This window comes from Sinohyriopsis cumingii, unplaced genomic scaffold (assembly GCF_028554795.1).
Source record: "Sinohyriopsis cumingii isolate HCF-2022 unplaced genomic scaffold, ASM2855479v2 utg000198l, whole genome shotgun sequence".
Classification (NCBI taxonomy): Eukaryota; Metazoa; Mollusca; class Bivalvia; order Unionida; family Unionidae; genus Sinohyriopsis; species Sinohyriopsis cumingii.
This window is the reverse complement of record NW_028315875.1, coordinates 1,915,201-2,203,558: the sequence shown is the minus strand read 5'-3', so window position 1 is coordinate 2,203,558 and position 288,358 is coordinate 1,915,201. Positions and strand designations below refer to the sequence as shown.

Here is a 288,358-nt window from a genome sequence, read left to right as displayed (position 1 = left end):
ATCAAGTTATAGTTTGAAATGCCATGAACACATGTGCTGATGCGCTAATAACTTGACGGGTATTTGTTTGCCATGACAAATGCTGAACATTGCCTTCATATTTGTCTGTGGTAAGCAGTAATATTCTCTCAGAACTCATAAACGCCCCACCCCACCCCAAACAAAAACGTGTTTCTGCAGTTACTGAAGTAATTATCACTGGCATCCATAACGATAATTTCAACAACACAACTTTGCCGGCAACACCTCCATGATATCAAATTGCAACATTGTCGGTGGGTGTATATGCATAATGTAACCGATTGGTTGGGTCGAAAAATAACTTTGAGAATATTTCTGCAAGACCCAAATATATGACTGAGAAGAATCGAGCACGAAAACAACATCTCCGTGAAGTTGCAATCTACGCTAAAAAGAATCCACGGTTGAAAATTAGGTTGGTGTTGATGATCATGTTTTCTAAATCTACATTATTTTGAAGCTGCGGAATTTCATACATTTTTTGATCTGAATTGTCGGATCCGTCCATATGAAATATTATAGATTAGCCAGTGGTCTCTGCATAATCGGCATTGTTTCTGTCGAGTCCGATAGTTGTCATGGCAATGTAAACGATGTTCAAACATGCGTCAATTTCCTTTCGATACAATCGTTGATGATATCGTAATAATCGAGAACATTATCGGGGTTATATTTATACCGCTGCATCAAAACAAAGATTTCATATAAAACACTAACTGTTTCAATGACAATATTTGAAAACTCATCCTCAATGTCGTAATATACATCACTGATGTCCTTAATGAGTTTGTGCATAAACAAGTAGAAAGTGCACAGGTCCATGATATGGTTGGTGAGCAATCGCTAGCAAATCGATTGATGACTTCTGGTGCATTGTTGCCAGCGGAAACTGACCCCACTAGTGTCTCCTAGCGATCCACGAGTTCCTGTATTTGCTGTTGTTCCAAAGACACCTATTTGAGCTCTGCGGGTTTGAACAATTTGGTTGTCATAAGACCTTAAGTTGTCTCATATTTACATCTGCGTATTCGTGCTTGACCAACAAGACCTTTTCACTGAGGGATTAAAAATATTCCAGGATGGTTTGATCTTTTCTTTACCGAAGTTATGACAGTTGTAAACATTTTAGATAAAACTCAGACTATATAACATTATATCCTTTGGTATTTTTGTAACTCCAGTCCACTCGTTGAATACCCATGTGGGCCGTTTATAAATGATGTAACTTGGGCGCGTGTTGTTAGGTATTTGAGACTTTAATATATAGTTTGATTTATTCTATGGCATTGGGTATATTAGCAGCAAATCCTACGGGATTGTCAAAGAATATTTGTCGTTCCAGCTCATTAAATTTATGAACATCTGTGTTTAGCTGTGATATGTACTCGGGTAGTTGTTCTTGTGGGACACACGCACGTGTCTCTCCAATTATCTCTTGTAAGCAATCTAATCTTGTTTCTGTTTATGCTAATTGTTCTGGCGCTCGCCTAATCTAACCAATTCGTTTTTGTGTTCCCATCATCGCAGCAGTGGCTACCGGTCATCCGTTTCTGCTATGGTATCGATGGTGGATTTCGTCATTTTATATGTTTATTATGGTTGTTAAATTACTCTGTAAGACACATTCATGTGTGAGTCCAAACTTCCACGATATTGTTCTCCGCAACTGTACGTTTCGGCCATGTCAAAAGTGAAAACTATGCGGTCCCTGAGTAGCCTGCACTAACATTTTTCAAAACTCATCTCCTGAGTAATCGAAAGCAGGCCAGATACGTTGCCTGTTTTCGAGACCGTGCCCGTTAGTGGTACGGAAGATCAGTAACATGTTACAGTTGTCCCGAATCACTTTAGGCACGTGTGATTATCCCAGTGTTACATATATCACGTATATGTATATGTGTCGACTTCGAAACAATATTGTCGCTTGGTTGTCTTGTGTTCAAGGATCGCATCGTTCTATACAAGAAGAATTTTCGCACTGAGGTCAATCTAATCAGTGGGAGGAACTTCATCCATTGCGGAAAAAGAAATCATTGGTGGAAGATTTACTTCTTGGAGACAACTAAAGCGCTTCCGTAAAATCCTTAGGTATATCATAACAATGTTGATCGTTCGCAGGCGGCGCAATTATATACAAACGGTCTCATGTACACCACCTCAAAATTATATTAAACAACGTTTGAGTTTTCCCTGATCCAGTCGGACAAATGATCAAACCGCGAACTGACTTTGGCAATATGTCACCGTGCTTGGATAATTTGGGTTTTACCTGTGCAGAAAAGTCAATGACGGTAAAGTCAGCTTTTCTATTTCGTGATGCCATGTTAAATGTAATTGTAAATTGTTGTATAAAACAATTGTTGCATAATACAAACATGTCTTCGTATTTTGTTTGATGACACGCAAATCCACGCACTGCAAATCTAACTCAAGTTCAAACACGTAATGGTCGAGCCGCAATAGCTATAATATGTGTATGGCGTTGAGGAAGTAATTTCACGTTTATGAGTAGTTTCAATTACATAAGTAGACCCAAATGCGTCTCACGCGCAAGACCCCCAGGTTCCAGATCAAAATAAAAAGTCGCTGATGGATATTTCGCTGCTGCATTAACAAAGCTACTCGGAAAATCATGAAGGATAATATATATGAAGATTTGACAAGTGTCCCAAACACACTTTAATGCATTTACTCTCACGGACCTCTAATATGGCCGAGGCGATTACACGTAGATTAATGTAAATAATTTCTTGGAGCCGTTGCTGCGTTGTTAACGAAATATAATGTGTTTGTTTGTGTTGGACATGTTAAGATACATCGCGATAAAACTATTGTTGAACGATTTAAGCGTACATAGCTATTGATATGGTCTCAGATAGTCCGATAAATCAAACCCCCAAGATCCGGCTGATACTGATGAACGATACGTGGGTCTGCTGATACTGATGGACGATAAGTGGGTATGTCTCCTGTTTATTTAAATGTGCAATTTTACAGCGTAACTGACAATAGCCTTATCTAGCTCGAAATTCCAAATGGCCAGAAACCAGAGGGTTGTGCTCTTCCATTTGGATTTACAAGTCGCCAAACATAGGATAGAATCCGTAAGTAATATATACTTATCGACGATAGCTCAAGAGCCGCGAGGGATACTGGTAAGTGTATAAAATATACACCGATGTGTGCAGACCAGATAGTCTATAGAGATTTTGCAGGTTTTAATGAATAGGCGATATCAGCCCTAAATTGCCAGTCAATATCTTTAAAGGTGTGAGGCTGACCAATTGGCCTTGGTCTCAGAAAGCTTGCAATCTAGATCAATCTCGGATCGCTGAGCGATCACACGAGTAGCTAATACGGCTTTGATCATTCCTAACAGCATCGAATAATGAAATCTCATGCGCCACTGGGTTAAAACCATCTGATTCGATTCGGCAGAAATCTGTCACCATACATAAAACAGTTGAACAACCACCGTGTTAGTCCCCCCTATCGGAAGCAATTTCGTTTCTTATCTGTGTGCACCGTGGGAGTTAGAAGGCGGACAAGTTCATGCTACTGACCCGAACCGGTATGGTCCGACGATGCATTTGCAATTTCAGACCGAATTCATTTTCTAGGATAGCCAATATGTTACCATCTGTCGGTGACAGACAGCTCTGCGGTCCAACCACGAGCAGCAGAGTCCACCAAGCAGAGCATTTGTGCCAGAAGAATTGCAAGTTACTATCGCGGATAACAAATAACCACCAATATCCATTTTAATGCGCTAACGCATCAATCATTTGATAATTCACAATCGTATGGTGCCAGTACGCATTAGTGGCGATTCCGTCGGGGAATATCCATTGTTTGGCATCAAGAGGAGACAAACCCACTTTGGTGCAACCATACACACCCACGCGATGTTACCGCGTATAAGACTGTGTGTCGTTACTGGGACATTACATATACATATCTTGTTTGAAATCTTCTGCAACAGCAACCTGAAAAACTTTCACCTTTTTGAAACCATCAACCACAATTAAGTACATTATATGACGCAGCCCATGATATTCTTCGATTAGCATTCCCGAGCACTCGTCTTTGAATTTATCGACAACCTTTCTGTTTGTACAGCAGTGTGTGTGTGTGTGTGTGTGTGTGTGTGTTTATGTGTGTTGTCCAAATAAATATCGTCCGTGGTTATATGTGCAGTAGAGAATCGGACAGATATATATATATATATATATATATATATATATATATATATATATATATATATATATATATATATATATATATATATATGACTATATATAAATATTGACGCAAGAATCCTGGCAAAGGGTTTTATCTTGTCGTCATAAAACTCGTACATAAGAAATTTCGACAAGACTAATGTAGATTCGCCCAAATATTTCGGCTTTTTCTACTTCAGCTTGTTTTTTTTTTTCTTTGCTCTGGACAGTTACAAGTCAAATATTTTGCGTGACTGAAATGCCGTGTCAGCAATTAAGCCCCCACCCCACCCCAATATGTGTGTTGTCTATCGGCCGACCGTGTCTTTTTTGCATTGCCGACCCTAGCACTTTTTTCTGCAAGGTGAAAAAAAATTAAAAAGCCCCCTCCCAATAAAGTAAAAAAATAACTTGAAACCATTGCAAACGGAAACACATATTTTTTTGTGCCTTATCTGTTGAGTTTCTCTCGTTCATTGTTCCGAACAAGATCAACGCGGATTTGTTTTCGAAGTTTCTCACTATTTTTGCTGACCAGTTTGAAGAAACCTTTCTCAAACTCACTTGTGGCTTTTATGCCAAAGTAATATCCATGGAGTCCCTCGATATGTTGTAACGAATTGACTCATTGCAATTTCTCAGTTCCGGTCTGGATGAAACAGTCGTGGGTAATTATCACTAAGGGGTGCCAAGTGCTTTAACGTGGCCTTAAATAGTAATCAAAGAACTCATTAAAGAAAGTACAATGAAAATTCTTATTAATTTCATGGATTAAATTATTGTTGTTATATCAGCGACACCAACTCAAGAAAGGCAACTCTTTGTATATAATGTTATTAGACTGCACGTATTATCGTTCATAGCAGGTGGGAGTTGTATCAGCGCTGTTATGCTCAGCTATATAGCGAAGAGGAAGAAGATTGTAGCCATATTTTCCGTAAGCGCACACTAAAACTTAGTGACTCAGCTACTAAGAAAATGTCTCGTCATAAAATATTATTTTACAGTCAATAAATAACAACGAAAAATATGAGAAAAGTGGAGCAAGCAACCATTTATGATTTAGTTCAGGTATGACAATTTGTCACAACCAACAGTGATAAAGTGTAATTCATTGTAAATTGACACGATGAAGTCATAATATTTTTATTGTTTTGCACATAAGTCTAATATAACAACCCAAAAGTGATTAAAGGTTTTCCAATCACAAACGAGTTATTTTGGAGTCAGTTCCTGTGTAGTAATCACACGATGTCGTTTAATCGAGTGAGTTTTTACAGTCTTAGGGCGTTATTGCTGATGTTATTTATTGAACACTATAAAAATTACATGACGAGTCACAACAAATATTATTTGTATGAGTTAAACAATCCTAATACATATATACACATAATAATTTATAGTTCCAGCTCTTTATGAATGTTTTGTTTTAGATGTTAGAGATGGGCAGAATAAAGTTTCTATGACCAATCCTGATACCTCACAATTCTGATCAGTTATATAACGAGTTGCACTTAATTAATTTATATTCTTGGTGTTTTCCTTCTTGTAAACTTTTCTTTTGGAAATCTTTTGTCTACTTTTTCACATGCATGGCCATCGGAAAAGGTGAAATTCTCATATTACTGTTCTCTTGTTTAAAGAATCGAGAACTTTTCTAAGGTATACCTACATTGATGACGCCAGTTTATACTTGCCAAATATTGGAGCCAGCCTTAAGTTACCCCTACCATAGAACGCGCGCCGCATATCTGTCATCTGGAATCGTTTGTCTTTGTACGGTTCTTTAAGAAGATCGTCAGTTTTCTTGGGGTTTATGGCAAGTTTCGGTTGGTGATTCATAGACTCTGTTTTATTATTAGCATATAGCTCGTCTTTGCTATCGGTACATGGTCAGCATCTTTTCTTTCTAAGTATTTCTCGTAATACTCAAGAAAGCCTTTATGGTCATTTCTAAATTGTTCCTGTAATATGTAATTTATCTCATCGAACTCCATGTTATCGTTTGCACGTACTATTCCTGATGGACCAAAAATATCTATTACAATTTCTATTTTCACTTTCAGCAATATGCCATGTTATCGTTGATATATTTTAGTACAGAGCTTCCTTTTCGCCTTGGAGAATATCATACGAGTGGCATTGGTCATAGTATCAATCAGCAATTCTAATTTAGTCTACTCCAGTCCTAAAGTTCCTTCGGGTGTGCAAAAGATCTGTAGCAAGAAGTTTTACTCTCCCAATGTGATATTAATGTTCCCAGCATTACTGTCTCTTGATCCTTTTCTCCCTAACGTTCTGACACTGCTGCACGGTTGTCAGAAAGTCTACGAAATCATCTAACTCGTTTGTAATTTTTCGTACGTGTCTGCTGTAGTTTCATGCTGTACGCTTTGTCTTAAAAGCTGTATTGTTGCGGGTTTTGATCTGATGTAGGGGTCTAATTAACATTTGAGTTACCTTGTGGCGTTGGAACGCATGATTCATCGTATTGGCCTTGATACTACACAATTGTGATGAACTTGCAGTGCTCAAAACTCGAAGGCAAGCCAATGATAATGACCCAGCTGATGCGTTTTTCTGTAATTCGCGTTTCTTTTCAGAGGCGTATAACATCGGTGCAAAGTGATTGCAGCGTCTGAAGGTGGTCGAGGCGATAATGTTTTTAGCTTTCTTTGACCATTTGATGTCTTTTCAACACAAATAGATTGCTTTTTTCCTTTACACAAGTAAGGTACGCTGACTTATTTTCGTGATTTATAGTAAGAAACTTAGTCTTGCAAGTTCTCGACTTCTTGCCATCCCAGGCGTCAGAGTCGACCTGGTGATTGGACCGCTTTTCCAGACAGATTACCGCTGATATTTTGCTATTTTAGAGTGCTCATAAGGTCCTCAACCGACGAATGACACGTGTTCTATTGCTTTTGATCATGACGATAGTGCGTAATTATCATGGTCATCAATAATATGATCATTAAGAAGAAAAAATCAATTAAATTATTATTTAATTAAGAAGACCATTGTTGATGAAGTACAACACCTATTACTATTCAACTGCTTGATGTGTGACCAGTTCTAACAACTTTTAATTCATTTTAAATTATATGCTGTTATCGTTTAGATTGCCTAAAGAGGAAAATAAAAATAGAATAGTGCTTTTCTCGCCTTCTTATTAAATATATGTCAATTTTGACATAAAACTTTATCATGCGCATTCATAAACTAGCTATTTAATTTTCTTTGAAACAATTGTCTTAAAGTTATAAAAGATCTGGTTTACTTTTAAATACCGGTATAACAGAAGCGGGTTCTTCTGTTTAAATCAGGCACATTGAAATCCAAGAAAGTTAAACCATAACATATAAAGAGTTGTCTTTTGTGAAATTGCCTTTTACTCTTATCGTTTAAACTAATATGGTTATTGATGAATATTAACTTTGATTCACACTAATTTTCATTTTATTTTCTGTAATAAGTGCCTCTTTGATTATTTAGTGCCACGTTTTAGAGTTTGGCACTGCATGGTGCTTCTTAGTGCTCTTAGTGATTCTTAGTGATTCTTAGCGTTATTTACCAGGACTAAGACAAATCAGTAAGAAACCTTGCAGAGAATGAAATGATCATTTATGTTATGTTTTATATTATATATATTCGCACAGAAACTATTAGTAGTAATACAATTGTCCTAATTCAAGGCAAAGCTGCACATAACAATTTTTATTTTAAATAAATCAAGAAAAGAAGTAGCATTACGATTGTATGGTCTTCAAGTAGTTATCAGAAAAGAGCGCAAACCAACAAGTTTTGTACAATTCAACAAACAAGTTATTTACCCATGAATACCCTTGAATACAAAGTGAAAATTCAAATTTAGATAGAAGCAAACATGTTTACTTCCACTGATAATTATCTGAATATTCAATCTAAAGAGAATTAGTAAATCTAATAGAGAAATATAAACTATGTATTAAGTTGTTTACAAAATAAATGTCACTGGTAAAGTACACCCTTAACTTAATATTGGCCAAAGGTAAAGGAAAAAAATATCAATATACCTAACATTTATTCAGTGAGAAAAGCCAACAAACAATTACTAAAGAAATATACAATATACCACTCATAAAGAAAAAGAAAGATTTGTACTATAAAGTTTTCTTTTAAATGTTAGTTAAATATACATATTAAAATTACGTAGGATGGTGTGTTTTGAATGACACAAAATATAAATGAAGCAATATAATACTTCTATATAAGTGAAAGTGTGTCTGTAAGTAAATTATATTTTTTCTTGATGTACCTGATGTTAATATTGTATTCCTGCAACATCAAACCCTACCTTAATAATCTCTGATGTTTGTTTTTCATCTTGTTAATGAAAGTAAGGGGTTGTGATTATTTAATAAAATTATCAGAGAAGGAGCTGAACTAATATAGACTTCAAAGTGTTGCAATGCCAATATCAAAGCCAAACACTCCTTACCGATTGTGGAATAATTTCTCTGGTGCATGTTTATTTTTTTTTATATAGGAAAATAGTGCACTGGATGATCTATACTATTTTTGTCTTCTTGAATCAATAATCCACTAACCCCAAACATCACTTGTATCAACAGACATTTTAAATGATTGATTGAAATTTGCAGCTGAAAGAACTGGTGCACACTTAATATGGCCTTTAACTTATCAAAAGCATCATAGCATATTTCAACCAATGAAACTTGTTTTTTTTTTTACTTAACTAATCGACAGAGGTTAAAGCAATTAAGGAAAATTTTCAGCAAAAATTTCCGATAATATCCAGCCATACCCCAAAATTTCATCACATGCTTTTTACTGATACGCACAGGGGATTCAGAGAACGCATTGACCTTAACTTCTATACTTTTAACTTTATCGTGTTCCACGATATGCCATAGAAATGTAACACAAGTAGGGCACTTTTGCCTCCATTAATTGTCACATTTGCATACTGAGTCTATCAAAGAATGTCAGAATGGTTTCCAAGTGATCTTCTTCTGTGTCGTTGTAAATGATGACGTCATCGATGTAAGCGTCATAATTGTATTGATTATATGTAATCGTGATCATTAAATGTTGGAATGTAAAAGGTGGACCTTTCATCCCAAACGGCATCACTTTATATTGATAAAGTATATTATGAGTTAGTATGCCGAAATTTATTTTGCCCTTTCTGTGAGTAGAATTTGCCAGAATCCTTTCAAAGGGTTAGGCTTAATGACATATTTTGCATTTCCAATTTTGTCAATGCAGTCATCGATTCTTGGCAACGGAAATGCATGTTTTGGTCACATTGTATAATTTTTTAAAGTCGGTTCACATGCGGAATGTTTTACCTGGTTCCGGCACAAGATTACGTCGTGAACTCCAGTCACTTTTTCTTGATTCTATGAAATCGTTCTCCAGCAAATACTGATTTTTTTCTCCAAACATTCCTGTTTGAGAGGATTCATCATGTGTGGATGTTGTTTCATAGGTATGGAATCTTCAATTTCAACGCCATGGTTTTTTTTCTTTTTTTCTTCTCGTGTTGAAACATTTGGAAACAAGAGCTCATAGTGAAATAATAGCTGTATTAGTTCACTCTTTTCCTACCGCTGCAGATGTGAAAGTTTCTGGTCGAGATGATTCATTCTTTCTAAAATCTGATGATTGGTTACACCAAAGTCGCTACAGTCCGACTGCATTCCATTACTTAAATCCTCACTGTGTGGGACAGGTACAATTAAATTGACTGCACGATTAACACTGCTATCTCTATCAACATACTCCTTTAACATATTTAGATAGCAAATTTGTTTTTGCTTTCGCCTCTCAAGAGTGCTAATGATATACTTTTAGTCACTTACATTCTTGTCAACTGTATGAGGACCATAGTGTGTAGCCTGAAGAGGAACTGAGGTATAGGCAAGAGAGACAGACAATATCACCAGGCTGAAAATTCCTTTCCTTTGCATTTTTTCATACCATAGTTTCATTTTTGACTGAGTAGAGTGAAGATTATTTGTTGCTCCTTAACAAGCCTTTGACAACTTATATTTGAAATCAGAAACAAAGTCAAAAGGATTAATTTCAGAATCTTCAGTTGAAAGAAGTTCTCTTTTAATAATTTCAATGGTTCACGAATAGTTGTCCAAAAACAAGTTTAAAAGAACTAAATCATGAGTATTCTTGAACTGATTCCGTAACAGAAAAGAGCAGTAAATGAACACCTTCGTCCCAGTCTTTCCTGGTATCAAAACAATATGAACGAATCATATTTTTCAATATTTGATGAAATATTTCTAAACCCGTTTACTTTCGGGTTAATAGGCAAAGATTTAACTTGCTTGATGACCAATTAATGCATAACTTGTTGGAAATATTCCAGACATAAAGTCTGACCCTTGATCAGATTGGACAGATTTGGGAAGGTCTAATTGTGTAAAAGACATCAACAGCAACAACAACCCCGAACCAACCAATCAATCAAAAACTTTATCAAAGCTTTGACTATGGTTTTAGTTTTAAAGGAATTGTCTCTGGAAATCTTGTGGACCCACACATAATGGTCAACAAGTATTGAATGCCTGACTTGGTCTTAGGTAGGAACCGACACACCCTACCATTATTCTGTTAAATGGTACATGAAAATGCAGGAATGGGTTGGAGTTCAGCCTTAGGTATCTTCGGATTGGGTTTTCCAAACATTTTGATGTCGGATAAGATCTATAGTATGTACAAACATAACTTTTAATTTTAATTTTTTGGAAAATAAAAATGATTTACGATATTGTGATAAGATTTATTGATCCCTAAATGACCAAAGGAGTTTCATGAGCTAGCCTAAAAACAATTCCCGTCTATACGACTTAGGAACAACAACTTGTTAGCTCACTGACCACTCGTTACCAGCGGGTACATGAGGGGGTCTTCGTTTCCTCAAAACGACCCCATGCTTAACACAATAACAAACAGGTACTTCTGTGGCTTCAGTTTCGCTAATAGCCATCTGTAACAAACAGGAGATCTCAGTATCTTGTTCCTGTTCCACAATAAGTGATTATCATCTGTCATGCTGATCAGAATAAAGAAGAGTAGTAAAAAGAGGATTACTGTGATCAATACCTTTTGATTGATCCATACCAGGAGCAAAAGTGACTTCGTCAAAAGCCTAACCAACAAACGTGTCAGCTAAAGGATTATTTTTTGTTATAAACATCATTCTAAAGAGCTTTTTTTGGCCAGTAGCTGCACAAGTTGGATATAAATCAGACATTTCCTTTTCAATAGGATCGAAATTATTATCCAAACAAGGCTTGTCAGTTAAAAATCGATTAACCACAACTTTAGGTCATTGCCTAGTAATAAATGAACACCCTCGATTGGTAAAGATGGCAATATCCCGACTGTCACGGTTCCTGATACTATGTCCGTCTGATATCAAATTTACACAGTGGAGAGGAACATTAACAAGGTCCACTCTACTCTCTGAATAAAAACAAAAACCTCTCATTAGAAGAATACTTCTCACAAAAGGCAAAGTACCTGAAAAAATGTTATGAGAAGTTCCAGTATCCCTCAACATTTTAATAGGGATACTTGGCAGAATCACCAATAAATGATATAGAACCTTTTGACATGAATGGTTCATGATTCTTCATAATTAAATCAGACTATGATTTGTTTGACTCAGCAAACGTATTGCGTTCAATAACGAGTGTGACCTTGACCTCTTGGGAATACAAGCATTTGGTATAGCTCTGTTACATATTTCAATATGTATCAATCAGAAGTAATGTCCTTTTCTTCTTGCAATAAGTGTACGTAGGAAGAGATAAGGATTTCTGATGAGTCTTATCAAAAGTTTGATTCATAAAGTTGTGCCAGATTGAAAATTAGAAGTACTCATTTGAGATTGGGCAAGTTTTTATTAACCAAACAGCTGTTGAGTGAAGGACTTACCAACAAAACACTTTGTGAGTCAAAGGAATAATTGTCGTCTGTACGAGCAGCATTTTCTAAAGTTTCGACCTTTTGTTCATCAAGGTATGTTTTGACGTCGCTGTGTACAAAGTTCTTAAACTCTTCAATAAACAAGAAATGTCTGATGTTGTTGTAGTCTTGAACAATCTTCTTGACTGAGCACCACCTATCAAATAATTGTTCTTCTTCTCTTGCAGATTTGAAATGGTCTGTCCAGTTTCTTTTTTTACAGTCCCTAAACCTTTTTCAATATTTCTCAGGTACCAACTCGTAACCCTGCAAAATATATTCATGAAACACATCAGCACGTTGTTGTACTAACAGTGAAGTGTAGGCTTCATGAGTTTTCCTAGCAAGTACTCTTTATAATAGAGTCCAATGATCTCTTGCCTACTTTAAATTTTCAGCAGTTTTTAAAAAATGAGGAAATTATTTATCTACTTCTTTTTCTTTAATAGGGGGAACGAACCTAATTTTTCTGGTAACATCAAGACCTGAACATGTATGTAAATCGGTAAGGTGTTTTCCACTTGTCAGTTTTAATTGTTTTAGTCTAAATTGCATTTCCATCTCTCCTTTTTTCATTTGCATTTGCCTATCCATATTTCTCTCTCCCTTTCTTCTCTCTGCAATTGCATTTGCATGACTCTCTCTTTCCTCTTTGTGCAAGTACATTGCATTTGTTCATCGCTTTCCTCATTTTAAAGTTCCATTTGTATTTGATTCTTTCGTTCCTCTTATGAAGTTTAAACTTTCTTAACTCTATTTCCATCTGTTGTTTTAATTTGAATTCTATTACTTTTATTTCAGACCCCGATACAGACTTACTAATCAAACCTCATGCTCTTTTATCCAAAAACTTTTTTCTACCATATATTGAACCAAAATATTTTTACTTCTTGCTTCGTGCAAGAAACCGTCATCTTAGAAAGATCTTAATCTGTGGCAAACTGGAGGAATTCATCTTTTTTCAAGGACTCAAATCCTTCCTGGGTAGGATTTGAAATAAAGTTCTCCACTTAATTGACATCGTGGAAGCTTTTAGGTTTCACTATAAATTTCTAAAATATGTGAATACAAACTTCCTGGGTCTTAGAAAATTCCGAAACAAAGTGAATTAAATTTCAAAGTTTTTTGAAATACTTTAGAGAAATTCGCATCCCTGGACAAGTGCCCAATTTTCTAAAACAACTCTATGTCTTAAATAAGTAAAATAAAACAGAGAAAACAAACAAGTTTTTTAAACTTCAACAAATAAGTTATTTCTTTAGAATACAAAGTGAAAATTTAAAAAGAAATTGCAGTATTGTGAATTAAATCCCAAACAATCCAACAAGTTGGCACAAGTGCAAATGTATAAGTTCTCGTTGAATTCCAGTGGTGTTCCAAATAAATTCCAATATTGAAAGTGTTGATGTGTCTGTAGTTTCAAATGTGCTATTGTTCCAATGAACTGGAATGTGTCGATGTGCTAGCAGTCTTTAGATGTATCACCTTACATAATACAAATGTCCTTGACTGAATTCACTATTATTGCATAATGATGTTTTAGTCTAAGAATATTTTTGAGCACATTGTAATTCCAGTGAAAAATATTTGAAATCATAAGCCACAAAATTAAAATACTGAAGAAAACGATAGTAATGATTCTTCTGCGGATGTTAAGGAAAGAATGCTTATTTATTTTTAGTAAACAGCGTTGTATTAAAAGCTAAGACACGATAATAGAGCCTGCATGTATGTGAGTTTCCTTCCTAAAACATTAAAAGTTGTCAAAAAGATCAGGAATTTCCATGTTATAAAGTAATATCCTACATTTAGACAGCAGTCCTCATTTTTGCTTCCACTGGTAATGATCTAATTATTTAATCTATGTTCATAGAGAAATATTAGTTATGTATTCTGTTGTTTACCAAAAAAAAATATTGTCACTGGTCAGGTACACCATTAACTCGATTTTGGACAAAGTTCAAGTACAGAATGCATATACACATACTATCTAATCATGGTTAAAAGCCAACAAATAATAAAAATTAAATATACCTAACAGTGGGCCTAAATGCGCATTATTAGATTTGAACTTAGGCACGTCTGCATTCAAAGGTGGTCATACTTTCCACTAAATAAGGTGACACACACGTCTCCAGGGGCTGCTAGTGTTTTTACTAACAAATCATGAATAAACACATCTAAAAATAGATACAATTTTTTAGCTACAATGTTACCGACGCGACAGTGAAAATATTCACTGCCGTGAATTATCACAATTATTTCACATGTAAAATCCTAATTCACGAGTAGCGTAACATAAAAACAATTCGTATATATTCATTTGTATAAAATTGGAACCAGTATTCAGTATTTTCCAAAATCCCAAAGGTAATGCAGTATTACTAAGAAAACACTCGTTCATATTTTCCCATACAAATGCAGTAACCTATAATTATTTGTCAGCTTAAAACGAAACTGTACCGGTACTTGGTTTGCGGGTTTTTGCCTGTTTTTGCGTGTTTTAGCCAGTCGTTGCAGGACCGACAATGAAGCTAAGTAACATTTGCTCGCAAAGAAAGACTTTTTTTTCTCTCATTGCCATTTGCATAGAGAAAAAAAAGGTAGTTTTAACATTCAAGTGAGTCTTGCATCAAATGAAGACAATGTTCAACGTTTAAGGTAAGAAATCGAAAGAAATACCATTTAGATTGGCACTAGTTGTGCCATTGCTATGTCACGTACACGAACTGTCGGGGAACATTACTTTCATTGACCGTTATAAGCCTGGAATTTGGCATATTGCCAGAACTTAAGCTAGACAAAACTATTACTTATGGTTCCAAGACAAATGATTTATTTAATGAGTTGGGGCTAATTACTGAAATGTACACTTATTTTAAACTACATGAAATTCACTGTAGTGTATGTCAACACAACGGACAGGGGACGCATTTTTCAAAATATTAAATGCAGGAGAATTTGTGTGTATGTGTGTGTGCATAATTCAAATTTGAGTATGCAGAGTTACAAAATGAATATTCATTTTTATGAGATCTTTTGAAATAAATTCACAGGAGGATTTGTGAAACATGTACCATCCATCATTTTTATAATGGTCTTATCTCATCCCACCCCCCCAATTTTTTGCCTCGTTATTTGTTGTTAAAATCTGTATATTTCTTACACAGGGTTAATTAGAAATCTTGTGAAAATTCAAATTGAAGAATATATTTAATTTTTCCTTAATTTTTTACAAAGCATCACTCAAATATGTTTGCATGAAATACCACATTCTTGAGTCATACCCAAGTTCAAATCATGTGACACTTGAAATTAATGCATTCTTGTCACAGTTCACTTGTATATATATATACTGTACATTTATCTGAATTCATATTTTTTTTAGTTAGTAAATAACTGTTACCATTTTAACATTTGGTTATGATAGGATAGTGTCGGTACATTTTCCATGTTTAAAATAAAATTAAGTTCTACTTCTGCTGCTTAAGTTTATAACCTCATCAAGTTTAATAGAAAACAAGTCAAACATCCAGTTTTAATCACTAAATCACTGAATAGAAAGATAAAAACTGAGTTAGCCAGTTAGGCCAGACAGGACAAGCCCAAGGTCATCTGGACAAAAGTTTTAACTAATTCCTTCATCAGCTTTTCATATTGTGCAGATCTTCCACTAACGTTTCATTATAGGATGTCAGGATTTATAGAGTATAGATTCTGGAAGTCTCAAAATTAATTTTGGAAGTCTGAACTTTTAAGTATTTTTAAAAATTAATTCTGCCCATTATGTTCAGCATTGTTTGATATTTAATGAAGCAGTGGCAAGTGTTAAAATGTGAAATAAAATAAGAAACTGGCAATATTTATGGACCGGTTCTCTTCATTCTATACAGTGCTCAGCCGCTCTCAAGTGTCATAGATCATCATCCAGTGTCTCACCAACTGTACGCTGATGACACCCAAATATACAAATCTAGCCACCCAACTGAAGTTGATGCTACCATCCAAGGTGTAGAGAGGTGCATTTCTGATGCGAAATCATGGATGACATGTAACAAGCTGCAGATGAATGATGATAAAACTGAGGCCATTCTGATCACAACACAAAGATTTTCTCATTCACATCCTTTACGTCAAACAATAAATATCAGCAACACCAACATTAAATTCACACAATCAGTACAAAACCTAGGTGTTACTCTGGACAGTACTCTCACATTGCACCAACATGTCATGCATTGCACCAACATGTCATGAACATATGCAAGGCTGCATATCTTGAGCTGAGATGCATCAGCTCCATTCGCAAATATCTTTCAGTTGATGTCACTAAAACACTTGTGTGTTCATTAGTACTTTCAAGACTGGACTATTGTAACTCAATTCTGTCTGGTTCATCTCAATATCTACTCCAGAAACTTCAAAAAGTTCAAAACACAGCTGCTCGGATCATACTTAGAGTACCACGATCAGAGTACACCTCCCCGCTGCTCTGTACTCTACACTGGCTATCCATTTGATCCAGGATCAAACACAAAATTTGTTCTCTGTGCTACGTTTCATTGACAGACTCCAGTCCAACATACCTATCCGACCTCACCCATGTGTACACACCAGCAAGATACTTACACTCCTCTTTTGACAATCGTATACTCATCATTCCCACTATGAAAACAAAGTCATATGGACAGCGTTCTTTTGCATACCAGGGCCCAGCAACGTGGAATGAATTGCCCACTGAACTTGGACACAAAGACACAGTGATACCATTCAAGAGTGCTCTAAAAACTCACTTATTTCGACTGCAAGAACAAACTTAAAAGACCTAATGTTTCCTACCTTAAATATTTTCAGCATGTTTTTTATGTTTTCTAATTTCATTATATATGTTTTTTATCTTATAGGTGTTGTCTAATGTTGTAAAGTGCTTAGAGCTTCTAAAGATTAGGCGCTATACAAAGTCCTCATTATTATTATTATTATTATTATTATTTATTTCAAACAGAGAAAAAATGAAGATCGATATTCTGTTCTGTATCATGATATACAATTCATAAAAATGCTAAAGCCTCAAATTGTTCTCATTTATTTGAAATTCTGAAAAATAGTTTAAGACTTATCTGTCCCGAAATTTAGGTTTTTAATATTAATTCCTCATCTTGTTTTCTTCTGGCAGTTTAATCCATTTTATACCATATTGTTTGAATTTTAGGTATCCTGTGATTGCATGATATCAGGGCATTGACTCCAAATAACATATGTAGGGTCTACCTCAAAAATACAATAAATGACAATAGTAAAGAATGACAATACATTTTTATAATCTTTTATAATCTAATGTCTTGGTTTAAATGTCATCTTTACAATAAAATGAAGTTTAACATGTTTTTGACTCACAGTTTATTTAGCCACATGCTAGGGAGAGTTACTGTTCTTGCAGTTTGGGTGACATTTCACAAAGACATAATTTGTAGGGTTTATAAAGATATTACCACTCATTTTACTATTATTATTCTATAAAGAAGCCCAAAGTATTTAAAAAGCAGGTGTAAATGAGCATAAATTGTCATTTTCTTGTTTTTCTGCATTTTGAAAAATTCTGCTTACATTTATTTCCACCTGAAATTTATTGTGGAAAGTTCATATACACCAAATATGGACAGTTGACCTTTCAACCATAAATATGTTCAGATATAATTACATTGGAGTTTTACACATAAAAATAGAAAAAGTACCACTGGTAATGAGTTCGGCTTTGGCATTTCAGCAAATGATGATTTTGTTTGCCAGAGCCCTCTAGTGGTGGCATGTGTTGCTACATGTACTAGTTGTGCAAATGATGTTATTCAAATTATCAAGGGATATTGCTTTCATTGATCTTTATAAGCTTACACTTTGGCTTAATGCCAAAACTTAAGCAGAACCTGTTACTATCATTATGGTTGCAAGACAAATGGGCAATGGGTCTAAAACCACTTCTGAACTCCTTCCACCTTATATATTATGGAAAAATTATGACAATTTGATCATTATAATGTCAAGCCGTAATAGACACATGTGACAGTTATCCATGACCACTTATTGTAGTTGTAATATTTCAAGGACCTGAATAAATAAATGGAGAGGTAGATTCAAGGATTCAATATGACTGAAGGATATGAATGGTCAAAAAAAAGGTATATAAGTAATTAAACATGGAACATTAGAGCTTGCCCAACTTGTCAAAATAGGAAAAAAGCACTTGTCCTGTGCTAGAGCCTCATAAAATGTTACTTGTCCAATTTCAAAAATTAAAAGTCTGAGACATCAGGCTATGGGATTTGATCAGCCCTACACAGTACTGGCATCAAGGAGAGATTTCATGTATGGGATTACTTCATGAAGCTGTTAAACAGACCACATTGTAAATCAGAGTATTTCCAATATACCATTCCTTGTCAGAAATACATGCAACATCCTTTCCAGGCTGCAATTTGTCATGTTGTGTGAAATCAGGCAGTGCACTGGGAATCACTGTTGTCTGCATCTCACGTAATATAACCTGTTAAAATCATAATCGGCATAGATCATCTTCAGTTCCACATAAGAGATGGGAATAAAGCAGTGATCAGACAACAGGTGCCTGCAAGAGTCTTAACTTCACTAAAGTGTTCAGACAAATGAAACTTTGCAACATCATTTGCAGATACAAAATAAATTTCACTCCATGAATGTTTCCAAGTTGAACATCCGAGTTGGTGTGAAAAAGTGCACTTCTACCTTTGCTTCTAGGCTGGCTTAAGTAACTAGGCACTTCACTGTACCACAGATGCCATCACAGGGGCTCTTGCCATGGCTTGTGGCAACAAAATGACATTCTGCTTCAAGTACAGGGTCATTTTTATGATCTTGATGGATGGTAACATGGTCCTGAGATTGGATATCAAGGTTTTAATAAATGAATGTATAGTGGCAGTTCCATGCTTGAGGCAATCCAAAACAAAACAAAACATTCCAGCATTTTATCTCACCATTCATTATGTAATATACCACAAATGGGTGGATCATGGCTTGCAAGTTGTCCTAGTGATGACCTTGCACAGCATCTTGGATGGTGAAGCTGTAGTTTTTATCCTAGTTTATATTAACTATGCATACCAGTGATTAAATGAAAAAGAACGTAATATGTTGGTAATATTTTTAAGTGGTGTTTGCTTTGATGGTACTACATATGTTGATTTTCAGCATTGTTGCTAGCATGCAATAGGGGGTACAAATACAAAATGATTTGAAGATGAAAGCACTGAGACACTTGGGTGAAATTCGGCTAAGATATGTATCTTGATCATATAAAAAAAATTCATTATGTTAGATATTTGCCCACATTGTCATACCAATTATTTTATGAGGACACAGTGTTTGCATTTTTGTGGGATGTTTCAAGTTTTGAGCATCAGGTAGAGCTTAGTAATGAACTTGATTCAGATGAAATTAATTTTGGACATTCCTCTGTAGATATAATTTTCAAATAAAATCATATTTTTGTTGTGATGGATGACCAGGTAATAGTTCTACCTTAAAATCTGGAGAAAAAATATGTAAGAAACAAAAGGGCCAAATTTAGGGGTGTCTATCTCTACAAATAGCTGAGATCTTGAAAATCAGACCTCAGACTGAGATCCTCCTGGTCATGAATATAGTTCAGTAAATTTCAGCCTGTTATCTGTGCAATAAAATCAGTTACTAGCATTTGAAAACCTTTTGTTGTAAGCTGATGAATTTGCAAGTAATAAAACTATGCTACCCTTCCTCACTTGTGTCAGCTATAACTTCAGAAGTAATTGCAATTTTTCTCTGAAAGTTTTGCCTGCAGCCATCATTTATATAACTGTATAAATAGATAAAATTTCATGGAAATTAGACAGTCACATGGGAAGATTATTGGATTTTGAGTGGTATGGTATGGAATGACCCCATAACATTGATTTTTCCCGCATGTATTTCTCAGGGTGTATTATGTATATGTAATGACCCTCCAAGTAATATGGATGTATGAAGATTGAAATAAAGTTAATAATTGCCAGTTTAAGATATGTGTTATCAATTTCTAAATAATTACAGCCATTACCGAAATAGTACTGTATGCCTCAATGACCAGTATGACTTACACTATAGCTTTATACTTTATGATATATTCTAACTTTGTAACACTTAGATAGGTCCTTATTACAAAGCCTGCAAATTCCTGACTTAAAAACCCTGAAAAACTCTTTTCTTTGATTGCCAAAGGCTTATCAATATAATTTGTTTCTTTAAATGTTTTAATGTTTTCCAACTTATTCTGCCTATTAACATGGACAACAAACACAAATCAAGGGCATTTTGTTGGCATATAGTGTAAGGCATGTTTACAATGTGATACTGAAATAGAATGCTCTTAGACATTTAATGATTATGTTCAGATTAGACTAACAATAATGCATTCACTTGTTGATTCTTTAATTTATGGAATAATAATAAAAATGAATTTAGAAAATGTAAATATATAATTTTCACAGTATCGGATTAACTAAAATGTCCCTGTTTTTATTGTGATGGATCATATGAAGCAGTTGAGCTTGGGATCCATAACTGTTTAGACCTAATCAAAAATGCAATTTTGGGATCCATAACTGTTTAGACCTAATCAAAAATGCAATTTTGGGATGTTAATGATAATGATTTGTTTTGAAACTGCTGACATAATTTACCATACAGTTTTTACCATTATCATTTCATAAAAACATTTTATTTAGAAGAAACACTATGCAAAACATTGTATGGTTTCCAATCTTCATTGTAGACTCTATGCAAGTAGACATAATAATAATAATTATCTACCTGGGGGTCACAGACTTCTAAATCTGGCTAATTGAGGATAATAATTTACTTTTCTAATTGTACAAGGCACAAAAGAGACACAGGTTCTTTATTTATTTTATATTTTCTTAAATGTGTTGAAATATGATTATTGAAGCAATTTGCTTGATGTCATTTTCTGTACAGGTTACAATAGGACAGGTTCAGTACACTGCAATTATTTAATCTGACCAGAAAAAGTGGTATATGTGCCGTCAATGAAAGTTGTTTTTATACACAGGTAAACACTTTTGAGTAGTGAAATGACAGAATTTTCACTTCATTAAAAATCAGTATAATCTGATATAGTTTTAAAATAAACTTGCATAATTCATTTATTGAGTTATGCAAAAGTTATGGACATAGGAATGCTTGAGAATATAACACTGTATAGTAAGCCAGTGGATAATTGAAAGTACATGCGTACAAGTGTATCTGTCAATAACTCACTGCTCAAGCTTTTAGGAAAAGTTATTTATTTATTTGAGAATAAGAAGTGGCAGATGTAAATATCTTTTCCTTTTATATATTCTTGAATTTTTGATAATTTTTGTAATAATTTTGTGTCCTTTCTTGTAAAATAATTTTTAAGATATTCATGTTGTTTGTGAAATGAAAGAACTAGAGACTGATTACCTGCAACAAATTACTTATGAACTTTAGCTAAATAAGACTAAATAGCTAATCCATAGGTCTGCATCAACAAATGAAAAAAAACTTTTCAGATAATTTTTCCTAGCTTCCATAAAAGGTAAGTTGATTCTCTAGGCTTTGGTTTTAGAGTGGCTTTTTAAAGACAACCAGAAATTAATGTAACTGCAGAATTCCTTGCTATTTCTCCCAAGATATGCTGCCATCTTTCATAATGGAACTACCCCCTACTACTAGCACCTAATTGCAATTTTGATTGCAATTTATGCAAAATAAATCAGGGAATGTGTATTGTCATATATTGTCATAATATAAGCTGGCAGTCTGCAATACAGCTTTTCTCCTTTAACATTACTGAGCTTGAGCATTAAATTTGTTTGTTTTTGGACGTAATAAATGAATCGAATATATGCATTTGACTATGAAAATTGTTAGCTTCACTAGTAGTCACTGCTGTTCTTATGTGTATGCAATTCAAGGTAGCTGAGCAAAGAGAGATTGCAGTAAAATTTGAAGAGAAATAAGAGAAATAGTATTTATCATTTATTTCCTTCCAGTTCTTAGGCAGGATAGGAGAATTAATTCAGTTTTAAAATGGCCTTTCCAACTGGATCAAAAGTGTCTCCCATTCATAGTGAATATGGCATTACGTCATCTGAAATTTCAAGATACCATCAGAATGAGGAGTTTTCTTCACCATCAAAACAAGAGTTGACCCTTGAGAAAACTCAATATGCAAACATGCGAGGCAGAACCAAGCCAGTGTCCTCAGCTGGAAAATTAGTGAAACAATCAACACAAACAGAAGATGAGGTACATAGTTAATATAAATTAAACATTTTCATTGGCAGTATTTTTTTATAGATTAATAAGTGAAAGAAATTCACCAAAATGTTGTTTGCATCATTAGCAACACATAGTTATGTTACATATGTATTGTAAATGAGTGAGTTATGAACATTTCCTAAATAAGTTATAGCTGAATTTAAGTTTAATGATACTGCTATATTATAATTTATGATTGACAGTAGATTGTATTTATTATAAATTTAATGATACTAGAAATTGTTATGATTCACAGTGTATGGTAGATAATGTAAGTTTAATGTTACAACAATATTATGATTTATTGTATATAATAGGTATATCTAATGGTACTAAAGTACCTTGATTAATAGTATATGGTATAAAATGTAAGCATTCCATATATAAATGTGCATAGGATGGGTCCAGCTGCAAACATCATAGGCTCTGATCTGCTGTTGTGGTAGCCACAATTGCTTTCACTTTTAACTCTTTTTATTTGGCTTCCATATGTATGAAATTTTGGTTCTTGCTTTTCATTTTTTCACCATTGTAAAAACAATATTGTTTGTGAGTGATTATGTTCAAGATTTGAAAGGTTTTTCGGATTTATTGGTTTGGTTTGTTGTTTTTTGGCACAACAATACAAATTTGTTAGTGTTGAGTCAAGATTTATGGAAAAAACTAGAGAACCCTATTTAATAATAATGATATTAATAATAATAATGATAATAATAATAATAATAATAATAGAAATAATAATGACTTTATCTTTATTTAAAGAAGAAGCTCATTTGGTCAACTGACTAATCGTCCATGAGGCCTTCTACAATTACATCTATATATATATATATATATATATATATATATATATATATATATATATATATATATATATAATGCACAATTGTATATGGTATGTGAGCACAATAAAACTTACGTCTTTCAGTTGAATAATGATATTTTAAATCAGAGTAAATAATGTTATAATAACAATACATTGAAGTAGAACTTTAATGGAAAGACAAAGACAAATATCTACAGATGATGCTAAATATACAATAAAGTTAAAAGTTTCACAACTGAATTTACTTAATTTCAAAGAAATAATTTTGTTTGGTACTGATGTAATTATTTTATAGTTTATATGAACTTAATTATAAAGTTATAATTATTGGTTTATTCCCATAATTAAAATATTTTTTATTATGTTTTTAAAAAATGCAGGATGCATTTCTTGGAGGCATGGTTAATGTAGCTGTTTTCTGCATCTTAATTGCATTTGTTTGATATTATGTTTATTGTTAAAATAAAATTAAACAATTTATCAGATAGTAATATTTGTCACTAACTTCATCTTTTTTGTAGAATTGACTACTGTCCATCATTAACACCAATACTTGTGGTACTGACAAAGTTTAAATTATCAATTTACATAAGTTTGGATACTAATGAAGATTTTTAGTGGGATGCAAGGACCAAATTACATTTTTACAGATTTTTCCGTAATTCTTTATTCACTTCTTTTATATTTTATTTAATGCTCACACTACAATAGCAGAAGAAAGATTATTGCTTAATTTTTGCTGTCTGTCCATATGTGATTCAAGTATCATGCAATTATTATAATTTTTGAAACTTTTTTTGAAATTATTAAATTATTTTGACCTTATAAAATTGTTTTGATCTGTCACAGAGTATGCAATTTTTAAAACTTAATGTTGTTTTTAGTTAAGCTTGACACATCATTTTCAGAGCACTATATCTTATCATCTCATCTGAAAATGTTTAATCTGTAGGCAGACAATGTCAGTTTTTATGGAAAATTTAATATACACATAGCATTTATGAAGTTTATATGATTGTTTACATGTATCATACCTAAAACCAATAAGTAATTTTATAGCAACAAACTTTTGCAGAATAATGCCAATATCGGACTGGATATTGTTGTCTTATCATGCAATATTTCTTTACTTAATTATTTGCCTTTCAGTTCATGAAAGAAATGAGAAATTTCATAAAGCTGAATTTTAAGCAGAAAGAATGCTGTAGATTTGTTCCAGTTCCTAATAAGGAAGTCAAAATGACACAAGAACTGAAGTAAGTTGGAAGACTGATATTTGAAAAACTTTGATTCTTTCCTGTTCACCATGCGAAATGATGATCTCTTTGAACATTCAACTAACTATTATTAAAAACACTTGATTAAAATTTGTAAATGTTTTTGCAAACCGAAATGTTAAATGAAAAAACCCAGCAGCTGTGGCCGATTTTCTGTTTTCTTCAGTTAACTTATTTACATCATCAGAGGCATAAAGTACTGGTAATTTTTGCAAAAAATATTCAATATTTCTTTAACCATTAACTTTGATTCAATTTGCTTTAGTAATCAGAGTTTTTTTATTTTTTTCCAGATGCAGATGTGGTGAGGTATTTACAGGACATCGGAACAAAGATTACAACATATCTCCATTGCCATCATCCATACCTAAAGAACATGATCACTTTATTCCTAATGGTAGTGATATTTTCTATTATAAATTCATCAATCTGAAAAAAAAATATGTCGCACTTATTAAAGAGACATTTCTTAATGTGATGTGGACATGTATAAAATAGATGTTAATATCATGTATGCTGGGTTCATAAAAATTGATATTCTTTACATCGAAGATTTATATTTTATTGTAGTACACTATGTAGTATAAAAGTTGCCTTTTAAATTGCTTTAGAATAATAAAATGCCATATACACATAAGTTCCAGGAAGATATATAATGTTATGACATCATGTACTACTCTAATGTGTCATAAAAATATGATATATAATGTTATGACATCATGTACTACTCTAATGTGTCATAAAAATATGATATATAATGTTATGACATCATGTACTACTCTAATGTGTCATAAAAATATGATATATAATGTTATGACATCATGTACTACTCTAATGTGTCATAAAAATATGATATATAATGTTATGACATCATGTACTACTCTAATGTGTCATAAAAATATGATATATAATGTTATGACATCATGTACTACTCTAATGTGTCATAAAAATATGATATTTTGATTTATTAAACCTCATATGATATCAGCATTTTTGATGAAAAATCATGTCTGCTGTAATCTTGTAACACATTCTAAACTTGCCATGAATAGAAACCCTAATAGATGTAAGTCTTAAGACAGGAAAAAAAAATTATTATTATTTGTGTATGACAATTAATATATGCAGATAAAAATATAGCCATTTCATTGTCCCAGCACTTGTACAAAATGTTCAAAATGTAAGATCACCAGATATTACCAGCTTTTGTTCCATTATCAAGTTTGTAAACTGTTGCATATTGTTGTGATTGCTGTTTTACTGTTATTTCTGTGTGCATATTTGCTTATTTCTCCTTCAAAGACATTCCCCGATCACATTAACATTAACATTATTGATATAAGCCTGCTACCTCCTGAATTCAGTCCTTCTAAAGAGACAAAAATTTGACTTCTATTTCATATATATGTATATATATATATATATATATATATATATATATATATATATATATATATATATATATATATATATATATATATAGAAAGGGCAATAACTCTTGCTGATTATCTCCCATTATAACCATCAGGTGTTATTAGTTTTTAAGCTTCACTTCCATCCAACAACATTGTATGAGACACCTCCCATGAATCCAGATCGAAATTTGTGTTAAATTCAAACTATCCATACATAATTTTGGATTTATTTATTTGGAATTTCTCGGACTTGGCAATTATTAGACCACATGTACAACATGCTATAGTTGATGCATGTTGTTATTCATGGTTTCGCACACACTGCTTATTGCATTCACATCCAGTTAACAACAGTTGTTTGTTTTAGTGACTTATAAACAAGATACATCTTAAGTTTATGCATTTTTGGTGTATTTTGTTTCATCTTATTGTTTCAGTGAAACCTGTCATCAAAGTGTAATAAATGCATGTGAGACCTTTTGAGTATATGGCCTAGCCAACTAGTTTGTCACTTGCATTTCTGACTTATTGAGGGAGTGTTACCCACTTTTAGGAAGCCCATTGGGTGTAAGTCCATTCACATGTTTAAGGATGGTCTTTGGGCCTATAAACCAGAACTCATGGGATTTGTACTGGATCCAAATGAAAAATAAGCCTGCACTGTTGCTAGCTGTCCAGCATTGCCAGCCAGCCATTCCAACATGTGAACCTTTTGATTGAAATGGTCCAGCCAGCTTAGCTAATGGGGATTTTAGTGACAGATCTGTCCATCTAACTGTACCATTGGTGATATGCCATTACTATGACAGATTTCAGTGAGAAGAAAGGAGACTGGTACTGGTGATAACTGTACTGTCTTATTTACTGGCAGACAATTCACTGAGCAAAGCAGCCAGACTTCATTATGTTCACTGCTTGTCCAAAGGGAGAGCTGGTGACATTTTCATAGGGATGGAAATGAGTTTTTGAGCTGCAAGTGGACCCAGATTAGGCCTTGATGCACAGCGAGTGCGACAAAACTCCATCCTTCACATCAGACTCAGATCCAACCAGCTTTCAGGCTGCCATTGAGGATTTATAGGGTGCTGGCTACTTCAGAATGCCCTCCACCATCTACCCCTACACAGGACTATAATGCTAGAAAAAGAATTGGTAGCTCTCAGTGAGGACAAAGCAATGCTGTCTTTCTGGTTCCTTCCCCAATTGTCTAGGCTTATGGAGGTAGTACTGTTCTTTTGAAAAGAATATATCAGCTGTTCATATGCCCATTCATCTGTTAATAAAGTGGACAAAATGTGCTTCATGCCACATCAGCTGGTTTGGGATGTCATTGCTTCTTCTTCAATGATGGATTTCACCTCATTAAGACCCACAGAGAAACCTGGCAAAAGCTACACTTGGAGGACAATTGCCAGGATTGCTAGGATCATTTACCAGGGCTGCTCACCATACTATGGCCAATACTTTGATGGCTTTGGCCAACTCACACATGATATGATGTGTCACATTTCTGCATTCCACATTGCTCGCTCAAACCTTGTCATACCTTTGTTTTCCAGATGACCCTGTTTGCATCACATTTGGTTTTGGAGGAAGAATAGAGGAAGTTCAGAGGTAGGCAACTGAGGAACTGCCCCACCACCTTGCCTGCCTTCACTACTCTCAGTGGCATGTGGGAGCCAGCAAAACAGTATCTACATATCATTCTTCTAGAGATGAAGGTTGTAATCAATGCTTTTACTTCCTGGAAAGATAGACTCTTCCAGCGATACAGTCCTTTTTATGTCCGACATCTCTTTGGTGGGTGATCTCTCTCCTCAAACAGGGGGACACCAACTCACCCTACCTGTGTGTTCTGATTTGGCAGTTTCTTCATTGATGCAACAATCTCCATATCAACGTACAAATCAAACACATTCTCAACACACTATGTCTGGGCTGACACTCTATTCAGAAGAGATCAGTCCTTCATGCAGAATGGTCTCTCCATCATGCAGTCTTCACTCAAATCTTGATGTTTGACCTTTTTGAGACAAGGTGGAATCATCAGCTACCCACCTTTGTCTTTCCAGTTCCAGATCTAGAAACTTGGGCTGTGGATGCACTGTAAATCAGTTGGGATGGGTTGTTGGCATTTTGCCACCTGCCCACAGTCCTGATACCAAAAATAATAACAGAAGTCACAGGGTCAGAAATGCAAGATGTTTCTGATAGCCACTCTCATCAGGGACATGTCCTGGTCACTGATCTACTTGATCTAGTGATAGATCCACTCAAGATTTTATCCAAATTCCATCCAACCCAAATTTTCTCAAGTAACCATGGTCAGGGGTGTTCCATTCCTGCCAGTCCCATCTTCTTCTGCTCGCTTGGCAGAATCCTGGGTTTTAAGATGGCTCAATTCAAATCAACTGGAGCCTCTAGCCCACACTTCATTAAAGTTACTAGACATGTTTTATGATAGCTTTACCTTCCATATGCAGGGTAAGCAAGCTGCATACCCTTTATGTTGACCCAAACTCTTTTCAGTTCAGATTGGAGGGTTTGGTGGTTCTCTTGACACGACCAGTCTTTGTGGCCAAAAATAAGATCCTGTTTGCACTATCAAGTACAACTTGAAACGTACAGAGACATGTCACGGCATGTACAAACTGTTGTTCCTTCCTGTGAGAGCTTGCACACAGGATATCACCCCCCAAGCCCTTGCTTCACAGCTGAAGCGGGTTGTATGCTTGGCATGCTCTGATGTCTGACCAGATAAAAGTCACCTCAAGAAGATTACCCAATACCCACAGATAGTTTACTGGGGGATGCCAGAGTCCTGCTATTCTGATTACATTGGATCAACCTACTGCTGCAAAATGAATGGGTAATCCAAGTTATTTTGGAGGTTCTTTGGCTTTTGTTTATCCCACCTCTTCCTCATTCCCTCTTTCTTCCTTTCCCCTTAGCTAAGGGATGTGCCATCAGAAGGACAGTATTCTTCAGCAGTAGATACTGTTGATCACTGACAACAAAAACCACACTCTTCAGGTTCTATTCATGGCTTTTGCATACCATAAGGCCAACAGCCTTAAGTTACCTCAACAAATTCATTCTTCTGCTGACTTTCAAGTAAAAATAAAAAATCTTTTGTAACACAGTCACATCTTTCAAACAGAGACAGAAAAGTGCACTCAGTTTCTGTTGCTCATCTCTGCATGCATCGCTGATATTGAACCATCACATTTAATTGGCTTTGATTAAGATTTTGTAGGTCATGGCCACTACTTTATACATACTGTTATACCTGGAATCATGAAACTTCGTGTGGGGATGATTCTTGATGACTACCACATCCTCATCACCAAAGAAGGTTACTATAATCTTTGTTGCTGCACTGACTGAAGTTTTAGTTTGTGTTTTAAAGTTGTTTCTCAGCATGGTTCATGTTATTATCGTCAAACTAGATGATTGTATATGTCTCAGTCAGTATGATGCCCATACAATGAAACATTACCCATGACCTGGTATTCAGACTTTACTGGGTCATTTTATGTTTAGCTTGTCATATTTTTTGCACCCTGTATACTTGCTGTTAAGGTTGAAAACTTCCAAAATACTTGTATGTGGATTGCATGGCCACTTTTGTTATTTCTTGAATGACATGGCATGTCTTGGCATGTACGCTAAATTTTTTTTACTTGTAATTACTCAAAACTAGTATTTCTTTTGCTCAAAATAAGTGAAAAGTTAGTGCATAAAGTTTGTCACATCGATGAGTGATTGCAAGTAACTTCAAGTAATGTTTAGTACATGTAATTATTTTACTCAGGAACATATTATTAGTAATTATTTTACTTAGTAACATATTATTAGTAATTATTTTACTCAGTAACATATTACTTAGTAATTATTTTACTCAATAACATATTATTAGTAATTATTTTACTCAGTAACATATTATTAGTAATTATTTTACTCAGTAACATATTATTAGTAATTATTTTACTTAGTAACATATTATTAGTAATTATATTACTCAGTAACATATTATTAGTAATTATTTTACTTAGTAACATATTATTAGTAATTATTTTACTCAGTAACATATTACTTAGTAATTATTTTACTTAGTAACATATTATTAGTCATTATTTTACTCAGTAACATATTATTAGTAATTATTTTACTTAGTAACATATTATTAGTAATTATATTACTCAGTAACATATTATTAGTAATTATTTTACTTAGTAACATATTATTAGTCATTATTTTACTTAGTAACATATTATTAGTAATTATTTTACTTAGTAACATATTATTAGTAATTATTTTACTCAGTAACATATTATTAGTAATTATTTTACTTAGTAACATATTGTTAGTAATTATATTACTCAGTAATATATTACTTAGTAATTATTTTACTCAGGAACATATTATTAGTAATTATTTTACTTAGTAACATATTATTAGTAATTATTTTACTCAGTAACATATTATTAGTAATTATTTTGCTCATTAACATATTAGTAATTATTTTACTCAGTAACATATTAGTAATTTTTTACTCAGTCACATATTACTTAGCAATTATTTTACTCAGTAACATATTAGTACTTATTATACTTAGTAAAATGTTATTTTTTGATAATTATTTTACTCAATAAAATATTACATAGTAATTAGGCAAAGGAAAAATATGTGTGTTTCTGTTTGGCAGATCATGGTTTTTTGTTGCCGACCCTAGCACTTTTTCCTTCCAAGGTAAAAACATTTTCTAGTTGTTTAAATTTAAAGCAAATTCCTGAAATTGATTTGTGGATCAAATTGAGCTGGTTTTGCCCAATACTTGAAACTCTTAGTAGATTTTATATACAAATCAATATAATATATAAACTGTATAATGTTTACCAAAAATAATACCTACCATAATTTTAAAACCAGTAAAAAATAGGAAACACTTATTTTTTTTAGCCTTATTGTCACAGAGTAAAATATTACTTAGTAATAAATTTACTAAATAAAATATTTTGCTTATTAATCTTGCTGAGTAACTTTTAAGTAAGCACAGAAATAAGTAATTACAAGTAAATAAAGGCAAGCAAATGTAAGTAACTTCAAGTAAAATAAAGTAGATTGGTGAAGTTGTCAGTAACATTGTCGGTAAAAATATGTTCATCTCAGTTGGCAAACTTTGTAACACATTATATATTCCCCATTTAAGAAAGCAATTGTTTTCCATTCTGTGTACAATAAAGGAAACATTTTAGTGATCCCATTACCAAAGCTGGCATTTGGTACTTTTCCATAAACATTTATATCCCTGTGGGATTGCAGATTATTATTGGAATTTAAATGCAGTGTATTCACTTCCATTTTCAAGTTCCATTAGGTTTGTTATTAGCCTTAGAAGCTTCTTTAGAAAGAAAATATTCATTTTTGTACATAAAGCATAAACTTCATTTTGACAGGGAGGGGGAGATGACTTGGGTAAAAAAGACATTTCCAATCTTTGATATAAAATAATCCATTTTTTATAATGGCATGAACTGTCTCATGCAAGCTAGAATGTGCATGTGTGTTTGGAAATGATGAAAGCAAATTGATAAACTAATAATTTTTTTACACAACACATGAACTGGGTGGGGTGGGGAGAAGGGAGAAAGACTAGTCAAGAAAATTAAGTCACTTGAGGGTTTCATTCCATTCTCAATTGTCATGATTCCTGTTGTACTAAATATGGGTGTTCTAATCTACAAAAAAATACAGGTATTTTTTCATGATTAACATGCATTTATTTTTAAACTTCATCACAAAATATACAAAGATTTTAAACTATAGCAGCAGCAACAACTTTGGATAGTAATAATAATAATAATAATCATAGAAACAACTTATGTAAAACAGTGATCATTTTATTACATTAAGTCTTGTAGAAGAGAGATTTAAATGCAACCATTTTTCATATTGCAAGAGTCATTCTACATTATCCAAACTTAAATCCCAACCTCTGTCTCAGCTTGTTCGAGTCTCGGATTCAGCCAACATGGGTACATGAGAAAGCTTGCAAGTAGCTTCTCGTGGGTTGGTGGTTCTTTCCGAGGTTTTCCCCGGTTCTTCCTCCACCATTAATACTGGCCGCCATGTATAGCCTATCATGTGCTGAAAAATGGCATTAATCCCTAGAACAACAACAAGTTCTTTGTGCAAGCTGGTGACAAGCTTGTGCAAACTGTTATCATGCAAGCTAGTATTGGAACCTTGCAGCAAGCTGATGCAAACTACATAAAAGAAATATTGCACTCTTACAGAAAATTGTGTAAATAAATAGTGTAATGTGTAAGCTTATGCAAGCCTAGATTATGTAATGAGCAAACTTGTACAGCCGTATTCAGGTAGAAAACAAGCTTGTGCAAGCTATCAAGTTCTGTGCAAGCTAATACAAGGTTCATTGCTGTGAAAAGATTGTATGCAAAAATGACATTATAGACCATTCAATACTTTTCATGATGATAAAATTGTTGCAGTTAAATTATAAAAGAGGTTATGTATAAAATAATTCTTAAATAAATGGAAGAAAATTAAACTATTTCTGAAGTAATTTACAAAAATACACATATTTTGAAACAGCTTTCTTTCAAGTAAAAGGCTGTTAAAACGTCTTATAAAATGATGTTGCTTATTTTCTGTGTATTGTGAAAGTCATGTCAGCAAATTTACATGAGATACTTCATCTACCAGACAAAGTAAAACAACTTGGACCATTATGGGTGTATTCATGTTTTGCATTTCAAAGCATGAATGGTAGAATGAAAAAACTTTTTCATGGAATGCAAAATTATATAGTGTTGATTGCAAATGCGGTATCATCTTTGCTTAAATTACCAGTTCTTGTAGATCTTATTAAAAAAGAAAGTAATCTAGGGTACCTTTAGTGTAAGCTTACAAGTACTAAATACCATTTCACAATTACAACTCACCTACCAATTTGACTACCTTGGAGCCCACAAGATTTTCATTGGAGATTTTACTCGTGTTAGTCTAGTGCATTTAAGATGCAAGTAAGGTAGAACTCCCATGAGCAACAGAACCTAACAAAAGCTGAAAATCACATAAGCAGGATCATACCCAATGTATTACTAAGGGAAGATTCCAGAAATTCATGTTGCTAAACAGAAAGGCTCGCTCTTCAATCCAAGGAATCTCTCATGTGCTCTTTTCTCAAATATGTAGGAAAATCTTCAAAACATTTTCTGTATGGCTTTATAAACATTTTACTTCACCAATGCATATAGAAATTCATTTTGGACAGGATGGTGTCAGATGGTTAGGTTCCTCTTCCCATCTTTTAAAATTATACTCTATTAGGTGAAAAACAAGAATGTTAGCCATTTGAATACACTGAGCCACTTCTTCTAAACAAATCCTCTCAGAATAAAATCTTGCATCCTCCCTTTCTTGTTGAATCCAGTTTCATGGACTTAAATAGATTACAGCGACATTTACTATATAACCTGGACAAACTATTTACAATTTACATGTTTGGCATAAGCATTTCATTTTTTAGTCCACAATTTGAGAATCATTTGACAAGTCATAGATAAATTTTGTAGGTATTTTTATGAGCTTCCTTTAAAGAGATCTTAATTTTTATTTTTACCATTTTAAAGGGTTATAACGTGTCAATGACTGGCACCTTTAAACACAAAAATGCAATGAAATTGCTTACTCAATACCTTAAGACCTGTAAAATAGACTTACTGCCATCTTTTTTTGAAAATGAAAACTTAACAAATTAGATGCAATTACCTCTGAATTTGTCTCAGTTAAAGTTAACTGCATGAAGGTAATTGCTGAATTTGATGTGTGAGAAAAAAACAGTCCCAGAGAAAAACAGATTAACAAAGTTTGCATTTAATATGCCAAAGAAGATGACTTTATAATCTTGCTCCACATTGTGACAGCAACTTTACAAATCATTATTATATACTGCTGCACCTGCCAAAATGTAGTTCTCATTTTAATGTTGTCAGTTATTGACAACAGGTTATTTGCTAGTTCTTCAACCTATTGTCAGTAACTGCCAACAATGCATCAAGAACTCTAGTTTGGTAGGTGCATCATTAAATAATAATGATCTGCACAGTTAACGTCTGAATGATTATGCGGAACAAGATTACAAAGTTGTTTTGATGCATTAAATCATAACATATAAAGCAGCTGCCAAACTGCAGTCTCATAAACCCACAAAATGCCATAATCAAGTTGATTTTATTTACCAGCCTAACTCGAAGATTTTAAATGATCACTGGTGCTGCACATGTATTGGTACTGCCCTGAATTATGAAGCTAAATTGTGCTGGTTCAATGTTGAAAATAAAACATATTTGAAAATAAGGCTGAAAAGGTAGTTCTCTGTTTTAGTATCTCATATATGTTATGTGCATGTTCGGAAGTTCCTAAACCAGTCTCAAGACTATAAGCAAGGAAAGTAACTGCTATTATGGTCTTGATACTGAATTAGGTCTCTGTTAATCTATTGATATTATGTCAGGTTGTCATTATTTATTTCTTTCAGCAATAGAACTGTACAAATTTTGTGAGAGCTGTTTGACATGTACTCTCCTTTTGGAACTCTTGGAGTTACCTTCTTATTATATCCTGAGAAATGAATATATAATTCGTTCTGTTATTTTATATGAATCAAACAAATAAAATACAAATAAAAATTTCTTCTCCAGATATGTTACCCAATCATAATACTTTAGGAGAACTACTACTACCTGGCAAATCCAGTCCTCTCTGATTAAATCTTCTTAGCAGAAAGGCTAAAGGTTATCTGCCCACCTAGATGGTAGTTAGTGTGATCTTCCCTGGTACTGGGATTAGCACCAAATCATGTGAACTCATCAGTAACTGCTTCCACTCATGCCAGATTGCATGTTCTCTACAGATGGAGAGGGGTTTAAAAATTGATACAACCAGTTTGAAATCAAGTTGGAGGAGTTTCATGTATGAATTGAACTATACTCCATTTTAAATTTCCAACTTTCTTTCTATCACTGACATAAAGTTTCTAACTTTTAGTATTATCACTTTGCCATCTTCACACACTTAGGTGCCTTTGATACAAGGACATCCCTTGAGCACAGATCACTGGAAGCAGTCCTGCCAAAATTTTGACTGTTGAAAACTACATTTCTCCCAAACTTAAGTGAAAAAGAGGCAAAGATAGGCAGTAGTGTATGACAGCATTTCTATCCGCGAGACTATCCCTATATCAAGTCAAATAAATTAAATGCCCACCCCACTTTATCACAGATCCCAGTAGGTTGAAGGCTCTAATCTTTCACTTCTGAATGGGGACGGTTTGCTATGGTAATATATGGACACAACAGGCGGTTCCTATGGGACTCAGTATTACAATCAGTGCACCTCTTCAATTCTGACCAGAGTTCCTTCAGTTACAGTCATGGCATTCTGCACTTGGTCATCAAAATTGGTCATGTTCATGATAGAATGCAACAACAGGTTCTAAATGCTGTCCATTGGGGAGACTGTGTAGTCGTTGTGGACTTTCAGGAGGCATGACTTCACGTCCCCCTAATGATGGTTTCCAGAAGTGATGTAATTAACCTATAGACAACAGGCTACAAAACAGCAGGCTAGTTGTATCTTGGAGCAAGATATGATGTCACTTGTTATATCCTTCTCATTCGCAGTCTCTCTGTCAACAAGGACATCTTTGAGCTCATAACATTTCAAAATTTCAGCCATCTACCTCTGGAAATCAACATTCATGCAAACAGAGTATGTCTTCCCCAGGGATTAGAATTGAATTATTAAAATAGTGGATTCTTTGCCTCTATGGAACAATCCACCCACCAAAGAATTCCTTCACCTGCTGGGTTTGCTCCAAGTAACAATGGATGCCATAGTCCAAGGTCACCATCTTGGGTTCCCATTACATTGGGTTCTGTGGTCCAAATGGAAACTGAACCTTTTGAAATTGGACCATCTTTCACAATCTGTATGTTATGAGATTCCATCTTGAAGGCAGGGAAATTACACTGGACTCACATGGAGGAAACCTCTGCAAGTATGACCTCCTGAAATCATAATCTTAAATGGATGTGAACACAGGGGCCTGGGAGGAGCAAGTCCCTGCCTTTTCTGGATGCCAGTGGAGTGTGGACCCTCAGGTTCATAACATATGTATCAACATTTTCATGATGAAAACTGTTTTGAAAGCTTTTTATTGGTACCTGGAGAACCTATACAAGAATGGAGTTATCATTATATCCAACAACTTTACTGTGGTGACTTATCTCAAATGGCAAGGCAGAACCATGTCCTCATGCCTTTGTATTCTTGTTTGGGATTTTCTAAAGTGGTGTTGTCAATTACAAATCCATATCCAAGTTCAACATATCCTTGGCTGGCTGATGCATTGGCAGACTCATTGACCTTCAAGAACGAACTAATACAAATGGAATGACCTCTTCATCCCTCAGTTTTCTCTCAATAGATGAAATGCCTAAGTCCCTACCCTTGTATTGCCAGTCCTGGATCCAAATGTCCTGTATAATTGATGCTCTTTGTATAGATTGGATTGACCAAATGTTTACACTTCTCTTCCAACACCTCAGATTCCAAAGTTGACACAGGAAACAAAAGAATCATAATGCCTCCACTCATATGGGATGTCATGGATCAATTATGAAACAGAATTGCCACAAATTGAGATGTTATAAGCAGCCATGACAGCAGGTGTTTCATTCCAGCCCAGTTCCTGAACCTGCACATCTGGATTTTATTTAAATATGTCCCTGGGAACAAACATTTCTCACAACAGGTAGTAGAGAATCCCTCAAGCAAGATGGATCCTCCACTATAATGGCATTCAAAAGCAATGGAATATGTTATGAGTGGTGTGCACAAGAACTTGTGATACTACTGCAGGCACCCATTCCTCAATAGCTAACTGCATATGCCTCTTTGATGAAAAACAGCACCAATCATAATTAATTAGTTTCACATTAGTGACTCAATACATTATAACTGAAGAGTGGATATCAGACAAAGCAAAGACCAGTCTGATCTTCTGTTCATTTTGGATTACAAATGTCCAATGACATTGGATCCTTGCCCAAGTGGAATCTATCAAGGGCACTAATCATGCTGAATAAGACACTGCTCTGAAAAGCTTCATTGGTTCACCTTTCATATAAGTCCTGCCTCCACAGTGCATTTTTGAACTGCAGGCAGAATCAGCAAATACATATCCCATTGGTGGACCCATCTACATACAGTTCCGACAAGATGGGCAGGCTTCACTTGTAATGCCCACAGCTTTCATTGTTAAGAACAGGCTACCATTCATTGGTAATCAGACTTTAGTAATGATTCCTGTCTACTACGGACACTTCATCTTAAGGTCATCTACAGTACCCAGTGTGAACTTGAAGTGGTATTTCATGAAAACTGAGCTGTTGCAATGAGGGAGATCATGTCCCTTCATGACCTTAAAGAAGGAAAGGATGATATATCAACACAGACAATTCATCCTGGATAAAGTTGGCTAATATATTTAAAATAAGCCCACACCAATGAATTTACTTTGCATCTTGGCTCTCGAAGTTATGACATTCACCACAAACATTGCATATGAGTGAAACTGTTCTCAATTATTATCCATACCATGGAATGGAGATCTGATTACACTTCTCCAGTTTTTATGTCAGAGATCTTTCATCCTAAGATGCTCAACTTGATTTGGTGGAACCTATAGCCATGGTGCAAAAGGTTACCTTCCTGGGTGATTCAACAGCTTCATAAGGACTTGGCTTCATGACTTCCATTTGATTTGCAGGAGGAAAAATGTTTTCTTTCCAAAGCTGTATCCCAACATATAGAGTCATTTTTCCAGTCAAGTTTTTTAAAAGCTGTCTCTCATACCTCTGGGGACTGGATATGATCTCTCTGGGGCAAGGGGATGTATCTGCCTTCACCTCTTATCTATTCTCTTGGGATATTATGATCAGGTAAGATATACATGTAATGTAGCTGCATATCTAGGTTTTCTAAGCCACTGTATACATGTTTCAGTTGACAAACTGATTAGTGCATGAAAAAATTTAAATGTATTTTTGATGGTGAGCTATTTCCAGACTATTTGCTTTTTTCACCTCATGCAATTTATTGTTAGCTGATAGAGAAACATGTTGAATATAGGGAAAGACCCTACAGTCCCTCAAGCTACAGTGGAAAACTCTCTACCACACATTGTCATAAATAGCAAGAAAAGGTCTTCATATTTTAGAAATAACAGCTTTAGATTTCATAATACACTGGATTCTACCAAAGACAGAGAAGAAAACATTGAAGAATATGAAAATTCCAGAAAAAATGCTCTCATAATTGGAGACTTATTAAATAAGTAAATGAAAGAGGTCTGAAACCTTGAGTTTAAGTTAAGTATTTACCTGGGGCAGGAACCGGTCATATATTTGATAGCATGAGAAAAATTAACCTTTATCAGTAAGACACCATTATAATCGGTACTGGTGGCAATGATGTAAGTAACAATGTTCATATTGACTTGATTGAAACCAATTTTTATAACATCCTAAACAACATATACCTGGAAAATACTTATATAACTGCTCCATATTTTTATGCATTGCATGCCCAAGAATTGACACAGACATTCATGAGTTGAACATCTATATCGGGAGTAGAATCACAAAATGCTGGACATTGAACATGGATTTGTGACCAAGTCTGGTTTAGTTCTGGAACACTTAATGGCAAAACACAAAAATGCATCTGAATAAGAAGGGTCTGTCCCACGTTCTCAATGCAGTAAATGAGATTTTCCCAATACTAAAGGACAATTATGATGCCTCGAAAAGGCATAGAAATGTGGATCATAAACATAATTGGGACCATGCAAACTGTTCTAACCATCATCAGAAATCAAGGAGGTGTTTCTACTGTTTTGAACAAGGGCATTAGGTGCAATCATGCAGACACACAAGCAAAATACAGTGTCATGACTGTCTACAATATGGGCATAAGGCAAAACACTGCAAAATGTTTCACTCATATATGCAGCATTAGGAAAATGGCAATGAAGATGGGGCCAAAATTTAACAACCAAATGCATTTTTCCAGAAACTTCAAAAGATCCTATAATATCTGCTAAGTGTAATTATCCCTGTGATGACAGAATGCAAATTGCTGATACCCCAATGATGTCCATGGACAAGGTACAATCCCATTAAGCGCCTACAGTTACCCCACTGAGTGATAATGTCCATGGAATTACCTCAGGTACAATCCCATTAAGTGCCTACAGTTACCCCACTGAGTGATAATGTCCATGGAATTACCTCAGGTACAATCCCATTAAGTGCCTACAGTTACCCCACTGAGTGATAATGTCCATGGAATTACCTCAGGTACAATCCCATTAAGTGCCTACAGATACCCCACTGAGTGGTAATGTCCTTGAAATTACCTCTGGTACAATCCCATTAAGTGCCTACAGGTACCCCACTGAGTGGTAATGTCCATGAAATTACCTCAGGTACAATCCCATTAAGTGCCTACAGTTACCCCACTGAGTGATAATGTCCATGGAATTACCTCAGGTACAATCCCATTAAGTGCCTACAGATACCCCACTGAGTGGTAATGTCCATGAAATTACCTCTGGTGCAATCCCATTAAGTGCCTCCATCAAAGAAAGTGACCATAATGTTGTAACTGCTACAGACATAACTGTTGAATGTTTCAAAAAATGTTTGAAAAATCTTCTGAAGCAACAGTTGATAGTCATGATTTAGGACAATATGTACAAGAAGATTGAGAGGAATATTATGGTTCATGATACTGATAGTGAAAATATTAATTCAGATATTCTATATCATTCATATCAAAACCATCAAAACTTAGAATTCTCTCAAAAAGGTCTCAAAATGTGCCATCTGAACATTCATTATCTTTTTCCAAAACAAGAGGAAATCAAATTACTTCTTTCAAGAAATAATTCAGTAACTGATAGTTTTGCTTTCACTGAAACTCTGTTACATGAACTTTTTCATGATGTTGAACTTAAAATTCCTAACTACAGTTTTTAAAGAAAAGACTGACTTGTCCAAAAGGGTGACGGACTTGTCATTTACATTAAGGGTGGCATTTCTTTCAAACGTCAATATGATCTTGAAGAAATTGGTATGGAAATAATCTGGCTAGAAATGAGACATAATGTCTGAAAACCATTTCTATTGGGTTGTGTATATAGACTACTGAACACAGACAATACTTGGTATAATACATTTCAAAACAAGCTTGAATTTTGTATATAGAAAACAAAATAAGTCTGTTTAGTAGGTGACTTCAGTTACAATTTGCTTTATGATACCAATCAAAGCTGGATTGAAGCCACATATTCCCTGAATTATCAACAGCTAGTTCATGTACCCACTAGGGTAACAGAGGCATCTGAAACACTGATTGATCATGTCTATACTAACAATGCTGACAGTATCATAGAATTTGTAGTTCTCCACTGTTCCATAAGTGATCATTATCTTATATGCTGCACAAGAAAATTGTGATCATTATCTTATATGCTGCACAAGAAAATTAAGTCCAAAAAGCAAAACTTTCATCACAAATATATCAAGTATTGAATAATGAGAAGATTCAATTCACAAATATTCCTTAAAGAATTAAAAGTTATCCCTTGGTCAATAATTGAATGTCTTGATTACCCATCATATGCTCTTGACATCCTTGAAGCCTTGTCAATATTTTATTTGTTGCAGTAGAACAATTGTCAAGTTTATAAGAGCATTTTTTGTCTAAAGACACCTTATCTTGTAAAAATTGTGCATTATATATATATATATATATATATATATATATATATATATATATATATATATATATATATACATACATATATATATACACATAATACAAATGTCATTGTAGAAGGCTTTACTGAAGATTGGTCAGTTGACCAAACGAGCTTCTTCTTTAAATAAAGTCATTATTGTTTTTAGTATTATTATTATTATTATTGTTAGCCTAGCACAAGCCTAATGCCATGTTAAATGCAGCCCTACCTTCTAGATGTGAACAATGATAAAACAAATTTGAATCAGATTTTGATTCAATAGGATTTGAAGTTGATGCTTAATAAGCAAGCTAGCATTGTGATGGTTATTATTCTGAAATTGGTAGCTGAAATAAAAATGAACTTGCAGCTTATTGCTGCTGATACTTTGAAATATGCTGGTGGACATTGAAAATAGATTAAGGGCATTGTGTAAGTTTTAGATGAGCTAATATCATATAAGATGGTGTCATCAGCATATAAATCAGTTTCAGTGTTTGCAGTATGCAAATACAGATCACTTATAAGCATAATAAATAGTAGTGGCCCTAAAATAGATCCTTGAGGTACTCATAAGTGTTTTTTGAACTGTTTATGTCAACTTTGTATTTTCTTCCTTTCAAGTACGACTGAAATCAATTTAAAGAGTTGTTGTGCAGTTTTCATTTTTAAAGTACAATATCATGATCATCTAGACCAAAATCAACCATCACAACTAGTTCTCCATTATGTAAAGCTTTGAGTCATTTTTCAACCATGCTAGCAATAGCAGTTTCACATGAATGATGTTGGCAAAAGCCTGATTGTCTATCATACAACATATTGTGTTTATCCAAAAAATCATTAGGGAGTCATCAGAATGTTTTACAAGAAGTTTTGATAAGACAGAAAGGATTGAGATGGGTCTAAAATTATTTAAATCATCACAAGGACCAGACTTATGAAGAGGTTTCAGGAAATGTTTATATATATATATATATATATATATATATATATATATATATATATATATATATATATATATATATATATATATATTATGCTTTCAAAAATGAAAGGTACTGCTGTCCATACTAATATTGCTAATATTGGTCCAATTAAGTCAGTACTTGTGGTCTTTGAAACCTCTAAATTTTACTGCTATTTTATCACTTTTTCATCTGCTGTGAAGGATATTGTATCGAAAGTACTGTCAGGAGTTTTGTCGTTACAAAGGTGTGAATCTTCTTCGTGACAATTAGGAGGAATTGGTTCTTTAATATTATCTGCAACAGTATCAAAATAGTTCTCAAAGTCATTGGCAGTATCTTCAATGTTACTGATACATACACCATCTTTTCTTAAGGTACAACAATTATAAGAATGTTAATGAGAATGACCATTACCAGCCCCATGTTCTTTAAAACCTTTCCAAATGTTTCCTGGTTTCTGTTTTGATTCATTAATCAGTTGTTGGTAATGAGACTTTTTTGTATACCCTTAAGAGGCTTATAACCTCATTTCTCACTTTTTTGTAAAACCTTAAGAGGCTTACAACCTCATTTCTCACTTTTTTGTATACCCTTTAGAGGCTTACAACCTCATTTCTCACTTTTTGTGTTGATCAGTGTCTCCTAGTACTTTATATTGATCACATGTTTTTATTGCTTGTTTGATTTCTGATGTAATCCAGCTTGGTTGAATAACATGTTTAACTGTGCTTTTTCAAAGGAGTGTGTCTATCAGTGACATCTATAAACAGTGAGTACCAAGAATCTAAAGCATCACTAACATCATCAAACATTTTAATAATATCACACAGAACAATCTTTAATTCCTCTTGTAACTTCTTCTCATTAAAATTTTTAAAAGATCTACCGGTATATGAAATTTTATGGTGAGACGATTTGGGGGTGAAAGCGTTGGTCTTGCAAGTTAGAAATGTGGGGTAATAATCACTCAGGCCAATAGAGGGGACATCAATACAAAGCACTTTATTTGAGAAATTTGAATAAATATAGTCAGTTAGAGTTTGACTTTTTCCAGCAACAATCCTAGTAGGTTTTAGTTCTATCATATACTGAACCTGTCCCGTTCATTCATTTTTTCAATTTAGAATCTAATGTAAGTACAATATTGCATCTTCAAACTATTGAGTTAAGTCCATATGGTTGCCCTGGCATCCCTAACTTTTACTGGAAAGTCCAGTCTTTGCTGGGCTTCTTCAGTTTCCACTGAAGAATCATGAACCTCTAGCTGAATATACATGTTTATAAATTAAAAGTTAGCTTGATCTGGTTTTTGTTTTGTTTTTGCTGATGCAAAATCGTAAGTGTAGTTTATACACAGCAATAGTTGACCCACTCACTTCCATCCTACGTAAAATGTGATGCACCAATATGATTAAGCTACATTTTATTCCAGCACTCCTCAACCAATCAAAGAATTTAAGCAGTATAATGCAGCATCAGTGTTCAGCAATTCTGAATTTGGAACAGTGAGAGTGACAGCACAATATGTATTTTTTACTGATCTTACATTTTATGCTTCAGAGCCTTTGCTTTGAGCATTTATCACATTAAAACTTTTGTATTTGGATCTATCGCTTCTTGTGTGTGTTTTTTAAAGTGCATTTTTCAGGAGTGTAACTTGCCCATCAAACAATGACATCATGCTCCTCATGACGTCAGGACTAATTTTGATATCATTTCAACAATCCATTCAAGTGGACCTTTCCATGCTTGGAGCAAAAATTAGAGGCAATAGACATTCAGGGACTGCTGCTCAAGTGAAGCCCAACAACTATAATCATCTTCGACAGTCCAGTTTTGATGATTGACCTGTTTCAGAGAAATTGGCTTCACATACACTTTTTCCAGGCTGGAACTTCTTGGACATTAATAATGTGTGGTTCTTATAACAACATCTGAAAAATTGACAATGAAATGTATATTCACTAAGTACCATTTTGTTTGAGTGTTATTAAATTTGGGAAGAGAATTATCTGGTGCAGCCTGGAAAATACTTGAAGAAATGAACCATATTTGTTTTTCTATTTCCATCATCAATATTTTATTTTTTATTGTATTGAATATGCCTTTGAAAGCAATAGCATATGATAAGGATGGAGATGAAATGTGTTCTCATTTTTAAAAATCTGAAAGAAAGAAAATCTTACCAGTCAAATTCCTATTTTTTTTTATTGTAGGTTAAACTTAATCATTTCATAAAAAACCAATGAAGATTGTATTTGTCCCACTCGTCTTACCAAATCATAATATGCAGTAAAAGATGGAATGGCAGTAAAATGAGCTTCTCAGGAGTTTCAAGTGCCAACACAAACACTCTGAGACAGAGTACTAGGCAAAATAGACCCAGACAATGTGATTGTTGAATAGAGAAGAAAGAAATAGCCAAATATGGAAATAGGACATACATACTAGTTGGTTATAAATATTACCACTGACCTTGTCATTGAGAATGGGAAGTGTAAGAAAAATTGGCCACTAACTGGGAAATGGTTGAGAGGTTTATCAAGAGATGGCCTTATTTGAAAGTTGTTTGACCCAAAACCATGGAAGGACAGATAGCTAGTTCAGCAAGCATTCAGAATTCCAGGAAAGACTTGGCTGAATACGACCAAGTACAACCTAAAGGAAAAGACGCACTTGATATATGACATTAATATAAAGGGGAGTTACCATCAACCATACCCCTCCCTTGGTAATTGAGGTAAAGAGTTCCATCCTCATGCACTAGTTTATTTCATGTGTTCATCTGTCAAGATGATGAGGACCAGTTTAGTCATCCAGTGTTTGAGGGGGATCGATAGGTCTGTGAGTGAGCAGGCGGATGAAGAGACTGATGTGCACCCTGAATCACTTTCTGGGTCTTTAACATGGTTGGTGGGTCACCCAGTGATTCATTAACTGGAACTTGAGGCAGACGATCAATGGCTTCATCACTGATGGATGTTGGGTAGTCCAGAACGCAGTTAAAGTTCTCAGCCCACCTTTCAAGAATCTTCTCTTTGTCAGTGATCCCATCTGCACTGAAAGAGGGGATGGTCCTGATAATGAGAGGTCATGGGCTTCTTTCAGCATAAAACTTCTTCATATCATGCTTGTCAGCATAGCTTTGGATCTCATCTGAGCTTTGTTACTCAGCCAAGAGTTTTGGTTGAACAGTCCTTCAGAAGTAATTTTAGGCATCTTTCTTTGAGGTAGACTTTGGATCATTTAGGTATGCTTTGCGGAGGTGATGTTTTTCAGCCAACAAGTGCTTGATGTCATCGCAGTTCTCATCAAACCAGTCTCTGTGCTTTCTGGAGGTGGGCCCTAGGATCTCTGTTTGCAGTGTTGTAGACCAGCTCTCTAAGGGTCGTTCAGTCTGACTGCACATTCTGAGTGTTGAGAGGGGTGGACTGAAGATGGTTTTCCATAGTGCTGACAAAGGATTGTTTTGAGTTTGATTTCTTCTTCTTGGAATTTTTAAGCTGTTTTGTAATCTTCTTGCCTTGCAGGCATTTCTTGGGTTGGATACAGATGTTTAGCTTGGAGACTACTAGGTGATGGTCTGTCCAACTTTCTGTACCATATATGGACTTGGTCACCTATACATCCTGCCTGTCCCTCTTCCTGACTATCATGTAGTCAATAATGTGCCAGTGCTTAGATCAGGGATGTGTCCATGTCATCCTGTTGTGGGTAGAGATGTGGAAGATGGTGTTGGTAATGAGCATTTCATGCTATGCACAGGTCTGAAGCAAAAGAAAATCATTGCTATTGCAGTGGCAGATGCCATAGTTTCCAATGACCCCTTACCAGGAGATGTTGTTGGAGCCTACTCATGCACTGAGGTCACCAAGGATGATGAGCATGTCAGATTTGGGAATAGAGTTGATGATGGTGTGAAGTTCAAATAATTTGTCCTTTATGTCTTCAAGATAGGTCATGGTTGGAACATAAGTACTGATGATTGTGACATGCTTTCTAAAGGTTGATGTTATGTATATCTATATTGGATGCTTAACTTTTGTCCATGATGTAGTTTAAGCTAATGGTTATTTGTAAACAAATGTTCAGATAGTTGCCTTTTTTCCATTATTGTGGGTTTTACTTTAAGATAATAGTACTTTGTAAGCATGCTGACATGACCTTTTGACTTTTGAATGTTTTGGAAGTAAATGTATGACCCACACCCTGGTCATCTTATTCTGTCCTCGGTTTTTATTAGGTTCTGATAAACAAAATTATTAATTCCTGTTTAATATCAGGCTAGTGGAATCACTTTTAGTTGTTTGTTGATATAATTTGAGAGGAATCATTTATTTAAATTATTCATTGAAATAACAAAGTATTTATTGACTGTTTGGACTAAAACACTCTTTTGGGATTATTGGGAATTCATTCTAAGACATTCTGGATTATATCATTGTGAAACATCAAGACTGTTGTACATCAAACTGTTAAAGACTATTGGTACATCAGGACATTCAAGATTGGAGTTCATTTGAAATATTCTATACCTTTGGATTTTTGATAGAATATTTTGGATTATTTTGGATTTAATTCACAAAAGTTTCTGTTAAATTTTCATATTGTATTTTTGGGAAATATATAATTTGTTCAGTTTTACAAAGCTTTGTTTGGCTTCTTTCTGTTACTTAGTGCAAGACCATGTAGTCATAACAGTATCAGTGACTTGTGTTAGTGTGTCATTGGATTACTATAGATGGATGCATTTGAGTCCTGTGGACATATTTCCGCATTAACTGAGAGGAATATAAAATGTCAAAACTTCTTTTATTTCAGCCATGTTTTTGACACAGTTGAGAAGAACTCTATAGAGATATGGAAGTATCAGATGTACTTTCTGTCGATGGAATACAAGAACAAAACATTTCTTGTACCCCCATTCAGTATCATTTTCCATATTCTACTTGTCTTTGCTTGGATTTTTCGAAGGATAAGAAGGAAATGTACAACAAAGTTAAAAAACAAAGGTATGCATATACATATATTTTTTGTACTATATCTATTATACAAAACAAAATGATAGATAATGGCAGTTTGTGTAATAAGTCTAGTATACAAGCCAAAGGATACACATATAATCCAGTTCTGTGTAATAAATCTAGTATGCACAACCAAAGGATGTACAGATAATAGCAGTTTTGTGTGACAAATCTAATATACAAAACCAAAGGATACAGAGATAATGGCAGTTCTAGTATACAGAACCAAAAGGATGCAGAAATAATCACAGTTTAATCTAGTGTACAAAACCAAAGAACACACAGATAATGGTACTTTTGTGTAATAAATCTGGTCTACAAAATCAAAAGGATACAGAGATAATGGTAGTTTTGTGAATAAATGTAATATTCAAAACCAAAGAATAAACAGATAATGGCAGTTTTGTGTAATCAAGCATACAAGAATAAAGGATACAAAGATAATGGCAGTTTTGTGTAATTAAGCATACAAGAATAAAGGATACAAAGATAATGGCAGTTTTGTGTAATCAAGCATACAAGAATAAAGGATACAAAGATAATGGCAGTTTTGTGCAGTCTAGTATACAAAACCAAAGGATACAAAGATAATGGCAGTTTTGTGCAGTCTAGTATACAAAACCAAAGGATACAAAGATAATGGCAGTTTTGTGCAGTCTAGTATACAAAACCAAAGGATACAAAGATAATGGCAGTTTTGTGCAGTCTAGTATACAAAACCAAAGGATATACAATCTGTATTGTGTGATTGACCTTTGACCATAATTGAAGATAGGTGTTTGGGCCTATGTCACTAACATTCTTATTTGCAATCAGTTTTAGTTGTTTTCAGTTTTTAATTTGGTAGGATTTATTTGTTTAAATTATTCATTATAAGGAATTACAAAGTGCTTCTTAATACTTTTGGACTCAATTACTATTTTGGGATTGTTGTGAAGTCATTTGAAGACATTCTGAATTTTATCCTTTATAATATCAAGACTGTTAATACATCAGAACACTCCAGACTTTTGGCATATCAGCACATTCAGAATTGGAATTTATTCAGAATACCACTGGAATTCATTCAGACTACTGTAATTTCCTTTCAACTTTTCACTTTGTATTCTAGGGAAATAAATTATTTGTTGAAGTTGAATTTTCTTAAACTTGTTTTGGCTCTTTTCTGCTACTTAGTTTAAGGCCATAGATTTGTAACATATACAAAACCAAAAGATACAGAAATAGTGTCAGTTTTATGTAATAAATCTTGTATATAAAACCAAAGGATGAACAGATAATGCAAGTTTTTAGTAATTGATCATGTTTTCTCTTTGCATTACAATATATTCAAGTCGACAAAGCCAAAAAATGCATAGATATTGACATTTCTATGTAGTAAATCTAGTATACAAAACCAAAAGATACAATATAATGGCAGTTTAGAAACTGACACACTGATGGTGGAATAGTAATGTATGATGATGAATTTGAAGTCCATGACAGTAACATTAGGAAACCCTACCTTGACAGGGATGCCAATCTAATTCCATGAGATTGGCTGCTCAGATCATGTATGGTTTGTATTGTAGAGATCTAGCAAAACACAAGGAAAGAATTTGAGCCTGAGACTTTGAAAAATGCTTTCCTTAATGTATGCACAGTACAAAACAAACACGACATGACTGTATGATTGTTATTCTTAATGTGGGTACAGATTATACACCAAATACAAAGTGTTATAAATTATGCACAAAATACTAAGTGTACAGATTTTACAGCAACTACTAAGTGTTATATAAAGGGTATATATTATAATCCAAAATCTTAGACAGAATGTGTATTGCAAAATAATAACAGATTTGAATTGAGGTTTCTTGATCTGTGGATGATACAGGCAGTGGGTTTTGTCGATAAAGAATAGACTTTGCATCCATATTAACAGGTTTATGCAAAAGAGGCATTAAATAGCTACATGTTTATGTGCATAAAATCAATTATTGTTATTGTTGGTTGACCATCGGGCTTGATGAAGTCAATCCTGCACTGCTCTTCACTGATGGGTCCTCATGTAGCTGATGAGTTTGATACAAGATGCTCATGTCCTGAGCAGTGTGTACATGGGAGGCATGGGTTGGTTCTTGACGTTGAGGTCTTCCTGCATTCCCTGGTGTCAGCGACTTTTGTTCTGCAGTCATCCTTAAAGGTTTTGTACCCATTACTAATAGTTGCATACCAGCCAGGTCTATCCTTGGCGTAGGACTTGAGGTTTGTCACAGATATCAAGCAGCATCTCAGGCTGTCCTTGATGGAGTCTTTGAATCTTTTCTTCAGGCAACCAATTTTTCTGTGTTCACTAGAAAGAGCTCAATACAAAGTCTGATGTGGCATTTGAGACTCCTCCATACAGATGACATGACTTGTCCACCGGAGTAGGGCTGTCATGACCATCGCTTTGATACTGGTTAATCCTGCCCTATATAGCACTTCTAGGTTTGTCACTTTGTAGTACTATCTGACACCTATAATCCAGCGCAGGGCTCTCGTGTGGAAATGCTCAAGCTGCTTGATGTGCTTCTTGTATGTTGTCCAGGTCTCATGTCCATATAGGAGGCTTGCTAGCACAACTGCTTTATATACCTTTATCTTGGTGGACAGTTTGATATTCCTGTGACTCAACACGCAAGAGCAGAAATGTCCTAAAGATTGAGTGGTGCTGCTGATGCATGCTGTTATCTATTTGTCTAGCAATCCATTGGAAGATATGATGCTTCCAAGGTACTTGAAGTGATCAACATCTTTCAGTTGGGTGTCTTTGAGAGACATAATTGGGGGGTAAGCTATGGTGCCTGGGACAGGATGGTGAGGTACCTCTGTCTTGTTCAGTCTAACAGTGAGTCTGAATAGTCTTGAGGCTTCTATGAAGTGAGTAACGATGATCTGGAGATCTGCTCCCATGTGTGCCATGAGAGCACAGTCATGCGCAAAAAGTGCTTCAAGAATAAGTTTCTCCATTATTTTGAACCGGGCATTCAGTTGGCGAAGGTCGAAGAGAGAGCCATCTAGTCTGTACTTTATGTACACTCCTTTCTGGAGCATGGTTCAGGACATGTGAAGAATAGTTGAATAATACTGGGGTGAGAACGCAACCCTACTTCACTCCATTAGAAACGCTGAATGGCTTGGAGACATCCCGGTTGTAGAGAACAAGTCCTGTCATGCCATCATGGAATAGTCAGATCACCTTAATGAACTTCCTAGGGCAACCAAGTCATGCTAAGATGACCCATAGTGCATCCATGTTGACCGTATCAAAGGCCTTTGTGAGGTCTATGAAGACACCGTAGAAGTTCATGTTTTGTTCAATGCACATTTTCAAGACCTGGACCCATCTCAATTTTCTATATGTCATATGTGTTGTATCAGCTCATCACACAAATACATGTAATTCAAGGTCAGGCTTTTGAATGTAAACAACGTGTTTTATACACCAGTTTTATTGAATAAAATAAATATTTTTAATGATCTCACAGTGTCATACATGCATGCTAATTTCAGATGAAATTTTCACAAATCATATGATATCTGACTCCATCTTTAGCTTGACAAGACTTATGAATGGATGGAAATCATTTATAACTTGTTTCATAAATTTAATTTGAAATAATTGATTTTACTGAGTAATTCTTATTTAATTGCACATAAACACACAAGGTTATATCATAAGGAGAGAACTGGACTAAAGTGTCTTGTTCAAGGACACACCATAGCAGACAACTTTTGGACTTTGCTTCAGGTTACAGCTCTAAGGTTGCCTACCTTTAACCTATATAACTTTATCAAGTACACAAGTATGATTTCCCATGCATGGTGTTTAAATATGTAATTATGTGATCATTATTACCTATAGATGATGAAGCTTACATTCAGTACGTTCAGCTATTTGAGAAGGAGATGATGGCAAATTACCTCCGTAACCAAAAAACTATGGAGACAACTGCCATGGAAAGGAAAGTTAGTGAACTACTGCAAAAGAGGTAAATTTGTCTTTGTTCCTTCTTTACCACAGTTACCCCCTGCTCTCACTCTCTCTCTCTCTGTCACACACACACTACACCCCCCTCAGAATGTGACAGTATTAATCCTGTTCTGCTATCCCATAATAAACTGGAACAAATGAGTTAATGTTCTTCTCATAAGTTCATGCTAAAACAATGTAGACATTTATCAGCACAAGAAATATGCCATAAAATGAGACAATTCTGTTTGCAGCAGAGTAGGATGGTGCTTCATTGTCACAATTAAATGTCACTAAGTATTTTAGTTATTATCTCGGAAGAGAAATAGATCAAATGGGCTATAATGTATGGGATAACAGTAATGGAGCATTTTGGAGGATGTTAATTGTTATTTTCATGTTGCATACAAATTTACCAGCAACCCATAAGCAGAGCCTGTATGATAGATATTCTGACAGAAATCCATCACCGCTCCGGTGGCCTAGTGGTTAAAGCATCCGCCTTGGATGCGGGAGGTCGTGGGTTCGATTCCCGGCCGAGTCATACCAAAGATTTACAAAAATGGTACTAACAGCTGCCTCGCTTGGCACTCAGCATTAAGAGGTTAGTGTTAGGACTGGTCGGCCTGGTGTCAGGATAATGTGACTGGGTGGGACATCATGCTACATGTCTGCGGTATGATGCCCCAGTGCTAGACATCACTATAAACTGCCACATAGCAGACATCATAGCGATATGACTGAAAAATTGTTAAAAGTTATGTTAAAAATCCAAATCACATCCAAATCACAGAAATCCATCAGCAACATTCCAACATTATGACTGTTATTGACATTCAAATACATTTTTCATAACCGTCCAAGACTCATAACAAAAGTAATTATTTTGGGTAACTATATCCCAAAGAGCATCATTAAAGCAATGTTTTATATATCAAAATTTTAAATCTATCATTGATTTGCTAATTGTTTTGTTGACTGATCAAAAGTTTGTTATGTTTGCATAATATGTTGAAATAGGGGTTTTATATATTTACAAAAACATTCATTTGTCTATTTTGCCATCCTTATTGTTTTTGCTTGTACATCTGCAGATATCATTCTTACAGTCAACTTTATAGAAGAAATATTGATCTTGATAAGTTATATTATATGTTACTGCATGGGAAAATATGAATGAGTTTTTCAGATGTAATACTGCACGACAGTGCAGTATATCCATTAGACAAAACGAGTTCATATTTTCCCATACAAATGCAGTAACCTTTTTTATTATCATTTTCTTATTCTACTTCATGCTTAATTGCATAAACAAAACACACTATAAGAAACAAAGTAAATAAATGCATGCCATATTCCAAACTAAATACACAAGCACAAATTCATCAGTACACAACAACATTATTAATGGGCACATAACTCCACTCAGATAAATTTGAACTTTGTCGCGAGCTAGACATAATTTTTGAAAGAAAATTACATTTTTTTCTACTTAAAATATACATTTGGAGTCGTATTTTGAATAAATGCACATTGCAACATGTTTTCCATTTGATCTGGAATGAATAGATTTTGGTATTTTTTTTTGGTTCTATGAAATTTCATGATTATGGACTGGATTTATCTGTGACAATTCCACATGAAATACATCGGATTGAAGAAGTGAGGAAGAAGCATGTTGACATCTGCAAAAATGTATTTCTGTTTCTGTCATTGAATGTTTGAAATCATAATGTGGGGAAAATATGAAGTCTTTCAATTGCAATTGTCTAAAAGACACCATGGAATTTAATGCTTATTTCATTTTGAGTGCAGTAAGAAGGATGTAATTGCACTTATATTCGAAATTACAGTACAATATTGAAATCTGTAATCCAGATTGAGAACCTATGACATGGCTCATGTAATTTGGATTTGCAGAACTAAGAAAGTAAATTTTGAGGAAATTAAGGATGTAAAACTGTAAGTATATTTTTTTGCCATTCTTATTACCAGCTAAAGAAGACAGTTTATGCCTTGTCACTTGTATGTTATTTGTAAGGACCCTTTCTGGCATCTACTGTATAGCTAGCCCAAATCAAAACATTGTATCAAAAGAGGTAACGCAGAATGTGCCAAAGCAGATGGTATGTGGCACTCCACAAAACATTTGCTTTACTTCATTCAGAAACAAATTTCATCAGCCAAAACGTAAAGTGCCTACTATTCGAGTGTACACGATTTGTTTACAAATCAAAAGTTACTGTGCTGGCATCTATGTCCATTGTTTGTTTACAATAGAAAGTAGTTCCTTTATGTTTGTGAATGCAATATGAAGGTGTGCAATATCATAAATTATTATATGCCCATTTTTTCCCCAGTTAACTTTACATTGTCAGAATAGTTCAGTATTCCCCGATACTGAACACGCGCGACAATACACATATAGCAATCACATGAATAAAGGAACTACTTTCTATTGTAAACAAACAATGGATGCATATGCCAGCACTTTTGATTTGTAAACAAATCATGTACACTTGCGTAAGAGGCTCTTTATGTTGTGGTTGTTTAAATTTGTTTCTGAATGAACTAAAACATGTTTCATGGACTGCAAAAAAACCCCAGCTGTTTTGGCACATTCCGCGTTGATACAATGTTATGGATTTAGGCTAGCTACATTAGATAAAAGACGAAAGATTATGTCCTTATAAATAACATACAAGTGACAAGGTATATACTGTCTTATTTAGCTGGTGATAAGAATGGCAAAATAAAATATACATGTACTTAGTTTTACATCCTGAATTTCATCAAAATGTTTTTTCTTAATTCTGCAAATCTGAATACATGAGCCATGTCATAGGTTTTCAATCTTGATTACACATTTCAAAATTGTGTTGTAATTTTGATAAAAAGTGCAATTGCATCATCCTTACTGCACTCAAAATGAAATAAGCATTAAATTCCATTGCATCTTTTTGATATTTGCAATTGAAATACTTCATATTTTCCCCACGCTATGATTTCTAACATTCAATGACAGAAACAGAAACACATGCATTTGCAGATGTAAAAACGCTTCTCTTGCGCCACTTCAATCCGATGTATTTCATGTATAATTTGCACATATGAATCCAGTCCAAAATCACAAACTTTCGTTGAATCAAAACAAGTTACCAAAATATATTTATTCCAAATCAAATGGAAAAGTTGTTGCAATGTGCATTCATTCACAATATGACTGCAAATTTCAATTTTAACTAGACATGCCATTTTCTTTCGAAAGTTATGTCGAGCTCACAACTAAGTTCAAATTTATCTGGGTGTATTTATGTGCGCATTAATAATGACGTCATTTTGTAATGACAAATCTGCACTTGTCTATTTAGTTTGGAATACGGCATTCATTCATTTACGTTGTTTCTTGTAGTGTATTTTGTTTATATAATTAAACCTTAGGTAGATTTTAAAAAATGAGCATATAATAAAAAGGTTACTGCATTTGTATGGGAAAATATGAACTCGTTTTGTCGGAAGGATATATTGCACTCCCAAGGTCGTGCAGTATTCCATCCAAAACTCATTCATATTTTCCCATACAAATGCAGTAACCTATAAATATTTGACTTTCGTCAAAATGCAGAGCAGTAACCTATAAATACTGAATGATTTTGACAATGTGAAGTTAACAGAGAAAAAATGAGCATATAATAATAAACAAATATCTTTAAAAGTATAAACAATGCAGTAAAATATCTCCTTAAGAATTAATCCAGTTAATTGGTATTTATTGTATTCTTCTCATCATAATCATCAGTAAAATTTCAATCTTTACCATGCTCCTTCATCATCATCCATTCTAATCATTTGCTTTTACCCATTTTTATCATTATTGTTGTCACTCACAGAGATGATGAGTGGAAAAAATATTTGAAAGAGGAGATGTTGGCATATCATCAGGATAGTGATGCAAAGGGAGTGGCAAAATCTGAACAGAATGATGAAGAAAAACACAATACAGACGTAGAAACTGGAACTGAGGTAGAAAAATATGTTTTTAATTATTGTTTTGATAATGAAGTTTTTTCCTTGGAGAAATAATGACAAATTCGTTGGACATTTTTTTCAAGTCACTACCATTATGGGTAAAAGAGTTTGATATACCAGCAGTTGATATATTTGTAAAATTAAATCAAGGAAGTTGTTTGACATTGGGGAACTGAAAAATTGTATCGTACAGTAGCAAAAGCAAGATTATAGTTCTAAGATATTGTACCCCACATATAACAAACGAGTGATTTTTGTTAAAATTTATCCATCATTGCATCCAGTTGACTTTTGTTTGTACTTTATAGCTTGCAAGTTATAAGAGATAAACAGATGAAACTTGGTATAATTGTATCATTAGAAAGTGTGTTCATACCACAACTTTGATTGTATGTTCAGGTTTGTCACATGTCAACATTTATTAAGTTTTTCATCACACGTTTCTTTTATTGTGTAATCTTAGAATTATGTTAACGCAACATGGTAGAATAATCTGTCAAGATTAGATGTGTGCTGCATACCACTTTTCAGGTAATTTCTTCAAGGTCAAGGTCACCTTAGTATTTTCAGGTTTCCAGTATAGTTTTTTTTCCCTCTTTATAACTTGAACTGAAAGCAATTTGGGATTTCTATTACAGTTTCCTTTTTTAAATTGAGATCGTCCTGTTGTAAATCAGTAAAACGTGGTAGACATATCTGCTTTCCATTACATGAAGGTTCTTCAGGTACCACATTTTGGTTGCCATTTTCAAGGTCACGTGTGAATATTTAATACTTTCTGTCAGACTGTTTTCTCCACTCAGTAACTTTATAACCATCAGAGACAAATGGAAAAAACTTAGTATACTCATGTATCATCATTGGCAGGTGTACTGTGTGCCATATATGGTATTCTGTCAGTCTTTGTTTTAGGTTTCTAGTATATAGCCCAGAATTTAAGTTCTTTTCAGGTATAGTGGTGAATCTAGGTGCTACTTTAGCCACATACCGTATTCAGTCTGATTGTTCCTAATTGATTTTACTCTGTTGTTTCCTTTTTCTCCTGTTATTTTAATGCCCTTTCATATGGAACCATGAAACTTATTTTCTTTTCATACATGGCCAAATCTCTACAACTCTGTCACAAAGGTCAGTCAGATTTCAACAGCTTTTTTCTTGTCATTGTTGGCAAGAGATAAAATTAACATTATTTTTTTGGTTACAGTATTGTGTGAAAATTCATGTTATAAGAGTTCATGCTCACACAGTGAGATAAATAAATAGTGATGCATCATAATTTAAATTTAATTTGGTTTGCTAGCTTGGCAAGTAAATTAATTTAAAGCCAGTTTTAAACATGACTTGCAGACTGACTCAGCAAAAGAGGAAGAGACATCTGTAAGGAAGCACAAGAAATGGGAGAGGAAAAGGAAGACAAAGGATAAAGATAAGAAAAATGAGAGGAGAGAAAAAGATGAGGATTCTGTTGCACCTGATGAATCAAAACTTAACAGTCTAAATGAGGAAACAAGTTCTAGCAAGAAACCAGAACTGAAGCTGAAAAATGTTTTAGCTGAGGAAAATAGTTATTTCACACCTCCACAACAAAAAACAGAGTCTGAGAAAAAAGACTTCGTTTCCAAAAGCAGAATGCAAAATTTGAGATATCAGAGGCCAATGAAGGAGCTGTCCATTGTGAAATTAGATTCAGGAGATGGAGGAAAACCATTTGTAGCCCGAAGTCCGAAAGTGAACAGGAGAAGGTATATAATACCGGATTATGATCTGGATAATTTGTCCAGAACATCGGATCAGTCCTCAGTGATAAAGATATCTGTGGAATCAGAGTTTTCAGACAGTGGCGAGGAGGCTCCATCCTTCCAAGCCAGAGGCATAAAGAGAAAAAAAAGAAGCAAAGATATGCCATGGAATCATACTAAGTAGCATTATTCTTCATGAGATTCATGTATGTAGAATTTATCTTGTGATTTTTTAAATTAAATATTTGATTTTAACCAGAACCCTATTGCAGTAAGTTGAATGAATTTATCAATATTGAGAGGCTACTGTTGCCACACTCAATTTCCAAGTCTTTGCCTTGGAAAAGATGAATATATGGCAGATATTCATAAGTATTCAGAAATCTTTACATTTTTCAACCGGTACAATGAAGAAATAAAATTTGTATATATTTCCATATAGGTAGGATCCAACTGCAAACTGCATAGACCTTTGGTCTGCTATTGCATAATGTACATTCTGATCTGGATCTATGCAGCTTATTAAAAGTAATCAGTAGAAGAAACAGCAGACCCCTTTCTTCTGACACATTATGACAGATCAGGGTTCTGTCTGTCTTGTTTGAATTTGGACCAGACCTATATGAGAGTAAATAAAGTATTTCTTTTCTCAAAATTTTCAATTATTGGAGAGGTCTTTGATATTGTTAGAAATCGTAATCATGGTATTATAGATCCCATGCGGCATACATTTTTTATGGACATATATTTTGGCTATTTCATTAAAAAATTGATTTTTTTGTAATGTTGGCTTGTTACATTTTAATGTTGGCTAGTTACATCTTAGTAAGAGGTTATATTTAAGGTGGTGAACTTGATAGCATTTATTTTCACAATCTCACCTTGAAATATTACTGCTGAATTACTTAATATTCTCCATTACTAAAACCTCTTGCTATATGTTCTTGTTGGTAATAATAATAATAATAATAATAATAATTAACAACTTTATTTAAAGAGGGTGAAACAATTACTTGCATGGAACTAATCCTTTCTTGTGGCCCTCTATTATATGCATATTTAAATTCAAAGTATATCTGTATGGTTACACACAAACACACACACACAGCATTGATAATAAGTTACATTTATATATGGACATAATAAACAGAAAATTTAAATGACATGCTCCAACTAGGTACATTGTGTCTATACATTACAACTAGGTACAATGTGTATATACAGTACAACTAGGTACAATGTGTATATACAATACAACTAGGTACAATGTGTATATACAGTACAACTAGGTACAATGTGTATATACAGTACAACTAGGTACAATGTGTATATACAGTACAACTAGGTACAATGTGTATATACAATACAACTAGGTACAATGTGTATATACAGTACAACTAGGTACAATGTGTATATACAGTACAACTAGGTACAATGTGTATATACAGTACAAAAGTAGTAAGACAACAAAATGGAAAGTTACTGAATTTAAACTATAAGTTGTAATGTATTTGTCAAATTGAACAGGTTTCAGTTTTCATCCATTGAATTAGATTATAGTTAAATGCATTTATGCTTGTATTTTCTCTAATTTCCATTAATATTCCATTCCAGATAAGTGATCCTGAATACTGAAAACTTTTCCTTAAGGAATTCTTTATTTGGTTTTGGAATGGAAAGGTGGTTAGCTGAAGTTGGTCTTAAATTATGAGTGTTGCCTTGTTTTCTAGCATAAAATAGTTCATTAAAATTTAATGGGGCCATATTGTTTGAAGTTTTGTGCATAAGCCTAATCTTTCTCAAAATTATTTGTTGACTTACTGTTAACATTTTAATATCAATAATTGCATTTGGGATGTTTACAGCATTATCTAAGATGAATCTAGAAGCTCCTTTTTGCAAGTTGAATAGTTTGTAATTAATCTCATCAGAAGTTTTTCCCCCAGATAACATTACAGTAGTCAAAGAATGGTTGTATATAGCATTAGTAATATATTAACCTATGTTTAATTGATTGATGTGGATTTATCTTGCTAAATAACCTCAGACGTGAATTGACTTTAGAACACGTCTTGAATATGTTGTTCATTCTATTGCAAATTGTTGTGAACTATTTGTTGTGGGTAACCATTTGTCATGGGTAACTATTTGTCATATGTAACTATTTGTCATGGGTAACTATTTGTCATGGGTAACCATTTGTCATGGGTAACTATTTGTCATGGGTAAGGGTAACCATTTGTCATGGGTAACTATTTGTCATATGTAGCTATTTGTCATTGGTAACTATTTGTCATGGGTAACTATTTGTCATGGGTAAGGGTAACTATTTGTCATGGGTAACTATTTGTTATGGATAACTATTTCTCATGGGTAACTATTTGTCATGGGCAAGGGTAACTATTTGTCATGGGTAACTATTTGTTATGGATAACTATTTGTCATGGGTAACTATTTGTCATGGGTAAGGGTAACTATTTGTCATGGGTAACTGTTTGTCATGGGTAACTATTTGTCATGGGTAAGGGTAATTATTTGTCATGGTTAACCATTTGTCATGGGTAACTATTTGTCATGGGTCAGGGGTAACTATTTGTCATGGTAACTATTTGTAGGCAACTTTCATTCAGCATAAGATTCAAATTGTTATTTTCAAGTTTTGCTTGGTAGTAATCATTAATACACTAGTCTTATCTATATTTACTTTCATGCCATTTTCCCTACACCAGGAATCTACGTAACGCTATCTGAAGGGAGACCTCTTGGTCCAATTTTAGCTGTTTAAAATCTGATAGTTTGGTATCGTCTGCATATAAGTTGGTAGATGAAATACAGTTGCCTAATTTCAATGGCAGATCAAAAGAGGAGCAGGCCTAGGATTGATCCCTGTGATATTCCACATATAATTGGTTCTTTTTTTAGAAAAATTGCCATTTATTTTGACAGACTGTTTTCTCATTGTTAGATATGATGTAAACTATTCAATCATTGAATGGTCACATTGATAAATGCTCAATTTGTTGATACGAATATTATGATCAACAAGGTTAAAATCTTTTACTAAGATCATCTTGTTTGGATCCAACTAATTTTTCTTGATCTAAGGCAGTAATCCATCTATCCATTCAACTTTTGCTAAAGGGGACCTATAGACAAAGCCCACTAGGAATGGCTTTGTATTTGATTGATTTACCTGGATTCATATTGCTTCAATTCATCTGATTCTAGATCAAGTTTCCTTTCAACTGATAAACCATTACTTACATAAACAACACCACCTCCATCCACTGAACATCTATCATGTCTGATTGGTGTGCCATAACCATCAATAAACAACACCACTTCCATCCACTGAACCTCTATCATGTCTGATTGGTGTGCCATAACCATCAATAAACAACACCACCTCCATCCACTGAACCTCTATCATGTATGATTGGTGTGCCATAACCATCAATAAACAACAAGTCATGATTATCATTTGTATTTGTTTCTGCTAGACCAAGAATATGGATAGTATTGTCTTTAAATTCATTAGGTCTAACTTATTTATACATTGTATATTTCTATGCTGGATATATAGACCTTTTCCTTTAATTCCTTGATTTAATATGTCCTTAAAGTAAATAACACTTGGAGGGATAGACAAAGAGTTTGGTTCCATTGTTACATTTTACAATTTCTTGAAGCATGCAAGTAGTCTTTGTTAGAACATTTACAGGCACATAATATACTTCCACTCTCAATACATCCATCACAGTTGTCACTTTGAGAGATAAAATATTTAACTGAAGTCCCAAAGGAAACAACATGGATATAATCACCCAGTAGATTTCCCAATGTTTATTTGGAAATGGTAGATAAACTATGTCTCATGAACAGGGCACTATTTTTATAGCCACAAGCCTAGCATATGTTGCTAGTGTGAAACATTTCACAGTGTATGGCCTTGTGTCCATGTTCCCAACAGTCATGGGGTTGAATTTTCATGGTATGTCTGGATGCATCAAAGCCATGCCCAGGTTCAAAGCAATTGTAACACCTCCCTAGCTTGTCTGGCTTTCTGAAAGTATTGTCATGGTTCATGTCATATCTTTGAGCACTGTATTTGACACTCACAATTGGAACATGTTCATTTATTGCATGCAGAATAGTGAGAAGGTCCCCTTTTCTTGAAATGGATTCTGTCCTTAGCCATGAAGTGTTCAAGCATCAAGCCAGACTTTGTAACAAATGCAATTTCAATGTCAGTCAGTTTGTCTCATTCATTGCATAGGTGCTCTATTATGGCATTCAGGTTTCAAATATCAGTGTCAGTTTTTGGAGGACTTAGGCAAATGACTTACAATCAGAGTTGTCAAAGATGATGTTATTCAGAATATGATTTTAAAAAATCTTCTATTTGTTCAATGCAAATGTTGTTATTAACATCATTACCAACAACACTAATGACCATGTCAAATTGAGAAAGGTCTCTTTCTCTGATCACATGAAGCATGTGACTAGTTCCCACCCCAGATAAAAATGACATGACTTCGACCCAAGTTTTAAGACCTCTTTCACAGACTTATTTAATAATCAAGTCATCAATCAGCAAATTTCCTGATGCTTTGGGCTGCTTGATTTTCTTTGATCAGAAGAATCCCAGGTACTGGTACTGGAAGAGCCATGAGTGTCAATGCTAATGTTAGAATAGCAATGCTCACCATTCACTACATTTCTGTGACCTGAGCTTATCTTGACAGAATTAGTTGTATGATTTCCATTGACAAAACACTGTGAGAGTGAAGACAAGTTTTTATTTGCTGTAGTAGAGAATAGCTTTCAGCATGGTTCCATTATTCACAAATTTGTCCATATTGCTGTTGATCTTTTGAGTCTATGCTGTGATAGATCATCAACAGCTGTGACCTTCTTGTTGGTTTTCATTACTTTGATGATATTGTCCCTGCTCTTTTCAGATTCTTCTTTTACCAAACTTACAAGTTTCTAATGTCTTATATTTTTGACAAGATAATTTCAGGATCAACAGCAGCAGAACCATATTTTATTTTCATTTCTGAAGTAGGTTGTATTTGTCTTTATTCAGCTGCTTCACTTTATCATTTAGCTTACTGTTTTCATCATCAAAGATGAGACAGCAACTCGATGATTGGCTAAGGTCACATTTTATTGTTTTGTTTTGTTTGTTCCAGTGATTCAGCTTTCACCTTCGTTTTTGATATTGTTCAGCAAGCTTTGATGTCTGTCATTTGCTGACTGGCATTTTGTTTTCAAATAGTCATGTTCTTTTGATATACTTATGTTTATTGGGCCTTCAGTTTTGCAGTTTCCTGATGCATTGATTTATTTTCCCTCATTAGGGCTGGTGCCTTCTTATCCTTGCCCACAACAACTCCGTCAGCAGAGAAATGTTGTTCTGATGGAGCTTCAAGCTGAGGATTATAATAATCCCTTGATATGGCTGTCATCCGTCTGATTCACATCGTAGTTGGTTAATGGGGCCTGGACTCACTGGACAGCCTGGCTAGGATTTCTGAATAGTTTCCTCTGATTGATTTGAGGTAGAACCACTAACTTCCATATCTGAATTCCCAATGGAGGAAAGATTTATTAGATTTCCAGTTAACTTAAATGCATATCATCTCTTGACAGTGTGGGAGACTTGTTTGTGGGTGCTACATGCCTGAAGTATACTTTGATTACTGTTACTGTCATGGTTACTATCATTGGTTTTAAAATAAATTTATCGGGCAAGGAGCTGAGATTCATTTTAGTCCAGTCTTTATAATTGGGTCCCTGAATAAACAGAGTGTCTGTGGAATTGTAATGGGTCACAGTAACTTTGTAGGACTTTTGATTGTTTGATGAATTTAATGAACGATACCATTATGCTTATGATCAATTCCTTGTCTGTATATAAGGTTCAGTTTGGCTTTCCATTCAGATATACATTTTACATCAGAAGCAGTTACAGAGTTAGCATTGTATTTCAAAATAATCTTCATCAGTATCTGTAGTTTGTTTAACAAGAGTAACACAGGTCGTATCTAAATTGCTGAGTAACACAGGTGGTATTTAAATTGCTGAGTAACACAGGTGGTATCTAAATTGCTGAGTAACACAGGTCATATCTAAATTGCTGAGTAACACAGGTGGTATCTAAATTGCAGAGTAACACAGGTCGTATCTAAATTGCTGAGTAACACAGGTCGTATCTAAATTGCTTTTTAAAAATACTGAAAATTTGCTGCCCTGAAGTGAGTTGTCATAGATTGGGTTCAAAAGATTGATAGGATTTTCCATGATGAGCAAAGTAACCACTGAATAAGATGATTGAGTTCCAGATTAGCATACTTTGAGTATATAATCCATTCTGATTCATTTAGTAATGATTGATAGGAAACTAGTTATTAGCTTCCAGTTGTAACTATAGTCAAAGATATATTGCCCGATGTTAACATTGCTAAAAAAAGACCCATTGAATCTGAATATAAGACACAAAGAAGATATGATTACTCCTTAAAATTCAGAATGACTACATGTCCACTGATGAGTAAACCTGTTGTCTTGAATATCCATAGAACAAAGGAACCATAATCTGCCATGTTAAATCAGGCTGCTGGTAGAGCAAATTTTCACATCACAGAATAGTTTTTGCATAGCAATGAAAGAGAAAAATAATGTCAAAGATTCATAAAAGTAATCATGATGTAGTCTTTTGGTCAAAAATATTTCATGGATAATGAATTAAACACATTTTCCTGGATTTAACTGTAGCTCTCAGTAATGGTCTCTCATCACCTTTAATTAAGGTAACAGTCATGATATCATGTGTAAAATAACCATATTTCCATATCATACTTGTCTCAAGTGAGTTTCTTTGTTATTGCAAAATCATACTTGTCCCTAGTAAGTTGCTTTATTATTGTAGTATCATACATGTCCCATATGAGATGCTTTGTTATTTAAATATCATACTTGTCCTAAATGAGTTGCTTTGATAATGCAATATCATACTTGTCCTAAATGAGTTGCTTTGATAATGCAATATCATACTTGTCTTAAATGAGTTGCTTTGATAATGCAATATCATACTTGTCCTAAATGAGTTGCTTTGATAATGCAATATCATACTTGTCCTAAATGAGTTGCTTTGATAATGCAATATCATACTTGTCCTAAATGAGTTGCTTTGATAATGCAATATCATACTTGTCCTAAATGAGCTGCTTTGATAATGCAATATCATACTTGTCCTAAATGAGTTGCTTTGTTATTGCAATATCATACTTATTTCAAGTGATTTGCTTTGTTTTTGCAATATCATTCTTGTCCCTAGTGAATTGCTTTGTTATTGTAATATCATACTTGTCTTAAATGAGTTGCTTTGTTATTGCAATATCATACTTGTCTTAAATGAGTTGTTTTGATAATGCAATATCATACTTGTCCAAAGTGAGTTGCTTTATTATTGCAGTATCATACATCTCCTAATGATTTGCTTTGTTATTGTAATACCATACATGTCCAAGGTGAGTTGCTTTATTATTGTAATACCATACATGTCCAAGGTGAGTTGCTTTATTATTGCAATATCATACTATCATACTTGTCCTAAGTGAGTTGCTTTGTTATTGTAATATCATACTTATCGCAAGTGAGTTGCTTTATTATTGCAATATCATACATCTCCTAAATGAGTTGCTTTGTTAATGTAATATCGTACATGTCCTAACTGAGTTGCTTTATTATTGCAATATCATACTTGTCTCTATTTAGTTGCTTTGTTATTGCAATATCATACTTGTCTTAAATGAGTTGCTTTGTTATTGCAATATCATACTTGTCCTAAATGAGTTGCTTTGTTAATGCAATATCATACATGTCCTAAGTGAGTTGATTTGTTACTGCAATATCATACTTTTCTCAAGTGAACTGCTTTGTTAATGCAATGTCATACTTGTCCTAAGTGAGTTGCTTTGTTATTGCAATATCATACTTGTCCTAAATGTGTTGTTTAATGCAATTTTGCCGACTCCAACTAATAAATATTTGAATACTATGATACAACTTAATGAGTATTTCTTTTTGTTACATATTACATGTATGTAATTCAGATATACAGTAAAATGTCTTTATTAGGTGACTGTTTGAAAAATGCTACATGTTGAGTTCTCCCTATTTTCCTACCACTGTGCCATATTCTGGCAGGGGAGAAAGTAACTTTGACCTAAAATCTGAGCCCATTGTGGCCCTGAGTTTTTAAAAATTCAAGTTTGAACTTTGCCAGTCAATGTTGAAAGGCTACTGAAAACCTACAACAGTTTTGTTGTTATATTTTTAGAGTGCATCTTTTGTATCCTATGAATAATTTGTCATTAGTTTGTAAGTATTTAGTGTCAAATAATACTTCAAATATGTCACTTCAGATACTGTACAAAAACATACCATCATTCATTATTATTCTTCGCCATCCATCCTGGGAAACATAAACTGCCAGATATTTTTTTTCCACAATCAAGATCTTAATTTTTTAAGATTTAGCATAAGTTGTTAAAAAAATGTTGGTCATTTTTATAGTGGTCTGTTTTGAATTCAGCTGGCAAGATAGTAAAATGTATAACTGAATTGAACAATTTGTTTACAATAATGTAAATCAAGATATATAATCATTAGTAAAAATATGTTTAACAATTTAGCAATCATATTTGTACTATAAATATAATTTCATCCCCAGGTATACAAAAAAATGTTGCTTTACAATAAGCTAAAGAAATGTTGAAACCAACGTATATGAGTTTAGTGAAACCTTTCATCACTAGTCTCCTGTAGAATATATAGTCTTTTTAAAATGAGGTTATTTGCTTTTTTAAAAGCGCTGTGGGTTAAATGTGTATGTACATATGTAATAAAAATTAAAAAAATTATTTATGGAGTGTGACTCATTTTGTGAAGGGCTTATCTCCCTTGAGGTCCACTTAAGAAGTATAACAATGTGCATCATGCAAAAGTTGATAATAATTGTTATCTATGTTAACATCTATAGTATTATAAATACTAAATTCTATTAATATATACTTGTAAAACATAGATTAAGATATCTTCTTTCAAATATTGTAATATGTTTTACTAAAAACTGTGCCAGAATACTTCAAGCTTTCTTTAAATTGCTCCATCCTTTGTGTTGGCGGATGAAGGTTTCCATGAGATGTTAACCTTGGCTGGTTGTAGATGAAATGTTGAAAAAGAAAAATCAGATATTGATTGGATGTGATAAGTTGCTCTTTACAGGAGATAACTTTACTGGGTGATTGTACTGCATATGTGAAAAGTACAGTTCGTTTTGTTTGCAGTTCTTACTGCATACCTGCCATAACAACAAATGTACTGCACACAAAAACCCAAGAATATTTACTCCCAACCCCCCTGACATGGTTGTGTTTAGAAAAACTTGGTTTTCAATAAAGGGGTGGGGGGGGGCACTTTTTTATGACAACAGTACATGTCTGAAAGATTATGGTCTTTTTAAACAGTAAACAGTCCTTCTTAGTGGCCATGTAAATCTATCCTTGGGAAAATTGATACAGCAGATTATCATGGAGTCACATAAAAGGAAGTCCAATGGATTTTGAAGACAGAAACTTGGTATATTTTTTTTTATTTAATGTCTGTGTGGCTGTGTTTATGAGTGTGGGCATATGTGTGCATGTCTATGAATTTCCAGTAATTTTATATATGATTATATGAAATGATAACTTGTTCTAAATTAGACATTGTTGTTTTCTTAAGGTCACACACACTAATCCCCACTTGGGACCTAAACAATCACTTTTTTAGACACATACACCCCCCATCACTGTCAGGGAATATAAAAAAAAACGCAACTGGTGATGGACAAGCAGACTTTCATCAGTAACTGCTTGCATTGTCTAGAGTAAGGCAGGGTGGATGTGACTGCATTGTCTAGAGTAAGGCAGGGTGGATGTGACTGCATTGTCTAGAGTAAGGCAGGGTGGATGTGACATTACCACATAAAAGGTGGCAAAACAGATCAAAATGTTAAAGTGGTGATAAATATGAAAACCAAAAAGGTGAAAAACAGAAAACTGAAAATCTTTTCCCTTAATCTAAGAAGAATGTCTAATTACTTTTTTGATCATTTAAAGAATAGAGTAAATCCTTGTGTTTAAATATTAATTTTAAAACAAAATATTTCTTTTTGATAATCTCTTTGTTCTATCGAGTTAAGAATAAACATCACTACAAAAACTTCAACATAATTTTGTAATATCTAATTTTTTAAGTAATTTCTATCTTTTGAAGATTTGTTTTACAAATTATGAATCTGAGACTTTGTACATATAAGTATATGCACTTTCTCATTCTTTTTATTTGGTGAAGGTTTTATGTGCTTATATTGCACTTATTGGTAGTAAAATGGGGTGTGATACAAAGACTTTTAAAGTTTTCATTTTATTCCGATCAACAAAATTCAAGATCACTGAGAAAAGAGGAGAAGATTCCAAGAAGAAACAAGAAATAAAATAGAAAAAATATCTTTATTTATATCATTTTCTTATGATCAGAACAATTGTCAAAAGAAAATTTGAATTTTTTTTCATTATTTTTATTTATTTGAAATGCTTGTATTCATAACAAGTTTATTTGAAGATCCATGCATGCTTATTTTACATAATCGCCTATTTTTACATATGCATTTATCTGGATTTCAGAGTATCATACACAACTGCATATAAGTCAATTTCAGCTATGAACTGCACTGTCACAGATCTGCTGTCTCATAATGTCAGGTCTGGGTTTATGCTATTTGTTCAAAGTAATCATTAAGACAGAACTGATTTGCTGGTGCATTATACATTGGCAGATCAGGGTCTGTGTTGTTTGCAGTTGAACGTATAAGCAGGTACAGACATTAATTATTATGATGCATACCTTGTATCCATTGGTATCACTACATGTACATGTTTATCTCTGTCATCATATTTTAGTACCTAGTCCAATTCCATTCATCCAGACATATTAGGAGATTGATTCACATTTTAGTACATCAGCTAAATTCCATTCATCCAAAATTATTTGGAGATTGATATTGGTTTGGAAAATCAGTTGTCAGGATAATCCATTATAACTCGAATGGGAATCAAGATTTTTGTGGACATGGTGGGAAATTCCATGTTAGTGAATAATCTGGATAATAGGCATCACACTGTGTTATAGCAACCATTTAAACCAAATCTATGGTCTATTTATAGTCAAAACTATTCATAATATGATAAAGTTACTTGGAACATTTGGTACAGCTTAAAGAAATGAAACCAGTCTGCAAATTCAATAATTTCAGCCATTTTGCAAGTGTTAGAATTTAACAGATTCAAGTACCTTTGATTTCTTATGTTTTAATGTACATATTCCAGTCCATGACATCACCAATTATGACATCATGTAAGGCATAAGCATAATAAAAGAGTTATCCAAATGTATTTATAAAATCATTTCACTACTCTAACAATATTTTGTTTTCATCAAATAAAAACAGCATATTTTGTCATGTGATTTTTTTTCATCAAATAAAAACAGCATATTTTATCATGTGATTTTTTTTCATCAAATAAAAACAGCATATTTTGTCATGTGATTTTTTTCATCAAATAAAAACAGCATATTTTGTCATGTGATAAATATAATCTTATGAGTATGTTCATTCTAAATGAAATTAATGAAATTCAATGCATTAATTTCAATCATTTAATCCAATAATTTTATTGAATGAAAATAATTCACTTTGTTTTAAATTTTATTGAAATTTGTACTTATGTATGGTTTTTTATATAATGATATAGTTTACTGCCATAAAAATGCTTGATATTTCCAATATCAATATTATTGTAGTTTCAGTAATTTTATAACAATGCAAGGAAATACATGATATATGATATTATAGATGTATATTTTCCAATTTTGCTTATTTGATGCACACCTGTAAATATATTCTTATTCTTGAATATTTGGCAATGTTTGCAATATTTGATGGAACAAAATTTCTTTTGAAAACAAAATGTTAAATTTGTTTTTTTTTAAAAATCTTATATGGTACTTTGATATATATGGCACACACAGATTTTTTGGATCCAGAGTTAGTTCTGCCATATAACATGCATGTGTTATAATACATTTTAAATTCTTAATTATTTTGCTCATTTTAATAGTGTGACAATAGTCGACCATTGAGATATCAAAACTTTAACTGGCACTGACTACCTTTAAAAATACCACTCTGAGTAAATTAAATATTGATTACTCTGTTGTAAAAAAGAAGTATCAAATACTGTGTTTTACAGTGATAAATAAAAAAGAACCAAGTTTACTACTAAATAAAAAAAAATAAGTTGCAAATTTATCTAGACAAAGAAAGGTGTCAATGTTTATCACATCAAAAATGTAGCAATCACTGATTACCTTGAAAGATCACAATGACTGCTGTATAGTAACCAAGAAATATCAAATACTGTGATTTAGAATGAGAAATAAAACTAAGAACAAAGTTTGTTTCCCAAAGTAGAAAAGTACCAGCTAATTTCATACATTACCTGATCCCTTATTATTTTGTTTGATGATATGTCACTGTTACCTTAGCAGACAAACCCTAGTTTTAAAAAGATGTTCCCTAAATGTACATCTGATGAGAATATCAAAGATGCTGAAGTTCTAAGTATATTATATCAATTCAACCATGAATAAAGGCAATAAAAAGCAATGAAAAAATTCGTTAGATTAATCATTATGAAATATTGAACTTTTATTGTTACAGCTTTAATATTTGTTACTTCACACATTTAAATGTAAAAATGATGGTGTATAACAAAAAGTTGCAGCGAAGTGAAATTAAATTAGTTCATTAACAGTAACGTTCAAAGAACAAGACTAACAAGGTTTGTAAGCACTATTTAATTATTTAATAAGGCTAGTGTATGCGTGTGATTTGGATTTTTAACATAGCTTTAACAATTTTTCAGTCATATCGCTACGATGTCTGCAGTGTGACAGTTTATAGTGATGTCTAGCACTGGGTCATCATGCCGCAGATATGTAGCATGATGTCCCACCCAGTCAAATTATCCTGACACCAGGCTGACCAGTCCTAACACTAACCTCTTAATGGTGAGCACCAAGCAAGGCAGCTGTTAGTGCCATTTTTGTAAGTCTTTGGTATGACTCGGCCGGGGATCATACCCACAACCTCCTGCATCTGAGGCGGATGCTCTAACTGCTAGGCCACCAGAGCAGTCAAGGCTAGTGAACAATTCAATTACAATGTGACAGATTTAATATTAACAAAGTGTGAATGTGATGCTCACCTGGAAAAGTTTGCATTTTCTTCTTCAAATTGTGTACCTATACCTGAAAATAAGAAAATTATGTTATAAAGTGTGCAATATGCACACTAAGTATGGAGTGTGTCATTCACTTTTTGCATTATGTAAACTGAATAAGGTGTGTGTCATTGACTTTTCGCACTAGGTATACTAAATAAGCTGTGTGTCATTGATTTTTTTGTATTATGTATGTTTTATTCCTAACTGAAAAAAAGAAAACTACTGGTATAAATAGCTATATTTGTATAACATCCATTTGTAGTTTTTTGGCTTGATGAAAAGGCTTTTACAGATTCATCTTTCTTTTAAACCGGAATTGCTAATTCTGTAAATTTGTATGGTGCCTTAATTGCAGTTAGAGGACATTATGATAATAATTCCAGAAATGGTCTTTATATAGAGTAAATAGTGTCCTATCTCAGATGGCAGTTTATACAAATATTACTTTAATCTGATGAAATAAACAGTAGAAATTTAATTGACTCCAATTAAAATCAGATTAGTTGAGTTGATACTAGATTTATTTGAATCTAAGTATTGTATCCCAGCATTCATTATTTCATTGGACAATGGCCTTCTAAAATGAACTTCATGAGAGGCTAGTGACATCTAGTGTGCATGGTATCATATTAACCAGAAGCAGGACATTACCCGCCCCCCCCCGTTAAATCCTCCCCCCCCCCGCCACAACCCCCTGCCATTTAGCCCTCTCATTATATTACCCCACTGTTTATTACCCCCCTTCTACAAGAAAAGGACATTAGCAAAGCAGAGTCCAAAATGCAAACTACACAGACCCAGATCTCCTATTGCATAATGCATTGGCAAATCTGGGTCTGTGCAATTTGCAATGAGTAATAAGTAGACCTTAATTTGCTGGCACATTATGTGATGGCAAATCAAGCTAATTCTTGATAGAGGTTAGATTCAGCTTATAAATGACTATATACCCCGTTAGTTGAATTTCTCAAAAAATAGACATATATTAAATTGTTTTGATCTCCTTAATACAGTTAATGTTATAAAACAAGAAGGAACAACTTAACAGCTCAGTATTTCTTCAGACAGGTTTGTACAAGTTAGTATTTGGAATAATTTAAGTTAAATAAGAAAGCTATGTTTTGCATTTAAAAACATTGTCAAAAGCCATGGGTGATAATTCACTAAGCTACTGTATCTCGTTTGACCACATGTGTGGAGATTTCTTCATTTCTCATGAATGTCGATTGTGACCCTGGAGCATGACTATTCACACTGTCTAAATGAACCAATCCAAGTTTCTCTTTCAAGCACAGTCATTTATCAATCAATAAAATAAACAATTTTATTGCTGTGTAAGAGATTGTTAAATTTTGTTGCTGTTGATATGTTTTTCTTTGTGCATGAAGCGGGCAGCCACCTTTGATACAGGAGCATAGCAAGTTAGTGCCTGTAGTTTGCACTGATGATCAAACAGAACAACATAAGGTTTTTCAAGTCACTAAAAGATGTGACTGGCCTTCTTTTGTTATACAGTTTAATAATTCAATTTTTTAATAGGATTTATGGCTTTATATGTAACGCTCACAGAAGATGTCACTATTACAGTGTACTCTACAATATACAATGAAGTTTAAGGTAATTTTAGTTTTCCCTTTGTTTTGCTATTTTCCACTTAATCACTTACAGGTGTCAGACTGTATGAATTTTTAATTACAGTAAAATTATTATGACTTGAATATCAGATATTTGAATACTTGGTTGTTTCCTATATAGCTCTATTGTCTGTGACCTCAAAAACGTCAAAGATTTGGGCCAATGATATTTGTTTCTCAAGTCCTCCTTGACATATACTGTTGTTCAGAGGAATGTGTAACAATGAATGCTTACATGGTAACTAAATTTTTTTGGGTTTTTTTTATGATGGAAGGTATTACAAAGAAAAAAACTGAATTGGAATGTTTTTGAAATATGCTAAATGAATGCTTTGAATATGCCTTTTATTTTTATATACTCTAATAAGTTTTTAGATGAATCTTTCAATGAAAATACTTCATTTTGTTTTTCTTATTTCTATATTTGACTGTTTTTCTCATTTGCACTGCATGAGCTACCTGTTCTGGAAGATATTGTTTTATATTAAGAAATAAACAAGAGTAGTACTTTCTGCTTCTCTTTGTTTTGTATTCATCATTTGTTTTTCTCAGACGTGTTTTATTTTCCTTCATAAATATTTTTATCTTGATAAAGGCATTTATTGGCATCACATCATTGTCTCCAGTGCAATAACTTCCACCTGTCCATCCATCAATGTGTCCATGAGAAAGGCATTTATTGGCATCATGTCATTGTCTCCAGTGCAATAACTTCCTCCTGTCCATCTATCAATGTATCCATGAGAAAGGCATTTATTGGCATCATGTCATTGTCTCCAGTGCAATAACTTCCACCTGTCCATCCATCAATGTATCCATGAGAAAGGCATTTATTTTGGCATCACGTCATTGTCTCCAGTGTAATAACTTCCACCTGTCCATCCATCAATGTATTCATGAGAAAGGCATTTATTGGCATCACATCATTGTCTCCAGTGCAATAGCTTCCACCTGTCCATCCATCAATGTATCCATGAGAAAGGCATTTATTGGCATCATGTCATTGTCTCCAGTGCAATAACTTCCACCTGTCCATCCATCAATGTATCCATGAGAAAGGCATTTATTGGCATCATGTCATTGTCTCCAGTGCAATAACTTCCACCTGTCCATCCATCAATGTATCCATGAGAAAGGCATTTATTGGCATCATGTCATTGTCTCCAGTGCAATAACTTCCTCCTGTCCATCCATCAATGTATCCATGAGAAAGGCATTTATTGGCATCATGTCATTGTCTCCAGTGCAATAACTTCCACCTGTCCATCCATCAATGTATTCATGAGAAAGGCATTTATTGGCATCATGTCATTGTCTCCAGTGCAATAACTTCCACCTATCCTTCCATCAATGTATCCATGAGAAAGGCATTTATTGGCATCATGTCATTGTCTCCAGTGCAATAACTTCCACCTGTCCATCCATCAATGTATCCATGAGAAAGGCATTTATTGGCATCATGTCATTGTCTCCAGTGCAATAACTTCCACCTGTCCATCCATCAATGTATCCATGAGAAATGTATTTGTTGGCATCACATCATTGTCTCCAGTGCAATAACTTCCACCTGTCCATCCATCAATGCATCCATGAGAAAGGCATTTATTTGCATCACGTCATTGTCTCCAGTGTAATAACTTCCACCTGTCCATCCATCAATGTATCCATGAGAGAGGCATTTATTGGAGTTCTGTCATTATCTGTTGTGCAATAACTTCCATCTATCCATCCATCTTTTTGCTTATAATAAAACCATTTATTGGTTTCCATTTATCCAGTGTGAGGGTTTTGGACATATGATATCATGATAGCCGGGCCTGACAAGTCCTGTCACATTCTTAATCAATATACATGTATGTGATGATATTTACTCAGTCCTGCACTCTGCATCAGGTCTGGATGCTTGTCGATCTCGATTCACTGTTCTGGCATCTTCATAATGTTGAATGGGATGTCCTTCTGATATGAGGCTTTCTTCAAAACACTGGTGCATCAGCAACTACTTGGAAACACTGGTGTTGTCTGCACACAAATATGCATACACACACATAAAAGCGCATGACTGCGCACTAATGTCATATTTCATGTGTACTTATTTTCTCTAATCATTGAGGAAAATTAAAGCAAAATAAATTGTAAACTTTAATTCTATCCAATAACATTTCCTGAGAATCATCATCAATGTCTTTATATTTGATGTAAAGTATTATGTAGAAAGTTGACATAAAAGTTATGTACTGTATGCCTGCAAGGGCTTGAGAAAATCGGCAAGAGATCCCTTCCAGTCTCACCACTGCGAAGTTGTGTCTCCATCAGCTTGGTACTTCCTCTCTCATTCTCATCCTTGAGCATGCTAAGATGTGGTCATAAATGCCAGTTAGTTCTGACTGACAATAAAGTTTTCTGTCTGTTAATGCCATATGAGGGAGAGTGTGATGTGGATGCTTAACCCTGCTAAAAAGAGTTCTGCAAATATATTTTTCAATTCCTGTTAAAAAAAATAAACACAACTTACATGTAATACACAATAGGTTTCAAAAAATACATAATTAACAAGAAAAAAAACTACTGTTCAGTTAATGGTTATTTCATTATATGTCAGTTTGTGGACAATTTCTCAAAAATTCTAGACAATTTTTAGAAAAAATGTAAATAGCCAGAAAATACTTTTGACATTGTCTCATTTGATAAAATGATAATACCAACTGACACATACTTTACATCGTCTCATTACATAAAATGATATTACCAACTGACACATACTTTACATCGTCTCATTACATAAAATGATAATACCAACTGACACATACTTTACATCGTCTCATTACATAAAATGATAATACCAACTGGCACTTTATTCACATCGTCTCATTAGATAAAATGATAATACCAACTGACATATACTTTACATCGTCTCATTAGATAAAATGATAATACCAACTGACACATACTTTACATCGTCTCATTACATAAAATGATAATACCAACTGACATATACTTTACATCGTCTCATTAGATAAAAAGATAATACCAACTGACACATACTTTACATTGTCTCATTAGATAAAATGATAATACCAACTGACACATACTTTACATCGTCTCATTAGATAAAATGATAATACCAACTGACACGTACTTTTACATCGTCTCATTAGATAAAAAGATATTACCAACTGACACATACTTTACATCGTCTCATTACATAAAATGATAATACCAACTGACATATACTTTATATAGTCTCATTAGATAAAAAGATAATACCAACTGACACATACTTTACATCGTCTCATTACATAAAATGATAATACCAACTGACACATACTTTACATTGTCTCATTAGATAAAAAGATAATACCAACTGACATGTACTTTACATCGTCTCATTACATAAAATGATAATACCAACTGACACATACTTTACATTGTCTCATTAGATAAAAAGATAATACCAACTGACACATACTTTACATTGTCTCATTAGATAAAATGATAATACCAACTGACACATACTTTATATTGTCTCATTAGATAAAAAGATAATACCAACTGACATATACTTTACATCGTCTCATTACATAAAATGATAATACCAACTGACACAAACTTTACATTGTCTCATTAGATAAAAAGATAATACCAACTGACACATACTTTACATGGTCTCATTAGATAAAATGATAATACCAACTGACACATACTTTATATTGTCTCATTAGATAAAAAGATAATACCAACTGACATATACTTTACATCGTCTCATTACATAAAATGATAATACCAACTGACACATACTTTACATTCTCTCATTAGATAAAATGATAATACCAACTGACACATACTTTACATTGTCTCATCAGATAAAATGATAATACCAACTGACACATACTTTACATCATCTCATTAGATAAAATGATAATACCAACTGACATATACTTTATATCGTCTCATTAGATAAAAAGATAATACCAACTGACACATACTTTACATCGTCTCATTACATAAAATGATATTACCAACTGACACATACTTTACATCGTCTCATTAGATAAAATGATAATACCAACTGACACATACTTTACATCGTCTCATTACATAAAATGATAATACCAACTGACATATACTTTATATTGTCTCATTACATAAAATGATAATAACAACTGACACATACTTTACATTGTTCATTACATAAAATGATAATACCAAATCGCACTTTATTTATATCGTCTCATTAGATAAAATGATAATACCAACTGACATATACTTTACATCATCTCATTAGATAAAATGATAATACCAACTGACACATACTTTACATCATCTCATTACACAAAATGATAATACCAACTGACATATACTTTACATCGTCTCATTAGATAAAAAGATAATACCAACTGACACATACTTTACATTGTCTCATTACATAAAATGATAATACCAACTGACATATACTTTATATCGTCTCATTAGATAAAAAGATAATACCAACTGACACATACTTTACAATGTCTCATTAGATAAAATGATAATACCAACTGACATATACTTTACATTGTCTCATTAGATAAAAAGATATTACCAACTGACACGTACTTTTACATCGTCTCATTAGATAAAAAGATATTACCAACTGACACATACTTTTACATCGTTTCATTACATAAAATGATAATACCAACTGACACATACTTTACATCGTCTCATTACATAAAATGATAATACCAACTGACATATACTTTACATCGTCTCATTAGATCAAATGATAATACCAACTGACAAATACTTTTACATCATCTCATTAGATAAAAAGATGTTACCAACTGACACGTACTTTTACATCATCTCATTAAATAAAATGATAATACCAACTGATACATACTTTACATCGTCTCATTACATAAAATGATAATACCAACTGACACATACTTTACATCGTCTCATTACATAAAATGATAATACCAACTGACATAATACTTTACATTGTCTCATTACATAAAATGATAATACCAACTGACACATACTTTACATCGTCTCATTACATAAAATGATAATACCAACTGACATAATACTTTACATTGTCTCATTACATAAAATGATAATACCAACTGACACATACTTTACATCGTCTCATTACATAAAATGATAATACCAACTGACACATACTTTACATCGTCTCATTACATAAAATGATAATACCAACTGACATATACTTTACATTGTCTCATTAGATAAAATGATAATACCAACTGACACATACTTTACATCGCCTCATTACATAAAATGATAATACCAACTGACACATACTTTACATCGTCTCATTACATAAAATGATAATACCAACTGACATAATACTTTACATGGTCTCATTACATAAAATGATAATACCAACTGACACATACTTTACATCGTCTCATTACGTAAAATGATAATACCAACTGACATAATACTTTACATTGTCTCATTAGATAAAAAGATATTATCAACTGACACGTACTTTTACATCGTCTCATTACATAAAATGATAATACCAACTGACATATACTTTACATTGTCTCATTACATAAAATGATAATACCAACTGACATATACTTTACATTGTCTCATTACATAAAATGATAATACCAACTGACACATACTTTACATTGTCTCATTACATAAAATGATAATACCAACTGACTTAATACTTTACATTGTCTCATTACATAAAATGATAATACCAACTGACACATACTTTACATCGTCTCATTACATAAAATGATAATACCAACTGATACATACTTTACATCGTCTCATTACATAAAATGATAATACCAACTGACACATACTTTACATCGTCTCATTACATAAAATGATAATACCAACTGACATAATACTTTACATTGTCTCATTAGATAAAAAGATATTATCAACTGACACGTACTTTTACATCGTCTCATTACATAAAATGATAATACCAACTGACATATACTTTACATTGTCTCATTACATAAAATGATAATACCAACTGACATATACTTTACATTGTCTCATTACATAAAATGATAATACCAACTGACACATACTTACATTGTCTCATTACATAAAATGATAATACCAACTGACATAATACTTTACATTGTCTCATTACATAAAATGATAATACCAACTGACACATACTTTACATCGTCTCATTACATAAAATGATAATACCAACTGACACATACTTTACATCGTCTCATTACATAAAATGATAATACCAACTGATATATACTTTACATTGTCTCATTAGATAAAAAGATATTATCAACTTACACGTACTTTTACATCGTCTCATTACATAAAATGATAATACCAACTGATACATGCTTTACATCGTCTCATTACATAAAATGATAATACCAACTGACACATACTTTACATCGTCTCATTACATAAAATGATAATACCAAATGACATATACTTTACATTGTCTCATCAGATAAAAAGATATTATCAACTGACACGTACTTTTACATCTCATTAAATAAAATGATAATACCAACTGACACGTACTTTTACATCATCTCATTAAATAAAATGATAATACCAACTGATACATACTTTACATCGTCTCATTACATAAAATGATAATGCCAACTGACACGTACTTTTACATCATCTCATTAGATAAAATGATATTACCAACTGACATATACTTTATATCGTCTCATTAGATAAAAAGATAATACCAACTGACACATACTTCACAATGTCTCATTAGATAAAATGATAATACCAACTGACATATACTTTACATTGTCTCATTAGATAAAAAGATATTACCAACTGACACGTACTTTTACATCGTCTCATTAGATAAAAAGATATTACCAACTGACACATACTTTTACATCGTCTCATTACATAAAATGATAATACCAACTGACACATACTTTACATCGTCTCATTACATAAAATGATAATACCAACTGACATATACTTTACATCGTCTCATTAGATAAAATGATAATACCAACTGACACGTACTTTTACATCATCTCATTAGATAAAAAGATATTACCAACTGACACGTACTTTTACATCATCTCATTAAATAAAATGATAATACCAACTGATACATACTTTACATCGTCTCATTACATAAAATGATAATACCAACTGACACATACTTTACATCGTCTCATTACATAAAATGATAATACCAACTGACATAATACTTTACATTGTCTCATTACATAAAATGATAATACCAACTGACACATACTTTACATCGTCTCATTAGATAAAATGATAATACCAACTGACATAATACTTTACATTGTCTCATTACATAAAATGATAATACCAACTGACACATACTTTACATTGTCTCATTAGATAGAAAGATATTATCAACTGACACGTACTTTTACATCTCATTAAATAAAATGATAATACCAACTGACACGTACTTTTACATCATCTCATTAAATAAAATGATAATACCAACTGATACATACTTTACATCGTCTCATTACATAAAATGATAATACCAACTGACATATACTTTACATCGTCTCATTACATAAAATGATATTACCAACTGACACATACTTTTACATCGTCTCATTACATAAAATGATAATACCAACTGACACATACTTTACATCATCTCATTACATAAAATGATAATCCCAACTGACATATACTTTACATCGTCTCATTAGATAAAATGATAATACCAACTGACACGTACTTTTACATCATCTCATTAGATAAAAAGATGTTACCAACTGACACGTACTTTTAGATCATCTCATTAAATAAAATGATAATACCAACTGATACATACTTTACATCGTCTCATTACATAAAATGATAATACCAACTGACACATACTTTACATCGTCTCATTACATAAAATGATAATACCAACTGACATAATACTTTACATTGTCTCATTACATAAAATGATAATACCAACTGACACATACTTTACATCGTCTCATTAGATAAAATGATAATACCAACTGACATAATACTTTACATTGTCTCATTACATAAAATGATAATACCAACTGACACATACTTTACATTGTCTCATTAGATAAAAAGATATTATCAACTGACACGTACTTTTACATCTCATTAAATAAAATGATAATACCAACTGACACGTACTTTTACATCATCTCATTAAATAAAATGATAATACCAACTGATACATACTTTACATCGTCTCATTACATAAAATGATAATACCAACTGACATATACTTTACATCGTCTCATTACATAAAATGATAATACCAACTGACATATACTTTACATTGTCTCATTACATAAAATGATAATACCAACTGACACATACTTTACATCATCTCATTAGATAAAATGATAATACCAACTGACATATACTTTACATCGTCTCATTACATAAAATGATAATACCAACTGACACGTACTTTTGCATCATCTCATTACATAAAATGATAATACCAACTGACATATACTTTACATCGTCTCATTACATAAAATGATAATACCAACTGATACATACTTTACATCATCTCATTACATAAAATGATAATACCAACTGACACATACTTTACATCGTCTCATTACATAAAATGATAATACCAACTGACATAATACTTTACATTGTCTCATTACATAAAATGATAATACCAACTGACACATACTTTACATTGTCTCATTACATAAAATGATAATACCAACTGACACATACTTTACATTGTCTCATTACATAAAATGATAATACCAACTGACATAATACTTTACATTGTCTCATTACATAAAATGATAATACCAACTGACACATACTTTACATTGTCTCATTACATAAAATGATAATACCAACTGACACATACTTTACATCGTCTCATTACATAAAATGATAATACCAACTGACATAATACTTTACATTGTCTCATTACATAAAATGATAATACCAACTGACACATACTTTACATTGTCTCATTACATAAAATGATAATACCAACTGACACATACTTTACATCGTCTCATTACATAAAATGATAATACCAACTGACATATACTTTACATCGTCTCATTAGATAAAATGATAATACCAACTGACAAATACTTTTACATCATCTCATTAGATAAAAAGATGTTACCAACTGACACGTACTTTTACATCATCTCATTAAATAAAATGATAATACCAACTGATACATACTTTACATCGTCTCATTACATAAAATGATAATACCAACTGACACATACTTTACATCGTCTCATTACATAAAATGATAATACCAACTGACATAATACTTTACATTGTCTCATTACATAAAATGATAATACCAACTGACACATACTTTACATCGTCTCATTAGATAAAATGATAATACCAAATGACATAATACTTTACATTGTCTCATTACATAAAATGATAATACCAACTGACACATACTTTACATCGTCTCATTACATAAAATGATAATACCAACTGACACATACTTTACATCGTCTCATTACATAAAATGATAATACCAACTGACATATACTTTACATTGTCTCATTAGATAAAATGATAATACCAACTGACACATACTTTACATCGCCTCATTACATAAAATGATAATACCAACTGACACATACTTTACATTGTCTCATTACATAAAATGATAATACCAACTGACATAATACTTTACATGGTCTCATTACATAAAATGATAATACCAACTGACACATACTTTACATCGTCTCATTACGTAAAATGATAATACCAACTGACATAATACTTTACATTGTCTCATTAGATAAAAAGATATTATCAACTGACACGTACTTTTACATCGTCTCATTACATAAAATGATAATACCAACTGACATATACTTTACATTGTCTCATTACATAAAATGATAATACCAACTGACATATACTTTACATTGTCTCATTACATAAAATGATAATACCAACTGACACATACTTTACATTGTCTCATTACATAAAATGATAATACCAACTGACTTAATACTTTACATTGTCTCATTACATAAAATGATAATACCAACTGACACATACTTTACATCGTCTCATTACATAAAATGATAATACCAACTGATACATACTTTACATCGTCTCATTACATAAAATGATAATACCAACTGACACATACTTTACATCGTCTCATTACATAAAATGATAATACCAACTGACATAACACTTTACATTGTCTCATTAGATAAAAAGATATTATCAACTGACACGTACTTTTACATCGTCTCATTACATAAAATGATAATACCAACTGACATATACTTTACATTGTCTCATTACATAAAATGATAATACCAACTGACATATACTTTACATTGTCTCATTACATAAAATGATAATACCAACTGACACATACTTACATTGTCTCATTACATAAAATGATAATACCAACTGACATAATACTTTACATTGTCTCATTACATAAAATGATAATACCAACTGACACATACTTTACATCGTCTCATTACATAAAATGATAATACCAACTGACACATACTTTACATCGTCTCATTACATAAAATGATAATACCAACTGATATATACTTTACATTGTCTCATTAGATAAAAAGATATTATCAACTTACACGTACTTTTACATCGTCTCATTACATAAAATGATAATACCAACTGATACATGCTTTACATCGTCTCATTACATAAAATGATAATACCAACTGACACATACTTTACATCGTCTCATTACATAAAATGATAATACCAAATGACATATACTTTACATTGTCTCATCAGATAAAAAGATATTATCAACTGACACGTACTTTTACATCTCATTAAATAAAATGATAATACCAACTGACACGTACTTTTACATCATCTCATTAAATAAAATGATAATACCAACTGATACATACTTTACATCGTCTCATTACATAAAATGATAATGCCAACTGACACGTACTTTTACATCATCTCATTAGATAAAATGATATTACCAACTGACATATACTTTATATCGTCTCATTAGATAAAAAGATAATACCAACTGACACATACTTTACAATGTCTCATTAGATAAAATGATAATACCAACTGACATATACTTTACATTGTCTCATTAGATAAAAAGATATTACCAACTGACACGTACTTTTACATCGTCTCATTAGATAAAAAGATATTACCAACTGACACATACTTTTACATCGTCTCATTACATAAAATGATAATACCAACTGACACATACTTTACATCGTCTCATTACATAAAATGATAATACCAACTGACATATACTTTACATCGTCTCATTAGATAAAATGATAATACCAACTGACACGTACTTTTACATCATCTCATTAGATAAAAAGATATTACCAACTGACACGTACTTTTACATCATCTCATTACATAAAATGATATTACCAACTGACACATACTTTTACATCGTCTCATTACATAAAATGATAATACCAACTGACACATACTTTACATTGTCTCATTACATAAAATGATAATACCAACTGACACATACTTTACATTGTCTCATTACATAAAATGATAATACCAACTGACACATACTTTACATCGTCTCATTACATAAAATGATAATACCAACTGACATATACTTTACATTGTCTCATTACATAAAATGATAATACCAACTGATACATACTTTACATCGTCTCATTACATAAAATGATAATACCAACTGACACATACTTTACATCGTCTCATTACATAAAATGATAATACCAACTGACATAATACTTTACATTGTCTCATTACATAAAATGATAATACCAACTGACACATACTTTACATCGTCTCATTAGATAAAATGATAATACCAACTGACATAATACTTTACATTGTCTCATTACATAAAATGATAATACCAACTGACACATACTTTACATTGTCTCATTTGATAAAAAGATATTATCAACTGACACGTACTTTTACATCTCATTAAATAAAATGATAATACCAACTGACACGTACTTTTACATCATCTCATTAAATAAAATGATAATACCAACTGATACATACTTTACATCGTCTCATTACATAAAATGATAATACCAACTGACATATACTTTACATCGTCTCATTACATAAAATGATATTACCAACTGACACATACTTTTACATCGTCTCATTACATAAAATGATAATACCAACTGACACATACTTTACATCGTCTCATTACATAAAATGATAATCCCAACTGACATATACTTTACATCGTCTCATTAGATAAAATGATAATACCAACTGACACGTACTTTTACATCATCTCATTAGATAAAAAGATGTTACCAACTGACACGTACTTTTAGATCATCTCATTAAATAAAATGATAATACCAACTGATACATACTTTACATCGTCTCATTACATAAAATGATAATACCAACTGACACATACTTTACATCGTCTCATTACATAAAATGATAATACCAACTGACATAATACTTTACATTGTCTCATTACATAAAATGATAATACCAACTGACACATACTTTACATCGTCTCATTAGATAAAATGATAATACCAACTGACATAATACTTTACATTGTCTCATTACATAAAATGATAATACCAACTGACACATACTTTACATTGTCTCATTAGATAAAAAGATATTATCAACTGACACGTACTTTTACATCTCATTAAATAAAATGATAATACCAACTGACACGTACTTTTACATCATCTCATTAAATAAAATGATAATACCAACTGATACATACTTTACATCGTCTCATTACATAAAATGATAATACCAACTGACATATACTTTACATCGTCTCATTACATAAAATGATAATACCAACTGACATATACTTTACATTGTCTCATTACATAAAATGATAATACCAACTGACACATACTTTACATCATCTCATTAGATAAAATGATAATACCAACTGACATATACTTTACATCGTCTCATTAGATAAAATGATAATACCAACTGACACGTACTTTTGCATCATCTCATTAGATAAAATGATAATACCAACTGACATATACTTTACATCGTCTCATTACATAAAATGATAATACCAACTGATACATACTTTACATCATCTCATTACATAAAATGATAATACCAACTGACACATACTTTACATCGTCTCATTACATAAAATGATAATACCAACTGACATAATACTTTACATTGTCTCATTACATAAAATGATAATACCAACTGACATAATACTTTACATTGTCTCATTACATAAAATGATAATACCAACTGACACATACTTTACATTGTCTCATTACATAAAATGATAATACCAACTGACACATACTTTACATTGTCTCATTACATAAAATGATAATACCAACTGACATAATACTTTACATTGTCTCATTACATAAAATGATAATACCAACTGACACATACTTTACATTGTCTCATTACATAAAATGATAATACCAACTGACACATACTTTACATCGTCTCATTACATAAAATGATAATACCAACTGACATAATACTTTACATTGTCTCATTACATAAAATGATAATACCAACTGACACATACTTTACATTGTCTCATTACATAAAATGATAATACCAACTGACACATACTTTACATCGTCTCATTACATAAAATGATAATACCAACTGACATATACTTTACATCGTCTCATTAGATAAAATGATAATACCAACTGACAAATACTTTTACATCATCTCATTAGATAAAAAGATGTTACCAACTGACACGTACTTTTACATCATCTCATTAAATAAAATGATAATACCAACTGATACATACTTTACATCGTCTCATTACATAAAATGATAATACCAACTGACACATACTTTACATCGTCTCATTACATAAAATGATAATACCAACTGACATAATACTTTACATTGTCTCATTACATAAAATGATAATACCAACTGACACATACTTTACATCGTCTCATTACATAAAATGATAATACCAACTGACATAATACTTTACATTGTCTCATTACATAAAATGATAATACCAACTGACACATACTTTACATCGTCTCATTACATAAAATGATAATACCAACTGACACATACTTTACATCGTCTCATTACATAAAATGATAATACCAACTGACATATACTTTACATTGTCTCATTAGATAAAATGATAATACCAACTGACACATACTTTACATCGCCTCATTACATAAAATGATAATACCAACTGACACATACTTTACATTCTCATTACATAAAATGATAATACCAACTGACATAATACTTTACATGGTCTCATTACATAAAATGATAATACCAACTGACACATACTTTACATCGTCTCATTACGTAAAATGATAATACCAACTGACATAATACTTTACATTGTCTCATTAGATAAAAAGATATTATCAACTGACACGTACTTTTACATCGTCTCATTACATAAAATGATAATACCAACTGACATATACTTTACATTGTCTCATTACATAAAATGATAATACCAACTGACATATACTTTACATTGTCTCATTACATAAAATGATAATACCAACTGACACATACTTTACATTGTCTCATTACATAAAATGATAATACCAACTGACTTAATACTTTACATTGTCTCATTACATAAAATGATAATACCAACTGACACATACTTTACATCGTCTCATTACATAAAATGATAATACCAACTGATACATACTTTACATCGTCTCATTACATAAAATGATAATACCAACTGACACATACTTTACATCGTCTCATTACATAAAATGATAATACCAACTGACATAATACTTTACATTGTCTCATTAGATAAAAAGATATTATCAACTGACACGTACTTTTACATCGTCTCATTACATAAAATGATAATACCAACTGACATATACTTTACATTGTCTCATTACATAAAATGATAATACCAACTGACATATACTTTACATTGTCTCATTACATAAAATGATAATACCAACTGACACATACTTACATTGTCTCATTACATAAAATGATAATACCAACTGACATAATACTTTACATTGTCTCATTACATAAAATGATAATACCAACTGACACATACTTTACATCGTCTCATTACATAAAATGATAATACCAACTGACACATACTTTACATCGTCTCATTACATAAAATGATAATACCAACTGATATATACTTTACATTGTCTCATTAGATAAAAAGATATTATCAACTTACACGTACTTTTACATCATCTCATTACATAAAATGATAATACCAACTGATACATGCTTTACATCGTCTCATTACATAAAATGATAATACCAACTGACACATACTTTACATCGTCTCATTACATAAAATGATAATACCAAATGACATATACTTTACATTGTCTCATCAGATAAAAAGATATTATCAACTGACACGTACTTTTACATCTCATTAAATAAAATGATAATACCAACTGACACGTACTTTTACATCATCTCATTAAATAAAATGATAATACCAACTGATACATACTTTACATCGTCTCATTACATAAAATGATAATGCCAACTGACACGTACTTTTACATCATCTCATTAGATAAAATGATATTACCAACTGACATATACTTTATATCGTCTCATTAGATAAAAAGATAATACCAACTGACACATACTTTACAATGTCTCATTAGATAAAATGATAATACCAACTGACATATACTTTACGTTGTCTCATTAGATAAAAAGATATTACCAACTGACACGTACTTTTACATCGTCTCATTAGATAAAAAGATATTACCAACTGACACATACTTTTACATCGTCTCATTACATAAAATGATAATACCAACTGACACATACTTTACATCGTCTCATTACATAAAATGATAATACCAACTGACATATACTTTACATCGTCTCATTAGATAAAATGATAATACCAACTGACACGTACTTTTACATCATCTCATTAGATAAAAAGATATTACCAACTGACACGTACTTTTACATCATCTCATTAAATAAAATGATAATACCAACTGATACATACTTTACATCGTCTCATTACATAAAATGATAATACCAACTGACACATACTTTACATCGTCTCATTACATAAAATGATAATACCAACTGACATAATACTTTACATTGTCTCATTACATAAAATGATAATACCAACTGACACATACTTTACATCGTCTCATTAGATAAAATGATAATACCAACTGACATAATACTTTACATTGTCTCATTACATAAAATGATAATACCAACTGACACATACTTTACATTGTCTCATTTGATAAAAAGATATTATCAACTGACACGTACTTTTACATCTCATTAAATAAAATGATAATACCAACTGACACGTACTTTTACATCATCTCATTAAATAAAATGATAATACCAACTGATACATACTTTACATCGTCTCATTACATAAAACGATAATACCAACTGACATATACTTTACATCGTCTCATTACATAAAATGATATTACCAACTGACACATACTTTTACATTGTCTCATTACATAAAATGATAATACCAACTGACACATACTTTACATCGTCTCATTACATAAAATGATAATCCCAACTGACATATACTTTACATCGTCTCATTAGATAAAATGATAATACCAACTGACACGTACTTTTACATCATCTCATTAGATAAAAAGATGTTACCAACTGACACGTACTTTTACATCATCTCATTAAATAAAATGATAATACCAACTGATACATACTTTACATCGTCTCATTACATAAAATGATAATACCAACTGACACATACTTTACATCGTCTCATTACATAAAATGATAATACCAACTGACATAATACTTTACATTGTCTCATTACATAAAATGATAATACCAACTGACACATACTTTACATCGTCTCATTAGATAAAATGATAATACCAACTGACATAATACTTTACATTGTCTCATTACATAAAATGATAATACCAACTGACACATACTTTACATTGTCTCATTAGATAAAAAGATATTATCAACTGACACGTACTTTTACATCTCATTAAATAAAATGATAATACCAACTGACACGTACTTTTACATCATCTCATTAAATAAAATGATAATACCAACTGATACATACTTTACATCGTCTCATTACATAAAATGATAATACCAACTGACATATACTTTACATCGTCTCATTACATAAAATGATAATACCAACTGACATATACTTTACATTGTCTCATTACATAAAATGATAATACCAACTGACACATACTTTACATCATCTCATTAGATAAAATGATAATACCAACTGACATATACTTTACATCGTCTCATTACATAAAATGATAATACCAACTGACACGTACTTTTGCATCATCTCATTACATAAAATGATAATACCAACTGACATATACTTTACATCGTCTCATTACATAAAATGATAATACCAACTGATACATACTTTACATCATCTCATTACATAAAATGATAATACCAACTGACACATACTTTACATCGTCTCATTACATAAAATGATAATACCAACTGACATAATACTTTACATTGTCTCATTACATAAAATGATAATACCAACTGACACATACTTTACATTGTCTCATTACATAAAATGATAATACCAACTGACACATACTTTACATTGTCTCATTACATAAAATGATAATACCAACTGACATAATACTTTACATTGTCTCATTACATAAAATGATAATACCAACTGACACATACTTTACATTGTCTCATTACATAAAATGATAATACCAACTGACACATACTTTACATCGTCTCATTACATAAAATGATAATACCAACTGACATAATACTTTACATTGTCTCATTACATAAAATGATAATACCAACTGACACATACTTTACATTGTCTCATTACATAAAATGATAATACCAACTGACACATACTTTACATCGTCTCATTACATAAAATGATAATACCAACTGACATATACTTTACATTGTCTCATGAGATAAAAAGATATTATCAACTGACACGTACTTTTACATCTCATTAAATAAAATGATAATACCAACTGACACGTACTTTTACATCATCTCATTAAATAAAATGATAATACCAACTGATACATACTTTACATCGTCTCATTACATAAAATGATAATGCCAACTGACACATACTTTACATCGTCTCATTACATAAAATGATAATACCAACTGACATAATACTTTACATTGTCTCATTACATAAAATGATAATACCAACTGACACATACTTTACATCGTCTCATTACAAAAAATGATAATACCAACTGACACATACTTTACATCGTCTCATTACATAAAATGATAATACCAACTGACATATACTTTACATTGTCTCATTAGATAAAAAGATATTATCAACTGACACGTACTTTTACATCGTCTCATTACATAAAATGATAATACCAACTGATACATGCTTTACATCGTCTCATTACATAAAATGATAATACCAACTGACACATACTTTACATCGTCTCATTACATAAAATGATAATACCAACTGACATATACTTTACATTGTCTCATTAGATAAAATGATAATACCAACTGTCATAAACTTTACATCGTCTCATTACATAAAATGATAATACCAACTGACACATACTTTACATTGTCTCATTACATAAAATGATAATACCAACTGACACATACTTTACATCGTCTCATTACATAAAATGATAATACCAACTGACATATACTTTACATTGTCTCATTACATAAAATGATAATACCAACTGACACATACTTTACATCGTCTCATTACATAAAATGATAATACCAACTGACATATACTTTACATTGTCTCATTAGATAAAAAGATATTATCAACTGACACGTACTTTTACATTTCATTAAATAAAATGATAATACCAACTGTCATAAACTTTACATCGTCTCATTAGATAAAATGATAATACCAACTGACATATACTTTACATTGTCTCATTAGATAAAAAGATATTATCAACTGACACGTACTTTTACATAGTCTCATTAAATAAAATGATAACACCAAATGACACCTACTTTACCTTAATTTAACTGCTAAAATTACCCACTGAAACAAACTTGCAAGAAGTTTGTAATTAAATAGTTTGCCCCACATTAAAAAGTTCCCGTACTTCAGTTTGCTATAGTGAAATACACTTTGAAATTAGGTCTTTTTGTTCCTTCTTAGCATAATGAAAGCTTTTGTTTGTGTTTAGGATTAATGGACTTCAATAAATGTTTACTGCATAAAAAGTTTTGATCATACCATCAAATATAAACATGATGGGATTTGGGTTCGCTCAGAGATAGAAAATATAAAAATGTACCTACAGTTATACCTATTGTGCCACCTAATCTACATTGTTGCAATAATCAGTATTGTTCTACATCACTCTTCTACTCACTTTGCACTATCTCGGTGAACTAATCTTTTCATTTCGTTGGGGTGTTTTCTCTCCAAAATGTCACAGGAAATATGAGTGATATCATATGTTTTAAATAACTATTAGCTTTAATGTTTTTCAACTTGCCAACTTGCTTACTTACTTTCTCTAAACATCACACACACACACACATACACACACATATATATACATATACATATATATAAATGTATATATATATACATATGGCTGATTCATACCAAAAATGTACAAAAATGGTGCTAACAGCAGCCTCGCTTGGCACTTGGCATTAAGAGGTTAGTGTTAGGACTGTTTGAGCTGGTGTCAGGATAATGTGACTGGGTGGGACATCGTGCTACATGTCTGTGGCATGATGCCCCAGTGCTAGACATCACTATAAACTGCCATACTGCAGACACTGTAGCAATATGACTGAAAAATTGTTAAAAGCTACATTAAAAATCCAAATCAAACACATATCACACATGAAAAGATTGCAAATAGTTTATCTTGAACCTGGTATCTGTCACTCTTGAAAATGGCAAATCACTTCCGTCCATGTAATCCTGATGCACATATATATATATACACACACACATATATATATATATATATATATATATATATATATATATATATATATATATATATATATGTATGTATATATATAGATTTTTACAGATTTAAGAAAGTTGATATAGATATTTCATGAGCTCAAGAGTTTAATAATAATAATAATAAACATAATAATAATAATAACAATAATGGCTTTTACTTAAAGAAGCTCATTTAGTTAACTGACCAATCATCCATGAGGCCATCTACAATGATATTTGTGTATATATTCTAATGTCACATGTTTAGGCTCGAAGCTTATAGAAATTATGTGCTTGCTAAAGGTCACGTACACCCAGTGTGACCATGACGAAAACCAATAATTTTACTCTAAGAAATAAAAAATAAAAAAATGGTTTCTATCTTAAACCAAAAGTCCCATCATGATCTCAACAACAACCAATCATTTTAAAATAAGAACAGAACTTGTTTATGTGGTCGCTACAACATTTGAACCAAGTTCAGTATTTAGATAAACAGCAGCAGGGAGGGCGAACAGACCTAGGGGTTCCGACAAAAAATAAACTCTCCAGAGAAATCTAATCCAGAGAAAGCTTCTATTTACCGAATAGAGGCTTCCTGGAAGAGTTACCTCGTTATTGACCCTCAATCCGAAAATAAACCCTTAGTTCGAAGATCTAGCTGCAGAATAACCTGTTCATGATTTTTTTTGTTTATTGATTACATTTTGACGACCGACTTGAGGTAGGCGCCCTCCCTGCTGCTGTCGTCTTTAAATGGATTTTTTAGATTCTCATCGTTAAAAGATTCTATCTAGTCCAACTCGGTATCTGGTTCTAGGATCACATAAATTCACTATCACGAATCCATACGGTGTAGATTGAGCTCGTCCAAAGAAATTTTTGAATTTATTTATATCCATGTCGCCGCTACACCAAGTCTGGTGAATATTTCTTAACGTATGTGTATCTACACCGTTAAAGATCGCTAGCATGTTACAATTATCTCTGATTACCTTAGGTATTTGAGTATACATAAACAACATCAGTATTTTTATGTCATCCACGTGAAAATATTCTGGCGGGATTAGATTGTTTATCTAGCATGACGTCGTCGTAAACAACCAAATTATTTATCGAACCATCTAGAACATCAACCGAAGGAACCTCTTCTACATCAGTGATAAAATCAATTATGTTCTCGCCGTTATTCAACAACGCTGCATTTTCATTAAATTCTTTCAATACCTGATAGCATCTTTGGTCATCCACAGATGGTGCAACTAAATACAATTTGTCCCATTTTAGCCACCTCATAATCAGATTCAGCAATAACTGTGTTTTACCCGACCCTGATGGTCCTATGATGATCATTCTAATCGAATTAGGTAACGCAGCATGATGCTTCACCGGAACAGATTTCTTTGTAGCTGAAAAATCAATTACATTCATGATATAATTATATCATGGATCTATATTGTGTGCAGTGTAGAACACGAACACTGACTGTGGATGTAGCTACGGTCGTTACAAAAAATAATAGATCAGCTGTTACTGGTAAATGCGAAACATGCGGCACGAAAAAATTTAGATTTTCTTCATCGGGTGAAGAAAAAACGATAAAAAAAAGGAAAAAGACACGGAGCTGATATTACCTCAGGATTATCATCGTTACCAGGATTCTTTTAGTCCAAATACCCCGGAGAAAAACATCTACCAGGATATAACTACTGCGGACCAGGAACACGACTCGATATCAGATTAAACGATCAAGATCAACCGAATCCTGGTAAGGATCCTGCAAACGCAATCGATCGATCGTGTTATACTCATGATCTTGAATATCGAAGCAAAGATCTACAACAGCGACATCTAGCTGACATCAAATTAATTCATGCAATAAATTCGATAAAAAATAAGACTCTCAAAGAAAGATTGGCCAGCTGGGTGATTAATGCTGCTATGAAAGGCAAATTAGTTTTTGGTGGTAAATAATAATATGGAAGAGATTTATTATTCTCCCGCTGGATTCTGGAAGGGTAAATCCGCAATCAAAAAACTAGCAAAGGCTGCTAAAGTAAAACCATCAGTAGCTGCTACGTGGTTATCTAAACAAGCTATCTGGCAGATTTATCTACCACCACCCAAATGAATAGAATACGCTCACTTTGATGTTAGCGTACCAAACGAAGTTCATCAGGCTGATATAATGTTTCTACCACACGATACTGTTAACGATAAAACCTACAAATACGTATTAACCGTGGTAGATATCGCCAGTAGATACAAAGAAGCCGAGCCGCTAGTAACTAAAACAGCAACTGAGGTAGCTAATGCATTTGAGAAAATGTATCATCGTGGTCCGTTAATATGGCCAAGGCTGCTTCAGGTTGATCCTGGACGAGAATTCCTTGGTGCTGTTACTTATCTGATGAACAAAAAGAATGTAGCAATACGACGTGGTAAAGTAAACATCCACAACGATCAGGCTATTGCTGAGCGATTTAACAAAACACTGGCCGAAAAATTATTTGGATATCAATACGCGAGAGAATTTATTCAGGATAAACGATCCAGCGACTGGGTCGTCAGGCTACCTAATGTTATCTCAGCAATAAATAACGAGGTAGCAAGATCGATAAACATGAAGCCAACAATAGCTATACAAAAAAAATTTATACCGATCCGTAGAAAAGATTTTTCAATTCGACCGGTCCTCGGAGATGTCATCGTTAGGTATTTATATAAACACGGTGAGGCTGAGGGTGGCAGAAAAAGAGCGACTGATCCTATCTGGAGTGTGACGACACACAAGATAGTATCTGTAACAAGATCATCAGGTAGACCAGCTATCTACACACTTGATGTTTTCGCTCCTCAACGTGGTTTTACACGAGAAGAATTGCAAGTGATTCCGGCTGATACTCAATTACCTCCTCAGTCACTCAAATAATCAATTCCGCGTCTATTACACTCTAAACAAGCTAGAGTGACATTTTTTATGTTATGTCCCAGATTATTGTTTATTCTGTCTACGGTGAATTGTCTTGAATCGTTCCTTTGATACGTCCAAGTCATAATACAATTACAACCGGAACAGTGATTTTTTTGTTTTTCTTTCAACGATAAAATAAAATCTACATCCAGATCGAATTCGTGATTATTTTTCTTATCAGTTTGTTTATAGCTGAATAATTTTTTTTAAATCACATATTCGTTCGTTTCGTCGTTGATAACCAATCTATCTAAGGTGATTCTTCCTAACTGAGATATTCTTCTCACTCTAGATACAGCTAAAAATACTAGATTGGACCATTCGATGTTATCATCTACAATCCAAACTAGACAAACTGAGATAGTTAGTCCCTGTGAAGAATGAATAGTCATAGCATATCCTAACGTCCACGGCGATTTCTCCACACTCAGCATATTATCAACGAAATCAATATCAACGACGACGATATCATTTAACACAAGATTCTGCTTACCCTTACCAGGTACATCGACGTCAATATTTTGTAGTCTGGTATCGATTGGTCTATAACATAACGGAACAGACATCAGAGGGAATTTTTTCTGATGTATCTTGAATAGTTTCTGTTGAAGCACGTCTCTGATTATTTTTCTGCTGGCCACTATCAAATCATTTGGTGTCCACATCGATAAGAAATCTTTCATTGATGTTTCCTGAATTACCTCTCTCATTGCGTCACATTGAATCCTATTTGATTTTAATCGAATTAGTTTCTTAAATTCGCTCAATCTACCATCTAGCGATCTGTAATCAGTATCGACCTCCTCATAATAATCCACAAAATCCTTCAGCCACTCGTGAGGAGATTCACCATCAATAGGATTTGGTTGACCGTGATCGCCACACATAATTACGGCGGTATTTTTTGTTAATAACCATTCTAAGAACATTTTTAATGTACCAGCAAATACAGTACAAATTTCATCCCAGATAATAGTTTTATTTATATATTTTTCTCCCATCCTGGACGGACTCCACGTACCACCATTATATTTGAAAAAACTGTGATACGTGCATTAATTAACACCTCGTTGTTTCATCTCTCGTGCTAATCTGTGTGTTGGTGTCAACACAATCATATCAGAATTCTTGAATAATTCTATCATTCTAGTCGTTTTTCCTGATCCGCCCGGTCCGTTTATGTACACTATCTTATATCTTACAGCAGGATCATGTACAGATGGTGCTGTTGATGTTTCTGATACGCTATCTGAGTGGTATTTTTCTTCATCAGCTACGTCAGCGTCTTCACAGTGATGTAGAATATATTCGTCCTTCACTCGCCACGTACCCCATGAACCATCTCCGGTTAGTTTTTCTAACTCCGGCAGGTATTTTTTGTCAATATAAAACGAATCTGTAGCTTTCTAACCGCGGTATCAGGAAATTTATTTATCATCGATAAAAGATTTATACTCGCATACGCCAACATTGATGATCTTAAATGAACATACGGAGGTGATTCTCCTTCAAGATAATTAACCACGGTACCTAGCTTCGTTCCATCAGCGACATAAACATCTTCTCTGCTACAAAATATACCCCTATCAGCGATTATAAAATCTAACTCTGCCTCATCCATAATCAATCTACAATTACGTCTCTGATGATCATAAGCGCCACCCTGAGTGAATTTGCCGATTATTTTTCTATCTAAATCTTTCGCGTCGTCGTGCTCAGTTGATAGCCAGACGTCAAAGTGTTTCTGATACGAAACAATCGCTTCGCTGACCATCAACGACGTTAACATAGCAGAATCTAGCATATATCTTAATAAAACTATCGGAACCCATCTCTGTTCTGAGAGATGTCTTCCAAACCAAACATAACATATTTTATGTAATCCTGCGGCGAACTTGAATGATATAACCTTAGCGAATCCTGTCAGGGGGAAATCCGGTAACGGACCGTTAATTGATATTCTTGTCATCTCGTCGCAAGGATGACCAGACTGAGTAAAGTATTTGTTACATTCTCCCATTCCTAAGAAACTGCCTGGATAACACGCTATCATGTCAAATGAAATCATATCAATAAAATTATATTTTGTGTTCCATAATCCACCATGACCGTATTCGACGCAACTGTCTTGAACATCTTTGAGAAAATCTTTTCTGGTTGGTTTCCACGAATTTTTTTCTCTTGCTGCATGAGCAACAACAGATGGAATCGTGAAACAATTAACCAATAATTCTTCATTCACTGAATATTTTTCTGCTATCGATGTCATCGAGTCGTGTAAAGATTCACTTCGATAAGTATCTCCGTTGGGCCTGACGAACTGATCATATCGATCATCGCTGGAAAATAACCAAACAGATACAAGATCTGATTTACTCGCCTCGTAGATAAAATCGAACATATTCCCCGTGGTGGAATAGAATTTAATAACACGATTCCGAGGAAAAACAGTTACTGCGCTACTCCAAGCATGAGAATTATGATCAATTATCTCGATTGGAGATCCTTTAGATTTATACGCGGACGAGTACAATATCTCACCTGATATTGTTTTTACCGTGATGGGAAATTTCAATTTCGCTGATAACACAGCAACGTCGCTTATTGATGCACCATCAGCAACAGACTCAGCCCAATCATTTATTTTTTCTTTCCTTAAATCTGTCAATCCGTTACCGCGTTTTATATTCGTGAAATGTTCTGTCACTCGCTCAGCTACACAATTTATCTTCACTGACATTTTCATCTTAGCGAGATTCTCAGCACCAGGTTTATTCAGTCTGTAAATGCCATAAACAACAGCAGCTACAGGATATGCTCGTACGTAATATGGTTTATCTATTCCTGTCAGTAATCCTGGCTTAGAATTATTACTCACGAGGACAGATTTTTTACCATTGATCACAGGATCGCGTTTATCGCGTGTAATCCAAACGTCGTTTTCGTTATTTACAATAAATTTTATTCTGAATATAAATTTATCGTTGCTCAGCGAGCTAATTATTTTTTTTAGCTCGTGCGTCATTCATAGTATTATCAATATCAGCTGCTTTCCACGTCGACCATACATGAGCTGCTCCATCATCGTAAAATTCTTTCTTAGCCTGATCTAGCTCAGGAATGATATATTCTGCTTCGTCGAGATCAAAGACCATTTTATTATATTTTAAACAAGTATATCTTTAAATAAATATGAACAATTGTAAATGGTTAATGGTTGGTTCGTTTACTTGTTGCGGCAGATTGTGCAGAAAAGAATACTGCGGAATACATTTAGCTTATATAAAGCGAGGTGGAGTTGGTCCGACGAGATGCATCAGATGCAACATTGGAATCAGAGGAAAGACTAGAATATGTGCAGAATGTGGTGGAAAAAGATACAGAGAATTAAAACGACATTATGACAAAAAATCTCCTAATAGCAATATCGCTATCAAGTGTGAGGAGGATTATTTGAGTAGATTCTCAGACAAACTTTGATTTAGACAAATGGAATATTATATAATGAATCCCCAATACAGGAAACATCCAATCATTGATAGCTACGAAGCATCTGCTGATGGTACAGTTAGACATGTTAGAACAAAAAAACCGGTTGGTCGCATTGATAATGCTGGTTACCGGAGATTTAACGTCAGCAACGTTAAATATTATTCCATTCATCGATTCGTGTTTGAGTGTTTTCATGGACCAATCAAGGATGGCCTGGTAATTGATCATATTGATGGAGATAAATTGAATAATTCTATTGCTCAGAGGGAAAATATTCTGAAGGGAGATACTGGTGGACGAAGAGTTTCCAAAGCTGTTAAATCAATCAATATAGAAACCAACGAAGAGTTACATTTTCAGTCAATGAACTGTGCTGCAAGATATTTTGGTATCAATTCCAGTTCAGTACGGTTTGTTGCAGAAGGAATACATAAATCGACCTTCTCATATAAATCTGGATCATGGATCAAATTCAGTTACTTTCCTCTTATATTAGATGAATAAAATCATTTATAAAATATGAATCAAGAAAATATCAACGAGATAATAAAATCAATTGAGGCATTAAAAATCAAAGAGATACAATTATCAGACGATTTAGATTCTGATAAGATCATTGCTGATTTTGATACCATCATGCAACACAAACAAGAAAACAGATACACACTGTCGTCCGAATACAGACTCATCAAAAAATACAATCAGCGATGTATAAATCGCTCATCAACATTGATGAATCTGGCATAGGTGATTTTGCTCCGTTGGCGCGTGTTGTTGAAAAGATTCGATCATCGCTATCTGATGAATACGAGTAAAAAAAAAAAACAATAGACACACGTGCACGACAATTGCGGAGATTGATAGATGGTGAAAAATAATTTTATTTTCTGTGAATATTTTTTCTGTAAATATTTTTTTCTGTAAATATTTTATTTTTTCTGTAAATATTTTATTTTTTTTGTAGAATATTTTTTTATTTCATTATTTTATTAACAGATTTATACTCAAAGTTTCTCCGCGTGTATCGAGTAGATGTCCGGATTGATCAGTCAGTGAAAAATTCACCTGCTGTAACAATCTATTGTGACACCTAAGATAAACAGGATTAATTGGTTCTTGTATCAGTAAAAACCCTGGTGGATCCTTCGGTGAAAACGAATACAAAACAAATCCTTGTTTCGCCTGATCAGAGACGGATGCATCAGCGATGTAGCTATTCTCGACGATATCACAATTAAGATTGACCGCGATGGTGGTGGTTATATTGACTATCTCAGGTGAGAGATGCCTGCCGGTACCATCCTCAGCGTTATCGCGTTTGAGAATAGATGGTGGTGGTAGTTTTTTTCTCCATGCTGCGTGTAATTCAGAAAATTTTTCATCAACGGTTTTAATGAGAGATTCTCTCATTTTATCTGCGGCATACCCAGGTAATTTATAATTGCTTAAATCAGCCACGGTCATCTTATGTTCTCTCAAAAAATTTATTTTATTATCTGGATCGCTTCTTCTTATTGCTTCAGTAAAATTAAAATTAATTTGCGTTACCAATGATATAAATGAATCTGCGTCATTTATAACATCAATAATTTTATCACATGAGCTCGATATATCAAAAATACATTCTTGAAAATAATTTTTCACTAATTGTATTTTTTCATTATATTTTTCTTCTAATTCACTAAACCAGCCGGTAACAGTTTCCAGTGAATAAATATTATTGTTAATCCACCAATACATATCGCTGTAATCCGCCCCAAGTCTGAATGAAAAAATTATCGGATTAAAAATTAATTCACTTGCAATATGTTTTGGAAGATAACTCACAATAGAAATAAAATCCTCCCTCTTAGGTTCTGGTGGTATCGGTGGTGCTGGTGGTTTGATTACTGGCCAACCTAATACGGTTCTTATTGAACTCGCGTAGATATCAACCTGATAATTCGAGCTTATTTCAATGATTGATTTTGATGTTGGTTCGTGTACGGTTATTTTTATTCCTGGATCGGATCCTGTTATATTCTTTATTCTGTGCACGAGCTCATCATTAATCTGATCGATCTGGTAACTACCCGCTGGTAATCCAACCACGTTCTAATCAGGAGTACCATCGTCTTTGTTTTTATAAGCAAAAACAAAGGAATTATTTGAATGCAGTCCACCAAATGATTTTGATCTGATATTTGGCCAGCTGTAATAAACGCATAACTGAGCTAATGCTATCTCGTCGATAGAGATAGGAGTAAGAAAAATGATACTGAATTCGGGTTTAGTTGAACTATCTGATATCATCGTTGTTCTTGTCACCGTCGTGTTCGTCGCGATCTGTTGCAGTAACTCGGTCATTATTTATATTGATGTCTTTAATCGCTTGATTGTAAATCTTAGATATCAGCGCGAATTCTACGTCGGATATAACGCCGTCATTGAGACTTTCTGACAGCAGCAAAGATAGTTTGGAATACGCCGTCGATGCTGTGATTAGTTTATCTTTATACGCGGTTAATTTCTTGTTGGTACACGAGGATATCTTTTTCGTTATAATGCCGAATATACCAGCTAGCGTGGTGGTTGTAGAAACAATAACCGTGATAACAACAGGAGCGGTCATCGTTAACGCAGAGAGAATTATTCCAACACCGGTTATTACCGCTGAGACAGAATAAACAGCAACATCGATGATAACCAATCTGCGTTGATATTTTTTTAATTTTACCCGATAGACGTCGATGATACTCTTCAACGACATCTGCCATGCACGAGCTTGACTGTACCTGTATTCCATTATATTTATCGATCAAAAACTAAATGAAGGAGGCATCTCAGCGAGAAACTGTATGAACCACCATATAGATATCTCTGGTGGTGCTGGCTTATTAGCGTCAGCGAATTCGAATTTAATTGTCTCTTCGATATTTTTATCTAACAAAATATTTAATGTGCCCAGAAATCTATCTGAGTGGTGTCGCCATTTATATTTTTCGCAGGTGATTCTAAATCTCTCTGAGGAAAAATGGTTTATTCTGTACGCGCCAGTGATAGGTGCTGTGTACCTGAGAGTATTTGATGCACTCGTCCATTTCAATACTCCTGATGCAATAATAGGTGTTAGATTGATTAATAAATCCTTCATTGCTGATGGAATCTTGTTAAAATCAATTTTACCATCAACAGAGGTATTAATCGCAGCGAGCCTTTTATTTATTTTATCAATATCATCATTCCTTCGAATCATTTGAATGGATATGATCTCGATATTTTTGTTATTTCTATCAGCGGCGTTAGTATTTTTCCTGGTGTCTTCTTTAACGGTGTTAAAATCAATCAAGTGAGCGTCATATTCGTTTCATTTGATTATGTCACCTATTTTTACGTTGCTAGTTTTTAGTTTTCCATAATCATCCTGAAAAATAGCAACCTCACCAGGATCTGCTTCTGCTAGCGATAAAATATTGTTAACGTCGTCCTTTGTAGCGTATCTCGATAAATCGCCGGTATCAACTTTTTCTCTCTCTAATATTTTTCGTATTGTTCTCGTTAACAGAGATCTACCGTAGATGTCAACCATTATATTGTTGTCGTTGATCTAATTTATCTGATGTGTACTCGTGAACTGTTTTATGATACGGTTTTTTTTACTTAGATATCGCTGATAAAATATTTATTGCTTCATCGCCACATATCGGAGGATCAGTTAGTGTTTGTGTTGGTAGCGTAGAATACCACGTTGGAGTATTTAGCTGAGCTACATATTTTAAAAATTCTACAGGTGGGGCTAACCCATATGAGTCAGCATAGATAATCTCACGCGGATTTATCGCGTACGCTACCCAGTGAGTACCTGGTCCGGTACTGTTATCGAGATTTATAATTCCTGTCTCGTATTTATTCGGACGAGGCGGTAATTGATCTCGCATAAATACGCCTCTGAAAAATTTTATTTTTTGTTTTTTTAGCAGCGTTAATTAGATCGTTATTCGACATCGGTGTTATCTTCTGTACCACGATGCGGGGGTTCCTGGCAGATTGGTACCTTTCCCGTAGTACCATGGAGGAGTACCTGGTAATCGGAGTCCTCGTCCTTTTTTTTTATTGTATCTACCGCCGGTGATTTTATCAATGACCTTCGTACCCACAGCACCAGCAGCACCAAGTGCTACAGCCTTTGCGATAGCTGGTGCGGCCGCGGCGGCTAATGCGGGTAACGCAGCTGCCTTTGCTGCAATTAATGCTGGTGACGCGAATAATAATGGGAAAAATCCACCTACCTTAACCATATCTTTTAGCGCAGCTGGAGATAACGCAATTTGTACTCCGGTGTTAGATGATTTAGCTTTATTAAAATGTTTTTGTTGTGTTTTTGTCAAAGATAGTTTATTTGGACCACCTTGAATCTGATCGTGTTTCAACGTCAATTTTGTCCCACATTTTTTTGTTAATCCTGATTGTAGCTTTTTTATCTGACCCTGAGTCAGAATCACACTGACATGCTCATACGACATTTATAAAATCTAGATTGAATCTAAATCACATTTTTTCTGCAGGAGCATCGATGATCCTCATTTTGCCTTCGATACCCTCGAGGATCATGGTTCTATCGCTGAGTATAACAGCAATGGCTCTGTATTGAGTAACTACATTAGGTTGAGCTGCATTGAGTGGACCGACTCTGGCTTTAAAATGTATATGAACGACAGATTGTTTTATCAAATCAATATGTTCCAGTGAAAAATAATAGATCGGATAAAAATTTCTGAAATCTAGCTGTGATATTTGTAATCCGGTATCAATATTTTGATCTCGACCCATGTAGCTCCATAAACGATGATAACCACGTGCTACTGATCCTTCTGCGTAATTCAACTGAATCTCTTCAATTGGTTCTTGATGTCCGTTTATCCTCAGTGATACATCGCTGACATTAAAATGATCGAAGATCAAGTGTGTTTTAGTTTGATCACCTAATCGTTCAGTTTTTTGAAGAGCTACAAAGATATGTCTTGGTGCAGATACACCCTGCTGAGACGCTATATGCCAAGTAAAATTACCCTTGATGTTATTCTGGATTCTATCTGTGTACGTCGTCATCCACGACATCACTGATTTACCACCTTGATTCATAAACGATAACAGATTTCTCTCTTCGTCTATCGATGGTGTAATCGAAGGCATCCACAACGTTAGTTTTTCTAATACAACCTTGCCGTTGTCAGCTCCAGTCCTCCAGATAGCGTCGTTGCTGTCGCCTTTTCGATAAAAGACAACCGTGTGTTTAGCTCCGAATATGACCTTTCTAAAATCTCTGCAGAATCCAAAGATATGCGACAGTGGGATAGTGCATGAAAATTTTTTGCTGTTACCTGATAACATAGCTGTACGAGAGGCAAATCCAAGATTATACTTTGTACTAGAACCATAAGGTACTAAAAAGGCCGCAGTTGGTTTATCTATCGTTACTCCGGCTACCGCATCAGCAGCAGCATCAAGCTTCAATTGCACTAGACTAAATGGATTAATATCAGCAGCATCTGAATTATCCTTGGTAAACATCATGCTAGGACCAGCCGATCTAGTGAAATCATCTGAGTATCTCGCTAAGCCTATGACTGTGGTTGCAACATCGACGTTGTCGCTGATTGTTTCGATTTCTCTACCATCGATCATGTACGCGGCACTCTTGAATAACGCCATAATACCATTGTTGACTAATCCAACATTGACGTCGGCGGTGTAATTAGTATCATCGTTTTTCACGATCTTACCAACAACCTCAATGAATGCCTCACACGGTAGAAAATATCTTGTTGTATCGTGTACTTGTAATTCGATTCTACTGGGACTGTTTGGTGTTATCGCGTCGTATGAGTAATATTGGTAATCTCGCACTGAGTCGTCTCTCTCTGCTGGTTCATCCAATTTGAAAGCCTCATTAGATGCACGCGAGAACATGTTTTTATAAAATATCTTTATCGTCTAAAACGAAGACGTCCTCCAAATGCAGAGGTGCCAGTCTCTTGTGGTTGTTGTTGTATTTGTTCTAACGCCAACGATGCTAGTTTTTGATTAGCTGCTTCATTTATAATCTTACTGACATCGCTAGGCATCTCAGCCGTGACAGGTAATTTATCCGTAGGTTTCGGTTTTCCTTTTACCAATCGCACTATTCTATCTTTGATGGCGTCATATGCTTTGCTGGTAACATCACCAATTGTACCTATGACCTTATCGCGAACAACCCCTATGGCCTTTGACGATAGTTGCTTAGCTAACGGACCAACCTTAGGAGCTATTCGAGTGAAAAATTTAATTACTGAATCACCTATCCCCGATCCGTATTTGAGTTTATATACAGGTAGCCTCGAATTCATGATACGAGCCTGTATCGCTCTCTGGTGGCTCTTATGAACGATCATTTTATTTTATAATTCAATTATTCAATCACTGTGATGATCATCTACGAGCTCATCAATAAGATCACGATAGATAGATACATCGATGATTTTTCCTTGAAACAATCTTCTACAGATATCGGTTGCTTCATTGACTATCTCGCGTGAATTGTTTCCAGCTCGTTTTCCACCAAAAAGAACCTCCAACCGAGATACATCGTTAACGACGCTATCGGGGCAGATGGTATATCCGCTACCTGTTTTTGGACCGCTCCCAAAAAACGATGTAAGTAATCCTGGTTTTTTTTTTCTTCTTTTTTCTTATTTTTTATCATGATGTAAATTTCATCTCTAAAATCGTCGTATTTTTCATCTTCGAGATTAACATCTTCTTCCTTGCTGGCAAAATACAACAGAGAAATCCAATCATCAAGAGTTAGACGTTTGCCGTGATATACTTTTCTCATATAATTATTCCTGTTTTTGTATTCATCCGCAGCTAAACGCGCTAATTCATTTTCTTCTTTCTTAATATCAGCTAAAACATTGTGAGTAAAATATTTGTATGCAGCCTCGCCGCTCATCCTTGATTCGTCCTCTGGGATACCTGATTCTTCTTCCTCTTCTTCGTTTACCTCAGTTATTTTTTGTGATCTTTCCTGCATAATCTGAGCTTTTATTTCTCTGTAAAATTTTAAAAAATCTGGATCGTTCATATTTATCGCTGATCTTTTGGAAGCAAAATATACGTTCGTAACCCACTCTGCTTCTGAACAGTCTTTTCCAATATGTTCTTTTTTCAGGTATTTGTCCATATCATCGTATCTTTTAGCTATCTCGATCATTTTATTCTCATCTTTGATATCCTGAAGAACATTTTTCTTGAATAAGGTATGCAGCATAAATTTGGGTTCCTCTACAGGTTGAGGCGGTTGCACAGGTAGAGGTTGTGGCGCAGGTTGAGGCTGTTGTCTAGGTTGTTTTCCTAAACCTTTTATCGCATCGAGATATTTGTTACACTCAGAATCATCAGCGGTGACTCGATCTGTATTGTAGCGAACATAGTAAATCCACCTATACCATTTTTTGCGATCAAAAACGACACCAGCATACTCAGGTTTCAACATATCTTTTTTTTGATTAAATGAGGTAGCGGCAAAAATAGCAAGAGCGTCAACGTCCGCTATCGCTTTTATTCTTGCTGCGCTATCATCGGTGAATTTGTCAGCGGTACGAATCTTAGCGATAGTTTGTTTCTCAATTTTTTTTCAGCAAAGGTAGGATTCCTTCCTTTGCTACCTCTTTTGCTGCCTCACGATCTTTTATGTCGCCTATGAACGCTTTTTCGGTTGCTTTGGTCACTGGTTTGAATAATTCCTGTGTTGTCTCAGCGAATCCTTCCTTTGCTCTTTTGATAGCTTGTATTTTCTTTTTGACCTCCTTTTGTACTGGCAGATACTCTTCTATTGCTTTTAGTCGCTCTAGTGCTATTTTCGAACTGAGTGATTCTCCAACATCCATGTTATTTTATTTTCATTTTGTATCTTGAAATTAAAATCTTAAAAATCCATTTAAAGACGACAGCAGCAGGGAGGGCGCCTACCTCAAGTCGGTCGTCAAAATGTTATCAATAAACAAAAAAAATCATGAACAGGTTATTCTGCAGCTAGATCTTCGAACTAAGGGTTTATTTTCGGATTGAGGGTCAATAACGAGGTAACTCTTCCAGGAAGCCTCTATTCGGTAAATAGAAGCTTTCTCCGGATTAGATTTCTCTGGAGAGTTTATTTTTTGTCGGAACCCCTAGGTCTGTTCGCCCTCCCTGCTGCTGATAAACACCTGGTGTTTATAAAATGAACAGTCATGGTCAAACTATTGTCTGAAAAAAGTATCAGTTCTAGTGAATAAATTTACCTTACAGTAGCATGTAATGAAATATAACTATTTTTTTAAAAATCTGACAAACAATTTATTTGAAATAAATATATATTAATTCAGATATAATTAAATCACATACACATTACACTAACCCCCCCCCCAAAAAAAAAGAAAGATTTATACATAAAGTGTACATGAAATAATACATAGTTATACACGGGAGAGTGGATCTATTATTAAATTATCGTTTCCCTTGATATGCCTGATGTCAAGATTATTTTCCTATAACAACAAACTCCACCATAGCAGTCTTTGATTATTATTTTTCCTCTTGCTAATGAAAATAAGGGGGTTGTGGTCACTAAACACAATAATCAAAGAAGAAGCTGAATTAAGGTAAACTTCAAAATGTTGTAATGCCAATATCAAAGTCAAACATTCCTTTTCGATTGTTGAATAATTTCTTTGGTGATTATATAACTTCTTAGAAAAATAGCACACTGGATGATCAATACCATTTTCATCTTCTTGAATCAAAACTGCACTGACCCCAACATCACTTGCATCCACAGACAGTTTAAATGATTGGTTGAAATTTGAAGCTGTAAGAACTGGCGGGCTTTTAAGTATGGCTTTCAACTTGTCAAAAGCCTCCTGTCATTTTTCAGTCCAAAGGAACTTTTTTTCTTACTCAATAAATTTGTCAGGGGTTCAGCAATTATAGAAAAATTGGAACAAAATTTTCCATAATATCCAGCCATACCCCAAAATTGCATCAGTTGCTTTTTATTAACAGGCACTGGAAATTCAGAGATAGCCTTGACCTTAGCATCGATAAGTTTATCTATTCCTTGTCCCACGATGTTTCCTAGAAACGTTACTTTTTTAGATAAATTAATTGTCAAATATGCATCTGTGAGTCTGTCAAAGAATTTCCAAATTGTTGCTTAATGTTCTTTCCAGGTGTCATTGTAGATGATGACATCATCGATATAAGCATCACAATTGTCTAGACCAGAGGTAATCATATTCATGAGACGTTGAAATGTACTTGGTGACCCCTTCATCCCAAACAGCATTACTTTATATTGGTAAAGCCCATCTGGAGTAACGAATGCTGAAATTTCCTTTGCTGTTTCCGTTAGTGGAATTAGTCAAGATCCTTTCAGAAGGTCAAATTTGGTAACATATTTGGCGTCCTTATCAATACAGTCATCAATTCTTGGTAATGGGAATGAATCTGTTTTTGTCACACTATTCAACTTCCTATAATCAGTACGCATACAGAAATTTGTTATCTGGTTCTGGAACAAGTATGCATGGTGAACTCCAGTTACTTTTGCTGGGCTCTATAAAATCATTCTCCTACAAAAATTTAATTTGTTTTCTTCAAGTATTCATGTTTGAGAGGGTTCATCCTGTACTGGTGTTGTTTGACAGGTTTGGAATTTACAATTTCAACATCATGGAAAAATGTTGTTGGTTCTTGTAGGAACATCTGTAAAAAAAGTGCTCATATTCAAATAATAACTGTTTAAGTTCATTTCTTTCTTGCTCTTGGAAATGTGAAAATTTCTGGTCCTTCGAGTTTTTGTCATATCTTGACTTCATTTTGGATTGAGTAGAGTGCATATTTGCCCTTGCGACGTCACAAGCCTTTCACAACTTATATTTAAAAATAGAAACATAATCAAGAAGATTAATTTCAGAATCTTCATTAGCAAGAAGTTTTTCTTTCAATAACTTAAACAGTCCATGCACCATGTGTCCAAAAACCAGTTTAAAGGGATTGAAACATAAAGATGTTTGAACTGATTTCATAACAGCAAGCAATAGTAAATGAATGCCTTCATCCCAATCTTTACCCGTATCAATACAATATGATCAAATCATATTTTTTAAAGTCTAATTTAATCTTTCTAATGGCCCTTGACTCTCATGTGATAGGCAGAAGACTGAATTATTGAATGCCTAATTCGTACATAACTTGCTGGAAAATTCCAGACATGAAATTTGAGCCTTGATCAGACTACGGATTTGGGAAGGCCAAATTGAGTACAAAAAAATTATCAAAGCTTTTCCTATTGTGGAAATCTTATTGATATACACATAATGGTCAACATGTATTGTTTACTTGACTTGGTCTTAGGTAAGGGACCAAATATCTATCATAATTCTACTGAATGGTTCGTCAAAGACAGGAATAGGTTGTAGATGAGCCTTGGGAATTTTCTGATTTGGTTTTGCTACTATTTGTCAGGTATGGTAAGATCTACATTATATACCTACATTACGTTTGATTTTTGGATAATATAATCTTGTGATAAGTTTTATTACTCACTAAAGGACCAGCCAAAGGAGTTTCATTGGCCAGACTAAGTATTTCCTATCTGTAAGGGTTTGGAAATACAATTTGATAGTTCACTGACCATTCGTCATAAGCATGTACCTCGGGAGATCTCCATTTTCTCATATGAATTCATTTGTAATGAAATAACAGACATGAACGTCATTAGCTTCAGTTTCACTCATGACCTATTAAAACAAACGGGAGATCTTAGGATCTTTTTCCTGTTCGACGACAAGTGATTGTCGTTTATCACCTGATTAGAATAAAGAGAATGAGTCGTTAAAGAGGATCTTTGTGATCAATACCTTTTGATTGATCCAAACAAGGACTGAAAGTGACCTCATCAAAAGCCTGACCAATACATGTGTCAGCTAAAGGAATACTTTCCTTATCAACATCATTCTCGAGAGCTTTCTTTGCCATAGCTCTGGTAACTGCACTAGCTGGAAATAAATCAGGGAATTCTTTCTCAATTGGATCAACTTTCTGATCCAAGCAAGACTTGTCTGTTACAAGTGGATTAACCACAGCCTTGTCTCCAGCTAGGTCGTTGCTTAGTAATAAATGAATGCACTCAACGGGTAAAACAGAGACTGTTCCGACTGTCACAGGTGCTGAAACTAAGTCTGATGACAAATTTACAGAATGGAGAGGAACAGTAACAAAAGCCGCACTCTAATCCCTGAATAAGAACACTCTCATTAGAAGAAGACTTCTCAGAAAAAGGCAATGTACCTGACAATAAAAGACTCTGAGAAGCTCATGTGTCCCATAAACTTTTAATAGGGATAGGATTGGCCGAATCACTCAAGAAAAATATAGAACCCTTCGATATGAATGGGTCATAATTCTCCATGACAAAATCAGACTGGAGTTTATTAGACCCAACAAATGTATTGCTTTCAATACATGACAGTGAATAAGAGCATTTGGAATAGATCTGTCTTGATTCTGATGCCTATTTTTCAATTTGTGGCAATCAGAAATAACGTGTCCTTTTTTCCAGCAATAAGTACAAGTAAGAAGAGACAAGGATCTTGAATCAAGTTTCTCTGAAGTTTGATATTTAGGAGTTGTGCCAATTTGAATTTTAGAAAGGGTTATGTTAGGCTGAAATGCTTTTCTGCCAGAAGACTCTTGAGTATAAGTCATTTTTACAAAAGAAACTGTATGAGTTAAAGAATACTCATCAGCAACACGAGCAGAATTTTTGAAGGTTTCAATCTAATGCTCGTGAAGATAAGAATTAATGTCACTATGGACACAGTTTTTTAAAATCTTCAAGTAACGTAAGCTGTTTAAGACTTTCATAATCTCATTCAACTTTCTTGGCTAAGCACCATCTATCAAATAACTGCTCTTTTTCACTAGCTAATTCGACATGAGTTTGTCCAGCTTCTTTTCAGTAGTTACTGAATTTGTGCCGATAAGTTTCAGGGACTAACTCATAACCCCTTAAGATGCATACTTTAACCATAGCATAGTTACCACTTTGGTGAATTGACAGGGAATTGTAAATGTCACTAGCCTTACCAGTGAGTACACATTATAAAAACTGAGTACAATGCTCCCTTGGGCATATCAAACTTCCAGCAACTTTTTCAAAACGAGTAAAATATTTCTCTACTTCTTTTCACTGAAAGGGGGCACTAATCTAATAATTTTTGCAAGGTAAAATCTTCATTTTGGATTTGAAGTGTGAATTTTCTTTTCACTTGCCAGTTGCATTTTTTCATTCAACATTGATATTCTCGCTCTTTCTCTGCTTAAGTTTTTCTTGTAACTTCATTTGTTTTTCTTTCTCGTTTTCTTCTGCTTGTAAATGCATTTGTTTCTCTCTCTCTCTCTCTCTCTCTCTCAAATTGTAACTTTATTTGTTCTTTTTGTAATTGCGTTTGTCTTTCATTCTCTTTTTCTTCTGCTTGTAAATGCAACTGTTTTTCTCTTTCTTCTTCCTGAAACTCCAGCTTCCTCAACTCCAATTCCATCTTGTATTTTAATTCTGATTCCTTCATTTTAATGTCAGAGTCTGATACAGACTTACTGTTCGAAACCAAAGCACTTTTATCCAAAACATTGTTTTCTACCAAATACTAAGCCAAAATAATTATTGTTTCCTGTTTCGTTAAGGAAGCTATTACTTTAGAAAGATCGTATTTTCTGGCAAGTTGAATAAATCATCTTTTTTAATAAAATCTAATTGTTCCTGGGCAGAATTTGAAAGAAAGATTTTTACTTTTAATGACATTTTAGGAAAAGCTTGCCGATTTCACTAAGATTTCCAAAACTAGGGGAATTCAAATCTTTGAAATATTCTTTCCAAAATTCAAAATTATCCTTAGGATAAGCGCCCAATTTCTTATGTCACGTGTTTAGGCTCGAAGCTCATAAAAATTAAGTACTTGTTAAAGGTCACGTACACCTAGTGTGAAAATGATTAAAACCAATAATTTAACTCTAAGAAATAAAAACAAAAACTGTTTACATCTTACACACGAAGCCCATTCATGACCTCGACTACAACCAATCATTACAAAATAACAATAAAACTGGTTGCTATACATTTTGAATCAAGGTCGGGATTTAGATCAACACCTGTTGTTTATAAAACAAACAGTCATGGTCTGAAAAAAGTATCATCTCTAGTGAATAAATTTACATTAGAGTAGCATGTAATGAAAAATATTTTTTTTTAAAAACTGACAAACAATAAATTTATATTAAATCAGATATAATTAAATCAACTATACATAACAATATATATATATATATATATATATATATATATATATATATATATATATATATATATATATATATATATATATATATATATATATATATATATATATATATAATGCACAATTTTTACAAGATAAGGTGTCTTTAGACAACAAATGCTTTTAAAAACTCAACAATTGATCTACTGCTACTTCAACATATGCACAAGGCTTTAAGGATGACTACATACAGGATTCATACAAATAGTAGTAGTGAACATGTGTGAAACATTATAAGTGAGTATGTGATAACAATGTTCTAAAACGTATTAGTACTGAATTAAGCACAATGATACAAGTGACTGTTTCTGTAGATGTTTGCTAAGAAGCTTTATAAAAGTTTAGCATGTTTCAGCTGACTTTATATAAGGTGGCATGGAATTCCATAGGTAGGCTCCATAAAAGGCAAATCTGTTCTTATAAAACTCGGAATTTAGTTTAGGTAAATATAACTTGTCGTTTGAGATGGATCTTAGCATACATGTATACAGTTTTAACAAATTTCAAATTACAAATAAGATAATCAGGAGCCAAACCATGTAAGGATTTATAGACTAGTAAACTGATATGAAACTAAGTTCTCTACTGAAATGGAAGAACTTTTTGGATCTTAAAAAGATATTTTGATGGTGTATCTAAATCAGCATCAAGAATAACTATAGCTGTTATTTTTTGAAATTTCAGCAATCTTTCCTGATTTTCTATACCACTATTAACCCAGATGGAACAACCCTATTCTAGGTGTGGGTTGATATACGCATTGTAGAATATATTTCTATGTTTTAAAGGGAGATGAGATTTTATTCTGTTCAAGATATAAAGCAGTGAATTAACTTTCTTAATGACCTTATCAACTTGTATTTTCCAGCACAAATCTGGTATATCATAATGCCCAGTAATTTTTCATTTTCAGATTGTTGTATATCCATTGCTTTTATCATTACTTTGAAATCATTTTTTCTCAGCATTTACTCTTGCTAGACTACCTGTGATCATAGCTTTTGATTTGCATGCAATGATCTTCATACTATTGTGTTCACACCATTTATGTTTGTTTTACCAAATCTTTATTTAATTAAGTGCTAATCTCATGGCCTGTTGATCCAATGTTATATAATGTCGTATCATCTGCGAACATGTTCGTGGTGGAAAGCTCAGTGTGACATGGTATATGATTGATGTACAGCAAGAAGAGTAATGGTCCAAAAACTGATACTTGTAGAACACCTGACTTTATCAGATTATTTTCTGAAAGTTTATTTAAAATAAAAATATCTTGTTGTCTGCCCTAAAATAGGATTGAAACCAAGTTAAGCTTTCATGGTTAACGTGATAAATGCTGAGCCTTTTCAGCATGATTTTATGATTTACAAAGACAAATGCCTTTGAAAGTTCGATAAACACTGCGCCTACAACGTTGCCTTGATCTATTGATGTTCACCAATTATTTACCATTCTAGTTAGTATAGTCCTTCATGGAAGCTTGATTATATCATGAATGTAGCAAATTAAATGATTCCTGGTAGTTTCGTTACAAACAAGTCTTTCTACAAACTTTGAAAGTAATGATGAAACTGATATAGGTCTATAGTTATTCATATCAAAACGATTTCCTTCTTATGAATTAGAGTTATGTTAGCCAGTTTTAGCCCGTTTGGAAAAATACCTTTGGAAATACTTATATTAAAGATATAAAATGTGAAGATTTAATCAACTGAGATGAAAATTTTAGAAATTTAGCTTGTATATTATCTAGACATGCTGCTGTTATATCATCAAGATGGTCAAATTCATTTAAAATGAATTCAAGGCTTATTTTAGGGATTTTGAAGCACTTTTCTTTTCCAAGTTATGAGGAAATATAACATGAAAACAACGTCAGTTTCTGCAGATAATGCCCATTTCTGTACAAACTTGGACATGATAAGAATGCTAAGAAAGCATTTGTATTGTAGTATACCATTTAAGATAGGAAACTCGGTTGTTTATTAGTATCAAACAAACAAAGACATACACCAATATTTTACAAAAGTTATAATTTAATTTATTAAGTGTAGTTTAAGTAATACATAATGCATCCTTCTTTGGCCCCTTGCTTGGCCCCTCTTGTCTACTTTGGTTTCTCTACCCAGACGTGATATCATTGCAGCCAAATATGTTAATAAGTAACTAAATTTCGATACGTTGTCATGTTGAACCAATCAGATGACTGATTTGGAGCATGTGATCAAACAATGTGTCAGCTAGGGAGGCATTCGTATAGAATCTGGGACGCCTGTTAAGAGGCGTTCCGTTCAGTGTAGATGCATTTAATTTTTAATATTATTTGCGATAAGAAAATGGATTTAAATTCTTGACATCAAACTATTCTTATTGATTTGCGTTACATTTGTCTACACTGGGACAATGTTAACAACATGGCTGACAGGAATCGGTGAGGCGGCCGTGACAGAAGACTCGACTCTCTTGCTCCCCCAGGCTCGCCATCATTGGTTAGCTGTGGTGTGACACTACCGGAGAAGTAGTCTCTGCCCAAGTTTAGACAAGAGCTTTCTAGACGTAGCAGTCATTACCGCCCGGGATTGAGGACATGTGTAATTCGTTATTTGTTTGGGTATGTTGTAGCAATATGTATACAGATATCCATTTTCTCAGTACAGACAAATTTGCCCATGCGCAACTGGATGTGCTCTCAACACAGCCTAATGGTTTGACAGTTACGCTTATTGTCGAAAGCGGTGGTCGCGTTGCAAAATACGGTGGCTACGTTAGCTGAAGGTATTCACTTCTTGAATGATTTGAGGAATATTTGCATGCGAGAAGCACTGATCAATCTGACACGCTATTCGTACATGCATGCAGAATCATTGCCGCCGGATGTCCCAGTCTCTAACAACGGTGCAGCGCTAAGGGCTGAAACTGCCATCCCTTTTGTGATGGTTGCAACATAATCACCGACCCGTTGGAGCTATCTTAAGCCAATTTCGTTAAAACAATCTGTAGATACGCGGTGGAGTCCGTGCAGTTCGTGGAGACAGTGCGTCCGAAGCTTCCTTAACAAATTCAAAAAGTTTCACATATTAATAACTGCAAAGGAGGCCACTTCAATCCTTACTCGCTCGACCCATTTAAGAATACAGGCTGTTAGTTTAAGCTACATTTCGCGTAGCGTAATAGATTTGTTTCCGATCTTTAGCTCAGGCATTTAACTTTGGATGCACATCCAAAGTTTGTCTTACTATCATACCATTAAGGAAAGCCAGACCATTTCCCCACCCTACTGCTCGACATGGCCGTGATTGTGACCGCTTAATATGCAAGTAACCTGGTCAATGCTTCTTTTTGGCGTCAAACGTATCACTAGGCCTAAAATAAGAAAGAACGATCCGTGTCAAAATCATTCTTAGATGTGCACTGTATGATCCATATATGGACCTGAAGGATTATCTCCTTTGTTATACATAACATATTTATCGAAATCGGTTCTTTTTTTAAAATACTTTTCCACGAAAGACGCGTCGAACTCGCAAACCTCTAATTAGTTGTTGGATGTTGGATGTTGATGTAACTATATCACACTACCTGATTTTCATTCCCGGTACCCATACGTCCCTCTCATTTCTCTGATTCCTCTGGATGAAAATGATTAAAACTTATTTTATGGGTCGAAAAAGAGAAAATCTCAAAACAGGTGAATGGAAAAAATCATTAAAATCCTTCATGAAGCTGACTTTATGGCTTATATGCACAGGTAACGTTTAATCCAATTACAGCCCGTGCAATATATACGTGAGAGAGAGAGAGAGAGAGAGAGAGAGAGAGAGAGAGAGAGAGAGAGAGAAAGAGATAGATGATACAACTGAAGATATATATTGATTTAAACTACATTTCTAAAAAGCGAGGTAAGAAGTTTAAAGGAAGGGACCACGGGGCTGTTTATGAGATTTTGAACAAAATCAGATTTAATGAAAAAGACAATTTCGATGAAATGATGGTTACACTTAAAAGAATATCAAATTGTATACAAAGAATAAAAAGTAATTGCACCGTTACCTAAGCATGATATTTTTATCATTTATAATTTTAACGCCTCCACAGAACCTTCTGTAACAAAATTAATCCAAATCGTTCGATATAGACAGAGTAAATCGCATGAATGAGGTAAAGTCCAATAACCTATCTGAAGATGAATTGTTCCCATAAGTTTCACTTGACATCTAGAACTTATTCAAGTTAAAAAGCACAAATCAATGATGCAATCGATATGCAAGCTATTCATTAGTCAAATGATGCAAATGAAACAGAGCAAAGCTGTAAGAAAAATAGAAAAGCAAATATAAATATCAAAGGTGTAATCAGCAAAAATATCAAAGTGGATGAAACAATTCGAAGAGAGAGAGAGAGAGATCAGAATGGAATCGCATGTCAGTGTGGAAAACCAGTAACTTGATGCTCAATGTATTTGTCACCCCGACCCAATCCAACCCAACGGTCATGCGTATTTCTTAGCTCTTCATTATGGGTGTTCATTCCTAGTCGCATTCCCTGTATTGATTCTGTGGACCCTATATAAATGGCGAAACAATGGAGATTATCTGTGCATACTGAGAAAAATTGGGGTTTATTGAGTCAATGTTATGGACTTTACATCGAATATGATTGTGCATCTGGCATCGTTTTCAGACAAGAGGACTCCTGAAGAGAGATCAGCACGTGTTGAACTTAATGATTTTTTTCTTCTTTTAATGAAGACCCCCTCCCCACCCCTGCAACATATACTAATGTAACGCCTACGACTTGGCCGGCGATTTAATTTATTAGTAAACTCGTCTTAACCAGGCTAACTTTGCAAATGCGTTTAGCAGTGCACAAAAATACTATACTGCGACTGGTAATTCTTTTTGCAAATTAGAAATGACTTGAGCTTTCGGCCGCTCGTTTCACATGACGTGGGTGCGAGGTGATGAGCAAACACATACAAAGTTTTAAAAGTAGATGAAAATTCCACCGATGCTGAGATGACTACGTCAAACCAATTTCGCATATTTCCAGTGAGCAGTGGAAGGTGCCTATTAGTGTTTCTGACACGACGCGTATCCACGTACATTTTCGTGGCTACCACGTTGTTGGTTACAGGTGGATAATCCGTCATCATCAGCTTGACTCCTGCCGCCGCGGTTAGAGTTCCGGGTGAGTGTTCCTCCAGTAGTAGCTAATTTAGTTCCTCCAAACGAGTCTATCTGCGAACAAAAGGTTACTTGAGTGTTATAGGTGGTTGGCCATGTGGTGGGAAGTCCGTATAATGTTTGTCCTTCCATAGATGATGTTATGTTCAGGCTAATTGCTGTTGATGTCCACCAGCCAAGCATATAAGGCGTTATTCACGCAAAGTCCTTCCATTGTTTGAATCACAATCGGCGTGTAAGTTTCTTTGGCTTCTCTTTCGATCCAAATAAAACGGTTTTAGTTCCTAAATAGTAAATCATGGTTGCTCTCGTGTTTAATACCGTATAGACCCCACATACCGTGAATTCTGAGAAGTAGTTCCAGACGAAGAAGAGGTCATGTTGAAGTCGCATGTCACTTGACCGGCCATCGAAAATGTACCAGCCACGGAGAATGAATGTACTAGTGACAATGACATTTCCGGATACTGTTCCACCTGTTTTATCATATTTTCAGCCAGTGCCACATCCAGATCCGCTTCCGTCACGGGTTGAGAAGATACAGCAGCCAGCAGAGGGAAGTCCGTATAAACTCTTTCCACCCATGTTGAGATTTCCAGTCATTGTTCCGCCGGGCAGACGTGTGACGATCGTGCGACATTGGTATCTGGTGGTGGATAAGGGATATCTTCCAAATTGGTGATGCTTTGACCGCTCATATTCAGAGGTCTCTGCATGCAGTCGACGACGCCATTGACTTTCTCCTCTAGCTCCTCCTGAACGGCAGCTATAATGACTGCATCGGAGCTTGAGCCGGTTATGAATAGCGTTCCAAAGGCAGTGTAGGACATGATCAATATAAAAATGAATATCATTAATTATGAAACTAAGACGAAGACAAAACAACATCAACATCAAAGGTCAATCAAAACAATGTTTCAGAGCGTGGTGATGTGTATAATTCCTTGCAGCTCCAGGATGTCAGTGACAACACCGGTGGATGATACTATATTTTTTTGTATCCAGTAGAGATACAGCTAAACACCACCTGTTGCAGCAATCTTATCGCTGTTACAGCTGCATCGTCGTTCTGTGGATAGGTAATATATATTACAAAACAATTAATCATGGACACGTGGTGTCTCAAGTGTAAAACTTGAACTTAAAGTTATTGCCTCATGGTCAAATCGTTTTGCGAGGTATGTGGCGCCAAAAAATCGCAGTTGTCCGCGACTTGATGTACTTTTTCTGTATAAAAGAAAACATCACTGGCATTGCAGACGCTGCGATCTGGACACGAGCTGGGAATTCCTTCAGATAGTCGGTGTGTGGGAGATTATAAACGATGTGTGGAGCGTCAGATCATAGGTGGTGATATTTATTTCCACACACTGGAAAACTTCCAAGACGACACGAAGAATGGACATTACGAGGACAAAAATGTACTTGACCGTGGAATCCACTGGAAAAGTAACTTGATGACAATGATCAACCTCTGCCTGATCAGGAACCTTATAGTGGTGTGGATGCGATTGCCAGGCAGCATGATATATGTTACAGAGATCATCCATACAATAAGGCAGGATGTGATCAAATTATGCTGAGGGACTCAAAACCAAATATTTCAGGGAACGAGTGGACCGCTTTCTGGCAAGCGAAATCAATGGAGCTAAACATACGTTGGGCATCGGTAAGAAACCAGTGGTTGCTGTAACTGATTTATCAAAGTTGTCAGGATTGGAGATGCTCGCCGACGAGCTTTACAAACCTCCTCGTAAGCATTTTCCACGTCGTAAAGTCATACAAAGCTGACACCTTTTTACCAGAGACTGGTTTACACTTTGCTTCACGCTCTGGAAGACCCATTACCTCAAAAATACGCTTGAACACGTCATCAAATTTTATAAATTTTTAACGACATGGAAGCGACACTCTCGTCACCAAGTTAGGCAAATGACAAAACTGATCTCTCTGGGATGCTGATAAATTAAACTGCTTCACATTATTCTTGATATGGTACTGCTGGTTATATATGTGCACTGGTCTCTGGTGACTGTGACATCGTCACCTCCTTTGGTCATCCTCTTATTCATATGTCCACCTCAGAAAATATCATCTCTGGGATATAACTCAAATCGTGATTAAAAATTGCCACTGCTTCATCAAAACGTTTCAATATATCCTCTTAGTCATCCTTCAAGATTGTGGATGGTGGAGACCGCAATGTCTCCCCTGTCCGCAGGGAAGACTGCCAACAAATTTTTCTATAGTCGCAGATTAGAAGATGACGTCTTTGGTGCTTCCATCATTATACTACTACTACTAATGATGATGATGATGATGATGATGATGATGATGATAAAATCATAATAATAATAATGAACAAACTCTAATACATTTTCACTCAAACCCATTAAATGGCTCAAAACCACCACTTTTACCTATCCTTTTTTCAATACGTTTGGAAACATCTAGAGAACAACACCATTTTATACCTTTGAATCATCACCCCTGAAAAAGGGTCTCTTTAGTATAGTGGGGCTGTTTACGGATAATGAGAAAATACATTACACTTAGGCACGATTACGGACAAGCCTTTTCAACACAATGGGCACGTTTACGGACAAGATTTATATGGGACTGTTTATGGACAAGGGAAAGTTGGCTTGAAAAGGAATGGAACAGGTAAGGTGACGTCACGGTACTGGAGATGGGTAACAATTTAACAAGAGGCTGACCTCAATCGGCTCAAACAGCGGGGGAAAAACACAGAATGCTTGGCGGGACATACATACATATATATAACACGTATAACATGAGACAAATCCAAAGTCTCCGAAGTTTTGATAGATTTTTTTTTGTTAAGTTGACAACTGGGACGTGTACAGGACAGACCCAGCGTCTTAGCATCAGTAGTGAGGCAGATTTGGACGAAATCGCAAATAATCGGGGGTTGTGGGTTTTATATCCACAAGTAAATAGGCGTGTGGGCTTTGAGTGGCATCGTCGTACGCATGAGTCAGCCAAAGTGTTCCTAACTGTTTGGCCAAGACTTGCATTTGCGATTTTTCTCTAGGGCTTTTAAACAATACCACGTAATGATCATTGAGACTGATGGTGCGATGGACTTTGCTTTGTTGAAACAAGTTTTGTGTAATGTAAATGACAGTGGCATAACAATGATGCTCTTTGCACGTAAACCACGGTTTAATTTCATCGTCGTCTTCTCCTAACATGTCGAAAATGACCAGATGGGTTTGACTGGGGTCAGATACAATTCAGTCGAGTTCGCCAATAATGCCTTCCACAAACACGATGGACTCGCCTTAAGTTTCTCGTACGAGGCTGTACGCCGATTGTCACTCTTTGTATAACCACACGATCTGCAGAGGTGGTGTTTACGTTCGATCAAGCGTTTGACAAATTCTGGTTTGCCTGAACCGCTAGGCCCGGGAATTAACATGTTAAATCGATGGCGAAGATACAAGGCCTCCACCGTTTTAATACTCTCATCAATTTCCTTCCACGGAATCTGTTGTATCACCATTGATAACGATCGTAGCATGCTAGCCCGTTTTTATACCTCTTTTGTTCGGAGGCAGTATATGTACTTTCTGCACAGAGATTATTGTACTCAAGTGGCGAATCTAAATGGTTTATTCTCTAATTTGCACATCACAAGACACCGTTGAGAAGTTTCCTCTTGAACTAAGTTTACGCGATGTAAAAGATTTTGGGAACCCTCTAACTCTTCCTCTGGAATTCGTTGCAGTATGTCTACCTTGTAGCAAAAACAAGCAGTCACAACAAACCAATCCTTCTCGCCCACATCCAGTTTAACGTTTAATAATGTCTGACCACTGGAACACTTTCATCTGAATCAGTCATCTTATAGCATTCAGGTAGCAGTGGCTTAAACATCGGTGACGTGACGGATGCAACTGTTCTCTGCGTTCTCTCAATTCCGCAGGCAAATCACGAATGTTCTCTTGTACAGTATTCATGATCAAGTCAGTCAGTATTATTTTATTTAAAATGTTCTCCTCGAGCGAAGGTATGGACACAGTGAGTAATATCTGACCACTGCCATTCAGAGTGACGGTCCAGAATGTCAATACAATCTTCTAATGTAAACGGTCTAAAGCGGAATAGTCGTATGAACACACACTTAATCCAGAGAATTCTTACGAGTTTGTTAACTTTTGTCACTTTCCTCTTGTAAATTTCCCGGCACAAAAGTTCTAAAGTCAGCAATGGAGATTTTGCTTTGGCAAGTCCCTGAAAAGCATCCTTGTGGATCTTCTCTTTCAGTTCGTTTGGTAATCCTTGATTATTATTTTTTAAATGGAGTTAAATACTTGGTGTTGCCCGACGTTTGACTCTTTGCCAAGCTGGTATCTTAAACGACAGGGTATGCCGCTTCAATTACTAGGGCCCCATTAAAGGTAGATGGTGACAATGCAGAGACTATCGAGCTTGTTCCAGGTAAACCGAATTTTTCTGCTTCTACTGGTGAAGTGACACACCGCAACTGAATCACTTTTTACCCCCTGTGCCCAAGAAGAAAAATCCGACTCTGGCTAATTCTTGGGGGGTAGGTCCTCCGAGATATTTTGGCTATTTTCCTTGGAACGTTTGGAATCGACTTTCAAAGTTGTAGTATTTAGGCAAACTCACAGGGAACGAATATTCGTCTTTAACAGGTTCATTTCGATGAGGGTACAGTGAAATGCGCAGGAGTTAGCTCATTTGTGGATAACATCCGTAGGGTGGTAGCTGCATGGTTTCACGTGGAGGATGACATCCACCATGAAAACCGGTTAAAAAATAACGATAATGAGTAGCATCTCTTTCGCATCCGTCAGGTTTATTACGAACAGCTCACTTTCGATGGTAGTTGTAGTAATAGTAGTAGTCCTAGTAAAGCTCTTGCTTGGTCTTGGTATTTATAATGGACTATTGGTCTTGGACGTTGTCCCTTTTTATATGTTGACCAATATCGACGTGTCCGTACGGCAAAAGGAAGTGGCTGGGAAGCCGCATTAGCTTCTGGTACACGATTTGATATATTGTTTTCCAAAGGCCGACCGTCAATTTGGTGTGCGTGGGTAAACATTCAATCTTGTGCGGTTCGTAGATGGTCACTTTAAAGTTTCCATCCTGTCCAGACTGCAAGGCTTCTTTCAGCAGGCCAAATCTCACCACTCGACTGGTGCGATTAGTGTGAGTCAGTCCTTTCACTTTACACTTGTTGTGCACTTCTCCTTGTTTGTTCCGGTATTCTTAGCCGTATTTTTTGGGACCGCCACTAGCAAAACTTAGGATCTTGTCGCCGGGGTGCTCGTCCGTCCAGGCTTCTAAACGGTCTCCTTCGATCATGTAGATGCAACTGTCCGTGTCTAAGTACAGGACGCGATCTCCTAACAGTTTTAAAACTTCGTACAATTTTAAGCGAGCATGGGTTGTCACGTAAGCCGGAATCATGGCATTTCCAAAATCGTCATATTGTGCAAAGTCCAGCTCTTCTTCGTAACTGACTAAGATCAAATCCTCACGAATGACGTCCACGTGTTTGATGTATTTGGTTTTGTCGGGAATCATCTGGAAGTAGCAGGAATGTTCTGTCAAATACTCCGTCTTGGGAAAACACAGTGGCTGTTCCATTGTTACACCCCCCCCCCCCACCCAATTCAACATTACTCTGGCAAACGATCGCCTTCCTTCGTTTTTCTCCATATGGTCTAAAGTGATGCCTTCCTGCCCCCAGTATTTCTCTTTGAATTTCTCTTAGTCTTCGGGAGTGTGGTATCATAAAGGATAGCCGCTGACTTCTAGTTTCAGTTTTGAAAAGGTATCTAAGTAGTCTGCGAAAATGCCTCTCTGAGTCTCGTCGTCATTGTGGTATTTTTGTGTCTTTGGAAAGTGGTAACGCTCGTACACTTTTAACAATTGGGATAGAAGGTTCAGAGCTTTAAACAATTCGACACTGACCCACGTTCCCTTCAAGGCGCATTCTTCTTGGGTGTGCTGACCAGGTTGATCTTGTTTGCTCGTTTCCGCTTAAGTACGGCACAGTGGAAACTTCAGTTTTCCTTGTCAATGGTGAAGTAAAACGGGATGGACCAGTCCGTGGGAGGCTAGACTTAGCACTTGATCAATCCTTCGTATTGTCTAATGTTGTCCAGGTCGATGTGCTCCGTCATTAATTGCGAGTGCCCTGCTGAAAAGTGATAATATTTGCACACGTAAGGATACAGCGAACACACGTCCAAGTATATGATTTCTTCTTTCTCCTCGTCGGTGTGGTACCGCAAACAGGTGGCACTTTGTCCGTCCTCCGTACAAACTGTCCCTCAGGTTCAGTGGGTCCAGCAACTTGTAACTTTCCACGACGTTTTTAAACTGGGGATCGGTTTTCAAGCGTTGATCGTACTCGTGTTCCCACACTTCCACCACTTGGTATCCTTGCTGTTCTAACTTCAAGCGTTGCTGACAAGTGGTCTGGTATAAATCTTCCATGGTCCGTGAAATAAGCAACCGTTAAACTCGTACACGATCTCGGGGGTTTCTAAGTACCAACCATCCACAAAATACGTTCCGATAGTCTTTTTGCCTCCTCCGTTGTGGCATGTTGAATCCATTTGTCTTCCTTGTCACTCATGTAATGTATCCAGCGTAGGGCTTTGACGGAGTATTGACGTTTGACAAAGTTCGTCTTTTGAGGGCTAATGACAGCCAGAGTACCTTCGGGCATGAATCGTTGGCGGTATACTAAAGAATACACTTTGGAGATGGTGCAGACTTCTTTTAAAGGATCGATCCCACCGTGTCCCATGAATAATTCTCGACATTTTCCACAGCAACGCTGTAAAATGTCCACGTGGGAACGACAATACTTTAACATTCCTTCCTGAAAATCGAAGGGGTCCGAGGTGTGAACCTTGCCCCAAGCCTACAAAGCTTCTCGTTGTTCGGTGTGCGTGTTGTCGGGGTGGTAGTCGTGATCATCAGGCAAATGGTGTAGAACGGAGTTTTGATTGGCTTCAGTATTGAAAAAGTGTGGAAAATAGCCTTTAGTCATTTCTATCATTCCGAACGTTTTATGCATTCGACTCAAAGTCATGGCCAAGTAACTGATCGAATCTTTAAAATGTAATTGTCCCACTTGCATGAAAATGATTTTGGCTCCGTTCAGTGTCACATTCAGACGTTCGATACTTTGTTCCGTATAGTATCTGAGAAGAAATTTGCCATCGTATCCCGAGAAATTGTGAGCCATTACCACGGCATGGCGATAACAATCTCCTTTGCGTTCGATGTTCTCTTGGCTCCACGTCTCGTCGATGGGGTCTAAGATCCATCGGGCGAAATCGGTCAGTGTGTTGGGTCCCCGAAAGATTATTTCACATCCTCCAAGAATCTTGATGCAGCGAGGATAATGACTAAAGATGGGCTCTTGGCTCACTTCTCGCACGCTCGATGAGCCACACATAAAATTAGGAATGTGGATGACAGTCTCTTGCATGCATTCGAAATCGAAAAAGATGAAATTTCCTTTCTTCTAGTCATCGTCTTCCTCTTGATGCTTGGAATGGTATTTTTGAATGTAGCATTTGTGTTCCAAGTCCACGATTTGGTGACAAATATGACATCGTTTCTTTCCTAAACTTAAGTTTACCTTGACATTATTGGTACGTATGCCTTGTCCACAAGTAGAGCCCAATCACAGCAGTTGACAAGCACTTTTCTGCTGTGAACTTTGCGTCTTCAGATTTTTCTGTTAACATGCAGGGCTGACAAAAGCGCGCTGACAAGCAGGGCAATGCACTTGTTGTTGTCCTTCTTCCAGACAGGATTTAATGGCCAAACATCCTGGGCATTTCGATTTACAATACATGTGTTGCTCTCAATTGTTATAGCCATAGTCACATTTCTCACAGTAATAACTGTATCCAAGGAATGGGGCGATACTGGTGATCAAATCGAAATTTCCATCGTGATAATAGAGGTAAATTTGTTTTCCGTCTTTGAAATCTTTGCTTCGAATCAACAGAAGTCCGCGCACATCTTGAGGGTGTACTTTCAAACTGTAGCGTGGAGCCAAGACGACTTGTAATTTGTACATTTCAGGAATGCCACAGGGCGTGTCTTTGAATATCCCTGCCTGCTGTAACAAGGGTTCTGCTTCTCTTCGTTGTTTGGCTCTGTTCGATATTTTAATTGTTTGCTAAGTTCTTTTCCATTCTACCGTTTCCTTCTTGTCGGCATACGTTCGCCCAACCCAGAAAGCACGGGATAAACACATCTAGTCTTGAGGGTTGTTAACTTGGACGAGGCTATTTTTGGTGCTGCAAATGTCGTCAAGCAAAAACATCTTTTTGCATCCGGTCCCTTGGGGAAGAGAAACGTGAGTCATGAACAGTGTTGTTTTTCCATCGGTGATGTGAAACTTGTCATTGGATCGTTGGACGTGCCGAATCTTATCGATGACTTTGGAAGGTGTCAGTTCTGATGGGCTGCTAAAGTCAATTCAAACAGGGTCTTCAAACTATCGTGATGAATGGAAAGTCTCAAGCGATCGTCTTCTTTGGTTTGATATTGTCGTTTCAGTGTGGTTAACAAAGAATACCACACCTCGGTAATGAACCCCTCTGCTTTCTCCAACGGTACGTCGGTCATCAAATCTTTAAACTTCACCCTGTATGCATAAGTAGTAGTTCTATTTTTTTCTAGAGGATCGCTTTTCCGTCTCTCGAATGTGGTAGTAGTTTTTAGGGGTTAATGGTGGTGGTCTTTGGTTGGGTGTACACTCTCTGGGTGTGAATTTTGGCTCACTCATGTCATCTTCAAAATTGTTGGCAAGAATTTGAGTCAAGTCTTTAGCTACTGTGCGAGGTAACAAGTCACGTTTCTGCCTCCGACTTTCTTCTCCTTTCTCTACGAAATGATGCGAACGTTTCATCTTGACTGCAAAAGAAGTCAAATGACTACATTTGAATCGCCATGGATCCCTTTCTATCCATATCAAAATAGTGTATATATAAAGGGTCAGTGTCTGCCCATCCAGTATTCATTTCACTCTGAATCCGATCAGAAAGATGGAAGAGCCCACACAGATCGAACTTCTGATCAGAGCTTTGCGAGGTGTCATACGAAAGTTTTCTTTAGTCAAGCCGACGAACTACTCCCCCTCCTTTCGAGATAAAAGTTAAGATACTTGCTATATCCGTAAGAAGACAGGGCACTGGGCTACAGAGCGTCCATGCCGTCAAAAAAGCAAGACAGATATCAGAAGAGCCAAAAGTCAAGATACACGTAATCATTGTCAAGAGAACGGACATTAGTCTTCAGAATGCCCTAAAAAAAACAACAGGAGCAAGAGGAAGAGAGGGGTTCGGAACAGGAAGAATAGGTATCATCCCCAAGGAAGAACCCAGACACGTCCAGAAAGAGAAAACAGAGAAGAAAAGAAGACGAGAAAGTGGGGAACATGGGGATGAAAAACTTGTGAAAGCGAAAAAAATATTTTAAAAAAAAACAGAGTGAACAAAGACATAAAATAAGCTATGAACGTATTAAAGTGTTGTGTATTGTTGTGAATTGGATTGTAAAATTTGTACCAGAATAAACAAGACAGAATAAGTGTCTCTTAGTTTTGATTTTTTAGAATAAGGACCTACACTCACGTATTCGCTAACACACTTTCATCATGGGCAAAAAAGGGGATGCTGAGTTTTAATTGATTTTGGCAAAATGTGCATTATCTCATTGTGAGAGAAGTGGGTGGTCCAGAAAAGTACCGTTGGGTGTTTGTTTTGTTTTCATGAACGGGACGTAATCACATTTAACTGCCTGAAGCCTTTGACATGGCCAAGGCCTACTTCTGGACTGGCTCCTGTCCATGATTTGGTAGAAGTCACAAGGGGTGGTGTTGCAGGCGTAGTAACAGAGTTGTTTGGCTCGGGAATGTCTTTCTCTCTTGGTTCGTATTAAGAAGTTTGATACATTTGCTTCAGATTTATTAATTCTGCTAAAATGTCTAAGAGTACCGTTTGACTTTTAGCTGTCCTCCTTCTCTCCTAGACCTTGTTTCTTCTCTGCTGCTTCTTCTTCCTGTCGTTTCCTTCTTCTTGCCTCTTCTTCTCGCTGTTGCTGTTGAAGGAGAAAAGATTGTTCTGCTTATTTCTGCTGTTGTAAAAATTTCGTCAGTTCTTCTTTCTGTCTCTTTTTAAAATCCTCGACGTGTGGTAATGAAGGAGAAGGTGGCGAAGGTACTGGTACTGAAACAAATTCTTATGAAGAAGAAAGAAAAACGACTAAATCCCAATTAAAATCCATCTCTTCTGGAACTAGGACTGTGTTGATTTTGGTAGCCGCTGATATACCATCGCTTCTCTTCTCCTAGGCCGGTGCACCCCAATTCAGTGCATTCTTATTTTCCGTCATGTTTGACAACTCGCATGCGTTCACGGCGCACAGACGCCTGCGCACTTATATACGGAATCTGACGTCACAGGCAGCTCTCTTCGGATTGGAAGACATACTCAGCACTGTGACTGAATTTTGTAACGTGTGTTAGGATTGGTGAAGAAACTCAATTCGTTTCGATCCGCTCTTCCACTATAAATTAGAGCAGTTCATTTCATTCCTTTTACCTGTTCTCGCCACAAGATGTGGACAAACGTAGAATCATCTACCCTTGTATCGTCCATGCTGCTCCACACGGACTTACCCATGTATGTGAAATCATCATGTACAATTATCCGGATCACCCATACGAGCGTTTGGAAAAGAAGAATTTATGTGGAGAAACAAATGCCCTTTTCAAGGCCACTCGTATGCCTCGAAAAGAGTTGCTTTCTTGCCTAAATTTTGTTTTAGTTTGTTGTATAGTTGTTTGTGTGATAGATTAATATTCATCAGTCTACATCTGTATGTTGTATGTGTTATATATGTATATGTCCCGCCAAGCGTTCTAGCCCACCCCCACCCCCCGCTGTTTAGTCCGATTGAGGTCAGAGCCTTGCTACATTGTTACCAATCTTCAGTACCGTGACGTCACTTTACCTGTTCCATTCCTATTCAACCCAATTTTTCCTTGTCCGTTAAAAGTCCCATATAAATCTTGTCCGTAAACGTGCCCAGGGTGTGCTGAAAAGGCTTGTTCGTAATCGTGCCCATGGGGGTGGGTCTGTAATGTATATTCCCATTGTCTGTAAACAGCCCCACTATACTACTTGTCTCAAAAACCCCACTTTTTCTGCGACTGAGTAACCACCTCTCAAAAGATGGCACAGAACCCCAATACTGCCCTTCCTCCTTTTCCCCTGCGTTTGGCCACATAAACAGAAAGCATATTTAATTTTTACGTTTGAGTGATCCCCCTCTCCAAAAAAGTGGCTCAGAACCCACATTTTCATATTCTACTAGCATAAAATAATTTTAATCTGTTTAATTTGATCAATATGGAATGTCTGTAAATGTTCGGAACATTTCGGGGGGGGGGGGGGGCGATTAAATATGCTTTGGTTACAGTTAGAGCATAAATCTATATAAATTAGTGTCTGCCAGTTCCCTGATGAGAATGATAGCGCATCAAAGGGTCTTTACGTTTATAAAATACAAATGAAATAAATATCATAGATACCAAAATGTATATACATTATTTTAGAAAATCATTTTCACTCATTATTACTGATTTTTATCTATATATTAGTTAATGGATGTAATCATATTTCAGACATGCTGTATATGTGTGTTGTCGTAGATTTATACGTTTTAACGAATCTCCGGATATTGTAATGTTTTGAAGTACACATGATTAAGATCTTTTCTTCAAAACTAATATACAAAAATACCACAAGAATATCATGCAATGTATGCACAAAGTTAATTTTATAACTTTGACTAGGTATAAAAAAAGCATATATTCTGCTATACAAATAATATTTTCACATAACGCAGGGAGCATACTAAGCAGGGAACCAGACTATACGTACATCATAAACTTCAAGAGGGTGGTGGTGCAAGGTGAAGTTGTTTACATTTGCAACATGCAAAACGGAGAGACTATTGATAAAACTTTCATGTACTGTGGCTGAAATTTCTTTGATTGTACTTATGGTACTTGTACATGATCTCAGCACACGGCTAACAGAAATGACTGCTTAAAAGATTAGTCTGAATTAAAGTGAAGTACACTTACCTTTAGCAATTATTAAAACAGTGAATATAAATTTTGCCAGACTGGACAATACCAGCTTTTGAAAGTGCATTGAATGAAATACCATATATAGATACATAAAAAATGTATAAAAAGATTTTTTAAAAATAATTTATCAGCATCTTTTTTTCCCTCCCAATTTACCTTTTGAAGTCCAGGAAGTGATAATGACCAAGCGGAGCTAGCAGTTTTCTGAAAGATGAATATCTGAAGTAAGGCCAAGATGTATACTCTAAAACCCTTGACACACAGCACCAAAATAAGTGAATTAACAGTTATTTTGATCAATACATAAGATAAGCAAGGTCTTTATAAAACTATTATAACTAATGAGGAAAAGTCTTTACGTAAAATACGAAACCATACTGTCGAGCGCCATCTTATAAAACTAGTGAGAGAAAAGTTGTATTACAGTGACTTCGCTTACCGGAAGTGTACATAATTGCCATGGCAGCCGAATAACATTTGGTGTCAGAAAGTGACAAATTCATTTACATTTTCATATAAAAATGTTTGAAACACATCGATTGATGAGCGGCAGATGATGCTTTAACATTCAAGTGAGTATGCCGTTAAATGAAGATAAGGTTTCAATTTAACGCAATAAATTAAAGCGAACATCAATTAGGCGTGTACCAGTTGTGAAATAGCAGTATACTCAAATGTCGAGGGATATTACTTTCATTGACCTTTATAAGCATGGAACTTGGCACATTGCCAAAACTTAAGAACTAGACAGTGCTATTATTTATGGTTCCAAGATAAATGGGTTGGGTCTAAAACCACGTCTGAACCCCTTCCATCTTATTTAGTCCAGAAATGTATAAACCTTTCTTACGAATGACACTGACTTCATTGAAGTGTGTGACAGCGTGGTGATGTGGGGGTATTTACACAATTGTTGGTCTGAAATGTACGTGTAATATAATTTAACTAAAGTTTATTCAACCCTAATTGTGGAATGCAGACTTCCAGGCGAAAAATAGTAATCGCTATCAACATTCGCAGTGATGGCCAGGTACAGAACTGTGACATTGAACCTGGTTTGTGCTGGAACACATCTTTATGCTGACCTCTTCCAATAATATCCACACACATAAACTTTGAGTTTTCCAGGGATGGTCCTGGCTTTTAAAAAGCTGTCGCCAAAAAAATCTCCAACCTCAATATTTTGTCGCCAATTTTCAAAAAGTGTCGCCAGAACAAGTAGTGTACATTTTTGAAGTGTTAATTTAGTCTATTAATTAACAGGCAATGAAAATTACAAAAGATGGGTTAGTTAATACTCTAATTACAATAAGCATTAACAAAATGTTACAAAGTGTTATATGAAGATCCGTCGCAATTTTAGGGCTGCCAACTTGTTGAATGCAGTTTCAAAGTCTAATTTTTCACATCTGTACATGCTGATTCTCATTAACTTCTCGAGTGATGAGATGCAGTGTTTATTTCTGATGTCAGTTTTTATGAGGTTCATCTTACTGAATCCACGTTCACAGTCTACAGTGCTGACAGGTGACACCACTAGTCTCTCGGCAGCCCCACCCCCCACCCCCTTATGGCTAGCTTCACAAAGCTTGAAGTGAATTGCTTCCTAAATCCCAAGAATGATTACTGAATGCTGTATAAATTTTCTCGACAAGCAAACTAGGATCTCCATTCCCACGAATGAAATTTACATGAGTCAACACCTGGCAATAATGGACCGTATATATAAGCATAAATTCACACTCAATTTGGGATTCTTTCACTCCTGTATTTTGAGAAATAAATAATTATTATTTATTATGCAAAACTTTTTTTTTTGCTATTTCTTGTTGCGGAGTTTAAGTCTCTGCAGCCATAACACGGATTGATGGCAAAAGGAAAAGATCAATGAGTAAAATGCTGCACTGGCGACAGATATAATTGTGCTTGAGATTTTTTCCATTTGCTTTGTATTTATATGCAATAGTCAGTACTTCAAAGGTTATCAGTTTTCTATGAAGGTTCAACAAAACTATTGTATTGGTATATGTAAAAAAAAAAAAAAAAACAACAGAAGGATTAGCCATTCAATTAACTGTATCTGTTCTATTTATGTCTTAAGAAGTCGGTCAGTTGTAGGTATAGTTTGGTAGCATGATTGACTGTATCACAGCATACAGTACTCAGCCCAGATGTCAGCATAAGCAGATTATGATGTAACAATGCACTCTGAAGATGGGGTTGTCAATACGAACAAAGGATCACTTGTGTAACAGATTGAATCCAATGCATTGCTTAGTTAAGTGTGTGGCTTCCTTTCATTCTCCCTTTTAATTTATCCAGTCAAAATCCATGATTGTATGTACAAATTAAATAACCAAAACATCTGTCGCCAAAAAGATCGCCAGATGGGATATTTTTGTCGCCAATAAGGAAAAAAAATCGCAATTTGCGACATTGGTGAAGCCCAGGACAATCCCTGGTTTTCTGTATGTATATTTGATGATCTTCTAAGCAATATGGATGTATGATGACCGAAATCAAGAGAATAATCGGCATTTAGAGGTACTATATGTGTAATGAAATTGTATTAAAAAAATGCACCATTACTGAAATTGTCAGTACTGAATGCCATTATGTACCTGTATGACTTTTACTGTACCTTTTTTATTTTATGATGAATGCATTATTCTAACTTTAGTTTATGCTCAGATATGTTTGTATTATCAAATACATAGTAAATCCCTTACTTCAAAACACAGTAAAACCTCCTTATCTTTGATTGCAAGGCTCCTATATACTTTTAAAAAATTTTAGAACTTTTTAATGTTTTCCATCTTATTCTGCCTATTAACATGGACAACAAACAAATGTAAAAGACATTTCTTTCAGGCAAGCTTAAAATTCTCAGATACTTTCCCATGGGCAAGTTTAAAAAATTGAGAGTGAGAGGGTTAATGGGGTTGTAATACTTATGTTCTGTGTGTTTTATAATTGCGATCTCCACAGCTCATATATCATCTCCTTTATTTAGTATTTAATTGGGCCACATTCTTTCATCTATCATGTGCTATTTCTATCTTGCAGTATGTGTCAAGGTTGGCAAGTTTTGACAAATAAAGATTACAGATATTTTAAATTATCAGTTCAGTTTTAATTGTAATATTTGTACACAGGAAAATGTATTTATTTATTTATCTGGGAAATACCACTGACATATAGAAACATTAACTCCCTTTTTTTCTATTCTTGAAATTTTCAAATTTTGTTTAATGTTCTGGTTTTCGTAAATCAATTTTTAAAATATTCATATCATTTGCAAACTAAAAAAGTCTGAGTTCCTGGAACATATTACTTGAACTGTGTTTAATGTTTCATCCACTAATGAAAAACTTCTTGGATAATTAGTTTTAGCTTCTATCAAGGTAAACTTGTTCTGTAGACTGGGTTTTGGGAGTGTGTTTTAAAACCAACCATAACACATGCATCTGTAGAATTCCTTACTACTTCTCCCATTACCAACATCTCCAGCTTATTGCACCAATACATTTGGCAGCTTTAATTGCAAAATGTGTCAGGGAATGAATATCATCACATAGTACCATAGTCTAAACAGACAGATTGGATCAATGAGCCTGAGCATTGAGTGTGTTTGTTTATGATGTAATATTGCATGCATAGGACATAGATAATGAAAATTGTTAGATTCACTAATAGTCACTGCTGTTCTTTTGTGTAAGCTATTCAGGAGAGCTAATCATGGAGAGATTGCAGTAAAATTTTAATATAAATGTCAGTTATAATTTGTTATTTATATTTTTCTGATTCATAGGCAGGAGAGAGGAGGTAACTCAATTTCAAAATGGCCTCTCCATCTGGATCAAAAGTGTCTCCCATTGAGATGGAATATGGCGTTATGTCAACTGCATATGGTGGTGGTCAAATTTCAAGATCATACCAACAAGATGAGGAGCTTTCTTCACCATCAAAACAAGAGAGGCTGACTCTTCAGCAAGCCCGATTTGCAAACATGAGAGGCAGAACCAATCCAGTGTCCGCATTGTCAAAACTGGAGAAGCGCTCAACAGCTATAGAATATGAGGTACTCAGTAAATAAAAATCAAACATTTTCATTTGTAGCATTTTTAGTTTATGCAGATTAATAAGTGAAAGAAATTCACCACATTTTTGTTGTTTGCCTCAGTAGGAACATATAAGTATATTACATACATACTGTAATGAATAAATTATGAACATTCCTTATATGAGTTATGGCATAATGCTGAATGTAAATTTAATGATACTACAATAATTTGGTTCACAATATACTGGTATGGTATATAATTTAAATTTAATGATATTACACCATTATGATTTACAGTATGAGGTTGGTAAATATAATGTTACTACTGTATTATGATTTACAGTATGAGGTTGGTAAATATAATGTTACTACTGTATTATGATTTACAGTATGAGGTTGGTAAATATAATGTTACTACTGTATTATGATTTACAGTATGAGGTTGGTAAATATAATGTTACTACTGTATTATGATTTACAGCACATGGTATGTAAATTTTATGATACTACAATATTATGGTTCACAGTATATAATACAAAATTAAAACATTCCATATTGTGTCCAGTTGTAAACAACATAGAATCTGATCTGCCACTGCAGTAGCCAAAATAGCCATTGGCCAAATAATCGTTTTCACGTGATTGCTACATTTTATGAAATAAGTTAATTTGGCTCCTGCTCTTCCTTCTATGACCATTGTAAAAATGATATTGCTGTGATTGATTACATTCAAGATTTGAAAGATTTTCAGGACTTACTGGTATGGATTGGTGTTTTATGGCACAGCAATACAAGTTTGTTATCTTGTATCAAACCAAGATTTATTGACAAAACTTCAAGGGCCCTATATAGAGTCTGCAAGTATGATATAACATCTCTTATGACTTTATGGTCACAAACTAACATAAAGAAGCAAAACTAACAAGTTTTGTAAAACAAAAACAATTTAATTATCTGAATTATAAATGAAAATGTGAGAGGAACTTACACTATTATGAAGTGAATCCAAAATAATCCTGACAAAGTTCTATGAAAGCCCAAGAGAATGAAAAGCTCCTTATAAATTTCAAGACCAGAAATGTACTGGTCAACCAGGAATCATGACATTGTCAATATGGTGCTGTCCAGAACTCCTTTGAATAATTTACATTAGTTCCAGAATAATATTATTGTCCAAATAATGAGCACTTTCTGTTTGCAGTGAACAGTCAAAAAAATGTTTTTCCTCTCAAATAATATCTAAGTACAAAATAGAAAAATCATCAGCAGACTTACATTAGGAACACAAGAAATGAAAATGACTCCAAAATAGGAGTGAATCAGATTGCTCATTTCTCTCTTTATATACACCTTCTTTTATGACTATATTTCACAACGTACTCCTTGTAACAGATCTTACTAGTCTATTTATCTCGAACTTGCCTATTCATGTGACCTAGCTGAACCAATGGGAAGTTACTGCATTCTTCTATAACTGTCCTGACCCCATCAGCCAATGAGAAATTAACCCAAAGTCATCATTAAATATTACTATTAAGATAATTATAGTAATTGTCAACACATATGTCAGCATCTATTCATTGATAAATTGTTATTTTAGGCTCTTAACATACTTTAGTCATATAAGCAAAATGTAACTAAACATAAAAATATATGTACAACTTACAACCATGAATAAAAATTATAAAAATTAAATAAAAACATGTACTTGGATCTGAAAATTATATAGATTTACATAACACATCTCTCAGTTAAATAATGATGTTTTTAAACAGAGTATATGACATTATAGTACAGTATGCTGAACAATTATGAAATGTCAAAGACAAATATGCATTTCTACATATGATACAAAATATTCAATTTATGTTCAAAATTTCATAATTATTAGTAAGCTGAATTTACTTAATTTCAAATTATTTTATGTTATTTTGAAATAGATTTTGAGTTTATATGATGTTGAATTACTCCTTGGTATGTAATCTTGATTTATTTTCATAATTAAAGGTTGTTTTGTTATGCTTTGTTTGTTTTCAAATATTAGATATTGTGTGTATTGTTAAAACATGGACAATTTACAACATAGTGATATTTGACACTTACTTCAGCTTTATTGTAAAATTGACACTATCCATCATTAACAACAATACTTGTGGTACTGACAAAGTTTACATTATCTGTTGTCATCATTTTGGATACTTGTTGTTGTTGTTATAGGGTTTAACACCATTTTCCAGCACAAGATAGGCTATACATGGCAGCCAGTATTAATGGTGGAGGAAAAGCCCAGGAAAACCCCAGAAAGAACCACTGACCCACGAGAAGCTACCGGCAAGCTTTCTCACATATCCACATTGGCTGAGTCCGAGACTCAAACCTATGCAAACAGAGGTATTTCGGATACTAATGAAGATTTTTAGTGGGATGCAAGGACCAAATGTACATTGTTACAAATTTTTTACTGTAATTTCTCATTCACTTATTTTATTTTTATATAATGGTCCATCTGCAATAAAAGAAGACAGATTATTGATTTTTTGCAGTTTGTCAGTGTGTTTGCACATCCATGGCTGTATGTCCTTGTGTCTGTACTTCCAATCACACATCTGTCTGTATGTCCTTGTGTCTGTACATCCTTTCATGCATATGTCTGTATGTCCTTGTATCTGTACATCCATTCATGCATATGTCTGTATGTCCTTGTATCTGTACATCCATTTATGCAAATATTTGTATGTCCTTGTGTCTGTATATCCATTCATGCATATGTCTGTATGTCCTTGTATCTGTACATCCATTCATGCAAATATTTGTATGTCCTTGTGTCTGTATATCCATTTATGCATGTCTTTATGTACTTGTGTCTGTACATCCATTCATGGATATTTCTTCTTGTCCTTGTGTCTGTACATCCATTCATGGATATTTCTTTTTGTCCTTGTGTCTGTACATCCATTCATGCATGTCTGTATGCCCTTCTGTCTGTCCTTCTGTCTGTATATCCGTTGATGCATATGTCTGTATGTCCTTGTGTCTGTACATCCATTTATGCATATATCTGTATGCTTTTGTGACTGTGCATCCATACATGCATTTATCTATATATCCTTGTGTCTCTATATTCATTCATGCATATGTCTGTATGTCCTTGTATCTGTGTATCCACTGATGCATATATCTGTATGTCCTTGTGTTTGTGCATCCTTTGATGCATATATCGGTGTGTCCTTGTGTCTGTACATCCATTCATGCATATGTCTATTTGTCCTTGTGTCTATACATCCATTCATGCATGTCTGTATGTCCTTGTGTCTCTATATTCATTCATGCATATGTCTGTATGTCCTTGTATCTGTGTATCCATTGATGCATATATCTGTATGTCCTTGTGTTTGTGCATCCTTTGATGCATATATCGGTGTGTCCTTGTGTCTGTACATCCATTCATGCATATGTCTATTTGTCCTTGTGTCTATACATCCATTCATGCATGTCTGTATGTCCTTGTGTCTCTATATTCATTCATGCATATGTCTGTATGTCCTTGTATCTGTGTATCCATTGATGCATATATCTGTATGTCCTTGTGTTTGTGCATCCTTTGATGCATATATCGGTGTGTCTTTGTGTCTGTACATCCATTCATGCATATGTCTATTTGTCCTTGTGTCTATACATCCATTCATGCATGTCTGTATGTCCTTGTGTCTCTATATCCATTCATGCATATGTCTGTATGTCCTTGTGTCTGTACATCCATTGATGCATTTATCTATATGTCCTTGTGTCTGTACATCCATTCCTGCATGTCTGTATGTCCTTGTGTCTATACATCCATTCCTGCATGTCTGTATGTCCTTGTGTCTATACATCCATTTATGCTTATATCTGTATGCTCTTGTGTCTGTTGCAAATGCATTCTAATTCAGTAGCGCAAACTCTTTAAACTTGGAGCCATGAAATTGAACTTAATTTAGACAAAATAAATTTGTGTCCATGTATGTATTGTTATGTATATTTAATTTGTATTGTGTGTGTGTTATTTGGATTTTTAATGTAGCTTTAACAATTTTTCAGTCACATTGCTACGATGTCTGCAGTGTGGCAGTTTATAGTGATGACTAGCACTGGGGCATCATGCCACAGACATGTAGCATGATGTCCCACCCAGTCACATTATCCTGACACCAGGCCAACCAGTCCTAAAACTGACCTCTTAATGCTGAGCACCAAGCAAGGCAGCTGTTAGTACCATTTCTGTAAGTCTTTGGTATGGCTCGGCCGGGGATCGAACCCACGACCTCCCGCATCCAAGGTGAATGCTCTAACCACTAGGCCACTGGAGCATTCCAATTTGTATTGTGTGCTTGACCTTTCTCTGTAATTGAGGGTAGGAGTTTTGGGCCTACCTGACCAATATAATTTTGTTTAGCTCAGGACCTTGGTGTTTCCTCTGGTAATTCTATGGTCTGTGTGATTTTTGTCAGGTTGTTTGCTAAAGTTTAAGTAAACAGACCTGACCTTTCCTTCCACTGGAAATGACTGTAACATGATAACTGGGCTGGGGTTGGATTATAACACTTTTGATGGTGACAAAAATACAGTGTTTATTTATGAATGATTCAATGAAATTGATTCGTGCATCAACAAAATCCAAATATTGGATATTGAACAAAATGTGCATGAACCCGATAATGTATTGTGATTTAAATGAAATGTATACTGATATGCAAAATGATTCATGTACACATTGACAATTTCCTCACATAAATTATATAATTCACTAAAATAATGAAATATAACATGTTTTCAGTCAAATAGTGAAATATAACTTGTTTTCACTCAGGTAGTGAAATATGATGATTTTTCACTCAGATAGTGAAATATGACTTGTTTTCAGTCAAATAATGAAATATGATATGAAACATTAGGACATATATCTTGTGGAGTCAAACACAAATCTGAAAGATCTTCTCAGCCCCAACACTATGTTGAATGGTTGAGGGGCCACAACATATGGTCTGCCCCTCCTTATCTGCCTGAAGATTCGTAAAATCTTATGTTCTCTTCAGGCCTATTGGTCCATTAACCTTGGTTCTTCAACACAGGATGACCTTTATCTTCTTCTGGGCCAATGTATCCCCGACAGCAGCACACTGGGTATAATACAACCCAAATTAGCACCACAGCTAGACAACACCTACAGTACAGTCCATATATGGACATACAGCATAACTATCACTCCAACCCTCCTTCACTCCTTCAGCAACTACATTCAGCATTCATCAGTCATCATTTACCAGTCACCGGCTATCAATCAGTCAATCTCCATTCAGTCATCAATGAGCAATCAGTCATCAATAATCAATCAACCACCAATGAGTCAGCTGAAAATATAATATCTGAATCCATGTACTAGAAATGACACGGTCATTTATAACAGCACGTAATGGCGTTGTGTAGTGTAAACTTGAGTTTATTATTTTATACAAATTATACTATTGGTGATAATCAGGTTTGGAAGTGAACCTGTGTCTGACAAATATCTTACATTATTTAACACCTTCTCTTCCTTAATAAATCAAACATTATTGTGGATATAATCCTTCTGTTAAGTTACGTACAGGTAACCTAGAAAACAGACTATAACAATATATTATATGACACAAGTTGGAATTACCTAAAATAAAAGATAAATGTGATAATAAAACAATTATATCCTATAATACAAACAGGAAAATAATATTAGACTTGGATACCTCTACAGCTGGAGATCGCACATCATTAAAGTAAACTCATCACTGACAATGCCTCGGATGCTGCAGGTCGTGGGTTCGATCCCCAGCCGAGTCATACCAAAGACTTACAAAAATGGTACTAACAGCTGCCTCGCTTGGCGCTCAGCATTAAGAGGTTAGTGTTAGGACTGGTCGGCACAGTGTCAGGATAATGTGACTGGGTGGGACATCATGCTACATGTCTGCAGCATGATGCCTCAGTGCTAGACATCACTATAAACTGCCACATTGCAGACATTGTAGCGATATGACTGAAAAATTGTTAAAGCTACGTTAAAAATCCAAATCACATCACACCCATCATAAGCACTTTGCTCATGCAGCATGGGATGAACCAAACTCACCATTTCGAAATAATATATGATATACATAAACCACCCTCCGGTAACACTCTACACCAAAACTAAACCTGATTACATGTATTTAATATAAATAAAATGACAGATTTATACAATTTCATGACAATGACCTAGGTCCAGGGTATTTTATTGTGTAGTAAGTCAGTCTGTTTATAAAGAAGACCAAGTAAACAATTAATTATTCATTCCCATTCAGATATAATTTGAAAAGAATTATTTATTCAAATTTTTGTGTTGTGTTCAGATATAATTTGAAAAGAATTATTTATTCAAATTTTTCACTGGTATTACATTGTTCATTGACATTTTTGGACTAAAATACTATTTTGAGATTATTGTGAATTCATTCAAAGACAGTCTGGATGATATCATTGTGATATATCAAGACTAAGCAAATCAAAACATTCAAGATTATTGGTATATCAGCACATTCATGAATACAATTTATTCGGATCACCACTGGAATTCATTTAGAACACTCTATACTTTTGGACTTGTGATAGAACTTTTAGAATTATCTGGGACTTATTTTACAATACTGTAATTTCTTTATAAATTTTCATTTTTTAACTTTTGGAAATATATTATTTGTTGAAAAGTTTACTAAACGTGTTGGTTTTGTTTTTCTGTTAAGTAGTTTAAGAGTCATAACAGTGTGCATATATAGAAGATGTGATTCAAGTTTCATGCCATTGCAAAATAATTCAAGTTTTTGGAAACTGTTAAATTATTTGGCTATGTAAAATTGTTTTTGTCTAGTGGGAGCATACTGATTTCACAAATACATGTTTCTTTTAGGGTAGCCTGTCACATATCATTTTCAAAGCTCTATAACCTGCCATCTCATCAGAAAATGTTGATTCTAGTGTCAGACCAGGTCTGTTTTTTTTCAGGAAAGTTAACTGATGTGCAGCATTTGTGAAGTTTATATAATCATTTACATGTATCATACTAGAAGTTAGTCAGTAAATCTATTGTAACAAATACATTTTGAATATTCTATTATCAGACTTGATATTGCTGGCTCATTATGCAGTAATTTTTCACTTAACTATTTGCCTTTCAGTACATGAAAGAAATGAGAACATTCATAAGGCAGAATTTTAAGCAGAAAGAATGCATTAGATTTGTTCCACTTCCTAATCAGAAAGTCAAAAGAAGAATAGACTTGAAGTAAGTTGGAATATTTATTTTCATTTTTTACAAGTCGTGACACAAAATGACTGTCTATTTGAACATTATAATAAATATTTTTTTAAAAACTTGATCTAAAATATCTAATGGAAAGACACAGCAGCTGTTTTCTTTCTTCTATTTTCCTCACTTAAAAATTTTAAATCTTCATAAAGCACATAATTTTAAAAAACTTTAATATTTCTTGAACTGTGGTTATCTTTAACTGATTTGATTTACTAATCAGAATTTGTGTATTTATTTGTTTTTTTTCTTCCAGATGCCATTGCGGTGAGATACTCACAGGACATTATTTTTACAAATTTTTGAACTATGACCGCATACACCAAGTGTCATCACCTATGTCTCGAGAACAGGAATTGCTAGACTCTATTCCAGCCATACATCATCACTTTATTTCAGATGGTAGTGAAGTTTTTCTTTTGTTATAATATTCATCAATCAGAGAAATATTTTACAAATATTAACAATCCATGAATCTTGAAGTGATGTTGACCTGTATGCAGTTAATATCATGTAATTTCTAGGTTCATAAAACTTCAAGTATTCCAAATCAAAGGTCTATTTTTTATTGTAGTACACTATGTAGTATAAGAATTGCCATTTAAATTGCTTTAGAATAATAAAATGCCATATACACACAAGCTCTAGGAAGATATATAATGTTAAGGCATTATGATCTACTCTAATGTGTCATAAAAATATGATATTTTGATTTATGACATATCACATGACCATCAGGTCTTTCATGAAAAATCAATTCTGACTGGGAATGATGTAATACATTGTTCTATAAAGTTGTCAGGAAACTCTGCCCTAAGGGATGTAAATCTTAAAACAGGAAAACATAACTATTATTTTGCATGCATGGCAATTAATATATGCACATATAAAAATATACACTAATAAAAATTTACTTAGTAATTTCTTTTTACTTGACATAAGTAAACATTTTTCCCGTTTGATTGCTTGATTTTATATGTGACATTTTTATTTATTGCATCTCACATGACTTAAAATGTTTTGGTGATAATCATGTCTATCAGGAAATAATGTAACACATTGTTCTGTAGATCTATAGATGCAATAATGGATGTAAATCTTGGGACAGGAAAAATTATTATTATTTTTCATCCAGTATGATAATAATCTTAGCTGTATTTTATTTCTCTATCATTAATTTCAATTATTTAACACAATCAGGAGGTACCTGTTATTTTTGTTCCATTCATATATGTGCCCTACAGTATGGTGTAACTCCAGAGTTCATGCTGGACTTTGATATTTGGGAGAAATGACTTTCCTCTGTGCTGTCACATGTATGTGCTTGTGAACATGACTACTGTTAAGATGACCACTGTGAAGATGACCACTGTGAAGTTAGACACTAAATGGGTCTGATTCTCTATGCTTATTCATGCAAATGCATGTAGGTTCTTCAGACATAATTATACTGCTGCAGCATTTAGACCTTTCTTATAATAAAAGTCTGATCTTTCAGAAACTAGCCTTTATGTGTATTTGACCTTTTTGTCCAGATCAGTAGGCACTTATTTATGTTTGAATGGGACTTTTTATACATGACTTTACATCGACATCAATAGGCACTTATTTATATTTGAATGGGACTTTTTATACATGACTTTATATCGAGATCAATAGGCACTTATTTATGTTTAAATGGGACTTTTTATACATGACTTTATATCGAGATCAGTAGGCACTAATTTATGTTTGAATGGGACTTTTTATACATGACTATATCCAGTTAATGAATGGGATTATTGTAATTCATGGCCATTATATGCAGGTGACTGCTATATAGAGAAGACAAGTTTAGTGCAGGCTAGACTTAAATTAACAACTTTCATATTTCTTTGTTAAACTACTAATTACATTTTTTTGGTTTCCTTTCTCTTCTTCAGAGTTGCATGAGATAATGGCAAAGAAAAATGAACCACCCCCATTGAATCTTTCCTCTATTCATGAGGAATGGACCCCAGACAAATATATACATGCCCAACCCACTACTTCCTTTGGAAAAATTAACTTTGTTAATGTGGAGCATATAGGAGGAACAAAGCCAGCAAAGGTGAGAAATAATATGAGAATAAAAGGCAGATAGAGATATTTTCAACTAAGGTAAATCCCAGTAATGTATGGCAGCTGTAAACTTTTAAAATTTATTTTTATTGTGGGAATAATACGGTTGAGATAGAGGCTGTATTGGATATGTGACCCTTGATTTGCAAATAGTTTTTAGTGAAGTTAACAACTTTTATTCTTGAAGTAAAATGATTGGATATTATCAAGGACATACAGGAGCTACGTGATTTTTTATATTTTAACATAATCATGTGACCCTTATCCAGGCATCTGTTTCGTGTAAAATTCAAGTTTTAAACCATCATTTTGTTAGAGAAATAATCTCAGTTGGGCTTCTAAACACTAGGACTTGGATTCTTTGTCAGGACTCGAACTTGAATTCATTAGAACATTTCAGTATTAGAACTTTGAAAATTTTATTCATTAATTCATCTTGGATTATTTTTGGATTTGATTCTTAAAACTGTTAGTTCATATTTTTTTATTTTTACAGCATTTTTCCAGGGAAATAAATAGTTTGTTAATTTTTTCAAAGCTTGCTGTTTTCACTGTGTATATTGTTACTGTTTATTTGAGCCTAAACTTAGTACAGGTATACTTTGTCCTATGTGCCATATATACTCATGGACTACATGTACTAAGTACAGGTAGACTTTGTCCTGTGTGCCATCTTTACTCATGGACTACATGTACTAAGTACAGGTAGACTTTTTCCTGTATGCCATATAAACTCATGGACTACATATACTAAGTACAGGTAGACTTTGTCCTGTGTGCCATATATACTCATGGACTACATGTACTAAGTACAGGTAGACTTTGTCCTGTGTGCAATATATACTCATGGAATACATGTACTAAGTACAGGTAGACTTTGTCCTGTGTGCCATATATACTCATGGACTACATGTACTAAGTACAGGTAGACTTAGTCCTGTATGCCATATAAACTCATGGACTACATGTACTAAGTACAGGTAGACTTTGTCCTGTGTGCAATATATACTCATGGAATACATGAATACATGTACTAAGTACAGGTATACTTTGTCCTGTGTGCCATATATACTCATGGAATACATGTACTAAGTACAGGTAGACTTTGTCCTGTACGTGTGCCATATATACTCATGGACTACATGTACTAAGTACAGGTAGACTTTGTCCTGTGCGCCATATCTACTCATGGACTACATGTACTAAGTACAGGTAGACTTTGTCCTGTGTGCCATATAAACTCATGGAATACATGTACTAAGTACAGGTAGACTTTGTCCTGTGTGCAATATATACTCATGGAATACATGTACTAAGTACAGGTAGACTTTGTCCTGTGTGCCATATATACTCATGGAATACATGTACTAAGTACAGTTAGACTTAGTACATGTAGTCCATGAGTATATATGACACACTAAGTACAGTTAGACTTTGTCCTGTGTCCATATATACTCATGGACTACATGTACCAAGTAGGTGCATCTGTGTGCAGTGCACTTGAAAAATCTCAACACATTTTGTGGTCCTGTAGTCAGTCATTTAATGGTGATAACACTTATTCTTGTGGCTAAATAGAAGTAACAGCAACAATGACTCACTTTATGTCTGGTGATTCAATATTAAGTGAAAGTTGTATTGAAACGCTTCACTTGCTAATATTTTTGGACACCAGTAAAGTGAAGCTCTATGTTCTCTTGCTGCATGAATGATTAACTACTGCATACTTAGAAATACTGACACCTGATTGGTATAACACTAATGAACAACCTAATAGTTGATTTGTGATTAGCATAATGCTAATGAACAGCCTAATAGCTGAGACAAATAATACAGCAGTTACTAACTGGGGACTAATAATACAGGAATGACTAATTGGAGACAAGTAATATGGCAGTGACTAATTGGAGACAAATAGTACAGCAGTGACTAGTTGGAGGCAAATAATAAAACAATGACTAACTGGAAACTAATAATACAGCAGTGACTAATTGGAGACAAATAATACAGCACTGACTTTATTTGAGACAAATACAGCAACGACTAATTGGAGACAAATAATACAGCTGTGACCAATAGGAGACTAATACAGCAAGGACTAATTTTAGACAAATGACACAGCAGTGACTAATTGGAGACAAATAGTACAGCAATGACTAATTGGAGACAAATAATACAACAATGACTAATTGGAGACAAATAATACAGCAATGACTATTTGGAGACAAATAATACATCAGTGATTAATTGGAGACAAAACCGCAATGACTAATTAGAGAAAAATAAAAGATTGTAACAGTAACTTGAAATGATTTCTACAAACCACTGGAAAGTGTGACCAGATTTGAAGAAGAAAAAAAATCTCTGGCATGAAGACCTTTTCATTGTATATTGTATTGCTGTTACCTGGAAAATGCAAACCTTCAAGCAATGTTTTAAAAACCTGCTGAAAACATTTCAACCAAATTTGACACTGAGTGAGCATTTTGGAATAAAGACTTTTAGATTTCTACGAGTTGTGTAGTTATGCTATAAAATATAGATGTCTTAGCTGAAAATCAAAATACTTTCAACAGACCTCTTATTCAAATCTGAGGCATTTCAGTTTGTACAAACAGTTTGATGTAAAAATATGACTGCCATTACTAAATAATATAAAAATTTGTATAAAAAAAATCCAAGCTCTTTTTCAGAAACTAATGAAAAAAAATTGACCGAATTTTACAACACTCTGGCATACAACCTTTCATGTTGGTGCCAGTGTGTCATCACTTACAGCCATTATTACTAAAAATAGAGCAATCAAAATGAACTTATAAAATTTCTCAACAATTGATGAAAATAACTTATATAAATTTGTCAGAAAGCATCCTTGCAAGAGGGTCTTTGAGATTTATTCCATTTATATTAATCTGCAAGCAAAATGTATATTGCTGATGCTACAAATTTAAAACAAATTAAGATGAGTTTTCTGCAAGAACTGATTAGACGATTGGTTTACAAAATGTGACAGATGGCATACTCAGTCATGGTTTAGTCAACTTTGCACAAATGATGACAATTGGCCATCCAATATGGCTGTCATTTCTAAAAAGATAGAAAAATAACTTTTAAGATCAGAAAGCTTTATATAACCTAGATTTCTTGCCAACTGCCTTGGCTTTTGGTCTTGAGGTAAGTGATGGCTAGGTGAGTGATCTCAGATTGATTTGAGCTTTTTAATTTTTGTTTTTAAGATCAGTATGTGGACTCCTGTTCCAGAAGAACTGGGGTTGTTCCATATTGTGGTGAATGGGCATCTTTGGTGAACTGTTTTAGAATGACATAAAGTACTGTGGTCTTATTCATTGTGCACGAACATTGATTCATGCTTAAAATTTCCATGTCACATACCCAGCCTAGAACTACTTTTACAACTTAAAATATTCATTAATAGTCCACTTTTAAAATACCCTGAGTAATTTATTTCTGTACACTTTAGTTATTAAACAATTCCAGCACACATTTGTAATTTTAAGAAATGTAGTCATATTGGGCCAAAATGGCCATTTGTGCCATTGGGGATAATGGGGGAGTACCATAAGCAGCAACATGAAGTTTATAGGCTTTTCACAGTATCTACCACTGAGAAGTTTATGGGCTTTTCACGGTATCTACCACTGAGAAGTTTATAGGCTTTTCACAGTATCTACCACTGAGAAGTTTATGGGCTTTTCACGGTATCTACCACTGAGAAGTTTATGGGCTTTTCACGGTATCTACCACTGAGAAGTTTATACGCTTTTCACAGTATCTACCACTGAGAGGTTTATGGGCTTTTCACAGTATCTACCACTGAGAAGTTTATGGGCTTTTCACAGTATATACCACTGAAAAATTGAGTTTGTTGAGGTTGACAACACTATTTTGGACAGAATGCTGAACAGTAAATTGTAAGACAAAGTTGACACACCAAATATATGAAGGAGTACTTTGCCTCTGAAATCTTGTAATGGTAGTATTATTAAGGTAGTATTATTAATTCATACAATTTAGCAAGAAAAACTCAGGTAGTCATGTAAAGATAAACAGGTTGAATAAGGGCATATCAGGCTAGAGCATTTGAACTTGAAATGAGTTTTCTATTTCCATAAAGTACTGAATTCTGGTGCAATAACCTTAAACAAAAAGTTCTAAGAAAGAACAAAAACTTTTGAACCATGCACCCATCAATCCTGTTTCCAGCTACAGCAATGATGACATGAAGAAGAGACATTCTACAATGTAAATCTAAAATTCCAAACTTACCCAGATTCAATTTCACATTCAGAGTTTCAAAAATATGGACTGCAGATTTTTTTAAAATACTTTTTTAAGGAACAAGTTTACATGGAGGAACTTTCAATTTGGCTATTAATATTACTTAGGAATCAAATTTATCTAATAAATCTGAGGATGAAGCTGGCATTGCAACATAATGGTATACATACCTTAGAGCAGTACTGTTGCTTTTGACTGTAATGCGAATTTTGAAGTGCTACATCTTGTTACAATGTTGTTGAGACTTTTTCATTACTGGGGCACACACAGGGAAGTGTATGTTCTTTTACATTTTAAATTCTTGTGACTTTTCAGGTAGAAATATAGACAAGAAAACAAGATGATGTTGTTTAGAATTTTCATGTTAAAATATATCCAAATGGATATTAAATTTAGTCCATATGTTGGAAGGAGACTTAATCTTCAGTTCATCACAAATTTATGCTTAAATTATCACCTTTAAGTTCAGTGCATCAGTAATTTTGAAAGTGCAGTAAATGAATGAGCTTTCTGTATAAAACTGAATGTATTACTGTTAGTCTCTGACATTTGCTCTGAAATTTGCTTGGAAGTAGAGTGTGTGTATTCAGTAAATAGGTTATAAGAAAAAGGGTTGCTTACTGATCTAAAACCTATGTTCCATTTGAGAAGTCATGAAAAAAATCCACTTATCTATGACTGTAGTTTAAATCTATGTATGTCCCATATTTTTTTTTGAAAAATTCAAAGCTGAAGAGCAAATTTTCAATGCTGACAGACTGAGGACAGAACTGCACAGTATATGTCTATTCTATAGCTCTGGTTATATACTTGGGTATTTTTCAGAAGGTTGTATATTATCTTTCATAAAACGTGAAATGGCTACTTCATTTTTTAAAGTATATATTAAAAAAGCTTAAAAGAATGTATGAATAAAAATGGGATATGTAATCAGTACCAGACCACATAATTGATTTCTTTCTAGTTGGAGGAAAGAGCTCATTTGATATGGCGTAGGAACATGCATGTTGGCCTGACTACCTCAACATATTTCTTACCCATATCAAACTCATTCTTTCCATCCACTCGGAACAAAACACAGTTGTTTTGTCTATATGCATTAGACACATTTAAGTGCATGTTGCACAGACCCAGATCAACAGTGGTATATTTCATCAAAGCAGGTAATAATTATCCTCCTGACCATGTGTTATCTCCTCTTAGTAGGATAGCATGCAACAGTGCTGTACATTTGGTGGTAAAATGGCACCTGGAGAAAACCACACTTTTTCTTAACTGTATGAGTCAGACACATTAATTTAGACTATTTACTATGGCTTTTGCTCATATGTATTTTTGGTATATAATCTGAAGAGTTTGTATAATATGCCAGAGAAAATGCCAAGAATCATTTAATTTCATTGATGGAATACAAAGCTAATGGCATTTTAAGGTAGCATGTGAGCACACATCATAATTTTCCGGTGATGTTAGAATGTCAAACATCTGAAGCACCATATTTAGTCTGGTTCTTTTACCCACATTCTTGATGGGTTTTCAATACATAAATAGGGAACAATAGTAGGAACCAGTCAGACTTCCATGGAGACAATGAACAATGGTAGAGACAATTGAGAAACTTAAAATATTGTGTGAGCAATATTTTGAAAGAGAATAAGCAGAGAGGAGCATGGGAAATCAAGCAAAGAGTCAACTATATAAACCATAATTTGCCAGCACAGTATATGATTGTAGGTCTGGGCTTACAGTGCTTGCTGTTGGTTACAAAGGTTAGTACATTTGTTTGAACTTCTGGACATGTGTTTTTACATTTGAATTTATGATGACCTTTGTTGTTTTACAGTACATCCGGCTAAGTGATACAGACAGTGTGGATAAGGCTTTAGAACTGATGAAGTCACACTGGAGGATCATGGATCCATATCCTCCCAATCTTGTAATCTCCGTTGTTGGTGGAGCCAAAAATTTCAAGTTGGATGGCAGAATGAGAGACACTTTCAATAATGGCTTGATTAGGGTAACATAATTGTGAACATCATTAATATTTTTTCCATGTGCTAACTTCATAATTTCCACATTGAACCCATATTTCTTGTAATCACTCTTAATAAAAAAATTATTATTTATTTCAATGTATGGAAAATAATATACAAAAGATTGATTTTTATTTTGGGGAAAAGATCATGTACAAAAAGGAGCCAACATTAAGGAATTTTACAAATTATGATCTACATGATTGCAAATATTGAATTTGTGTGCATCAGACATAGTTGTACTAAAGCAGCATGACTAGTATACATGTTGTTTGAGTTTGCTTATTGGAATAGATAAGTTCACATCAGATTCTTATAATTCAGATGTTAGTATCATGACTTGTTATTATTCTGTAATGCCACATCAGGGCTACAAGATAGGATTTTTTGGTACTCCTTCTAGCTTTTGGTTAGAAAGAATAATAAAAAATATTTATTTGTAAATTACCTTAAGTACAAGAACAGAGGAACATGCAATTACTGACTTTTGATACAATTACATATACATAAGATTTCACACACGATTTATGTAAACCAGATAATCACAGGAGGCAAAGGTGATTGACTTCAGAGTGGGGGGGAGGTACAATTATAGAAGTATAAGACATGGGTTAGGGTAGTAAATTAGGTGAAGGTGAAGTATTAACCTTCAGGTGCTGATGGTGGCGAGTTTAATAAGGTGAAATTGCAACAGGAGTTGGCCTATTAATGAAGGTAAAGTGAGACAGTAAAGAAGTGACTTAATGATACTTATGTAATTTACTTGTATATAAATTCCAGAATTATCTAAGCCATTATGATCTCTCAGTTTCATTTAGATAGGTTGACCACAGTGATAATTCACCAAAGGTGAAATCGTAACCAATATGGTAGCAGACATCACCTCATAAATAATAAATAAATTCTGGAATTTCCCACAAGCCTATCAGATTTCATTAGAAACTTATAGCCTGTTTATGGTTGTGTAACATAGCTCAAGACATGAGTGCTACATTTCCATCTGCTTTGAACACTGACAAGATAACAGTGAAGCTCATCATTTATTGTATGTGGTGCTGTTTAAGAAAAATGTCATGAGACAAATAGATTGCATAGCACTTGCCGACCAAATGGTTGCACATGTTGGATTATTATGTTATGGCAATGAGTGTATGGGAAAACATTGGAATTATGGATTAAATTGATAATGTCCTGTCTAAATTATGCATGATACAAGATAATTTCAATATACTGTTATGACTAACAATATAAAATATGCCAAAAATAATTTCACAATGTTACAATACATAACGAAGCTGTTTTCCAATGGGGTCAAATTATTCTGAGATGGCATGTTCCAGTACACAATGCAGTTAACAAATTACTATATATGAAGCATGTCTTGCCTCTAGGAAACAATGCATTATAGTAATTAAATTGGTAAATTGACTGGGAAATGGAGGTGATGTTCATTACACTTACACCTTGTGATCCCCCCAAAATACGTGACAGTATACTGAGAGTGATTTCAGTCCTTTATGCCATTTTGCACTCTACTATCCCCTTTTAACTGAAGTAAAATTTCAAAGAATCCCCTTCAGAAATAAGTGCATGTACACTTCCTGTAGTTAGTTGGCATTGATCTGGTATTCGCTCATACCAAGGATTAAATTTACTTTGGATTCATTGAATTTGATCCTGCTGTCAGTGAGTACAAGGGTGTCACTCATATACAATTACTTGACAATGCAAACTAAGTCTTGCTTTAATTTCAAACTTCTTTCTTTGTGGCCCTTGGAGTGAGAATCGACTTCTTCCTAAAATTTTATTTTGCTTGAGCCCTGAAATGATTCTGGTTTCTTTTCATTTTTGAGAACTCTAAGCTGTTTTTTCAAAAGTGGAATTGTTCCCCTTGTAATGAATACAGTTTAATTAGAAAATTACATTTATATATAGCTTCATATTCTTTGTGAATATTAGCTCATTCTGTTCCAGTTGTTTGTATCAAGATTTCTCAATGTCATTTCCATCTACCAACCCCTATTAAATTTTGTGATTAATACCAGTAAAATTTGTATATTGTTTAGATTTTCAAGTAAGTTGTAGAAAAGCAGTATCAGCAATTATATATGACATAACACCTAGTCTTCATACTGTACTATAAAAACAAGATCTACCTTCTTCATTGGGGGCCCCGAGTGGCCAAGTGGTCTAAAGTGCTCTCCGTTATGGATTACTGCCATCTCACCTCTGTCTGCATGGGTTCAAGTCTCGGATTCAGCCAAAGTCGATAATTCTTTCTGGGGTTGTCCCAAGTTTTTCCTCCACCATTAATACTGGCCGCTGTGTATAGCCTATCGTGTGCTGAAAAATGGCGTTAGACCCTACAACAACAACAACAACCTTCTTCATTGCTTATATATATATATATTCTCCTAATATTAAGTGACTATTATCAAGTGAACACATTATGTATCTTTTGTATCAAGAGGAGATTGTATCTTTAGTACCAAGAGGGGATTGTATCTTTTGTACCAAGAGGGGATTGTATCTTTTGTACCAAGAGGGGATTGTATCTTTTGTACCATGAGTGGATTGTATCTTTTGTACCAAGAGGGGTGGCCCAGAGGCCATATATAAGTCAAGTGAACTACTTGTTCCATCTTTTGGTAACAGCCTTAGTCAAAATGAAACGGTGTTAAAATTACAATTAAAGTTATTCTGACTATTTGCATTATAAACTGTCAGAGAGAATACAGATTCTTTCATAAGTATACTTTAAATGCTTCCTTCCATTATTTATGTTCTTTGTACAATAAAATAATTACATTTTCAAGGTACTATGAACTAACATCTTTAAAACATGGTTACTCTCTGTGCTTGATTGTAAGTACATTGTAAAAAAGGTAATTTTTTCTGTACCTGATAAAACTATGAAATAAATAATACTGTCCCAACCAAAAAAGAACAACATACTGTTTTAATGAATTAATAATTTGTTAATGAAATTTATGCTTGTTTTGCCATTTCATTCCAGAAACACAGCAGAAGAATTATTGTCAGGCACTTTTAAATTAATAATTTTCTTAAATTTCTTTTAGGCTGCTAAGACAACAAATGCCTGGCTGATAACATCGGGGTTTAACATGGGTGTGATGAAATCTGTGGGTCAAGCTGTGCAACAGGGGCAGTCTTTTTCATGGGACAATGATCGTATGACCCATCTTTTACGATGCATTGGCATTGCACCTTGGGGTTATGTCAAGGACAGACGCTTTCTGGAAGGAAATGATGACAAGGTATGGTACTTTATATAAAGTCCCAAATGAAGTTCATTCATATTGTCTTATGAACTCTTGAAAATGAAGTTTGTGGAGGATATAGAAAAGGGTTCTATCAGTCCATCCTTTCATCCCTTTTTTTGTGTCAGGAGCATAACTCCAAGCCTGTTCTGTGAAATTTGTTACAAATACTAGATTATTAGTCCTGGTGTGTCTTTTGCTATTACAATTCTTCAGGTTCAGTATTTGTAATGTTTTTATTCCTTTCTCTGTCCATCCATCAGTCCATTATCTACACTATTCAGGGAAAAAGTCAACAACTGTCTTAGCTATCTCTGTAAAATTTGGTATATAGCTAGTGAGGCACATGTCTTTCACTTTTCATTTTCAAGATTTGTAAGGCTGTCATCCATTTATCTGTTCATTCATTACCCATGTTATCATCCATTTATCTGTTTATTCATTCCCCATGTTGTCATCCATTTATCTGTTTATTCATTCCCTATGTTGTCATCCATTTATCTGTTTATTCATTCCCCATGTTGTCATCCATTTATCTGTTTATTCATTCCCCATGTTGTCATCCATTTATCTGTTGATTCATTACCCATGTTGTCATATATTTATCTGTTCATTCATTACCTATGTTGTCATCCATTTATCTGTTCAGTCATTATCATGTTGTCATCCATTTATCTGTTCATTCATTAGCCATCATTCCGACTTTTGTTACCAGAGCAAAATATTCATTCAGCATATAGCTATGGAACTTTATACTCATTTAACTGGTGGTTTAGATATGCTTTTTGATATTACGAATGTTTATCAGTTCCAAAATTGTTTTTATTTTTGTTCATCATACTGTTTATCCATCCATCATTTAGATGTTCCTGGAGGAAATCTCCAAAACTGTTTAATATTTATATTTGGTACTTAATGTTTCTATCTATCTATCTATCTGTCTGTTTGTCTGTCCATCCGTCCGTCCATCCATCGGGATCATCAGCTTCTGTATTTCAGTATTTGTAAGGGTTTATACATCTTCCTCCCCATCCATCCACCCACATATTCAGGAATTTAAAAAAACCCAACTCTGTGTACACTACAGTATTGCTAGATTCCTGTGCCAGATTCATGATCAAGATATACCTGTTACTATTTGAATTCATAAGTTTCAATGTTTGTAATGTTTTTATCTGCTTATCCATCCATCCATTATTCACATTTTCAATTCTAAAGTTTAACTCCGATGCTGTTAAGAAATACATCAAAAATATCCACAAAAGGTACAAAATGTTGTCATGTCATTTTGGTAGGCAGGGGATATAGATGAATCTGTCTTCATGTTAATATTGCCTTGTTGTCATGTCATTTTGTTAGGCAGGGGATATAGATAAGTCTGTCTAGATGTTAATATTGCTTTTTTGTCATGTCATTTTGGTAGGCAGGGGATAGAGTAGAATCTGTCTCCATGTTTATATTGCCTTGTTGTCATGTCATTTTGGTAGGAAGGGGATATAGATAAATTTGTCTTCATATTAATATTGCCTTGTTGTCATGTCATTTTGGTAGGCAGGGGATATAGATGAATCTGTATTTATGTTGATATTGCCTTGTTGTCATGTCGTTTCGGATGGCAGGGGATATAGATGAGTCTGTCTTCGTGTTACTACCTTGTTGTCTTGTCAGTTTGGTAGGCAGTGGATATAGATGAATCTGCCTTGATGTTAATATTGTCTTGTTGTCATGTCATTTTGGTAGGCGAGGGATATAGATGAATCTGTCTTGATGTTGTTATTACCTTGTTGTCTTGTCAGTTTGTTAGGCAGGGGATATAGCTGAGTCTGTCTTAATGTTAATATTGCCTTGTTGTCATGTCATTTTCATTGGCAGGGGATAGAGAAGAATATGTCTTCATGTTAATATTGCCTTGTTGTCATGTCATTTTAGTAGGCGGGGGATATAGATGAATCTGTCTTCATGTTAATATTGCCTTGTTGTCATGTCATTTAGGTAGGCAGGGGATATAGATGAGTCTGTCTTGATGTTAATGTTGCCTTGTTGTCATGTCATTTTGGTAGGCAGGGGATATAGATGAATCTGTCTTCATGTTAATATTGCCTTGTTGTCATGTCATTTTGGTAGGCAGGGGATATAGATGAATCTGTATTTATGTTGATATTGCCTTGTTGTCATGTCGTTTCGGATGGTAGGGGATATAGATGAGTCTGTCTTCTTGTTGTTATTGCCTTGTTGTCATGTCATTTTTAGCAGGGGATATAGATGTCTGTCTTAATGTTAATATTGCCTTGTTGTCATGTCATTTTTGTTGGCAAGGGATAGAGAAGAATATGTCTTCATGTTAATATTGCCTTGTTGTCTTGTTATTTTGGTAGGCAGGGAATATAGATGAATCTGTAATGATGATAATATTGCCTTGTTGTCATGTCATTTTGGTAGGCAGGGGATATAGATGAATCTGTAATGATGATAATATTGCCTTGTGGTCATGTCATTTTGGTAGGCAGGGGCTATAGATGAGTCTGTCTTGATGTTAATATTGCCTTGTCATGTCATTTTGGTAGGCAGGGGATATAGATGAGTCTGTCTTGATGATAATATTGCCTTGTTGTTATGTCATTTTGGTAGGCAGGGGATATAGATGAGTCTGTCTTGATGATAATATTGCCTTGTAATGTCATTTTGGTTAGGCAGGGGATATAGAAGAATCTGTATTGATGATTATATTGTCTTGTTGTCATGTCATTTTGGTAGGCAGGGGATACAGATGAGTCTGTCTTGATGTTAATATTGCCTTGTAATGTCATTTTGGTAGGCAGGGGATATAGATGAACCTGTAATGATGTTAATATTGCCTTGTAGTGATGTTATTTTGGTAAGTAGGGTATATAGATGAGTCTGTCTTGATGTTAATATTGCCTTGTCATGTCGTTTTGCTAGGCAGGGGCTATAGATGAGTCTGTCTTGATGTTAATATTACCTTGTTGTTATGTCGTTTTGGTAGGCAAGGGATATAGATGAGTCTGTCTTGATGTTAATATTGCCTTGCTGTCATGTCGTTTTGGTAGGCAGGGGATATAGATGAGTCTGTCGTCATGTTGATATTGCCTTGTTGTCATGTCATTTTAGTAGGCAGGGGATATAGATGAGTCTGTCTTCGTGTTAATATTGCCTTGTTGTCATGTCATTTTGGTAGGCAGGGGATATAGATGAATCGGTGTTGATGATAATATTGCCTTGTTGTCATGTCATTTTGTTTGCAGGGGATATAGATGAATCTGTATTGATGATAATATTGTCTTGTTGTCATGTCATTTTGGTAGGCAGGGGATATAGATGAGTCTGTCTTGATGTTAATATTGCCTTGTTGTCATGTCATATTGGTAGGCAGGGGATATAGATGAATCGGTGTTGATGATAATATTGCCTTGTTGTCATGTCATTTTGTTTGCAGGGGATATAGATGAATCTGTATTGATGATAATATTGTCTTGTTGTCATGTCATTTTGGTAGGAAGGGGATATAGATGAATCTGTATTGATGATAATACTGCCTTGTTGTCATGTTGTTTTGGTAGGCAGGGGATATAGATGAATCTGTATTGATGATAATATTGCCTTGTTGTCATGTCATTTTGGTAGGCAGGGGATATATATGAATCTGTATTGATGATAATATTGCCTTGTTGTCATGTCATTTTGGTAGGCAGGGGATATAGATGAATCTGTCTTCATATTAGAATATATTGCAGAGCTTCACATGTTTATACTTGGTTATTGATGGCTGCCTCCTGTATCATAATGACCCCTTGAGCAGCTCAAGCCCCGGATTTAACATCAGAGCAACACATCTCACTCCTTGGTTTTTGGTGGCCCTCTCTCTGTCATGATGACTCTTTTGGCAGTATAAATTTATATATATATATATACACACACACATATATAAAACATGAAAAATATTTTGATTCACTATGGAATAGTAAAATATCCCACCCTTGTATTATTGTTCCAAAACTGTTTACTTTTATCTCTCATGTTGTGAATTCTCCCTAGTGGTTCTAACATGTTGGAGTGAAGAATGTTTCTTAGATTTTATGTTTAGTGACTTTTTTATGTAAGCTTTTCTTTACTAAACCTTTAGTAAGAGACCTGACCTTGTTTACAACATAGAATATTCTGGAAATGAACTTTTTATCTTCATCCTGGTTCTGTTATTGTGTCTTATATTTTCATATCAAGGTAGTAATCAACAGAATTAATCATTCCTTATCTCAACATCAGTTTTAATGGAATACATTTTAGTTGTGTTCTGTATAATTCGAGAGGATATATTTATTATTGTTAAATTAATCATTGGAATTGCAAAGTGCTCATTGACTTTAGGACTAAATGACTATTTTTGGATTACTCTGAATTCATTCAAAGACATTTTGGACTATATCATTGTGATACATAAAGAGTGTTCACAAATTGGCACATTTGAGGCTATTGGCAAATCAGCACATTTGAGATTAGACATTTGAAGCACTTTATACTTTTGGACTTGTGATAGATTTTTAGGACTATTTGGGATTAATTCAGAATACTGTAAGTTCTTTTTAAATTTTCACTTTGTATTCTAGGGAAATAAATTATTTGTTGAATTTACAAAACTTGTTGGGTTTTACTTTTTCTCTTTTTCAGTTTAAGGCTATATATAGTGTCATAACATATAAATGAAAAATTGCTTTTGATTATTATGCTTTCAGGTGTCTACAAGAAAATGTAGGAATTAATATTACCCACATCACAATTAAGAAAGAAATTTTTAAGTTCATTTTCATCTAATTTCAGGGTAAATTTCCAGCCTACTTTAAAACCAGCAATGTGATTGAACATGGCAGACCAGTACCCTTAAATCCTGACCATACTCACTTTATATTTGTGGATGATGGTTCCAGAAATAGTTACAAGGGTGTAGCCTCATTTAGAGCACAGCTAGAAGAAAAGATCAAAGCTCCTAAATCAGGTATAGAATTGAAGATTGCAATGAAAAGATTATTTATTTATGTTCAGTTATTCTAAACTTTTTTGGCTGACTGGTTTGGTTACTAGCAGACACAGCAACTGACACTGATTAGCTGATTGGCCTAGTAACTAATTGATACAACAATGATTGGCTGCCTGATCTGGTAATTTGATGGCATATCAGTGATTGGCTGGTTGGTCTGGTAATGAGATGACACAGCAGTGATTTGCTGATTGGTCTGGCAATGAGATGACACAGCAGTGATTTGCTGATTGGTCTGGTAATGAGATGACACAGCACTAGTGATTGGCTAATTGGTCTGGTAACGAGATGACACAGCAGTGATTGGTTGATTGGTCTGGTAATGAGATAACACAGCACTGATTGCTAATTGATTTGTCTGGACATTAGCTGACAGCTTTGATTGCTTGACTGGTCTGATAATTAGCAAATACAGCACTGATTGCTTGATTGGCCTGGTAACTGGCAGACACAGCACTAATTGCTTGATTGGTCTGGTAACTAGCTGACACAGCACTGATTGCTTGTGTGGACTGATAAATAGCTGAAATAGCAATACACACCAGTTGGCTGGGGTCCCAAGATGGCAGAGTGGTTTCAGGCACTTGCTGTTACAGATCATCACTGTCTGCATGAGTTCATGTCTGAGCTTGGCTAGCATGGGTATGTGAGAAAGCTTGCTGGTAGCTTCCATTGGATTGGTGATTGGCCGATCGTTGACTCTACAAACATTTTGTCCGCATAATTTAGTTGCAGTACTGAACAATTAGCAAGATAGGAATAAATTGTTACAAAACTTTAGCGTGTCATCACACAGACTGAGAATTAATACTTTAGAAGAAAATGTAAAAGTTATTCAACTTGATGACAATGAGGAGAGTTTAAGAGTTCTTGCTGAAAAAATTATGTCGGGAAGACTCAAATATACAACATTGTAACAGATAAAGAGAATATTATGTGGCAGTGAGAAAGTGTAGTAAATGGAAAGAGAATTATTTTAAATGCCAAGCAATGTATGTACCAAAATTTAAATTACATTTTTGAATGGTTTAGCCATGCGCATGTCTACAATTGTAGTATAACACTTTGATTGCATTTTATGCTTAGGAATAAGAGGTATTAATGTTAACTTGAAATAAGTCAATTCTTAAGACAAAAAGGACTTTTTAGTAATTAATACTACTATGAAGATATTAAATGCTTTGAAGTTATTTGTAGCTTTCTTACTACATACACATACTTGTCACAAATATAGTCCCCCTCTGGAAAGGACACCTGTCTTGTATGGCCAATATCCTGGTGCAGAAGGGGTGCCTGTATGAGAGGGGGGACCACTGTAATTTACACTGATTGGCCAATTAGTGTGCTAACTTACAGTCACAACAACTGATAGGTGAAGTTTGACACCTGTGCAATCACCTATCAGTATCAGTTACTTGCATTGGGAGACTAATGTATCTCAACTATGAATCACAATAGTTACATGCATTGGGAGACTAATTTATCTCAACTATGAATCACAATAGTTACATGCATTGGGAGACTAATTTATCTCAACTATGAATCACAATAGTTACTTGCATTGGGAGACTAATTTATCTGAACTATGAATCACAATAGTTACATGCATTGGGAGACAAATTTATCTCAAAGTATAATTACACAGGTATTTTGTCATGTTTAACAAACACCTTCTTTGTAGGCATTTGATGTATAGAATATTTATGTAGTAACTGTTTATGGAAAAATATGAACCATACATAGTTTACTCTGCATCTTTGTTTGTCAGAACCTTCAGGACCAAACTCTTTCTGGAGAGAGAGAGAGAGAGAGAGAGAGAGAGAGAGAGAGAGAGAGAGAGACAGAGAGAGATTAATTTATTATATTTATAAATTTTCAAGAGTTATGCTAGTGCGAAATGTTTCATCATATTTTGTTTGTGACAGAAAATGGCCTTGAAATTCCATTGGTACTGGTGGTTGTTGAAGGAGGAACAGATGCGATCAGTGATGCTCAGACCTCTCTAAAACATGGCATACCTGTTGTGATTTGTTCTGGTACAGGACGAGCGGCTGATATCATAGCCTATGCATATTCCCACACGAAAACAGAAAAGTAAGTATTCCCATAATATGATTAGAATTTGTATTATATAATAATGACAAAAAAGTAAGTATTCCCATAATATGATTAGAATTTGTATTATATAATAATGACAGAAAAGTAAGTATTCTCATAATATGACTAGAATTTGTATTATATAATAATGACAGAAAAGTAAGTATTCCCATAATATGATTAGAATTTGTATTATATAATAATGACAGAAAAGTAAGTATTCCCATAATATGATTAGAATTTGTATTATATATTAACAACAGAAGGACCAAAATGTTATATCTTTTACTGACAAACCTATCTTTGTGAATGAGTTGATTGACCACCAGAGTGTTTCTCAAATCACAGTTTGTGCCATATTTCATTATTCATCATTCAGATTGCTTATGATGTAGTTAATTTCCAGTAAAGAAGACTGATTGTATTTAACAGAATAATGTATAGTGAACATTAATTGCAAAAAATGATAATTATGTAATCATCATTTCATTTTTTTTACATGTTTTATGGGTTTGTGTAGTGAAAGCTACATGTCAAAGGTTTGGCAGGCTTAACATTCAGGGGGTGTTAATGCAATGATGATTTGTGCATAGCTTATGATGAGATTGGTCAATGGTCCCTTTTAGAATTTTAACTTCCAGCACATGAGGTTTGGGGGTTGTGGTTTGGTGGAGCTTAAAGGTGGAACTTACTTATTGTACATTACTCTGTTAAATACAGTTCATTGCATTAGTCATCTGAACAGTCATTGGTATTGTCTAAACCAGCGTCTCTCCAAAACCGACTTTCCTCGCACTGAACTCATGACCACCAGAAAAATTATTTCAGCTATGCTTTGTACAATTTCAATATGATTGCTGTTTTTCATACAGACCTCCAAACATTTTACATCTACAAATTTCACATAAATACTGTTTTTTGACTTTGACCATTTCTAGACTTTAAGCTAACCATTGGAATCTTACAATTGGTAACTCACATATCTATTATAATTTTACAAGTGGTAACTCATATAGCTATTAGAATTTTACAAGTGGTAACTCATATAGCTATTAGAATTTTACAAGTGGTAACTCATATAGCTATTAGAATTTTACAAGTGGTAACTCACATATCTATTATGTTTTTACAAGTGGTAACTCATATAGCTATTAGAATTTTACAAGTGGTAACTTAATATTGATGGCAAAATCTTACAAGTGATAACTTACACAGATGTTGAAATCTTACAAATTGAAACTTGCATGTTTGTTGGAATCTTACAAGTGCTAGTTTACTTGTCTATTGGAGTCATATATTTTACATGTGGTAACTTATATATGTCTGTTGGAATCTTACAAATCGTAACTTACCATACATTGCATACCTGTATATTTTGATGTGTAACATATCATCCATTATGATCCTATGGATTTCTAATTACCATATATACTTGACAAGAAGATCAGCCCAACTGCAAACAACATAGACCCTGATCTGCCATTGTATAATGTTCCAATAGATCAGGGTATTTGCTGTTTGTTCTAACAAACTGCATAGACCCAGATCTGCTAACACATTAAATCATCACAGATCTGGGTCTATATAGCTTGCAGTTGTATCCAACTATATACTTTGGTATCCAAAGTCATGAATTTTCAACAGTAACATTATTCCATGGATTTCGAAAGCTACGAATTTTCAGTGATAACATTTTTCCATGGATATCCAAAGTGATGAATTTTCAATGATAACATTTTTCCATCGATATCCAAAGCCATGAATGTTAGGCTAACATTCACCCATGGATGTCCAAGGCCTGAATTTTCAATAGTAACACTTTCTATTCTATTGGTATTGAAAGCCATGAATTTTCAATGATAACATTCTTTGATGGATATCCAAAGCCATGAATTTTCAACTTTTATATTTTTCCATTGGTATCCAAAGCTATGAATTTTCAACAATAACATTTTTCATGAATATTTAAGGATGTTCTATTTTATTCATCGACTAATTTTTGTTCATTGGCTACTTATATTTGCAGGCTAGCATGGATTTATGAATAGTGGTATCTTTGGAAAAATAGTGAATTCACGGTACATTAACATAGCAATGTCTTAGTCACATTAGTTATGGCAGCTTCTTAGGTTTTCTTTATAAAATAAAATCCACATAATTGTATGATATATTTCCACATTTTAGTAATCATCACAGACATGCTTTTTTGACATTTTTGTATAAATTTTCAGGGAAAAACGAGTTATGAAAACAAAACATGAATCAAAGCTGATGGATAAAATTCGTGAAGCATATGAAAAGTCCTTTAAACCTAGTGAAGCTGAAGCCAAATGTGCTGAGGTTCTGAACAAAGTAAAGGAATGTTGTGAAAAGGCAGAACTGGTAATTTAACTTTTTCGGACAGAATGTATCAGTATGTGGAAGTATGAGTACATGGATCATGATGATGATAATGATTATGATGATGATGATGAAGGTGATGATAATGGTAATGTGGTAGTATTGGTGAATAAGGCTGATGACTATCATGGTCATGATGATGATAATGATTATGGTGATAATGGAGGTGATGGTAATGTTCATGTGGTAATAGTGACAAACAAGATATATGACTCATGGTAATGATGATAATGGTGATGGAAGTGATGATAATGGTGATGTGGTAGTAATGGTTCTAATATAATCATCCTTAATATAAAAACATGCAACACTATTTAAGAACCTAGATGAGTGGCATTTTCATATCAAATTCATTTTCAGAATATGGTTAAGGCTTCAGTAGACATGGAGAATGAGGATGAAGATCCCACATTCCTTCTGCTGCCACAGATGGCAAATACCAATGAGATCTCGTATTATGTTTTGGAATAAATCTAGAACCCATGGAAATTGACATATTTATTTTTCCCAAAAACCAGTCATTAATGCCATTTTGTCTTGCTAAGACATGAATATTATCAACTTGATACGCTTCGGGAAAAACATTGTGGCATTGAACATGTCAAGTCTGCTGTTTTATTAACTTGATCAACAGGCTTTTACTATTTTTATTTGGTTGTTCATTGACTGTGGCCCAGATGACCATCAGACCCAGTTGAAATCAGCATAGCCTACTAAGAAATAAAATTTTCATGTTTTTTCTTGACTTGTCTGGATTTTTTCTCTGTAGGAGCAAGTCATTCTTTTCTTCGTGTATTATTCTCACTGTAAGTTACATGTCCATTGGCTGTGCTGAGCAAGATTATCTAGCCATTCTTTCCTCACAGAATGTCTGTGGGAGAGGTTGAATATTCATGCATTTCTTCCTCTAGTACATAATATCATTGTTAATTTGATTGGGGACTGTATATATTTTAGTGGCCGAGTGGTCTAAAGCGCTCTTCATTACGGATCACTGCCATCTCACCTCTGTCTGCGGCGGTTCGAGTCTAAGATTCAGCCAATGTGGGCATGTGAGAAAGCTTGCCAGTAGCTTCTCGTGGGTCGGTGGTTCTTTCCGGGGTTTTCCGGGTTCTTCCTCCACCATTAATACTGGCCGCCATGTATAGCCTATCGTGCTGAAAAATGGCGTTAAACCCCACAACAACAACAACAACACAACAACAACAGTATATATTTTAGTAATTATGTTTCTCTGTTAATACTTACCTGATCACACCTCCATGCATATGTGAGCATTATTGTTGATGTATCACTAAGTTTTGTATGGTAAACATCCATTTGTTGACATACCACTTACTCGGGGTAAGGTAGGTAGTAGTTAAGTGTTTCTTCCATTTGTTTATATTTGTCTATATTTTATATAGACAGGAAAGATGAAATTTTTGTTTCTCAAGGAGGACTTGATTCAAGAAGTAGTGTTTATTTTATAACTTTGATGTCATCAGGAACATGTAAAAGTATTCTTGGAGAAACACATTTTACTAAATAAAGTACTTTCTAAAAGAAGTCTAAATGCTGCACAAGACTGTCTAAGCATTGCTTAGTGATAATGGTTGTTTTGGCCTTATATTTAGCTAGTTTGTTGTTCCACAAATAATTTACAAACTTAGTTGATACAGATGTGAATAACATACACACCAGTAAAAACATTACAGACCCAGACCTGCTGTTTATAGGTGTGCAGATCTAGATATGCTAATAGAGGTGTACAACACATGCAGATGAAAATAACACAGATACAGGTCTGTTGTACTGAGGTGTTTAACACAAACACAGATGAGAAAAGCACATATACATATCTGTTGTATAGAGGTGTCTAACACAGGCACATATCATAATAGCACAGACATATATCTGCTTTATAGAGGTCTCTAACACACGCACAGATCAGAATAGCACATAAGCATATCTGCTGTATAGATGTCTCTAACACAGGCACATATCATAACAGCACAGATACATATCTGCTGTATAGATGTATCTAACACAGGCACATATCAGAATAACACATATACATATCTGTTATATAGAGGTGTCTAACACAGGCACAGATGAGAATAGCACAGATACATATCTGTTGTATAGATGAGTCTAACACAGGCACATATCATAACAGCACAGATACATATATGTTGTATAGAGGTGTCTAACACAGGCACATATCAGAATAACTGATACATATTTGTTGTATAGAGGTGTCTAACACAGGCACAGATGAGAATAGCACAGATACATATCTGCTCTATAGAGATGTTTTAGACCACAGAGACCTACAGTATCAATGTGTATAGCACAAACACAGATGGAGATCTGTTGTATAGAGGTTTATAACACACAGATCTACAGTATTGATGTGTATAACACAAACACTGAGGGACATCTGCTGTATGGAGGTTTATAACACACAGATCTACAGTATTGATGTGTATAACACAAACACTGATGGACATCTGCTGTATGGAGGTTTATAACACACAGATCTACAGTATTGATGTGTATAACACAAACACTGAGGGACATCTGCTGTATGGAGGTTTATAACACACAGATCTACAGTATTGATGTGTATAACACAAACACTGATGGACATCTGCTGTATGGAGGTTTATAACACACAGATCTACAGTATTGATGTGTATAACACAAACACTGATGGACATCTGCTGTATGGAGGTTTATAACACACATTTCTACAGTATTGATGTGTATAACACAAACACTGATGGTCATCTGCTGTATGGAGGTTTATAACACAGATTTGCAGTATCAATATGTATAATACAAACACAGATGGAGATCTGTTGTATAGAGGTGTATTACACACACAGGCAAGAACAACACTGACATAGGTACTGATGTGCTGTACATTGGTGTATAACAGTACACATACAAGAACAGCACAGATCTGCTGTTGCATAATAAGGTTACAGATCTGGTCCTGTGCTGTTGCAATCTGATGCTGAAGGAACTGCATATATGCTTGCACATTATTGTCAGATTTGTTAATCATGGAACTCAAGGTGAGGCTCAAAATCAGAAAACACTTACATTCTTGTAATTTTGATACAAATTAGAATTGTATAACTTTCAGGGTCTTTTAACTTTGGTTCCTCTGGTTACATTCAAGAATTAAATGATACTCTAAATATGATAGGATTCAGGGTTTATGAACTTTTGCTTTAATTTCTTGCTCAAAATATTGTAAGAATACAAAGTCTTATTCATGATCTTGTGGCACTACATTAATGTAACAAAATATATGTATGTATGATGCTTTCAGTTGGCTGTGTGATATTCATGAGTGAATTTGTATTTTAGGTCACAATATTCCATATGAACAAGCATGAAGACCTAGATCTGTCCATTTTGTCAGTGTTGCTGAAAGGTAAGGAATGGATAAACAGAAATAAACTTAAGTACATTTTTAAATAAATAGTAAATAATGACAGGCAAAACTGAAATTATTAACATTCTGATTGCAGTTCTTAATTTTTTTTAAAAAAGAAGTGACTAGGAACCTTTCACATCTTCTCAGTGATAAGGTTTTAGATTTGGATTTGGATTTGTATTTGAATTTCTTCATTGTTTAAAGAAAACATATTCAACCCTGATACTTCAGGAAATGGGATTTCTGAAAACTTGCTGAAACCTTAAAATTTATCACTTATTCTAGTTATTCTGATATTTTGTGTCTTAAAACCCAACTGAACCTTACTTGTGTATATGCATGACAATTTGTTAAGTATTCAGAAATATTCCATAAAGGTGCTGAATTGTTGAGAAGGTTTTTGAGCATTCTGGATTTGTACTTCAGTTCATCAATGAAGGTTTTGAAAAATGTGTCCCAGCGTGTAGAATATCTGTAGCCAGTACAGAAGCAATAGGCCAGAGATAACACTGAAACAATGATAGTGACTATAAAACAAAAGAAGTGGAATTCTTAAGTGTAAGAAGTGTTCTTGAATATTTGCCGGGATCCATTGATAGTCCCTGAAAATTATACTTCTTGTCAAATTTAAAAGACATAGCTGAGGTGGGGTTGTCCATATGTTAGATAAAAATGTATGTTTTAGCGTTTGATCTTTTAGCTGATGAATATTCATTCATTATTTGTTTGAAATGTTGGAGATCTTATCTCCCATAGTTAAATTAAACAAATGAAGTTGTATTTGAAAACTATTTCATTTGTGAAGTTTAGAAATGAAAGAAACTTGAACATTGATGCTGTGTTTCATCTTGCAGCTCGCTCCAGTAATACCAATATGAATGAGTCTGAGAGACTGAATCAGCTTGGTTTGGCACTGACGTGGAACAGGGTGGATATTGCACAAGAGGAGATTTTTCGGGAGGATGTGCTTTGGCCCACTGGTAAGAATGAACTAATCCTTAGAGGACAATGTTAAATGAATTTATGTTGTGGCAATTCAGTATTATGCAATTTAATGTCAAACCTGCCACAGCAGAGGCCTCAAAGTGAATGATTTAAGGACAGGTATGAAAGATGACTACTGGAATGATAGAATTACTTCTTCTTAATTTGTTTTATATATTTAAACTCTGTATAAAAGAAATCAGTCAACAAAGGGCACTTTGTGATTCCTTGAGTGTCCTATATCCACAGATTTCTCCTTAGCATTTAAATACAAAATAAGATTACAATTATAGATTTGAAAGTATCTTGGATATGTTTTCCAGGCCATCCAAAGAGAGGTAGTCATATGTGTACATTTTCCTAACTGGAAATGTCAGGCTGACCACATAATTCCAGTTTTCATACATCTGCCATATGATGTCTGTCTGTACATCCATCCACCTGTCTGTTACCAGTTTTGCTTCTGCACAATAATTTGAGCTGTCCTACATCAGCAGTTACTGAACTTTCTAGATGGGTTGCACTTGGGGTCAGTGTGTTAAAGGTCATGCTATGCTCATTAACTGAAAGAATAAAAATGGTTTCTACACAAAATGTTAGTTAATGACGATATACCTTCCCCAACGCTGATGGATGACTAACACATTGGGTAAGATAGAAACCTGTTGATTTTGGATAAAACTTGTCATAGGTCAAGGTCAATGTGATCAAAAAATGAAACATGTTATTGCATATTAATTTCAATCATAGACTATGTACCTTTTAAATTTGAGGAGGATTTGTACTTATATGTAGGCCAAGTGATTGAATAATTTCTGTTCTAGAGTATCCTCCTTGAAAAAACATTGTGGATGGCTTGCACTTTGTGTAATAATGAACCTTATAGGCTCTGGGGTATAAAGGTCAGAGGTCACAGTCATGATAAGTCTAAAAATAAGTAATAGTTTCTGCACATTAAGCTTAGTTCAAGATCATTTACCTTGATAAAATGTCAAGGTCATTTGAGACCCATTGACACCCATTGGTCATCGATTTCCAGGTCAGCCATGCATTACTTGTTCCTACAGTGAGGACCTTTAAAAGTAGGGTAGGTATATGCAGATTATTTTGTCCTTGCTTTTGGTGTAGATGGATAAGTTCAAACTGAGGTTATTTTTGGCCAAGATCACAATGACATTTTTAAACTGGACATTTTCTTTAATTCTTGCATAGATGCTCCCCCAATATCTTGAAAAGATTCTTGATTAAAAGCATGCTTAAGGAGGAAATAGGAATGGATATAATGAAAATGATTGCTTTGATTGCTTTATTTATTTCGCAGAAATATGGATGGTTTTTCCAGTACTTTTCAATAAAAAGTAAGGATCATTTTCAGAATCTGTTTGATCATTCTGAATGTCACCTTCTCTTAGACTCATTTATGATTAAAGTCTTCAGGGTGTTAGTGATACCATCATACAATTCCATGAAGAGAATGGGGCCAGGAACAGAGCCTTGCATAACACCAAAACATAGGTCAACTGGGCTAGAACGTTTTCCATTTACAGAGGCAATTTGTGTCCTGTTGACTAAATAGGCCTTGCACAATACTAAGGCTGTATTATGAATATGAACTACATGATGAACAAGGTGAAGTAATATATATTGGTCTATTTTGTCAAATGCCACAGACAAGTCAAGGAGGGCAAGGGCTGTAACATTTCCATTATTCAAAGAAGAGGAAAGATCATTCACTGGTTTCTGAAGGACAGTTTCAGTACTGTGGCAAGAGTGATATTAAGACTGTAATTGCTAAGAGACTATTTGAATTCTTATGAGATACAAGCTCGGATAGAAAAACTTTTTCTAAGTTTTTTTTACATGAATGAGGAGTTAGAAACATTGTGGTAGTCCTTTATAATGCTAGGATCAAGTGTTGTTTCTTCAATGGAAGTATTACAATAATTGCAGTTTTGAAAAATGATGGTAATTTTCCAGATGAGAGAGAAGTATTTATAACATTGGTTGATGAAGAAAATATTTGATCTGAGCACTCATACAGCAGTGATAATGGATTGAATTCACATGACTTTGGGGCCACCTTTGTCACAACTGTATATACCAATTCCATAGAGACAGGTTCAGTTGATGTTAAACGCTGCCATGTATATTTTGTATCACAACTTTATGGTGACAATGAGTAAGTTGAAATTGTGTTGTCAAGCTTTTCTCTAATGGATTGAACTTTTTCACAGAAGAAATTTTCAAACAGTTATTATGTATGCAAAATAAAACCATAATGTCTGTATACTTCTCTTTCACTGGTTTACTTTCATGTCCATCCATATTTTTACTTTTTATGTCATCCTAGATGATGATAACTCAGGCCTGGTGGATCACTGTTTCAGGAGACCATATGATATTTATTCCCCGATTTATAATGCATGGCTTGGAGGGCCATTGTTTCAGGAGACCATATGATATTTATTCCCCGATTTATAATGCATGGCTTGGAGGGCCATTGTTTCAGGAGACCATATGATATTTATTCCCCAATTTATAATGCATGGCTTGGAGGGCCATTGTTTCAGGAGACCATATGATATTTATTCCCCGATTTATAATGCATGGCTTGGAGGGCCATTGTTTCAGGAGACCATAAGATATTTATTCCCCGATTTATAATGCATGGCTTGGAGGGCCATTGTTTCAGGAGACCATATGATATTTATTTCCCAATTTATGATGTATGGCTTGAAGGGCCATTGTTTTGGGAGACCATATGACATTTATTCCCTGATTTATAATGCATTGATCAATTTTGCTTTGTCTTATGATAACATGTTTGGAGATCCCTTGTCGTGATAGACCATTCTTGTGGGCAGAAGAAAGGGCTTCAAAAAATAAGTTTACAGTTTTTAGCAATTAGAGTCATTCTTCCAATATTTTATAAAAAAGCTGTTTTTGGTTGACACAAGATAGCATTCGCCTTTTGCAGTGGTGGTTACTATATGGTCATTACAACATTCTCGGAACCAATCATTTTGATTTCATTCCATACAGGAAGCCTGGATGACATTATGACAAGAGCAATACAAGAGGACAAAGTTGAGTTTGTTAGACTGCTAATACAGCAAGGCGTCTTCATGAAAGAGTACTTGACAAAAGGCAGGCTGAAACAGCTATATCAAGAGGTATGAATGCCATATTGATTTTAATTGTTGCACATTGTTATTAATTATAGTTCTAGTTGTACAAAAGGAGAAGTATTAGTCATAATTTTTTTATCAATATAGTGTGGATAAATTTTCAAATACAGTGGTTCCTTGACTTACGAGTGTCCCAGCTAATGAGTTTTTCGAGATACGAGCCGTCTCTTGGCCGATTTTTTGCTTTGAGTTGAGAGCTAAAATTCGGGTTACGAGCCAGCTTCAGATACCCCACTGCTAGTTGGCGCAGCGAATGCCACAGTGAACGTCGCAACATCCGCCCAGCATCCCATGTCTCACTCGTTCACTTTAAGCAGTTAGCTCACAGTGGAAGCATCAGTGTTGTGCTCGCATTTGTGCTTGCAGTTATTTTGCAAAACTTCGTTTTTCCAACCATGGATCCAAAGAAAGTGAGTGCGAAGGACAGTGCTGAGAAGAAGAAGCAGATGATGTGCATTGAATTAAAGAAAGACGTTATCGAAAAACATGACCAAGGTGTGCGTGTAGTCGACTTGGCGAAGCAGTATGAGCATAGCACTTCCATGATTTGCACCATACTGAAGCAAAAGGAGTTGATAAAGGCTATAACGCCAGCCAAGGGCATTAAAATAATTTCTAAACAGCGGACATCTATCCATGAAAATAGGGAGAAGCTGCTGATGGTGTGGTTGACGGAGAAGCAGCTTGCAGGAGATACCGTGACAGAGGCTATAATCTGCGAGAAGGCACGAGCTATTTATGCTGATTTGCTGCAGCAGACCCCAGGCACTTCAACGGACAAGGCATCGGGCGAGCAGTTTAAAGCCAGTCAGGGCTGGTTCGAGAATTTTAAAAAGAGGATCGGCATTCACTCCGTTGTCAGGCATGGTGAGGCAGCGAGCGCGGATATGAAGGCAGCTGAGGATTACCTCAAAACTTTTGCTGAAATTATAGCAGTAGAAGGATACATACCTCAGCAAGTCTTCAACTGTGACGAGACAGGACTCTTGTGGAAGAAGATTCCAAGGAGGACTTATATAACAGCAGAGGAGAAGAGGATGCCAGGCCACAAACCCATGAAGGATAGGCTAACCATTGCACTGTGCGCCAATGCGAGCGGTGACTGCAAGATTAAGCCGCTGCTTGTTTATCATTCGGAAAACCCCAGAGCCTTTAAGTCACATACAATTCTGAAAGAAAAGCTGCAGGTTATGTGGAGGGCAAACCCGAGGACGTGGGTCACCAGGCAGTTCTTTGTGGAGTGGGTGAATTTGGTCTTTGGTCCTGACATTAAGAAATATCTCCAGGAAAATAACCTACCCTTGCAAGCCCTTCTCATCCTGGACAATGCACCTGCTCACCCACCTAACCTCGAAGATGACATCCTCGAAGAGTTCAAGTTTGTAAAGGTTCTCTACCTTCCACCCAACACCACCCCTATCCTGCAGCCCATGGACCAGCAGGTGATTTCTAATTTCAAGAAGCTCTTCACCAAGTACCTGTTCCGCCACTGCTTTGAGGTGACGGAGATCACAAACCTCACCCTTCAAGAGTTTTGGAAGGACCACTATAACATCGTGATATGCCTCAGAATTATCAATATGGCCTGGCAGGGTGTTACAAAGAGGACCTTGACCTCTGCATGGAAGAAACTGGCCTGAGGTTGTGTCTGAAACGGACTTTGAAAGACTTGAACCCAAAGCGGCAGTGGTGGAGGAGATTGTATCCCTCGGTAAGTCCATGGGCCTGGACATGGATGAAGGTGACATCAACAAGCTCATCGAGGAGCACTCCGAGGAACTGACAACGGAGTAGCTAAAGGAGCTACAGACACAGCAGCACACGGAGGTTTTGCAGGAAATAGGTGACACGGAGGAGGCAGAGGAGGTTATCTCTACAAGTGAGATAAAGGAAATGTTGGGAATGTGGGAGAAACTTTCAGATTTTATTCAAAAGAAACACCCAGGAAAAGTTGCAACTTGGCGTGCGACAGCGCTATTTAATGACACTTGCCTAACTCATTTCAGAAACATTCTGAAACAGAGGATAAAACAAACCTCATTGGACAGGTTTTTATCGAAAACCCCTGCAGATGAAAGTGAGGAAAGCATGGCGAAAAGGGCAAAAATCAGCGAATAAGATTCAGTTATTCACTTCAGCCTTTCTCCTCCACCTCCATCAGCATCTTCAAGTCGTCTGATCTCCAAGGTAAATGCTGTACATTATACTTAATAAAACCAGTTTATTGCAGTACATTCTATTTTATTGTGTTTTTATACAATATTCATTATTTATAAGTAAATTTTTCTTATTTAAAAACGTGTATCAAAAAAATTTCGGTTTTTTTTTTTGGGATCCGGAACAGATTAATGGCATTTCAATTCATTTCAATGGGGAAAATTGATTTGACATATGAGGAATTTGAGTTACGAGCTCCGTCATGGAACAAATTAAACTCGTAAGTCAAGGAACCACTGTATTTTCCAAGAAAAGATTCTGTTTAAAGAATTAAAATTCAAGAAAAGCATTCTGATCTTTATTGTGTATTGTTATAATTTTTTGTACTTACTCATAGTTAGGTCCAACTGCAGCCAAGATAGACCCTTATCTGCTGTCACATAATGCACCAGCAGATCAGGGTCTCTGTTGTTTGTTCTGCTCTTTAATTCTAGCAAACAACATAGACCCAGATCTGTCAGCACATTATATGATTTCAGATCTGGGTCTATGCAGTCAGATCCAACATATATGGAGGGGCCCCAAGTGGCCGAGTGGTCTAAAGTGTTCGCCGTTACGGATCACTGCCATCTCACCTCTGTCTGCGCCGGTTCGAGTCTCAGATTCAGCCAATGTAGATATGTGAGAAAGCATGCCAGTAGCTTCTCGTGGGTCGGTGGTTCTTTCCGGGGTTTTCCCGGGTTCTTCCTCCACCATTAATACTGGCCGCCATATATGGCCTATCGTGTGCTGAAAAATGGCGTTAAACCCCACAACAACAACAACCAACATATATGGAAATATATTTGATATATAAAAATTTGAGAGTTCAGAGAATTACAGATAATATGGAATCCTAGTTTTGTTTTGTTCTGTGAAGAAGGTATATAAATTTTAAAGTAGTGTGTAAAACAGACCATGAAAATAAATTTACATAAATATACATAATTATATTTAGTATTCTTGCAAAGTTAGTAAACTGCAGAATGACTAATAAAGCTTTTTAGAGGCTTTTACTGTTTGCCCTATGTCCTTTTTGCCCCACTACACCTTAATTAATGTAGCCCTTACACATTACTGTATGATGCCTTTTCATTTGTTCAATCATACCACCAGACTTGAAAAAAAGACTTATGTATAATGATTTTTTGTTGTTGTTCATAGATTTTTATCCAGTATTTACATGTATCACAATTATCTTATGTGTAGGCATGCATTCAAAAACATGTTGTGGTATATGATTTCTCTGTAAAGTGAAACAACAAAAATGTACTTATTGAGATGTGCACTAGGTCCCAGAAAATGTTGGACGTACTATAGTTCAAGGATGAATATAGAAGTATATACATTTAATGGAGATGTAACACAATGGTTGTATATGATAAATTAGCGATTTGATATGTACAATTTCACAAATGAATATAAGAAAAATGTGGTTTAAGTTAAAGAAGAGACATAGTAGTATACAAGTGAAATGCACAGTGTTTTCACAGATTGATTTAAGAATCCATACATTTGATAAAGAGACAATAAAATGGTATTCATTATGGGTGTGTATGATGGTTTGAGTGGAAGAACAGAAAAGAATAAAGTAGTGGACAATTGGGATGTACAATATTTTCTTAGATGAATATAGGAATATGTACATTTGATAAAGATGTAACAAACTAGTATTCAAAATGGATGTATATGACGAATTAGGAGTTAGATATGTGCAATTTTGAATGCAGACAATAATTAGTATTGTACAGGTGGCGTCTAGGACAGAGAATAATGAGGTGAGCTATTTACTGCCTTGAAAATTGTTAGGTGGTTTTCATTACAATAATATCTGTCATTTACTCAAGGGAGGATGTTCCAGGCATAATGAATAGATATCAAGTTTTGTTAACAATTGTTAGTTTATAGTTCCAATGATTATTTATTCATAACTAACTGGATGTACAATGCATTGCAGGCATTAATATGGAGATAGGTTTTCTTACAAAGGGGTGTGAGGCAAAAAATGAAAACCTATTTACTGACCAGTTTATGCTCTAGAGATGCTGAGTTTTGTTGTATGGACATATTATTTACTTTAGGGAGTGGTTATGGTTCAGGATGGCGAGATTTAGATGAGTTGATTGAAAGAAAATGTATGAAAACTATGATTTATTATGGGCAACAGGTGTTTGTTTATGTACGATTTTGCAACTACAAAATATGGGCAACAGGTGTTTATGTACAATTTTGCAAATACAAAATATGGGCAACAGGTCTTTATGTACGATTTTGCAAATACAAAATATGGGCAACAGGTGTTTATATATGATTTTGCAAATACAAAATATGGGCAACAGGTGTTTATGTACGATTTTGCAAATACAAAATATGGGCAACAGGTGTTTATGTACAATTTTGCAAATACAAAATATGGGCAACAGGTGTTTATGTATGATTTTGCAAATACAAAATATGGGCAACAGGTGTTTATGTATGATTTTGCAAATACAAAATATGGGGAACAGGTGTTTATGTACGATTTTGCAAATACAAAATATGGGCAACAGGTGTTTATGTATGATTTTGCAAATACAAAATATGAGCAACAGGTGTTTATGTACGATTTTGCAAATACAAAATATGGGCAACAGGTGTTTATGTATGATTTTGCAAATACAAAATATGGGGAACAGGTGTTTATGTACAATTTTGCAAATACAAAATATGGAAAACAGGTGTTTATGTATGATTTTGCAAATACAAAATATGGGCAACAGGTGTTTATGTATGATTTTGCAAATACAAAATATGGGGAACAGGTGTTTATGTACGATTTTGCAAATACAAAATATGGGGAACAGGTGTTTATGTATGATTTTGCAAATACAAAATATAAGCAACAGGTGTTTATGTACGATTTTGCAAATACAAAATATGGGCAACAGGTGTTTATGTATGATTTTGCAAATACAAAATATGGGGAACAGGTGTTTATGTACAATTTTGCAAATACAAAATATGGGCAACAGGTGTTTATGTATGATTTTGCAAATACAAAATATGGGGAACAGATGTTTATGTACGATTTTGCAAATACAAAATATGGGCAACAGGTGTTTATGTATGATTTTGCAAATACAAAATATGAGCAACAGGTGTTTATGTACGATTTTGCAAATACAAAATATGGGGAACAGGTGTTTATGTACGATTTTGCAAATACAAAATATGGGCAACAGGTGTTTATGTACGATTTTGCAAATACAAAATATGGGGAACAGGTGTTTATGTACGATTTTGCAAATACAAAATATGGGCAACAGGTGTTTATGTATGATTTTGCAAATACAAAATATGGGCAACAGGTGTTTATGTTTGATTTTGCAAATACAAAATTCAGAATTAATCATGTATCAAGGTGTGTTACTAAGTCAAAGCTATGTGAAGAGCAGAATATACCAGCTAGATACCATTTATCAAGGAATTCAATAAGATTATATCTATAAATGTTTTCTCGCATTCTAAACTTTTTCTGGCTAGAAAGACAAATAGTAAGTTTTTGCAGTTACTGTTTCTTTATGATAATAGGATTGAAGATCTTTGAACCAGATTACATATTTATAGACTGCTGCTATGAAGAGACAATGGTTCTGGAACTCAGGCTCTAAGAAATAAGCCTTTTTTGAAAGAAGGTCAAATTTCAGAAGTTGCTGAAGGTATTAAATGTATTTACTGAATGTTTCTTGATCCACAATGTTGCAGAAGGTGTATTAATTTGAATATAAAAAATAATTGGTCATTAGTTTTGATTTCATTGCAGAAAGCACATGATTTAGTGTTGTGAATTATTTTAGTAATATACTATAATTTTTACACGTAAAGTATCATATATTAACTTTGAAGCAAACATCTCATGTGATTGGGTCGATAAATGTATTGTGCAGTAAGTCAGTTTCGTATAACATTTTTATCTTTGGTTCTTAAACAAATTTCTTCAGGTTCAGTTGATAAATGATCATGGTAGGTATTTCACCAATGCGAGTCCTTGGTGTTTTCATCTTCAGAAAGTTGTTATTCTCATCCTGAACAGTTGGTCTTATTAGAGGCAACATATCACTAAGGATATTAAGTTTGTCCTGAATGAAAGTGAGCTGACATTTATCTGTGGCATTGATGAGAAAAGGAAATCCCCTTAGATTGGTTATATTAATTTTTTCTGTGAGGCTGAAGCAAAGAACAAAGTAAATCAGAGATAGTGGGATGTCCTCACCTCCATGCCAGTTGATGCCAGAGATTTTGTTTTCTTCTCTAACGTATTTGGTCATCACATACATGCAGCCATTATAGTAACACCAGAATTGTAAAACTTACTTGACTTTGTCAGACAAAGTCAAGTAATATACAGTAAGAATCATAAATCAGTGAGTTATATTTGTAACTTGAGTGAGGAAAGGGAGGTCATGGAATTTGCCCTTTTCATGTGACAAAGGTTCCACCATCATGACTCCTTTTAGGAATTAACAATACAAGATTCTGTATGTTTCAAAAAGAAAATAAAATGGAATAAAATAACACTTTTAGCCTTTTTTTATACAGATTCCTAAATACAGCCATATCCTACGGTTGTTCTCCAAGCTCATGGGTAAAGATTCTCTGTCCAAAGATGAAAAGTCTTTGTCCAAGTTCCTTAATAAATTGCTGGATAAATATGATGGGGGCTTGGAGTATGAGCCTGACGAGGGAGAAGAGAACCAACAGGGCCAAAAGGAAGACAGCGAGGTTCGATTTAAACGGCCATACAAACAACTCTTTTTATGGGCCTTACTTAATCACAGGTATTGTTTTTAAATGATAAAAAAGGTACATTTGTACTGGTATTTTACATCAGTACCATTTTATAGTCGCTACATTGTTGTATATTGAGTAAATTAAGCTAGTTTTGCAAAATAATTTGACCCATGTAGTTATAAAGAAGATGTACATCACATGTCTCTGTTGCTAATTAACATGGTTAGTTTAAAACTCTTCCTTATTTGTTTGAAATGTCTGTCATTAAAATTGTTAAATTTCATGCTTTTGAAAAAAGATGTGATTATCACGTGCCTTGAAGTTTGTTGTGTTCTATGTAATCAATGTAATCAAAGGACTATATTGAATAAGGGAGACTTATTTGTTTTTTACAACTTTTTTGGATGTAACTGTTTTGGCTGTAGGTTGCACATGATGTCTGAAAAGCACAAACCTATTTTTTATAGACTTGTAACCTGTAAGTTCAGGGTCAAATTCATTTGTTGGTTGGATGATATTCAGTCTTTCTGTAGAAGTAATAAATAAGAAAAAACAAAAATGTCTTAATATTCATTGCTTGGAATATACATGCATTATCTTAAAACAACAGCTGTTTTGAGGATATCTTTGTTACTGATACATGATATAAATTTGGTACAGAAATCAGCTGCAGGTGTATACTGTATTTTTTTCTCATCCTTGCATGGCGAACCCAAGTGATGATTTTTTAATACAGCCTTTGACAAAAGAGCTAGACTAGTTTGAGCTGGCAAAACATATACCAGTATGATGACAATAGAGATATAACCCTTACTTGGCAAACCTTACTGTGCTGAAAATGTGTCCTTCTACAAAGTACATAGATAACTGTGACTTTCTACAAAATATATTAATGAATATGGCCATCACCAAAATATGTTAATGAATATGGCCTTCTACAAAGTATGTTAATTAATATGGCCTTCTACAAAATATGTTAATGAATATGGCCTTCCACAAAATATGTTTATAATTATGGCCTTCTACAAAATATGTTTATAATTATGGCCTTCTAAAAAATATGTTAATGAATATGGCCTTCCACAAAATAAGTTAATGAATGTAACCTTCTTGAAAATATGTTAATATGGCCGACACAAAAATATGTTAATGAATATGGCCTTCTACAAAATATGTTAATGAATGTAACCTTCTCAAAAATATGTTAATAAATATGTCCATCACCAAAATATGTTAATGAATATGGCCTTCTACAAAATATGTTAATGAATATGACCTTCTACAAAATATGTTAATGAATATGACCTTCTACAAAATATGTTATTGAATATGACCTTCTATAAAATATGTTATTGAATATGACCTTCTACAAAATATGTTATTGAATATGACCTTCTTCAAAATATGTTAATGAATATGACCTTCTACAAAATATGTTAATGAATATGACCTTCTACAAAATATGTTATTGAATATGACCTTCTATAAAATATGTTATTGAATATGACCTTCTACAAAATATGTTAATGAATATGACCTTCTACAAACATGTTATTGAATATGACCTTCTACAAAATATGTTATTGAATATGACCTTCTATAAAATATGTTAATGAATATGACCTTCTACAAAATATGTTATTGAATATGACCTTCTACAAAATATGTTAATGAATATGACCTTCTACAAAATATGTTATTGAATATGACCTTCTATAAAATATGTTATTGAATATGACCTTCTACAAAATATGTTAATGAATATGACCTTCTACAAACATGTTATTGAATATGACCTTCTACAAAATATGTTAATGAATATGACCTTCTACAAAATATGTTAATGAATATGACCTTCTACAAACATGTTATTGAATATGACCTTCTACAAAATATGTTATTGAATATGACCTTCTATAAAATATGTTAATGAATATGACCTTCTACAAAATATGTTATTGAATATGACCTTCTACAAAATATGTTAATGAATATGACCTTCTACAAAATATGTTATTGAATATGACCTTCTACAAAATATGTTAATGAATAAGACCTTGTACAAAATATGTTAATTAATATGGCCTTCCACAAAATATGTTAATGATTATGACCTTCTTCAAAATATGTTAATGGATATGATCTTCTTCAAAATATGTTAATGAATAAGACTTTTACAAAATATGTTAATTAATATGGCCTTTTACAAACATATGTTTATGAATATGGCCTTCCACAAAATAAGTTAAAGAATGTAACCTTCTCGAAAATATGTTAATAAATATGGCCGTCACCAAAATATGTTAATGAATATAGCCTTCTACAAAATATATTAATGAATTTGACCTTCCACCAAATATGTTATTAAATATGACCTTCTACAAACATTTGTTAGTCTCAAATGTACATCATATTACAGACATCAAAAGACCCAGGGTCTGTATCGTTTAAACAATCTGGGCGATCATAAATCTCCCAAATGAGATTTTAAACTTGGAATATAATATTGCAAGTGAAATTTAGCATGCAGGTAGAGGAAACAAAGCTAATTTGGTTTTGAATGTTCTTTGATATTATTAATATATATATAAGTTACAGGTCATCAGACATTTCTGACTTTGATCTTGAGTTCGTGCTGGTAATGTTTTGAGAATACTGACCCAGAACTGGTGTCACATAATATTAATTAACAGGTGTGGTGTTTATTAGTAGATCAGGGTGTACATTGTTCATTAGTAGATCTGGGTGTACATTGTTCAGCATATCAAGTTGCAAATTGTTTGTTAATAGATCAGGATGTACATTATTTTTTTTAGCACATCTGGGTGTATTATATTCATTAGTTGATAATGTTGTACATTGTTCATTAGTTGACAATACTACACATTGTTAATTAGTGGGTGATAGTGTACATTGTTCATTAGTTGACAGTGGTGTACATTGTTCATTAGGGGGTCATAGTGTACATTGTTCATTAGTGGGTCGTGGTGTACATTGTTCATTTGTTGATCATGTTACACATTGTTCATTAGTTGATAATGGTGTGCATTTTTTATTAGTTGACAATGGCACACAGATCAGGGTGTACATTGTTTGTAAATAGATCAGGGTGCACATTTTTCATAAGTAGATCAATATGTACCTTGTTAATTAGTTGATCAGGGTGTACATTGTAAGTAGATCAGGGTGCACATTGTTCATAAGTAGATCAATATGTACCTTGTTAATTAGTTGATTAGGGTGTACATTGTTTGTAAATAGATCAGGGTGCACATTTTTCATAAGCAGATCAATATGTACCTTGTTAATTAGTTGATCAGGGTGTACATTGTAAGTAGATCAGGGTGCACATTGTTCATAAGTAGATCAATATGTACCTTGTTAATTAGTTGATTAGGGTGTACATTGTTTGTAAGTAGATCAGGGTGCACATTTTTCATAAGCAGATCAATATGTACCATGTTAATTAGTTGATCAGGGTGTACATTGTAAGTAGATCAGGGTGTACATTGTTCCTTAATAGATTAGCTTTAAATCTCAGCCAGTTGATACTATTGGTTGAAGTGCTGGAAGTAACCACTGCCATTTTTGTTATCAAATATCTAGTTAAGTGTCATGGAACTAGGGGTAAGTCTGAATGTACAGAGATTAAGTTAGGCTAATTTAACCTGCAAATCATTTCAGTATTATGGTGAGTTTTCTAATTAGCTGATTTAGCTATTACTTAACTAACGGGATTAGTTATGCCTTTCAGTATGTTTGAAATTAAGAAAAACATTGTTTGATTCGATTATTGTGCATTAATATGCTTTCTTTTATTTTACATGCAGATACATACAGATTTATTGCATATATTTGTTACTTCAGACAAGCATTGGCCAAATTATGCTGGGAGTTGGGAGAAGAACCGGTGACAAGTGCCATTGCAGCAACTAGGATCTATGGTTCTCTGAGTCAAGCATGTCCTAGGCATGAGTCAAATTTAAAGGAAAAACTGAATGCATACAAAATGTAAGTTTTAAATGCCCTGGCATGTGCATAAATAAGATAATAGTTACTTTATCACTTATTTAAAAGCTTCAGCTAAATTAAGGATTTACTTTTATTGTAAACCTGGTTTACATATCACCTCTGTTAAGCAGTCAAATGTAAAAAAAACAGGAGATTTTTTAGGGTTTCTGCAAAATAAATGTAGAAGTGAACTTGTATTAGAACTCATCTGTCTTAAGAGGTAATTTTTAGACATCCCGTAATTGGCAAGATTATAAAGGTTGGATTGTGCACATTCTTTTTGTGTCTGACTTTTTTATGGAAATTAGGGAGATGGTTTTATCATTTACATCCATCCTTGACATTTCAGTTCCACTTTATCACTTTGAAGTATTCTGAGATTAGCGGATGAAACTTAGTAAACCTGTCATTAGAAGATATCACACTGTGTACACCTTGACAGCATCATTAGAAGATATGTTCTTGATCACATTGTGAACACCTTTACATATATGTTCTTTATCACATTCTGTACACCTTTACAACATCATTCGAAGATATGTTCTTTATCACATTGTTTTCACCTTTATAACATCATTAAAATATATGTTCTTTATCACATTGTATACACCTGTACAACATCATTAGAAGATATGTTTTTGATCACATTGGACACACCTGTACAACATTGTTAGAAGATATGTTCTTGATCACATTGGGCACACCTGTACAACATTGTTAGAAGATATGTTCTTCATCACACTGTGTGCACCTGTACAACATCATTAGAATATATGTTCATTATCACATTGTGTACACCTTTTTATCTTTAGAAGATATGTTCTCGATCACATTGTGTACACCTTGACAACATCATTAGAGATATGTTCTTTATCACATTGTGTACACCTGTACAACATCATTAGAAGATATGTTCTTCATTACATTGTGTGAACCTTTACACATGATTAGAATATATGTTCTTTATCACATTGTGTAGACCTGTACAACATCATTAGAAGATATGTTCTTTATCACATTGTGTACACCTGTACAACATCATTAGAAGATATGTTCTTCATTACTTTGTGTGAACCTTTACACATGATTAGAATATATGTTCTTGATTACATTGTGTAGACCTGTACAACATCATTAGAAGATATGTTCTTTATCACACTGTGTACACCTACCTGTGCAACATCATTAAAGGATATGTTCTTCATTACATTGTGTGAACCTTTACACATGATTAGAATAGTTCTTGATCACATTGTGTAGACCTGTACAACATCATTAGAAGATATGTTCTTTATCACATTGTGTACAACTACCTGTGCAACATCATTATTATATATGTTCTTTATCACATTGTGTATAACTGTACAACATCATTGGAATATATGTTCATTATCCCACTGTGTACACCTTTTTATCTTTCGAAGATATGTTCTCGATCACATTGTGTACACCTTTAGAACATCATTAGAGGATACATTCTTTGTCACATTGTTAGCACCTTTACGTATCATTAGACGATATGTTCTTTATCACATTGTGTACACCTGTACAACATCATTAGAATATATGTTTTTATCACATTGTGTACACCTGTGGAACATCATTAGAAGATATGTCCTTTATCACATTGGTTACACCTTTGCAACAGCATCAGAAGATATTTTCTCTGTCATATTGTGTACACCTTGACAGCATCATTAGAAGGTATGTTCCTGATCACATCGTGTACACCTATACAACATCATTAGAAGATGTGTTCATTATCAAATTTCGTACACCTATTTATCTTTAGAAGATATGTTCCATATCACATTGTGTACACCCATACATCTTTAGAAGATATGTTCTGTATCACATTGTGTACACCCATACATCTTTAGAAGATATGTTCCATATCACATTGTGTACAGCCATACATCTTTAGAAGATATGTTCTGTATCACATTTTGGTTCCTGTCTTTGGTATCAAGGTCTTATTTCAGTATTTGAAGTTTTCCCTCACACTTTCCTTTCTGATCTCTAACTTTCACACCATGTAAGATTAAGGAATGAAACTTGCTGGGTATACATTATCATTATGAAGCATCTAATGTGCCACATTCCTATAATCAAGGTCAAGGTTACATTATAATTAGAAGGTGCATCACGTAGTACATAGGAGTTCCTATAATCAAGGTCAAGGTTACATTATAATTAGAAGGTGCATCACATAGTACATAGGAGTTCCTATAATCAAGGTCAAGGTTACATTATAATTAGAAGGTGCATCACATAGTACATAGTAGTTCCTATAATCAAGGTCAAGGTTACATTATAATTAGAAGGTGCATCACATAGTACATAGGAGTTCCTATAATCAAGGTCAAGGTTACATTATAATTAGAAGGTGCATCACATAGTACATAGGAGTTCCTATAATCAAAGTCAAGGTTACATTATAATTAGAAGGTGCATCACATAGTACATAGGAGTTCCTATAATCAAGGTCAAGGTTACATTATAATTAGAAGGTGCATCACGTAGTACATAGTAGTTCCTGTAATCAAGGTCAAGGTTACATTATAATTAGAAGGTGCATCACGTAGTACATAGGAGTTCCTATAATCAAGGTCAAGGTTACATTATAATTAGAAGGTGCATCACGTAGTACATAGTAGTTCCTATAATCAAGGTCAAGGTTACATTATAATTAGAAGGTGCATCACGTAGTACATAGTAGTTCCTATAATCAAGGTCAAGGTTACATTATAATTAGAAGGTGCATCACATAGTACATAGGAGTTCCTATAATCAAGGTCAAAGTTACATTATAATTAGAAGGTGCATCACATAGTACATAGGAGTTCCTATAATCAAAGTCAAGGTTACATTATAATTAGAAGGTGCATCACATAGTACATAGGAGTTCCTATAATCAAGGTCAAGGTTGCATTATAATTAGAAGGTGCATCACGTAGTACATAGGAGTTCCTATAATCAAGGTCAAGGTTACATTATAATTAGAAGGTGCATCACGTAGTACATAGGAGTTCCTATAATCAAGGTCAAGGTTACATTATAATTAGAAGGTGCATCACGTAGTACATAGGAGTTCCTATAATCAAGGTCAAGGTTACATTATAATTAGAAGGTGCATCACGTAGTACATAGTAGTTCCTATAATCAAGGTCAAGGTTACATTATAATTAGAAGGTGCATCACGTAGTACATAGGAGTTCCTATAATCAAGGTCAAGGTTACATTATAATTAGAAGGTGCATCACATAGTACATAGTAGTTCCTATAATCAAGGTCAAGGTTACATTATAATTAGAAGGTGCATCACGTAGTACATAGTAGTTCCTATAATCAAGGTCAAGGTTACATTATAATTAGAAGGTGCATCACGTAGTACATAGTAGTTCCTATAATCAAGGTCAAGGTTACATTATAATTAGAAGGTGCATCACGTAGTACATAGGAGTTCCTATAATCAAGGTCAAGGTTACATTATAATTAGAAGGTGCATCACGTAGTACATAGGAGTTCCTATAATCAAGGTCAAGGTTACATTATAATTAGAAGGTGCATCACGTAGTACATAGGAGTTCCTATAATCAAGGTCAAGGTTACATTATAATTAGAAGGTGCATCACGTAGTACATAGGAGTTCCTATAATCAAGGTCAAGGTTACATTATAATTAGAAGGTGCATCACGTAGTACATAGGAGTTCCTATAATCAAGGTCAAGGTTACATTATAATTAGAAGGTGCATCACGTAGTACATAGGGGTTCCTATAATCAAGGTCAAGGTTACATTATAATTAGAAGGTGCATCACGTAGTACATAGGGGTTCCTATAATCAAGGTCAAGGTTACATTATAATTAGAAGGTGCATCACGTAGTACATAGGAGTTCCTATAATCAAGGTCAAGGTTACATTATAATTAGAAGGTGCATCACGTAGTACATAGGAGTTCCTATAATCAAGGTCAAGGTTACATTATAATTAGAAGGTGCATCACGTAGTACATAGGAGTTCCTATAATCAAGGTCAAGGTTACATTATAATTAGAAGGTGCATCACATAGTACATAGGAGTTCCTATAATCAAGGTCAAGGTTACATTATAATTAGAAGGTGCATCACATAGTACATAGGAGTTTCTATAATCAAGGTCAAGGTTACATTATAATTAGAAGGTGCATCACATAGTACATAGTAGTTCCTATAATCAAGGTCAAGGTTACATTATAATTAGAAGGTGCATCACATAGTACATAGGAGTTCCTATACTCATGGTCAAGTTTGTTGTTGAATATTTTAAGTCTTTATGATATATTTTGGTATATTTGTACATCATCATCAGATGGTGTGCCATTTTTTCCTTTGGGATTGTGTCTTTTAAGGTCAAAATCTTAGCTTAATGTTTCATTTTCCATCACAGCTTCAATGCTGGTATATAACTAAAGCTCTGTTACATATTAAGGAATGAAACATGGTATAGTATTGTATATCACGAGTTAGAAAATGTGTACTGTGTTGGTTGTTTTATCTTCAGGGTCAAAGTTACAAGTTAGTATTTTAAAACTTTTTCATAATACTTTCCATCTCACATTTTAGTAGTGGGATGGAGATGAAAAATGTCATTCTGAAGGTTTTACCTCAAAGACCGCAAATTATCAATAGCTAAGTCTGACCTAGTGGGACCTAAATCATCAGCACAAGTGGGTTACTCTCCTTCTACAGGACTTTGTGGAAGAAAACTAATCAAAGTCTGCTTCATTTACATTGGGAGACATGGGCAATTCCAGAATAAGGTGATGTAACCCTGTTCTCATAAAATTATGTAGCGTCCAATCATGATAAAGCATACCATCCCACAGGGCCTCTCCTCATTTATGATATCTTGAAGTCATGCACATCTACTTAAGCAGTAATGACAATTTATAGGATTCAGTGCTAATCTCTCTATTCTAGGGGAGATCACTCTAATCTGATTTCCCTCATGGCAAGCAGATTACAGTTTAGAACTTTTGTTGCTCAGTTAAGCCCAGAGACTTGTTGAATGTCTTTTTTAGTTGTGGGAAGCCTGGATATGAAAGGTAACAGACTTACTCCTAACATATTACATCATTCCCTCAATACCTTGCACCCTGATAACTTGCAAACCCACTTATAACATGGGGTCAGGCATGGATCCCATTTTTTTCACCAGAAATAAAACCAAAAATTGATCCCTATTTCTTGACCTTGAAGAAAATTGCAATCAAAATTGGTAACTGAAACATTGAGATATCACTTGTTTCATGGTTAAAAAAATGGCAGATATGACCTGGAAATTTTGAAATTATCAACTTTGAATAAGATGTCTTATAATTGGCTACTTCTTTTTCTCCAAATGACATTCTTAATGCACTGTAATGACATTCTTAGTACACCGTAATCAAAGATATTCAAGGAAATTTTGATCATGAAAATGTCAATTACACTTAGTGTAGGCAGTACATTAATACTTAAATACCAATTACATAGTTTTTATTAAGTGAAATATGTGTTTTAATTCTTTCTTTTAGTTCCTCTTAAGTGTTAAGAATCATAAATGCAATGTGTATTTAAATGTAAAATGTATCTATCTACCATAACAACTATGTCCACATTAGCATTTCTCTGAGAACCTAATTAAGTGCCAACCGTGTTTTGATAACTAACTTGTGGAAGTATTTTTGCACTGAATTAAAAGCTGGTCTCCTTTGTATTATCAAATTATGCCTTTTTAATCAAATAAAAGATGTGGAATAAAATAAAAGTTAAAAGGCATGCAAATCCTACATACTTAAAATCTAACAGCTCTGGTCATATGTTGGGTGAACTCACGAATCTTTGGATTTGGCGTGATTTGGATTTTTTTAAACGTAGCTTTTAACAATTTTCCAGTCTACAGTGTGGCAGTTTATAGTGATGTCTAGCACTGGGGCATCATGCCGCAGACATGTGACATGATGTCCCACCCAGTCACATTATCATGATACCGGGCTGACCAGTCCTAACACTAACCTCTTAATGCTGAGCGCCAAGTGAGGCAGCTGTTAGTACCATTTGTGCAAGTCTTTTTTATGACTCAGCTGGGGATCAAACCCACGACCTCCCGCATCTGAGGTGAATGCTCCAACTACTAGGCCACCAGAGCGGTTGAACTCACGAATGATTTGATTAGTCGAAACTGTTATAAATGTTATTGTTTATGTAACATAATAAAACTACCTTAAATTAATGGGCTCGTTCATAACTGTGATTAAAGATAGCAAGGCAACCAAGCTAAATGAATACTTTGTAAAATAAAGAGCTTGGTTTCATAGATATGGACCATTTTGGGCAAATGAGTTTCAACAATGCAAAAATTGAGTTTCAACATAGGCAATTGTCTCACAAAATATTTTTGTCACTAGTTTTTGTAAAAATTGGAATCTTGTTTGGTGGTGTTTCGACAGTGTGTCTAGTTCCCTGTTACATCAACTTCCAACTTTGCATCATACTATTCCACTCTGGGAACCAGACTAATCAACAAAACCAAAAGCTGTGACATAATACCCACATTATCAATGTGATTGTAAAATGAGGATTCAGTCATTAAACAGCCCAGTTCCATACAACCTCCCACCCTGCAGTTTTCTTGATGTCTAAGATGATTTTTTCAAGTTTTAGAGGTCCCATGATAACTCGTACCCTTGCTTATAGTGTGGTCTATGTTTGTGGACCACAATGTGCATGAGTTATTGAGGGAGGGATGTATAATGGGCAGATATGTCAGAGAAAAATATGTTACTTCAAACGTTAGTTAAATAATATGAGATTGAAAAAATGAATTTAACAAAAAGGACAAACTATTAATAGTTTCATCATTTTTATAATTATTGTCAGGTTTCATTTTTCACATGACAGATAATTCTGTCAAAGAAGGGCAGGTATTTATTATGGGTATACTTTTACATTTGTGATGACTTGATAATGTGCTGCTTGAAAACAAGAAACAAATGTAACAAATATAATATGAAGGAGGTAATTTATTTAATTATTTTTCAGAGAGTTTGAAAACCTTGCAACCAGTGTCTTAGATGCCTGTCACAGTGTGGACCCAGACAAGGCCATGATCCTAGTGGAGAGAAAGTCCCCATCTTGGGACTCTGTCACATGCATGCAAATGGCTGCATCAGCAAATGATCAGGTTTAATTCTAGATATTACTTTTAGGTTGATTTTAAAGCATGTTTTAATAATGCTTATTATATAACGTCATCTGCAATGTATGGTGTGGTGTCTCTGAGGTGAAAATAAACAGAAAACCATGAGAAAAGCTCTGGCTAAATTACATTGATAGACATTAAATTGATGGACTGGTGATCCAACTCAGAATTAAATAGTTGCAAATATTATGCAATGCCATTATGCAACTATCAGGGTTCTCAGCGTACAGTACTCAGCAAGGTCATACAATTGTTAAGTTTAATTTTCAAGCTGAAAAGAGTTGTAAAAGATAAGCTTATACACAAATTTTACTTGTAAATAATTAAAACATTTAGTTTTTGTTGTGATATAATTTTAAGAACAACAAATCAAGTGTACACAAAAGACCTTTGTTTAATGTAGGTTGGGATTGTTTTTTATTTTGATTGGTTGATAAAGTTTATGGTAAATACTGGACTGCTTGAATCATGCTGCCTTTTATGGTCTCATATCTTAATCATTACTCTTGTTTTCTGTTTTCAGAAATTTCTGTCCTCAGTCGCTTGTCAGAATTCCATAGGAACTCAGTGGAAAACTGGTATTCTATCCTCTTGGCAAAAGGTATGCTTCAAATCTAAATTTTCTTCAGTCTTCAGCATTCATGAATTTAAACAAATTCATCATCTGATACATCCATAGCAGGAAGACACACTCATTTCTGTGATTAAAAAGAAAAAACTATTGACAACACCTACTCATCTTTCACAAATTAACAAACCCATTCCCCTCCAATTTCATACTGATTATTTTATCCCTTCAGCACACTTAGCCACTGTTAACATTTATCAGCATAAAAAACACATTCCAGATTTGTCCCCCATGTTTCACTGATGTACTTACATTTCACTGATGGACTCCAGTCCAACATACCTATCCAACCTCACCCATGTGTACACACCAGCAAGAGACATACGCTCCTCTTCTGACAATCGTAAACTCATTATTCCCACTATGAAAACAAAGTCATATGGACAGTGTTCTTTTGCATACCAAGGCCCAGCAACATGGAACGAATTTCCCACTGAACTTAGACACAAAGACACAGTGATCACATTCAAGAGGGCTCTCAAAACTCACTTATTTCGACTGCAAGAACAAACTTAAAGACCTAATAATGTTTCCTACCTTAAATAATTTCAGCATGTTTTTTATGTTTTCTAATTTCATGGCGTTTGTTTTTGTAATCATATCATTATATATGTTTTTTATCTTATAGGTGTTGTCTAATGTTGTAAAGCGCTTAGAGCTTCTAAAGATTAGGCACTATACAAAGTCCTCATTATTATTAGTATTATTATTATATAGGGCATAAGTATTTTACTGATTATTTAATAACCACATTATGTGAAGTTTTTCTGTTTTGTCTCATTATGTCTACTTGTATCAAATTTAAGGGGTACTCTTCTTGTGTGTCATGCAGAGATATATGTCACATTTAATTCTGATTGGTAGTTATTGTTAATGTTCAAGTCCAGAGTAAAAATAATAAGACTAATCAGATATAGAGCTAGCATTCACTGCACAAAACGAGTGGCTGGCACTGTAGCAATTGCTTTGCATCTGCAGGAGGGATTCTGTTTATATATAGTCATCTCCACTCCCGTGTATTGAATTGTTTTGGATAAGATTTCCTTTGCGTGAGAAAATTGCACTATTTCTTCTGTTTTGAAAATAGCACTGTAATGACTTCCAAGTTTAAATAAAGACATGAAATTGGTAATAAGATGTTTTAAAAGTATTCATGCAGTAAAAAACAAAGAGTATTGTGACCAAGATGAGTTTAGAGGATTGAATAAAAATCACTGACAACTAACAGGTAGTCTTTTTGGAAGTAATTGTTATACCTTGTCAAGAATTAGAATGGCAAATGAACAGATGATAGGTCTGTCTGTCTGTTTGTAATCTGCTGACTAGAAATACAACTAATATGTCCCCACCCCACATCTGACAGACCGTCTAAAGATGAAAGGACTAGAAATACAACTAATATGTCCCCACCCCACATCTGACAGACCGCCTAAAGACGAAAGGACCACGAGATTTGATATGATTATAGATATATCATATCTTAGCTCTGTATCATGAATAATACTGATATAATCATGGGGTCCTTTATGGGGTCCTTTATGGGGCCCTTTATGGGCCCTTGAGAATGTGCTTCAGCACATATGTAACACGTTTACTTCTGGAACAACCCTTATCACAACTGTCCTTATCTGCAAAACATTTTGTAATGTTGTTATCTTGTAATTATTATTATTATTATTATTGTCTTTCTTTTAGGTGCTGTTTGCTGCATTATTCCCTCCATTGATATTATCTCTTGAGATTGAAACAGCCTCAGATAAAGCTGTTACCTTCCTTCAGAAACTGATTATATTTTACACCTCACCAATCAGTAAATTTTCTTATGGTGCTGTAAGTATATATACGTTGTCTGTGTTATTGTTTTACCTTTTGTATGCAGGTGATTACTGTAGCAGGTTTCACTGTATTTCTCAATTTGCCAAACTGATGAATCAATTACTAGTTGATTGCTGATACATCACAAGCCCAAATTTTTATATAAACAGTTCTAGACATAACTGATGGATGATACTACATAGGCCCAAATTTAAACATAGACAGTTCTAGACACAACTGATCGATGATACTATACAAGCCCAAATTTAAACGTAGACAGTTCTAGACACAACTGATGGATGATGCTATACAAGCCCAAATTTAAACATAGTTCTAGACACAACTGATGGATGATACTATACAAGCCCAAGTTTAAACATAGACAGTTCTAGACACAACTGATGGATGATACTATACAAGCCCAAGTTTAAACATAGACAGTTCTAGACACAGCTGATGGATGATACTATACAAGCCCAAATTTAAACATAGACAGTTCTAGACACAACTGATGGATGATACTATACAAGCCCAAATTTAAACATAGACAGTTCTAGACAACTGATGGATGATACTATACAAGCCCAAATTAAAAATAGACAGTTCTAGACACAACTGATGGATGATACTATACAAGCCCAAATTTAAACATAGACAGTTCTAGACACAACTGATGGATGATACTATACAAGCCCAAGTTTAAATATAGACAGTTCTAGACACAACTGATGGATGATACTATACAAGCCCAAATTTAAACATAGACAGTTCTAGACACAACTGATGGATGATACTATACAAGCCCAAATTTAAACATAGACAGTTCTAGACAACTGATGGATGATACTATACAAGCCCAAATTAAAAATAGACAGTTCTAGACACAACTGATGGATGATACTATACAAGCCCAAATTTAAACATAGACAGTTCTAGACACAACTGATGGATGATACTATACAAGCCCAAGTTTAAATATAGACAGTTCTAGACACAACTGATGGATGATACTATACAAGCCCAAGTTTAAACATAGACAGTTCTAGACACAACTGATGGATGATACTATACAAGCCCAAATTTAAACATAGACAGTTCTAGACACAACTGATGGATGATACTCTACAAGCCCAAGTTTAAACATAGACAGTTCTAGACACAACTGATGGATGATACTATACAAGCCCAAGTTTAAACATAGACAGTTCTAGACACAACTGATGGATGGTACTATACAAGCCCAAATTTAAACATAGACAGTTCTAGACACAACTGATGGATGATACTATACAAGCCCAAATTTAAACATAGTTCTAGACACAACTGATGGATGATACTATACAAGCCCAAGTTTAAACATAGACAGTTCTAGACACAACTGATGGATGATACTATACAAGCCCAAGTTTAAACATAGACAGTTCTAGACACAACTGATGGATGATACTATACAAGCCCAAATTTAAACATAGACAGTTCTAGACACAACTGATGGATGATACTATACAAGCCCAAATTTAAACATAGACAGTTCTAGACAACTGATGGATGATTCTATACAAGCCCAAATTAAAAATAGACAGTTCTAGACACAACTGATGGATGATACTATACAAGCCCAAATTTAAACATAGACAGTTCTAGACACAACTGATGGATGATACTATACAAGCCCAAGTTTAAATATAGACAGTTCTAGACACAACTGATGGATGATACTATACAAGCCCAAGTTTAAATATAGACAGTTCTAGACACAACTGATGGATGATACTATACAAGCCCAAATTTAAACATAGACAGTTCTAGACACAACTGATGGATGATACTCTACAAGCCCAAGTTTAAACATAGACAGTTCTAGACACAACTGATGGATGATACTATACAAGCCCAAGTTTAAACATAGACAGTTCTAGACACAACTGATGGATGATACTATGCAAGCCCAAATTTAAACATAGACAGTTCTAGACACAACTGATGGATGATACTATACAAGCCCAAATTTAAACATAGACAGCTCTAGACATAACTGATGGATGATATGTATATATGACTACATTTGTATGTGAAGTATGAACAAGTTTGAGTTCATATTTGATATAAAAAAGTAGTAACCTTTTTATTTTATTGTCATTGCGGTTTTGTACCTAAAGTTCAGTAATAAAAAGAACACACTGCAAGAAGCAAATTAAATGAATTTCTTTCACATTTCAAAGTGAATACACAACTATAGTTAAAACAAATACACAGGTGCAGTATTCATGTTTACACAGCACTGCCCAGTGAGCACTGAATTGCACAGTCTCTCAGTTGCACTTTTAAAAAGGAATCTAATTTTGCCCTACTTAAAATTACACAGTCTCTCAGTTACACATTTAAAAAGGAATCTAACTTTGCTCTACTTAAAATTGTAATTGGAACAACTTTTCCAGTTGGTCTAGAAAGGAGGGATTTGTTTTTCTGTTGATCGAGCTAAATTCTGCTTACTGAATATACTTGATTATAAGTCAATTCGACTAAAAGAATAAAGAAAGCCCACAACATTTGGCTTCAAAAAGTTAATTTCTTTTTTATTCTCCTATAAGTCATGATATTCTTTGCAAGTTTTATCTGTCAGAAAGGATGACTTGTCTTCAATGATCCCTAGTTGCACTTTGAAAAAGCAAATAAATCAGACTGGATGCAGAGAAATATTAAGTTGAAGCCAGTGCAAAATACAGTTTTATTATATGCTCATTTTATTCTCTGTTAACTTTACATTGTCAGAATCATTCAATATTTTATGATATTGAACACCTTCATATTGCATTCACATGCATAAAGGAACTACTTTCTATTGTAAACAAACAATAGATGCAGATGCCAGCACTTTTGATTTGTAAAGAAATCATGTACACTCGTGTAGTAGGCACTTTATGTTTTGGTTGATTAAATTTGTTTCTGAATGAAGTAAAGCAGTTGTTTTGTGGACTGCCAAATTCCAGCTGCTTTGGCACATTCCATGTTAACTATTTTGATACAATGTTTTGGATTTAGGTTAGCTATACAGTTGATGCCAGAAAGGGTCCTTACAAATAACATACAAGTGACAAGGGATATACTGTCTTCTTTAGCTGGTAATAAGAATGGCAAATAGATATACTTACAGTTCTACATCCTGAATTTCCTCAAAATGTACTTTCTTAGTTCTGCAAATCCAAATTAAATGAGCCATGTCATAGGTTCTCAATCTTTGTTACACATTTCGAAATTGTACTGTAATTTCTAATATAAGTGCAGTTACATCCCCTTACTGCACTCAAAATGAAATAGTCATTAAATTCCATAGCGTCTTTTTAATAATTGCAATTGAAAGACTTCATATTTTTCCCATATTATGATTTCAAACATTCAGTGACAGAAACAGAAACACATTTGCAGATGTCAACATGCTTCTCCCTCGCTTCTTCAATCCAATGTATTTCATTTGGAATTGTCACATATAAATCCAGTCCATAATCACGAAATTTCATAGATTGAAAAAAATACCAAAATCTATTCATTCCAGATCAAATGGAAAAGGTGCTGCAATGCGCATTCATTCACAATATAACTCCAAATTTCAATTTTAACTAGACACTCCATTTTCTTTCAAAAGTTATGTCGAGCTTGCAACTAAGTTCAAATGTATCTGGGCTGAGTTATGCGCACAGTAGTAATGTTGTTGTTGTGTAATGATGAATCTGCAATTGTGTATTTAGTTTGGAATACGGCATACATTCAGTTACTTTGTTTCTTGTAGTGTATTTTGTTAATATAATTAAGCATTAGGTAGAATAAGAAAATGAGCATATAATAAAAAGCCTACTGCATTTATATGGGAAAATATGAACTCATTTTGTCAGATGGATATACTGCACTCCCAGGGTCGTGCAGTATTTCCATTCGAAAAACTTGTTCATATTTTCCCATACAAATGCAGAAACCTATAAATATTATTGGATGGAATCTATAACAAATAAATTTTTAACTTACAACTTTACCACCTTCAAGTCATAAAATCCACAGAAATCCATAAGATGTGACATTTGAAATTGATTTATATGATAAATCCTTGAATTCTGTTACTGTCAATGACTGGTATAAAAGTGGTCCAGAATCATCCAACTCATAATAAAACTCCATACATCTTCAATAAATAACAATGAAAGTAATTCCACACTTTTGTAATTCACAATATCCTATGAATGTCACTATCCTATAATACATTCTCATCTTTCTCATTGAATAAAGAAATCATCCATCATCATCTAGTTATTATAACTATCGTCTGATTCTGATTCCTTGTCATCTTTATTGTCATCTGTGGTTGCTTGTATGGAAACGGCTTGGACTCTGTAAGTGACACTTTATTCAGTCATACAGTTTGTGAAATCTATTAATGGATGCAACTGAACAGGTGTCATTCGTGCAGCAAGATCACAGATAAATAACTGCCTTCTGTTAATTGTCACTTAACAAGTATCATATTTGTGGCTTCATCAAAGGGTTGTCTGATGGGAAAATACCTTGCGTGCTGCCTTTCATGCTGAAGGATTAAGGTCAAACGTGGAGAGTACATTGTAGAATTCTTCTTGGTGCTGAACAAGTATAAAATGCACAGCTCAGTGTAAGGATTGTCAACTTTAAAACAATGTGAGTGCTGTTTTTACATGCCAGGAGCATTCCCATTGTTTTCTTTGGCATTGGCATAGACTTGCAACCTCTTATTCTGTCGTAATCTTTCTCACCTTCATGGTGGCTCAGATATTAGGTTAGGCTCAGAGCAAGTAATGAACAAGTTTGAATCCTGTCCAGACAGGCAGACAGGGTTTAGCTGTTGTGGCATGTATGCAAGGAAATCTCATTGCCTCAGGATCAGTCCATCATACCAGTCTGTATATTGTTGTTTACTCCATGTCCTTTCCACAAGGAAATTCATCTATATTGTGTATAAATATACAATATATAATGGAATATAAAGATGGAATATATTGTGTATAAAGATGGAATATATTGTGTATAAAGATGGAATATAAAGATGACATATTGTGTATAAATATGGATTATAAAAATGGATTATAAAGATGAGATATATTGTGTATAGATATGGAATACATGATTGAATATAAAGATGGATTATAAGGATGGAATATAAATATGAAATATGTTGTGTATAAATATGGATTATAAAGATGGAGTATAAAGATTGAATATATAAATGAAACATTGTGTATAAATATGGAATATATGGAATATAAAGATTGATTATAAGGATGGAGTATAAATATGGAATATATGGAATATAAAGATTGATTATAAGGATGGAGTAAAAAATATAGAATATAAAGATGAAAAATACTGTGTATAAATTCAGAGTATAAAGATGGATTATAAAGATGGATTATAAAGATGGACTATAAAGATGAAACATTGTATATAAGTATATACTATAAGATGGAATATAAAGTTATAAGGATAGAATATAAAGATGGATTATAAAGTTGGAATATATTGTGTATAAAGATGGAACATAAGATGGAATATAAAGATGAAATATAAAGATGGAATATAAAGATGGAATATATCATGTATAAAAATGAAATATAAAGATGAAATATACTGCATATAAATATTGAGTATAAGGATGGAGTATAAAGATGGAATATATGTAATGGTCTGCTCAGATTATTAGCCAATCAGAGTTTGACAATTTTATACAAACAGAGTTAAATGCATTTTTTTCCATGTTATAGAAATCGAGTTTAATACATTTTTTCCTTGTTATAGAAATTGAGTTAAATACATTTTTTCCTTGTTATAGAAATTGAGCTAAATACTTTTTTCCTTGTTATAGAAATTGAGTTAAATACATTTTTTCCTTGTTTTAGAAATTGAGCTAAATACTTTTTCCCTTGTTATAGAAATTGAGTTAAATACATTTTTTCCTTGTTATAGAAATTGAGTTAAATACATTTATTTTGTCCTTCTTACCTTTCAGCTTATGTACCTAGCTTTTACAATACTGTTTACCTACCTGATTCTGGTGGATTTTACAGCCTATGAGATCACACCAATTGAGATTTTATGTATGGTGTGGATCACCACATATATATTGGATGATGTGCACACAGTAAGTATCTGGGGGCAAATGTTTTTAAATACATGCAGCATTTATTATTATTTTTAATTTAATATATCTTTTATGAAAATTTACTAAAAACAGCTTTCTTAATTTTTGAATTACATATTTTATGTAAATAGTTACTATTAAACTAGGACTCTCTGTTGATTTGAACTTTAGCTTACCTGACCAAAGTGTCAGTTGAGTTTAAGGTATGGTCCCTCATCTAATGTGCATTATCCATCATGCATTGTCCATTTACAATTGTTACAACTTTTTCTCTCGAAAAACCAGCGTACAGAATTTGACCCAATTCGACAGAAATCATTCTGACATGAAGCTTTTTAAAATTTATTCAGATGATGCCAATCCTAAATCAAGTGTAGCCTTCTTTACTTAAAACAGAAAAACATTTAAGCAACTTATCAGAACTACCGGTACTCAACAGAATTAGAGTCAACTTGAAAGAAAACATTCTTGCATGAAGGTCTTTTAGATTCGATGCCAATCCATCATCAAATTAGGCTGCTGGTACTAAAACTTGAAAATTCTTCTAAAAATCGCCTTAACACAATATGACCAAATTTGACAGAAATCATATTGGCATGAAGACATTTAAACTGATACAAATGATGCCAATCTTCAGTTAAAACCAATAAAAAACTTATCCAAAACCAGTAGAGTTTTACCTGGCTAAAATTCATCCAGTCATTGCTGGCTTACCTATCAAAGCATGGAAAGTAATCGGTGATGTGCAATTTAGAGAATTGTTGAGTTCGGCAGTCAGAGTATCTTCGCCTTTTTCTGAAGCAAGTTGAATACTTTTTAGTCTCTGAAATAGACTCTCATACTAGTTCTTCCAAGTTTGGTAAGTTTTTGGAGGACAAACTTCTGGCTAGATTATTTTATTTATGGACAAACATCTGGCTTGATTTAAGTTTTTCATGGACACACATCTGGCTAGATTTTGAGAACAGAGTTTTATGACATGACAGGTCTAGGAAATATCATTGTATGAAATTTCAGTAATCAATGAAATACCTGCATATTTAATTTTTAACAGTATTCCAGCAACTTTATAACATTTTTATTTTTATTTACAAAATTGAAAAATCATTTGGTTTCAGTTTTCTGCCTTTCTGTTAGTGATGACATGTCATCTGTTCAATAGAAGTTATTATTATGTTTTAGCAACCAAAGGCATGAGGGCCATTCAAAATGGCTATTATTTTCATTCAAACAATTTTTCTTGCACATTACGGAAACAGCTGGAGACTTTTTGACCATGTTTAAGGTTGCACAGAGTTGTTGCCCTTGCAGAACAAATACAGGATTCATAAATTTTGATAAAGCATGCTATACAAAATAGCATAATAATAAAAGTTAGAGATTGAGTAGTTTCATCTGCTATTGAAGCTGAAGTCAAATATACAATTTTAATAAAGCAAGTAGCATTCTCAGTAGATAAAATAAACTTATTAATATGAAGAATATGGAAAAGAATAGTCATGTAAATGAATTTATTGTATAGTGTCCTATATTAAACTGTATTAATTAAGATATGTTCAGCATACACTTGTTGCAAATGCAAAGTACCATAAAGTAGGCTGTTTTCAATTAAACCAGGTATTGATTGTATGTAGCACATTAATAACCTACAAGAAATTTTAATTTTATTGCTAAACAAATACAAACCAAAGCCACTAAACACTTTAAAATAGTATGGCCATATTATTGTGCAAGAACATTTTAAAATAGTTTTTATTTATCTCGTGTGTTATGTGCAAAATCTGCAGCAAAAGTATAGAAAGTGTCTTATGTACAAGAAAATTATGAAGTTGGAGACAGTGGTTATCAACAGAAATTGTCTTATCGGTAAGAAAATCATGTATTTTATACACAACAAAATGTATTTTATCCCTGGGCTGATGAAAAGTGGTAATAAACAGAAATTGTCTTACCTGCAAGAAAATTAAGTGTTTTGTACACAATCTTTACTGTGTTTTATCCCTGGGCTGATGGAGGGGGTTTAGGTATTAAAACATTATGTGTGTGTTATATATAAACTTTAGAGTATTTTGTTCCAAAGCTGATGATAGATGTGGACAAAATAGGCATTGTTTTACCTTGAAGACAATTATGTATATTATACACAAACATTACAGTAGTTTTTCCTAGAGTTGATGAATAGTGTGGAATAAATAGACACTGTCTTATCTACAATAACATTATTTCTGTCATACAGAAACTTTACAGTACCTTGTCCCAGGGTCGATGAAGGGTGTGGAAAGATGGATATTTGTCTTATGTGCAAGAAATTGTGCATGTAATGTGTAAAATAAACACTATGTAGTTCCAGGCTTTTACAAAAGGAGTGGGAATTATAGTAATCAAATTTTCTACAAGAATATTATGAATGATTTATATAAATTGAGTATATTGTCTTTGAGCTGATGAATAGAATGAAAAAATATTAATCATTTCTCAACAGGAAAATCATTCTCATGTCAAAGACTTTCCTGTTTCCTGTGTTTGTTTCACAGATGAACCTAAAATTATAGAAAAACTTGAAATGTGTAGATTTAGCTCCAAACAATGTCAAAAAGAAAGGAAACTTTAAAAAAAATGTTGATGAGTGGAACCAAATTTACATTATTTATAGATGGCAACATTCCAAAAGTGGCCAATTGTAAAGTGTAGCAAATACAATTTTCTCTAGTGAAATTAATTATATTATCCTTTCGTACCCAGTTTTAATGTTATATTTTCATCACAGGAAAACATGACATACAATATTAAAGCACTTGAAATGTACTGAAACATTCATAAAATTTGCTGTGACTGAATTTAAAGAGGCAGAGGAATGGACATACATGTTTAAATGCAGTGAACCATATCATTGCATTGATGATCACACTTTATACAGTGTGTACTCCATATCATGTTAGATTAGAATATCTAAAAATGACTTACTAGTTACCTGAAAATGTTAAAATATGCTAAAACTTTATTTTATTTTATTGTTTCTAGTTTATATGTTTTCCATCACCGACAGTATGGGGCAAGATAAGAGACTGGTATGGTAGTTTGAAAGTCCTTGACCTTCTGAATTTTATCCTGGCTCTGGTTGGCTTCATAGTCCACATAACTTCACGTAATTCCTTTATGGATGTCAAGGCCATTTACTGTGTCAACTGTATCATATTCTATGTCAGGGTCATGAAACTGTACATTGCCAATGCTACACTGGGACCAAAACTCATCATGATCAAAAGAATGGTAAGTTGAAAATTAAATTAGTTAAACATTAGTTTATGCACTGACTTAGCATTATTGTGTAATCTTTTAGCCAAATTAAATTTGATCTTTGATTTATTGCAATTAAGAAAACATCCAAAAGATAGCTTAGTCTACAATGTAGGCAAGAGCTCTTGTACTATGTCTACAATGTAGGCAAGAGCTCTTGTTCTGTGTCTACAATGTAGCCAAGAGCTCTTATACTATGTCTGCAATGTAGGCAAGAGCTCTTGTTCTATGTCTACAATGTAGCCAAGAGCTCTTATACTATGTCTGCAATGTAGGCAAGAGCTCTTGTTCTATGTCTACAATGTAGCCAAGAGCTCCTATACTATGTCTACAATGTAGGCAAGAGCACTTGTACTATGTCTACAATGTAGGCAAGAGCTCTTGTTCTATGTCTACAATGTAGCCAAGAGCTCTTATACTATGTCTACAATGTAGCCAAGAGCTTTTGTTCTATGTCTACAATGTAGGCAAGAGCTCTTGTTCTATGTCTACAATGTAGCCAAGAGTGCTTGTTCTATGTCTACAATGTAGGCAAGAGCTCTTCTACTATGTCTACAATGTAGACAAGAGTGTTCGTACTATGTCTACAATGTAGGCAAGAGCTCTTGTTCTATGTCTACAGTGTAGCCAAGAGCACTTGTACTATGTCTACAATGTAGGCAAGAGCTCTTCTACTATGTCTACAATGTAGACAAGAGCTCTTCTACTATATCTACAATGTAGGCAAGAGCTCTTGTTCTGTGTCTACAATGTAGCCAAGAGCTCTTATACTATGTCTACAATGTAGCCAAGAGCTCTTGTACTATGTCTACAATGTAGCCAAGAGCTCTTGTTCTATGTCTACAATGTAGCCAAGAGTGCTTGTACTATGTCTACAATGTAGACAAGAGTGCTTGTACTATGTCAGTCATCTGCATCTGCTCAGTGAAAAGTGTATACACATGTGCAGCCTCACAAATCTGAACCATTCTTTTTTCCAAATTTCTTGGCAACAGTTTGGAGTTTCATAACACCTACCTTCTTGCTAGGGGGATAACTTTGTACATTCATGTACATTCTTGGTTTATTTTTGGGGAGTTTAGCCAAAGTTTTTGACATTCTGCAGACATACTGATATATAATTGAATCATGACACTTGGTGAGGGCATCCATTTTGATGAGAAGACATATGATGTGTAACTGAATCATGAAACTTGGTGAATGCATCCATTTTGATGAGTAGACATACTGATGTGTAACTGAATTAGGAAACTTGGTGAGGGCATCCACTTTGATGAGTAGACATACTGATGTGTAACTGAATCATGAAACTTGGTGAATGCATCCATTTTGATGAGCAGACATACTGATGTATGTATAACTGAATTATGAAACTTGTTGAGAGTGTCCACTTTGATGAGTAGACATATGATGTGTAACTGAATCATGAAACTTGGTGAGGGCATACATTTTGATGAGCAGACATACTGATGTGTAACTGAATCATGAAAGTTGGTGAGGGCGTCCACTTTGATGAGTAGACATACTGATGTATAACTGAATCATGAAATTTGGTAAGAGGGTGCATTTTGATGAGTAGACATAATGATGTGTAACTGAATCATGAGACTTGGTCAGAGGGTGGCCATTTTGATGAGTAGACATACTGATGTATAATTGAATTATGAGACTTGGTCAGAGGGTGCATTTTGATGAGTAGACATACTGATGTGTAACTGAATCATGAGACTTGGTCAGAGGGTGGCCATTTTGATGAGCACTGCGACCTCATTACAAGCAATGTTACTACTACCATTTGTCCTGCTTTGCTAACTTTAGTTAAATTTTATATTTTAAGTTTTTTTCTCAAGCACTGTTCATCCTGGCATCATCAAATTACATAATTGTATTTCTTATGTGTTTAGGCTCAAATAAACAGTAACAAAAGAAAGAGTGAAAACAACAAGCTTTGAAAAATTTAACCAATAATTTATTTCCCTGAAGAAAAAAAAACACTGTAGAAATGAAACAAAAAAGAACTTATGGTTTTAAGAATCAGATCCAAAAATAATCCAAGAATAATCCACGAATAAATTTTATAAGTCCTAATAATGAAATATTCTAATGAATTCAAGTCCCGATGAAAAACCCAGATGGAATGTGATGACGTATGCTGTATCCTATACAGTGCTGTTGTCTAAAGTTCCCTGTAGAAACACAAGAAATAACACTTCAGTGTTGGAAATCTGTATAAAATTTTTAAGAAATATCTTTGTTCAAGAATTCTGTATGAGCACACAAAATATTTCCAGAGAAATGAATTAATCTTTTAGAAACCAAATAATCTGAAGAAAAATTAGCATATAAGTTGATAACTGGCTACTACAGAAGAAAACACTTTGACATCAAGTGTTTTAAGCCCAGACTGACTAAATTCTCAATAAACATCATTATAAAACTTGAATACTGCACAACACAGATAACTGCACAAGGGCACGTGATATGTTTACATGATGTACTCTCACTGTGGCCCTGACAAAAACCAATCATTTTACTCTAAGAATAAAATTAAAAAAGTTGTTTACTTCACAACAACTATTTATAAGCCTACGGTAACATATTCGAAACAGCCTTGATCTCACCCTTATTATTCCCTCAGTAAAAATGAATATTCAGGTGACTTACTAATTTTGAATTAAGGTCGGGAACTAGATCAGCTTTAAGCGTTTACAAATGAACAGTCAAGGTCAGACTGTTTTCTGGAGAAAAAAATCCAAATCACATAAACAAATTTATATTATAATAGCATGTAATAGAATAAAAATATATAAATCTGACAAACAAAAAATAAAATTACAATAAATATAAATTAAATCAGATATATGTAACAGCATTCTAATGTATTATAACCACACCTTTACCACAAAAGAAGGTCACTATGACCTACATTTCACATTTTGTTGGCTTTGGTTGAGTTTTTGTGTTTAATTTATAACTACATTGAGTTTTTGCATCATATACACATAAATCATGAAATTTGATGAAGGATACATGTTGATGTGTACTACACCTGTATCACAAAAGTATGTCAATGTAATCCATATTTCATGCTCACTTGGTTGTATCTTGTGGGGATTTTCTTGAGTGCAGTTCATGTTAGAATCATCAAACTAGATGATGCTATGTATATAACTTAATTCGATACTTTTACAACAAAAGAAAGCCATTGTGACCTACATTTCAGTATTGTTACTGTTTTAGGTTAAACTTGCATTTAACCTATGACCACATAGGTTATTGCTTCTTGCATGCATATTGTTTTATCTGGATGCAAATTTGTGAGGGGATGAAGCTTGATAAGTACATCACAAAAATAGGTTACTATGACTATTTCATGCTTTACTAACTTGAGTTAATTTTTGTGTGTAAGGTTTTTTTCTGAAGTACTGTTCATAGTAAAACTATGAAACAAGATGATTATATATGGCTGTCTTTGTATCACACCCTTACAACAAAAGAAAATCATTGTGACCTACAATTTGCATTTTACATGTTTACATTTAAAGCTTTGCATTTAAGTCATAACTATACATATATACTCTGTATTGTACTGTATATAGTATGGTTGCTGTGGGATATCACACATAGCAGATTTAATCCCCACTTCTGTGTGATGACATTTTTATGAAGTAACAATAAATTTAAAAAAAACACAGATCTTGATCTTATTTTGAACTTTTTTGTGTGCACAGGGTAATTTTTTTGAGAATTGAGAGCAAAACTATGACACGAAGCTCATTTGCTGCATGTACTTGTACAGTATATTAAGATTATTTTGCATTACGCTGTCAGTCCGATGTTTTTGCAGTCTATTTGCTTCATTTACATTGTCTTTATATAAATAACAGTATTCAAGTATAAACAACAGTCTTGTAACTGTTTGTGTCCATGAATGAATATAAGAGAGAGAGAGAGAGAGAGAGAGAGAGAGGTTAATGCTTATGGATGAAGTCAGTCAAAACCTCATACACACACATGTACACACACACACATGCACACACACACACATGCACACACACACACATATGTACACACAAATTATGTAGATATGTGATGAAAGAGGGTATTGCAGTTAAATCTATGTGTTAATCAGTCCATCTCACCCATGTTATGTATATTTAATTTGTATTATTTGTAGGTTCTTCCTAATGTTATAAACACTGTATACATGATTAGGGTCAATCATTTTTTTAAACATTTAGCTTATATTTCTCTTTGAGTTTAAATTAAATATCAGGATCATTAGTTTAATCTGAGACATGGACAATGGTATTAACCAAGGAAGGATAAACCTGTTGTACTTGATGTTTACCATGTTTTTTATTATAATTTTAATAACAGATTTTATCTTGTTAACAACTTTGAATATTCCAGATATGAACTTTGAATATTCCAGATATGAACATTTAACCCTCATCATGGTTCTACTATTGTATCCTGTTTTTTAAAAAAAACTTGTTTGCTTGAAAAATTACTCGTTTTTGCCTTAAGTCTTTGAAGCAGAAACAGTTTTATTGTTGTGTTCATAGTTTCATTTTGGTGGAATTATTTATTCAAATTATTATTCACAGGAAATTTAAAATTGTCATCAATAATATTATATATCACAAAAATTAAGTATTGAGAAATGTGATTAATGTATGTTGATTGTCGATGACTTTACATTTCTCACGTCATTCATGCAGTTCATTTTGGGGGTTATGACATCAATTTCTTTTTCACTAAATTGATTAGAAAGTTGATCCTGTCCTTGAAACTTTTCATCTGAAAAAGTACAAGACTTTCTCCAAGCACTGATTTGACACCATGGTATGCTGTTACAACCCTATGGTCTTAAATTAATAACAGGAAAGAGCAAAAACTCAGCAAGTTTTTAAAAATTCAACAAATAATTTTTCCCTAAAGTACAATGTGAAAATTTAAATGAACTTAAGATATTGTGAATTAAATCCTAAATAGTCCTAAAAGTTCTATCAGAAGTCCTAATGTATGAAGTTCCCATTGAATTCCATTGATTTTACTAGTGAATAAGTCCCATCACCAATCAAATAATCTGTGATGAACATTACAAACTTTTACTTGTCTTCATTCTTTTCGATAATGGAGAAAGTGGAAAACATGAAAAATAATGGCGATGTCTGTAGGGACTTTTTTGTTTCACTTTTATTATGTATATACATTATCTTCATGCCTGATTGGGATACTCAAACCTTACTCACAGTAACTTTGTTTTTGCACCACCATATATGGGAATGATGTGTGCAGTCATAGATCTGCAGAGTTATAATGCACTGGCAGTTAGGGTCAGCAGTGTTTAAGTCATGATGTACTAGTAACAGACTAGATAGACAACCTGATTCAAATCATGATTTAAAAGTTACAGACTAGATGGACAACCTAATTCAAATCATGATTAATAGTAACAGACTAGATAGACAACATAATTCAAATCATGATTTAATAGTAACAGACTAGACAGACAACCTGATTCAAATTGTAATTTAATAGTAACAGACTAGATAGTCAACCTGATTCAAATCATGATTTAATAGTAACAAACTAGATAGACAACCTGATTCAAATCATGATTTAATAGTAACAGACTAGATAGACAACCTGATTCAAATCATGATTTAAAAGTAACAGACTAGATAGACAACCTGATTCAAATCATGATTTAATAGTAACAGACTAGATAGACAACCTGATTCAAATCATGATTTAATAGTAACAGACTAGATAGACAACCTGATTCAAATCATGATTTAATAGTAACAGACTAGATAGACAACCTGATTCAAATCATGATTTAATAGTAACAGACTAGATAGACAACCTGATTCAAATCATGATTTAATAGTTGTTGTTGTTGTTGTTGTGGGGTTTAACGCCATTTTTCAGCACACGATAGGCTATGCATGGCAGCCAGTATTAATGGTGGAGGAAGAACCCGGCAAAACCCTGGGAAGAACCACCGACCCACGAGAAGCTACTGGCATGCTTTCTCACATATCCACATTTGCCAAAACGTGGACTCAAACCCACACAGACAGAGGTGAGATGGCAGTGATCCATAACGGAGAGCGCTTTAGACCACTCGGCCACTCAGGGCCCCTGATTTAATAGTAACAGACTAAATAGACAACCTGATTCAAATCATGATTTAATAGTAACAGACTAGATAGACAACCCGATTCAAATCATGATTTAATAGTAACAGACTAGATAGTCAACCTGATTCAAATCATGATTTGCCATTTACAGGCTGGACAACAGTGTTAAAATTGTGATCTAGGTTTTACAGGCTGGACAACAGTGTTAAAATTATCATCTAGCTTTTACAGGCTGGACAACATTGGTAAAATTTCATCTAGCAACTACTGGATGGACAACAGTGTTAAAATTATGAATTAGCATTAATAGGCTAGACAGATGTTAAATTATTATTTAACATTTATTTAGCAGCATAGAGCTGGGATAGGAATTTGAGTTCATATTATGATTTAACATTAGCAGGCTAGAGCTGGGATAGAAATTTGGGTTCATATTATGATTTAACATTAGCAGGCTAGAGCTGGGATAGAAATTTGGGTTCATATTATGATTTAACATTAGCAGCCTAGGGCAGGGATAGGATCTGAGTTCATATTATGATTTATCATTAGCAGCCTATGGCAGGGATAGGATCTGAGTTCATATTATGATTTAACATTAGCAGCCTAGGGCTGGGATAGGATCTGAATTGATGCTGTTTATAGTTTGTTACACATTGTACATTATACATTAATAAATTTGGAATATTTCAGCTGGAAGAACTGAGCCTATTCATCATGGTGTTACTGATGTTTTTGTTGGCATATGGTGTTGCAAGCCAGGGTCTGTTGTACACACATCGCAAACGGGACTGGGAAATTCTCAAGGATGTCTTCTATTACCCCTACTGGCAACTGTTTGGAGAGATCTATCTGGATGAAACAACTGGAAGTAAGATTTTGCTATATTGATCATCTGCTTGATTGTATTATTAATGTCATATTTCTACCCAAAACACATTTCTTCCATGGGCCTGTCAGTCTGTCTTGCCCTTAGAGTAAATACACTCATTATTACAAATGTGGTGTTGTTCACTCAGTATCAATGCACACATGCTTTTTATATCTTTATGTATTCCAAGAAAACAATACCATATTTGCCAGCCTATAAGTCGATGTGGAGTATAAGTCAAATCAGTGAATTTGGCAAATTTTCCAACCTTCATCCTTGTATAAGTCAATGCTGAGTATAAGATGAGGCCAGATCATCAACTCAAACTGTGTATTTTGTTTTCCACTTCGCTCCACACAGCATCGCAAATTTTATCCTACCTCTAATTCAGTAACCTTTCCAGTCAGGATCATTAAATGGAACTAAAAGTACCTTATTTGTTTCACACGAAATATGTTAAATGTATTATTTACTTTTAGCTACATATAATGATGCTGACCTGAAAATTTATTGAGTTGCAGATAGGATAAAACTCATGATGCTGTGTGGAATTATATTATAATAGCTTCCGGTTTCATAAATATTAAAAGTATCACTGTATGCTATTTCAGATTCCCAGCAATAGGGAAATTGCATTATTAATACTAAAATGCATTTTCCGGGGGGTGGGGGTGAGGGATGGGGAAGAGACGTGCAGAAAGAAGGATGCATATGTATTCCATCACATTTTTCTTATTGCACCTCATGGTCAAAATAAAATATGGTCAGATATGAGAGAGAGAGAGTTCTGCTGTTCATGGTTTTTTGTTTTTACTTATTGTCCCCATGTTGCTGAAGCTTTTGTCAAAGAGAGAAACATTAATAAATGAAACAGTAAATGTTTTATATAACTTCCAATGAATTGGGCTGTTACACTTCATGTGCTTTACCTATGCAAATTAGCTTGCAACAAAGGATTCTTAACATAATGTCACTCTAACTGTTATCAGCCAATTAGGTAATTGGTACAGTAATTTTTGTTGAACTTAGACTGTAAAAAGTGACCCCCAGTGATAGTTTTCATGAGCATTACCCATGACTGTTCACTGTTTCTGTAGGTTACATGCATATTAAATGGTGTCAAGATAAGTTTTGCTCTCTCTCTCACTTACTTGCTTTTTTATATAAAAAAAAGAGATTACTGATATCAAGTTTTTTGAACCATGACTGTGTTGAGTGGTTTACGATTTTTCAAAAAATCAAGTTTTTCATGTGTTGAGTGGTTTACAAATTTTAAAAAATTCATGTTTTTTGCATGATGCATCATGTTCTAACAGATATATTTTTTTCTCCTTTGAGAGTTGAACTTTCCGAAATCTGTTGAACCCCACCTTAACTAGCAAAGCTAATTTCAGAATAGGAGTAAAGTGAAACAATTAGATTTGAAATAATGTAAATAAACATGCTATAAATTTCCTTTATTTGAGTCAAGTTTGTGGGAACATTGACCACATTTTTTACAACATTATGCAACTTGATTGAGCCACTCCCACCAGATCTTAAGATGTTCCATTCATTATAATTAATTAGATAAGCAAGTGCTAAGCAAGAGTGATTGACATGTCAGAAAGGTGTATTATCATGCCAAGAGTGATTGACATGTCAGAAAGGTGCATTATCATGTCAAGAGTGATTGACATGTCAGAAAGGTGCATTATCATGCCAAGAGTGATTGACATGTCAGAAAGGTGCATTATCATGCCAAGAGTGATTGACATGTCAGAAAGGTGCATTATCATGCCAAGAGTGATTGACATGTCAGAAAGGTGCATTATCATGCCAAGAGTGATTGACATGTCAGAAAGGTGCATTATCATGCCAAGAGTGATTGACATGTCAGAAAGGTGTATTGTCATGCCATTTTGAAAGTTATACACAGTCATGACATTGTCTCAAGTTCATGGAGCAATTACCTTGCCTACATTCTGGGACACTTGTATGCTCAGTTATCAATAAAACAAACTGGATATTCCGTCTTTTTGTACCCTTTAATGATCATGTTGGAAGCTTATTTTAATGAACATATTTACAGTCATGATCTATTGTTCATTTTACCTAGATGTAATGTTAATTTTTATCAGTTGAAGTTGTTGCTAGATAATCATGAGCCAGTTTCTATTACCTTTGATTGCTAAGAAAAGAAATTACAAAAACAAATTAATAGCACGCTTCAACATAACAATGTATGTTGCGTGCAGTTTTTGGCTCTATGTCACCAAGTTTTTAGCCCTTGGGCATGCATTTTTTTTTACCACTGCTTTTCTAATGCAAACAATATTCGTCTTTGAAATTTTGTGTCCTCCAGATTTAAGGGACAGGGGAAACATTGCCCCAGGCTTAGGGACATTGACAAGTCAGATTTATTCCTTGAAACAATGATTTCTTGTAGCATTTTTGTGCTGAAACTGCAACATAAATTTGTTTAAGCTTATATTTACCCCAACTTCACTTTTCTATCAAGCATGACTTTTCAATTTCAGTTCGGACTATGATGGTTTGAAGAAATTAGTGTATATTATCTTGTAATTTCCTGGACTCTTACCACTGTAGTATGACATATTATGATGTAATTTCATGGACTTTTAAATTGTTGTATGATGTACAGTATTATGATGCAATTTCAGAGACCTCTACCATTGTTGTATGACATATTATGATGTAATTTCATGGACTCTTACATTGTTGTATGATGTATTATGATGCAATTTCAGAGACCTCTACCATTGTTGTATGATGTATTATGATGTAATTTCATAGACTCTTATCACTGTTGTATGACATGATGTAATTTCAGGGACTCTTACATTGTTGTATGATGTATTCTGACATAATTTCAGGGACCCTGATCATTTATGTAATGATATAGTTTGGTTGTAGCATTATTTACAATTAATGGAGTTTAATTACTGCTTATTTGGCTTTCTCTACAGCTGATGAAGCCTGTGTGAGTTCATACCATAATACTACCAACACAACTGGTGGTATCACACCATGTAGGACCGCCCATTGGTTGGTGCCAGTCCTGCTTGCTTGCTACTTATTGGTGGGGAACGTACTGCTGCTGAACCTGCTCATTGCCATCTTCAGGTATTTTCAATTCCAGCTCCACCCATATGTTGATCTACAATATAGATCAGGGGTCTCAAACACTTGGCCCACAGGCTGCATGCAGCCTGCCAAGCCATATCCTGTGGCCTGCAAAATGATTGGCATCACTTTAGGTGTCATGAGAGATAACAAAGGTGGGGCAGCCCTTGGGTCATCGAAAATACCATCATGCAGCCCTCGAGGTGGTTTGAGTTTGAGACCCCTGACATAGATCCTAGGGTTATCTTTTCTTTTGTAAATTTAAAGTTTAGTTGCAGTAACACTGATGTGTTTATCTTTATGGTATAATGACTAGATAAAGTAGATATAAAACATCATCACATCTTTTTATTTACAGAATAATTAGACAAGTAAAACATACAAAAAGTAAGATGTATATAATTGACAGCTTTTACTGAGTTTACTACCATCCAGGGATTGTGGTGGAGGAGGGAGATTTATATTTTTTTCTTTATTTGTCTGTTACACATTCTTTGTAACACTAGATTGGACAAAGTAACAAACATACTGTCACCAAAGTTTCATAAATGAAACATCATATTGCACATGTGCACTTGACTGTTATATTTATTTTTAAGTGAAGCACATATCTATATACTCCTGTGTGGATCACAAATTGGCATTAAATAAAATTAATGAAGCGTTATATTGTCTGACAGTAATGACTGAATTACCTCCCTTAACTTTCGGTTTCATTTGATGTCATTCCAGAATGATCAGAGAATCCATTACTGTAGAAATGAACTGAATGAGAATCATTTCGAGTGAAAATATAATTTTTTAACATCTAGTTATAATTTGTAATCAGAATCAGAACAAGTGCAAAGGATTTCTTTATAGCTCACCTCTGCAGGCATTGCTGATATTGAACCATCACATTTAACTGGCTTTGATTAAGGTTTAGCATCTAGGTCATGGCCACTACTGTATACATACTGTTATACCTGGAATCATGAACTTATTATGGGGATGATTCTTGACGACGACTACATCCTCATCACCAAAGAAGGTCACTGTCACCTACACGCTGCACTAATTTGGGTTCAGATTTGTTTTTCAGGCTCTGTTCATGCTACAATCAAAAATCTTGATCACTGTATACATCTGTATTTGTATCAAGCACTTTAAAAAAAAGAATCTCACCTCTGACCAACATTTAACATTGAATGGCAACAGTTGTGTTTTTTATTTAGCTCATGCCCACATATTCTTTTGCACCGTCATTACATACAGTTTTACCGTGAATTATGAAGCAAGTGAGGGAATGCATCTTGATGAGTGCTATGCTGTCATCACAAAAGTAGGTCACTGTGATTCATATTTCACACGTGACTGACTTGTGTTCCGTTTTGTGTAGAATCATCATGTTAAATGATTGTATGCATCTCTATTAGTACTACACCTGTAGCATAAAAGATGGTTACCCTTGAGCTACATTTCATAGATAACTGGCTTTTGTTAAGTTTTTTGGGGTTGCCTCATAACCACTTTGGTTGTTTGAATCCTTTATGGATACTTTTTATACTTGAATTCATGAATCATGGTGAGGAGATGATTTTTGATGGTATTTAACCTTTTCACAAAGTAGGTCATTATGACTCAGATTTCATTAAAACTGACTGGTTAAGTCTGAATTGTTCATACCAGGACAGTTAAACTAGATGATTGTATACATACCTGTTAGGTCTACAAATATACCATAAAGGCTACAGTGACCCTTATTTCTCATTTTACCATCTTAGGTTAAGTTTTTATTATGCAGTTCATGCGGAAATACCTTCTGCATGTTGTTTACATACTTTCTTATACAGAATAATAAATATTTGTGTGGAGATGCATTTCAATAAACATTACGACCTCATTGCAGAAGTAGGTCATTATGGCACATATTTTATGTTCGATTTTCAGGTACTGTTCTTTCTAGAATCGTGAAATTAATGATGATATGCAGACTGTTACTACAACACCCTTACAAAGATGATGCTCATCATGACCTATATTTCATTTTTCACTTGACTTTAGTCAAGTTTTGCACTTAGCTCATTCTCACTTCAGATTTAGCATGCTATAAACCATGCTTACCAACCTCGTAGGCAGTGTAATTTGTCTGGCATGCTTACCAATCTCACATGCAGTGTAATTTGTCTAGCATGCTTACCAATCTCACATGCAGTGTAATTTGTCTGGCATGCTTACCAACCTCATAGACAGTGTAATTTGTCTGGCATGCTTACCAATCTCACATGCAGTGTAATTTGTCTGGCATGCTTACCAATCTCACATGCAGTGTAATTTGTCTGGCATGCTTACCAATCTCACATGCAGTGTAATTTGTCTGGCATGCTTACCAACCTCATAGACAGTGTAATTTGTCTGGCATGCTTACCAACCTCACATGCTGTGTAATTTGTCTGGCATGTGTACCAACCTCACAGGCAGTGAAATTTGTCTGGCACGCTTACCAACCTCACAGGCAATGTAATTTGTCTGGCATGCTTACCAACCTCACAGGCAGTGTAATTTGTCTGGCATGCTTACCAACCTCACAGGCAGTGTAATTTGTCTGTGAAAATAATAGTGGTTTTGTGTTCCCGATAGGGTCAGTGGGTGCAACTCCAACACAAAAGTCATACAGTTGAAAATAAGCTTATGATCAGGTAACCTCAGCAGGCATGCATTGTAGTCATGTGAATGAGTATAGGAATTAAATGAGTGGTCAGCATGCTTTCCCTGTTAGACCTCAGCTATATAGGTTAATCATTAATTACTGATGAACTGTGCCTTTAATACTGACTGTCACTCCAAGTTGCTTAAAACCTGTGACTTTCACAAAGTAACAACTGGGCTGTGTTCATAAGGATTGCATTATGATCAGCTAGTAGGGAAGGTAATTTATATATAATGCACCAGTCACCTGTCCTCTTAAGACATTATAAAATCGAATTTTCTGATTTTCATCAGTGCTTTTCATAGATTAACAAATATTACATGGCATTAGAAAATGTATATTTATTCAATATCATAATGTATATATGACATAGGTAATTGCGTATCTAGGTACTTTTAACCACTATATCTCAGTTGGCATTCTCATTGGTACATTAAGAAAAATGGCATGTATTGCTTGCTTATGGTAGCTATGTCTCTTGATGGTTTGCTTTTGCCGTCTTGTGTCCTTCTTTTGTTAGCTGATATAATAGCATTGTTAGCCTAGGGCAAACCTAATGCTGCAATATGCTTGCCTTATTAAATGCAGCCCTGGCTAGCAGTGAACATTTCTAAGGCAAGGGTAAATAAATTTGATTTTATAAATCCCAACCCTTCCTTTGCTCTTGCAGTCTTCTGACTTGTCTTCCTATCTTTCTTCAAATTTAAGACTATAATTGTGAGTTGCAACTTCTGTTTTTTTTCTTCAGATTTGGTAAGCAGGCAACAGACCACTTGTTTATTGTCTCTCTGTCAAGAAATTGTTTTTTTAAAATATCTTACCTCAGAGGAGGGACCTTCCATCAGAGCAAAGGGGCTTTTCCCTTCACAACATCCCTCAGATTATCCTCCTTCATACTTGACTCATCTCTATTATTCCTCCTAATCCCTTTGGGATATGGGGCCTTTCTCAGCATAAATTGGCCCCATCCCTACACAGAGCCATGAACATCTGGACATATGCTGCATTGTAGTGAAGTCACACCTAAGAGCTGTAGAGTCTTAATCTTTCCCAGAATGATATAGGTGGGCAGGGAATCTTCTTAAACCATGAACAGAGACCATTGCTCTAAACAGTTTGTTTCTGCTGGAGGAGTTTCCAGATCAAGTTTCTCCTTCCATCATTCTTCTAGGAAGAGAGATGCTGGATCACTTAGTCCTACTTCACAGAAATAGTGCAGGTTGAGCATGTCCTGTCTGTTCATACTGAGGATAACAAGCAAACCAAGGTTGCAACTCATCTCTTTGGGTCACTTACCTCTTCATAGTCTTTAGTTAAGGTGGTAGAGAAGGAGGAATCATGATCATTTCATAAGGTTGTGAATGAGGTTTACTGCCTCTTGTTTAATGATCTGTGTCACAAATCTTGAGGGTCTTGCAACTCCCAAAAACCTTTCAGTTTAGAGACACTATATTGATCAAACTCTTGATCAGAGCTCTTGCTCCTTCCTAAATTAGTTATGACTGTAACGCCTCCACTCTTTGTAAAGCGTGTGGGTTGATTGGCGGATTGTACCTTCTTTCAAGATGTCTGCTTTATTCGGTTCTCATTATCTAGGAGATGATCACCCTCAGTATTATTGCCCGAATCGAGTAAACTTATAGGTGGAATAAATAGAGTTCTGAGCAGATATATAGAACAGAATGACTTAAAAACACAAATATATTTATAAAAATAGCCGATCTGTTTTACTGATAGAATCTGTTCATCATTCGATCGAGTGAACAATCAAAGTCATTGCCTTGTACAGTTGTATAACCTGCTTAGCTCTGGTTCACTCCAGTTTCATTGTATGTAGCTGTTCTCTGTCCTTTCACCTTTTTTACTTTCTTTTTCTCTCCCAACCTCCCTACTGTCTCGCCTCCTTTCGGCCATCCAACTTTGTGTGGATAGGTGGATATGTAAGCATGTAGATACACAGATACTTGGATATGTCAGTGTGTAGATATATATGAGGATTCATCTGGGAATACATCTGAAGAGCTATTTTCCCCTTTTAAAATAAACATAGAACAGACTAAGTTTTCTGTTAGTTATCCTACTGGGTATAGATCATTACTCCCCACTCGTTACTAGATCTTACTATTGGCGTTCAACAGATACCAAAGGCTATTTAATCGGGCCAAGCATAGCAGGCCAAAACATTCCTAGTTTCATAAAATTAAAGTACTTCCTAATAGCTAATTCATCACTTTGCATTAATTAATGAGACATAACAGTTCTGTTCTAGTCACAATTATACAAATGAATGGATGAAATTTTCATTACATGGCTGAACTACACTGTTTCAGGAAATACACACATTCAAGTTTTTATCATACATGAAATCATCTTTGATCAGTGATTATAAACAGTTTCTCGTAACTCATATCAACTGAAGTTATACATGAAATCTTAGAAAACCCAATTCCTATACAAACAATACAACAAATTCAAACATTTCGACAACCCTATATAAAGAAGATTATTGTACGGATTCATATATATATATATATATATATATATATAAAAACTCAACACAGATATACTTATATGAAGAGAATTGATCTATGAGTTTAAACAAATAAATTCATGCAAATATAAGCAATTCATGCATGTAATAATATTGGTATCAACTAATTATGTGAAAATTGTTGCAAATACCTTTGTGCTTTCAAGCGTTTCTCACTTCTACTGCCAAAATTGTGTCCATCAACCTTTCAGACATTCAGTCCCTTGGACAATTGTTTTATTAGAGAATTTCTTCCAAATGCACTCTTGGAGTCCCCTGTACCTTTATCCTTGCAGCAAAGTTTAGACTAATTAGGTTTTTCAATGGGGGAAAACATTTACAGCTAGGATATTTTGTGTGGGAAACATGCCCCTATTTAGCATAACCAATCAGGAGGAAATATATTTACCACCTTGTTTTTTCTAGGTGCCAAAATTGCGGTCAGCTTGCCCTAGGTTTTCAAATAACTGTTTCTGGAATTCTTCAAGTTTGACAGTTCCACTATGAAATCGAAGTTAGTCCAGTCCCTAAAAGTATGTCTGCCTGCTAGATAAAGAATTAATTAAGAATCACCACCTGTACCAACCAGACATTAGAAATCATTGCAGTATAGCAATTTAACAAGCACCTGTCTCCATAAATCTAATTATTTATTCTCTGGCCCCAAACTAATGTGCTTTTCATAGATTTAAATGGAGCGTCTCTTTTCACCATCTCAGAGTAACTACAATTTATGTTCAGAGTTATTGTTAATCATTTTCACCAGCATATAGTTTGATGTCTTAATTTTCTCGTTATGATTTTTATAATGGATAGAAGATTTAGATTCATCTTGTGTATTTGTGAAATATTTTCAAGAATTGTTGTTAAAATAATTGTAATTCATTCATTTGCTAAATCTTCATCTTGAAATAAAGTACACAATTTAGTGAAATGAAAATTAGCAATACAGATTGTTGCGCTGTAAATTGTAGAAACTTTTTGATTATTTCTAACAATCCCTCGCTGGGGCGAGAGATGTTGTCTTGTTTTGAATGCATTCCTCTATTCCAAATTTTGTATTACATGGTGTCATGATTGGAACAGTCTATTGAATGTCATAGGAACAGTCTATTGAATGTCATTGGAACAATCTATTGAATGTCATTGGAACAGTCTATTGAATGTCATTGGAACAGTCTATTGAATGTCATTCAGGCTTCTTCTGATCACCATCTGTAAGTCACATACTCTTATAATTTAATGAGACAGATCTTTTGTGTGTTGGATTGATATGACCACCTGACCCATATGCATTATCTCAGACCAATGGTTTAAGGTAGTTTTACTACAGTAGTTCCTCTCTTAATGTGGTCCTTCTTAAAGAGAGGCTGCCACATGATGTGGTGTCACTAATTAATTTTCATATTTTACATGTCCTGCATTATATCAATTCTTTATTTGTTCGTGTTATTGTTTATCGAATCTAGTGCATTATTTGTAAGTTTGATGGCACTAAGATTATCTTATGGACACTACATCAGCTTATGTTATGTTGCATTTTGTAAAAATTAGTATTTTTTAATGAAACAATTGAAAACGACCCTTCTGGAACTGACCAAATCACACCTTCTGGAACTGACATATACACACCTTTCAGGAACTGACCAAGTCACACCTACTGGAACTGACCAAATCACACCTTTCAGGAACTGACCAAATCACACCTTTCAGGAACTGACCAAATCATACCTGTTTGCTTTGTCAGCCTATGCAAAAGTCAGGAGAATAAATTCAGTAACATTTTATTTTCTGTTTAAACTTTGATTCTGCTTTCTATTTCATGGAAATAACATTCTTCATTGGTTAGCAAAACTCCAGGAAATATAAAATAAACTTATAATTGGTTTTCTTACAGATTACAGTAGGATCTAATAACAGTTGATTGGCCCAATTACTGTAGTGATACTGCAACATGTATCTAACAATAGCTATACAAACAAGGTTATGGGAGATACATGTAGTTTCACTCACAGCATGTCAATATAAAATACTTTTCAACATCCCAAGTTTAGTGTTTGCTCATTATTTTTTATTTGCAATTATCATGGGATTAGTTTAACATTAATTTTCTCAGATAAATGCATGAAGGCTTTATCAGGTCTCATCATGCATCAATGTTATTAATGTCTCTTCTCTGCTCTGGAGAGACTTAGGAACTCTGGCAGTAAAGGGAAGGTAGGGAAATGTCCCCTGGGCTAGATCAAGGTTCAGTAATGGCACTGTTTCCAAAAGTCATATGTTTTCAATATGGTTACACCACTTTGAATGAAAGTTAAATCTAATTTAGATAAAGTAAACATGCTATTTTAAAAAAGTTGAACTGCTGACATACCATAAATACTTTCATCTAACCAAGTCTGAGTTACCACATGGTTTCCAACTACTTCTCAAACCTGTACAGTAATATTTGGTGTATATGTTTAGGGATAATAAACATTTGTAGCTATTTGCCAACAGATTACATGGAAATGAGTATGTTACAACTATAAAACCTTGATAAGTTAAACATTTGAGTCACTCAGACACTCACTTTTGCTTAATGACTTTGTTCCCATCGACATAATACTTTCTGTGGCCTGTGACTCTAAATAGCCAAACAATTTAAGCCCACAACAATTTGAGCTAAGTTACTGTGCTTGTATTCCTGTATATAGGTAATTCACTTTGATGTATAATGCTTTTGTGAATGGTTATAGGTATTTCATCATGGGTGCTTCTTTGCATGTGACTCATTAACTTTGATGTATAATTGCTGCTATAACAGGTTGTATGGTTTTGCATCATGAGTTGATATGTGCTTGTGGTTTATTAATTTTGATATGTAATGATTTTATGACTGGTTTTATGGTATTGCATCATGGGTAGATGTGTGCATGTGGTTCATTAATTTTGATATGTAATGATTTTATGACTGGTTTTAGGATGTTGCATCATGGGTAGATGTGTGCATGTGGTTCATTGATTTTAATATGTAATGATTTTATAACTGGTTTTTTGATATTTCATCATGAGTAGATAAGTGCATGTGGTTCATTAATTTTGATATGTAATGATTTTATGACTGGTTTTAGGATGTTGCATCATGGGTAGATGTGTGCATGTGGTTCATTAATTTTGATATGCAATGATTTTATGACTGGTTTTATGGTATTGCATCATCGATGGATGTGTGCTTGTTGTTTATTAATTTTGATATGTAATGATTTTATGAGTGGTTTTATGGTATTGCATTATGGGTAGATGTGTGCATGTGGTTCATTAATTTTGCTATGTAATGATTTTATGACTGGTTTTGTGGTTTTGCATGTTAATAATGATAATAATAATAATAATAATAATAATGAGGACTTTGTATAGCGCCTAATCTTTAGAAACTCTAAGGGCTTTACAACATTAGATAACACCTATCAGATAAAAATATATAATAATATTATTACAAAAACAAACACCATGAAATTAGAAAAACATTAAAAAATAAAAAACATGCTGAGAATATTTCAAGTAGGAAACATTATTAGGTCTTTAAGTTTGTTCTTGCAATCGAAATAAGTGAGTTTCGAGAGCACACTTGAATGTGATCACTGTGTCTTTGTGTCTAAGTCCAGTGGGCAATTCATTCCACGTTGCTGGGCCTTGGTATGCAAAAGAACGTTGTCCATATGACTTTGTTTTCATAGTGGGAATAATGATTATACGGTTGTCAGAAGAGGAGCGTAAGTATCTTGCTGGTGTGTACACATGAGTGAGATCGGATAGGTATGTTGGACTAGAGTCTGACAATGAAACGTAGCACAGAGAACAAATTTTGTGTTTGCATCATGGGTGGATGTGTGCATGTGGTTTTCATAATTTTGATATGTAATGATTTTATTACTGGTTTTATAGTATTGCATCATAGGTAGATGTATGCATGCATAATTTGTTCATAGTAGTTTATTCAACTCCATAACAGGTCAATTGTTAATGATGATACCCTGATAATGGAATGCATTCTAATAGTTACAGCATATATATTCACAAGGTCACTGTGACCTACTGATCCTGCTTCAATAGACTTGTTTTGACTTATTTAGTTTAAAATGATCTTTTTTCTTTATTGCTAGTTATTTTTCAATTATGAAACTGTTTTATGATGTTATGAAGAGCATCTTTGTTAGTAAATCACTCTTACTTTAGGTTAGGTCACTGTAATGGATTTGTTTGAACATATTTCTAATGAAATTCATATTTCCATTCCATTCAATGCAACATTCTTCAAAATTGACGAGAGGATACCTCTCAATAAAGACATCATCACCATGTAGGTCACTGTAACCTGTTTAATTTTATGTACCAGTGACATATGTAAGTGTTTCATTGGATTGATACAGATGGAAGCATTTGAGTTCTGCATATATATTTCTGAATTAATTGAGAGGACTCAAAAAATATAAAACTTCTTTTATTTCAGCCATGTTTTTGACACAGTTGAGAAGAACTCTATAGAGATATGGAAGTATCAGATGTACTTTCTGTCGATGGAATACAAAAACAAAACATTTCTTGTACCCCCATTCAGTATCATTTCCCATATTCTACTTATCTTTGGTTGGATTTTTCGAAGGATAAGAAGGAAATGTACAACAAAGTCAAAAAACAAAGGTATGTATATACATATATTTTTTTGTTCTACATCTAGTATATAAAACAAAAAAATACAGAGACCAAAAGATACACATATAATCCAGTTTTGTATAATAAATCTAGCATACAAACCAAAAGATACACATATAATCCAGTTTTGTGTAATAAATCTAGCATAAATCTATCATACAAACCAAAAGATACACATATAATCCAGTTTTGTGTAACAAATCAAGCATACAAACCAAAAGATACACATATAATCCAGTTTTGTGTAACAAATCAAGCATACAAACCAAAAGATACACATATAATCCAGTTTTGTGTAACAAATCAAGCATACAAACCAAAAGATACACATATAATCCAGTTTTGTGTAACAAATCAAGCATACAAACCAAAAGATACACATATAATCCAGTTTTGTGTAACAAATCAAGCATACAAACCAAAAGATACACATATAATCCAGTTTTGTGTAACAAATCAAGCATACAAACCAAAAGATACACATATAATCCAGTTTTGTGTAACAAATCAAGCATACAAACCAAAAGATACACATATAATCCAGTTTTGTGTAACAAATCAAGCATACAAACCAAAAGATACATATCTAATCCAGTTCTGTGTAATAAATTTTGCATGCAAACCAAAGGATACACATATAACCCAGTTTTGTGTAATAAATCTAGCATATGAACCAAAGGATGCACATATAATCAAGTTTTGTGTAATAAATCTAGCATACAAACCAAAAGATACACATATAACCCAGTTTTGTATAATAAATCTTGCATATGAACCAAAGGATGCACATATAATCCAGTTTTGTGTAATAAATCAAGCATACAAACCAAAAGATACATATCTAATCCAGTTCTGTGTAATAAATTTTGCATGCAAACCAAAGGATACACATATAACCCAGTTTTGTGTAATAAATCTAGCATATGAACCAAAGGATGCACATATAATCAAGTTTTGTGTAATAAATCTAGCATACAAACCAAAAGATACACATATAACCCAGTTTTGTATAATAAATCTTGCATATGAACCAAAGGATGCACATATAATCCAGTTTTGTGTAATAAATCAAGCATACAAACCAAAAGATACATATCTAATCCAGTTCTGTGTAATAAATTTTGCATGCAAACCAAAGGATACACATATAACCCAGTTTTGTGTAATAAATCTAGCATATGAACCAAAGGATGCACATATAATCAAGTTTTGTGTAATAAATCTAGCATACAAACCAAAAGATACACATATAACCCAGTTTTGTATAATAAATCTTGCATATGAACCAAAGGATGCACATATAATCCAGTTTTGTGTAATAAATCTAGCATACAAACCAAAAGATACACATATAACCCAGTTTTGTGTAATAAATCTAGCATACAAACCAAAGGATGCACATATAATCCAGTTTGGAGGCAGTTGGATGAAAGTGCCTTGTTGAGGGACACACCATGGCTGACAACATTTGAACTTTGTCTGGGCAGAATTTCAAACAGCGCCCTAGTTTCTGGTCACAACCCTTGTATGACAACCACTGAACCTATTTAAAATGAAACACTCAAGTAAGATTCCCCATGCATGGTTTCAAGTGTGGAATTATCACTTACAGGTGATCTGATTGAAGATTCCCCATGCATAGTGTTCAGGTGTGAACATTATCATTATCATTTACAGGTGATGTGCCTGAAGATTTTCCATGCATGGTATTGAGGTGTGTGCATGCATGATCATTTTTACTTACAGGTGATTTGTATGAAGATCGTCACATACAGTATCTTCAGCTGTTTGAGAAGGAGATGATGGCAAACTTCCTTCGTAACCTAAAGGCTGTGGAGATGACCTCAATGGAAATGACAGTTAGCAAACTGCAAAAGAGGTAAATTTGTCTCATTTCCATCTTTGCAATATTTACCCTGTATCCTGCTCTTTGTCACACACACACATACACAAACACAAACACACTCCAAATGTGACAGCAACATTGATTTTGTTCTGCCATCCCATAATGCAGGATTGAGTTTATGTTTTTCTCACAAGTCAATGCTAGCAAAGTGGACATTATCAGCTGGAGAAATATGCCATGGCAAAAGACTGTGCTGTCTGTAGCAGGGTTGGAAACATACATGTATAAAATTATGGTACTTCAGTGGTACCATTAAATGTCAGAAACCCATAAGCAGAGCCTGACAGAAAACCACTAGCAACATTCTTGCATTCTGGAATACAAATTCTACATTCAAACACATTTTTCGTCCTGAAATTGCTTCAAAAGTAATGTTTGGGTAACTATATCACAAGTTTCATTGCAATAGCAAATGGTATATATGTTAATGTTTATTACACTTTATCATTGATTTGCTAAGTTTGATACAGGACCAATAGCTGGGTAGTTTTTATATTTGTATAATGTGTCAAAATAGGGTATTGTTGAACAGATGAAGAGATTGTTATATTTGTATAATGTGTCAAAATAGAGTGTTGTTGAACAGGTAAAGAGATTGTTATATTTGTATAATGTGTCAAAATAGGGTGTTGTTGAACAGATAAAGAGATTGTTATATTTGTATAATGTGTCAAAATAGGGTGTTGTTGAACAGATAAAGAGATTGTTATATCTGCATAATGTGTCAAAATAGGGCTTCATAGAACATCTTACATTCATTTCTTTTTTTTGGCCATCATTTTTGCTTTTTATTTTTACACCTGTAGATAATTAAAAAAATTTATGTGTAGAAATCCCAGATTAATACTTTTACTGTATTCTTATAGAAATTTTCCCTTCTGGATCCATTCATCATTATATAAGAAATATTCATCATGGATAAGAAAATTATATATAAAAAATATCCAGTTGGGACAAAATATGCAGTAAAATAGCAGCTTAACAAAGTCTCCAGTTACAGACATAAAATACAAACTGATGCCTGTATTTTTTTCTCATCATCATCATCATCATCATAATCATAATCATCTCTGCCATGTTCTTTCCCATCCTATATTTCTTCATCTCATCCTTATCATCATTGTGTGCCTTGATTATGTACACTATTTTCATCATTATTATTATTCCCAGAGTTGATGACTTGGCCAAACTTATTGAAGAAGAGATGATAGCCGACCATCAGGCTGGTGGCATGCTCCCATATGAGGGTACAATGGTGGGGATCTTAGGTGGAGAGCCTGTTCCTGGATCCCCTCACAAATGGCCATCAGTAGACAGAGTTTTAGAGGTCAGAAGCAAAGAAAATGAGAGTATTCATCTGAATGGAGAGGCAAAACATGCACAGAATGATGAAGAAAAACCCAAGTCTGAGGAAGCGACCAAATTTGAGGTAGTTTATATTTTTGTAATGATTCTTTTATAGTTTTGATAATAAAGAATATTTTTTCTTGGACAAATAAGGACATCTTCATTGCATATATTCATTTACTAACCATAAATGCATATTTGTAACGAAAGTTTAGATATACCAGTAGTTGATATATTTGTGAAATTAAATCAAACAAGTTTTTAGACATTGTGGAACAGGAACATTTTATAGTACAGTAGATATGGCATGAGTAAAGTTTTAAGTTATTGTGCATCCATCTTTTAACACAAATGTGGGGAACCTAGAATTTTTGTTTATATATGTCTATCAATGCATCCAGTTGACTTTTGTTAGTACTTTATAGCTTGCAAGTCAAGAGAAATAAACAGATGAAACTTTGTATTCTTAATTTCAACAGAAATTGTGTTCATATCACAACTTTTTTCCTGTCTTCAGGGTTGGCACAGGTCAAAATTCTAAGAATAGTGTGAGATAATACGCCTTGGTGTAATAATCTGTCATGACTAGAATGTCTTGAATACCAAATTTCAGGTAATATTTTCATGGTCAAGGTCACAAGTCAGTCTTTCTAGGTCTCCATTGTACTTTGATTTCCTTTGTATAACTTAAAGCAATTTTGGATGAATGGATGGAACTTGGTATTTATATCATTGCAAAAATATGTAGGATATTACATGTAGAGTCGACTCTACAAGGTAAAGGTTGCATGTCATAACTTTATGTGTTTTTCACACTTTCCAGTCAAGGACATATCTTTGGTCCTCTGTCTTATTTATGGTCATTGATTGATTTTACCCAATTCTTTCCCTTTTTCTCCTATTGGTGTAATGTCTTTTCACATGGAGCCAGGCAACTTTGTTTCTTTTCATATCTATCCATTAGTTTTGTCACAAAGGTGATTCAGATTTCAAGAGAGTTCTATTTTTCATCTTCACTGTTGGCAGGAGATAATATTCACATATTTTTTGTTTGTGGTGTTCTAGGAATATTCATATTAAATAAATTCATGCCTTTCGAGATAGATAAGTAGATTGATAGTGGTGCATTTTAGTTTAAACTTAATTTACATAGCTGGACTAGTAAATGAATTTAAAACCATTTTTAAAAATGATTTTTTTAGACTGACTCAGCAATGGAGGAAGAGAGAAATGCCAGGAAGCACAAGAAAAAGGAGAGGAAAAAGAAGAAGAAAAAGGATAAAGATAAGGAGAAGGAGAAGAGAGAAAAAGAAGAGGATCCTGTTGCACCAGATGAATCAAAACTTAACAATGTAAATGAGGAAACAAGTTCTAGCAAGAAACCAGAATTGAAGCAGAAAAATGTTTTAACTGAGGAAAATAGTTTTCCAGCACCTCCACAACAAAAAACAGAGTTTGAGAAAAGAGACTTTGGTTTGAAAAGTTTAATACCAGAATTAAAACGTCTGAAGCCAATGAAGAAGGAGCTTACCTTTGAGAAATCAGATTCAGAAGAGGAAGGGAAACCAGTTATAGCCCGAAGTCCACATGTGAATTGGAGAAGGGATATAACATTGGATTCTGATGAGGATAATATGTCCAGAATGAATCGGTCCTCAGGGAGGAAGGTAACTGTGGAATTGGAGCACTCAGACAGTGGTGAGGTGGCTCCATCCTTCCTGGCCAGAAGGAGACATAAAGAGAAAAAAAAGAAACAAAGACATACACGTGAGTCTGACTAAATAGAATTGTTTTTCATGAGATTAATTTATGTGGAATTCAGCTTGTGAATATGTAATTTATGTTAAATATTTGACTTTAAGCAGACACCACTTCAGTCAGTTGAAAGAATTCATAATTTTCAAGATTCAACTGATGCCTCACTCTTTTTTCCAAATCTTTGTTTGATAAAAGACAAATATATAGCAAACACTTTTCAGTACCCTAAAATCTTAACATTGTCGAACATGACCAGTAAATTGAAAAACAAACATAATGTATATACTTCTATGTGAGTCAGATCCAGATGTGTAGACCTAAATCTGCCATTGCATAATGTACAAGCAGATTGGGATATATGCAGTTTGTTAAGAGTAACCAGTACCAAAAAAACCTAGATTCTTATCTAGTGGCTTATTTTAGCAGATCAGGTTCTGTCTCTTATTTGAATTTGGACCAGAATTATAAGAGAGTATATAAAGTATTTCTTTTCTCAAAATTTTCAATTATTGGAGAGATTTTTGATATTGTTCTAAATTGTAATCATTGTCTTATACATCCCCCTTCAAGAAGGCATTTTTCATGGACATACATTTTGGCTTTTTCATTCAAAAATAAAATTTAAATTTTCACTAGTTATATTTTAGAAACTGCAGATCTAGAGAGGTTATATTTAAGATGGTAAATTTTGATAGCATTTATTTTTAAATGTCACTTTGAAATGGTACTGCTGAATCACTGAACATTCCCCACTGCTAAATCACTAAACAAAGAGAGTAACTTTGACATAAACTCTGAACCCAGTGTGGCCATGACTATTTACCAATTTAAGTCTCAAAGTTGCCAGTCAGTGCTGATAGGCTATTGAAAATCTACCACAATTACAGTTTTGTTATTTTACTTTTTTATAGTACCTTCTTTGTACCCTGTGAATTATTTGTCTGTGATGATATTTGTATTTACTCAAAATGTTTATATTAACATTTTATTTATGATTTGTACAATGTTTTTCGTTATTGTTTTTATCGCTTTATTGATAATTGATCTGTCAAATATTGCATTCCTTTTATCAGGACTTACTGTAAAATATTGCATATTTTTATCAGGACTTACTGTAAAATATTGCATTCTTTTTATCAGGACTTATTGTAAAATATTACATTTCTTTTATCAGGATTTACTCTAAAATATTACATTTCTTTTATCAGGACTGTAAAATATTACATTTCTTTTATCAGGACTTACTGTAAAATATTACATTTCTTTTATCAGGATTTACTGTAAAATATTACATTTCTTTTATCAGGATTTACTCTAAAATATTACATTTCTTTTATCAGGACTTTTTGTAAAATATTACATTTCTTTTATCAGGACTTATTGTAAAATATTACATTTCTTTTATCAGGACTTACTGTAAAATATTACATTTCTTTTATCAGGATTTACTGTAAAATATTACATTTCTTTTATCAGGACTTATTGTAAAATATTACATTTCTTTTATCAGGACTGTAAGATCATAAATATTTCTGGGGATAACATTTCTTGGGGGTCACACTATTTACTTTGCTGTTGTTCAGCAATACTGTCTGTGGTGAATATTTGTTACCCTAGCAAAATAATACCATCAATAAATATTTCTGATTTTACAGTACTTGTACTAGTCTTTAAAACAACATGATATTTGTGTTAGTATGGTTTGATTTATTAGTGGTCATAGGGGTATTTGCTTCATTCTGTATCAACCAGTATTGCTTAGAGGGAGTGTACTAAATCTGCTTTTAAATTTGCAGTCAAGTGTGTAACTTGTTAAAATTTTCATGATTGATTAACTGCTATATGATTGGTCCAAATATACTATGCTACACACAATGTACATTACTGCACACACACTTGCAATAATATAAAATATGTTACACACTCTAGTGTAACATACTCTATGATACATGCCTAGTAGTATAAAATAAAATATGCTACACACTCTAAATAGTATAAAATATACTATGCTGCACATTATAAATTGTATAAAATATACTATGCTACACACTCTAAATAGTATAGGTTATACTATGCTAGACACCCTAATAGTATAAAATAAACTATGCTGCACACTCTAAATAGTTTAAAATATACTATGCTATACACTCTAAATAGTATAAATTATATTATGCTGCACACCCTAATAGTATTAAATATACTATGCTGCACACTAAATAGTATAAAATATACTATGATGCACACCCTAAATAACAGAAAATATACTATGCTGTACACACTAATAGTAGAAAATATACTCAGCTAAACACTCTAAATAGTGTAACTGGATACGAATTATGACATGTACTTATTAAGTTGTGTCCAAGGTTTCACACAATGATTTGTATACAGAAGATAAATAGATTTATATATTTACTTATCTCATACTCATCTACAATATTATAATAAATGCCTTGTCTACATTTACATCTTCAGGGAATTATACATTTAGCAGCTATCACATTTCCTTGTACGTTTGTAAATTATCTAATTTATTCATTGGATGAATTATTACTAGATATTACGATTTAATGGAACTTTGTACTCTCATATAAGTAATACAAATTTTGAAGCCTGTGAAGCCACACTAGATTCAGTAGGAATCTCTGCCTTACAATTGTCACAGAAGCCTCACCTTTCTTGCTATCATCTGATCCTGTTGTTGTACTGTATGTCTAAACTGTAAGTAATACCCAACTCAGAATATCAGACTTTGCTATTATCCACATACCATTAAAGCTGGGATGGGATATAGCATTATTATTGATCAATCATTTGTTCATTCATTTGCACTACACATTTGTATCTTCATTCATTTTGCAATGTATACACTCTCAATATTATGTACCCTATTTCATCTACACCAATGAAAATTGGTACGACTTTTGTATTTTAGCTTTTCATTTCTTACACTTTCATTATCTTGGACATTACTTGACCTAAGTGAGTGAAAATTGGTTTTGTGACTTTTGTCCCTTTTAGCTTTATATTACTTACACCTTAAACACTATTTGACCTACACTAATGAAAATTGGTTATGTGACTTTTGTCTTTTGATTTGTCATTACTTACACCCACAATATCTTGAAAGCTATCTTACTTATACTAAAGAAAATTGGGTACACACTCAAAATCTTGAACACTACTTGGCATAAATTAATAGAAATTAGGTAAACACACAAAATCTTGAACATTTCTTGGCATAAATTAATGAAAATTGGGTACACACTCAAAATCTTGAACACTACATGGCATAAATTGATGAAAATTGGGTAAACACTCAAAATCTTCAACAATACAGGACCTAAATTAATGAAAATTGGCACGTCAATGTGTCATAGGAATGGTTACTGTTTCATGCAGATCTAGTTAACTGTGACCTAGTTTTCATGCTTGAGTGACGTATTTTTGGAAATTAACTTGTTACACCCTTAGTATTTTGGACCCTATTTTGCTAGACTCACAATTTCTGATTTTGTATATGATATGCCTATTTTACCTACACTCATAATATCTGATTGTGGATGATATGCCTATTTTACCTACACTACGAATATCTGATTGTGGATGATATGCCTATTTTACCCACACTCATAATATCTGATTGTGGATCATATGCCTATTTTACCTACACTACGAATATCTGATTGTGGATGATATGCCTATTTTGCCCACACTCATAATATCTGATTGTGGATGATATGCCTATTTTACCCACACTCATAATATCTGATTGTGGATGATATGCCTATTTTACCTACACTACGAATATCTGATTGTGGATGATATGCCTATTTTACCTACACTTACAGTTTGTGATTGTGGATGATACGCCTATTTTACTACACTTACAATTTCTTATTTTGGATGATATGCCTATTTTACTCCATACTGTTTGTGTATTGTGTTGGCTATTTCACTTGTACATCTATGTTGGGGAGTAAATATCTTGTTCATGAAGTATTTGTGTCTAGTCTTTACATGAGTCAAATTAAAAGTTGAAATTTTACACAAGGCTGGTGAATGTAATTTCAAATTTTACATGAGGCAGGTGAAATTGATTGTGAATATGGCGTGCTAATTACTGTATATACATTGGTAGAAGTTGGATCCAACTATAAACAACACAGATTCAGATCTGTCAAGTAATGTGATGGCAGATCAGACCAATGCTGTTTGCTTGGACTAACCTCAACATAGAACTTATCTGTCCAAACATTATGTGATGGCAGATCAGGGTGTGTATTGTCTGGCACTGAAAATTACTTACAGGCAAGTATTAATGGTAAGCTGAACTTTTACATGAGGTAAGGTGAACTTTGCTTGAGGTTGGTTGAAGTAAGTTGAGGTTTTGTATGAGGCTACTTGAGGTACATTGAACTTTCCAGTGAGGCTAGTTGGAGTAGGTGGAACTTTTATGTGAGGCTAGTTGAAGTATGTTTAAATCTTATGTAAATCTGACTACATACAAATGTTAAAGGGGATCACAATTCTGAGTTAATTACTTAAGTTGAAATGTATTATGAAAGTGAGGCCTGCAGAGCTTTGCTTTAGCCATATTTAGCGTGCAGTTTTTTAATAGATGATATTGTGTCACTTTTATCACTAATTTTGAATACCTGCTACATTTTGTGTTAGTTTCAATTATAGCATTAATTAAAATGATATAAATTTTGATATAAATCATTAAGCCTTTCAAATGTACTGTATGCTGTGATCAGTTTCCCAAGCCTCTCTGCCATCAGAATACAGGAAACTGTTGTCAAAATAAGATTTAATTCGTATTTACCTGTATCATAGCAACCATCTGAACAAAATGTACAGTGTAGTTTTAGTCAAAACTGTTCATAATATGATAAATTTACATGTAAGATTTGGTACAGCTCAAAAGGAATGAAACTAGTCTGCAAATCCAATAACTTCCTCAATTTTACAAGCGTTAGATTTTAACAGATTTAAGTTTCTTTAATTTCTCAGCTTAATTTACATATTTCACTTTAGTTTGCATTATTTTTGTTTATATACCTGTAGTATAATTGTTCTCTCTCTCTCTCTCTCTCTCTCTCTCTATATATATATATATATATATATATATATATATATATATATATATATATCATATATAACCACACCTCATAAAAGCACAGATATTATAATGACACCATTGAGTCATCCAAATGTATTGAAAATCATTTCACTGCTTCACAGTATTTTATGTTTTCATCCACTAAATAAAGTATATTTTGTCATGTGATAAATAGAATCTTACAATAATGCTCCATTGAAGTTAATGTAATTGAATGAATCATTTTCATCACTTGTTCATGGCTATCAAATGATTTTAATGATAGAAATTATTTAACTCTTTTGATAAATTTCATTTGAAATGCATACTGATGTAGCAGCCTGTATGTAGAAATAGTAATATTAAAATTGACTGCAGTAACAAAGTATTTGCTATTTCTATTATCAGTCACTGTATTGTTACAATACTAATGAAAAGTGCCTTTTTCTTGAACGTCATGAGTTTAGATTGCATTTTCATATATATACTATATATTTCTAGAAATTTCCGCCCATTTTGGTTTTATGTTGTATTGTTGTTATGGATGTCTTATAATGGTCATATTAATATGATATTAATACAATCCAAGGAAAAACATGATGTTTAATATTATAGCTGTATAGTTTCTGATTTTCAAATTCAATACAATTTTGAACATTATTTCTTTGAATATTTGGAATTTGACAAGTCAGACTTTTTGTCCAAGTCGGTTTATGTAAAAACTCAACTTTGGTGTGCAATATTTGATGCAGCAACATTTATTTTTATTTTTTTCAAATCATGTACAGTATTTTGGTGTATGTACAGCACATCCCAATTTTGGACACAGAATAAAGTAAATGACTTAGTTCTGCCATATTGCTATATTGCTATAATTGCTATATTTTATTGCTACATAGTATCATGGTAGTTATATATATATATATATATATATATATATATATATATATATATATATATATATATATATATATATATATATATATGTGTGTGTGTGTGTGTGTGTGTGTTCTTTTATTGTTTAGTTTTAGCATCCACTTAGCAATTACTATTATTAATACTTGGTAATGTTACGAGTATATTGCCAGTATAGGTAGTCAACTGGCATTTCTATGTATAATTTGTTTGAATTGATATTTTAGCATCCAAGTCATGAGTATTAATATCAGTACTCCAGTATTCCATCCATTTTGGATGCCATATATGTCCTTCTACAGTTAATTGTCTAGTACTCTCTCTGAGTTTATAAGGCATAAAGCTTACGTTAATCAGCAGCTCATATGCTGTCCTAACATAGTGCACTGGCCGCCATAAGTTCCAAAGTGCCACACTGCAAACTGCTCTCCCCATGGCCAGTGTATCTACTTAATGTGGGCTCTTCTGGGGGAAACAGTCCTGAAGATCCATTACACATTAAGAGCCAGGGTTATCAGAATCATTGTCAATAAAAGCACAGTGAAGGGGATCATTCTTCCCCAGTTTTTCTCCATGCAATCAGATATACATTGCTTACGGTTGATACCAAACCCAATCTAGCCTGGATATATGCCTGAGAGGACTGTGTACAATGATTTAATACCACATATTCTGTCCCTCTATCTGTACACAGATTCTGATGGAGAAAAGAATCCAGTTGGTTGAGACATACTATATAGTATCATGACAGTTCCAAGCCACTAAATTATGTCCAGTTAATGCTTTTGTGTGGAGTTGATATTATGAACTAAGGCAGCCGATAGCTTGATCCTTGCACGAATTATATTTCAGCCTTACAGTTCCTCTTGAACAGAGTTTGACTACTGTAGGAACATGCAATAATTTTAACAGAGCCTTCAATTCTTACAAAGAACCATCTCTTAGCCTGAGAATTCTTCACCTCCAGGGTTTACTCAAATCGACAGTGGACATTATTGTCCAAGGTCACCTATTAATGAAGTCATACCAATGATACTGTTGTCCCAATCGCAGCTGGAATTTTAATAGATTCATCTTTAATGTTTTGAAATAAAGAATTCTGTAAATTTTCTTGGTGATTAATTGTTAACGAGAGGACATTGTGATACTAATTCCAATAATTGGCATTAAATAAAATGAATATTGTTGTATTTCAGATGGTACTTTATACATATATTACTTTCATCAGATGAAACAAACAGGAGCATTTTAACTGGTGCCAGTTAAATTCAGATTAGCTGATCTGACACTAAGTAATGTATCCCAGCATTCATTGTTTCATTGGGCTATATGGCCTTCAAAAATGAACTTTATGAGAGGCTAGTGACAGCTAGTGTGCATGGCATCATATTAACCAGACATGTTAAAAGTTCTTCATCAAAATAGCTACCAGAATCGGTATTTGTATTTGGCACATGTTGATCCAGTTTAGACAGCACACAAATCTATAAATTTCCCACACTCTTGATCCAGTTTAGACAGCACACAAATCTATAAATTTCCCACACTGTTGATCCAGTTTAGGCAGCACACAAATCAATAAATTTCCCACACCATTGATCCAGTTTTGGCAGCACACAAATCTATAAATTTCCCACACTCTTGATCCATTTTAGGCAGCACATAAATCTATGAATTTCCCACACTCTTGATCCAGTTCAGGCAGCACACAGATCTATAAATTTCCCACACTATTGATCCAGTTTAGGCAGCACACAAATTTATAAATTTCCCACACTCTTGATCAGTGAGTTCAGGCAGCACTCAAATTTATAAATTTCCCACAGTGTTAATCCAGTTTAGACAGCACATAAATCTATTAATTTCCCACACTCTTGATCGAGTTTAAGCAGCACACAAATCTGTACATTTCCCACACTCTTGATCCAGTTTAGGCAGCACACAAATCTATGAATTTCCCACACTGTTGATCCAGTTGTGCTAGCACACAAATCTATGAATTTCCCACACCCTTGATCCAGTTTAGGCAATAAATATAAGGACACCATCTCAGATTACATGCATTCATATAAAACAAACAAGCACATGAAGTAAGTAGAAGTACAGTAAGTGTGACTTTTTACATTTTCGTGACAGTTTACATTTGTACCTGCTAAAAAGTACAAACTGATAAAATGGTACCACTGTGTTTACTTCACAAGGCATCAACAATTTCTCTTCACAAGTTAAAATATAGAAATATAGGTAAATTCTTAACACAAATGTTTGTAAACCTTGGCAAATAAAATAATATTCTGTTTCCAGAATATTAAAGTCATAGTATAGGCATAGTCCATCTTCATATTTTGGTTTTTGAATGCGTAGAGAATTAACCATAACATAAATAACCCACATCTCAATTTACAGTTTATTTTCCAAAACATAGGCTTGCCTAAGCAGAATAGATAATCTTCAACAGACAAATCTGTCTTTAATGTCCCATATTTGTTCAGCCTGTCCATGCTAATAACCCCCTGAATGGTGATTTTCTGTATCTTTAGATCTATTCATAAAAATCTCCTTGTTTCCTACTACTTCGTTTTACCATTTTTTTACCAAAACCATAACTAACTCCATAAACATTTCTTAACAGTATTAGCCCAAATTTGTTGTAAGGCTGCCAGGAGATGTGACTTATTTGGCATACTAGTTTAACCAAGATTACAACGGTCAAGTCAGTCATTCATGCAAGTGGGCTGACAGGAGATGTGACTTATTTGATGGACTAGTTTAGCCAGCATTACAATGGTAAAGTCATTCATTGTGTCATATGTTCATCATGCAATATTCTGTTGTGACAGACCAGCTCTCTTTTGTTTCATTGCTGAACATTATTTTTGAGCAGCTGAATTTAAGGTCCTGTCTTAATCATTGATAAAATTCTGTGTCTAATTACAGTTTTGAAAATGAATTTTAATTACAGATAAATGCTTACTTGTTTCCAAACTTGATAAAGCAACATGACCTTGTTTAAGCAATTGGTGTAACAACATATTTAAAATCCAAAGGTAGTTACCCAGTTGTCGAAAATGGTTTCACATACATATTAGATCTTTGGTTTTGAAAGCATCTTTACTGAACATTTTGTTTTTCCTCATACTTAGAGGATGCCACAAGGATATTAGTAGTAATTGTTATTACTGTATAAACTGACCAGTAAGTTGAGTCCAGCTACAAACTGCATAGAGTCAGATCTGTTGTTGCATAATGCACTGGCAGATTAGGGTCTCTGCTGTTTGGTAGGAAAATAAAGAGAGCAAACAATATAGATCTTGATATGCCAGTACATTATATTTGCAGTTTAACTCTACTTATAAGTGAGTGAATATGGTAGTTGATTTTCTCAATAAACATTTCATTGCTGCAATCAGCCTTAATACAATTAATGTTATGAAACAGTAACAACTTAAACCATCAATATTATTTTACAGAAGTTTGTCAGATTTAATTGTTGGAATAATTTTATATTCACTAAGAAAACTAAACTTTGAATTAAACCATATTATCACAAGCCACAGGTAATAATCCACTAAGTTCCTTTATCACCTGAGGATGCCTCTACAGAGATTTCCTCACTTTTCATCAACTTGCATATTTGGATTTTTTTAATAAAAATTTTCAATGTAGCTTTAACAATTTTTCAGTCATATCGCTATCATGTCCGCAGTGTGGCAGTTTATAGTGATGTCTAGCACTGGGGCATTATGGTACAGACATGTAGCATAATGTCCCACCCTGTCACATTATCCTGACACCAGGCTGACCAGTCCTAACACTAACCTCTTAATGCTGAGCGCCAAGCAAGGCAGCTGTTAGTACCATTTTTATAAGTCTTTGGTATTACTTGGCCGGGGATCAAACCCACGACCTCACGCATCTGAGGTGTTGTTCTAACCACTAGGCCAATGGAGCTGTTCAACATGCATAAGCCAGCTTAAACAATCACTGTGAACACCAGTCATTTTTCCTCACCACTTTGTCCTAACTTGCTGTTTGAATAAACAAATCAAAGTTTTTCTTCCAAGCATAGTCACTTAGCAGTTGATAAAACAAGCACTTTCATTGGTGTGTAGATCATTAGATTTTTGTTGATTAATTTTTCTTTATGCATACTCAAAACAAATGTCATCATTATAGGCACCCACCATTCATATAATGGATATTACAGAATAGTGCTTGTAGTTTGTAATGATGATTAAACAAAAGAAAATAAGATTTTTCAGGTCACTAAAGAATGTGACTGGCATTTTTTATTATACTATGAGGACAAAATTTAAGAATCCAATTTTTTTTATAGTAGTTATGGCATTGCAAGTGAGGCTCAAGGTAGTTGGCACTATTACTGTGATATAGTCATACTCTTTTATATACATGTACACTGATATTTAGTGGTAATTTTAGTTTATATTTGTTGGATATTTTATGTTTAATCTCTTTCACAGGTGTCGGATTGTGTCAGTTTTTAATTACAATTAAAATTGTTATGACTTGAATATCAGAAACTTGAATATTTGTCAACCTGTAAGGAATTCAGTTGGTTTCTGATGAGTTATTTTGTTTGTGACCTGAAAAGCTTGACAGATAAATTTTTGGGCTTGTTGCATATATTTCCAAAGTCCTGCCGTACATGTACTCTTATTCAGAGAAATGTGTAACAATGTCTTTGATGATTACATGGCAGTTAAATGTTTTATGATCCACATGTGATAATAAGAGAAAACTGAATTCGAAATATTCTTAAAAAGATTCTTACTGAATTATTTAAATATGCCATTTATATACTATATTACTTTCTTAGATGCCTCTTTCTCTGAAAGTATCTCATTCTCTTTTGTATTTCTATCTCATGCTGCTTTGTCATATACAATGCAGAATGTTTTACCATTTTTGAAGGACTCTGTTTTATATAAATAAAAAGTCTGTACTTTTTGCTCTGGTCTTGTATTTATTATTTGTTTTTCTCTGACTTTTCATAATTTTCGTTATACTTATTTATATTGTTACAACTCTATGTCTTAAATTAAATAACAGACAAGTGAAACCATCAATTTTAGCAAAAATCAACAAGTTATTTTTTTCTTTATAATACAAATTGAAAATTCAATAGACATTAAATATTGTGAAATAAATCACAAATAATCCTGAATGTCAAAATATAGAATGTTCCAAATGAATTCTAATTGTCTTGAATGTAATCATATACCAAATTGAAGATATCCAGAACATCTTTTAGTGAGTTCACAATAGTCCCAAAGTAGTGTATATCCAGAGTCAATGAGTAATTCCAATGAATAATTTAAAGAAATAATTCCTCTTGAATTATATATGAATGTAACTGTAAACTCTGATAACAAATCAGTTTCATAGACAGATCTTATGTAGGAATGAATTTTTGTGTACCAAGTCCCTATTTATATACATTTTACTTCACCTAGTTTTGAGCCATTTCAATGGAAAATTCCAATCAAATTGTAAACCAGTCAGTTTCTAGAAAATTCTAAACTCAAAATCTATGTCAACATGTTATTTAGAACCTTCAATCATGGACCAAATGGCCATTATCTTAAAGTACAATCTACAAACATAGACAATACCTAAGCACACAATCTACATTAAAATTTTGATAATGGATTTTATTGGTGTCCAATCATTTTGTTACGTGTGATTACTTCTTTTACCCATCCATCCACTTGATAATGATGGAACATTTGTTGATGTTCCATCATCATCTCCAGTTGATAATATCAGTTAATAATCAAATATGGTTAAAATCCACCAAAGTATAACTTGTATTTCGTAACATCAGCTTTCAAATATATATATATATATATATATATATATATATATATATATATATATATATATATATATATATATATATATATATATATATATATATATATATCTATCTCTGTGTGTGTGTGTGAGATCTCATAATATTTATTGTTATGACTCTATGGTATTAAACTAAGTGTCAAAAAAGAGTAAAACCCAACAAGTTTAGTAAAAATTGAACAATAAATTTATTTCCTTAGAATAGAAAGTGAACTTTTACAAAATAACTTGCAATATTGTGAATAAATCCAATATAGTCCTAAACATTTGATCATAAATCCCAAATCATTTCATCAAAGGTACAAATGTATAAAATTTCAATTGAATTCCAGTGTTATTCAAATTCCAATATTGAATGAGTTGTTCAACATGTAGTCTCAAGCATTCTAATGTGCCAATGGCCTGGATTTTGATGATGAATTAGCAGCCTTTAGATGTATCACAATAATATATTCCAAAAATGACTTTGTCTGAATTCAATGTAATTCCAAAATTAATGTTTCTCTCCAAGAATATTATTGATGAGCACATTGTATTTTCAGTGAATAATAATTAATTTAAACAATATTTCCACCAAAATGAAAATCTGAACACCATACATGTGATCTAATATTACGAGAGCAACACACTGAATGGTGTATCCCTCCTCTTATCGGTTTTACATTTACAGCAAGCATACCTTTACTACTAAAAGCGTGTCAAATAATTTCACAAGGTTTGAAGGACAATTAGCTACTTTTGCAGCAGAAAGCTTGTTTTCATACTGGCGATTTAAAGGAAAGACCTTACTGGTTTTTTGGTCTTTTGCCTGCCATACTTAGTTTGATCAAAAGAGGATATGTCAAACCCATTCAGAACTTGGAGTCCCTGTTCGGAAACATAGTAAGTGTAGGAAGAGCTTGACAAAGGTCACAATAGCCAACAGTTCCCTAAGAGTGCTACAATGCTGTTTCTGCGTATTACTGCAAACCTTTAATACTCGATAACTCATTTTCACCATTTGAATCTGCAAAGGAGGGCACCAATACCAAAGAGACTCGAGTCTGTATTTAAAAATGAATAGGCCATATGTGGGAGAGGGGTGTGAAAAAACCGGAGCAGTTGTCAACAAAGCCTTATAATTTTCAATTGCTTCTTGATATTTACCATCCAACAGGAATCCTTTCGTTTGTTTTTTTTTTGCTTGAATGTCATCTAAATTCTTGGATACAGCTGTAATAACCTGATACGCAAAGAAAATTTGTTATTTTATGATGTTATGTATATCTAATTTTTTTATAATTTTTTATTCATGGTTGTAAATGATACAGAATACCTTTAGTTAGTTTTGTCTACATGACATGAATCTGTTAAGAGAATAGTGTTGCAGAGGATCTATAGATAGATGTTTACTTATGTGTTGACAGTTCATAATAATAATCTTAAAAATAATACTTATTGGGCACGTATGGCTTAATTTCTCAGTTTTTGATGGGGTTTCGACATTTTTATAACAACTCTTTTAACTTCCCATTGGTCACACGAATAGGCCAATGAAACGCAAAATGAGTAGTGTATTCTGTCACATGGAGTCTATTGCGAAATAAAGTCGCATTAAACAGTGTCTTTTAAGAGAAAACTGAGCAATCACTTTCATTACGATTTTGGAGACCTTCACAGTCCTTGTGTTTCTGTTTAATTTAGTCCGTAGATATTATTCGAGAGTTAAATACAACATTTGTTTGGACTGTTCAGTGGAAATAGAAAATGCTCATTATTTGGACTATGTTCTTATTCTGGAACTATTTTAAATTATTCGAAGTACTTCTAGAAAATGCCATCACGACAACATTGCTGTTCATGGAGATCCAGTACAGTTCCCGTTTTGAAATTTATAAAGGACTTTTTTAAAATTCATTTAGGACTTTCATAGACCTTTATAAAGATTAGTTTGGATTCACTTCATTATACTCTAAATTCTTCTCACATTTTTATTTATATTTTTAATAATTAAATTGTTTGTTAAGTTTTATAAAACTTATAGGTTTTTTCTTCTATTACTTAGTTTATGACCATACAGTCGTAGCAATGAAAGGTTTGAGGGAATAGGCCAGTTTTTGAGCGATTATACTGTTTTTGGATCTCACTTAATTCCGTCCCCATAAACTAGGTTATCAAAAAAGCTTCTTATTTTTGAAAGAGCTGACATTTGATTACTTCCAATTTCAAAATTACCCTCTCTGGAACATCCCAACACTATCCGAAGTTTTTTCAAAACCTTTTGCAAGTTCTGAACCAAAATAATAATAGGATCCATGTAACAATGACAACGTTTTAAATGCAACATTCAAACGACAAGGTTTATTAGTCTTACAAATTAGACCAAATGGAAGAACTTTGAATTGATAAAAAGCCTTAATGATTAACGAAAGCCATTTTACTTGTATTCTCTTACAAGAAGGCGAGATAGTGGGTTCTAAACCACTTGCTACCCGCCAAAGCTTCATCACTATCGTCGACGAGGGACAATGTATGCGCATCCTTAAGAATAATTGCTATGCGTTTACAGTAGTCTGCACAACACTTTATTGCACCATCCCGCTTTGCTACCAATACGATTCGGAATGCCCAGGGGCTTTCCCTCACTTTTATAACGTCATTCGCAAATATGTGTTCTGTTTCTTTCTCATCTGTAGGTTTCTGAGGACTACACTGGATAATTTTAATACGTTTTGTTTTGTCTGTATTTATAATGTGTCTGACCAAATCAATTCTTTTTAACTTTTCATCAGGCCACATAAACATGTTTTGACGTTCTACTCCTCTCTGTGAAATTGATCAGAAATATAATTACCATTTCCCTTTCCTCCAGATCAATCAAGGTTCTAGCTATAAGAATGTCTGTTCTACCCAAAACGTCTGCATGATTGTACAATTGTTCCTATTATTATTTTCACTGTTCCTTTCAATACAACCCTTAATGAAGATCCACAAATCTGGAGTACAACAACGCCCTTGGACACTTTTATCTTAGCACAAATGAATTTCGCTTTAAAGTTGTATCGTTTGCCTAGACACACGGAGAGAACACCTCGAAATGATGATCAAAATATAATTTTCTCGCAGAACATCCATACCAACGAGCCTATGTAATTTCCCAAGTTTTATCACAATGCAAAGTGTTAAAAGAAAAATGCCCAACCGCAAATTCCAACGAAATGCTGCCTGAGACACACGTTTCCTTTATCAGCAGTGCTGAGGCTTGGAACTCACTGAAGCCCTGGTTTATCACATCCAGAATTATGTAAACCCTTTTCAATCAACATTTTGAGGGACACTTTTTCCCCGTGCATATTAAAACAAATAAGCACCATTGGGAAATAGCACTTTGTATGAACTTAGACCTTTTATCCTCTTTAGTTTCGCCTTGGTTTGAAGCCCGACTAATTGGGCTATACTTTGAATATATATATATATATATATATATATATATATATATATATATATATATATATATATATATATATATACATACATACATACATACATACATACATTTATTTAAGTGATTAGCAGATCGGCAAATGAACCGCTCCCTTTACTCAGTCTAGTGGGTTGCTATGCACATTTAATTCAACATACCGATAGCGACCAAAAACTGTAGCAGGACAGATTTGTTTCGGCTACTTTTAGGCACAATTACGATTTAGTTAAAACCTGAACAGAGATGGCCGATTCTAAATGATGAGGTCAAATACAGACAGTTAACACGGATAGTTTGCTTGTTTATTATGACGGTTGTTAACTGCAGATACCGAATAGATGCACTTGTTTTAGGCACTGCATTGCATAATTGCCAGCTAACTCTAAGCATAAAAATGATCAGAAAGAACAGAAAGTTAGAAACAAGTCCCATTGAGAATATATTGCAAACTAAGTTCCCTAAAGTATCTCAGATATAAAGAAACCATACATGCGATACAGAGAGACAAAGTGTTAATAACCTACCGAACACTTAAAAACTAATAATTAGTAGGAACGAAAATGCAACCACCCACATACACCATTTTTGGTAAAACGGTCAAAACTTAGAAGAAAAGGACAAATAATTCTCTCTCTATCCAAGGCAAGGGCCGTTGAGACGAATAGATATTCGCCTTCAGCAAGCAAGTTGACCAAATCGAATGATTCATTTAAGATTTCAGTCATGTGAGACCAATTTGCCATGTATGACTTGTATACTGGTAGCCACCTAACGAGTAGATTGGAAAGTAATTTTTTTCAGAGTCGCTTCCCTTTTGTGTATGTAATACATTTTTATTTGAGACTTTTTTCAAAGAAAGTTATGAAACAAAGGTAGCTAAGAATAATCATAATGTTAAAGTGATCGGGTAAATTTATTTGACAGAAACAGGACAGCCAAAAGCACTGGAGACAAGTCAAAGCTTTATACTGTATTTTTGGCTTTATTCAGGCAGTATGTCAGTTACTAAGTTATAAACCACAAAGAGGCCAATACACGGTTCCTTCTGCATTTTCTAGATGATTTTAGAAATGCATATACAATTGTTTTGTCGGAATAGAGGTATTATAGCAAACAATTTTTTTTTTAAAAATCACGATTATGCCTAGGAAGGATCACAGTTACATCAATATGTTTTCTATACTGTAAACAAAGACAAACAAATAAAAAGAACGAATGATAATAATATTTAATTTACTGCTTAAATTCGTTTTTGACAATTACTGTAACCTCAGTTAGGATAAATTGCAGTCCTGCAGATATGACCACATCCGTTAGAACAGCATTTCTGTCCAAATGGACAAGGTCTGAAGGGTCCATTATCAGAGCACAGCTCAATGCACGGTCCAAATGAAGGTATGGACGGACATACACCATTGTCAACTACGCAGGACTGAAATGAACAAGATTATAACTTATTTTCCATCTATCTGCATGTCCATCACTATGTATGTCCTAATGTATATATGCACAAAACATGCCCGTCTCTTGCCTGTTATGCTTCTCTTTCCGTCTGTATGTTAGTGGATTTCTGTTCGCATTCATATACTCCAGAAATCCGTCACATAATTATATCCATTCATGCGTACATAGTTGAAAGAAAAAGAAGATACATTGCTTATCATGTAATTGTACCTGTTTATTCAACCATCCTTCACTATGTTCTTTCTGAAAATTTCCACGTCTATTCATTCAACAATCTCTCCAGTCATTCAAGAATGATGATAATTTATAGCATGGAGGAAACATTGACTGCCTATTATAAAGATATCACTAGTCCAAGAGTCCTACTGTACGAGGTTATAGAAAATGGTACTAAGTGGCATCCCTGACAGTCGAGGAAGCAAGTAGCCCATCAGAAGCAATGAATGCAATGTGTTTTGGTTTCAAACACAAAGGATCTTGGAGTTTGTATAAAAAAATAAGCTTGGAAAACCTTAAAATGTGATTAATTTACCCTTGAATGCCATACCTCTGCCATGTATTCAAACTTATTTACTCTAATATATGGATAACACTTTTGATTTCTAATATTTGGACTGCAAGGTTTTAAAGTGGTAAAATTCATCGATATGCCAAATTGATACGAGTATTTGTCCACAAAGTTGAAACTACCGTAGGGAGGACAGGCCGTTAAGGTCAACCTTCTGGTCTTCGGCTCTAAAGTTGCATAATGCCATTCATCCTGAACTCAGACGGGTAATGTTAACTTAGATGCACAATAATAAAGACATAGTCATCGTTCTTACCCCAATAAGGCATGGCGCTACCAAACACGGAAATAAGCGACAGCGCTTTCCCACTGGACAAAGGTCAATACATGAACCGCCACTGTCACATCTCTGTTTAAGTAAATAAAAAGACAAGAAGAGCAAAATTCAAACGACGACGTAAATTATAGGAAAAACCTTTAAAAACCATACTGTCTTCAGAACCGTCAAATAGCTAATGAAATGGGCTATTTTATTCCTAATAATAGTCACCTTATCTCGCCTGGTTTACCATTGTGTCTATCTTATCGAAAAAACACTGTCAAGAGGCTTTTACTTTAAAACGCTACCCAACATCATAGCCTCCATTTTCTTTTTAAAACCAGCAGGCCAGCCACCCATTTTAAAAAAAAATACCCCAATGAAAATTGTTTTTCTTTAATAGAATAAGCCGAGGATATCTACCCTTTCAATATTTTAATCCTGTGATACTCGATGAAAAAACTACCACTACATTGACTTCTTATTCAAAAATGAATCTTTGTTTGTGATAATTTCAAGTTATTTTACTCTACATCTGAAGAACTATTTCCTCGAGCAGAATAGACGCTCATCCATGTTTCCTCGCAATTAGTCGCAACAAGAAAAAGGTATTTTCAAGTGATAACAACTAAGTTTAACAGTGGTAACTTCTTCACTTTAGAAACTAACAATTGTATAGAATATAAACTAACGATGTTATGAAAATGTAAATGAAACGGAGTCTTATAACTGTGATAAATGTGTGTTGGAATGAATAAAACCGCGACGACTGAGGTTATCGAGACACTGCCAAATACGGTATTTGTGCGGAAGAATACGACACTCTAAGAATATCATATTGGTTGAAGTAAAAAGCAAATGTAATCTTTGAATTTATGATATAATTCTATGATTGATAGCTTCAATAATATATCGTCACCAATAATCAATTAGGTACCTGCGATTTGTCGTATTTCTTCACATAGAGCGGTCAGTGTTAACAAATTACAGTAGACATGTACACAGTAGGAATTTATCCTGCTTATACTTGGAAAGGAAATAATCAAAGGATATACGAATTATGATGATAGTTTTGATGTTATCACATAACAAATATCACGAATGACCAATACAGTCACTATCTACACTTTTTTGACACTTCGTGGCTTAAATAATACGTTGACAAATTATAGTTGTTGTTGTGGGCTTAAGTCATTTATCAGTACATGATATGCAATACATGACGTCCAGTATTATCTCGTAGAGGAAGAAACGAGAAACCCCATCAAAAACTATTTGCACTCTTCTGGATAAAAGTTATCAGTATTTGTTCCAGAATGGTGATAGACATGCAATTTGATTGTTATTTATACGAATTTTTGTCGATGCAAAGAACACGTAGACCAGGTACGCGTCCCTGATTTTATTAGTGTTACGAGGGACCTTGTATGCCTCCAAAGTCTTGCCAGAATTTGTGGAACACTAACTCACCACTTGAAGTATCCATGTACTCCGACACTAACCTAAGGTGCATAAAATTGCCGTCTTGATAAACTTCAGGAGCAGAACATTCAAAACATGTTATATCCTCCATAGAGCGCTGATATTTTTATACCGTCATGTTTTGATTTCTAAATTGCAGAAATAATATCATTCATCATTTTGTAATTCATTACATAATAAATATATATTTAAAATAAAAATATCTACACAAAACGATCTCATGTTGAAGCCCTAGATTGCCAAACGACATTATAGCAGATTTAGACGGTACGAAATATTTACAATCGTAGATATAAGCACGACAAAATCCCATGTGAAATTCTAGACTGCCAAACGACATTCTAGCAAATTCAGAGGACACGAAATATATAGAGTAAATCTTACATCTAAGGAAGACACAAATCCCATGTGCACTCTGTGATTGCCAAACGACATTCTAACAAGTTCAGTGGGCACGAAATATTTACAGTATATACAGGTTTAGTTCTTTGGACAGCACAAGATTAACTTAATTAAGTTAGTTCTATGGACGGCACAACACTAACTTAATTAACTTGATTCTCTAAACGGCACAACTCCCATGTGAAATGCTAGATTGCCAAACGACATTCTGGCAGGTTCAGAGGATACATATATAATCTTAATTCTATGGACTGCACACCACATAATCTTAAAACTATGGACTGTACAACATACAATATTATTTAACTTAATTCTATGAACTAAACAACGTACATTCTTAAAACTATGGACTGCACAACATACAATATTATTTAACTTAATTATATGGACTACACAACATACAATCTTAAAACTATGGAATACACAACATACAATGTTATCTAACTTTAATTCTATGGACGGCACAACACTAACTTATTCTATAACTTAATTCTATGGACGGCACAACACTAACTTATTCTATAACTTAATTCTATGGACGGCACAACACTAACTTATTCTATAACTTAATTCTATGGACGGCACAACACTAACTTATTCTATAACTTAATTCTATGGACGGCACAACACTAACTTATTCTATAACTTAATTCTATGGACGGCACAACACTAACTTATTCTATAACTTAATTATATGGACGGCACAACACTAACTTATTCTATAACTTAATTATATGGACGGTACAACACTAACTTATTCTATAACTTTAATTCTATGGACGGCACAACACTAACTTATTCTATAACTTAATTATATGGACGGCACAACACTAACTTATTCTATAACTTAATTCTATGGACGGCACAACACTAACTTATTCTATAACTTAATTCTATGGACGGCACAACACTAACTTATTCTATAACTTAATTCTATGGACGGCACAACACTAACTTATTCTATAACTTAATTATATGGACGGCACAACACTAACTTATTCTATAACTTAATTATATGGACGGTACAACACTAACTTATTCTATAACTTTAATTCTATGGACGGCACAACACTAACTTATTCTATAACTTAATTATATGGACGGCACAACACTAACTTATTCTATAACTTAATTATATGGACGGCACAACACTAACTTATTCTATAACTTAATTCTATGGACGGCACAACACTAACTTATTCTATAACTTAATTCTATGGACGGCACAACACTAACTTATTCTATAACTTAATTCTATGGACGGCACAACACTAACTTATTCTATAACTTAATTCTATGGACGGCACAACACTAACTTATTCTATAACTTAATTCTATGGACGGCACAACACTAACTTATTCTATAACTTAATTCTATGGACGGCACAACACTAACTTATTCTATAACTTAATTCTATGGACGGCACAACACTAACTTATTCTATAACTTAATTATATGGACGGCACAACACTAACTTATTCTATAACTTAATTATATAGACGGTACAACACTAACTTATTCTATAACTTTAATTCTATGGACGGCACAACACTAACTTATTCTATAACTTAATTATATGGACGGCACAACACTAACTTATTCTATAACTTTAATTCTATGGACGGCACAACACTAACTTATTCTATAACTTAATTATATGGACGGTACAACACTAACTTATTCTATAACTTAATTATATGGACGGAACAATACACATACGTTCAACATTTCTGCACACCTTCCACAAAATCAACCCCGAGGAATGCAAAAGAGCGTCCAACGCGTGGTGACATGGTAGAAGTGTGTGCTTGTCTGTTAAATCGAATATTTTGGAGAACTCCTATTATAGAACGGGTCCTATGATATATAAGCTAACTAATACTTAGAAATCCAAAATTAGCTCACACAATGAGTGTGGATTATTTGCTGTTTGTTTTTCTTCATAATTATAGTTGACAAAATCATGATGAAGCAAAAACCTGACAGATCAAAATAATAAGGATAATTTTTCTTGAAAAAATATTAATACTCATTAGTACAAAGAAATTAATTTTAAAATTAGAGGATCTATCTTCATCGGACAGGTATTCCCCCTGATTATATCAGGGACTTAGTCAAGGATCATGTCATCGACGAAGTCATAAAACGTTAAATTACTCTGTCTTACGAAAGGAGTTTTCTATTTTACTTCAGGAATGAAATACAGAAAATATTTCTTTCTAACGCCGATTTGGTTTGTTTTACTGAAGGAGAAAAACAAAGATCCAAAAATATGTATAAGATATTAGTGTAAAAATACAAGCGCGGTTAGTCTTGCAACCCATTCACGAGATCCCTAGTCTTTCCGGATTATTTCCTTCGCATACTGATATCCAAACTACCTCTCAGCAAGTGTTCCATTAAATTATTCAACAATTTCCTGACCACGATGGATTGCGATATATCCACGTCTGATTTTCATGTTTTGTTTTGTCATAAGATATGATACTGCACCAAGAAATTCTCTGCCATGATCAACATGTAGTAGATGTAGCCATCTTTGACCACCACGTTGATAAATTCGTTCAAACGCAGATGCAACTTCAGCTGCTGTTTTATTTGATAGTGGTTCTGCTTCTTTATAGCTATTTGCAACGTCAACGACAGTCAACGCGTATCTGTACATGCGCGATTGATGTCTGCTAATTTTAACGATATCGTATGGTGAAAACAAAATACCTCTTTGATGAACTTCATTCGAAGTGCGGACATCAAAATGTAAATACTGAATTTATTTAGGTGGTGGCAGATACATTTGTCATAATGCCTCTCGTGCTAGCCAATTTGCAGCAACAGAACGTGTGACATTTGGTCCATCAGCAAGCTTACTAATCGTTGCTCTATCTTTCCATTATCCTCTTGGGCTATAATAAATCGATTCCATTATAACAATAATAATCTTTCATCGCAGATTTTACCAGGAAGCCGGCAAGTTTTTCTCTGAAAGATTACATTTTTCTGGACTTTAACAAGTAAATCAACTTCACATCTGCAATATATCGTTGTTGTAGATTTTGATTTTATACGCTATATTTGTTATTATTGTTGTTAATTCAATTGTCCCATCGATGGTGGGAGGATGTGTTGTGCATCGAACACAATATAAATTCATATTATTTATTATATTTCGACAACAAACATGGATATCAATGATTTATCAGCGACACGAAAGCATGAACCAGTAAAACATGGTCCATCGCTACCGAATTCTATCAGAGCAATTATCATAGGTCAGTCTAGGTCTGGTAAGATGTAATTGTTGCTTAATCTGATAATGAGATGGCTGAAGTGAGATAAGATATATTTAGTGGTACCATCTGTTGATGATCAGATATGATACGATGTGCTTACAGATTTTAATGAAATATCAAAACTGTTGGACGAGGACGGTAATAATATTCTAAATTGATCACTGATATTGATGAAGCCCCTCTGTAGATAACCTCGATGGATTTATTAATAGTCTCTTATTATACAATGATGCGCTGCTGGACAAACAATCAAATCCAGCTAGAATATTTTCTCGAGGCAGACATAAAAATACTGATACGATTTATGTTACTCAGGGATACACACAAATACTAAAAGTGATGAGAGATAACTGTAATATTTTAGTTGTGTTTAATGGAGGTGATACACATACCCTGCGAAACATTCATAAAACTTGGTGTTCAAGGGATATGGATATGAATAAGTTCAAACACTTCTTTTCAAAATTGCAAGCTACTACACACGGATTTATCACAATAAATTTACATGATCCTCGATCAAGATATCGTATAGGTCTTGATAAAATCTTTGGATAAAAAAACAGCAGCAGAGGGGGTGCGACCACAAATGAGTGTCCGACAGGTAAACAAACACATATACAAATCTGAAAACAAACGACAAAGATAAAGTAACAAAATGAGCTAACCCAATTAGAGAAAATCTCGGTCGGTTAGAGGCTTCGGTTTGACGTTATTACGTTTGTATTTTTCATTTGTTCGTAAATGGACTTTCCAGCAAATGGTCAGTTCACCCCTTCTGCAGTTATTTGATATGGCACAACGACAACTTATTTTCTAGCTTTTCTTTGAGTGAAAAATTCCACTTTCAAGCTTTATGGTTCTGTTAAATCTTTAACACCCGACCCATTTTGTGTTAATAAGGTTAAAAGAAGTCATCCTTATCCTTAACTTCCTTGCTGCAAAATGCTGTTCCGTCATCAACATGCATCTTTCCAGGATTTCGTTCTTTGAAGATATCTCTAAATGACTTATATATGTTATCGTCCTTTCTCGCCTTTACTTTCTCAATTGAAGCATAGTTTTAAAAGATATACCTTACTGTTAATATGTATTTCTGTTGTTGTATCATTCATATTCTTTCAGGTCTTTTTGCTACTTGATATCCATGTGATAGAGGCACTTCTGTATAAAAACATTTTTCTTTTATGCCCTGTAGTTGCAGGTAAATTTTTCTGTTAGTCATTGATGTTCTTCAACACATTCAGTATTACATTTGTCCCTTTTCATGTTTTCCCACAATTTATTGATTTAAAAAATATTTCTGCATTATTATCAACACAAGAGGATATTAATCTGCTATAGGACATCCATCCCAAACTGGAAATCAGTCTGATGAAGGAGATACATCTCAAACTGGACATTTGCTGAAGGACATCCATCCCTAACATGACATCAGTTTGCTGCAGAACTTCCATCCCTAACAGGACATCAGTTTTCTACAGAACATCCAATCCTAACAGGATATCAGATTGATGCAGGACATCAATCCCAAACAGGACATTGGTTTACTACAGGACATCCGTCCCTAACAGGACATCAGCCTGATGCAGGACGTCCATCCCTAATAGGACATCAGTTGTATAAAGAATATCCATTCCTAACAGGACATCACCCTGATGCATGACATCCTTCCCTAACAGGACATCAGCCTGATGCACGACGCCCATCCTTAATAGGACATCATTTGTATAAAGAATATCCATTCCTAACAGGACATCAGCCTGATGCAGGCCCTAACAGGACATCAGCCAGATGCATGACGCCGGTCCCTAATAGGACATCAGTTTTCTACAGAACATCCAATCCTAAGAGGACATCAACCTGATGCAGGACATCCATCCCTAACAGGACATCACCCTGATGCAGAACAACAATTATGACATCACTTTGGTAAAGGACATTCATCCCAATCTGGACATCAGACAGATACAGGATATCCATCCCTAATAGAATAGCGGCCTGCTACAGGACATCCAATCTAAACAGGACATTAGTTTGCTACAGGACATCCATCCCTAACATGACTTTAGCTTGTTACAGAACATCCATCCCTAACAGGACATCAGCCTGATAGAGGACATCCATCCCTAACAGGACATCAGTCTGATGCAGGACATCCATCCCTAACAGGATATCAGCCTGATGCAGTGCTTCCATCTCTAAAAGGAAATCAGCCTGACAGAGCACATCCAATAGCGGCCTGCTACAGGACATCCAATCTAAACATGACTTGAGCTTGCTACAGAACATCCATCCCTAACAGGTCATCAGCCTGATACAGGACATCCATCCCTAACAGGACATCAACCTGATACAGGACATCCAATCCAAACATGAATTTAGTTCGCTACAGAACATCCATCCCTAACGGGACATCAGCCTGATGCAGGGCATCCATCCCAAACATGACATCAGTTTTCTATAGAACATCCATAACGATTATGACATCAGTTTGGTAAAGGACATTCATCCCAATCTGGACATCAGCCTGATATAAGATAACCATCCCAAATATGATAGCAGCCTGATACAGGACATCCATCCCTAACAGGACATCAGCATGATGCAGGATATTCATCCCTAATACGACACCAGCCTGATGCAGGACACCCATCCCTAATAGGACAACAGCCTAATGCAGGACATCCATCCCTAACAGGACATCAGCCTGATGCAGGACACCCATCCCATACAGGACATCAGCCTGATGCAGGACATCCATTCCTAACAGGACATCAGCCTGATGCAGGACATCCATCCCTAACAGGACATCAGCCTGATGCAGGACATTCATCCCTAACATGATATCAGTTTGCTACAGAACATCCATAACAATTATGACATGAGTTTGGTAAAGGGCATTCATCCCGATTTGGACATCAGCCTGATACAGGACATAAATCCCTAACATAGCAGCAGCCTGACACAGGACATCCATCCATAACAGGATATCAGCCTGATATAAAACAACCATCTCAAATATAATAGCAGCCTGATACAGGACATCCATCCCTAACAGGACATCAGCCTGATATAAGACACCCATCTCAAATATAATAGCAGCCTGATACAGGACATCCATCCCTAACAGGACAGCGGCATAATACAGGACATGCATCCCATACAGAACATCAGCCTGATGCAGGACATCCGTCCCTAACAGGACATCAGCCTGATGCAGGACATCCATCCCATACAGAACATCAGCCTGATGCAGGACATCCATCCCTAACATGATGTCAGTTTGCTACAGAACATCCATAACAACTATGACATGAGTTTGGTAAAGGACATTCATCCCGATCTGGACATCAGCCTGATACAGGACATCCATCCCTAACACAGCAGCAGCCTGATACAGGACATCCATCCATAACAGGATATCAGCCTGATATAAGACACCCATCCCAAATATAATAACAGCCTGACACAGGACATCCATCCCTAACATAGCAGCAGCCTGATGCAGGACATTCATTCCTAACAGGACATCAGCCTGATATAAGACACCCATCTCAGATATAATAGCAGCCTGATACAGGACATCCATCCCAAACAGGACATCAGCCTGATGCAGGACATCCATCGCTAATAGGACAGCAGTCTGCTAAAATGTAGTTTATTTTTACATCTCCGCAAAGTTGCTTCAATCCTTTCGAACTAGTGAAGGGTTTCAGATTTATCTTTAATTTTGCCATTCCCATTGTTAAGTCAAAAACAGCTACTTCATAAACCGGACTGAACCTTTGGTCTAAGTGGTTAGAGCGTCGGCCTCGGATGCGGGTTCGAATCCCGGCCGAGTCACGCCAAAGACATAAAAATGGTAGTAACACCTGCCTCTCTTGGTGCTCAGCATTAAGAGATTAGAGTTAGGACTAGTCGGTCTGGTGTCAGGTAATGTGACTGGGTGGAACATCGTGCTATATGTCTGCGGTATGATACATCAGTGCTAGACATAACTATAAACTGCCACACTGCAGACATCTTAGCAACATGAATACAAAATTGCTAAAGCTACGTTAAAAATATAAATCACACACACACACACACACACACACACACACACACACACACACACAAACCTACACATGGTTTCTTGTTCTAAATGACTATTATTTTCCATCAATCCTTTCTTTATTTTTGATCAATCGGTTTAGATCGAACCCATGAAGTTTACAAGATTCTTTCTGATTATTGGCCAGTGCAAATTAGTCGCCAGCTAATGTACAAATCTACGTAATTTCTACCATGAAATGCAAGGTATATAATCGAAATATGATAATCACATACATACATACATACATACATACGTACGTACGTGCGTGCGTGCGTGCGTGCGTGCGTACATACATACACACACATATATACATACATACATACATATATACATACATACATACATACATACATACATACATACATACATACATACATACATCTGTTTCATATGACATGGGGGTGGGGGTGTCGGCTATCACGTTGGGATCTGGATTGCTCATCATGTGGATTTAATACATACGTAAACCGTTAACAAGATAACAATACATGCTATGAATCAGTCGAAAAGGGGAAAACAGTTTTCCGAAATTATATTCTTTACACAAATTAACGTTTGTAGCAATTAGAATGGCTATCAAAGCGAATAAATTTGTACCTTCATTTAAGTTTGTTCGACTTATTAAGCAGCTGTGCTACTAGATTAATCATCTGAATACTGTTGAGTAGCAGAAAATCGTTGACAATGCAAAAGTTATGTAATATTTTTTTTTTACTTTTAAAGATATCGTTTGTTGCTGTTTTCGTGTGCTAATACTGCATCAAAACCTTATTAAGCAATATTTCCTGTATCTGTTATCTAACTTAAGAAAGGTAGGTAAAATTCCGTCTATCTGTATGTCTGTTTTTCTCTCTCTTTCTCTATGTCTCTGTGTCTCTGTCTCTGTCTGTCTGTCTCTCTCTCTCTGTCTGTCTGTCTCTCTGTATGTATGTTTGTCTGTCTATATGTCTGTCTGTCTCTCTATCATTTTCCATTGGACGGTTTTACTTAACTTTACCATCTTTCATAGGTTCAGAGACATAGTCGTATGATACAAGCGAAACTCCCCAACGCTCGTATTTTCATTGATTTTGCTGGTATATTGCTAACCAGGTCCAGAGAGACAGACAGGGCTGCCGTTTGGACATTTTCTTATTTAATTAAAAATAATAGAGTTTTGGAACATGATAATAGGTTTAAGAAACAACAACAATAAAACATTAAATACGTTACAGTATGTGTGCCTCGTAACAAACAAAGTTAACTAACAGTGTAAACAAGCTATCGCAACTATTTATCATTGATATTATGAGCACTGTAGATAGATCCCAACGAAAGTTTAAACATACCGTTACGACAAAACATATTCTTGTAGGTTACTTGGTGCAAGATCAGTTTTAAGGTTTTCATACAACCCAATTTCTTTTTTCCTCACTTCATATTTATGTGTATGTTGCCCTTTATGCATAATAGGGGAGAGGGGAACATAAACACAGAAAGGATTGAGATGAAATTATGTACAATGATAAATTTATTTAGAAAACAGGGACTATTAATACTTTTTATCTTTATTATCATACGACATAAACGATTAATGAATGGAAATTCGTCATTGGTCTATAGGCTTGCGGTTTAAAGAATGTTTATATATTCGTACTGTCGCGCCATGGGCGGATCACAATTTGATATACCAATAGTATTGGTATATCAATTTTCTGTATAGCAACACTTTAAATGCCATATTATTTTTTTATGTACGTGGTATAATATATATGTATATGTCACTTCCACTCATCCTGTTCCGATTATAGCCCCGTCAGATCTTGTTAGACCTGTCTGTGAAGTGCACATATACCTTTGTTCACAATTAATTATTAGTCTTCTATCCTATACTATTCATTGATTTTTTTTTAATAAGATAATTTCAGAAGATAGCAGCTTCGAAGTAATTAAAACTAGTTAAAACAAGAATAAAAGAATGAAACCTCTCATAAAACTTTATTGCATGTTAAACTTTATTCATACTGTGTTTCCTGTTGTGAAAAGTGTATGTATGTATGTATGTATGTATGTATGTATGTATGTATGTATGTTGTTATAGGGTTTAACGCTATTTTTCAGCACAAGTTAGGCTATACATAGCGGCCAGTATTAATGGTGGATGAAGAACCCGGGAAAAGCCCGGAAAGAACCACCGACCCACGAGAAGCTACCGGCAAGCTTTCTCACGCACAGACAGAGGTGAGATGGCAGTGATCCGTGACTGAGAGCGCTTTATACCACTCGGCCACTCGGGGCCCCATGTGTGAATGTATGTATGTATGTATGTATGTATGTATGCGTACATGTGTGTATGTGCGTAAAACTTCCATGGAGAAACTTCTCAGAATCTCTATAAGGTTTTCGTTTTATCCATAATTCATTACTTGTACAAACAACGATCGATCCGGTGTGCAAATTCACTTCACACGCACCGTAACTTATGTAGATGTGTTTTGGTACTAAACACATTTTATTGCGCATGTATGCGTGTTATCATAGCACTTACCCGACATTCCAACGGCGGGCTCGAAAAGCCTATCTGGACCTAGAATGACAAATAAAAAAAGACTCAACTTAATGTTACCCTACTACAAGAAGAAAAGGAAAGTCTCAACCGTCAGGCGCATAACAAGAAGTCAAGAAGTTTAAGTATCCACACGTGTTATTTTCAGTAAATAAATGAAATAACTAGTTTACAATTTTGCAATTTGCCGACATGATGCCACCCCACCATCTTTTTTAATGTCTTGCAAGCCATGTTCCATCAATTACGATAAAATTCCTGTTACGCTGCAACAAAATCGGTCACACACCCCCAGTTAGCATATATATATATATATATATATATATATATATATATATATATATATATATATATATATCTGTACTTCTTTCACATAAATCATAAGAAGTTGCAAGGACTGACAGAAAGTAGAAGCGTTCAGTGAAAAGGAAATCTTAAGGATGTTACACTATATTTACCAGAACTGCGACAAGTAAGCAGGCTATCAAACTGGAAAAGAGCTGCATTGCTCTTCTTTGCAATATACACCTTTAAAAAGACACAACGTAAAATGCATACGTCCCGTAGATTATATAGAAGGTGTATCCTGGAGAATATAGAAAAGGTCAGTTAATGACGCAATTAAATAAATTGTAACTGGCAGCTCAAAATTAATTTGCATGTTTTCAGACCGCAAAACAACTGAGAAGTTATGACTGTCATAAACAAGCCTTCCTTGTAGACTGAGGTGGTCGTCGAGTTCGCATCGACAACGGAACACATACCGCTCACGGCAATATATTAAATGCTATATATAATTTCTGTGCAGAATTTCACAACACGATGGTGTTGCACCTGCACTGTAAAAACAGAAATGTTCATAACAAATGTTCCATTGAAGAAAGAAAAAAATTATTTTAAAAGCAAGGATATGTTTAAAGTCATGTACAATATGTCAGTAATCTAACATCTTGGACCAATTACAGACAAACTTATAAATCACATGCAAACAATTGACACGATAAAATCATTTTTGGAGACGGGGTGTAAATTAAAGTTGTTAGTACTGAATGGGGATACCTTAAGGACAATGGGACCTTCGTGTTAGAATAGTGTGTTTGTACTATAAGGACAATGGGAATTTAACATGGGAATGGGTAGGAGTATAGCAGGACATGGGAAAGTTTAACATAGTTTGAAACTGATTAGGGATAAGTGGAATTATAGCGACACTCGATTTGTATTCTATAGGCATAATAGGAATTGAACAAGGGTGACGTCACGGTACTGGACATTGGCGAAATCGGGCTGAACAGTGTGGTAAGGGGTGGACCTGAATGCGCGTTACTCTACGGACAAAAAGAGACATAGACATAGAGACGTGGTTAGAGACATGGTTACAGACAAAGACAGAGACACAGCATATCACACAAACATATTTATAGAAAAAAATCTATCACATAAACAACTATACAACCGACATAATACAATTATGAATGCGCGTTACTCTAGGGACAAAAAGAGACATAGACATAGAGAAGTGGTTGGAGACAGGGTTAGAGACAAAGACAGAGACACAGCATATCACACAAACAGATTTATAGAAAAAAAATCTATTACATAAACAACTATACAACCGACATAATACAATTTAGGCAAGACAGAATAGACATCTTTTCAAGGCAATGGAGGGGCCCTGAAAAGGGACTTTGGGTTTCTTCTTCTTGTTCTTCTAATTTCTGTCTTCTCTTCTTTTCCACCAACATTTTTCTTCTCTACTACATCCTTCTTATTCTTCTTTAGTCATCTATGTCATCCTTCTCCTCCTCTTCTTCCTTCTTTTTTCCTCTTCTCGTTTTCTTCTTCTTTCATTACTTTTCATTCCATCTTCTTATTTGTTTATTTTCTTTTCCTCATTTTTTTCCTCCTTTATCATTTCTATGAATCTTTCCTTATCCTTCCTTAAATTGTTAATCTGCATCTTTACACGATGGGGTCTATCACACCCATCCTCCAATCTGACCAGCATCTCTTCTACCATTCCAATATCATCTACCACTTCCTGCAATTTAAGCATCTTGTCCATATGAAGTATCGCCATGGTTAAATTATTTAGTACTGAATGGCGCGATTGATTGATTGATTCGTTGGATTAGAGTCGTGTTCGCCCATAAGAGCATGTACGACTATTGTATGCCTGCATAACAGGCTGATTGATTATTCGTGGGGGAAATGAAAGAGCGCCACATTCTCCACGCACTTATTCACTCAAAGAGTGATGATCAATTTACCCAACAGGTCGTGCGACAATAAAGTTTCATACGACATGTGTGTAAGGCTATTATGAGTGGAAATAGGCCAAACACACTCATGTTGAAAGTCTGAATCTACTGTCCAGACGTTCCATGGGAACCATCGATTTACAACGCCACCCCGGTTCCAAATTTCACGCACTTCGGGGCACCTGATAGTTTAGATAGGTAGAAATAGTTTCACATTCCTTCGGTTAGTACAAAAATGTCTGAGAGAGGAAGGGATGCAAGAAACCGGCAGAAGGCGCCAGCGCAACAGAGCCCTGAAACGCATGTTCATATTTTTATTAATCAAATTAAGTCGATTTACTCTGATGGGCAATTAATAACCAAATGGTGCGATTGATGAATGCCACATGTTATTTACCCCAAACACGGATGCGAAGTAAAACATCTCCTCTCATTAAGTATCATTATCACCTACCAAACAGCCCCATAGTGATGAGAGAGAAAACCTAAAATAAGGTTTTTACAAGCCAAGACACTAATACCAACAAAACCGACCTTATTTGTAAGGTTTTTACAAGCCAAGACACTAATACCAACAGCACCGACTTTATTTTCTATCAGTAGACAGTGCGAAGGAACATTTTGCAGGGACAAGGTTTTTTGTTAAGATATAAAACAAAATCACACACACACAAACGTACGTGCGCACACATACACACAAACACACACACACACATACACACAAACGTACGCACACACACACACACGTACGCTTGTGCAGGGACAAGGTTTTTGTTCAGATAAAAATAAACACATATAAACTTACTCGCGCACACAAACACACAAACGTACGCGAACACACAAGCCTATCTTGTGCTGAAAAATGGCGTTAAACCCTACAACAACAACAAACACACATATATACACGCATACACGCACACGTACGCGCTCACAAACAAACGCCCCGCACACATAATTTTATGATTGGCAACTTGATCAGTCTCTCTTTTCTAGAGATCTGGTTAGCCCTGAGAAGGGCTGTATTTTCTAACTCCAAATGCACCTGGTTAATGCTGCCACCTCTTATGTCGGGCACCACACACGCATCTCCTACTCCAATCTTGCTCCCAATTCAGTATTGTTTTTGGGAATACAGAGGGGGCTTGAGTTGCATTACTATCCCATTCATCAGTGTGAGGTATAGTGAAGACTTGTTCCCTCTGTCTTCTACGCCAGACCCGTGGATGCTATGGTTGTCGTGGTTGCTCTCGCCGTGCCAGTCTTGCCGCTGTCTTTCCAATTCCTCCTCCCAGTTTTCTGTCTGGGGGACAGCGGCTCTTTATATATAATGCTTGTGGATTTGGTTGTGGTTGTCGAGGTGGTAGTGGTAGTGGCAGTGTGCTCACTGTAGCTTTGACCTCACAGGTCTGTCTCACGATAAGGTGAGGCAAAATTGTTCTTCTCTTTTCCTCTTCTTCTTTCTTCTTCTTTTTCTTTTCCTCCTCTTCAGTTCTAGTTTCTTACTGAATTGTATCCATGGCTAGTTCGTCCAGGATTCATTATGCATAGCCCAGATGCATCTGGAGCTCCAACAATATTTTGATTCTGCTCAACTTCTTTGAAGTTAATCAGTGAACGATGGGTTGCCATGCTGACAAACGCTACACTTTATAGACTTCAAGCACGGACGTGAAGGTAAACATCCACCTTACACAATAACTAATAATACCCACTTCACCATCAATAACATGGAACGCGGGGACCTAAAAGAAACACTCATATTCACTTTGTACTTAAAAACACACGTTTTTATCTCTCATACATATAAAATAATACCACACAGACTAGTCAGGGAAATAAAGTGTTTATAGGCAAGCTTCTATTTTTTTACCTACAGGAAGACAATTTTGGCAATAGAGTAGTATGCATTTTCTAGATTTTTAGGGTATCCCTGGAAAGGACTGTTTTGTTTGGGGTTATGGCAATATCTTATCGTCTAAGATTGGGTCCCCATCTGGCTGAAAGCTTTTCGACAGAACAGGGTCTTCTTCTGTGAAAGGAGAAGAATAACTCTTTCGTGTCCACTCGACAGTCCACAAAGCCTCTAAATGGCTTATGCTGTTGTTGCTGCTGCTGATGATGCTTCTCTCTCTGCTTCTGAAGTCTATAAGCTTCTCGGTCCAACTCTTCTTGCTCCTTTTTGATTTCATCTCTGAAAACCTTTTCTATCAGGTCTTGGGCCGCTTTTAGGATCCTGACATTCTCTATCTCTTCAAGCTAGGGTATCCGGTTTTACCTGACACGATATAAATTCACATGAGCTTCATTAAGTTTAGCTCAATTAGAAGTCATCCTCTTAGGTTGACGAGTCAGCAATGGATGACCAGACATTCGGTCGGTCGTTTGAATTTAAGTAGTTTGCGCCCATACGGGTATATACGACTGGTTAATGCTCCATTTGGGGCTGCTCGATTTTTTCGAGGGGGAAGAAATGGTGGCACTTCCTCCAACACATTAGTGCACTTAAAAAGTGGTTTTCGATTAGTCCGATTTTCGATACATTGATATCTCACGGAACTCATGGTGAATGGGAATGGACCACACGCACTCACTTATATAGTTCGTGTCAGGCAGTGGCAAGGGTATGTCGGAGTGAGTGAAAGGGATGCGCCTCCCATCCGGGATCGTATATTTGTTCCCAATTTTCCGAATGTTAAATGGTGTTTTTCTGCCATATTTGTAATTTGGAAAATCATTATTTGTGCTGTTTGTAGGATAGAGGTGACATGATGGATTTTCCTAGTCTATTTTACGGGAATTTATTTAGTCATTTGATACCTGGGGTTCCTACTCTAATCATAAGCTATTCTGCCTTGTGCGGGGGAGGGGGTCCTGGTGGCTAGGTTTAGCCACATTATAATTCTCAATTTTGGTGACATATTTCCCAATTATATAATTTTCGTGCCATATTGTGTAGCTGGTCCTGATGGATTTGGGCTTTTAGCCACCTTATAGATCTAATTTTTAGGTTCTTATTTTAATTTTTAACAAGTTATTAGTCCAATCGTTGCCGCATTGTGCAGCTGGTCCTGATGGCTGGGGTTTAAGCCACCTTATAATGTCTAGGTTTATTGGCCAGTTTTGATTCTTATATTTAAATGATCCATCATACCTTAAGTGGAAGGAGAGAGCAGATAGAGGCTGTTAGAATAAGTGTTGAGAGCGAATTGGTAACCAATCACCTATTTCATTGCTTAGCGGATCATACATTCGGACTACCCAGGGTGCTGCGGTGGGTGATAGGTGCAAGGTGCAGCATCAGCCCGCGTTTGGCGGTACACCTCCCAACTTTGGCGGTAAACAGTACGCTACCCCTGACATAATTCCCTGCCCAGTCATACCAAGTGGGGCCTCCAGAGGTGAAGCGACAAGCTGTTGTATAATTGAGGATTGGGAAATGACCTACTTTTCTATCTGTCGCTATACTGTTATAGAACCACCCCACGGCGCCGTAGTGGGTGATGGGTGCAGGTTCAGCATCAGACCGCGTTTCGCGATACACACCCCTACTTGGGCGGTAAACCGCACCCACTTCCATGCCTGTTTCAATAATTGAAACTAGCAGTTTGGTGTTTGGGTTGAATAAGATGGTTACTATGTCGGTGTGTAAGGTATACTCAGCTAATGAAATGAATTGTCAAACCGGTCTAAATATAATGGGCAGGGTTAGATCTTTCCAGTTTTATCAATGTCCCTGAGGAAGATAAATATGGCCTCATTAGTTTGGTATGAGTTATGGTTATTTTGATACAGCATTTCGGGGTACGTAAGTGCATGAAGAACCAATTTTCTTTAGCGTGATAGTTTATTTTTTCCTTGCTTCTCCATATCTCGGGCATGTCTTGAATACATGCCGTAGGTCTTCATCATTAATACAACTTGGGCATTTTGCTCCATTTCCTCGATTAGCCAGGACATATTTCCCCATACTACCTGCAAGTATGATATTTCCTGTTTTGATTCCTGTTATGATCCGTTGATGATGTTTGTTGTTAGTTGATGGTGCTTTGATCTTCCGACTCACTGTTTTATGTATGGAGTACAGCGTGCGTCCTTTGGGACATGTATCCCATTTAGTTTGCCATTTAGATCCGATGTTTTGGGATATCATGCTGTATAATTCTGGGACGCTGTAATCGATTAGTGCCTGAGATGTTATTATCGGAGGAGACCCACATGAATTGTACATTTTGGTATTCTTGTTTTATAATGTTAAGTAATACGTTTGTTTCTTTTAGGACGCTTTCACGTCCCTTTGAATTCCAAGGTTTTTAGTACACTAAGTGAATTGCTGGTTATTAATGTTTTCCGGAATTTCTGTTGGTATGCTATCTTCAATGCTTCACATATGGCCCAAAATTCTGCTGTATTTTTTTAACAATTATCCGGGAATCTGCTTCCTATTTCCTTATTCAATTCAATGACCAGACAGGAGACCGAAACGAATTATATGGGCGGATGCGATAGAACAAATCGCTAACATTTTTGGGTAGGAACGCTATAGCTCATCTCATGGTGAGGGATAGAGAGAAGTTAAATAGCATTTACAGTGATTAAAAAAATTGAAACAAACCACCAACAATATATTATTTATAACATTTTATTCAACCAACAATGAACATACAAATAATATAACAATTCATACAATATCAGATAACACATTTTTGACAAGGTTGACAACGTCGTGAATTCAAGTTAAAATTCCACTGATGGGAGTCATTTGGCCATAGATGTACAATACGTTTCCTAGCTAAAGACAAGAGATATCCAGAATGATCACAAAACCATTAATCTACCTTTTCATCGATTCTAGAAGACTCGCGATCAAAATAGGTCACGAAATGTTCTAAGGGGTATCGAAGACCGCGTTGATGAAACAAATACATTCACCACACACCATGGAATCTGTGCCTTGTAATTTCACATTACTGAATCGTGTAGTCTGGGCATTTCTTCTCATAAAGTCAATCATGTCGTCTTCCAAAAGCGTTAATACATACGAAACAAAATACTCACACAGGCTACCCAGTGGCTTCCTGTGAGATGACTGTCGTCCGTGTTAATGAACTAAGCTTGATGGTATTAAGGTTTGCGATGAGGAAGTTCATCTTTAGTGCACTCAGCAGGATTCGAAGAAGAGGTGTAATATCTCTTCTTCAAAAGGCAATAAAGCTCTCAGGAATCCATTTTGTTTTCTTCTTTCTTCTTTTACAGGTAATGATAAGTATTCAATTTAATTCTGACTATTTGCTTGAAACTTTGTGTCAAGTAAACGTTTCAACGCTTTAGTCATCGTACTATGTCAAGAGAGATTCGATGCAATGGATCTCTAGAACCGTCTTTGGATGAGAGGAATGATCACGCAAGTCTCCATACCACTGATGCAACACTGCTTCGTCCGAGATGAGACCCCAAGCGTCGTACCGATACGTGACCAATTTTTCTTCTTGGCTTATCATCAAACATTTATGATGTTGAATTTGACTGGGATGATCGTTTTGACGTCATTAGCAAACATTCTTGGTCAACCCTATAATTGTTTCTGCCAGATGTTTGACAAAACACAAAACTAAATTTTGTTTGTGTTCGGGCTATCTGGATATCACCATGTCATCTTCGTCCTTATCGTTTTTGGTGGGTAGTTCTGCTTCCAAGATATCATCCCATTCCATTTCCAAAGAGGCTCCACCGTTCAAAGAGGGATCAGAGTCTTCCATAGCTTCTAATAATCTAGACTGACTTCTCTCAAACTGTTGACAAGTATCGTATTGTCGAATCCGGAATACAATGTCACGTTCACAATCTCGTTTAGAGCTGTAGCAAACTGAAATTCCATACGCAGTTGGCCCGATTTTTATAGGGTAGAAATATTCCTCGTCGTTGCCTTGGTCTGGAGTGAAATCAAAACCCCACAAAGTTTAACCTCCTGCATAATGGTCGATCGAAATGCCGTAGCTGGTGTTGGTCTCTAACTGTCCCGTGGCTTCGAACACGGACAACTACAATCTCAAGTAATTCTTCTCGGCAAACTTAGGTTCAAAGGGTCTGGTACACAAGGTCTTGTCATCGAGACTCACGTCAATCTTGGATACGTAATAGTGCTTAAACTCGAAAGGAATGGCAGTGACGGCACCGTTGAAGGCTGCATTGATGACGATACTAATGATCAAATGCATGGGTAAGTGTCCTTGGAACAAATGATATTTGATCGGAGTCCAGTGGCAATGGTGAAGGTTTTCACTTCCACGCGTCGTATCGGATACTTGGTGGTCGTTCTGCTCAAAGTGTGGCTGATGTCGTTTCCCACTTTAGGTAAAACTTCCAGGCGTCGCACGTTGAGTCTCGCTTCCTGAATGTTAGTTTTGTACTCGTTGTCATCGGCCATTAAATGGAAAGCGGTAATGCTGCAATTCAGTCTTAGGAGGACATCCACCCCATACAGCAAATACTTCTCTCACAATCACATTTTCAAATGTAAATGATCCATCAGTTCTAAACTTTGTTCCCCTTTGATTTTCTTTCGACGATCAATAAATCACACATTTATGTTGCCCCCAGCAATCGTAGTGCTATTGAATTTGGTGGCGCCCATGTGTCAGGTTTCCATACCACGCAAGCATCCAGATGAGTCTCATTGGCCTCTTTTCCGTACGTCAAGAGAACTTTTTTTAGGTATGCTTGGTAAGGGTAATTACACATGTTGCTGCTGACCAGTTTGTTATTTAAGTACAAATCCACTTCGTTGAACAAGAATTACGTGAAACTGTTGACGGGAGATACACAGGCACCACCAGGTAGAGCGGGATCGTCGCCAGTTTTTGATCACTTTGAATTTCAGGTACAAGTAAGTGCTATTCAGATCGATGTAATCTACAGACTGTCCTTTGCTTTCTAATTCGATGGTAGCTGAATGCGTCAGAGATGAGACGATATGAAATTCTACGGATTGAGATTCTTGCATCGTCATTATGGTAGGTGGCATGGCAAACAGATCCATTTCAGACTTGGAACATTCACAAGACTGTTTTTTGATAATGAGAAACGTTTAATTGTTTGACAGTTCTTCTTTTCTTGGTCTATTGAGCTCTGTGTGTGTGAAGTTATCTGGAAGGGTGTCTTAGTCGTCTCTTTCTGCCTTGTCCTTGCTGTGGTGTCAGGAATGCCTGTCTGGCCATCGTCCACGGTATTTATAAGAGTTTCTCGACAGCCTAAAATGTCTTTTCCAGTTTGAAGCAAGACGTTTTGACTGCCCTCAAGAAAACTTCTTTGGGATTTTATTTGTCGATGAAGACATTTTGAAGAAATTTGTTGTCTTGCGTCAAAGCGGCATCTTTCAAGGTATATAATCCTTGTGTCACTAATGGTTTCAAAATGGGGGCCACCGAACGAAACACCGATTTAAGCATATCTACTAAGCCATGTCCTCTCTGTCGAGCGAATCCTCGGTAGACTGGATACATGGTTTACAAGTCATTAGATAACCTTTTTCGAAAATGGAGTTTCACCGTGACTTTTCCTTTGGAGAATGGAATATTTTGTTCCAGATCTCCTTTTATACCAATGTTGACACTGTCGAAATACGTGAATCATCTCGACCAGAACCTCTTCCCAAATGGGCTTCGTGATCCAGTAGAATGGCCTGAGATAATTTAGCCATGGAACAGCACAAAATATTGTGGGAAAACACATCTATGGAACTGTCACTGGGTAAAGTTAAGTAAAATTGGTTATTCATAAATCAAAAGTTCTTCTGTCTGAGGGGTCACTCGAAGTCAGAGGAGTGTCCAAAAGAGGATTATTGTATTTGTTTTAGAAGGGTGACTCGTGTTGGTTGCAAGGCTGCCATTGTTACCGTTAGAGTATTTTAGGGAAGGATTGGGGAGAACGTAACCGATGCAACAGCTCAGTAAAATGGTCCACATTTGTTTGTCTCCTTCTTGCAAATTCAAATTGGCAATGGAAGCACCGATGACACAATACACTACAAAGATTTGGCAGAAAAAGACGATATACGTTTTAGGCACACGTTCTACACACCACAAACACAAGGGTTTCTTTGTAGATTTTGCAGGAAGAATTCAGAGAAGGAGTGGTCGTTGTGGTGGTTGAGGCTGTGTTGAATGGCATGTTGGTCATTTCTTTTTATAGTCGATGACTTGCGAAGCGTCGATCAAAGAATGAAAACTGGGACGATATCCTTTAGAACGTAATTTGTCTTCTTTGACACGTTTTATCACTTTTCGGGTTCTTCGATCGAGAATGCTTATGATTTCGTACACATCGTCCTATTTTTGGTCACTCGTTGTAACTCGGTAAAGTAAAACGCTCCTTTTAACACTTCTTCGTTCTTGTCTTCCAATCTATATACGGCAAGAGCTCACGCACTCGTCCAGTGACACGAAACAATTCGGTGGTCCAGTTTGGTAAGTAACCTTTGTCGAAAGAGCCTTTGGTTTTGCCAAAGAGCACTCACTCTCCCGTCATCAACACTCTACCTTTCTTGGGGCAGCCACAGTCGGCGACGTATCGAACATGATCTCTAAGACGGTCACTTAGTTGTCGGAAGTCACTGTTTGGGAGGCACATGCTCCAATGGTAAGATTGGTTGAACGCTTTGACTAGGTACGGTAAGACGTCGATGAACTTGAGTGTGTTCATGCGTAAAATATTTCCACAGACATTCTTTCAATGTGCGTTGAAAACGTTCAACGATGCTAACTTCGGTATTTTTGAAAGCTTGAATTATAAATTAGCTGCGTTTGTCGGTTTGCCATGGAAGAGGGTTACGACTTTCTTTGTTTCAACACCAGTTTTAGGGCTCGCACTAAATCACTGCTCGATTTGGAAGTCAATGGCACGAAAAAACAAATATTTGTAGCCACGATTGTTGCCATTCATGATCAATACACTCCATCAAATGGGTTTGTGTAAAGTGTGCGTGGCTTGTTCTTGTAACCATTGTTCCAAGTGAGGTAAACGGACACTCCTGAGTCGGGTTTTGGCAGCACGGTACAGCTTTTAAACTCCTCCGTATTACGCAGGATGGGCTGGATCGTAATAAATGCTGGCTAATAAATTCTCTATCAGGACCTTTTCAATAAGTCACCCACTCTTCACTGATGTTAATTTGGATGGGGTGAGGTGGTGGTTTGGAAACAGCTATATGAGATGTTTTGACTCAAGTGTCCCCTTTTATCTTCTTGATCCTTTTCTTTACCTTTGACCTATCCATTGTGAAGCAGCTACCGTCATGAGTCATGTAATCATTGTTCCTAATACTCCTTTCACCAAGGGTGCTAACAACAGGTGAAAAAATCATCCGCGTTGTGCCAAAACCTTTTTCTTTTGAAGGATGAGCATTTTCTTTGGACCGTTTGGCGAAGAATTTTTCGATACTTTGCTAAGCTAAGCGTTCTTTCTGACGTTGAAACAAAGGCATCATTTCTTTTAAGAGATTCACACATAATTCGCTTACGGCATCGACGATATCTTTTTAGGCTGTTTTCGCATGGGTGGGATAGCTTTGGACAGGACGGACAACACCTCCCAATGTTTGGCTGAACGAGGAGGATGTCCCTTCCTTTTCTTTCCTTTGGGGTAGAATTGGGATGGGGTCTGGAGGGTGACATCTTTGTCTGTTTCGGAGGATGCACAAACAATACAATGACGTCGATAAAGAACACACGCTCTTTTATCTAAATATTGGAGTAGTTGGTTGGTTGTGGGACCAGTCTTTTTGACAACCTCTTTGACTCTCGCTTCATCAAAAATGTGACGACATTTTTTTCTATATCACCAAACAATCCTCCCGTTTGGTTGCTCCACTTTTTCTTTGGACGATGGGATCATTTTTGATGGACATCGATGCGCTTGGCATAGCGTTCTATTTGGATGCCGGGCCTAACGACAAGACTGTCCTTGTTTCCTTTTCCTTTTTGAACAGAGGAACGATGATGGTGATGGTGTGCACTTCTGGTAGGTGACGTCTTTCTTTGCTCCGGAGCACAAAAACACTGATACGCTTCGTTTACCACAGATCTTTTATAGTAGATTGCGTCCCCACTGATAATATCTACGTCGTGTCAACATTATGTCGGTCATCACGCGTCATTGAAGGGTTCGCAACGGACTAAATCGTGTCATTTTTTGGTTACGTAAATCCAGTAAACTTTGTAACATACCCGATATCTCTTGGACTTTGATTTTGTGGGCAGCTACTTTGTTGGCAATTGCTAATGATACTAAAGAGGAGGAGGGTGTCACCGATGGATTAAATGTTCCTGGAAACACGGGTTTTAAAATAGGGAAGAACAGGTATCAAATTGGGCTTGGCTGGCATCACTAACAGCGGAGAAGTGGAAGCACCTGTGGCTACTGGAGATGCGGTCACCGTCGCTGCGGGTCGTGGCTTGGGAATGTAAGGTTGCTCCAGGACTGTAGTGTCTCTCTTGCAGAAAGGAGCTGTTTTCTGGGGTCTTTCCTTAGGACTTTTGTTTTCTTTTTCTGAGGCGGTGACCTGGTCTTGACACCACTTCTCTTTTCTGGTTAGGTTTGGGTCGGGGAGTGCTTTTCTTCTTGGGGATCACTTTTGTGGCTTTGTGATCGCATTTTAAGAGGGAGCAAATAATAACACCTGCTAGAGAACCGCTACCTCACGGTTTCAAAATGATTTGTTTTTCGGTTTGAGTGTAGCTGCCGCGATCTGCCAGTTGCCCCAAGGCTACTTTGTTTCTCTCAAGAAAGCGTTTGGTTTCATGATGGATGTTAATGATGCCTTAAAGTAGCTGACGTTATGTCAACGCAAACCATCGTAAGACTTCTCTAAGACTGACTTCTAAGTCACGAGCACGTATTTGTGGATACTTTTTGCGACTGATGCCGTACAAGGCACGAATCAGTTTGACGGAAATATGAGACTGAGTGGACGTCATGTTGGCGATGTTTGAGACATACCAAAACTGACCGATGATTTTATAGATTTTTTTGTTAAGCCGACGGGCACGTGTACGCGACAGGCCCTCCGTCTTGGCACCAGTGGGTATGAAATCGCAAATAATCTTGAGTAGTGGGTTTAAAATCCACGATTAAATAGGCATGTGGGGTTCGAGTGGCGTCGCGTACGCATGAGTCAGCCAAAGAGTTCCTAACTGTTTGGCTAAGACTTGCACTTGCGATTTATCTCTAGGGCTTTTAAACAAAATCACGTAATGAGCATTGAGACTGATGGTGCCATGGCCTTTATTTTGTTGAAACGAAATTTTGATGATGTAAATGACACTGGCATTACGGTGATGCCCTTTGTGTGTAAACCATAGTTTGATTTCTTCTTCGTCTTCTCCTAATATGTCGTCAAAGATTACCAGATGGGTTTGACCGGAGTAAGATACGATCTCGATACGAAGTTCGTCAGGATTGCCTTCCACAAACACAATGGGATCGCCCTGACTTTCTCGCGGGAGGCTGTACGCCGATTGTCACTCTTCGTAACACCACACGATTCATTGAGGTGGACGATCGATCAAATGATCTTTATGTTCGATCAAACATTTGACGAATTCTGATTTGCCTGAACCGTTCGGTTCAGCCATTAACATGATAAAGAGACGAGGAAGATACATGGCCTCCCAACTGGCACGATGTAAGTTTTCGTCGATGACTTTGAAAGTGGAGGAGGAGGGAGCACAGAGAGAGAGAGAGAAACTGAGGTATCCATAGTGAAGGGAATGTCACTTTTGAAACGAAGACACACAAGTGAAAGAGCTTTTATACTTTTTTCAGGACACGTTTATTTAAAGATATTTAACTCTTCTGTTGGCTAGCTTGTAAGACGTAGTATGAGTAGCGACCAAAGCCTTCTGGTCCTCGGTCAGTTGATCAATGTCTGACCATTGGAACGCTTTCAAATGAATCAGTCCTCTGATAGCATTGAGGTACCACTGGTTTCAACTTTGGTGACACAAAGGATTCAATTGTTCTTTGCGCTTGACTTGTATTTTGGCATACTCTTGGTAAATGCATTCGGTCAGTTCCAGAGGTTGATTGTGAATGTATTCTTCTAAAGTGGAAATTCACCGCAAGTATGGACACCTTGTTAGTAGAATCAATAGCAACCAAAATCATATGGCCCTTGGGTAGTTGATCAATATTTGACCAGTGGTGCGCTTTAAATTGAATCAAATCTCTGATAGCATTCAAGTACAGCAGTAATTTAAAAGTTGATGATTATTCGGACGCAGTTGTGTCTTGTGTTTGACTTGTATTTTGACAAACTCTCAACTCCACAGGCAAACCACGAATATTCTGTTGTAAAATATCGATCAAGAGATTACTGAATTCGTCCTACTAAAGGTAGGTAGTGACGGTGCGGAGACCATCGAGCATCTCTAGGTAAGCTGAATCTCTCTTCCCCCACTCGCGAAGTGAAACACCGGAACTGAAGCACTTGAATTTATCACCTTTGCCTATGTAGATAAATCTGGGTCTGGCTAATTCTTCGGGGGCAGGTCCTCCAATATATTTAAACCACTTTGCTTGGAAGGTTTTGAAACGCCTTTCAAAGTCGTTGTATGCAAACAAACTCACAGGGAACGAATATATTTCTTTCACTGGCTCATTTCGATGAGTGTACGGTTAAACATTTTCCCTTTTCATATCCTGACCAATATTGAAGTGTCCGTACGGTAATGTAAAGTGATTGGGAATCCGCACTCACTTGTTGTACACGATTTGACATAAAGAATTTTGTGGGTGGCTAAATGTACAATCTTGTGAGCTTCGCAGGTGCTTACTTTAAAATATTGATCCTCTCCAGACTGCAAGGCTTCTATCAATACCCCAAAATTCACCACTCGACTGGTGCGATAATTGAGAGTCAATCCTTTCACTTTACACTCGATGTGCACTTCTCCTTGCGGGTCCCGGTATTTGTAGCCTTAATTTATGGGACCACCTCAAGCAAAACTTAGAATCTTGTCGTCAGGGTCACGTCCGTTCAGGCTCCTAAATGGTTTCCTTCGATGTCAAGGTGCCGGTGACCCAGGCGATCGATGGAGAAGCAGCTGTCCGTGTCATAATTTAGCACACGATCTTCTAACTGGAGTAACGCTTCGTACAATTTAAGCGAGCATGGAGTGCCACGCAGGCTGCAATGATGACATTTCTGAATTCGTCGGTCTGTACAAAGTCAAATATTTCTTCGTAATTGTCTAAGATCAAGTCTTCACGAAGGACGTCCACGTGTTTCATATATTTGGTTTTCTTATGAAACATTTGGAAGTAGAGGGAAGGTTCTGTCAAATACTACGTCTTAGGTAAACATGGTAGTTTTGCCATTTATCCCCACAAACAATTCAACATCACTTTGGCAACCGATCTTCGTCCTTTGTTTTTCTCGATGTGGTCTAAAGTGATGCCTTCCTGCTCAATGTATTTCTCTTTGAATTATCTTCGTCTTCTGGATTTTGACACCAGGAACGATAGCCACTGGCTTTTTGTTTCAGTTTCAAAAAGGCGTCCAGGTAGTCTGAGAAATGCCTTTAAGAGTCCCGTCGCCTTTGTGGTATTGTTCTGTCTTGGGAAAATGGTAAATTGCGTATACTTCTAACAATTGGTATCCCAGGTCTAGAGCTTTGAATAATTCCACGCTGACCCACATTCCTGTAACGACGAGTTCTTCCTGGGTGTGCTGACAAGGTTGGTCTTGGTTACACATTTAGGCACAAGTAGGGCACGATGGAAACATCAATGGTGAAGTACAACATGATAGTACGAGTCCGTGTGAGGCAAGACTTTACATTTAATCAATCCTTTGTGTTGTCGAATGTTGTTCTCCACGATATGTTCCGTGAGCAATCGTGGGTGCCCTGCGAGAAAGTGACGCTATCTGAACACGTAAGGATACAGTGAACACACGTCCAGTTATTTGATTTCATCTTCTTTGTCTTCGTCGGCGTAATACAGCAAACAGATGACATTCGTTCGTCCTCCATACAAACTGCCAGAGGGTCCATAAACTAGTAACTTTCCACGATGTGTTTAAACTCAGGATCGGTTTTCAAACGTTGATCGTACTCGTGTTCCCACATTTTTACCACTTGGTATCCTTGCTGTTCTAACTTTGAGCGTCGCTGACAAGTAGCCTCGTACAAGTCATCCATGGTAGGTCGTAAAAACCAATGTTTAGTGTACCGTTGAGGGTACCAGGTCGGACATCCGTGAAATAAGCAACCCTTAAACTCGTTTACGATATGAGGGTTTTCTAAGTCCTAACCATCCACTGAATACGTTCCAATAGTCTTTTCACCTCCTCCATTTCTAGCATGTTGGATCCATTTGTCTTCTTTTTCGCACAAGTAATGTAACCAGTGAAGAATGAGATCGAATGTTGACGTTTGACAAAATTGGTCTTTTGAGGGAATATGTCAGCCAGGATCTTCTCAGGCATTGATCGCTTGAGGTACACTAAGGAACGCGCTTTTGCAATGATGCAGTCTTTCTTCAAGGGATCGATCTCTCCGTGCTCTATGAAGAATTCTCGAAATTGTCCATAACAACATCGTAAAATGTTCACGTGCCATCGACAATACTTTAACATTTCTTCCTGAAAGTCGCAGGGGTCCAAAGTGTGAGTGTGGTACCAAGCGTAGAAAGCTTCTCGTTGTTCGGTGCACATGTTGGCGTGGTCGTATTAGTGAGCATCAGGCAAATGGGGTAAATCGGCGTGTTGATTGGCTTCGGTATTGAAAACGTGCGAGTAAAAGACCTTTAGCCATTTCTGTTATTACAAATGTTTTATGCATTCGGCTCAATGGCATGGCCAAGTAACTCATCGAATCCTTAAACTGCACTTGCCTCTATCGCATGGAAATGAGCTTGGCTCCGTTCAACATGACTTTAGGACTTCGGTACTTTGTTCCGTATAGTATTGTAGAAGAAATTGTCCATCGTATCCCCATATATTTTGAACCATTACCGTGTCCTAGCGATGACAATCTCCGTAACGTTCGATGTCCTATTCGCTCAACGTCTCGTCGATAGGGTCTAAGATCCATTGGGCAAAATAGACTAGCGTGTTAGGTTCTCGAAATATTTTTTCATGCCCTCCAGGAATCTTGCTGCAGTGAGGACAGCGACTAAAGATCGGTTCTTGGATGCATTTCTTGCACGCTCGATCAGCCACGCAGAAATTAGGAATATGAATACCGGTGTCTTGCATGCAATTGAAATCGTTAAAGATGAAATTGCCTTTATTCTGGTCATCTTCCTCCTCCTCCTTTCGGGGTTGGTATTTTTTAATGTAGCATTCGTGCTCCAAGTCCACGATTTTGTGACAAATGTGGCATCGTCTCTTTCCTGAACATACATGAGCCTTGGTACTTATGGTATGCATGCCTTGTCCACAAGTAGGGCACAGTCTTAGGAGATGACAAGCACTTTTTTCGCTATGAACTTTTTAAAGTGACGTTTTGTGAACATGGATTGTAAATTTTTACTGACAATATACCATAAAGTTAAACCTAAGTTTCTTTTGGTCTTGATTTTTATAATCATAATATGGACCGACACTTACGCACACACACAAGTTCATCATGGGAAAAAAGGGATTTGAGTTTTACTTGATTTTGGCAACTATTAAGTAGTCTCTTTACGAGAGAGGTAGGTGGCCCCTGTTAATGAATTGTATAAATACCTTTATTTATTAAATACGTGTACTCGGGTTTAGTTTTTTTATTGTACAACAATACCCGAGGGTGATTTATGTATATTGTACAATATTTCGAAACAGTGAGTTCGGTTCATCCTATACCGCACGTGCGAAATGCTTTCGATGGGAAAAACCGTAGGACGAAATCTTTACATTAGGGAACGTCTTGTCATTGAGCAGTCTACTTAAGGACTTGCAAATCTTCAGCTGTAGAGGTTTCTGGATTATTTATTAATTTCTTCTGTATATTATATTGTATACCTGTTTACTACCATGTTTTGTTTGTATCTTTTCTATGTTGCTTTGGCTTGCGTAGTATAATGCAAATATGTTTTATTCTTGTATGTGACTTAACAGGAGATTTATATTAGCAATAAAATAAAGTTGCATTTTATTAAGAAACGTTTAGTACTATAGGATTCTTATCGGACACGTGCATATTCATGACTGAACCTGTTTATTGCTATATATGTTGTGCCGATAATGTAATTTGTATAGCTTACCGTATATAACGTCATTACGTGTTATCGTATACGTCAGTGTCATTCTTAGTCTACGGTGTTAAATTTATATTCAGCTGATTAGAGCTGACCATGATGATAAGAGCTGACCGTGGCAGGTTGACGGGGTACCAGCTGTAGTGCTGACCATAGAAGTTGACCATGACGGCTGAGGTGCTGGCCATAGCGGCTGTGGAGCTGACAGTGGAGCTAGCGACGGAGTTGGTTGGACGGAGGCCGTGCAGCTGTATGAACAGTGTGTTGCTGTTTGAGTAGCAGGTGTTCGGGCTTTGCTGACCGATTGTTGCGCTGATTGCTTATTTGACCAAGGAATTGAATGGTGGTCGTTGACTAACTGTAATGCTAACTGCTAGATTGACCAGTGTGACTGGTAGCCAAGTATGCTAATGACGGAGTGTTTTGTGTAACTTCATAGATGCAATCTTTTAACAGTGGGACAATTTTGGGTTTTGTTATACCAAAAGTTTTGGGACTGTAAGGATATTTTGTATGATAGCTGTCCCATCGTTTCATCATTTTTCTATTTGAGTAATGTACCTCATTTTCACTATTTGAGTGAATACATCATTTTACTATAAGAGTAAAACACATCATTTTTACTATTTGAGTAAAACGCATCATTCTTTTTGTCGTGTTAAATTATTGAGAATCCTTTGTCATTGTGTTGTGAAAGGTCATTTACTTGTATTTATGTTACATTATTAGATTCGTGCGGATGGTGTTTTTTGTCTAATATTTGGATCTTATACACAAACGTATTAATTATAATTATTATACACACACGTTTTAAGTATATTTCTTTTTTTAATCTGAGTCATTCATCAATAAATATTGTATTTGTATCACCATCAAAAGTGTTCTGTTATAAATCCGAAATCAAACCCTATTATCTTGTTACAGACCTGAAAAGGACAGCTGGGTGTTTGTTTAAAACAAAAAAAACCTCAGGAACGGGAAATAATGAGCTTTAACTGCCTTATCCCATTGCCCCTGCCAACGCCTACTTCTGGACCTGCTGCTGTCGATGATTTGGTAGAAATCACTGTCTTTGGTATCCCAGGCGTAGTGGAACTGTGAACAGGCTTGGAATATTTGGCCTAGGAAAGTCTTTTTCTCTTGGTTTGTATTAAAGAAGGCTGATATACTTGTTTTAGACTCTTAATTCTGCCAAAATGTCCAAGAGTACAGTCACCGTTTGACTTTCACAGTCCTCCTGCTCTCCTAGATCTTGTTTCTTCTCTGTTGCTTCATCTTCCTGTCGTTTTCTTCTTCTTACGTCTCCTTCTTCTCGCTGTTGCTGTTGAATGAAAAAGTCTTTGATTAAAATTCTCTACGTACGGTAAGGAAAGATAAAGCGGAGAAGGTAATGCTACCGGAACAAATTCGTGTGAAGAGTGAAAATCCGCTAAATTCCAATTAAAATCGTTCTCTTCTCGAAGTAGGATTGTGGTTGTTTTAGTAGCCACTGCCATTCTGGTCTCCAGAGCCTGTGCACCCCAATTCATTGTCGTTTTAGTTTCCGTCATGTTCTAACTATGTCGCATTGATTCACTACGAACAGACCTAGCGCACCTTTATAGGGAATGTGATGTCACATGCAGCTCTCTTTTGACTGATATACAGACTCCGCACTGTGACTAAATCTTGTAACGCGCGTTAGGATTGGTGAAAAAACTCAATCCGTTTGGATCCGCTCTTCCACTACGAATTACCGCGGTTCACGTCATTCCATTCACCTGTTCTCGTCACAAGGTGTGGACAAACGTAGAATCGTCTACCGTACTAGTCGATGCTGTTCAATCTGGACTAACCCATGTATGTCAGATCATCATGGGCGATTTACCAGATCACAGAGACAGCCCTTTGGAAACGAAGGATCATTGTGGAGAGACAAGGTAGTCTGAAGAGAGTTGTAATATACGGTCCAGAGGTCAGACGAAGGTTAAGGAAGAGACGAAGATCCGTGCGATGCCTTCTGTGTTAACTGAATGGTGTTAACACAAAAAAAAAACTTTTCAGGGCCACTCCGTAGCCTTGAAAAGATATTTATTCTCTCTTGCCTAACATAGTTTAGTCAGTTGTATAGCTGTTCGTGCAACTGTAATAAATTTATGTCCTTAAATCTATGTTTGTGTGATATGTCTATGTCTGCCTTTGTCTCAAACCCTGTATCTAACCATTTCTCTATGTCTTTGCCTCTATTTGTCTCTAGAGTAATGCGTATTCTGGTCAACCTCTTGACACACTGTTCCGACCGTTTGAGGTCAGCCACTTGCAAAATTGTTGCCAGTGTCCAGTACCATGACGTCACTCCAGTTCAATTCATATTGTCCCTATACAGTCCCAATCCATTGTCGCGATAAATCCCTATTTTCAATTCCCTTGTCCCTTTACAGTCCCAACCTATGTTAAACTTTCCCTTGTCCGGCTACAGTCCCACCCATGTTAAATTTCCCCATGTTAAATTCCCATTGTCCCTATAGCATAAATTCACTATTTAAACATTAAGGTCCCATTGTCCCTAGGGTATCCCCATTCACTACTGGTGTTTTACAATGCAGATAATTATATTGTAGTGATGAAAATGATACAGATTTGAGTTGTTTGCTATACGCGTGACGACTTAATAATTAGAGTAGCGATTGGAGAGTAAGACCGTTCGCCAGAATTATCAAGTTGCACGTGTAGTTGGATGGTGAAACGTAGTGATCTTGCCTAATCTAACAGTATCACACGTGCATTTAACAACATTATACTAAAAATATGTTTTCTTCTATTGAACTGATTTTAAAATTAGGGTAGGGAGGTAGTTATATATATATGATTAGTATATTTAATGTACTAAGGTTTTCAAGAAATGTGAACAACTGGTTCAGTTAGATGCACAAATAAATTGCGGATTTTTTTAAAATTTAATTATTTTATATTTTTTATTTTTTACCCTGGGGGGAAAAGTGTTAGAGTCGACACTGAAAAACAGGGACGATCGGCTGACCGAAAACATATTTTGGTTGCCTTAAGGAATGCTTTGCCAGAATTGTACACATATAATAACAGTGTTAAATGTTGATTCATTTTCATGACAAAAGAGAAATGGAAACAGAGAGATGTCTTTAAAATATAGTAATGATAAAGAGAAAGATAGAAGCTTTGTTTTTATTTAAAGTGACAAATTAGCCTTTTATAAATGTTTATACATTTTTGTCTGTTGACTTACAAACAGTAATGTCAGCAAACTGCGGCTTACCTGTGTGAGTCCGTGATTTATTGCGAAGGGTGATCGCATTTAAGTACAACAACGCAATGCAAAAAATGAAATGAACAAAAATTTACTTTTTACGACTTTACGTCGTATGACAATGTTGACGAGAACACGAAAATATAAATGTTATTTTGTTTTTCATTTGAATTCATCGTTTATCATATTAACTGTTTGGTAACATTATTTTAGTGGCGCATAAGCATTTATAAAAATTACGATAATAAAAATATAAATGTATGTTATATAGATTATGCGTGCGTAAATACGTGTGGGGTAGTGCAAACAAGGACAGATTTCTGGTAAAACTAAAGAACTGCACTTATTCCATTTAAAACATTTATTTTCCTTCAGTATAACCCATGAACATCCTCTTAAATGTGAAAACCCAAATATAGGATTAATACGTCCTTATGTCGAGCGACTTATGGAATTTTGTTTCCTCTTCTATTATTTCAAAAAAAAATATTTATTTATTTGTTTATTTATTTATTTTTACCGGCTCAGATTTGTCTCTGATTTGTCTCTCAGTTCTGCGTGTATGTGTGTGTGTGTGTGTGTGTGTGAGAGAGAGATTTGGTTTTTTAACGTAGCTTTAACAATTTTTCAGTCATATCGCTACGATGTCTGCCGTGGGGCAGTTTATAGTGATGTCTAGCACTGGGGCATCATGCCGCAGACATCTAGCATAATGTCTTACCCAGCAACTTTATCCTGACACCAAGCCGACCAGTCCTTATACAAACCTCTTAATGCTGAGTGCCAAGCGAGACAGCTGTTAGTGCCATTTTTGTAAGTCTTTGGTATGACTCCGCCAGGGATCGAACCAACGACCTCCCGCATCCGAGACAGACGCTCTAACCACTAGGCCACCGGAGCGGTTGAGGTGGGCTCTTATGACTAAAACCGAAATATAGGATACAATAACAAAGCATGAAATATTGATTAATCAATTAAAGTAAATCAGTTATGCAGATCGAACATTAGTCACATAGATGTGGATCATGTCGATTTGCCACTGCGCTATTAAGACGTCACTTCTTTTATATTTTGTTTTCTGCCAGCCTGGAATACAGACTATGGTCATCGTATAGGTTCCATCAAAATTAGCACACTAATATCAAGACACAGATAAAGTTGTCCTGAATTTACTTCATGTTGCTTACAGACATTCATTTACTTACAATGGTTATAAATATATATATATATATATATATATATATATATATATATATATATATATATATATATATATATATATATATATATATATATATATATATAGTGCAAAGCGTTGATTTGGAGGTTTAAGTTATGCAGCGTGCTATTTAGAATTATTGTATTGTTGCGAGTGGCGAAGCAACAACAATACTATACGTTTCCATTTTATGAATGAAATATTTGCTTATGTCTGCTCAGTAGATATTTGTATTAAATATTTTAAGGCAAAATCCGTCGATTTGTATCGATCTTTTTCTCCATTCTATGCTAGTGAAGATGGCTGCTAGATGGATCACAAGAAGTTCTGGAATTTCAAATTGTATTAAGACAGAGACGTTTTGCAAATTTAGCTTATACAAATAATGAGATATTTTTTCTCGCTATTACGTCTTGTGCTGATTGATATAGTAAGTATTATTCGGATGAGAGCACTTTAGAAACATTACAAATCTGTCACAACCAGCAGTTTTCAGAGTGTAACATCTTTATACAAGTTATTATAATGATTGTGAATCTACTTGCATATAATTGGATATTTTACTTTATTCATTTTCTGCATCCAGTCATGAATTCTTGCTTTGGCAAGCTTGTAGCTTCAATTGGTAACATTTCGATTATAGCATAATTTCTATTTGCAATCAACACTTGTCAATGCCCGATTTATCTATTAGAATGTTCCGAACTACTAGAGAGTTATGGCCCTTCTCAAAGTAATTTACGATAGATGTTATTGTCAAAGTCTTGAGGTACGTTACCATTGCCATCCCTTTAATGTCTTGAATGCCGAACTAATTAATACAGGCAAAACGGATTTTGTCAATTTGTTCGATCCCCCTCCATAAAGTGGATCGTGTGGCGATACAATGATTGGTAAAATCAGCTTATGTTTTACCTCAGCTTGTTTGTCGAAGGAATTCCTCGCTTAGACGATGGGATCGTGTGTGGCTCTATGTAAACACATCTAGTCATCTTTGGTGACATGTTAGAGGAAGACTGAGAAGAGATTAAACTTTGATCTACACGTCAATATATCATCTCATTGCCGTTTTATTTGCATTACTCAAAATTATTTAAAAAATGTAAACCTCATTGCACGATCACTCTTGATGACCATTATGTGGTTTTACTTTTAAAAAATCTGGATTTCAAGTCTTATATAAACTGATAGGAACATCTTGGCTGATGAAGATGCCACTTAATTGCCCAAAGCATATCTACTGATCGATTTAAAATTTACCACTCCCGATTATTGAGACTTCGTATGGATTTATTTCCTGACTGGTGTAAAGAGGAAAGTTTACTGATCTACAGGTTGCCATATTCCTTTTCGCCCTTATAAAAAGAAACAAACAACATACATTATGTCAAACATCATTCACTTCTTTCCTTCAGACATTATTCAACGTAACATATTTTTCATTTAATTTTGCCATAGTGGTTCGTGTACGGTATGCCATCAGTGGTGTAACAAATGTACAAGTGCGTTCACATATGTAAGACGCCAATATTAAAGAAGTGCTACAATAGTTTACATTTACAACACGTCAGTTATTACAAGGAACAATTCTCAATCCTCATCAAACGCGTAAAATATACGAAAAACAAAGTTGCTTTGACACATCTGTCTGATCAAGGAATCGATACACAAGCTAAGAAGCAAATCATCTTGAAACAAGGTTGAAGCTGATCTAAAGCTGGGGTAGTTATTAGCTTACTTTTACGATTTGATTCACAAAAACATATCTAAAACAAGCAATACCTACCACAAAATCCAAAAGACAAATGCAAATGACGTTATGTGCACGTGTAAGAAGAGCACACACTAATGCAGCTTCTCCTAAGAAGAGAACCTACATGAAAACGACGCCCTCAAGAAAGAAAGGTACTAAAGCTATAACGCGCAGTTACTGAAAAGAACCATCTTCCGTTCCTCTTCTCCAGCTCCTGCTCCTTTGTTGATAATACCATCCAAAACATATTTAAGACAAGTCTTTCTCCATATGATCAAAATGAAAATCCATCTCAAAAGTGACTTCGACTTCTCCATTGATGTCTTCTTCTACTACTGCTCTAGGTACTATAGCAGTAACTAAAAAGGTGGAATCCTAAAAAAGGAATACAAAAAATAGCAGGTATAATAAACGTAAACTGGATTTGTGCAGACAAGAACTGGTGTTATTTAGTCCCCTTAGAACACCTCGTGGTCCAGTAGTGCCTCAAGTCATATTGGTACTACTTCCCAACAATCCGCGGAGACGAAATCCGATATTAAGATCAAATTGTTAGACAAGATTCAATTCAGGTCCCATGAATAAAGATGCCTTCTTCACAAAGATCACACCATTGTTGACATCCGACGATGTCTTCTAAGTAAGGAAAACATGCCATCCCTTCTCGTTTAGTATAAAAACGGTATGTTTTGTCAGTACTTACCAAAGACAATGTTCAGATGAGAAAACAAATCATTCAGAAAGACCTGAAATGATTATCGATACGGTCTTTATATGTTGATGAATATTTTGAAATGAACGGTTCCTGTGACCAATATATCGAAGCAGCGATTAGGAACACATCATCATGTTCTTGCCAAATGATAAAGAAGACAATTCCAGTCAGTCAAAAGAAAAATATGCTCTTTCTACGAGGAGTAGTTATTCCCATGTTAATATCTGCGTTGTTAAAAGTCGCTGCTCGTATGTTAGGACTCGATTGCTGGTAAGTCTGTTGGAGACATTTTGATGTCAATATTAAAAGGAGAGAACCCTCAGGAAGGACATCACACCTGTACCAAAGGATCTTATGGAAGGACAAAATTAACTTGGTCGAGTTTCAAATTCAAACGGTGTATGGAATTTCACCTTTGGAAAGAACAAAGCTAAGGCTATCGCACTGACCTTCAAAATCAAATCTCACAAAGACGTCACACTTGCAACAAGAGTTATAATCGATAATGGATCTAACTGATTGGTCTCACTGGAAAAATCGCAATGGTGCGGTCAATAATTGCAGAGTCTTATATTTTGTTTCACCAGAAAGGTTAAAACAAAATGGCAAAACATTCTTTGAGAGATTTCAAGAATATCATGAAACAGAAGAAAACAGACTGTACCAACAGCTCCAGAGAGAAAGAGAGAGATAGAGAGAAAGAGAACACCCAGTTTGTCAGCTGCATGAACAACTGTTTGGAAAAACAACGTTAATGCTGACACCATCACAAGAAGAAGACAAAAAGCTGTTAAGATTCAATGGGCTTAAACTAAGTAACAGAAATGAGCAAAAAACCAAAACGTTTTGTAAAATTCAACAAATAATTTATTTCCCTAGAATACAAAGTGAAAATATGAAAAGAAATTACAGTAGTGTTAATTAAATCCCAAATGGTCCTAAAAGTTCTATCACAAGTCCAAATTTATAGACTTACAAATGAATTCCATTTGTGTTCCAGGACATTTCTAATATCGAATGTGTTGATGTGCTTGTAATCACCAATGTGCTAATATGAAAAGAGCCTGGGATGTGGTGATGTATTAGCAATCTTGATTGCTTGATTTTACAATGCTATAATCCTAAAGGTCCATGATCGAGTTCACAATAATTCCAAAGCAATGATTTGGTACATTATGTATTAAAGAGCACGTAGTAATTCCAGTGAATAATTTAAATTAATAAATCAAAATTAAAAACTGAAGATAAGAAAAAGACTGATTTGGCTTCGTATATTAACATGGGGAATAGTAAGTTTTCAAGTAAACAACATGTTATAAAAAAATCTAGGACACTATAATACAGCCAAGATATATATCAGTCCCGTCACTAAAACATTCAAAGTCTCCAACAAGTTTAGGAACTTCCAAGTGAAAAAACTAAAGTCTTATACTCAGATTCAAATAAATATGTTTACTTCCAATAATAATGATCTGAATCTTTAATATACAATCATTTGGAAATATCAGCTGCGTAGTATGTTGTTTACAAAATAAATGTCACTTGTCTGGTAAACCATTCACTTGATAATGGGCAAAGGTAAATTATAAAATACAGATATGCATAACATATAACCATGGACAAAAGTAAACAAACAATACAAATTAAATAGACATAACAAGTGAAGAAAAAATTCATCCTGTACACATACTGCCCGTAAGACGCATACAGCATTGCGATCTAAAATAAATACCAAACGAAGAGGTATAACGTTTTGAACGTCATGGATAAGCCTTTGGTCATCACGTACTATAACCCTGCCCTGCAGCTGGCTATGGAAAAATTCAAAAATTGTATCGAGCAGCCAAAACCAAACAAAAGTCTACGTCTACAGGATGTACGATGACTACAATACCTACTGACGGACACGCTAAATTAACACACTGGACGAAAAATTTCTATATGTCAAAACAAAGTAAAAGAAATATGTTAAGCTGATTTAGCAGGTGTTTGTTTTTAGCTTCATACAATCGAATTTACAAATATATGTATTGTGTCATTTTTGTGTTTTCAAAATCGGCGTGGGTGTTTCAATAACCACATAAACAAGTTTCAAATTTGTGTGTACTTAAAACAATGTGATCGATACCATGTGCATTGGTAAACAGACAAAGTAACCAAATCACATAACTAACATATATGTAAACACTTTATACATCAAAGTACTCTTAAGTTTTCGTCGTATTACCTCATCAAGTGAAACCTTTCAATCAATCGTACCATCTTAGCATTGTATGTACTTTAGAAGATGAACACCTCGAAGCCAAGATACTGTGTTTGAAGGATCCCTTTCAATGTGTTAAACACCGAAGATTTGGTTCGCACTAGAAAAAACAAAACGGACTTTTGACAGAGGCTATTTACCAAACTGGACGACAAAATAATTTCGCGTCACAGGACAAGTGAGTGGGCATTATCCCCTTGTCTATGCACTGTAAGATATGTATCGAGACCTGTTTAAAGTAACCTTTGACTTATCTGAATTGCTACGAGTAGACAGGAATGTGAACGACACAAAAGTCATAATGATCGATAAACATGTAAAGTGGGAAAACATTGTAACCAAGAAGTGAAAGTGCGTTGGAAAGTATATCCACAAGTTTCGATTCTTGAATCGCAGTTTCACAAGTCATTAACCAGAAGAAGTCACACACATGCCGATAAACATTGCACTTCCATTTATGAACATTGAATGTAATATCCAGTGTGAAGAACCAAAAATTTAAATCGTCTTATCTGCTACATCTTTTTAATGCATTGTGTTGTTGGAGCAGCAAATTGGAAATCTGATCTTTTAGCAGCAAAATAAATTACTGTGTAAATAATGTGTATAACTATTCTTAAACTTGTGTGTGAAAGTATATAACTATGTTTTGTATGTAGAGTGGATGTATATTCCTACCCATTTATCTCATTTAACTTAACTGATAGGGTAATAAGTGTGGTAGGGGGTTAGCTTTGTTTATAAAGAGCTCCAATTATATGTAACTCCCCTTATTTTAAACCAAGCCTGTGCTAGCACGTATATGATTAAGTTAGTATTGGTTACACAAACGGTGTGTTGGTTAGCAAATATGGGTGTTGGTTTGTTGATGAGTGGGCGTTGGTCAGTCATACAGTGTGTCATTAAGACTTTTGATATTCTTGATGCAAAGGGCGATTGAAAGAAAAAACAGCTCAGCAAACTATTTGCGTTTCTTTTCTTTCTTAATTTATTAACACATTAACCCCTAGCGACGACTTAACGGAACAGGAGGTAGTAGCCTACTGCCGAGCTCTGTAGCGTCATGGTCATGCATGATGCACTAAAGTGGGTGGTATTATAGAAAGGTTGATAGATGTAGTTCTACAGTGATACCAAATAATCTGGAATACCTAGTTGCACTACAAAATACAGATAAAAAAAGTCCTCACTTTTGGAGCCGACTTTTTTTAACCCAAAATTCACCCGTGGTCGGAATCCGATTTTGCGTCCGGATTTTAGCCTTTTTGGTCTCCGATCTAAGGCAAACCGGTATGAAATGCAAACAGACAGATGAGCCTTGGAAAAAGTTGGATAAGATGGGCATTTGGAATAAAGAGTGGTATCCATACAAAAATAATGGCTCGGCTCCGTTTAGCAAAAAAAAGAAAGAAAAAAAACTCCAACTTTTACCCTTCTGCTCATGCGCGAGTCAAATAGCCGATGAAAAACGATGTTTCTAACACAACTAGGCAGTATGTTATTGAAAGATGACCGGGGATTTGGTGTTTTCGAGTCTATTCAGAAATAGCTTTCAAAATGTGTTTCCTACTCGATTTTCAGGCGAAAATGACAAAAAGCTCCAGGGGTTAATGTGTTAATATTTTTTGGTTTTTATTGTTCATATATGTATCTATTTATTATTGTTCGTCTATGTATCTATTTATTCCTTTACGTCAGGATTTGCTCAAAAAGGAATATTTTAAAGTCAATATTGAATAATTTTATTTACCTCCCTCCATATAACGAATATTGACTTTAATAGTTAACTTCGTGTCTTTTGAACAGTGTATGCACTTGACTTTCACTGAAGTTAAAAGAAACAAATAGAAAGAACGAATGAGAAATAATATTTATTGTACAGATTAAAATCGTTTCTCTTACAATTATTTGTAACTTCCAACAGGATAAATTGCAGTCTTGCAGACATGGCCACACCCATTGGAACAGCATAACTGTCCAAAGGGGCAAGGTCTGATAGGTCCACCACCAGAGCACAGCTCAGCGCAAACTCCAAATGTATCTTTAGGTAAGGGCGGGCAGACGCCGTTGTCGACTACACAAACCTGAAATGGACAAACTTCTGGCTTATTTTCTATTATCTACCTGTCCATCCTTTTGTCTGTCCTAATGTATGTATGCACCTAAACATGCCTGTATTGTTCTAGCTATGTCTCTTTGTCCGTCCGTAAGTCTGTTCGTGCGTCTATTCGCCTTTATACATTTCAGGAATCCTTCTGATATTTCTTTCTATATATCCATGCAAGAAGAAGTGGTAAAAAGATCGTTCATCAACTCATAAACTTGTACCTCATTATTCATCCATCAGTAGACGTGTTCTTTCTGTCCATTTTTACGTCTATTCATCTATCAATCTGTCCATTAATCCACGAATTACAATAATGTGCAACATGGTGGTAAACTTTGGTTGCGTTCTGTAAGGGCAGCGCTAGTGCCACAGTTTTAACATATGACTTGCTCGTCAATGGCGCAGGGTGGCAAATCCAACAGTCAAGAAAGCAAGTAGCAACTTGTTTTTGTTTCAAGCATAAAAGAGCTTGCAAACACAATACTGTATGTAAACAAAAGCTTGGAAAACCTTACAATGCGTTCAATTTATGTTGAATGTCGTACCTCTGACGCGTATTGAAACAAATTTACTCAACGATATCGATTCAGTTTCTTTATCTAATCTTTGAACTGCACGGTTTAAAATGGGAAGATTCATTGTGATGCCAACTTGATGTTAGTATTTGTCCACGATGTTGAAACTACCATGGAGAGGACAGGCCGTTAAGATCAACCTTTTCGTCCTCCATGCAGACGGTGCATGACGCCATTCTTACTGAACGCAGCCTTGTTATGTTAACGTACATGCGCAATAACACAAGAAAAAATCATCCTTCTTACCTCAGATGGGCATGGCGCTTTGAAGCACTCAGTTGTTCGACATCGTTGTCCCACTGGACAAAGGTCAATACATACACCGCTGCTGTCACATCTCTGTTATAAATAGATACATAGATGAAAAGGACATAGATAAAGAGAGGGTGTAAATTTTAGGAAAATGTTTTGGAAAAACAGCTCTAGTCTTCAAATCCTTGAAATGACTACAAAAAGATATTTTATTCCTACTAATAGTCCACTGAGCCTATCGAAGTTTAAATTATGTCCATCTCATAGTCTATTTAATCCACCAAAGTGTATGTCCAGCATATCGAAAATACATTCAAGACAATAGAGAAAATCGATAAAGACAAGAAATCGCTTTCAAGGAACGTTTCGAAACGAGCTTCCTATGGTGTGGTATGTAAAAGCGATTAAATGTGTATATTTAAAAACTGATTATATAACGTTTTGATCTTTTAATAATGTAAGTACTAATAGAAACTGATATCAGACTGGTGACAATTCAATATAGTTTGTGTTTGTATCTTTCGAGGTGTCTTTAGTTGCATACTAGCAGTACGCTTCGAAGAAATTCGTCCCTTTTTCCATCTGAAGTCCATTTATTTCATTCTCTTAAACATACTTGTCACAAAGCAGGACAGTAATACACATGATTAAGGTTCTACTTGTATAAACAAGACACTTGTTTTGGGCCAACTGACTCAATTAGGCTGAAATAGTTCAACGCTAATTTGAATCTCTAGAGTGGGGTAACCTTCAGAATGTTCGAAAACAATAATAATGACAAGAATCTAATTCATAATTGACAAAATTTATTCTTCCAATTATTACGCCATTTTAAAAAAAATGCATTGAAAATATCACGCTGACTTATATACTGCATTACTTCACGCTGATTTATATACTGCTTTATTTCGTACTTATTTTAGCATTTTTCTTTGATATATGAATGTCATTTGAACTTGGTGAAGACACGTTTCGTCTTTCAACAATATTTTACATTTCGTAAGTGACAATCCAGATACCATTTATTATTATTATCATTATTTGAACTTTACGACCACATCCTTTTGTATAAAGGAACTTCTTCTACCTACGAAATATTCCTTCTGGCTGGTAAGTGCATTTTTTGTCATTATTGTAAGTATAGTTTTGCTTCGACTATGGCACAATGGAGATGCTTATAAAATTAGAAAAAAGCATGTTTGACAGAACACATTTCTGGATGTTACTACATTTTCCGTAGTTGTTAAGAGAGTTGGGAGGCTACAAAGTGTATAGGTATATAGTCTAACAGTATATAATTTGTTTCACACGAAGTATTTAAGACTAGTTAGGTAGCTTTAGCTACATTTAATGACGCTGACCTGAAAATGTACCGAGCTAGGCCTGCATATAGGATAAAATTGACCATGTTGTGTGGAACGAACGAACATGATACCAAAAAGCTCGACTTCGTGTGCGTCTGCGTCTTTGTCTCTCTCGAAATGTTTTTGTATGGCGTGTTCTCAAAGATGGATTTACCTTAAGTTACTATGTTTTTGTTATATAATTGCTGTTGTTGTTTGATTTTAGAACAACTACGTCAGGCACTGCAGAAGACAAGATGGGTTTCTTTTTTTGAAAGTTGTTCTGAGCGCCTGGACACCTTGACTGAGACGACTGGTCTGAGATGACTAGACTGAGACAGGACAAGTAAGGTTAGCAAAATAACTAGATTTCTCTGTCGCATGGGTGAGAAAACAAAATGTTACATGAACAAACATTGAGTCTTTGAAGAGAACATAGCAGGACAGGCGAGAAGTGAGAAGTTACTGGAATAAGAAAATTCGACATCATTTGGTGAAATATGATTTCAAATGTCACTGCATGGATAAAAATTATTATATACATTTGATCGTATAAATGCGCAATAAATAGTAATGATAGTTGTTTGTTTTGATTATAGCCTTACATAATTAATTATTGATATATCTTGTTTTAGATTTATTTGTGGAGTGCATATACCTTTGTTCCAAGTTAACCAAATTATTTATCTTCTATCCCATAGATTTCAGGGGGTTTTCATAAATAAGTTTTAATTTGAAGAAGGTAACTAAGAAAGAATTAAAAATAATCAAATAACCCTCACATACAACTTTATTGCCATTTTAACTTTATTAAAAAATTGTTTTCTATTGTGCAAATTGTATGAATGTAAAACTTTTATATAAAACTTCTCAGGACCTCTATAAAAGTCTTTGTATTATCCAAAAATCATTACATTCTTTTGAAAAATGTAAAAATAACGATCGATCGGGTAAGCAAACTGACTTAGCACCCACCATAAATGTGATGTATATGTGTTAGTAATAAACGCATTTTATTGTACATATATGTATGCATATAATATTACTTACCCGGCATGTCGACGGCCGGAGTGGAAGGCATACTTGGACCTAGAGAGAAAAATCGAAGAAGACAATAAACGTCCTTAGAAAAAGAAAGTAACTTAATTTTTGACAATCTACGCGTGGGATGGATTGCAATCAAGAGGTAAAAATGCTATTTCATAGAGAGCTTTACATTATATGTATAGGTGAAATCTTCATAAGTGTGAAAAATATGAGAGAGAGAGAGAGAGAGAGATTAAACAAAGCGAGTCCGTTCGTCTTCATACCTACGTTTAATACAGTATCTAAATCTTATCTTTAAGCAAAATAATATATTACTGATAACCCCTTTGAACTGTTGACTAATTAAACTGCGAATTATGTGACAGTGATTACACCATAATTATCACTTATTTATTGTGAAACTTTCATGTTTTCGCTGACTAACTTCTGACACCTGGTCATGAAACCTTCAGGTTTTTGCTGCCTAGCTAATGACATCTGGTCATGGAACTTTCAAGTTTTTGCTGACTAGCCACTGACACCTGGGCTTGAAACTTTCAAGTTTTTATGTCTAGCTACTGACAACTGGTCATGAAGCTTTCAAGTTTTTGCTGATTAACTTCTAACACCTGGGCATTATTTCCCATATAACACGTGCAAATTCATCTCATCATGATATAACTTTTCTATTTCCATTTCCGTCCATATTCAGGGAAATTTTAAGCAGACAATCAGAAATGCGTTAGTTGTCAGTATGTAAATTGTTACAAGCAAACGTTAATTGTACACTTTGATATCCTGATTCGTTGATTCAATCCCATTGTGTATCAGCCGATTTTGTAGTTACTTGGGAGTAAGATAATTGATGTAAAATTACTTTTTGTTAGGTAAGAATTTCCGCGTTATTCCTCGGGGCTTACATACATACATACATACATACATACATACATACATACATACATACATGCATGCATACATACATACATATATTTTTGTCAGTATTTACTTTTTTGAATTAGGTAAACGAAGGACAGTGTGTTCTTATATATATATATATATATATATATATATATATATATATATATATATATATATATATATATATATATACAAAGAACACACTGTCTTTCATTTTCCTAATTAAAAAAATAAAAATTCTTAGTGTTGAATCATAGATACTGACAAAAAGTAGAAGAGTTCAGTGAAAGGAAATCGCAAGAATGTTATATTTACCAGAACAGCACCAAAAATACATGCCCACAAGCTGGAAATATGCTGCATTGCTCGTCTTTGAAATATACACCATTAAAGGACAACGTACAACGTAAGATGTGTTAGTCCTGTAGCTTATATAGCAAGTGTATCCGGGAGAATACAGGAAATGTCAGTTACTGACGAAGTAACATAAAATATAACTTCAGACGAATA

General features: G+C 34.6%; 4 protein-coding genes and 1 long non-coding RNA gene across 5 annotated transcripts; 3 read left to right on the top strand and 2 right to left on the bottom strand.

Annotated features, from left to right (window-relative positions):
- Positions 1-14,759: 14,759 nt before the first annotated feature.
- LOC149774575 (uncharacterized) lies at positions 14,760-57,116 on the top strand. Its single transcript, XM_089945024.1, has 9 exons — positions 14,760-14,894; positions 22,319-22,574; positions 24,562-24,668; positions 24,983-25,086; positions 45,737-45,893; positions 46,793-46,983; positions 50,885-51,011; positions 54,883-55,015; positions 56,369-57,116. Exons 2-9 carry the CDS (start codon positions 22,356-22,358, stop codon positions 56,942-56,944), a joined length of 1,614 nt encoding a protein of 537 aa, XP_089801150.1. The 5' UTR covers positions 14,760-14,894; positions 22,319-22,355; the 3' UTR covers positions 56,945-57,116.
- A 3,052-nt stretch (positions 57,117-60,168) lies between these two features.
- Positions 60,169-72,303, top strand: LOC149774574 (uncharacterized). The gene is made up of 2 exons (XR_016416784.1): positions 60,169-64,218; positions 64,296-72,303. It is a non-coding gene; the product is annotated as an uncharacterized LOC149774574 (long non-coding RNA).
- A 60,536-nt stretch (positions 72,304-132,839) lies between these two features.
- Positions 132,840-230,391, top strand: LOC149774573 (transient receptor potential cation channel subfamily M member 8-like). Its single transcript, XM_089945023.1, has 26 exons — positions 132,840-133,080; positions 140,287-140,393; positions 140,674-140,819; positions 142,340-142,506; positions 148,660-148,833; positions 151,930-152,127; positions 156,964-157,138; positions 159,106-159,274; positions 159,607-159,609; positions 161,509-161,659; positions 165,038-165,104; positions 165,962-166,087; positions 169,134-169,264; positions 176,054-176,292; positions 180,113-180,256; positions 187,322-187,463; positions 188,005-188,082; positions 189,805-189,939; positions 195,950-196,081; positions 199,103-199,351; positions 206,224-206,401; positions 209,371-209,527; positions 219,239-219,429; positions 221,188-221,320; positions 222,518-222,776; positions 223,897-230,391. The coding sequence occupies exons 1-26, from the start codon at positions 132,841-132,843 to the stop codon at positions 224,473-224,475; spliced, it is 4,470 nt and encodes a 1,489-aa protein (XP_089801149.1). The 5' UTR covers position 132,840; the 3' UTR covers positions 224,476-230,391.
- A 10,631-nt stretch (positions 230,392-241,022) lies between these two features.
- Positions 241,023-254,524, bottom strand: LOC149774572 (uncharacterized). The gene is made up of 4 exons (XM_089945046.1): positions 254,374-254,524; positions 253,898-253,936; positions 242,097-242,189; positions 241,023-241,240 (listed from the first exon to the last, which is right to left on the bottom strand). The coding sequence occupies exons 1-4, from the start codon at positions 254,419-254,421 to the stop codon at positions 241,079-241,081; spliced, it is 342 nt and encodes a 113-aa protein (XP_089801172.1). The 5' UTR covers positions 254,422-254,524; the 3' UTR covers positions 241,023-241,078.
- Positions 254,525-283,483: 28,959 nt separating this feature from the next.
- On the bottom strand, positions 283,484-288,319 carry LOC149774571 (uncharacterized). Its single transcript, XM_089945045.1, has 4 exons — positions 288,164-288,319; positions 286,955-286,993; positions 284,556-284,648; positions 283,484-283,711 (listed from the first exon to the last, which is right to left on the bottom strand). Exons 1-4 carry the CDS (start codon positions 288,209-288,211, stop codon positions 283,532-283,534), a joined length of 360 nt encoding a protein of 119 aa, XP_089801171.1. The 5' UTR covers positions 288,212-288,319; the 3' UTR covers positions 283,484-283,531.
- Between the last annotated feature and the right edge of the window lie 39 nt (positions 288,320-288,358).

Bases quoted from the DNA above. Each gene is read 5' to 3' on its own strand.
- LOC149774575 (XM_089945024.1), top strand. From the start codon at position 22,356: ATGGCCTTTCCAACTGGATCAAAAGTGTCTCCCATTCATAGTGAATAT. The intron at 45,894-46,792 runs GTTCAAATAATT...CTTTTATTTCAG, and splicing joins AGAGTTGATGATGGTGTGAA to CCATGTTTTTGACACAGTTG. The intron at 46,984-50,884 runs GTATGCATATAC...TATTACCTATAG, and splicing joins AACAAAGTTAAAAAACAAAG to ATGATGAAGCTTACATTCAG.
- LOC149774573 (XM_089945023.1), top strand. From the start codon at position 132,841: ATGGCCTCTCCATCTGGATCAAAAGTGTCTCCCATTGAGATGGAATAT. The intron at 169,265-176,053 runs GTATGAATGCCA...TTTTTTATACAG, and splicing joins TGAAACAGCTATATCAAGAG to ATTCCTAAATACAGCCATAT. The intron at 221,321-222,517 runs GTAAATTTGTCT...TATTATTCCCAG, and splicing joins GTTAGCAAACTGCAAAAGAG to AGTTGATGACTTGGCCAAAC.
- LOC149774572 (XM_089945046.1), bottom strand. From the start codon at position 254,421: ATGCAGCTCTTTTCCAGTTTGATAGCCTGCTTACTTGTCGCAGTTCTG. The intron at 242,190-253,897 runs GTAAGTGCTATG...TTACTTAAACAG, and splicing joins GCCCGCCGTTGGAATGTCGG to AGATGTGACAGTGGCGGTTC. The intron at 241,241-242,096 runs GTAAGAACGATG...TGTTCATTTCAG, and splicing joins TAGCGCCATGCCTTATTGGG to TCCTGCGTAGTTGACAATGG.
- LOC149774571 (XM_089945045.1), bottom strand. From the start codon at position 288,211: ATGCAGCATATTTCCAGCTTGTGGGCATGTATTTTTGGTGCTGTTCTG. The intron at 286,994-288,163 runs GTAAATATAACA...TTTTCTCTCTAG, and splicing joins GTATTTTTGGTGCTGTTCTG to GTCCAAGTATGCCTTCCACT. The intron at 284,649-286,954 runs GTAAGTAATATT...TATTTATAACAG, and splicing joins TCCGGCCGTCGACATGCCGG to AGATGTGACAGCAGCGGTGT.